Raw genomic sequence first — 288,358 nt, 5'->3', positions numbered from 1 at the left:
TTCTCTATCATTCATGTGTCTTTCTAAGAGTCTCTTCAATGTCCCTAATGTATCTGCCCCCACAACCTCTGCCGGCAGAGCGTTCCACACACCCACGACTCTCTGTGTAAAAAAAAACTTACCCCTGACATCCTCCTTATACCTTCCTCCAATCACCTTAAAATTATGTCCCTTCGTGTTAGCCATGGTCACCCTGGGAAAAAGTCTCTGACTGTCCACTCGATCTAAACCTCTTATCATCTTGTACACCTCTATCAAGTCACCTCTCATCCTCCGTCTCTCCAAAGAGAAAAGCCCGAGCTCATTCAACCTATCCTCATAAGACATGATCGCCAATCCAGGAAGCATCCTGGTAAATCTCCTGTGCACCCTCTCTAAAGCTTCCTCATCCTTCCTGTAAAGAGGCAACCAGAATTGAACACAATACTCCAAGTGTGGTCTAACCAGACTTCTATAGAGCTGCCACATTACCCCACAGCTCTTGAACTCAATACCCCCACTAATGAAAGCTAACACACCATACGCCTTCTTAACGACCCTATGGACATGCGTGGCAACCTTGACAGATCTATGGACCTGGACCCCAAGACCCCTCTGTTCCTCCACACTGCTAAGATTCCTGCCATTAACCCTGTATTCTCCCTTCAAATTCAATCTCCCGAAACTTACTAACCCACCCTTCCACATCCTCATCCAAGTCATTTATAAATACCACAAAGAGCAGGGGGTCACAAAACAGATCCCTGTGGAACACCACTGGTCACCGACCTCCAGACAGAATACACTCCATCTACCACCACCCTCTGTCGTCTATGGGCGAGCCAATTCTGAATCAACACAGCCAAGTTCCCCTGGATCCCATGTCTCCGGACTTTCTGAATGAGCCTTCCATGAGGAAACCTGTCAAACACCTTACTAAAGTCCATGTACACCACATCCACTGCTCTACCTTCATCAATGTGCTTTGTCACATCCTCAAATAATTCAATCAGGCTCGTGAGGCACGACCTGCCCCTCACAAAGCCATGCTGACTGTCCCTAATCAGCCTATGCTTCGCTAAATGCCCACAAATCCTGTCTCTAAGAATCTTCTCCAGTAATTTGCCCACCACTGAAGTAAGACTCACTGGGCTGTAATTCCCAGGTTTATCCCTACTCCCTTTCTTAAACAAAGGAACAACATTTACCACCCTCCAATTATCTAGCACTATTCCTGTGGCCAGCAAGGATACAAAGATCATCGCCAAAGGCTCAGCAATCTCTTCCCTCACTTCTGGTATAACCTTGGATATCTCCCGTCCGGCCCCGGTGACTTATGCATCCTAATGTTTTTCAAAAGTTCCAGCACATCTTCTTTCCTCACGTCGACATGCCCGAGCGTATCAGCCTGTCGTACTCCATCCTCACAAATGTCAAGGTCTCTCTCTCTCTCTGGTGAATGCTTTCGGCCAGGTGACTGGGAAGATTTTAGGATCCAGCAAAGAAAGACTAAGAAGGTCATAAGAAGGAAGAGAATTGATCTTGAGGGACAACCTGTGTGTCATATCAAAACAAACAGTAAGAGCAAGCACACCAAATGCCCTCTTCACTACCCTATCCACTTGTGTTGCCACTTTCAGCGGGCTATAGACTTGCACCCCAAAGGAACGGTAGTGTAGTGGTTAGCGTAATGCTTTACAGTGCTAGTGACCCGGGTTCAAATCCAGCCGCTGTCTGTAAGGAGTTTGTACGTTCTCCCCGTAATGCGTGTGTTTCCTCCGGGTGCTCTGGTTTCCTCCCACGGTGAAGACAGAAATGATTTTGCATACCTGCCATTTCTTTGTTTCCTGTTACTAATTCACCGGCCTCGTTCCCCACACTTACCCGAGCCACCGCCTTCCTACTTATATCTCCATAGAAACTCTTACTGTATGTTTTGATATTACACACAGGCCTGTAGTGTGCTGTAATGTTCTACTCTATTGTATTCTATTCCACCACCAGCCCTTGCCACTTTGAATAAACCTTTCAATTTAACATTCTCCTTGTTGACCACAATTGTGCCTCTTTCTCACGGAATCCCTCTTCCGAACTGGGATAAATTGCTGCTGAGTGTTATGGACCAGCTGTTCTAATATCTGCCACTGGTCATCCCATAATTTATTTTCCCAGTCCACCTTAGACAACACCTTCACACCATTACAAACTCCTTCCAGACAGCGGCCGGTATTGAACCTGTGTAGCTGGCATTGCAATAGCGTTTCACTAAGTAATCATTTAGGGAAGTTGAATACTGTGGCTGTAAAACCCACCCACCACCCTCTGTAAAAGTTTCAATTCCCATACCGGGAGTCGAACCCGGGCCGCCTGGGTGAAAACCAGGAATCCTAACCGCTAGACCATATGGGAGATTGGTATTCCAGGTGTAGCCTCACCAACCCACTGTACAAGTGTAATAAATCCTCCCTGTTCTTAAACTCCAGACCCTTCACAATGCTCATCGGACCTGCCTGTTAACTGTTTGTAATCTGTGCACTGGAACACGACATCCTTCTGAACCTCAGCGGGAACTTCACTCCAGCCTGAAATGGTCCCATTCCAACTGTGTTTTCCATGTTACATCCAGTTTTCTCACTTGCGACAATCGCTTGGACTCTTATGCGGCAGGCACCTTGACGTGGCACCTTGTCAAATGCCTTTTGGAAATCTAGATACTCCACACCCCACTATCAATTAGCTCCACACCTCCCTATCAATTCTCCCTGTTTAATCCTGAAAGAACTTAAGCAAATTTGTCAAACATGATTTGCCTTTCATAAAACCACATTGAGTAGGATTGATTATATTCAGCTTTCCTAAATGATTACTTATTTCCTCTTTGATTATTGACTCCAAGAATACACATTAAACCAAATGCCCTATAGTTACCCATCTGTTTGTCTTCCTTTTCGAACAAGGGAATCCCATTGGCTGTTTTCCATATTCTGGTCTCCCAGAATTTAGCAACTTTTGAGTTATTTCAACGAATAGGTCCAATGTATAGCACCCTTCCAATCCACCTCATCCGTGCGCAACATGATGCTCATCTATGCTAAACCCATTTGCCCACATTAGGCCCGTATCCCTCTGTTCCTTTCCAATACAAGTGCATTGTATTGGTACGTTCCAGTGAGAACAATCCCAGCCTGTCCAATCTCTCCCTATACCCACAGCCCTCCATTCCAGGCAACACTCAGGTGAATCTCTTCTGCACCCTGTCCATTGCTACCACAGCTCCCTGTAGTGTGGGGACCAGAACTGTACACAATACTCCAAGTGCAGTCTCACCAATGTTTTGCACAGTGAGAACATGACGTCCCTATTCTTCTATTCAATGCCTTGGCCTATGAAGGCAAGCACACCAAATGCCCTCTTCATTACCCTATCCACTTGTGTTGCCACTTTCAGCGAGCTATAGACTTGCACGCCAAAGGTACGGTAGTGTACCAGTTAGCGTAATGCTTTACAGTGCTAGTGACCCGGGTTCAAATCCGCCCGCTGTCTGTAAAGAGTTCGTATGTTCTCCCCGTGTCTGCGTGGGTTCCTCCGGGTGCTCTGGTTTCCTCCCACATTCCAAAGACGTACGGGTTAGGAAGTTGCGGGCATGCTATGTTGGCGCCGGAAGTGTGGCGACACTTGCGGGATGCCCCGAGAACACTCTACACAAAAGATGCATTTCGCTGTGTGTTTGAATGTTTATGTGTGTAATAAAGAAATCTTATCTTACGAACCCTTCTCAGCTCCCTGCCATTTACTCCATATGTCCTACCAGAACTTCATCTCCCAAAGTGCATTACCTCACACTTGTCTGGTTTAAATTCCATCTGCCAACTCTCCGCCCAACTTTCCAGCTGATCGATGTCCCCCTGTATCCTTAGACAACCTTCTTCATGGTCTAGAACTACCAATTTTTACGCCGTCTGCAAACTTACTAATCACACCACCCACATTCTTAACCAAGTCATTTATATATACATATTCCAGACAACAAAGGTCCCAGCACCCATCGCTGTGGTACACCACTGGTTACAGCTTTCCAGTCAGAAAGACACCCGTCCACCACTGTCTCTGCTTGCCGTCACCAGCTAACGTTGGATCCCGTTTGCCAACATGCCTTGGGTCGTCTGCAACCACTTCCTTTAAACCCCTTCAGGTCCTGGGGATCTGTCCGCCCTTTGCCCCATGAGTTTCTCTGATATTTATCGCCTGTGATTGGGGTTTTTACAGCTTCCTCCATGTCATTTGACATTAGCCCATCTGTTACCTTGGGGATATTTTTGGTCTCCTCCACGGTGAAAACAAAAATGATTTCACATAGCTGCCATTTCAGAAATGCCTCACTCGTAGAAGATCCAGGGTGGTGGTAGATGGAGCATATTCTGCCTGGATGTCAGTGACCAATGGTGTTCTGCAGGGATCTGTTCTGGAACCCCTGCTCTTTGTGATATTTATAAATGACTTGGATGAGGATGTGGAAGGGTGGGTTAGTAAGTTTGCTGATGATACAAAGGTTGGTGGTGTTGTGGATAGTGTAGAAGGTTGCTGTAGATTACAACAGGACATTGATCGAATGCAGAGCTGGGCTGAGAAGTGGCAGATGGAGTTCAACCTGGAAAGGTGAAAGTGATACACTGCAGGAGAGCAAATTTGAAGGCAGAATACAAGTTTAATAGCAGGACTCTTAGCAGTGTGGAGGAACAGAGGGATCTTGGGGTCCACGTTTATAGATCCCTCAAGGTTGCTGCGGAGGTCGATAGCGTTGTTAAGAAGGCGTATGGTGTGTTAGCCTTCATTAGTCTGGGTATTGAGTTCAAGAGCTGTGAGGTGATGTTGCAGCTCTGTAGAACTCTGGGTAGACCACACTTGGAATATTGTCTTCAATTCTGGTTGCCTCTTTATAGGAAGGATGTGGAAGCTTTAGGGAGGGTGCAGAGTAGATTTACCAGGATGCTGCCTAGATTGGACAGCATGTCTTATGAGGATAGGTTGAGTGAGCTCGGCCTTTTCTCTTTGGAGAGAAGGAGGATGAGAGGTGACTTGATAGAGGTGTACAAGATGATAAGAGGCATAGATCGAGTGGACAGTCAGAGCCTTTTTCCCAGGGCGACAATGGCTAACATGAAGAGGCACAATTTTAAGGTGATTGGAGGAAGTTATAGGGGGGATTTTCCGGGTCAGTATTTTACACAGAGAGTGGCGGGTGTGTGGAACGCACTGCCGGCAGAGGTCGTGGGGGCAGCTACATTAGGGACATTGAGGAGACTCTTAGATAGTGTAGAAGGTTGCTGTAGATTAGAATGGGATATTGAAAGAATGCAGAGCTGGGCTGAGAAGTGGCAGATGGAGTTCAACCCGGAAAAGTGTGAAGTGATACACTTCGGGAGATCAAATTTGAAGGCAGAATACAGGGTTAATGGCAGGATTCTTCGAGGAACCGTCTTCTTCCAACGGTTTCGGAGATAGCGAGGAGGAAGTGCGCGGGCGCGTGACTTAGTCTTTCTCTGGTCAATCCTAAAATTTTCGAGTCCCCTGGCCGACAGTATTCACCAGAGAGAGAGAGAGCTTAACGATTGTGAGGATGGCGTACAACAGGCTGATACGATCGGGTAAGTCGACATGAGGAAAGAGGATGTGCTGGAACTTTGGAAAACATTAGGACGGATAAGTCACTGGGGCCGGACGGGATATATTCAAGGTTATTATAGGAAGCAAGTGAAGAGATTGCTGCACCTTTGGTAATGATCTTTGCGTCCTCGCTGGCCACAGGAGTATTGCCAGATGATTGGAGGGTGGTAAGTGTTGTTGCTTTGTTTAAGAAAAGGAGTAGGGATATCCCTGGGAATTACAGCCCAGTGAGTCTTACTTCAGTGGTGGCAAAATTGCTGGAGAAGATTCTCCGAGACAGGATATATGGGAAGTTGGAGAATCATAGGCTGATTAGTGACAGTCAGCATGGCTTTGTGAGGGGCAGGTCGCGCCTCACGAGCCTGATTGAATTCTTTGAGGATGTGACAAAGCACATTGATGAAGGTAGAGCAGTGTATGTGGTGTACATGGATTTTAGTAAGGTGTTTCACAAGGTTCCTCATGGAAGGCTCATTAGAAAGTCAGGAGACATGGGATCCAGGGTAACTTGGCCATGTGGATTCAGAATTCCCTCGCTCAAAGAAGATCCAGGGTGGTGTTAGATGGAGCATATTCTGCCTGGTGTTCGGTGACCAGTGGTGTTCCACAGGGATCTGTTCTGGAACCCCTGCTCTTTGTGATATTTATAAATGACTTGGTGAGGATATGGAAGGGTGAGTTAGTAAGTTTGCTGATGATGCAAAGGTTGGTGGTGTTGTGGATAGTGTAGAAGGTTGCTGTAGATTACAACAGGATATTGATGGGATGCAGAGCTGGTCTGAGAAGTGGCAGATGGAGTTCAACTTGGAAAAAGTGAAGTGATACACTTCAGGAGATCAAATTTGAAGGCAGAATACAGGGTTAATGGCAGGACTCTTAGCAGTGTGGAGGAACAGAGGGGTCTTGGAGTCCAGGTCAATAGATCCCTCAAGATTGCCGCACAGGTCCATAGGGTTTGTTAAGAAGGCATATGGTGTGTTAGCTTTCACTAGTCAGGGTATTGAGTTCAAGAGTTGTGAGGTAATGTTGCAGCTCTATAGAACTCTGCTTAGACCACACTTGGAGTACTGTGTCCAGTTCTGGTCTCCTCATTATAGGAAGGATGTGGAGGTGTTGGAAAAGGTGCAGAGGAGATTTACCAGGATGCTGCCTGGAATAGAGAGTATGCATTATGAGGAGAGACTAAGGCAGCTGGGGCTTTACTCATTGGAGAGAAGGAGGAGGAGGGGAGACATGATAGAGGTGTACAAAATATTCAGAGGAATAGATAGAGTGGACAGCCAGCACCTCTTTCCCGGACACCAATGTTCAATACAAGAGGGCATGGCTTTAAGGTAATGGGTGGGAAGTTCAAGGGAGATGTCAGAAGGAGGTTTTACACCCAGAGAGTGGTTGGTGCATGGGATGCGCTGCCTGGGGTGGTGGTGGAGGCTGATACGTTGGTCAAGTTCAAGAGATTGTCAGATAAGAGTATGGAGGAATTTAAGATAGAGGGATTTGTGGGAGGAAGGGGTTAGATAGTCTTAGGTGTGGTTTAAGGGTCAGCACAACATGGAGGGCCGAAGGGCCTGTATTGTGCTGTATTGTTCTATAGTCTATAGACACATGAATGACAGAGAAATGGGAGACCATGTGGGAGGGAAGGGTTAGATAGAGCAGGTTAAAATGTCAGCACAACATTGTGGGACGAAGTGCCTGCACTCTGCTGTAATGTTCTAGTCTATTGTATTCTATTCTACCAGCCGTTACCACTTTGAATAAACCTTTCAATTTAACATTCTCCTTGTTGACCACAATTGTGCCTCTTTCTCACGGAATCCCTCTTCTTAATTGGGATAAATTGCTGCTGAGTGTTAAAGACCAGCTGTTCCAACATCTGCCACTGGTCATCCCATAATTTATTTTCCGAGTCCACCTTAGACAACACCTTCACACCATTACAAACTCCTTCCACACAGAGGCCGGAATTGAACCTGTGTCGCTGGCATTGTAATAGCGTTTCACTAACGACTACACTACACTGCCTGTAAAAGTTTCAATTCCCATACCGGGAGTCGAACCCGGGCCGCCTGGGTGAAAACCAGGAATCCTAACCGCTAGACCATATGGGAGATTGGTATTCCAGGTGTAGCCTCACCAACCCCCTGTACAAGTGTAATAAATCCTCCCTGTTAAGAAACTCCAGTCCCTTCGCAATGCTCATCGGACCAGCCTGTTAACTGTTTGTGATCTGTGCACTGGAACACCGAGATCCCTCTGAACTTCACGGGGAACTTCAGTCCCGCCTGAAATGGGCCCATTCCAACTGTGTTTTCCATGTGAAATCCAGTTTTCATACTTCCGACAATCCCTTGGACTCTTATACAGCAGGCACCTTCACGTGGCACCTTGTCAAATGCCTTTGGGAAATCTAGATACTCTCCACCCCCCTATCAATTAACTCCACACCTCCCGATCAATTCTCCCTGTCACATCCTCAAAGTACTTAAGCAAATTTGTGAAACATCAATTGCCTTTCATAAAACCACATTGAGTCGGTTTGTTTATATTCAGCTTTCCGAAATGATTACTTATTTCTTCTTTGATTATGGACTCAAACAATAGATGTTAAACCAATTGCCCTATAGTTACCCATCCGTCTGTCTTCCTTTTCGAACAACAGAATCCCATTGGCTGTTTTCCAATCTTCTGGTCTCCCAGAAGTTAGCGACTTCTGACAAATTTCAAACAATAGGTCCAATATACAGCGCCCTTCCAATCCACCTGATCCGTGCCCAACGTGATGCCCATCTATGCTAATCCCATTTGCCCACATTAGGCCCGTATCCGTCTGTTCCTTTCCAATACAAGTACGTTTCCAAATGCCTTCCAAATGATGTACCTGTACCCAACTCACTACCTCTTCTGGCAGCTCGATCCACACACCCACCACCCTCTGTGGAAGATGTATCCCTCAGATCTCCTTTAAAGTTCTCCCCTCTCACCTTAAACCTGTGCCCTCTACTTCTAGACTCCTACGCCCAGGGGATAAAGATGCTTAGTATTTATCCTATCTGTGCCCATCACTATGTTATAAACCTCTGTAAGGTCACTCCTCAGCCTCCTACGTTCCAGTGAGAACCAACCCAGCCTATCCAATCTCTCCTTATACCCACAGCCCTCCATTCCAGGCAACACCCTGGTGAATCTCTTCTGCACTCTGTGCATTGCTACCACCCCTTCCTGTAGTGTGGGGACCAGAACTGTACACAATACTGCAAGTGCAGTCGAACCAATGTTTTGCTTAGTGACAACATGACGTCCCAATTCTTCTACTCAATGCCTTGGCCAATGAAGGCAAGCACACCAAATGCCCTCTTCACTACTCTATCCACTTGTGTTGCCACTTTCAGCAAGCTATAGACTTGCAGCCCAAAGGTACGGTAGTGTAGCAGTTAGCGTAATGCTTTACAGTGTTAGTGACCCGGGTTGAAATCCGGCCGTTGTCTGTAAGGAGTTTGTACCTTCTCCCCGTGTCTGCGTGGGTTTCCTCCGGGTGCTCTGGTTTCCTCCAACATTCCAATGACGTACGGGTTATGAAGATGTGGGCGTGCTATGTTGGTGCCGGAAGCGTGGCGACACTTGCGGGCTACCCCCAGAACACTCTGTGTGAAAAGACACATTTCACTGTGTGTTTTCATGTACGTGTGACTGACAAAGGTATTTTATCGTATCTTATCTTACTACCCCTTCTAAGCTCCCTGCTATTTACTCCATATGTACTACCAGAACTTGATTTCCCAAAGTGCATTACCTCACACTTGTCTGGTTTAAATTCCATCTGCCACCTCCCCGCAAAACTTTCTAGCTGATCGATGTCCCCCTGTAACCTTAGACAACCTTCTTCACGGTCTGGAACTACTAATTTTTACGCCGTCTGCAAACTTACTAATCACACCACCAACATTCTTAACCAAGTCATTTATATATACATATTCCAGACAAAAAGGTCCCAGCACCCATCGCTGTGGTACCCCACTGGTTTCAGCTTTCCAGTCAGACAGACACCCCTCCACCACTGCCTCTGCTTCCCGTCACCAGCTAACGTTGGATCCCGTTTGCCAACATGCCTTGGGTCATCTGCAACCACTTCCTTTAAACTCCTTCAGGTCCTGGGGATCTGTCCGCCTTTTGCCCCATGAGTTTCTCTGATACTTATCGCCTGTGATTGGGTTTTTTACAGCTTCCTCCATGTCATTTGACATCAGCCCATCTGTTACCTTGGGGATATTTTTGGTGTCCCCCATGGTGAAGACAAAAATGATTTTGCATACCTGTCATTTCTTTGTTTCCTGTTACGAATTGACCGGCCTCGTTTCCCACACTTACCCGAGCCACCGCCTTCCTACTTATATCTCCCTAGAAACTCTTACTGTATGTTTTGATATTACACACAGGTTGTCCCTCAAGATCAATTCTCTCCCTTCTTATGACCTTCTCAGTCTTGCTCTGCTGGATCCTAAAATCTTCCCAGTCCCCTAGCCGACAGTATTCACCAGAGGGAGAGTGAGAGAGACCTTGACGTTTGTGAGGATGGAGTACGACAGGCTGATACGCTCAGGCATGTTGACGTGAGGAAAGAGGGTGTGCTGGAACTTTTGAAAAACATTAGGATAGATAAGTCACTGGGGCCGGACAGGATATATCCAAGGTTTTACGGGAAGCGAGGGAAGAGATTTCTGCGCCTTTCGTGATGATCTTTGCATCTTCAGTGGCCACAGGAGTAGTGCCAGATGATTGGAGGGTGGCAAGTGTTGTTGCTTTGTTTAAGAAAGGGAGTAGGGATAACCCTGGGAATTACAGCCCAGTGAATCTTACTTCAGTGGTGGTGAAATTACTGGAGAAGATTCTCAGAGACAGGATATATGGGCAGTTGGAGAAGCAAAGGCTGATTAGTGACAGTCAGCATGGCTTTGTGAGGGGCAGATCGTGCCTCACGAGCCTGATTGGATTCTTTGAGGATGTGACAAAGCACATTCATGAAGGTAGAGCAGGGGATATGGTGTACATGGATTTTAGTAAGGTGTTTGACAAGTTTCGTCATGGAAGGCTTATTCAGAAAGTCAGGAGACATGGGATCCAGGGAAACTTGGCTGGGTTGCTTCTGAATTGGCTCGCCCATAGAAGACAGAGGGTGGTGTTCAATTGAGCGTATTCTGCCCGGAGGTTGGCTATCAGTGGTATTCCACAGGGATCTGTTCTGGAACCCCTGCTCTTTGTGATATTTATAAATGACTTGGATGAGGATGTGGAAGGGTGGGTTCGTAAGTTTGATGATGATACAAAGCTTGGTGGTGTTGTGGATAGTGTAGAATTTTGCTGTAGGTTATAACAGGACATTGATAGGATGCAGAGCTAGGCTGAGAAGTGGCAGATGGAGTTCAACCCGGAAAAGTGTGAAATGATACAGCTCGGGAGATTGAATTTAAAGGCAGAATACAGGGTTAATGGCAGGACTCTTAGCAGTGTGGAGGAACAGAGGGACGTTGGGATCCAGGTACATAGATCTGTTAAGATTGCTGTGCATGTCCATAGGGTTGTTCAGAAGGCATATGGTGTGTTAGCTTTCATTAGTCTGGCAGAGGTTGTGGGGGTAGATACATTAGGGACATTGAAGAGACTCTTAAACAGCCACATGAATGATAGAGAAATGGAGGGCTATGTGGGAGGGAAGGGTTAGATAGAACTTTGAGCAGGATAAAATGTCGGCTCAACATTGAGGGCTGAAGGGCCTGTACTGTGCTCCAATGTCCTAGTCCATTGTATTCTATTCTACCAGCCCTTGCCTCTTCGAATAAACCTTTTAATTTAACATTCTCCTTGTTGATCACAATTGTGCCTCTTTCTCACGGAATGCCTCTTCCGAACTGGGATAAATTGCTGCTGAGTGTTATGGACCAGCTGTCCCAACATCTGGCACTGCTCATCCCATAATTTATTTTCCGAGTCCACCTTAGACAACACCTTCACACCATTACAAACTCCTTCCACACAGCGGCCGGAATTGAACCTGTGTCGCTGGCCTTGTAATAGCGTTTCACTAAGCACTACACTACAGTGCCTGTAAAAGTTTCAATTCCCATACCGAGAGTCGAACCCGGGCCGCCTGGGTGAAAACCAGGAATCCTAACCGCTAGACCATATGGGAGATTGGTATTCCAGGTGTAGCCTCACCAACCCCCTGTACAAGTGTAATAAATCCTCCCTGTTCTTAAACTCCAGCCCCTTCGCAATGCTCATCGGACCTGCCTGTTAACTGTTTGTGATCTGTGCACTAGAACACCGAGATCCCTCTGAACTTCACGGGGAACTTCACTCCAGCCTGAAATGGGCCCATTCCAACTGTGTTTTCCATGTGAGATCCAGTTTTCATACTTCCGACAATCCCTTGGACTCGTATACAGCAGACACCTTGACGTGGCACCTTATCAAAGGCCTTTTGGAAATCTAAATACTCAACACCCCACTATCAATTAACTCCACACCTCCCTATCAATTCTCCCTGTCACATCGTGAAAGAACTTAAGCAAATTTGTCAAACATGATTTGCATTTCATAAAACCACATTGAGTAGGATTGATTATATTCAGCTTTCCTAAATGATTACTTATTTCCTCTTTGATTATTGACTCCAACAATAGATGTTAAACCAATTGCCCTATAGTTACCCATTTGTGTGTCTTCCTTTTCGAACAAGGCAATCCCATTGCCTGTTTTCCAGTCTTCTGGTCTCGCAGAATTTAGCAACTTTTGAGAGATTTCAACCAATGTCCAATGTAGAGCGCCCTTCCAATCCACCTCATACGTGCGCAACATGATGCCCATCTATGCTAAACCCGTTTGCCCACATTAGGCCCATATCCCTCTGTTCCTTTCCAATACAAGTACGTGTCCAAATCCTTCTAAATGTTGTACCTGTACCCGCCTCACTACCTCTTCCGGCAGCTCGTTGCACACACCCACCAACCTCTGTGGAAGACTTACCCCTCAGATCTCCTTTAAAGTTCTCCCCTCTTACCTTAAACCTGTGCCTTCCACTTTTAGACTACTACGCCCAGGGGATAAAGATTCTCACTATTTATCCTATCTGTGCCCACCACTATGTTATAAACCTCTGTAAAGTCACCCCTCAGCCTCCTAAGTTCCAGTGAGAACAAACCCAGCCTGTCCAATCTGTCCCTATACCCACAGCCCTCCATTCCAGGCAACACTTGGGTGAATCTCTTCCGCACTCTGTCCATTGCTACCACTCCTTCCTGTAGTGTGGGGACCAGAACTGTGCACAATACTCCAAGTGCAGTCTCACCAATGTTTGCACAGCGACAATGTGACGTCCCAATTCTTCTACTCAATGCCTTGGCCTATGAAGGCAAGAACACCAAATGCCCTCTTCACTACCCTATCCACTTGTGTTGCCACTTTCAGCGAGCTATAGACTTGCACCCCAATGGCACGGTAGTGTAGCAGTTAGCGTAATGCTTTACAGTGCTAGTGACCTGGGTTCAAATCCGGTCGCTGTCTGTAAGGACAGTTCTCCCCGTGTCTGTGTGGGTTCCTCCGGGTGCTCTGGTTTCATCCCACATTCCAACGGCTTACGGGTTAGGAAGTTGCGGGCGTGCTATGTTGGCGCCCGAAGCGAGGCGACACTTGTGGGCTGCCCCCAGAACACTCCACGCAGATGATGCATTTCACTGTGTGTTTTGATGTTTATGTGTGTAATAAAGTAATCTTATCTTATCTTACGAACCCTTCTAAGGTCCCTGCCATTTACTCCATATGTCCTACCAGAACTTGATCTCCCAAAGTGCATTACCTCACACTTGTCTGGTTTAAATTCCATCTGCCACCTCTCCGCCCAACTTTCCAGCTGATCGATGTTCCCCTGTATCCTTAGACAACCTTCTTCATGGTCTAGAACTACCAATTTTTACGCCGTCTGCAAACTTACGAATCACACCACCCACATTCTTAACCAAGTCATTTATATATACATATTCCAGACAACAAAGGTCCCAGCACCCATCGCTGTGGTACACCACTGGTTACAGCTTTCCAGTCAGACAGACACCCGTCCACCACTGTCTCTGCTTCCCGTCACCAGCTAACGTTGGATCCCGTTTGCCAACATGCCTTGGGTCATCTGCAACCACTTCCTTTAAACCCCTTCAGGTCCTGGGGATCTGTCAACATTTTGCCCTAATGTGTTTCTCTAATACTTATCGCCTGTGATTGGGGATTTTACAGCTTCCTCCACGTCATTTGACATTAGCCCATCTGTTTCCTTGGGGATATTTTTGGTCTCCCCCACGGTGAAGACAAAAATGATTTCACATTCCTGCCATTCCAGAATTGCCTCACTTGTAGAAGATACAGGGTGGTGGTAGATGGAGCATATTCTGCCTTGAGGTCAGTGACCAATGGTGTTCTGCAGGGATCTGTTCTGGAATCCCTGCTCTTTATGATATTTATAAATGACTTGGATGAGGATGTGGAAGGGTGGGTCAGTAAGTTTGTTGATGATACAAAGGTTGGTGGTGTTGTGGATAGTGTAGGAGGTTGCTGTAGATTACAGCAGGACATTGATCGAATGCAGAGCTGGGCTGAGAAGTGGCAGATGGAGTTCAACCTGGAAAGGTGAAAGTGATACACTTCGGGAGAGCAAATTTGAAGGCAGAATACAAGGTTAATAGCAGGACTGTTAACAGTGTGGAGGAACAGAGGGATCTTGGGGTCCACATCTATAGATCCCTCAAGGTTGCTGCGGAGGTCGATAGGGTTGTTAAGAAGGCATATGGTGTGTTAGCCTTCATTAGTCTGGGTATTGAGTTCAAGAGCTGCGAGGTGATGTTGCAGCTCTATAGAACTCTGGTTAGACCACACTTGGAATATTGTCTTGAATTCTGTTTGCCTCTTTATAGGAAGGATGTGGAAGCTTTAGGGAGGGTGCAGAGGAGATTTACCAGGATGCTGCCTGGATTGGAGAGCATGTCTAATGAGGACAGGTTGAGTGAGCTCGGGCTTTTCTCTTTGGAGAGAAGGAGGATGAGAGGTGACTTGATAGAGGTGTACAAGATGATAACAGGCATTGATCGAGTGGACAGTCGGAGACTTTTTCCCAGGGCGATAATGGCCTCAAGTTTAAGGTGATTGGAGGAAGGTAGAGGGGGGCTTTTCCGGGTCACAAGATCACAAGACAAGGGAGCAGAGTCAGGCCATTCGGCTCATCGAGTCTGCTCCAAGGAAAGGGAAATAGAAATGAGAAATGGGGAATGGGGGAAGAAGGAAAAAAAACTATTCTAATCCCAATTACCGGCCTTATCCCCATATCCCTTGATATCCTGACTATTTAGATATCTATCTATCTCCTCCTTGAACGCTCCCACTGATCTGGCTTCCACTGCTGTACGTGGCAAGGAGTTCCACAAATTCACCACCCTCTGGCTAAAGAAATTTTTCCTCATCTCTGTTTTGAAACTGTACCCTCTAATTTTAAGATTGTGCCCTCTGGTCCTGGACTCACCCACCAAGGGAAACAGCCTAGCCACATTTACTCTGTCCTTTCCTATCAATATTTTAAATGTCGCTATGAGGTCCCCTCTCATTCTTCTGTACTCCAGCGAGTACAGTCCAAGAGCCGACAAACGCTCCTCATACTTAAGCCCTTTCATTCCTGGAATCATCCTCGTAAATCTCCTCTGAACCCTCTCCAACGTCAACACATCCTTCCTAAGATGTGGGGCCCAAAACGGTGCACAATATTCCAAATGAGGCCTCAGTAGTCCCCTGTAGAGCCTCATTAACACTTCCTTACTTTTATACACTGTACCTCTCGAAATGAATGCCAACATAGCATTCGCTTTCTTTACCACCGATCCGACCTGGTGGTTAACCTTTAAGGTATCCTGCACGAGTACCCCCAAGTCCCTTTGTACTTCCATGCTTTGGATTTTCTCTCCTCCTAGATAATAATCTGCCCGCTTATTTCTGCTTCCAAAGTGTACAACTGCACATTTCCCTACATTGAATCTCATCTGCCATTTCCTTGCCCATTCTCCTAAACTGTCTAGGTCCCTCTGCAACCTTCCTACCTCTTCAATACTCCCTACTCCTCCCCCTATCTTGGTGTCATCCGCAAACTTAGCCACGAAACCATTTATTCCATCATCCAAATCATTAATGTACAAGGTAAAAAGGAGCGGTCCCAACACCGACCCCTGAGGCACACCACTAGTAACCGGTAACCAACCAGAACGAGATCCTTTTATTTCCACTCTTTGCTTCCTGTCAACCAGCCAATGCTCCACCCATTCTGTTATCCTACCTGTAATTCCATGACCTCTCATCTTATTAATCAGTCTCTTGTGAGGCACCTTATCAAAGGCCTTTTGAAAGTCTAAATACACAACATCTACCGCCTCTCCCTTATCCACCTTACCTGTGATTTCTTCAAAAAACTCCAATAGGTTGGTCAGGCAGGATCTTCCCTTCAGAAAACCATGTTGACTAGGACCTATCCTGCCCTGCGCCTCTAGGTATTCCGTAACCCCGTCTTTGAGGATAGATTCCAATAACTTTCCCACCACTGACGTCAGACTAATAGGTCTGTAATTTCCTTTATGCTGCCTCCCTCCTTTCTTATACAACGGAACTACATTTGCGACCCTCCAGTCCTCCGGAACCACGCCTGAATCTATCGATTTCTGGAAAATAATCGCCAATGCCTCCGCTATCTCTAAAGCCATCTCCTTCAGAACCCGGGAATGCACCTCATCCGGTCCGGGAGACTTGTCAGTCTTTAGTCCATTTAGTTTTCCTAGCACCTTCTCCCTAGTAATCTTAACTGAACTCAATTCCATTTCGTGAGACTCCTGACTAACCGACACATTGCTGATGTCCTCCACGGTGAAGACGTATGCAAAATATTCATTCAATTCCTCTGCCATCTCTCTATCGTCCATTATAATAGCTCCTGCACCGTTATCAATTGGTCCTATATCAACCTGTGTCTCTCTTTTACACCTTATGTATTTAAAAAAACTCTTAGTATCCTTTCGAATGTTATCCGCCAACTTCCTTTCATAATTCCTCTTTTCTTTCTTAATGACCTTCTTAGTTTCTCTCTGCAGGTTTTTAAAAGCTTCCCAGTCCTCTGTTTTGCCACTAATTTTTGCTTCCTTGTACGCCGCCCCTTTTGCTTTTATTTTAGCCTTCACCTCTCTCGTTATCCACATTTGTGCCTTTTTTCCATTAAAAACCTTCTTTTTTCTTGGAATATATCTATCCTGCAATTTCCTTATTTCCTGTAGAAATTCCTTCCATTTCTCCTCTGCCGTCCCTCCAGCCAGCTTACTCTTCCAATCAATTAGGGCCAACTCCTCTCTCATACCACTGTAATTTCCTTTGTTCCACTGAAATATCGATACACCAGTTACCAGTTTCTCCTTCTCAAACTTGAAACTGAACTCAATCATATTGTGATCACTGCTTCCCAGTGGTTCCTTTACCTTTAGTTCCCTAATCACCTCCGGTTCATTACACAGCACCCAATCCAAAACAGCCGATCCCCTGGTGGGCTCTTCAACAAGTTGCTCTAGAAAAATGTCCCTTAGGCATTCCACAAACTCCCTCTCCTGAGTACTACCGCCATTCTGGATTTCCCAGTCCACCTTCATGTTAAAATCCCCCATAATTATCTTCACATTGTCACTCTGGCATGCTTTTTCTATCTCAAACTGCAACTTATCGTCCACTTGCTGACTGCTATTAGGGGGCCTATATATGACTGCAACCATTGTCCTTTTACCCTTGCTATTTCTTAGCTCCAGCCACAAGGATTCCACCTCCTCTGACCCAATGTCCTTCCTTTCTATCGATTTTATATCACTACTAACCATCATGGCCACACCTCCCCCTCTGCCTACCCGCCTATCCTTCCTATACACTGTGTACCCCTGGACATTCAGTTCCCAATCACATCCGTCATAAAGCCATGACTCGGTGATTGCCACAATGTCGTATTTATTAACCTGTAGTTGTGCCACTAGGTCATCTACCTTATTCCTAATGCTACGTGCATTTAAATACAGTACGTTTAGTCCGGTATCTGCTATTAATTTTGTTGTACTTCTATTGTTCAGCAGATTATCCTGGCTTACCACCTGTCTATCCTTCTTACCATCTTCACCACATACTACCTTAGACATGTTCCTACATACCTCATCCCCTATCCTAACATTCTGTATCCTAACATCCTGACTTGTTGTACTTCTATTATTCAGCAAATTATCCTGACCTCTCACTTGCCTGTCCTTCTTGCCATCCTCATTGGACTTGTTTCTATAAACTCCCTCCTTTACCTTAGCATCTTGTAACCTAACATCCTGGTTTCCATCCCCCTGCCAGATCAGTTTAAACCCTCCTCTACAGCTAAATCAAACATTCCCGCCAAGATATTGGAACCTCTGGAGTTTAGGTGCAACCCATCCTTAGCGAATAGGTCATGCCTCCCCCAAAAAAGGTCCCGATTATCCAAAAATCTGAAGCCCTGCCCCCTGCACCAGTCACTCAGCCACGCATTCATCTGCCAGAGCTTTCTATTCTTCCTATCATTGACACGTGGCACAGGTAGTAATCCTGAGATTACTACCCTCGAGGTCCTACTTCTCAACCTTCTCCCCAATGCCTTGTATTCCTCCTTCAGGACCTCTTCTCTTTTTCTACCTATGTCATTGGTACCTACATGTACCAAGACTTCTGGCTGCTCACCCTCTCCCCTCAGAATATTCTGGACCCGGTCCGTGATATCCCGTACCCTGGCGCCAGGGAGGCAACACACCATCCGAGACTCATTGTCGCTATTGCAGAATCTGCTGTCCGTACCCCTTACTATAGAATCCCCAATAACCACTGCATTTCGCTTCCTCCGCTGGACCACAGTACCAGGCACGGTGCCAAGGTCCCGGTTGCTAAGGTCTTCCTCTATCAGGTCATCCTCTCCAACCCAATCTAAAATGAGATATCGGTTTTTGAGGGGGACCGCCACAGAGGTGCTGTCTACAAACTCTTTATAACTCCTATCTATTTCCTGCTCGCACACCATAACCAACCGAAGGTCATCGAGCTGCAGCACCAGACTCTCAATCCGTTCCTTGAGGAGCCGCATCTCGGTGCACTTTGCGCAGATGTAGTTATCGGGGAGTCTGGTAGTCTCCCAGGGTCCCCACATCTGACACTCCAAACATAAGACCAACCCCAGATGCATACTGCTGAATACCACTGAGTTCAACAAATAAACTAATAACTTAACCCCTCTCTATTAGTCTCGCCTCTTTCCCGCTCTCGCCGAAGCCCGTTGAGCCAAAGCCTAACCCACTCTGCTCCCTCTCACTCAGCTGCCCGCTCCGACGATGCCCGCTAGATATGTCGGTCTGCTATTTAAATCGCCCGCGCACTGCCGAGTGACGTCACGCGCCTGAGCAGTCACTCGCCGCTATCCCGAACGCTAGAAAGAGAAAAAAAATTCGCTCCTCGTTAATTTCTGGCACTCTCCGCTCTCTGGTCGCTGTAAGTTTTTTACACAGAGAGTGTTGCGTGCGTGGAACGCACTGCCGGCAGAGGTCGTGGGGGCAGATACATTAGGGACATTGAAGAGACTCTTTGATAGTTTAGAAGGTTGCTGTAGATTCCAACGGGCTAATGATAGAATGCAGAGCTGGGCTGAGAAGTGGCAGATGGAGTTCAACCCGGAAAAGTGTGAAGTGATACACTTCGGGAGATCAAATTTGAAGGCAGAATACAGGGTTAATGGCAGGATTCTTCGAGGAACCGTTTTCTTCCAACGGTTTCGGAGATAGCGAGGAGGAAGTGCGTGGGCCCGTGACATCAGTCATTAGCACGCGCACAGTTTTAAAAGAAGACTGCCATATCCAGCGGGCAGCGTTGGAGCGGGCCGCGGAGTGAGAGGGAGCAGAGTGATTTGGGCTTTGGCTCAAGGGGCTTCGGCTTAAAGGGGTGAGGCAGGTGAGTAGCTGGTAAGTAAAGGTAAGGTTTACCTGTTACCTGTTAGAAATTTTTAAGTAGGGAAAAACTAGGTCGGGGTGAAAGAAGTATTAGTTCAGATGGCGGACAGGGTGGTGTGCTGCAGCTGCTTGATGTGGGAGATCGTGGACCTTGCTGCGGTCCACGATGGCCACGTGCAGTAAGTGCTTGAGGCTGGAGGAACTTCGGCTCAAAATCGATGAGCTGGAGTTACAGCATCAAACACTGAGCAGCATCAGGGAGGGGGTGAGGTTTGTAGATACTGTACATCAGGAGACGGTCACCCCCACATAGAGCAGGTAATTCTGGAGTCCAGGAAGTAGATCGAAGGGTGACTGTCAGGGGAGGGAAAAGGAAAAAGAAAACAAACAGGCAGATAGAGCAGAGGACCCCGGAGGCTGTTCCCCTCAGTAGCAGGTTTCCACTTTGGAGGCTGTTGAGGGAGATGACCTGCCGGGGCCGAGCAGCAGTAGCCAGGTCTGTGGCACTGGGACAGGTCCTGCTGCTCAGAAGGGAAGGGAGGAGAAGAGGAAGGCAGTAGTGATAGGGGACTCGATAGTCAGGGAAACAGATAGGAGGTTGTGTGGCAGTGACCATGAATACCGGATGGTTTTTGCCTCCCAGGTGCCAGGGTCCGGGATGTCACTGATCGGGTCCACAGGATTCTAGAGCAGGAGGGAGAACAGCCAGAAGTCGTGGTTCATGTTGGTCCAACGACATAGGTGGGAAGAGGGATGAGGTCCTGAAAAGTGAGTTTAGGGAGCTAGGCAGAAGGCTGAGGACAGGACCTCAAGGGTAGCAACCTTGGGATTGCTGCCAGTGCCACACGATAGTGAAGGTAGGAATAGGAGGAGATGGCACATATATTCGTGGCTGAGAAGTTGGTGCAGGAGGGAGGGTTTTAGATTTTTGGATCATTGGGACCTCTTCTGTGGAAGGTGGGACCTGTAAAGAGAGGACGGGTTACACCTGAACCTGATGGGGGCCAATATCCTTGCAGCCAGGTTAGCTAGGGTGGTTAGGCAGGGTTTAAACTAGTTTGCGAGGGGGAAGGGAACTGGAGGAGTAGGTCAGAGGAAGAAGGGGATGGGGAAGAGTCAGATCTAACAGGTAGAGAGGCTTTGAGGAAGGAGAAGCAGAGTACAGGCTATAAATGTAGTAAGGTGGATGGGCTAAAGTGCATTTACTGCAATGCAAGAAGCATCAGGAATAAGGGAGATGAACTGAAGCTTGGATAAGTACATGGGACTACGATATTGTGGCTATTAAAGAGACATGGCTGACATCAGGCAGGAATGGATATTGAATATTCCTGGTTTTCAGGGTTTTAAAAGCGATAGGGAGGAGGGGAGAAGAGGAGGAGGGGTGGTGATACTGGTCAGGGACACAGTTACAGCTGCAGAAAGGGTGGATAATGTAGAAGGATCCTCTCCTGAGTCAATATGGGTGGAAGTAGGAAGAAGGAAGGAACAGTTACTCTACTGGGAGTATTCTATAGGCTCCCTGGTAGCAGCAGGGATACTGAGCAGATCGGGAGGCAGATTTTGGAAATGTGCAAAAATAAGAGGGTTATTATAGTGGAGATTTCAACCTTTCAAATATTGATCGGCATCTGCTTAGTGCCAAAGGTTTAGATGGGGCGGAGTTTGTTAAGTGTGTCCAGGACGGGTTCCTTTCACAGTATGTTGACAGGCTGACTAGAGGGAATGCCATATTAGATCTAGTTTTAGGTAATGAACCGGGTCAGGTGACAGATCTGTCGGTGGGTGAGCATTTGGGGGACAGTGACCACCGCTCCATAACCTTTAGCATTGTCATGGACAGGGATAGGAGCAAAGAGGACAGGAAGATATTTAATTGGGGAAAGGTGAATTGTGGGGCTAGAAGGCGAGAACTTGAGAGTGTAAATTGGGATGACATTTTTGAAGGGAAATGAGGAGATGTGGTCTATGTTCAGGGATCTCTTGCATTTTGTTAGGGATAAATTTGTCCTGGTGAGGCAGAGAAGGAATGGCAGGGTGAGGGAACCGTGGGTGAAGTGAGGTGGAACAACTAGTTAGGCAGCATACATAAGGTGAAAGCAGCAAGGATCAGACAAGGCTTGTGAGGAATATAGAGTAGCAAGGAAGGAACTTAAGAAGTGGCTGAGGAGATCGAGAAGGGGACGTGAAAAGACTTTGGCGAGTAGAGTTAAGGAGAATCCCAAGGCTTTTTACTTGTACGTGAAGAGCAGAAGGATGGCTCGAGTAAAGGTAGGTCCGATTAGAGACAAAGGTGGGAAGCTGTGCCTGGAAGCTGTGGAAGTGGGTAAGGTTCTCAATGAATACTTCTCTTCAGTATTCACCAAGGAGAGGGGCCTTGATGATGCTGAGGACAGTGTTGGTAAGTGTAATGTTCTAGAGTATAGAGATATCAAGAGAGAGGATGTGTTGGAGTTGTTAGAAAATATTAGGACAGATAAGTCCCTGGGGCCTGATGCAATATTCCCCAGGCTGCTTCACGAGGTGAGGGAGGAGATTGCTGAACCATTGGTTAGTATCTTTGAGTCCTTGTTGGCCACGGGGATGGTACCGGAGGATTGGAGGGTGGCGAATGTTGTCCCCTTATTCAAAAAAGTTAGTAGGGATATTCCAGGGAATTACAGACTAGCGAGCCTTACATCTGTGGTGGGTAAGCTGTTAGAAAGGATCCTAAGGCATAGGATATATGAGCACTGGGAGAAACATGGACTGATTAGGGACAGCCAGCATGGATTTGTGAAGGGAAGATCTTGCCTCACTAGTCTGATAGGGTTCTTTGAGGAGGTGAACAGGAAGATTGATGAGGGTAGTGCAGTGGATGTGGTCTACATGGATTTTAGTAAGACGTTTGACAAGGTTCCTCATGGAAGGCTCATTCAGAACGTCAGGAGACATGGGATCCAGGGGAACTTTACTGTGTTGATTCAGAATTGGCTCGCCCCCTGCTCTTTGTGGTATTTATAAATGATTTGGATGAGGATATGGAAGGGTGGGTTAGTAAGTTTCAGGAGATTGAATTTGAAGGCAGACTACTGGGTTAATGGCAGGACTCTCAGCAGTGTGTCGGAACAGAGGGGTCTTGGGGTACAGGTCCATAGATCTCTCAAGGTTTCCACGCATGTCAATAGGGTCGTTAAAAAGGTGCATGGTGTGTTAGCTCTCATTAGTCGGGGTATTGAGTTCAAGAGCTGTAAGGAAATGTTGCAGCTCTATAGAACTCTGGTTAGACCACACTTGGAGGATTGTGTTCAATTCTGGTTGCCTCTTTATAGGATGTGGAAGCGTTAGAGAGGATGCAGAGGAAATTCACCAGGATGCTGCCTGGATTGGAGAGCATGTATTATGAGGATAGGTTGAGTGAGCTAGGGCTTTTCTCTTTGGAGAGAAGGAGGATGAGAGGAGACTTGATAGAGGTGTACAAGATGATAAGAGGCCTAGATTGAGTGGACAGTCAGAGACTTTTTCCCAGAGTGACCACGGCTAACACGGGGGGACATAATTTTAAGGTGATTGGAGGAAGGCATAAGAGGGATGTCAGGGGTAAGTTTTTTTTTACACAGAGAGTGGTGGGTGTGTGGAACGCTCTGCCGGCAGAGGTTGCGGGGCAGATACATTAGGGACATTGTAGAGACTTTTAGATAGCCACAAGAATGATAGAGAAATGGAGGGCTATGTGGGAGGGAAGGGTTACATAGATCTTTGAGCAGGATAAAATGTCGGCACAACATTGTGGGCCGAAGGGCCTGCACTCTGCTCGAATGATCTAGTCTATTGTATTCTATTCTACCAGCCCTTGCCACTTTGAATAAACCTTTGAATTTTACATTCTCCTTGTTGACCACAATTGTGCCTCTTTCTCACGGAATCCCTCTTCCTAATTGCGATAAATCGCTACTGAGTGTTATGGACCAGCTGTTCCAACATCTGCCACTGCTCAGCCCATAATTTATTTTCCGAGTCCACCTTAGACAACACCTTCACACCATTACAAACTCCTTCCACACAGCGGCCGGAATTGAACCTGTGTCGCTGGCATTGTAATAGCGTTTCACTAAGCACTACACTACAGTGCCTGTAAAAGTTTCAATTCCCATACCGGGAGTCGAACCCGGGCCGCCTGGGTGAAAACCAGGAATCCTAACCGCTAGACCATATGGGAGATTGGTATTCCAGGTGTATCCTCACCAACACCATCTACAAGTGTAATGAAACCTCCCTGTTCTTAAACTCCAGTCCCTTCACAATGCTCATCGGACCAGCCTGTTAACTGTTTGTGATCTGTGCACTAGAACACCGAGATCCCTCTGAACTTCACGGGGAACTTCACTCCAGCCTGAAATGGGCCCATTCCAACTGTGTTTTCCATGTGAGATCCAGTTTTCATACTTCCGACAATCCCTTGGACTCTTATGCAGCAGGCACCTTCACGTGGCACCTTGTCAAATGCCTTTTGGAAATCTAGATACTCTACACCCCACTATCAATTAACTCCACACCTCCCTATCAATTCTCCCTGTCACATCCTCAAAGAACTTAAGCAAATTTGTCAAACATGATTTGCCTTTCATAAAACCACATTGAGTAGTTTGATTATATTCAGCTTTCCTAAATGATTACTTATTTCCTCTTTGATTATTGACTCCTACAACAGACGTTAAACCAATTGCCCTATAGTTACCCATCTGTCTGTCTTCCGTTTTGAACAAGAGAATCCCATTGGCTGTTTTCCAATCTTCTGGTCTCCCTTAATTTAGCGACTTTTGAGAAATTTCAACCAATAGGCACAATGTACAGCAGCCTTCCAATCCACCTCATCCGTCCCCAATGAGATGCCCATCTATACTAATCCACTTCGTCCACTTTAGGCCCATATCCCTCTGCTCCTTTCGAATACAAGTACGCGTCCAAATCCTTCTAAATCTTGTACCTGTACCCGCCTCACTACCTCTTCCTGCAGCTCGTTCCACACACCCACCACCCTCTGTGGAAGACTTACCCCTCAGATCTCCTTTAAAGTTCTCCCCTCTCACCTTAAACCTATGCCCTCTACTTCTAGACTCCTACGCCAAGGGGATAAAGATCCTTACTATTTATCCTATCTGTGCCCATCACTATGTTATAAACCTCTGTAAGGTCACCCCTCAGCCTCCTACGTTCCAGTGAGAACAAACCCAGCCTGTCCAATCTCTCCCTATACCTACAGCCCTCCATTCCAGGCAACACCCTGGTGAATCTCTTCTGCACTCTGTCCATTGCTACCACCCCTTCCTGTAGTGTGGGGACCAGAACAGTACACAATACTCCAAGTGCAGTCTCACCAATGTTTTGCACAGTGACATGACGTCCCAATTCTTCTACTCAATGCCTTGGCCTATGAAGGCAAGCACACCAAATGCCCTCTTCACTACCCTATCCACTTGTGTTGTGACTTTCAGCGAGCTATAGACTTGCAGCCCAAAGGCACGTTCGTGTAGCGGTTAGCGTATTGCTTTGCATTGTTAGTGACCCGGGTTCAAATCTAGCCGCCATCTGTAATGAGTTTGTACATTCTCCTCGTGTCAGCGTGGGTTTCCTCCGTGTGCAACGGTTTCCTCCCACATTCCAAAGACGTACGGGTTAGGAAGATGTCGGCATGCTATGTTGGCGCTGGAAACTTGGCGACACTTGCGGGCTGCTCCCCGAACAGTCTACGCAAAAGATGCATTTCACTGTGTGTTTTGATGTACGTTGTACTAATAAACAGATCTTATCTTATCTTATCTCAGGAACCCTTCTAAGCTCCCTGCCATTTACTCCATATGTCCTACCAGAACTTGATCTCCCAAAGTGCATTACCTCACACTTGTCTGGTTTAAATTCCATCTGCCACCTCTCCGCCCAACTTTCCAGCTGATCGATGTCCCCCTGTATCCTTGGACAACCTTCTTCAAAGACAAGAAATACCAATTTTTACGCCGTCTGCAAACTTACTAATCACACCACCCACATTCTTAACCAAGTCATTTATATATACATATTCCAGACAACAAAGGCCCCAGCACACATTGCTGTGGTACACCACTGGGTACAGGCTTCCAGTCAGATAGACACCCGTCCACCACTGTCTCTGCTTCCCGTCACCAGCTATCGTTGGATCCCGTTTGCCAACATGCCTTGGGTCATCTGCAACCACTTCCTTTAAACCCCTTCAGGTCCTGGGGATCTGTCAACATTTTGCCTGATGTGTTTCTCTCATACTTATCGCCTGTGATTGGGGATTTTACAGCTTCCTCCACGTCATTTGACATTAGCCCATCTGTTACCTTGGGGATATTTTTGGTGTCCTGCATGGTGAAGACAAAAATGATTTTGCATACCTGCCATTTCTTTGTTTCCTGTTACCAATTCATCGGTCTCGTTCCCCACACTTACCCGAGAGCCTTCCTACTTATATCTCCATAGAAACTCTTACTGCATGTTTTGATATTACACACAGGTTGTCCCTCAAGATCAATTCTCTCCCTTCTTATGACCTTCTTAGTCTTTCTCTGCTGGATCCTAAAATCTTCCCAGTCCCCTGGCTGATAGTATTCACCAGAGAGAGAGAGCCCTTGATGTTTGTGAGGATGGCGTACGACAGGCTGATAAGCTTGGGCATGTCGACGTGAGGAAAGAGGATGTGCTGGAACTTTGGAAAAACATTAGGATGGATAAGTCACCGGGGCCGGACGGGATATATCCAAGGTCATAACAGGAAGATAGGGAAGAGATGGCTGCGCCTTTGGTGATGATCTTTGCGTCCTCTGTGGCCACAGGAGTAGTGCCAGATGATAGGAGGGTGGCAAATGTTGTTCCTTTGTTTAAGAAATGGAGTAGGGATAACCCTGGGAATTACAGACCGGTGAGTCTTACTTCAGTGGTGGGAAAATTTATGGAGAAGATTCTTAGAGACAGGATTTATGGGCATTTGGAGAAGCAGAGGCTGATTAGTGACAGTCAGCATGGCTTTGTGAGGGGCAGGTTGTGCCTCACGAGCTTGATTGAATTTTTTAAGGATGTGATAAATCACATTGATGACGGTCGAGCAGTGGATGTGGTGTACGTGGACTTTAGTAAGGTGTTTGACCAGGTTTCTCATGGAAGGCTCATTAAGAAAGTCAGGAGACATGGGATCCAGGGGAACTTGGCCGTGTGGGTTCAGAATTGGCTCGCCATAAAAGGCAGAGGGTTGTGGTAGATGGAGTGCATTCGGCCTGGAGGTCGGTGACCAGTGGTGTTCCACTGGGATCTGTTCTAGGACCCCCCTGCTCTTTGTGATATTTATAAATGAGTTGGATGAGGATGTGGAAGGGTGGGTTAGTAAGTTTGCTGATGATACAAAGGTTGGTGGTGTTGTGGATACTGTAGGTTGCTTTAGATTACAACAGGATATTGATAGAATGCAGAGCTGGGCTGAGAAGTGGCAGATGGAGTTCAACCCGGGAAAGTGAGAAGTGATACACTTCGGGAGATCGAACTTGAAGGCAGAATACAGGGTTAATGGCAGATCTCTTAGCAGCATGGAGGAACAGAGGGATCTTAGGGGCCAGGTCCATAGATCCCTCAAGGTTGCCGCGCCTTTCATAAAACCACATTGAGTAGAACCATAGAAAACTACAGCACAGAAAACAGGCCATTCAGCCCTTCTAGTCTGTGCCGGAACATTATTCTGCTTGTGTCATTTACCTGCCCCCAGCCTATACCTTCCAGACCTCTCTTGTCCACGTATCTATCCAATTTACTCTTAAAAGTTAAGAGTGAGCACGCATTTACTACATTAGATGGCAGCCCGTTCCACATTCCCACCACTCTTTGAGTGAAGAAGTTCCCCCTAATCTTCCCCTAAACCTTTCCCCTTTCACCCTAAAGCCCTGTCCTCTCGTACTTATCTCTCCTAATCTAGGTGGAAAGAACCTACTTGCATGAACTCTGTCTATGCCCCTCATCATTTTGTAAACCTCTATCATGTCTCCCCTCATTCTTCTGCCCTCCAAGGAATAAAGTCCTAACATGCTCAATCTGTAACTCAACTCCTGAAGACGCGGCAACATTCTAGTAAATCTCCTCTGCACTCTTTCAATCTTACTGAACTCCGTCCTGTAGTTCGGCGACCAGAACTGCACACAATATTCCACATTTGGTCTCACCAATGACTTATACAACCTCACCATAACATCCCACTCCTCTACTCAATACTTTGATTTATGAATGACAGGAGACAAAAGCCTTTTTTAGAACCCTGTCTACATGTGACTCTACTCTCAGGGAATTATGTATCTGAACTCCCAGATCCCTTTGTTCCTCCGCACTCCTCAGTGCCCTACCATTCTCCGTGTATGTCCTCCCTTGATTTGTCCTTCCAAAATGCAACACCTCACACTTGTCTGCATTAAATTCATCTGCCATTTTCTTGACCATTTTTCCATTTGGTCCAGATCCCTCTGCAAGCTTTGAAAGCCTTCCTCGCTGTCCACTACGCCTCCAATCTTAGTGTCGTCCGCAAACTTACTGATCCAATTTACTACATTAATGTCTAGATCATAGATATATACAACAAACAACAATGGCCCCAGCACAGATTCCTGAGGCACACCACTAGTCACAGCCTCCAGTCTGAGAAACAACCATCCACAACCACTCTCTGTCTTCTCCCTCTCAGCCAATTTCGAATCCAGTTTACAACCTTTTCCATGGATACCCATTGACTGAACCTTCTGAACTAATCTCCCATATGGGACCTTGTCAAAGGCCTTACGAAAGTCCATGTAGACAACATGCACAGCCTTCCATTCGTCTACTTTCTTAGTGACCTCCTCAAAAAACACCACAAGATTCATTAAACACTATCTACCACGCACCAAGCCATGCTGACTATCCTTAATCAACCCTTGGCTGTCCTAATACTTGTATATCCGATCTCTCAGAACACCTTCTGATAATTTACCCACTACTGATGTCAGGATCACTGGCCTGTAATTACCTGGTTTACTCTTCGAGCCTTTCTTAAACAATGGAACAACATGAGCTATCCTCCAGTCCTCTGGCACCGCACCCGTGGCTAAGGACATTTTAAATATATCTGCCAGGGCCTCTGCAATTTCTGCACTAGTCTCTCTCAAGGTCTGAGGAAACATCTTGTCAGGCCCTGGGGATTTGTCTACCTTTATTGGCTGTAAAGCATCAAGTACCTCCTCCTTTTTTAATCTCTATATGTTGCATGACGCTACTGATTGTTTCCCTTCCTTCCATATCCACGATGCCAGTTTCCTGAGTAAATACTGGTGCAGAAAAACTGTTTAAGATCTCCCCCATCTCCTGAGGCTCCACGCATATATGACCACTCTGATCTTCTAGGGGACCAATTCTGTCTCTTACTACCCTTTTACTCTTAATATACTTGTAGAAACCCTTCGGGTTTACCTTCACATTATCTGCCAAAGCAGCCTCATGTCTTCTTTTTGCCTTCCTGATTTCCTTTTTTAGTATTTTCTTACATTTCCTATACTCTTCAAGTACCTCATCTGTTCCTAGTTGCCTATACCTGCTATACACCTCTCTCTTTTCCTGAACCAGCTCACCAATATCCCTTGAAAACCAAGGTTCCCTATGCTTGTTCCCCTTGCCTTTAATCCTGACAGGAACATACAAACTCTGCACTCCCAAAATGTTGCCTTTGAAGGCTTTCCATTTACTGAGCACATCCTTGCCTGAAAATAACTTATCCCAATCCACCCTACCTAGATCCTTTCTCATTTCCACAAAATTGGCCTTTCTCCAATTTAGAACCTCCACTCGAGGACCAGACCTATCCTTATCCATAATTATCTTGTAACTAATGACATTATGGTCACTGGACCCAAAATGCTCACTGTCACATGCTCCTGTCACCTGACCTACCTGGTTCCCTAATAGGAGATCGTATTGCCATCTCTCTCGTTGGTATCTCTATATATTGATTTAGAAAACTTTCCTGATCACATTTGACATATTCCAAGCCATCCAGCCCTTTCACAGTGTGGGAGTCCCAGTCACTATGTGGAAAGTTAAAATCCCCTACTATTACAACTTCCTGTTTCTTTCATCGGTCTGCTATCTCCCTACAGATTTGTTCCTCCAATTCTCTCTGACTATTGGGCGGTCTATTATACAACCCTATTAGCGTGCCACACCTCTCCTGTTCCTCAGCTCCACCCGTACAGCCTCTGTAGACGAGCCCTCCGGGCTGTCCTGTCTACGCACAGCTGTGATACTTACCCTGACCAGTAACGCCTTTCATCCCTCCCCCTCTATCACGTCTGAAACAACGGAAGCCCGGAACATTAACCTGCCAGTCCTGCCCCTCCTGCAACCAAGTCTCACTAATAGCAATAACATCGTAATCCCACGTGCCAATCCACGCAATAAGCTTATCCGCCTTACCTACAATACTCCTTGCATTGAAATAGATGCACCTGAGAACATTACTATCATGTACAAACCTTTGATTTCTGTCCATACCTGCAAACCTCGCACGATCATTTTCCTCCTCACTTCCTTCTCTAACACTCTGGTTCACCTCTCCCTGCAAATCTGGTTTAAACCCACCGGAGCAGCGCTAGCAAACCCACCCGCAAGTATTTTAGTCCGCTGTGGAACACCACTGGTCACCGACCTCCAGGCAGAATATGCTCCATCTACCACCACACTCTGTCCTCTATGGGCGAACAAATTCTGAATCCACACAGCCAATTTCCCCAAGATCCCATGTCTCCTGACTTTCTGAATGAGCCTTCCATGAGGAACATTATCAAAATACCTCAGTAAAATCCACGTACACCACATCCACTGCTCTACCTTCATCAATGTGCTTTGTCACATCCTCAAAGAATCCAATCAGGCTTGTGAGGCACGACCTGCCCCTCACAAAGCCATGCTGACTGTCCCTAATTAGCCTATGCTTCTCCAAATGCCCACAATTCCTGTCTCTAAGAATCTTCTCCAGTAATTTGCCCAACACTGAAGTAAGACTCACCGGTCTGTAATTCCCAGGGTTATCCCTACACCATTTTTTAAACAAAGGAACAACATTTGCGACCCTCCAATCATCTGGCACTACTCCTGTGGTCAGCAAGGACACAAAGATCATTGCCAAAGGCGGAGCAATCTCTTCCCTCACTTCCCGTAAAACCTTGGATATATCCCGTCTGGCCCCGGTGAATTATCTATCCTAATGTTTTTCAGAAGTTCCAATGCATCCACTTTCCTCACATCGACATGCCTGAGTGTATCAGCCTGCTGTACGCCATCCTCACAAACATCAAGGTCTCTCTCTCTCTGGTGAATACTGTCGGCCAGGGGACTGGGAAGACTTCACGATCCCTCAGAGAAAGACTAAGAAGGTCATAAGAAGGGAGAGAATTGATCTTGAGGGACAAGTTGTGTGTAATATCAAAATATGCAGTAATAGTTTCTATGGAGATATAAGTAGGAAGGTGGTGGCTCGGGTAAGTGTGGGGAACGAGGCCGCTGAATTGGTAACAGGAAACAAAGAAATGGCAGGTATGCAAAATCATTTTTGTCTTCACCATGCAGGACACCAAAAATATCCCCAAGGTAACAGATGGGCTAATGTCAAATGACGTGGAGGAAGCTGTAAAATCCCCAATCACAGGCGATAAGTATTAGAGAAACACATTAGGCAAAAGGTGGACAGATCCCCAGGACCTGAAGGGATTTAAAGGAAGTGGTTGCAGATGACCCAAGGCATGTTGGCAAACGGGATCCAACGATAGCTGGTGACGGGAAGCAGAGGCAGTGGTGGACCGGTGTCTGTCTGACTGGAAGACTGTACCCAGTGGTGTACCACAGCAATGGGTGCTGGGACCTTAGTTGTCTGGAATATGTAAATATAAATGACTTGGTTAAGAATGTGGGTGGTGTGATTAGTAAGTTTGCAGACGGCGTAAAAATTGGTATTTCTTGTCTTTGAAGAAGGTTGTCTAAGGATACAGGGGGACATCGATCAGCTGGAAAGTTGGGCGGAGAGTTGGCAGATGGAATTTAAACCAGACAAGTGTGAGGTAATGCACTTTGGGAGATCAAGTTCCGGTGGGACATATGGAGTAAATGGCAGGGACCTGAGAAGGGTTCGTAAGATAAGATTTCTTTATTACACACATAAACATTGAAACACACAGTGAAATGCATCTTTTGTGTAGAGTGTTCTGGGGGAAGCCCGCAAGTGTCGCCACGCTTCCGGCGCCAACATAGCATGCCCGCAACTTCCTAAACCGTACGTCTTTGGAATGTGGGAGGAAACCAGAGCACCCGGAGAAACCCACGCAGACACGGGGAGAACGTACGAACTCTTTACAGACAGCGGGCGGATTTGAACCCGGGTCACTAGCACTGTAAAGCATTACGCTAACTGCTACACTAAGGTGCCTTTGGGGTGCAAGTCTATAGCTCGCTGAAAGTGGCAACACAAGTGGATAGGGTAGTGAAGAGGGCATTTGGTGTGCTTGCCTTCATAGGCCAAGGCATTGAATAGAAGAATAGGGACATCATGTTGTCACTGCGCTAAACATTGGTGAGACTGCACTTGGAGTATTGTGTACAGTTCTCGTCCCCACACTACAGGGAGGGGTGGTAGCAATGGACAGAGTGCAGAAGAGATTCAACCAACTGTTGCCTGGAATGGAGGGCTGTGGGTAAAGGGAAAGATTGGACAGGCTGGGTTTGTTCTCACTGGAACGTAGCAATACAATGCACTTGTATTGGAAAGGAACAGAGGGGTACGGGCCTAATGTGGGCAAATGGGATTAGCATAGATGAGCATCATGTTGGGCACGGATGAGGTGGATTGGAAGGGTGCTGTACATTGGACCTATTCGTTGAAAATCTCAAAAGTTGCTAAATTCTGGGAGACCAGAAGATTGGAAAACAGCCAATGGGATTCCCTTGTTCGAAAAGGAAGACAAACAGATGGGTAACTATAGGGCAGTTGGTTTAATGTGTATTCTTGGAGTCAATAATCAAAGAGGAAATAAGTAATCATTTAGGAAAGCTGAATATAATCAATCCTACTCAATGTGGTTTTATGAAAGGCAAATCATGTTTGACAAATTTGCTTAAGTTCTTTCAGGATTAAACAGGGAGAATTGATAGGGAGGTGTGGAGCTAATTGATAGGGGGGTGAAGAGTATCTAGATTTCCAAAAGGCATTTGACAAGGTGCCACGTCAAGGTGCCTGCCGCATAAGAGTCCAAGCGATTGTCGCAAGTGAGAAAACTGGATGTCACATGGAAAACACAGTTGGAATGGGCCCATTTCAGGCTGGAGTGAAGTTCCCCGTGAAGTTCAGAAGGATGTCAGTGTTCTAGTGCACAGATCACAAACAGTTAACAGGAAGGTCCGATGAGCATTGTGAAGGGTCTGGAGTTTAAGAACAGGGAGGATTTATTACACTTGTACAGGGGGTTGGTGAGGCTACACCTGGAATACCAATCTCCCATATGGTCTAGCGGTTAGGATTCCTGGTTTTCACCCAGGCGGCCCGGGTTCGACTCCCGGTATGGGAATTGAAACTTTTACAGGCACTGTAGTGTAGTGCTTAGTGAAACGCTATTACAATGCCAGTGACACAGGTTCAATTCCGGCCGCTGTATGGAAGGAGTTTGTAATGGTGTGAAGGTGTTGTCTAAGGTGGACTCGGAAAATAAATTATGGGATGACCAGTGGCAGATGTTGGAACAGCTGGTCCATAAGACTCAGCAGCAATTTATCCCAGTTCGGAAGAGGGATTCCGTGAGAAAGAGGCACAATTGTGGTCAACAAGGAGAATGTAAAATTCAAAGGTTTATTCAAAGTGGCAAGGGCTGGTAGAATAGAATACTATAGACTGGAACATTACAGCACAGTACAGGCCCTTCAGCCCACAATGTTGAGCCGACATTTTATCCTACTCAAAGATCTATCTAACCCTTCCCTCCCACATAGCCCTCCATTTCTCTATCATTCATGTGGCTATCTAAGAGTCTCTTCAATGTCCCTAATGTATCTGCCCCCACAACCTCTGCCGGCAGAGCGTTCCACACACCCACCACTCTCTGTAAAAAAAAACTTACCCCTGACATCCCTCTTATGCCTTCCTCCAATCACCTTGAAAATTATGTCCCCTCCTGTTAGCCGTGGTCACCCTGGGAAAAAGTCTCTGACTGTCCACTCGATCTATACCTCCTATCATCTTGTACACCTCTATCAAGTCACCTCTCATCCTCCTGCTCTCCAAAGAGAAAAGCCCGAGCTCACTCAACCTATCCTCATAATACATGCTCTCCAATGCAGGCAGCATCCTGGTAAATTTCCTCTACAACCTCTCTAAAGCTTCCACATCCTTCCTATAAATAGGCAACCAGAATTGAACAAGATACTCCAAGTGTGGTCTAACCAGAGTTCTATAGATCTGCAACATTCCCCCACAGCTCTTGAACTCAATACCCTGACTAATGAAAGCTAACACACCATATGCCTTCTGAACAACCCTATGGACATGCGCAGAATACATAACCCTGTATTCTGCCTTTAAATTCGATCTCCCGAACTGTATAATTTCACACTTTTCCGGGTTGAACTCCATCTGCCACTTCTCAGCCTAGCTCTGCATCCTATCACTGTCCTGTTGAAACCTACAGCAACATTCTGCACTATCCACAACACCACCAACCTTTGTATCATCATCAAACTTCCTAACCCACCCTTCCACATCCTCATCCAAGTCATTTATAAATATCACAAAGAGCAGGGGTTCCAGAACAGATCCCTGTGGAATACCACTGATAACCAACCTCCCGGCAGAATATGCTCAATCGACCACCACCCTCTGTCTTCTATGGGCGAGCCAATTCTGAACCAACGCAGCCATGTTCCCCTGGATCCCATGTCTCCCGACTTTCTGAATAAGCCTTCCATGACGAAACTTGTCAAACACCTTACTAAAATCCATGTACACCACATCCACTGTTCTACCTTCATCAATGTGCTTTGTCACAACCTCAAAGAATCCAATCAGGCTCGTGAGGCACAACCTGCCCCTCACAAAGCCATGCAGACTGTCACTAATCAGCCTATGCTTCTCCAACTGCCCATAGATCCTGTCTCTGGGAATCTTCTCCAGTAATTTTGCCACCACTGAAGTAAGACTCACTGGGCTGTAATTCCCGGGGTTATCCCTACTCCCTTTCTTAAACAAAGCAACAACACTTACCACCCTCCAATCATCTGGCACTACTCCTGAAGCCACTGAGGATGCAAAGATCATCACGAAAGGCGCAGAAATCTCTTCCCTCGCTTCCCGTAAAAGCTTGGATATATCCCGTCCGGCCCCAGTGACTTATCTATCCTAATGTTTTTCAAAAGTTCCAGCACATCCTCTTTCCTCACGTCAACATGCCCGAGCGTATCAGCCTGTCGTACACCATCCTCACAAACGTCAAGGTCTCTCTCACTCTCCCTCTGGTGAATACTGTCGGCCAGGGGATGGGAAGATTTGAGGATCCAGCAGAGCAAGACTAAGAAGGTCATAAGAAGAGAGAGAATTGATCTTGAGGGACAACCTGTGTGTAATATCAAAACGTACAGTAAGAGTTTCTATGGAGATATAAGTAGGAAGGCTGTTGCTCGGGTAAGTGTGGGGAACGAGGCTGGTGAATTAGTAACAGGAAAGAACGAAATGGCAGGTGTGCAAAATCATTTTTGTCTTCACAGTGGGGGACACCAAAAATATCCCAAAGGTAACAGATGGGCTAATGTCAAATGACATGGAGGAAGCTGTAAAAACCCCAATCACAGGCGATAAATATTAGAGAAACTCATGGGGCAAAAGGCGGACAGATCCCCAGGACCTGAAGGGGTTTAAAGGAAGTGGTTGCAGATGAACCAAGGCATGTTGGCAAACGGGATCCAACGTTAGCTAGTGACGGGAAGCAGAGGCAGTGGTGGACGGGTGTCTGTCTGACTGGAAAGCTGTAACCAGTGGTGTACCACAGCGATGGGTGCTGGGACCTTTGTTGTCTGGAATATGTATATATAAATGACTTGGTTAAGAATGTGGGTGGTGTGATTAGTAAGTTTGCAGACAGCGTAAAAATTAGTAGTTCCAGGCCGTGAAGAAGGTTGTCTAAGGATACAGGGAAACATCGATCAGCTGGAATGTTGGGCGGAGAGGTGGCAGATGGAATTTAAACCAGACAAGTGTGAGGTAATGCACTTTGGGAGATCAAGTTCTGGTAGGACATATGGAGTAAAGGGCAGGGAGCTTAGTGGGTTCCTAAGATAAGATAAGTAAGATAAGATATCTTTGTCATTCACACGTACATGAAAACACACAGTGAAATGCATCTTTTTGCATAGACTGTTCTGGGTGCAGCCCGCAAGTGTCGCCATGCTTCTGGCGCCAACATAGCATGCCCACAACTTCCTAACCTGTACGACTTTGTAATGTGGGAGGAAACCAGAGCACCTGGAGGAAACACACGCATTACGGGGAGAAGGTACAAACTCCTTACAGACAGCGGCCGGATTTGAACCCAGCTCACTAGCACTGTAAAGCATTACGCTAACCGCTACACTATCGTGCCTTCGGGGTGCGTCTATAGCTCGCTGAAAGTGCAACACAAGTGGATAGGGTAGTGAAGAGGGCATTTGGTGTGCTTGCCTTCATAGGCCAAGGCATTGAGTAGAAGAATTGGGACGTCATGTTGTCGCTGTGCAAAACATTGGTTAGACTGCACTTGGAGTATTGTGTACTGTTCTGGTCCCCACACTACAGGAAGGGCTGGGAGCAATGGACAGAGTGCAGAAGAGATTCACCTGAGTGTTGCCTGGAATGGAGGGCTGTGGGTGTTGGGAGAGATTGGACAGGTTAGGTTTGTTCTCACTGGAACGTAGGAGGCTGAGGAGTGACCTTACAGAGGTTTATAACATAGTGATGGGCACAGATAGGATAAATAGTGAGAATCTTTATCCCCTGGGCGTAGGAGTCTAGAAGTGGAGAGCACAGATTTCAGGTGAGAGGGGAGAACTTTAAAGGAGATCTGAGGGGTAAGTGTTCCACAGAGGGTGCTGGGTGTGTGGAATGAGCTGCCAGAAGAGGTAGTGAGGTGGGTACAGGTACATCATTTCGAAGACATTTGGACACGTACTTGTATTGGAAAGGAACAGAGGGATACGGGCCTAATATGGGCAAATGCGCATCATGTTGGGCACGGATGAGGTGGATTGGAAGGGTGCTGTGCATTGGACCTATTGCTTGAAATTCCTCAGACGTCGCTAAATTCTGGGAGACCAGAAGATTGGAAAACAGCCAATGGGATTCACTTGCTCGAAAAGGAAGACAGACGGATGGGTAACTATAGGGCAATTGGTTTAACATCTAATCTTGGAGTCAAGAATCAAAGAGGAAATAAGGAATCATTTAGGAAAGCTGAATATAATCAAACTACTCAATGTGGTTTTATGAAAGGCAAATCATGTTTGACAAATTTGCTTAAATTCTTTGAGGATGTGACAGGGAGAATTGATCGGGAGGTGTGGAGTTAATTGATAGGGATGTGCAGAGTATCTAGATTTCCAAAAGGCATTTGACAAGGTGCCACGTCAAGGTGCCTGCTGCATAAGAGTCCAAGGGATTGTCAGAAGTATGAAAACTGGATCTCACATGGAAAACACAGTTGGAATGGGCCCATTTCAGGCTGGAGTGAAGTTCCCCGTGAACTTCAGAGAGATCTCGGTGTTCTAGTGCACAGATCACAAACAGTTAACAGGCAGGTCCGATGAGCATTGAGAAGGGACTGGAGTTTAAGAACAGGGAGGATTTATTACACTTGTACAGGGGGTTGATGAGGCTACACCCGGAATACCAATCTCCCATATGGTCTAGCGGTTAGGATTCCTGGTTCTCACCCAGGCGGCCCGGGTTCGACTCCCGGTATGAGAATTGAAACTTTTACAGGCACTGTAGTAAGTGGTAAGGAAACGCTATTCCAATGCCAGCAACAGAGGTTCAATTGCGGCCGCTGTCTGGAAGGAGTTTGTAATGGTGTGAAGGTGTTGTCTAAGGTGGACTCGGAAAATAAATTATGGGATGAGCAGTGCCAGATGTTGGAACAGCTGGTCCATAACACTCAGTAGCGATTTATCCCAGTTCAGAAGAGGGATTCCGTGAGAAAGGGGCACACTTGTGGTCAACAAGGAGAATGTTAAATTGAAAGGTTTATTCAAAGTGGCAAGGGCTGGTAGTATAGAATACAATAGACTAGAATATTCGAGCAGAGTGCAGGCCCTTCGGCCCACAATGTTGTGCCAACATTTTATCCTGCTCTATCTAACCTTCCCTCCCACATGGTCTCCCATTTCTCTGTCATTCATGTGTCTATAGACTATAGAACAATACAGCACAATACAGGCCATTTGGCCCACCACGTTGTGCTGACCCTTAAACCACACCTGACTATTTAACCCCTTCCTCCCACATATCCCTCTATCTTAAGTTCCTCCATATGCTTATCTAACAATCTCTTTGATTTGACCAACGTATCAGCCTCCACCACCACCCCAGGCAGCGCATTCCATGCACCAACCACTCTCTGGGTGAAAAACCTCCCTCTGACATATCCCTTGAACTTCCCACCCATTACCTTAAAGCCATGCCCTCTTGTATTGAGCATTGGTGCCCGGGAAAGAGGCGCTGGCTGTCCACTCTATCTATTCCTCTTAATATTTTGTACACCTCTATCATGTCTCCCCTCGTCCTCCTTCTCTCCAATGAGTAAAGCCCTAGCTCCCTTAGTCTCTCATCATAATGCATACTCTCTAATCCAGGCAGCATCCTGGTAAATCTCCTCTGCACCCTTTCCAACGCCTCCACATCCTTCCTATAATGAGGAGACCAGAACTGGACACAGTACTCCAAATGTGGTCTAAACAGAGTTCGATAGAGCTGCAACATTACCTCACAGCTCTTGAACTCAATACCCCAACTAATGAAAGCTAACACACCATATGCTTTCTTAATAACCCTATCGACCTGCACAGCAACCTTGATGGATCTATAGACCTGGACCCCAAGATCCCTCTGTTCCTGCACACTGCTAAGAGTCCTGCCATTAACCTTCTATTCTCCCTTCAAATTTGGTCTCCCAAAGTGTATCACTTAACAGTGGCCGAGTAGTAAGGCGGGTACAGGTCTACCACTTGGAAGGCATTTGGACACGTAATTGTATTGGAAAGGAGCATAGGGCTAAGGGCCTAATGTGGGCAAACAGGATTAGCATAGATGAGCATCACTTTGGGCACGGATGAGGTGGATTGGAAGGGCGCTGTACATTGGACCTATTGCTTGAAATTTCTCAAAAGTCTCTAAATTCTGGGAGACCAGAAGACTGGAAAACAGCCAATGGGATTCCCTTGTTTGAAAAGGAAGACAGACAGATGGGTAACTATAGGGCAATTGGTTTAACATCTATTCTGGGAGTCAATAATCAAAGAGGAAATAAGTAATCATTTAGGAAAGCTGAATATAATCAAGCTACTCAATGTGGTTTTATGAAAGGCAAATCATGTTTGACAAATTTCCTCAAATTCTTTGAGGATGTGACAGGGAGATTTGATGGGGAGGTGTGGAGTTAATTGATAGGGAGGTGTAGAGTATCTAGATTTCCAAAAGGCATTTGACAAGGTGCCACGTCAAGGTGCCTGCTGTATAAGAGTCCAAGGGATTGTCGGAAGTATGAAAACTGGATCTCACATGGAAAACACAGTTGGAATGGGCCCATTTCAGGCTGGAGTGAAGTTCCCCGTGAGGTTCAGAGGGATCTCGGTGTTCTAGTGCACAGATCACAAACAGTTAACAGGCAGGTCCGATGAGCATTGTGAAGGGTCTGGAGTTTAAGAACAGGGAGGTTTTATTACACTTGTACAGGGGGTTGGTGAGGCTACACCTGGAATACCAATCTCCCATATGGTCTAGCAGTTAGGATTCCTGGTTTTCACCCAGGCGGCCCGGGTTCGACTCCCGGTATGGGAATTGAAACTTTTACAGGCACTGTAGTGTAGTGCTTAGTGAAACGCTATTACAATGCCAGCGACACAGGTTCAATTCCGGCCGCTGTCTGGAAGGAGTTTGTAATGGTGTGAAGGTGTTGTCTAAGGTGGACGGGGAAATTAAATTATGGGATGACCAGTGGCAGATGTTGGAACAGCTGGTCTATAACACTCAGCAGCAATTTATCCCAATTAGGAAAAGGGATTCCGTGAGAAAGAGGCACAATTGTGGTCAACAAGGAGAATGTTAAATTGAAAGGTTTATTCAAAGTGGCAAGGGCTAGTAGATTAGAATACAAAAGACTAGAACATTACAGCACAGTACAGGCCCTTCGGCCCACAATGCTGTGCCGACATTTTATCCTGCTCAAAGATCTATCTAACCCTTCCCTCCCATATAGCCCTCCATTTCTCTATCATTCATGTGTCTACCTAAGAGTCTCTTCAATGTCCCTAACGTATCTGCCCCCACAACCTCTGCCGGCAGTGCGTTCCACACACCCACCATTCTCTGTGTACAAAAAAACATACCCCTGACATCCCCCTTACACCTTCCTCCAATCACCTTAAAATTATGTCCCCTCGTGTTAGCCATGGTCACCCTGGGAAAAAGTCTCTGACTGTCCACTCGATCTATACCTCCTATCTTCTTGTACACCTGTATCAAGTCTCCTCTCATCGTTCTTCTTTCCAAAGAGAAAAGCCCAAGCTCACTCAACCTATCCTCTTAAGACATGCTCTCCAGTCCAGGCAGCATCCTGGTAAATCTACTCTGCACCCACTCTGAAGCTTCCACATCCTTCCTATAAAGAGGCAACCAGAATTGAACACAATACTCCAAGTGTGGTCTAACCACAGTTCTATAGAGCTGCAACATTACCTCACGGCTCTTGAACTCAATACCCCGACTAGTGAAATCTAACACACCATACGCCTTCTTAACAATCCTATGGACATGGGCGGCAATCTTGAGGGATCTATTGACCTGGACCCCAAGATCCCTCTGTTCCTCCACACTGCTGAGAGTCCTGCCATTAACCCTGTATTCTGCCTTCAAATTTGATCTCCTGAAGTGTATCACTTTACATTTTCGGCTTGAACTCCATCTGCCACTTCTCAGACCAGCTCTGTATCCCATCAATATCCTGTTGTAATCTACAGCAACCTTCTACACAATCCACAACACCACCAACCTTTGTATCATCAGCAAACTTAGGAACTCACCCTTCCACATCCTCGCCAAGTCATTTATAAATATCACAAAGAGCAGGGGTTCCAGAACAGATCCCTGTGGAACACCACTGGTCACCGAACTCTAGGCAGAATATGCTCCATCTAACACCACCCTGGATCTTCTATGAGCGAGGCAATTCTGAATCCACACGGCCAAGTTACCCTGGATCCCATGTCACCTGACTTTCTTAATGAGCCTTTCATGAGGAACCCTGTCAAACACCTTACTAAAATCCATGTACACCACATCCACTGCTCTACCTTCATCAATGTGCTTTGTCACATCCTCAAAGAATCCAATCAGGCTCGTGAGGCACCATCTGCCCCTCACAAAGCCATGCTGACTGTCACTAATCAGCCTATGCTTCTCCAACTGCCCAAATATCCTGTCTCTGAGAATCTTCTCCAGTAATTTCCCCACCACTGAAGTAAGACTCACTGGGCTGTAATTCCCAGGGTTATCCCTACTCCCTTTCTTAAACAAAGCAACAACACTTGCCACCCTCCAATCATCTGGCACTACTCCTGTGGCCACTGAGGATGCAAAGATCATCACGAAAGGCGCAGAAATCTCTTCCCTCGCTTCCCGTAAAACCTTGGATATATCCCATCTGGCCCCAGTGACTTATCTATCCTAAAGTTTTTCAAAAGTTCCAGCTCACCCTCTTTCCTCACGTCGATATGCCCGAGCGTATCAGCCTGTCGTACTCCATACTCATAAACATCAAGGTCTCTCTCTCTCTGGTGAATACTGTCGGCCAGGGTACTCGGAAGATTTTAGGATCCAGCAGAGAAAGACTAAGAAGGTCATAAGAAGGGAGAGAATTGATCTTGAGGGACAACCTGTGTGTAATATCAAAACATACAGTAAGAGTTTCTATGGAGATATAAGTAGGAAGGCGGTGGCTCGGGTAAGTGTGGGGAACGAGGCTGGTGAATTAGTAACAGGAAACAAAGAAATGGCAGGTATGCAAAATTATTTCTGTCTTCACCGTGGGGGACACCAAAAATATCCCAAAGGTAACAGATGGGCTAGTGTCAAATGACATGGAGGAAGCTGTAAAAACCCCAATCACAGGCGATAAGTATTAGAGAAACTCATGAGGCAAAAGGCGGACAGATCCCCAGGACCTGAAAGGGTTTAAAGGAAGTGGTTGCAGATGACCCAAGGCATGTTGGCAAACGGGATCCAACGTCAGCTGGTGACGGGAAGCAGAGGCAGTGGTGACCGGCTGTCTGTCTGACTGGAAACCTGTAACCAGTGGTGTACCACAGCGATGGGTGCTGGGACCTTTGTTGTCTGGAATATGTATATATAAATGACTTGGCTAAGAATGTGGGTGGTGTGATTAGTAAGTTTGCAGACAGCATAAAAATTATTAGTTCTAGGCATGAAGAAGGTTGTCTAAGGATACAGGGAAACATCGATCAGCTGGAAAGTTGGGCGGAGAGGTGGCAGATGGAATTTAAACCAGACAAGTGTGAGGTAATGCACTTTGGGAGATCAAGTTCTGGTAGGACATATGGAGTAAATGGCAGGGAGCTTAGAAGGGTTCCTAAGGTAAGATAAGTAAGATAAGATATCTTTATCAGTCACACGTACATGAAAACACACAGTGAAATGCATCTTTTTGCATAGAGTGTTCTGGGGGCAGCCCGCAAGTGTCGCCACACTTCCGGCGCCAACATAGCATGCCCACAACTTCCTAACCCGTACGTCTTTGGAATGTGGGAGGAAACCAGAGCACCCGGAGGAAACCCACGCATTACGGGGAGAACGTACAAACTCCTTACAGACAGCGGCTGGATTTGAACCCGGGTCACTAGCACTGTAAAGCATTACGCTAACCACTACACTACCGTGCCTTTGGGGTGCAAGTCTATAGCTCGCTGAATGTGGCAACACAAGTGGATAGGGTAGTGAAGAGGGCATTTGGTGTGCTTGCCTTCATAGGCCAAGGCATTGAGTAGGAGAATTGGGACGTCATGTTGTCACTGTGCAAAACATTGGTTAGAGTGCACTTGGAGTATTGTGTAATAGTTCTGGTCCCCACACTACAGGGAGGGGTGGTAGCAATGGACAGAGTGCAGAAGAGATTCACCAGCGTGTTGCCTGGAATGGAGGGATGTAGGTATAGGGAGAGATTGGATAGGCTGGGTTTGTTCTCACTGGAACGTAGGAGGCTGAGGGGTGACCTTACAGAGGTTTATAACATAGTGATGGGCACAGATAGGATAAATAGTAAGGATCTTTATCCCCTGGGCGTAGGAGTCTAGAAGTAGAGGGCATAGGTTTAAGGTGAGAGGGGAGAACTTTAAAGGAGATCTGAGGGGTAAGTCTTCCACAGAGGGTGCTAGGTGTGTGGAACGAGCTGCCAGAAAAAGTAGTGAGGCGGGTACAGGTACAACAATTAGAAGACATTTGGACACGTAGTTGTATTGGAAGGGAACAGAGGGCTGTGGGCCTAATGTGGACAAATGGGATTAGCATAGATGAGCATCACGTTGGGCACGGATGAGGTGGATTGGAAGGGTGCGGTACATTGGACCTATTGGTTGAAATTTCTAAAAAGTCTCTAAATTCTGGGAGACCAGAAGACTAGAACACAGCCATTGGGATTCACTGGCCCCGTTCCCCACACTTACCCGAGCCACCGCCTTCCTACTTATATCTCCATAGAAACTCTTAGTGTTTTGATATTACACACAGGTTGTCCCTCAAGATCAATTCTCTCCCTTCTTATGACCTTCTTAGTCTTTCTCGGCTGGATCCTAAAATCTTCCCAGTCCCCTGGCCGACAGTATTCACCAGGGAGAGAGAGACCTTGACGTTTGTGAGGATGGCGTACAACAGGCTGATACGCTCGGGCATGTCGACGTGAGGAAAGAGGATGTGCTGGAACTTTTGAAAAACATTAGGATAAATAAGTCACTGAGGCCGGACGGGATATATCCAAGGTTACTACTGGAAGTGAGGGAAGAGACTGCTGCGCCTTTGGCGATGATCTTTGTATCCTTGCTGGCCACAGGAGTAGTGCCAGATGATTGGAGGGTGGTAAATGTTGTTCCTTTGTTTAAGGAAGGGAGTAGGGATAACCCTGGGAATTACAGATCAGTGAGACTTACTTCAGTGGTTGGCAAATTACTGGAGAAGATTCTTAGAGACAGGATTTATGGGCATCTGGAGAAGCATAGGCTCATTAGGGACAGTCAGCAGTCGCTGAATTCTGGGAGACCAGAAGATTGGAAAACAGCCAATAGGATTCTCTTGTTCGAAAAGGAAGACAGACGGATTGGTAACTGTAGGGCAATTGGTTTAATGTCTATTGTTGGAGTCAATAATCCAAGAGGAAATAAGAAATCATTTTGGAAAGCTGAATATAATCAAACTACTCAATGTGGTTTTATGAAAGGCAAATCATGTTTGACAAATTAGCTTAAATTCTTTGAGGATGTGACAGGGAGAATTGATAGGGAGGCGTGGATTAAATTGATAGTGGGGTGTCGAGTATCTAGATTTCCAAAAGGCATTTGACAAGGTGCCCCGTTAAGATACCTGCTGCATAAGAGTCCAAGGGATTGTCGGAATTATGAAAACTTGATTTCACATGGAAAACACAGTTGGAATGGGCCCATTTCAGGCTGGAGTGAAGTTCCCCGTGAAGTTCAGAAGGATCTCGGTGTTCTAGTGCACAGATCACAAACAGTTAACAGCCAGGTCCGATGAGCATTGTGAAGGGGCTGGAGTTTAAGGACAGGGAGGATTCATTACACTTGTACAGGGGGTTGGTGAGGCTACACCTGGAATAACAATCTCCCATATGGTCTAGCGGTTAGGATTCCTGGTTTTCACCCAGGCTGCCCGGGTTCGACTCCCGGTATGGGAATTGAAACTTTTACAGGCACAGTATTGTAGCGGTTAGCGCAATGCTATTAACAGCACCAGGAACCTCAATTCAATTCCAGTTTAACATTGGTTCGACTGCACTTGGAGTATTTTGTACAGTTCTGGTCCCCACACTACAGGAAGGGGTGGTAGCAATGGACAGAGTGCAGAAGAGATTCAGTAGATTGTTGCCTGGAATGGAGGGCTGTAGGTATAGGGAGAGATTGGACAGGCTGGGTTTGTTCTCACTGGAACTTAGGAGGCTGAGGGGTGACCTTACAGAGGTTTATAACATAGTGATGGGCACAGATAGGATAAATAGTAAGAATCTTTACCCCCTGGATGTAGGAGTCTAGAAGTAGAGGGCACAGGTTTAAGGTGAGAGGGGAGAACTTTAAAGGAGATCTGAGGGGTAAGTCTTCCACAGAGGGTGGTGGATGTGTGGAACGAGCTGCCGGAAGAGGTAGTGAGGCGGGTACAGGTACAACATTTAGAAGGATTTGGACACTTACTTGTACTGGAAGGGAACAGAGGGATACGGGCCTAATGTGGGCAAATGGGATTAGCATAGTTGAGCATCATGTTGGTCACGGATGAGGTGGATTGGAAGGGCGCTGTACATTGGACCTATTAGTTGAAATTTCTCAAAAGTCGCTAAATTCTGGGAGACCAGAAGACTGGAAAACAGCCAATGGGATTCCCTTGTTCGAAAAGGAAGACAGACAGATGGGTAACTATAGGGCAATTGGTTTAACATCTATTGTTGGAGTCAACAATCAAAGAGGAAATCAGTAATCATTTGGGAAAGCTGAATATAATCAATCCTGCTCAGTGTGGTTTTATGAAAGGCAAATCATGTTTGACAAATTAGCTTAAATTCTTTGAGGATGTGACAGGGAGAATTGATAGGGAGGTGTGGAGTTAATTGATAGTGGGGTGTAGTGTATCTCGATTTCCAAAAGGCATTTGACAAGGTGCCACATAGGAGCCTGCTGCATTACTTAAGAGTCCAAGGGATTGTCAGAAGTATGAAAACTTGGTGTCACATGGAAAATACAGTTGGAATGAGCCCATTTCAGGCTAGAGTGAAGTTCCCCGTGGAGTACGCAGGGATCGGTTCTTGGCCCTCATTTGTTTCCTATTTACATTCATGACCTCGAGGAAGAACCAAATGTAGGATTTCGAAATTTGTCGATGATTTGAAAATAGGTGGAAGGTGCTGCTGTGATGAGGACATTGATTCTGCAATGTGATATAGGTAGATGGAGAGACTGAGTGAAACCTGGCAGATGGAATCTAACGTGGGCAAGTGTGAGGTCCTGCACTTCGATCAGAGGAATCAAAGTGTGGATTATTATCGAAATGGAGAGAGACTGAAAATGAGTGAAAGTTCAGAGGGATCTCGGTGTTCTAGTGCACAAATCACAAACAGTTAACAGGCAGGTCCGATGAACATTGTGAAGGGACTGGAGTTTAAGAACAAGGAGGTTTTATTACACTTGTACAGGGTGTTGGTGAGGCTACACCTGGAATACCAATCTCCCATATGGTCTAGCGGTTAGTATTCCTGGTTTTCACCCAGGCAGCCCGGGTTCGACTCCCGGTACGGGAATTGAAACTTTTACAGGCACAGTATTGTAGCGGTTAGCGCAATGCTATTACAGCGCCAGCAACCTCAGTTCAATTCCAGCCGCTGTCTGTAAGCAGTTTGTACATTCTCTCCACGTCTGCGTGGGTTTCCTCCGGGTGCTCCGGTTTCCTCCCACATTCCAAAGATGTATGGGTTAGGAAGTTGTGGGCATGCTATGTTGGCACCAGAAGCATGGCGACACTTGTGGGCTGCCCCTAGAGCACTCTACACAAAAGATGCATTTCACTGTGTGTTTCATCGTACATGTGGCTAATAAAGATATCTTATTTTGGTCCCCGAACCTAAAAAAGGATATACAGGTCCTCCCCAGGTTACAAACACCCAACTTACGTACAGCCTGTCTATACAAACACATGTTTGGGAGACTGGTGGGACGGATTTACCAGATGCTGCGGGGCTGCAGGCACCCTCTGCCGCCTGGGAACAGTTTGCGACCGCTTTTGCGACTTGTGAACTGTTCAGGTTACGTACAGTTCACAGAAACAGAACCCTGGGAGGACCTGTTGTGGCATTGGGAGTGGTCCCAAGGAGATTCACCAGACTAGTCCCTGGGATGGGAGGGTTGTTGTATCGAGTGAGGCTCAACAGTTTGGGTCTGTATTCCTTGGTGTTAGAACAATGGGGAATGACCTTGTTCAAACATATAAATTCTTAAGGGGACTTGACAAGGTAGATGTTGAGATGTTCTCAGTAGGGAAGAGTCATGAACAAGGGACCACAGCTACAAAATAAGGGCCGGTCATTTCAAACTGAACTACGTAGAAACTTCTCTTGTGGTGAATCTGTGGAATTCTCAGCCACAGCGGGCGGTGCAGACCAGATAATTGGATATATTTAAGGTGGAGATAAATAAGTATTTGAAAGATCAAGGAATTGAGGGTTATGGGGAACTGACATAGAAAAGGAGTTGAGGCCGGCGTAGACCAGCCATGATCACATTGAGTGGTGGGGCAGGTTTGAGGGGCCGAGTGGCCTCTTCCTACTCCTGTTCCTATTTTCTTGTGTTCTTGTAGTTAAAAATCTAATTCATAATATTTCTCTCGGCGATGTTCAGGGGATCCATTTTGAATTTCTGAAACTCCAGGGCAATCCTGAAGCCCAGACTTACACAGCTAATTCTCCTGTTCTCAGATCAACTCATTGATCTAGGGTATACTGATTCGGCAGAGTCTGCTCGGTCAGAACCTCGCCCAAGGTCAGTGCTGGGGAGTCGAGGCTTGTATGTGGTCAATACGTTGATTGATTTTTTGACCTCTCCATAACACTGTATTCTGAAAGTCCTCCCTTCACATATGGAGAAGCACAGCTATGGTCCCTGGATTGATTTTAGGCAAGTTCAGAACAAAGTAACAAAGATTTCTTTGCTGAGTTACAGTGGAGCCCATTGGCCAGTGTCACAGTGTAGGAAACTTGCTCTTCCGCAGGCAGAACCTTGGATGTAATAAAAGAACCTTGGATGTTCTTAGCGAATGGATTGTGGGATATGGAAATAATGAGGGGGCAGTAAGGCAGGCTTGACCTTTGTTGGTTTTAACCAACAAAGGAGGAAAAATACCCTGCAAGGCTTATTTGTAAAAGCTGTTTCTTTACTGTGCCAGTAATAAAGTCAAAGTTGAGTTTATTATCAGATGCACAAGTACATGTCTGCACAGGTGCAATGAAAACCTTACTTGCAGCAGCCTCACAGGCACAGAGCATCAGATAAGCAGCATTCACAAGAAAAATATGAATTTAAACATAAATTATACACATTTTTTACAAGAAAGAACACAATTACAACAAAACAAAAAGTCCTTTTTTAATGCAAAGTGCTATACTGGGGTAGTGATTAGGGTTGTGCCGGTTGGTTCAAGAACCGAATGGTTGAAGGGAAGTAGCTGTTCCTGAACCTGGTGGTGTGGGACTTCAGGCTTCTGTACCTCCTGTCCGATGGGAGCTGTGAGAAGATGTCACGGCCTGGATGGTGGGGATCTTTGATGATGGGGATCTTTGATGATGGATGTTGCCTTCTTGAGGCAGCGCCTCCTGTAGATACTCCCGATGGTGGGGAGGGATGTGCCCATGATGTAGTGGGCAGAGTCCACTACTCTCTACAGCTTCTTATGTTCTTGCACATTCAGATTGCTGTACCAGACCGTGATGCAACCAGTCAGGATACTTTCAACAGTACATCTGTAGAAGTTTGTTAGGGTGTTCGGTGACAAGCCAAATCTCCTTAACCTCCTAAGAAAGTAAAGACACTGGCACAACTTCCTTATTGGTATTGGTTTATTATTGTCACTTGTACCAAGGTACAGTGAAAAACTTGTCTTACAAACCTATCGTACAAGTCAATTCATTACACAGTGCAGTTACATTGAGTTAATACGAAGTGCATTGATGTAGTACAGGTAAAAACAGTAACAGTACAGAGTAAAGTGTCACAGCTACAGAGGAAGTGTAGTGCAATAAGGTGCAAGGATTGCATCTATGTGCTGGGCCCAGGACAGGTTGTCCGATATGTTGTTGCCCAGGAATTTAAAGCTGCTGACACTCTCCACTGCTGGTTCCCCAATGTAGACTGGCGCGTGTTCACCCTCCTTCCCCTTCCTGAAGTCAACAATCAGCTCTTCGGGTTTACTGATGTTGAGCGAGAGGTTGTTGTTGCAGCACCACTCAGCCAGGTGTCCAATCTTGCTCCTGTATGCTGACTCACCACCTGTGATTCGTCCAACAACAGTGGCGTCGTCGGTGAATTTGTAATAGAGATTAACCCTGCAGAATTTACACCTCTTTACATCTTGCTGCAAGAATGCAGCCTGTAGTTTTTGAACTGCAGACATTGTGTGGGGTTAGAGCATCCTTTATTGGGATGGGCTGGTTGGTGGGAGACAATAACGCAAACAGCCAGAAGAGTGAAGGCACCTGCAGAAATGTGGCAGGAAACAGAAGGTGAAAGATAATGAAGGAGTTAAGTACAAAGCTGGAACTGCTCTGTAAACTCCACAGAGCTGTTATATTACTGTTGTTTCCCAGAGAAATGCCCGTCAGATTTTAGAGCACCTACACATAAAATTAAAAAAACCAGCCTCAACATCTGCAACCTACAGGAGTCAGTAAGAGAAACTAAAATGAAGAAAATGCATGAGGAAGAGGAGAACATTCCTTGTAAAGCAGATTACATGCAGAGGAGTTGAAGTAAGCTTACTGTGATAGCTGCCGGGAATGGGCTCGGCATCAGAAGTGATGTTGACAGTCTTTTACTGAGGCTGTTAGCTGCTTGTCTGAATATTGGAGATCACAATAAACTAGAGAGCAACAGACAGAGCCCCTGGAGCAAAATCCCTCAGACTGATTTTGCCAGGTTAACTTTGTGAAAGAGAATGGAATTAGTACTGGAAAAAATAACATGATAAATAACGGTGGAGAACATTCAGACTGGTTGCATCACCGCCTGGTACGGAGGCTCCGATGCACAGGGTCACAAGGGGCTGCAGAGGGTTGTGGACTCAGCCATCACAGGCACAACCATCCCCACCGTTGAGGACATCTTCAAGAGGCGATGCCTCAAGAAGGTGGTATCCATCACTAAGGACCCTCACCACCCAGGACATGCCCTCTTCTCCTTACTACCATCAGGGAGGAGGTACAGGAGCCTGAAGACCCACACTCAACGATTCAGAAACAGCTTCTTCCCCTCCGCCGTCAGATTTCTGAACGATCCACGAACCCAAGAACTCTTCCTTTTTTTGCACTATTTGTTTATTTTTGTAATTTATAGTAATTTTTTGTCGTTGCACTGTACTGCTGCTGCAAAACAACATATTTCATGTCATATAAGTCAGCAATAATAAACCTGATTCTGTTTCTCCAGGCCCTGAAGAGCAGCATCCTGGTGTCTGCAGAAGCCAGTTCGGAGCTAGTGCACATGCTGCTTGTCATCTTTCAAAGTTCCGCAGACTCCAGAACAACTTGCACAGATTGGAAGCTACTTAAGAAAAGAGGGAATGAGAGAGCAAACAGGGAACTATATACCAGATAGCCTGACATCAGCGGCAGGGAAAATGCTGGAATCTATTGTTAAGGAATAAGGCACTTGGGAAACAACAATTGGAGACACAAGAAATTCTGCAGATGCCGGAATCTGGAGCAACACACACAAGGTGCTGGAGGAACTCAGCAGGTCAGGCAGCATCCACGGAGGGAAATAAACAGTCGACATTTCAGGCCGAGACCCTTCATCAGGACTGGAAAGGAAGAGGGCAGAAGGCAGAATAAGGTGGTGGGGGGAGAGGGAGGAGCACATGCAGGCAGGGGACAGGTGAGTCCAGGTGAGAGGGGGATGGTAATGGGTGGGGGGAGGGGGAGAAGATGCAATAAGCTGAGAGGTGATAGGTAGAAGAGGCTGAGGGCTGAAGAAGGAGGAATCCGGTCGGAGAGGGCAGTGGACCATGGAATAAAGGATGGGGGAGGGGAGGAGAGGAGATGGGCAGGTCATTAAGGCAGGGGAAGGGAGCCTTTTGAATAATAGGATTGGGCAGCGTCAACATGGAAACGTGAAAGGGAAATCGTGTTTGACAATTTTTATGAGGTTGTAACTAGCAGAATAGGAACGGGGGAAACCATCAGATGTGTATTTAGCGTTTCAGGCGGCCTTTGATGGGGTGCCATACAAGAATTTATTAAACACAAACAAAATATACAGGAGGAGGGGCTGTGGATTGAGCATTCGTTAATGGATAGAAGACAGCAGGAATAACTGGGTCATTTTCAAGCTGGGATCTGTGACCAGCAGCAGAAATTCGGGGCCTCAGCAGGTCACAATCTATATCGGTGACTTGAATGGGGGGATCAAGTGTAATAACTCTAAATCTGCTGATGGTTCAAAGCTAAGGGCAGTGGGGGCTGTGAGGAGGATGAGGTTAGACTGATTAACGGGCAGATGGAATAAAATGGGGGAAATGTGATGCCGTCTGATGTTTGCAGTGAAAAATAGAAAGGCAGAGTATATTTTAAATGGAGAAGACTGAAAGGTGTTGGGGTTTGGAGGAACCTGGGCAACTCCTTCTACGTAAATTACTGCAAGTTAACGTGTAGTTTCAATAAGTAATTGAAAGGCAAGTTATACGTTGGCCTTTGTTGCAAAAGGATCTGAGTATGAGAAAAGTACCTGAGAATATAGAACAGTACAGCACAGGAATGGGCACTTTGATCCATGATGTTGTGCTGTACCTGAGAATATAGAACAGTACAGCACAGGAATGGGCCCTTTGATCCATGATGTTGTGCTGTACCTGAGAATATAGAACAGTACAGCACAGGAATGGGCCCTTTGATCCACGATGTTGTGCTGTACCTGAGAATATAGAACAGTACAGCACAGGAATGGGCCCTTTGATCCATGATGTTGTGCTGTACCAGAGAATATAGAACAGTACAGCACAGGAATGGGCACTTTGATCCACGATGTTGTGCTGTACCTGAGAATATAGAACAGTACAGCACAGGAATGGGCCCTTTGATCCACGATGTTGTGCTGTACCTGAGAATATAGAACAGTACAGCACAGGAATGGGCCCTTTGATCCACGATGTTGTGCTGTACCAGAGAATATAGAACAGTACAGCACAGAAATGGGCCCTTTGATCCACGATGTTGTGCTGTACCAGAGAATATAGAACAGTACAGCACAGGAATGGGCCCTTTGATCCACGATGTTGTGCTGTACCTGAGAATATAGAACAGTACAGCACAGGAATGGGCCCTTTGATCCACGATGTTGTGCTGTACCTGAGAATATAGAACAGTACAGCACAGGAATGGGCCCTTTGATCCACGATGTTGTGCTGTACCTGAGAATATAGAACAGTACAGCACAGGAATGGGCCCTTTGATCCACGATGTTGTGCTGTACCTGAGAATATAGAACAGTACAGCACAGGAATGGGCCCTTTGATCCACGATGTTGTGCTGTACCTGAGAATATATAACAGTACAGCACAGGAATGGGCCCTTTGATCCACGATGTTGTGCTGTACCTGGGAATATAGAACAGTACAGCACTGGAATGGGCCCTTTGATCCACGGCATTGTGCTGAACTAATTATACTCATAATTAAAAGCCAACGAAACTAGTCACAAGGTCAATACTCCTCCATTTTCTGCACATTCATAAGCCTATGTAAGAACTTCTTAAATGCCTCCATCGTATCTGCCTCCACCCCCACCCCTGGCAGCACATTCCAGGCACCCACCACTCTCTGTGTAAAATACTTGCCTCGCACATCTCCTTTGAACTTACCCCCTCTGACCTTAAATGCACCCTGGGTAAAAGATACCAGTTATCTACCCTATCCGTGCATCTCACAATCTTATAAACTTCTATCAAGTCTCCCCTCAGCCTCTGCTGCTCTAGAAAAAACAGCCCTAGTTTGTCCAACCTCTCCTGAGAGCTCATACCCTCTAATCCAGGCAGCATCCTGGTGAACCTCTTCTGCACCCTCTCCAAAGCCTCCACATCCTTCCTGTAATGGGGCAACCAGAACTGAATGCAACACTCCAGATGAGGCCTAACCAGAGTTTTATAAAGCTGCAACATAACTTCCTGACTCTTGAACTCAGTACCTCAACTAATAAAGGCAAACATGCCGTACGCCTTCTTTACCACCCTGTCAACCTGTGCAGCCACTTTCAGGGAGCTATGGACTTGGACCCCAAGATCCCTCCGTACATCAACCCTGTTAAGGGTCCTGCATTTAACTGTGTACATTAACTTTACGTTTGACCTCCCAAAGTGCAACACCTCACACTTGGCTGGATTAAACTCCATCTGCCATTTCTTTGCCCATATCTGCAACTGATCTATATCCCACTGTATACTTTGGCAGTCTTCTACACTATCCACAACACCACCAATCTTTGTAACGTCTGCCAACTTACTAACCTACCCATTCACCACTTTCATCCTATATATAATATTGTGAGGTCCCAGTACAGATCCCTGCGGAACACCCCTAGTCACGGACCTCCAGTCAGAAAAGTCCCATTGACCACTACCTTCTATTTTCTATGAGCAAGCCAATTTCAAATCCAAACAGCCAAGTCACTGTGGATCCCATGCATCTCAATCTTCTGGATGAGCCTCTCATGAGGGACCTTGTCAAACACCGTACTAAAATCCATGTAGACACCATCCACAGCTCTACCCTCATCAATCATCCTTGTCACCTCCTCAAAAAACTCAATCAAGTTAGTAGGGCATGACTTGCCCCACGCAAAGCCATGCTGACTGTCCCTAATTAGGCCATGGCTCTACAAGTGCTCATAAATCCTATCCCTAAGAATCCTCTCCAATAGCTTCCCTCCCACTGACGTGAGACTCGCCAGTCTGTAGTTTCCAGGATTATCCCTTTTTCCCTTCTTGAAAAATGGAACAACATGAGCTACTCGCCAGTCCTCCAAAACCTTGCCTGCAGCTTGAGAAGATCTTGGTCAGGGCTCCAGCAATCTCATCTCTCGCCTCTCTCAGTAACCTTGGGTATATCCCATCAGGCCCTGGGGACTTATCCACGTTAACGTTCTTCAAGAGACCCAACACCACCTCTTCCTTAATTCCAAAATGCCCAAGCATATTAGCACGCTCCACACCAATCTCACTATCATCCTTTTCTTTGGTAAATACTGACTCAAAGTACTCAGTTAGGACCTCACCCCCATCCTTCATCTCCAAGCAAATGCTCTCTCCTTTATCCTTGAGTGGTCCTACTCTCTCTCGAGTTATCCTTCTGCTCTTGATGTGTGTGTAGAATGCTTTGGGGTTCTCTTTAATCCTATTTACCAAAGACTTTCCATGGCCCTTCCTGGCTCTCCTAATTCCCTTCTTGAGTTCTTTTCTAGTTTCTTCATAATCCTCAAGGGTCCGGCTTGAATTTAGCTTCCTAAACCTTACATACACTTCCTTTTGCTTTTTGACTAAATTCACTACCTCTCTTGTCATCCAAGGATCCTTTATTTTGCCATCCTTGTCCTTCCAAGAAATGGGTGCTTGATGGTCGGTGTGAACTTGGTGGGCCGAATGGCCTGTTTCCATGTTTTATGACTCTAAGCCTAGTTCCAGTCATATAGAGTCCTGGTGAGATTGCATGTGGAATACTGTACAAATCTGGTCTCCCCACCGAAGGACGGATACACTTGTGACAGAGGCAGTGGAGCGAAGGTTCACCAGGCTCCTGGGAAGGTGGGTTTGTGTGTGAGGAGAGGTTAAGCAGACGGCCTGTACTCTCTGGAGTTTAGGGGATGGAGAGGTGATCTCACTGAAGGGAATAAAATTCATTCATGATTCAACAAGGGCAGATGCAGGGATGGTGTTTCCCCAGGCATGGCATCTGGAACCTGGGGTCACAAGTCTCAAAATAGGGGGTCAGCCGGTCAGGGCAGAGGTGGGAATAAAGGTGGCGAATCCCTGGAATCCTTAACCTGAGAGGACTGAGAGGATATTCCAGTCAGAGACTGAGAGATATGGGGATTTGAAGTGAAGGACGGGTGAGGGGTTCACGCAGAAAAGTGGTGCTGCGGTGAAAGGTCAGTGTGATCCCAGTACAGGGGATAAGAAACCCACTCCTGTTCTATTTCTTGTGTTCTCATCCCACAGGTTAAATCAAAGCCCTTGAGAATAACAGGTTTAAACAAGTTAAAAAGAAAACTGCAGATGCTACGAGTCAGAAATAAAAACAGAAAATGCTAGAAACACTCAGCAGGTCAGGCAGCATCTGTGGGAACAAAAACAGTCAGTGTTTCAGCTCAGCAGTGGGAAAGAGAGAAAACAAGCTGGCTTTAAGTTGCAGAGAAGATTGGGGTACGATGGATACAACACAGGAACTATCTGTGATAGCTTGGGGCCTGGGTTGCCGTAGAGATGGGTTGTTAATGGGCAGTTAGAGTGTGACAAAGCAGGGTGATGTGTTCCAAATAGTAAGTCAGGGTGTGCTAATGGAGAGGGAAAAGATAAAAGAGAACAGAAATGAGCCAACAGCAAAACAGACAGTTCTGAAACAGAGAAACCAAGTTATCAGAAGTTGGAGGATTCAGTACTGAGTCCTGCAGTCTGCAACGTGCCCCGATGGGAGACAATCGTTGTTCCTCAAGCTTGCAATGGGTCTCATCACAACAGTGCATCAGACCACAGTCAGAAAGATCAGAACTGTATTGGGACAGAGCATTAAAGTGGCAGGCAACAGGGTGCTCAGGGTCTCTCCTTGCGGACTCTCCTCGCATTCTCTGCAAACGGGTGCCCAATCTGCTTCTGGTTTCTCCAGTGTAGAGGAGACCGCATTGTGAACACCCAAATGCAGTGCACTAGGTTGGGTTAAGTGCAAGTGAATCACTGCTTCACCTGGAAAGACTGTTTAAATCCCTGGATGGTGGGAAGGGGAAAGGTGAAAGGACAGGTGTTTAGGTTTATACTAGGAATGAGAATTAAAACCTCATGTTATCAAATTCTGAAGAATGGCTTAAGTGCTAGACTGTAAAAGATAGCTGGGAATGCAAGGGTTAACGACTGGCAATGTAAGGGTTAATGGTATGCTTCATATTGTCAGCTTCTTTCAGGGTCAAAAATTAATTCAGCCACGGGATGGTGTTTGTGTCTGGTTCTCAGACCAGGTGCAAGTGGGAGAGAATGTAGCTTTGTTAGAATAGAAACATAGAAAACCTACAGCGCAATTCAGGCCCTTTGGCCCACAAAGCTGTGCCGAACATGTCCCTACCCTAGAAATTACTAGGCTTACCTATAGCCCTCTATTTTATTCGGCTCCATGTACCTATCTAACAGTCTCTTGAAAGACCCTATCGTATCAGCCTCCACCACCATTTCCGGAAGACCATTCCATGCACTCACCACTCTCTGAGTAAAAAACTTACCCCTTACATCGCCTCTATACCTACTCCCCAGCACCTTAAACCTGTGTCCTCTTGTGGCCACCAATTCAGCCCTGAGGAAAAGCCTCTGACTATCTACCCGATCAATACCTCTCATCATCTTATACACCTCTATCAAGTCCACCCTCATCCTCCGTCTCTCCAAGGAGAAAAGGCCGAGTTCCCTCAACCTGCTTTCATAAGGCATGCTCCGCATTCCAGGCAGCATCCTTGTAAATCTCCTCTGCACCCTCTCTATGGCTTCCACATCTTTCCTGTAATGAGGCGACCAGAACTGAACATAATACTCCAAGCGGGGTCTGAACAGGGTCCTATATAGCTGCAACAATACCTCTCGACTCCTAAATTCAATTCCCCGATTGATGAAGGACAATACACCATCTGCCTTCTTAACCACAGAGTCAACCCATGTAGCCTCTTTGAGCGTCCTATGGACTCGGACCCCAAGATCCCTCTGATCCTCCACGATGCCAAGAGTCCTACCTAATACTATACTCTACCATCATATTTGACCTACCAAAATGAACCACTTCACATTTATCTAGGTTGAACTGCATCTGCCACTTCTCAGCCCAGCTTTGCATTCTATCTATGTCCCTTTGTAACCTCTGACAGCCCTCCAAACTATCCACAACACCCCCAACCTTCGTGTCATCCGCAAACTTACTAACGCATCCCTCCACTTCCTCATCCAGGTCATTTAGAAAAATCACAAATAGTAAGGGTCCCAGTACAGATCCCTGGGGTACACCACTGGTTACCGACCTCCATGCAGAATACGACCCAACAACTACTCTTTGCCTTCTGTGGGCCAGCCAGTTCTGGATCCAGATTGCAATGTCCCCTTGGATCCCATGCCTCCTTACTTTCTCAATAAGCCTTGATTGGGGTACCTTATCAAATGCCTTGCTGAAATCCATATACACTACATCTACTACTCTCCCTTCATCGATGTGCTTAGTCACATCCTCAAAAAATTCAATCAGGCTCGTAAGGCAGGACCTGCCCTTGACAAAGCCATGCTGACTATTCCTAATCATATTATACCTCTCCAAATGTTCATAAATCCTACCTTTCAGAATCTTCTCCATCAGTTTACCAACTACTGAGGTAAAACTCACTGGTCTATATTATCCTGGACTATCTTTTTTGAATAAGGGAACAACATCCGCAACCCTCCAATCTTCTGGAACCTCTCCCATCTCCATCAATGATGGAAAGATCATCGTCAGAAGCTCCGCAATCTCCTCCCTCGCCTCCCACAGCAGCCTGGGGTACATCTCATCCGGTCCCGGCGGCTTACCCAACTTGGTGCTTTCCAAAAGTTTCAGCACCTCCTCTTTCCTAATATCTACATGCTCAAGCTTTTCAGCCTGCTGCAAGTCCTCACTACAATCCCCCAGATCTTTTACCGTGGTAAATACTGACGTAAAGTATTCATTAAGTACCTCTGCTATTTCGTCTGGATCCATACACACTTTCCCACTGCTGCACTTGATAGGCCCTATCCTTTCACATACTTGTAGAATGCCTTGGGGTTTTCCTTAATCCTGCCCTCCAAGGCCTTCTCATGTCCTCTTCTGGCTCTCCGAATCTCTTTCTTAAGTTCCTTCCTTTTAGCCTTGTACTCCTCCAGAACTCTAACATTATCTAGCTCATGGTACCTTTTGTATGCTTTTCTTTTCCTTTTGAACCATAGAACCATAAAACCATACAGCACAGAACAGGCCCTTCGGCCCACCGTGTCGTGCCGTCCATCAGACCACCCTCACACTACCTAACCCCTTCCTCCCGCATATCCCTCTATCTCATGTTCCTCCATATGCCTATCCAACAAGCTCTTGAACCTGTTCAATGTATCTGCCTCCACCACCACCCCAGGCAATGCATTCCATGCACCAACCACTCTCTGGGTGAAAAACCTCCCTCTGACATCTCCCCTGAACCTCCCACCCATAACCTTAAAGCCATGCCCTCTCGTCTTGAGCATTGGTGCCCTGGGAAGGAGGCGCTGACTGTCTACTCTATCTATTCCTCTCAATATTTTATATACCTCTCATCCTCCTCCTCTCATCCTCCTCCTTTCCAGTGAATAAAGCCCTAGCACCTTAAGCCTCTCCTCATATTCAATACCCTCCAATCCAGGCAGCATCCTGGTAAATCTCCTCTGCACCCTCTCCAATGCCTCCACATCCTTCCTATAATGAGGCGACCAGAACTGAACACAGTACTCTAAATGTGGCCTAACTAGAGTTTTGTAAAGCTGCATCATAACCTCGCGGCTCTTAAACTCAATCCCGCGACTTATGAAAGCTAACATCCCATTGGCCTTCTTAACTGCTCTTTCCACCTGTGAGGCAACTTTCAACGAACTGTGAATATGAACCCCCAGATCCCTCTGCTCCTCCACACTGCCAAGTACCTTGCCGTTTACCCTGTACTCTGCCCTGGAGTTTGTCCTTCCAAACTGTACCACCTCACACTTCTCCGGATTGAACTCCATCTGCCACTTGTCAGCCCAGCTCTGCATCCTATCAATATCCCTCTGTAAGCTCCGACAGCCCTCCACACTATCCACAACACCGCCTATCTTAGTGTCGTCCGCAAACTTACTAACCCAGCCCTCCACCCCCTCATCTAAGTCATCTATAAATATCACAAAAAGTAGAGGTCCCAGAACCGATCCCTGCGGGACACCACAGGTCACTGCCTTCCAATCCGAGGGCACTCCTTCCACCACAACCCTCTGCTTTCTACATGCAAGCCAATTCCTAATCCACACAGCCAAGCTTCCTTGGATCCCTCGGCCTCTGACCTTCTGAAGAAAGCTTCCTTGGATCCCTCGGCCTCTGACCTTCTAGACTTATTACAGCCTTCGTACACCATGGTTCCTGTATCCTATCATGACTCCCCTGTCTCATCGCAACATGTCTGTGCAGAGCTCCACACAAATATCCCCTGAATATTTGCTACATATCTTCCGTACTTTTCCCAGAGAACATCTGTTCCCAATTTAATCTTTCAACTTCCTGCCTGAGAGCCTCTTAATTCCCTTTACTCCAAGTAAATACCTTTCTAGTCTGTCTGTTCCTATCCCTCTCCAGTGCTAACATAAAGGAGATAGAATTATGATCACTATCACCAAAATGTTCACCCACTAAGAGATCTGACACCTGACCAGCTCCATTACCCAATATCAAATCAAGCACAGCCTCTCCTCTTGTAGGCCTATCTACATACTGTGTCAAGAACCCTTCCTGAACACGCCTAACATGACGTCCACCTTTTCTGCAGCCGTGACACAATCTCTGATCAACAGTGCCACACCTCTTCCTCTTTTGCCTCCCTCCCTGTCCTTTCTGAAACATCTAAAACCCTGCACTTGAAGTAACCAGTCCTGTCCCTGAGCCATCCAAGTCTCTGTAATGGCTACCACATCGTAGCTCCAAGAATTTATCCAAGCTCTAAGCTTATCCGCCTTTTTCACAATACTCCTTGCATTAAAGTAGACACATCTCAAGCCGGTCTGAGCACGTCCCTTCTCTATCACCTGCCTGTCCTCCCTCTCGTATCTACTACAAGCTTTCTCTATTTGACAGCCAAACACCTCTTCCCCAGTCTCTCCAGTTCGGATCCCACTCCCCAACAATTCTAGTTTAAACTCCCCCCAGTAGCCTTAGCAAACCTCCCCGCCAAGATATTTGTCCCCCGGGATTCAAGTGCAACCCGTCCTCTTTGTACAGGTCATACCTGCCCCAAAAGAGGCTCCAATGATCCAGAAATCTGAATCCGTGCCCCTCACTCCAATCCCTCAGCCACGCATTTAACCTCCACCTCATTCTATTCCTATACTCACTATCGTGTGGCACAGGCAGTAATCCTGAAATTACTTTGCGGTCCTGCTTCTCAACTTCCTTCCTACTTCTCTACAGTCTTTTTTCAGGACCTCATCCCTTTCCCTACCTATGTCGTTGGTACCAATATGTACCACGACCTCTGGCTGTTCTCCCTCCCTCTGTAGGATATCTTGGACACGATCTGAAACATCCCGGACCCTGGCACCTGGGAGGCAAACTACCTTCCGAGTTTCTCTCCTGCGTCCACAGAGTCGCTTGTCTGCCCACCTAACTATAGAGTCCCCTATCACTAGTGCCCTCCTCTCTCCTTCCCTACCCTCCTGAGCCACAGGGCCGGACTCTATGCCAGAGACACTGCCACTGTTGCTTCCCCCAGGTAGGCTGTCTCCCCCAACAGTACTCAAGCAGGATTACTTATTGTCAAGCGGTATAGCCACAGGGGTACTCTCTAGTACCTGACTCTTCCCCCTCCCCCTCCTGACTGTGACCCACTTGCCTGACTCCCGTGGCCCTGGTGTGACCTCCTGCCTATAACTCCTTTCTATCACTTCCTCATTCCCCCTGACCATATGAAGGTCATCGAGCTGCATCTCCAGTGCCCTAACACAGACCCTTAGGAGCTGCAGCTCGACACACCGGGTGCAGATGTAGCCTTCCCAGAGGCAGGGAGACTCCAGGACCTCCCACATCTGACACCGAGCACAGAAAACTGCACTCATACTCCTTCCATTACTCAAGTCACCTACCTTTCCTCTCCCAAGTTACCACCTAATCCCCTTGAGCCAAAGCCCAATCACTCTGCTCCCTCTCACTCCACTGCCTACTTCCACGCTGCCCGCTGGATATGGCAGTCCGCTTTTTAAACTGCCCTGCTGACGTCATATGCTTGTGCAGTCCTGCCCCACTATTCCTGATGAGAATTATAAAAAAAACTTAGCTGTTCCAAAATCCCGAAGCCTGCCGAAACGAAACCAATGAAACCGCCGAAGTTTTTTTTTCACCCGCTTTTTAAACTGCCCACGCGCAAGACATATCTTGTTGTGATAAAAGTTTCACATCAACATGCCGTAGTAAGTGTAGCTTCCCAGCAAGCTTTCCCACGAAGATAAGTATAAAGATACGTAGTAACGGAGGCTTCTTTGAGTGGGGATCAGTACAGAGCTCGAGTTACACTGCTTACTCTTTCTCTGTATCCCTCACTCCCGCTAGCGTGAAAAAGAATAAAGCATTAATCGTAAGTTCTTTGGTTCTGCAGTTGTCTGATTGATTTACAGAGCGCAGGTCGACTTTTTTACATTGGCATAGTCGGCAGGATTTCGCAAGGACACCTGGACACCTCTGGACTGAGTAAGTGGCCAATGGCGTTCGGAAGGTCAACAGGAGAAACAAGGCGCCTCCAGACCCCATGTGTCTGACTCCTACATTGATCTCTGGGAACACTGTGGTCCATCATCCAAGGTGGACTGCCGAAATCCAAAAAGAACCAGGAAAGAGAACAAAGAAGTTCACAGGTAGGAGTGTGTTATTTTTAAGAAGTAGCTGTATGGTGAAAAAAAAAGAGCAGTGCCAGGGCAAGATCTACTGACCACTGGGGAGGGCTGACTGCCATTGGGACTCGTGGCTGTACAGAGGGTGAACTCACATAGAACCCCCTATCGGTGCACAATATTTCCACTCCCAAGTCCCTTGAGCAAGTCCCTTCCAGCCAAATTGAAACCCAGATTTGCTGTAATAGTGAAAGGCAGCGTGTGGGTAGCATAATCATAAGTCACTTGTAAAGGTGCTGTGGTTGGATAGTCTCTGAGGTTACCTTCCAGTCCAGACATTCGAACAATACGAGTAGCTACAGGGAATCCATATTCTTCCACGAGCTCCTGGTCCAGGGTGGACAAGGTTGCCCCTGTATCAATCAAAAATGGAAGAGAGGCTCCCTGCACATTCATCATCATAATGGGCTCTTCACTCCTCCCTCTTGCTATGAGTGGCAGAGCCCTTCCTTCAACCTCGAGTCATTGTCTGAAAGGATTGTTAGTGGTGAAGGGTGCCCTCCTTCTCTCATACCTGCCGTCTGTATTCTCCTGGTAATTAATGGGACACCAGTGTCCTTCTCGACCACAATTAAAGCAGACATCCCTGTGTGGTGGTGGCAGTCCACTTAAAGCATTAGGGCGACTCTGAAGTCCCTGACCCCGCCCCCACAGCCTTCTCCTCCCTTGCTGATAGGATCTTTGGCGGAGAATCTGTGCTGGCCCTTCCGGAGGATTCGGTCGCTGCCCTCTTGACATCAGAGCGAACTCGTTACATGACTCAAGCACGATTGGGTAGATATGAGGTCTCCCTCTTGGCCAATCCATACCTGACCTTCTACAATTGTACAACTGTTAATCCAGCCTCTTTTCTGACACAGCCACCTTCAGAGATTTCGGAGCCTGATCATGACTGTCTGCAGAGAAATCATTTCCTGCTGGAAGATTTAAAGGACTGCCTAATTAATGGAGCCACAGTCTGGTTTGTGGATAGCTCAGCCTTAGTAGATGACCAAGGCCAGTGACGATCTGGTTATTCAATCGTACAGGGTACTGATACAGTGATAGAGACCGCAGCCTTTCAGCATCCTCTCTCCGCACAACAAGCTGAACTTTTTGCTTTGACGCGTGCCTGCATCAAAGGAAAGGGTACTCTCCTTAACATTTACACGGACTCACGATATGCGTTTGGGGTTGCCCACGACTTTGGTGCATTATGGCAGCATCGTGGATTTTTGACCTCTGAGAATGCTCAGAACCAGAGAATGCCCTGTTTCCAACCTCCTAGTCTCCCTGTCCCATTCATCGCACCTAGCAATAATTAAGTGTGATGCACACACTAAGGACCAAGACCCCATTTCCCTGGGAAATGCCTACGCGGATACAATTGCGGAGGCCGCTGCTACCCAGGGACCCCTTACCATTTATTCAGACAGTGACAAACAACTCTCGAATAGAACGGCCCTGTCTGACATGGGGACCGTAGTGAAACTTCAGGGGGACGCCCTTGCAAATCAAACTGAATTATGGAAACAGCAGGGGTGCACCAAAGGTCCTGACACAGAGTTATGGACCACCCCTGCTGGACAAGTTTGTGTACCAGATGTATTTTTACCTACATTACTGAACTATATACATGCAATGACTCATCTGGGCAGGGAGGGAATGGTGGGAGTGGCACTACAAACCCGGTGGCACCCCAATCTGAGACAGGAGGCACAAAAATGGGCACAAGAATATAATATTTGCCAAAAAATAATCCTGGTAAAGCAGTCAAGTGTCCTCCGGGTAGGAGGAAAATGCCTACGGGCCCATTTGAATGTATACAGATTGATTTTATAGAATTGCCTAGAGTGCAGGGTTATAAGTACTGTCTTGTTATTATTGATCTTTTTAGTAGATGGATAGAGGCAATACTAACAGCAAACGCCACAGCAGAAGCGACGGTAGGAATTACACTATGGGAAATAATACCTCGGTTTGGGCTCCCAACCATTAATAGTTCAGACAATGGGCCACATTTTACTGCCAAAGTAGATGAGGATTACCCCGCACACTAGCACAGTTATTTGGAAGCTGCGCACACCTTGGGCTGCAGACAAAAACATAGATGTGTGTCTTGACCTTGATGCCCTTAGTGAGAGAATGATTAATTATGTACAGAAATTAACTGATGTTCTTGAGACCCTACATTCACAGGTTTGTAACATTCAGAGAAGAGGACAACACAGAAGGATCGAGAATCCAGCCTGGAGATTATGTCCTGATAAGAAATTGGGAGCAGAAAAAGTTGGAACCGAGGTGGAAAGGCCCCTTTCAAGTACTACTCATTACACCCACGGCGGTAAAGGTCAAAGGGCAACCTTGGTGGATACATCATTCCGACTGCAAAAAGATTGGTTGTGGAAAAGGACAACATGTTGGAGAAAAAATGGACAATTAATGCATCAATAAGTATTCTGGGACTTGTTTTGGGCAGTCTCGTAGTAATTAGTGCCACCCCTGATAACACCTTTTTGTCCCTCTGTCACATTTATGCTACACAGGTGGGATTAGAAGCCTGTTGGGTCTGTGCTGAGATCCCACAACATAGTCATACACTGTTCCCGATGTCAGTAATCCCTCCTAACGAGAGTGAAGAACTCTCTGTTCGAACATTCTCGAATGCAACTCAACAGCACGACCCAATACTTTGTGGCTTGGAAACAAGGATATCAGACTACATTAGCGATTGTGGTCGTAAGTGCTTTGATGGCTGGTATATCAGGCCTCCATTAATCAAAACTGCGCCTGGCCCATGGCCATATTTACGGGTGCCTAAAGATGATAAAGTGGTAAAGGCCACATGTTATTGTAATTCCAGCGGAGACAAAGATGCAGTTTTCCTGGGGTATAGTAGATGTACCACTATGAAGGTTAAGGTACAAGGGTCTTTTTATCCACGAACATCCCCTCCCCCACCAGTAAATGGTCCCCAGTGGATATGCGGGGATCAGGCATATATGTGGCTCCCAGGGGAAACTGGTGGTAGGTGCACTGCACAGGATTTTAAAAAATCATATAAAAAGTGGACATTGTTGTTACATGGGGGAAATAATACCCCATTTGAGGGCTATGACCCAGCTGCAGAATCACTCCCATTGGAGCACGCAGCGAAGAGGAATAACTGAAGCTGAGCGATTTTGGATGATCGCTTTTCCTTCCTGTGGGACAGCCAGAAACTCAAGGGAAATACTAAACCTAGCTGCAGCCCTTGAGAAATTGACTAACACTACTGCCCAGACCCTGACACAAGCACGGGCCCAGGTAACAGAGATATCCACTGAGATGATGGCAATCCGGCACACAGTCCTGCAGAATTGTATGGCCCTTGATTTTATTCTAGCAGAGAAAGGATGAACATGTGCTATCTTAGGGAGCGAATGTTGTACTTATACTCCAGACGAGTCAGCCAATATTACGTCCCTCTCCAAACACATCGCTAAAGAAATTAGCGGCATTAAAAAAAATAGGGCAGGACTTACATGGGTTCACCAAAGGGTCTAAATGGCAATGGCCACTAAGAGGCCTGTTTTATGGCTTAACCGTAATACTCATTATTGTTGTAATCATTGTAGTATGCTATCTTTTTCCACTAATAGCACAATGCTGTACTAAGTCTCTTACTTTGTAAAATTATTTATTATTATGAAATGATAAAAGGAGGGAATGTAACAGATAGCTGGGAATGCAAGGGTTAACGACGGGCAATGTAAGGGTTAATGGTATGCTTCATATTGTCAGCTTCTTTCAGGGTCAAGAATTAATTCAGCCACGGGATGGTGTTTGTGTCTGGTTCTCAGACCAGGTGCAAGTGAGAGAGAATGGAGTTAGACATACCTTCTTGTGACAAAAGTTTCGCGTCAACATGCCGTAGTAAGTGTAGCTTCCCACCAGGCTTTCCCACGAAAACGAGTATAAAGAGATGTAGTAACTGAGGCTTCTTTGAGTGGGGATCAGGTTACACTGTTTACTCTTTCTCTGTATCCCTCACTCCCACTAGCATGAAAAAGAATAAAGCATTAATCGTAAGTTCTTTGGTTCTGCAGTTGTCTGATTGATTTACAGAGCTCGGGTCAACTTTTACAAAACTCTGAACCATTTGTGAAAGGCTTGATATATCCTTGTTGTCCATTCAATATTTACCAAGTTATTGAACCTGTATAACTTTCATAATTTTTCAAAGAATACAATCAGAATCAGACTTATTATCACTGTCTATGGTGTGAGATATATTATTTTATGGCAGCAGTACTGTGCAAAGACATAAAATTACTATAAATTACAAAATAATTTAGTGCAAAGAAAGGATTAATGAGGTAGTGTTCATGGCTTCATGGATTGTTCAGAAATCTGATAGCGGAGGGGAAGAAGCTGCGTCTGAACCATTGAGTGTGGGTGAATTTAATCTTTGGTGCTTTTTCGCAGAGGAAGCAAATCAAGAGGTGTTGCAGAATTAATTTGTGAAATATGTCCTCACTCCAGTCCCAGGTTATTATTGCATCATCTGTCTGGAAAGGACAGTGTACACAGAGACCAGAATTAACCATCCATTTCTACGGACCTCCTGGTGGCCACCCACTTCAATCCCACATCCCACTCCCACACTGACGTGTCTGTCCACGGCCTCCTCTACTGCCACGTTGAGGCCAGGCGCAGGTTGGAGGAACAACACCTCATATTCCGCCTTGGGAGTCTCCAACCTGATGGCCTCAACATCGATTTCTCCAACTTCTGGTAACCCCTCCCCTTCTTTTACTTCCCTTCCCCCCCCCTCAAAGGCGTGTCTTCCCTTATTCCCATGGCTCCCTTCCCCTGCCTTGATGACCTGCCCATCTCCTCTCCTCCCCTCCCCCATCCTTTATTCCATGGTCCACTGCCCTCTCCCACCGGATTCCTCCTTCAGCCATCGGCCTCTTCCACCTGTCACCTCTCAGCTTCTTACATCTTCCCCCCCCCTCCCCTACCTTCCCCCCCTCACCTATACTCACCTGCCCCTGCCATGTGTGCTCCTCCCCCCACCTTCTTATTCTGGCTCCTGCCCTCTTCCTTTCCAGTCCTGATGAAGGGTCTCGGCCTGAAACATCGACCGTTTATTTCCCTCCATGGATGCTGCCCGACCTGCTGAGTTCCTCCAGCACTTTGTGTCTATGGCATTGTTGGCAGTGCCTGTGACCAGTACAACTGATCAATGACCGGAGAAAGAGCACCAGTGCCTGCAGATTCATCCCCTGCTGTGACTTGCTGCAATCGATTTCTGAACCTTCATTGTAAATGTCAGCAACTTAACCCTGGCTTTTGCTCCAATGTCTATATATTGGGTGTATGTATTTTAATATCATATATTCTATTTTAACATTCTGTATATAGTTTAAACATTTGTTAATTTACTATATATATAAGTAAAAGGCCCTGTGGTAAAAAACAATGAGTTAAATGAATTTTAATGCAACTTCGCAAGTGTTGCTACAATTTCCAGTATTAATTCAGTCAAAATTGATAGTGACAAAAAGTTAACGCAGCCCTTAAAACTAAAAATACCTAACTTTGCCAAACACCAATAAAACCAAGAAAGCACCCCTGAACGAAACCAAAAATAAAAACTGGAAAATTCAAGTATCAAGTATGGGCCAGAGGTGATTAAAAAGCATTAAGTTACAACTATTGGCGATAAATATCATCAAGGAGTGTTACTGGAGGGAGAATTTTAGAGATAAAGATTAACAAAGAATAATTACTGAAAACTCCCTCTCCAAGAGCACGGTGTGAGTTCCTATTCCAGTAGGAGGACTCATCCAGGGTGGTTATGGACAGGCAGTAAACGCCGGGCTAGCAGTTCAACCCAAGCCCTGCCTTTCCTCACTCGAGGATGAAACCTGCCCTGCCGGAAGGAGAAGACACAAAGGGGAAAGAACCTTGCCACTTGATCTGATACTCACTGCCACCACCCACCTTCTATGCATTTCAGAGGCTTTGATGGAGGACAGATGAAGATGGAGTGAGTTCAAGGGCCAGTGTGTGTGGGGCGGGGGGAGAATAGAGCAGCTGCCAGCTGGCCTGGGGGAGCGGCAACAGGTTCTCTGGTGATGGGCTGGGAGGTGCTGGAGTGAGGAGAGCAGGGTCGGGGCAAACAGAGATCTGGCACTGGAGACAGAGCAGGAAGTGGTCATCAGTGAGTGAGTGCGGAGTGAGGCAGTGGAAGAAGGAGGGAGGGGTGGTGAGGGGGAGGGCGCTGGGAGTGTGGAACGGTGAGGGACGGTAATAGGGCTGACAGTGGTGATGGGGATATGGGGGATAAGGGGTGATGGGGGTGAGGGGAGACCCTTCATCAGGACTGGAAAGGAAGAGGGCAGGAGCCAGAATAAGAAGGTGGGGGGAGGGGGAGGAGCACACATGGCAGGGGCAGGTGAGTACAGGTGAGGGGGGGAAGGTGGGGGGGGGGGGAAGATGTAAGAAGCTGAGAGGTGATAGGTAGAAGAGGCCGATGGCTGAAGAAGGAATCCGGTAGGAGGGGTGGGGGATGAAGGGTCGGGGTGAGGCTTGATGTGAGGGGTGGGGTGGGGGGTAGTGAGGGGTGGGGGTGATGGGGGTGAGGAGTGATATGAGGGGTGGAGGTGATGTCAGGGGTGGGGGGTGAAGGGTCGGGGTGAGGGTTGATGTGATGGGTGGGGGTGAGTGGTGGGGGTGAGGGGTTGGGGTGAGGGGTGGGTGATCGGGGTGAGGTGAGGGGGTGGGGGGTGATGTGAGGGGTGGGGGTGATGAGGGGTCGAGGTAGGGGGTGATGTGAGGGGTGAGGGGGGTGATGTGAGGGGTGGAGGTGAGGGGTAGGGGTGGGGGTAGGGGTGGGTGGTCGGGGTGAGGGCGATGTGAGGGGTGAGGGGGTGGGGGGTGATGTGAGGGGTGGAGGTGAGGGGTAGGGGTGGGGGTGAGGGATGGGGGTGATGTGAGGGGTCAGGGTGGGGGTGAGGGGTGATGTGAGGGGTCAGGGTGGGGGGTGAGGGATGGGGATGAGGGATGGGTGGGGGATGAGGGGTGGGGGGTGAGGGGAGGGGGTGAGGTTGGGGGGTGGGGGGTGAGGGTGAGGTTGGGGGGTGAGGGTGAGGGATGGGGGTGATGTGAGGGGTCAGGGTGGGGGTGAGGGGTGATGTGAGGGGTCAGGGTGGGGGGTGAGGGATGGGGATGAGGGATGGGTGGGGGATGAGGGGTGGGGGGTGAGGGGAGGGGGTGAGGTTGGGGGGTGAGGGTGAGGTTGGGGGGTGGGGGGTGAGGGGTGGGGGGGTGAGGGGTGAGGGGTGGGGGTGAAGGGTGGGGGGTGAGGGTGGGGGGTGAGGGGTGGGGGTGAAGGGTGGGGGGTGAAGGGTGGGGGGTGAAGGGGGGTGGGGGGGTGAGGGGTGGGGGGTGGGGGTGAGGGGTGGGGGGTGAGGGGTGGGGGTGAAGGGTGGGGGGTGAGGGTGGGGGGTGAGGGGTGGGGGTGAAGGGTGGGGGGTGAAGGGTGGGGGGTGAAGGGGGGTGGGGGGGGTGAGGGGTGGGGGGTGGGGGTGAGGGGTGGGGGGTGGGGGGTGAGGGGTGAGGGGAGGGGGTGAGGTTGGGGGGTGAGGGTGAGGTTGGGGGGGTGGGGGGGTGAGGGGTGGGGGGTGAGGGGTGAGGGGTGGGGGTGAAGGGTGGGGGGTGAGGGTGGGGGGTGAGGGGTGGGGGTGAAGGGTGGGGGGTGAAGGGGTGGGGGGTGAAGGGGGGTGGGGGGGTGAGGGGTGGGGGGTGGGGGTGGGGGTGAGGGGTGGGGGGTGGGGGGTGAGGGGTGAGGGGTGCCAGCGCTGCGGGTGGGATGAAGCGGGGGGAGGAGCGACAGTGCGCGAACGCCCTCAGAGCCTCTTCCCGCTCATCACCGGCCCCGCCCCCTTCCCGCTCCTCCAATCACCATCCCTGTTTCACCTGTCCGTCTCCACCCTCCCCAATCAGCAGCGCGATCTCGCTCCGCCTCCGCCAATCAGGAACCCGGCCCCGGGTCGCAGATTGATGACGAGCGGCGAGGCGGAGCGGGAGTGCGGTGGTGACCATGGCGGCGCTGAACCTCCAGCAGCCCAGCTACCTGCTGGTGAGTGGGGCCGGGTGGTGGTGATGGCCCTGTCCCTGTCCCTGCCCCTGCAGCAGCCCAGCTCCCTGCTGGTGAGTGGGGCCGGGGGGGGGTGGTGGTCCTGTCCCTGTCCCTGCAGCAGCCCAGCTCCCTGCTGGTGAGTGGGGCCGGGGGGGGGGGTGGTCCTGTCCCTGCCCCTGCCCCTGCAGCAGCCCAGCTCCCTGCTGGTGAATGTGAATGGGGCCGGGGGGGGGGGGGGTGGTGGTCCTGTCCCTGTCCCTGTCCCTGTCCCTGCAGCAGCCCAGCTCCCTGCTGGTGAGTGGGGCCGGGGGGGGGGGGTGGTGGTCCTGTCCCTGTCCCTGCCCAGCTCCCTGCTGGTGAATGGGGCCGGGGGGGGGGGGTGGTGGTCCTGTCCCTGTCCCTGTCCCTGCCCCTGCAGCAGCCCAGCTCCCTGCTGGTGAATGTGAATGGGGCCGGGGGGGGGGGGGGGTGGTGGTCCTGTCCCTGTCCCTGCAGCAGCCCAGCTCCCTGCTGGTGAGTGGGGCTGGGGGGGGGGTGGTGGTCCTGTCCCTGCAGCAGCCCAGCTCCCTGCTGGTGAATGGGGCCGGGGGGGGGGGTGGTGGTGGTGGTCCTGTCCCTGCAGCAGCCCAGCTCCCTGCTGGTGAATGGGGCTGGAGCCCCCGCACTGGGTCCGGGCTCCGGGGGGGACCAGGGCCCCACGCCCGGCCGCGGGGGTTGGGGGATGCCCCGTTATACAGGGCAGTGCCGGGGCTACACTCTGGGTCTTGTGGAAGGACGGATGTCAGTGCATTAGAAACAGCTCGGGGTGGTTGACAGACCTGGGATGGGGGAGGTTGGGCTTGTGTCCCCCTGGGAACGATGGTTGGGGGGTGCGGGGGCTGGGAACTGTGGCCAGCCAAGGAGGAACAGTTGGTGGATGGATGGGTGGGTTGGTGGGTGCGGGTGGTGGCTGTGAACTGTGTCTCCCCGGGAGGGACTGTGGTGGGGTTGGATGGGATCTGTGTCCTCCTGGGAGGGGCAAGAGTGGGTGGTCTGGGCTTGTGTCCCCTGGGAGGGAGGGAGTTTGTGTCCACTGGAGTTTCAATGAGTCAAAGGGGACTTGATTGTGATATCAGATCCTAAGGCGTCTGGGCAGGTTGTGGGTGGAGAGGGATTCTCCTCTAGTGGAAGAATCTACAACTTTTTTTTAATCCTCAGAGGGTGTGAATCGTTGGAACTCCCTCAAAGGGTAGAAGCAGAGTTGGAATATTTTGAAGCAGATAGATTATGGATAAGCAAAAGGTTATAGAGTCATTCAGCATGGAAACAGGCCCTTCAGCCCAACTCGTCCATGCTGACTGTGTTGCCCAGTGAGCTAGTCCCATCTGCCCGCGTTTGGCCCACAGCCCTCTAAACCTCTCCTATCCGTGGACTTCTAGAGATAAAATGTTAAACGTTGCTAATGTGCCCGCCTCAACCACTATCTCTGGCAGCTCATTCCAAATATGCACCACCCTTTGTGCGAAGAAGCTGCCCCTATGTCCCTTTTAAATCTTTTGTCTCTAATCTTAAACCTACACCCTCTTGTTCTTAGTGCCCCCTCCCTGGGAAAAGGACTATGTGCTTTCACCCTGTCTATGCCCCTCATGATCTTGTATACCTCTATTGGGTCACCCCTCAATCTCCTGCATTCCAGGGAATAAAGTCCTAGTTGCAGCCTCTCCTTGTAACTCAGGCCTCAACTCCAGACAACAACCTGATAAATCTTTTCTGCACTCTGTCTAGTTTAATAACATCTTTCCTATAACAGGGTGGCCAAAATTGTACACAATGCTCCAGGTGCGGCCTCATCAATGTCTTGTATAACTGCGACATAACCTCCTAACTCCTATATTCAATCCCCTGACCAATGAAGGCTAGCGTGTTAAACAGCTTCTTCACCACCCCATCTACCTGTGATGCCGTCTCCAGCATACACTGTACTTGCTCTTCCAAGTCCCTCTGTTCCATAACACTCTCCAAGGCCCTACCATTCACAGTATCTTGGTTTGATCTCCCAAAATGCTATACCTCACATTTATCTGGATTGAAAGCCATTTGCCAATCCTCAGCCCACATACCCAGCTGGTCGAGATCCCCCTGTAATTTTTGATAGCCTTCTACATCATCTGCAACGCCACCTATGTTAGTATCAATAGCAAACTTGCTAACTATGCCTTGTACGTTCACATCCACGTCACTTATGTAAATTACAAACAACAAATGTCCCAGCACTGACCCCTGTGGCACACCACTAGACACAGGCATCCAGTCCGAGAAACATCCCTCGACCATCACCCTCTGCTACCGACCACTGAGCTACTTATGAATCCGGTCAGCGATCTCTCCCTGGTTCCCATGCGATCTAACCTTCCAGACTAGCCTGCCGTGAGGGAACCTTGTCAAAGGCCTTGCTAAAGTTCATGCAGACAACATCCACTGCCCTACCCTCATCTACCCTCTTGGTTACCTCCTCACAAGATAACAAGACAAAGGAGCAGAAGTAGGCCATTTGGCCCGTCGAGTCTGCTCCGTCACTTCACCAAGAGCTAAACTATTCTCCCATCTAGCCCCAATTTCCAGCCTTTTCCCCATATCCCTTGATACCCTGACTAATTAGATACCTATCAATCTCCTCCTTAAACACCCCCACTGATCAGGCCTCCACAGCTGTACATGGCAACGAATTCCATAAATCGACGACCCTCTGGCTAAGGAAATTTCTCCTCATCTCTGTTCTAACTGGGTACCCTGTAATTCTAAGACTGTGTCCTCTAACCCTGGACTCACCCACCAAGGGAAACAACTTAGCCACATCTACTCTGTCCAGTCCTTTCAACATTCGAAATGTTTCTATGAGGTCCCCTCTCATTCCTCTGTACTCCACTGAGTACAGTCCAAGAGCTGACAAACACTCCTCATATGTAAGCCCTTTCATTCCAGGAATCGTCCTCGTAAATCTTCTATGAACCCTCTCCAACATCAATGCATCCTTCCTAAGATACAGGGCCCAAATCTGCACGCAGTGTTCCAAATGAGGTCTCACCAGTGCCCCATAGAGGTTACCCTCCTCGAAGAACTCCAATGACTTACCATGCAGAAAGCCATGCTGACTGTCCCGAATCAGACCCTGTCCTCTCCAAATGTTGGTAGATCCTGTCCCTGAGAATCCCCTCCAGCAACTTATCCACCACTGATGTCAGACTTCGCTGGCTTGTGGTTTCCTGGCTTGTTTTTGCTGCCCTTTTTAAACAATGGTACCACCTCAGCCACTCTCAAGTCCTCCGGAACCTCGCCTATAGCTGGAGATGAAGCAAAAAATCTCTGCAAGGGCCTCCAAAATTTCTTTTCTAGCTTCCCACAAGATCCGAGAATGCACTAGATTTCTTTACCTTATTGCACTTTGAGGCCTTAATACCTCCTCCGTGTTCGTATGTTGTCCACGACATCACTCATTTCCCCCATTTCCTTAACTTCCATTGTTTTCTCCACAGTAAAAACTGAACAGAAACATTCATTTAAGAACCTCACCCATTTCCTTTGGTTCCACACAGAGGGCCATGCTGATCTTAAAGGTGACCTATTCTCTCTCTAGCCACCCTTTTACTCAATATACCTGTAGAATCTCTTGGGATTTTGCCTCACCTTGCCTGCCAGATCTTTCTCATATCCTCTTTAAAGAAGGTGAAAGGACACTGGGTTAGATGGGAGCATGGAGCTGAGGTTACGGCCAGATCGGCCGTGATCTTGAATTGGGGAGTAGGCTGGTGTAGCTGCTTCATGCTGTCAGTCATATTTGTACCTGTACCGCCCAGACCCATATACCACAGTAGCACTCCCCTATCGTCGAGACTCTTGCCCCATGCTGCCCTCCAGACCTAGACCGATGCCCTGGACCCATTGCCCTAAGCAGGGCTGTATGGTCCCCTTGCACCCGTGCATGCTTGTGAGACGTGTGTATTCTCACCTGTAAATTGGTTGCTAATGCTTATCGACTGCTGCTTTACTTCCTGACACACATGCTGGTGGTGTATTTAATACTAAAGTGATCTCTATGTAATCAGCTGCACTTGTGGAAAATACCTCTTTGTGGTCTTGTGACACCTCCAAACATTTAACACCCATTGAAGAGCCATCACTGCTTTAATATAGTTAACATGGACAGCTTCTGTACAGGTAACAGCGAGGTAATGTGCAGCTAATCTGTTTTGATGATGTTGGTTATTTATTTATTATGTGACCAACTCTGTCCTCGACTGTAAAATAGTGCCTTTTTAATTCTCATGTTGACCAGAGGGAGCAGACAGACTTTCTTGGGTTTAAAGATTGCTCTGAAAATTGGCTCTTCTGTGTAGCCTTCCCTTCCCTCAGTGCTACGTTGTTGTGTCAGTGTACATTTTGTGCCGTGTCCCCTCAGCTTGAATCTGTGATCTACTTATTCTGGTGAAAGGCAGCCATTCATGAAGTCTAATGTAACAGCAAAGTTAAATCTTGATAAATCATTGGCAACTTAGCTCAAATATTGTGTCCAAATGACTATGTGGCAAGTGTTTGAAAGTGTGCAGAGAAATTTATCAGATTGTATCTGGTCTCGAAGAACAACCCCAGTTTCTCTGAGAGCAGAGCTTGGGGAGATTTAAAATGAATCCTCAAATTGAGTTCTCATCGAATAAATAAGTGAACCGGTGGACAGGGAAAATACAAAAGCTAGGGGAGCAAGGAGACCATTTCTCTTTCGCAGTGAGTTAAGAAAAATCACTTTCGTCCAATTTCCTCCAGCAGAGAATTGGATTTGTAGTGAAAGAAGGAAGAATTCTGGATTGTGAGGGAAGTGGTCTCTTCTGCTGCTGAGTTCTTGGTGTGGGTCCTAATTTTGCAACAAGTGGGTGCAGAAGAGGTTCACCAGGATGCTGCCTGGATTAGAGGGTGCAAGCTATAAGGAGAGGTTGGACAACATGGGTCGTATGGAGCATTGGAGCTGAGGGGAGACCGGGATAGTATTTTATAAATTCCTGAGAGGCAGAGATGGGTAGACAGTCAGAATCTTTTTCCCAGGGTAGAAATGTTAAATACTGGAGGGCATACGTTTGAGCTGAGAGGGGGAAAGTTTAAAGGAGATGTAGAGGGCAAGTATTTTTACACAATGTGGTAGGTGCCTGGAGTGGGCTGCTGGGGGTAGTGGCAGAAGTAGATATGATAGAGGCATTTAAGGGGCTTTTAGATGGACACTTTGTTTAATTTTTAGTTTAATTTGGGATTGTGTTTAGCGGCAGACATCGTGGGTTCCTGTGCTGTACTGTTCTATGTAAATTCCAGGCACCATCAGCCCTGCACGTGCTGACTTTGTGGTGATTGGTTCCCAATTCAACAAAACCTTTTAAAATTCTCGGCCTTGTCTTCACACATTCATGGACGTGACCCTTCCTGTAATTTTCTCAACCTTGTAACCATTTGAGATGTCAGTGCTCCTCTAATTTTGGCTCTGGGCCATCCTTGAATTTGCACCATTTGGGCTATGTCTTGGCTACCATGACCCCGTGGCTCTGGAATTCTTCCTTTATCATCTCTCTGATACTTCTCCTTGAAGACACTGCTGTAAAACCTACATGTTCAGTTAAGATTCTGGTGGTGGGCCCTAATATCCCTTTGTGTGGCTTAGTGTTTTTAGTAAAATCAGCTGTGATGAGTTGTAGTCACACAGCATGGAAACAGGCCCTTCAGCCCAACTCGTCCATGCTGACCAGGATGCTCATCCAAACTAGTCCCATTTGTCTGCTTTGGCCCATATCCCCCGACCTTTCCTATCCAGGTACCTCTCCAAATGCCTGTTAAAATGTTGTAAATGTACCTGCCTCACCCACATCCTCTGGCCAGCTCGTTCCACGTACTGACCACCTTCTGGGCGAAAAAGTTGTCCCTCAGGCTCCTTTTAAATATCCCCCTCTCACCTTAGACCTGTGGCCTCTAGCTCTTGATTCCCCAGCCCTGGGGAAAAAGACTGTGGGCATTCACCCCATCTATGCCCCTCATGATTTTATACACCTCTATTAGATCACTCTTCATTCTCCTACACTACAATGAATCAAGTCCTAGCCTGCTCAACCTCTCTCTGTTAATTCAGTCCCTCAAATCCTGGCAACATCCTCGTAAATCTGTTCTTCAGTCTTTCCAGCATAATGGCATCTTGGCCAAACCTGAACACAATATTCCAAATGCAAATTCCAAATCTTGTACAACTGCAACATAAACATCCCAACTGCTATACTCAGTGCCCTGACTGATGAAGGCCACCTTCTTCACGATCCTGTCTACCTGCGACACTACTTTCAGGGAACCATGTACTTGTACTCCTAGGTCCCTCTGTTCTACGACACTCCCCAGGGCCCGACCATCACTGTGAAAGTCCTACCCCCATTTGTCTTTCCAAAATGTAACATCTCACACTTATCTGAATTAAACTCCATTTGCCATTCCTCAGCCCACTTACCCAGCTGATCAAGATCTGCTGTAGATCCTGAACCATCTTCGCTGTCAATGATACCACCTATTTTAGTGCATCTGTAAACTTACTAACCATGGCTTGTTCATCTGTTGTGAGAAATCCACATGGCTGTCACGTGACAGTAATGACAATAAGCCCTGCTGACTGGAGGACGGCATTGCTCCTCAGATCGGAAGTGACACTAACTGTCAATCAAGGTGCGGCTCCACCCACCCTCAGGTGTGAGAGTACCTTTTGTCCTTCTGAAACTGGCCGTGACCATTGGCTGTGGCAGGAACCTTTGTCTTTGACCCCCCCCCCCCCACACCATTGGCTCATTTAGATCACAACAGTGAGGGTCCACCCAGCCTCCTAGCACCATAAAAAGGGCTGCATCCACTAGCCCTTCCTCTTTTGACAACCCCAGGAGAGTAGTGAGCCAACGCTGCAGAGATCATTGGTAAGAGTGCATCACCACATGGTCAGGGAGCATTTCACTCAGACTCGGGGAGCGTTAAGGGCCAATGCTAGCGTGGGACAGGCATTGGAGTGTTATATCCTGAAGTTGTACATTGTTATTGTGTGCTTGTTTGGTATCAGTGTGTGTGAGTGTATTTACCCAGCTGCGATTCCCCTGTCGTGTTCGTGGTATCCTGTGCGTGAGTGAGCGTGTGTCTGTTCCCATCCATTCTGTCCCGCGTTACCTTTGTGATTAAACTAGTTTTGGTCTACAAAGCTCGTGTCCAGAGTCCTTGATCCTTAAGACAGTAAAGAACGATTTCCACACAACAACATCCCTCATCAAATCACTGATATAGATGACAAATAGCAATGAGTCCAGCACTGATCCTTGGGTAACATCACTAGTCACAAGCCTCTAGTCCAACAAACAACCTTCCACCGTCACCCTCTGCTTTCTACCATCAAGCCAATTCTGTATCCAATTAGCTAGCGCTCCCTGGATCCCATGTGATCTAACTTTCCATAGCTGCCAACCATGCAGAACCTTGTTAATGGTCTTACTGAAGTCCATATAGACTACATCTACCGCCCTGCCCTCATCGACCTTCTTGGTTACTTCTTCAAAAAACTCAATCAAATTCACGAAACATGATATCCTATGCACAAAGCTGTGTTGACTACCCCTAATCAACCCTTGTCTTTCCAAATGCATGTATATCTTATCCGTCAGAATCTCCTGCAGTAACTTACTTGCCACAGCTTGGGACACTTTCCTAACTAAAGGTGCTTTATAAACTGGAGTTGTTCTTCATTGTGAACCCCATCACCAATTTCCTCTGGCTTTAACAGATTTTGAAGTACTTAGATCTGTATCCCTTTCTTTTACTTGGGTGTATACCTTCTCTAAATTAACTTTGCTTCTGTTTTTTGGTTATTTGAAATATATTACTGTGGAATTCATCACTTCTGAACTCCTCCCACCATTTTTGTTTTGGGTTCTTTCTTGTCCAAAGACTTTCTCATAAAAGAATAAAAGTATTCTCTTTTCTACAGGCACTTCTTAAAGCAGATGGTGTGGTCAAGTCTACATTTCAGAGATGCCTGGATTATCCAAGGTGATAGAAGACTACTCTGCCAAGGTACAAAGTGATTGTGTTTGGTCCCTTTGGTCTGCAAAGCAGAATCAGGTTTATTATCACTGAGATAATTTGTCCTTAGTGATGGATGCCGCCTTCTTGAGGCACCACCTCTCGAAGATGTCCTCAATGGTGTGGAGGGTTGTGCCCATGATGGAGCCGGCTGAGTCTACAACCCTCTGCAGTCCTCTTTCGATCCTGCGCATTGGAGCCTCCATCCCAGGCAAGCGATGCAACCAGTCAGAATGCTCTCCACTGTACATCTAGAAATTTGCAAGAGACTTGGTGACATCCCAACTCTCCTCAAACTCCTAATGAAGTAGAGTCGCTGGCATGCCTTCTTTGCTTTCTCCCTTTCCTCTCGGGCCAGTCTTCAGTGGGTTTATCTTCTACTGGAGACACGAGAGAGCAGATGCTGGAATCTGGAGCAGCACACAATCTGCTGGAGGGACTCAATGGGTCAGGCAGCATCTGTGGAGGGAAATGGACAGTTGATGTTCTGGGTCAAGATCCTTCATCTGGATTGAAAGAAGGGAGAGAGCTGGTTTACAAAGGTGGAGGGAAGGGGTGGAGCAGGAGCTGGCAGGTGACAGGTGGATCCACGTGAGGAGGGTGATAAGCAGATGGGGGGGAGGGGAGAGTGGAAATGGTGTCAGAAGCTGGGAGGTGATGGGTGGAAGTGACAAAGGGCTGAAGATGATGGAATCTGATAGAAGAGGATGATGGAGCCTGGGATAGAGGTGGAGAGGGGAACCAGTGGGAGGAGGGTGTGGGTGATGGACACTCTCTCCCCCTGGAGCAAGACCTGGAGGGTGATGGGCACTACATACTGGCTATCTTCATCTTTCCGTCCAGAAACTTGACCTGGAATGTCAACTGTACATTTCCCTCCATCGATGCTGCCTGACCTGCTGAGTTCCTCCTGCAGTTTTGTGTGTTGCTCTTATCTTCCCGTGGGTCCAAGTACCATCCTTCCAGTGATCCTAATGAGAGCCCGGTTCAACCATGGGGATGAAGTTGGGCCTGACCCTTGTTCCCAGGTTTCAATCTTCCTAGTTTTCTTTCCCTGGGAATCCTGTTATAGTGTCCTGATCAAGAGTTAACAGCAGGGACTGAGAGTGGCTTGATTCGCAATTGGATGCGTGCACAGCCCATCAAGGAAACATTCTTTAGTTTTGTTTTAATTTAATTTTTTTGTGTGAACCTTTTTGCATCTTTTCCAGGAACTCCATTTAATTTTCCCTTGGCTAATGGAGACTGTCTTTGGGACCCACGATGGAACGGCTGTGGGTTGGAACTTGCGGTACTTGCAGGGCCGAAACAACCCAAATGATTATGCAGCTGTGGTGGAGTTCTTGGATCCCAGGTATGGTGGTTCTATCCATCTGAACTGGGAGTGTAGAGCAGGACACTGACTCCTGGGGACCTACTAAAGTTGTAAGACTCACTTGCCACATTACACACTGCCTACCTTGGCACCTTGCTGAGCATGGTCTGACACTTGCTCTGCCGGGAGATTAAGTGAGCAGTACATCACTCTGGGAAGGAAACTCCGCACAGCGCAAGTCTCCGTATTTAATGGGTGTAAGGATCTGTGCAAAATAAGTTAATTTAGTAGGGTTCAGGATTGAAGAATCTATATACGCCATTCCTTTTCTATTTACCACTGTGGTGCTCCCAGTGGCTTTTAGCCAAGTGGGCAACACCATCACTTTATTTCCCATAGCTGTCCATGATGTGGCGGTGCCTGTGGGAAGCTCAGATGGCAAGTCTTCCATTCAGTGGTGGCATTTGTTGCTTTCTGATTAACAATGTGTTGCTTTAAAAAAAATTATGAAAGGAAGACTTGCATTTAAATAGCAATGTTCACAAGATCAGGATGTCTCAGTGCTTTATGGCCAGTTAAGAGCTTTTAAAGTGTATGCTTACTGTAAGAAATATTAGTAGCTATATATCAGCTTCGTGTTCCTTGCGCATGGCTGTACATGTAAACCAATGCCATTGCTTTCATTTACTGAGTCAAAATGAGGCTGACTATTCTGCCAGGTCCAGCCACCTAAACCCCACCTCCATTCTCTCCCCTCACTCTTTCACTGGCTTGCACTGCTGAGTCCCGCATGATGTTCAGTGTGGCCTGAGCTGAAATCCCCATTGGTCAGTTGTTGCTGCTCATCTCTTCCTGTTTGTGGAAGCACTTTGCCTTTGATACAGGGAGGTCTTGTCCAATCTTCCTTGTGAATGAGTGTTTTAGTTTCAGTTGACAAGTTTACATGATATTGAGGTAGTTACAGCTATATTGGAGGTGTCAATCACTTCAATGGGACAGTGGGACACCTGACTGGATTCCACCAGTTTCGATGATGGGACATAATTGGCAATTTTCCACTTTGTGTAGTTGTCAGTGTCACAGCCGGTTAGGGGAATGGCAAGTTCTGGAGCTCGGATCTTCATATTGCTAGTTGAATGTTGTGAGGATTCTTTCCTTTCACTTTATCCTGTACATCTGGCCAAGTGTGGAGTGAATAAGATTATCTGACGGCACGCCTCTCTGAGGAGAAGGAAGAGATGGTTCGTCCATTTGGAAGGTGTTGCGAACATTCACCTTGTTTTTTGTGCTCCTAAACTGAATCCTGCCGTTATTGATGACGGCGGCATTTGTGGAGCCACTGTGTCCTTTATCATTGTTCTCTGTTTGTGACTGGATGGAGCAGGACTGCAGAGCTTTGATCTGATCTACTGACGTGGCATTACTTGGCTGTGTCTGCAGTGTGCTGCGTTCACTGATGATCACGTGGTCTGGTGCTGAGACATCAGGTTTGCACTCTAATCATGGGGATGTCTGCAGCCATTCATTTGCACTAAGCTTGGCTTGGTTTGCTGGTACTGGGTGGAGCCTTCATTAGCTGGGGTATGGAATAGAAAGAGCAGGAACGTTATGGGCAAACATAAAAACGTTGGTTAGGCCACACCAAGAGTATTGTGTGCAGTTCTGATCCCTACACTGAAGAAAGGGCGCAGAGGGAATTCACCAGAATGCTTCTGGGATGGAGCATTGTCAATTATAAGGAAGGTGGGTGGGCTGGGATTGTTTCCCTTTGAGTCAAGGAGGCTGGGGTTTTACCTGGCTGGGGTATACAAATTGAGGGGCATAGATGAGGTAGATGTGAGGAGGTTTTCCCATTAGCAGCAATGCCTGCAACCAGAGGGCATAGATTTAAGGTGAAGGGTAAGAAATTTTGGAGGGGATTTGAGGATTATTTTTCACCCAGCGGGTGGTTTAAACCTGGGGTGCACTGTCTGGTGGAGGTAGATACTCGCACTGTGTTTAGAATCCTACTTTGTACAGCACAGAAGTGGGCCCTCTCAGCCCACCTTGTCCATAATACCGTGATGCCCTCTACACTAATCCATTTGCCTGCGTTAGGCCCATAATCTCTCTACAACTTTCCTATCCAATGCCTTTGAAACCTTGTAATTGTATCTGCTTCTATCACCTCAACTAGCAGCTCGTTCTGGATAACTACCACCTCTGTGGGGAAAACTTACCCCTCAGATTCCTTTAAATTTTTCCCTCTCAACATAAACCTATGCCCTCTAGTTCAAGACACCGATCCTACTCATGCCCCTCGTACTCTTATAAACCTCCGTAAGGTCACCCTCAGCATTTTTGTTCCAGTGAGAACAAACCCAGCCTATCCAATCGCTCCTTGTAACCACAAGCCCTCCATTCCAGGCAATATAGAACGTAGACAAGTACAAAACAGGAACAGGCCCTTCAGCCCATGATGTCTGTGTCGAGCATGATGCCAAATTAGACACTCCCTTCTGCTTGCACATGACCCCTCCCTCCATTTCCTGCATATTCATGTGCCTATCTAAGAGCCTCTCGAACACCAGTGTCATATCTGCTACCACTACCAACCCTGGCAGTGCATTCCAGGCGTCCTTCACTCTTCTTAAAAAAAAAACATGCCCTGCACATCCACTGTAGACTTCCCCCCTCACCTAAAGCTATGTCCTCTACATTTCTACCCTAGAAGAAAGATTCTGATTTGTCTACCCTATCTATTACCTCTCCTAATTTTATAAACTTTTATTAGGTCTCCCTTCAGCTTCTGGCACTCCAGAGAAAACAACCCAACCTCTCCTCCATGCCCTCTAATCCAGGCAGCATTCTGGTGAACCTCTTCTGAACTCTCTCGAAAGCCTCCACATCCTTCCTGTCAAGGGGCAACCAGAACTGCACACAATACTCCAAGTGTGGGCCTAACCGAAGTTTTGTACAACTGCAACCTAATGTCCCGGTGCTTGTGCTCAATGCCTTGGCCTAGGAAGGAAAGCTACAACAGCCTTCACTATCCTATCCACCTGTGTGGCTACTTCGAGAGCTATGAACTTGCACCCCAAGGTCCCTTGTACATCAATGCTCCAAAGGTCTTCCTTATACACTATGTGCCCTACTAGAATTTGCTTTTCTGAAATGCACTGCCTCACACTTGTCTGGATTAAATTCCATCTGCCACCTCTCTGCCCAGCTCCAGCTGATCCCTGTGCCCTGTATCCTTAGACAACCTTCTACATTATCTACGACTCCATCAATTTTCGTGTTGTCTGCAAGCAAATTACTTATCAGGCCACTTACGTTCTCATCCAAAGCATTATTATATATATTACAAACAACCAGGTCCCAGCACCAATCCCCGTGGTACACCACTTCTTACAGACTTCCAGAAAAACATCCATCCACCACTACCTTCTGTCTCCTATCAGCATGCCAACTTTGGATCCAATTTGCCAACACTCCTCAGATCCTTCTGCCTTAACCTTGTCAAAAGCCTTACTGAAGTCTACCATGTCTAATGCACTGCCTTCATCAGTTTTCTTAGTTCTCTCCTCAAAATAAAACTCAGTCAGATTTGTGAGACGTGATGTCCCCTGCACAAAACCGTGTTAACTGTGCATCTGCGACAGGGTGCAGTCATGTAGCATTCATGCTGCTGATGGTACGCTCACTTTGTCGGCTGTGTCCCTAGCAGTGTAACCAGCTTGGTCAGTGATGTTGCAGGTGCACTCTTGGTTTTGGACAATAACACCCCAACCAGAGTAGATTCTGTGCCCTTGGTCAATGTGGAAGGGAGCTAACTCATTAGGTGGTTGATAATTAGCACAAGGTTTTCCTGTCTGTGCTTGATATAATGCCATAAGACTCTGGCTCTGGTTGAAGGACAGTATCTAGCAGGGGAAGATAAAGCAGTGTAACATTGACAGGTAGGATCCTTAGAGTATGACTATGTTGGCCTATTGTTTAATAGTCCATGCAACAGCTTCCTAATTGTTGTACAAGTTTCTGGACTTTGCAGATTTGTCTGACTGGATATAATCAGAATCTAGGCTGAATCTGGTGTCTTTGTTTGATGTAGTTATTTTATCATGGTAGTTTGGTGCAACTGGCTACTTGCTCAGAACATTTAAGAGTTGGCCACATTGCTGGAATCAAAGGTGAAGCCAGGTAAACATGATGGGTTCCCTTCTCTAAACGTCTTTAATGCAGTAGCTGGATTTTTAAACACAGTGGCATTGGCACCATGCAATCTTGCTCTTTTGGTAGCAAGGAAAGGCAGCACACAACTTATCTCCAAGGATGAAATACTTAGGATGGGAATCAAAACACAATGTAGCAATTTGCGCATTGTGCCAAATTTCCTTAAATGCTTGATATCCACATCAAGTCTTTTGGATGCTGGTGGAAGGGGGGTCTGTTTCAGCACAGGGTCACATGGTTACAACATTCCATTTGCTTTTTTCACTAAGTCACTGAGTGGTTTGTTCCCTGCCACAGGACTCCCGTGACTTCACAGGTTGGGAGTCCTCTCATTGTCAATCCCACTGCCACCATTTACTGGGTAAACCATGGTACAGTGCAGTGTAGGACTTTGGACATGAGGAGTAGTTGAGAGTAGTGGGGCCTATTGCAACTTTCATTGTAGCATAATGCAGTGTTAAAGTCAAAAAGACGTTGAGCTGGTTAATCGCCATCACGTTTCTGGAGTGTTAGTGAGATCAGTGTTTGATGATCTGTTACTACTCGCTGATCTTCTCCCTCAGTAAGTGAAGGTCAGATGTATCCAAGGTCAAATCAGGTCATACATCCCAAGGTATAATTAGACCAGAATGAGCCAATGTAAATTGGGCCCCTGTTTCAGGCAGCATCTGTGGAATGAGAAACAAAGTTAATACTTCACGTCTGAGACCCTTCATCGGAGCTGGGAAAATCTGAAGGGTCTTCAGCCTGAAGCATTATATCTCCTTGCACAGATGCTGTCTGTCCTGTTGAGTGCTTCCAACATCACTTTTATCTCAGCATCTGCGTTCATTGATCTTCCTATATACTTGCTGTGCTGTAGTTACTGCCTTAAAGAGTGAATGTGAAAGATTTAGGTGAGCGATGATTTGTTCGGGTGTTCACTTCAGTGACAGCTGCCTCATTGATGGAAGGTTAGTTTTATCCCCACATCTTTCGTTAGAAGGCAGAACCTAGGATGTTGCGTATTCTCTAAAGAACTCTGGATCATGGATGTGTTTTGGTTCTGTGAAGTGAAACCTGTTTCATATTTGGTGACTGTTGTGTTGTTATGAATGTCCTAGCAGATATTTAGCATTCAATTTCCATCATTAAAATATTTAGTCATTTAGCTAATCATTTTGTGTGGGATGCTGTGCCACTAGGTTTGTGTTTCCTGGCATTGAACAATGACAGCATTTCAGAAATGTTTAACTGGCTGTAAAACTCCTTGTGGTAGTAACTATAGAAAATTCTGGAAAAACACAAGTCAGTCCACATCTGTGGGAAGAGAAACAGAGCTAACGTTTCAGGTCGAAGGCGCTTCCTCAGAACAACAGTGTCTTCAAAGACTTGACGTGTTAGCTCTGTTTCTCTTCCCACAGATGTGGCCTAATCTGCTATTTCCAGAATTTTCTATTTTTATTTTAGATTTCCAGCATCTGCAGGTTTTTTTAATTTTCAAACTCTTGGGTATCCTGAGGCTGTGATGGACACTACATAAATCCGACTACCTGTTTTTATTCTCTGCTTACTCCATCTTTTGACTTGAAACAAAAAAAAAGTCCTCTTTCTTGTGTTTGACAGTGGCCCAATGATGAAGTTGGTTTATAAACTGCAGGCTGAAGATTATAAGTATGAATTCCCCATCACGTATCTTCCTGTAAGTATGGGAAACAAGATTAAATGATGAATTGTTCTGTGACAGAGGTTAAATGGTGTGCTGGATTATGACATTTTTAAATGAGTATCTTGTGTCACGTCAAAGGAAGATTTTTACAGAAGGAGCAGTTGCAGTTGAGGACCAGAGTTTCCAGGTTTGTGTGAAGCCAAGCTGGCCCTAGCTATACCAGCCATAAGGAAAATCTGTGCTGCACAGGGAAACATGGTGTGGCTCCCATCTGTTGGCAGCTGTACGACAGTCTACTTGAATAGATTTTCCGTGAAGACATCCATCGATACCTCCTACCTCATGACATTGTTGTAACCCCATCAGTACAGGGATGGCAGGTGTTCAGGGCGGGTCACTTGAGTAGCTTGGGGTAGCCCAAGATTCAATTTATCAAAAAGGAATTGGACAAGACTGCTTCCAACCACAGTACTCTACCTATAGCAGTTACCAGGTAGGCACACGTGAAGTACATAAGCAGGCCCGTCTTCGCGTGGGATGGTATTGAGAACTGAACCCATGCATTGGGAGCACACACAAACCCTGGGTAAATGATAGAGCCCTCTTGCCTGCCCTGTCCTGTCCTGCAATCTGGCCCACTGTGGCAACTTCTGCAAATCCCACTGGCCTCACTAACACCTCAGAACCCGCAGAACTGAAGCAGGAGCAGGTCATCCTTGATCCTGAGAGATTCCTTAAGAAGCCAGCTCGTTGGTGTCACCTTTTACAATGCTCCCACATCACACTCCAAGCCTTTTGAAAAGTTTGTGAAGGGTAGTGTGCCTAGGAGCAATTGCCTGATGTATCAGTGACCTGTTCTGTAGGTTGAACCATCTCCGTTAACCAATACCGCCTGCCTATGGGTGTGAAATCAACTCCCAATCCAGGATTTCGTGATTCTGTTGTGACAGGCATTATTTAAAACTTATCCCTTATTACAATAGTGAATGTCAGGCTGGTCAGCCTGTAGTTCTCTGGCTCAGGTTTGTCAAAAAACAAACCAGGAGCCAGAATAACCCAAACAGTATGAATGTGAGTTAACGCGAGACTTCAGAGCTGGTGTGATCTTTGGTCTCAACTTTGTTTTTCCTTGATCTGTTGTGGCTCATAAACCTATCTCTACCTTGAACATAATGACTCGGCACCCACAGATCTGTTTAGGGAATTCCAAAGGTTCACAATCTTCTGAGAAAAGTAATTCCTCATCTGTTGTAAGTGGATGACTCCTTATCCTAAGACTCTGCCCATTCTAGGATCCCTCACCAAGAACAAAAATGGCCTTTGTGTCCACCTTTGAGTCCTTCCAGAGTTTTATGTTTCAGTGCGATCTCTTCATTTTCTGAGCTTTAGAGAGTACAAACCTATTCTGCTCAATCCAGCGTTGTAAGGCAACCCCTCATCACAGGTCAGTCCAGTGATGAAACTGAAAACGCAGGAAATGCTCAGCAAGTCAGGCAGCATCTGTGAAGGGAGAAACAGGGTTAATGTTTCATCCTGATGACCTTTTCATCAGGGTGGGGAGAAGTTAGAGGAGAGAACAGTTTTATAGGTCGCAGAGAACGTGGTGCGGGAGGGATTGACTGATGCAAGACGTAGTGGAGACAGCTGACAGGATGGGAATGGCTGGTGAAGAGCAAAAGGTGTGCATGGGGATGGTGTAGGTGTTTATACCATCCCCACACACTCTTTTTATTCTCCAGCTTTTACTGCTCTCTTTTTATCAGCTGTGCCATCACTGAAACTGACTTTACAAATGTTATCTCAACATGGAATTCTCACAATTTTGAGCTCCCCAATCTATCCAAAAATGACATTGACTATTGGTAATAAAATAGCTAATAGTGCTGAACACTTCACCTAGAACATAAACAGTGCAGGATCCTAAAACACTGCAACATTATTTTCCAGCAGCTTGGCCTGAGAATTGCTTAGTAGCTGTCTTGCAGCCTCCTGCAATGGCCCTAACAAGCTCTGACTTCTGTCAGAGCAAAAGCTTTTACTAAAGCTGTCACGTTTCAATACCATCTTCATTTCCAGATATCTCAAAGGCAGTCGAGTTTATTGTCATCTGCACAAGTCCACGTGTGCACAGGTGCAATGAAAAACTTACTTGCAGCAGCATCACAGGCTCATAGCATCAGATAAGCAGCATTCACAAGAAAGACATTAAATTATGCATAATTTTTACAGGGAAGAATACAATTAGAATAACAAGTTCATTTTTAGTACAAAATGATCATAGTGTGGCTGAGCTGTAGTGACTGGGGTTGTGCAGTTTGGTTCAAGAAGCGAATGGTTGGAGGGAAGTTAATGAACCTGGTGGTGTGGGGCTTCAGGCTGCTGTACCTCCTGTTGTCATCTTCATCCAGTTATGTGTATGTGCATAAAATATCTATGTGGTTAACATTCTTGTGGCAGGTTTGTGTAAAGTATGTCCAGTCAAATGCTTCACTGAGAATCTTAATGTTTTCTAATTTAAGCCTGTGTTTGTATTTCTCAGGGTCCCGTGAAGGCATCGCTCCAAGAGGGTGTCCTACCAGACTTCCCATTGTATCATAACAAGCTGCAGTTCCCCCTCTCGGCACTGACCAGTCTCAGTCTCTCACTCAGTATCCTCTCTCAAGCTTGTGTATTTGAGTGGTGCCCTCTGCATAACTCACTGGTATTTCTTCTCAGCGTGAATAGCTAGTTCCAGCACTTTTACTGCTGATATACATGCTGTTTTTTGTTATTTCCAAAAGAGGCTTTTTCATAAATGTTTGTATTTTTAAGTTTGAAATCCTTTTTATAATCCATTAGTGGCTGGAAATGGCTGTATTTGAGCACCTTACTGTGTGCTTACTGCATCTTCCAGCTGTAAAGTCTCAGGCTGTAATTTGCACTTGTATCTTCCCACTCCAAGTAGTCCAAAGGAGAATAACAGGTACAGATCATATTAATGGTGTCTAAAAATGTGAACAATTTGGATGTCGGGATGACTGTGTGGGTGTTAGTAGTATTTAAAACTAGTTTGTAATTGAGCATAGAGGATGGACATTTCGGGCCCTTGGAGTTGAGCTAGGGACACCCACACTGAAACCACAAATCCTACTTTGTTGTGGTTATGATACTGGACTAGATCCTGCTGTGGGAATGCATGAAATTGGGAAAGTTGTCAGTTGGCACCACAAATATGAAAGCTGCCACACTGCGGCAATAAATCAGACAGGCTAACCCTGCCCTTCCAGTAAAAGAATCCAGGCACCTACTGCATCTGCTTCATGTCCCCCTCCAGTCCTTTCTCCATAGATGCTGCCTGACCCTGGAGAATATTTCCTCTAATATTTGTCACACTCTGGTAGTTGATTCTTAATCTTTCCAACTCTGTTTCCCATCTGTGCTCATTCCCCCTCCTCATCCTTGGTACTCTTGCAATACATCCTTTCTGCACCCTAAGGTCATGTATCCTTTCTACAGTGTAATGCCCACAACTGAACGATACCCTGTAGCTGAACCTGTGAATGGTTAACACATTCTTTGGTATACTCTATGCTTAGCTTTTATAAAGCCAAACATCCAAACACCCTTTATAACAATATTTCAGGTTGCTGTCACCTTTGACGTGCATGAATTTTGTTCCGAGGAGGTAGTATGAAAATGTATTAGAATTGGTTCCCTAGTTTGAATTCACATCTGCTTTGCTTGGACTTTCAAATGTCTTTGCATGTAAGACTTAATCGAACTGGCCTGACCTGTCCCCTCCTAACACAACTAAAGAATCCAATTACATTTGTAAAAAGTATTTCTTTATTTAAAAACATGTGCTGGCTTGCTGGAGCCACCAAATTTGTTACGTAATAAAATCATAGTGCCCATGTACTGATACTGTGTAAAGTACTGAGCTGGTGAGAAGTGCTGAAATGTTATATTGGTAATAGCTATGTGACAGCTGAGGCATTAACTAATAATGGAGAAGCTGTGATGTATGGCTTTTGGTTTTGTAAAATGTAAACATGTGTTTTATCCTTGACCTGTGTGACAAGACCCTTTGAATATTATTTCTTCAATTTGCTATGCACCTTACTGCACACGGGTAAGTGGCTGCTGCTACATGTGTGACAGTACAGACTAAATCATATTGTGGCCTGGGTGTTTCACCCACTCCCCAGCAGATGGGCATGTCCTTTCTTAAGGTAAAACATGTTGCCCATATGTGTCTATATGTTGTTCTGTAAAGATCTCCATTCTAATTCTACATTATTGATAGAAAGGAAAGTCAACGTGGGCGTGAGCTGTTTCACACTCTACAATGTTGTTTGATCCATTCCTACCTTGCTGTTCTGTTGCTGAAACCTGCATCCACGCCTTTATTAATACACCACTTGAATATTCCAAAGTTCTTCTGGCTGCTTACCTTCCACAAACTTGAGCTCATTCAAAACTGCCCATGCGATCGTCATCCATTATCTCGTGCTTGCTGATTTACTTTTGGCTCCCAGTCGGATCTGGATCTTAAATGTTCTCGTCTTTTTTAAATCCCTCCATGACCACATCCCCACCTTCCCTCAATCCTTGTAGCCCCGATCCTTATCCTCCGTGCAGCCCTAATCTTCCTGTCTGCAATGGCAGCCCTGCCTTCAGCTGCCAAGGCCCTTAGCCCAGGATGTTACTCCATAACTCCTCTGCCTCCTACCTCCTCGAAGAGGCACCATAAACGGTGCCTTCAGGTGTTTTTACTTATCAAAGTTCCACTGTATATGTTGAATTTAATTAATAGTCATTGATGTTAATGGATATTTGGCGGCAAGGACAGAGGAGGGTTTATCAGACTTTTGGGACAGGTGAGGAATTCATGCTTCATAAACTCGTTTCCTGGTTGGATAAAACTGCATGCTTCACACAGACTGTAAGGGGCTGGACTAGTTTATTGCATTTCGTTGCGGCTCCCTATAGTGTTGTCACTTCCCATTACAGAATTGCCCACCAGGACAGCTCTTCAGCACCTCGGATAGTGCCTATTTTGTGGTAGTTGATCGGTATCTGAAATACTTCCTTCCAATAGAAGGGAGTGTGCCACCATCGCCTTTCATGAATGCCTGTGGCAGCGTCTCTCCCCCAGCACCGAGGTATGTGTGCTCCATCTCTCTGACTTCTGTCATTCTGTTGAATGTTATCTGCATGGCAGACCATTGATCTGTTGTCTGACACAGGGCTGGGCTTAAGGTTAGGGATAAAATGTGTTCGTTTTTGTGCGGCAATCCTGTTTTAGAGCTGAAGAAATGCAATACCTTTCTCACTCATTTTCTGCCTGTCATTTCAGTATGGAGATTTCATCAGTACATTGTGCTGATGAGCGTGTGCTGAATGTTGATGTAATCAAGGACTTGCTTGAGATGGTTATTGAGAAATTGCCTGGATTAGCACAATCCTGCAGGCTCTTTGTTGATGCATGTTGGTAGGGGCAGAGGAGGGAGTGGAGTTGCTGAGTGCTTGAGAGAGCTGGATTAACATCAGCAAAGATGTAGTCCATAGGATGGTGTTTAGACAAGGTTTACTGGGAGAGCTGGATGACGTAGTCCTAGAGTCTTGCATACAGAAACAGGCCCTTCGGCCCCACCGTGTCCATGCTGACTTTTTTGCCCATCTACACTAATCCTATATGCCTGCTTTGGGTCTGTAACCTTCTATGCCTTACCATTCAAGTGCCTCTCCAACTGTCTCTTAAACATACTGATCGTATCTGGTTCCACCACCACCACCTCCGGCAGCACGTTCCCGATTTCAAGCACACTGCTTTTTCAAAAAAAACACTTTCTCCTCAGATCCTCTCTGAACCTCCTTGCTCTCATATTAAACCTATGTCCTCTTGTCTTGTTACCTCCTATCATGCGAGAAAGTTTTTGACACTTCACCCTATCAGTGCTGCTTTTATAATTTTATATCATACCTCTATCAAGTCACCCCTTTGCCCTCCTTCACTCCAGGGAAAACAAGCTGACCCTATGTAATCTCTCCCCATAACTGAAGTCCTTCAGTCCAGGCGGCATCCTGGTGGGTTATAGGACTCAGCCAGCTCCATCATGGACACAACCCTCCCCATCATCAAGGACATCTTCAAGAGGCGGCGCCTCAAGAAGGTGGCATCCATCACTAAAGATCCTCACCACCCGGGACATGCCCTCTTGTTACAACCATCGGGGAGGAGGTACAGGAGTCTGAAGACCCACACTCAACGGTTCAGGAACAGCTTCTTCCCCTCCGCCATCAGATTTCTGAACGGTCCATGAACACGACCTTGTTATTTTGTTCTGCATGGTTTATCAAACCCCTGTGCGTCCCATGACATCAAACACTTCCACTTTTTTAATACTGACGTGCACCAGACCATCAATGTACTCCTCCCTGAAATCACTGTCTTTCATATACTTCTCCTTGGTGAATACAGATGAGAAGTATTTATTTAGGACCTTGCCCACGTCCCTGAAGCAGACTCACTATTTTTCCTGGCTAACCTCTTGCTCCTGATATACTTGTAGAAGGTCTTGGGATTCCCCTTAATTTTATTTGCCAAGGAAATTTCATGACCCCCTTTTTATTTTACCCTCCTCATTTCTTTCTTCTCTCCTTATACCCTCTATATTCCTCCGAGATTCGCTCGGCTCCAGATGCTGAGACCTGTCATGTGCTTCCTTTTTTCCTTTAACACCCTTTGTCATCTGCAGAGATGGCCAGTAACTGGGGACAAGTTACTGAGTGAGTGCGGATTGATATCTCTAGTAACTAGCAACCTGCTGGGTGGGTTTAATGAATGGCTGTGATCAATTAGCATTTGTATAGGTAGTCAATAAGGTGAGAAGGGGGTTACTAAGTGAGGAAGGTTGTTAACATCTATTCACTAGTCAGTAACTGCTCAGTTGATACTTTTTATTCTGAATGCTTGAACTTTCAGTTTTTATTCCTTTAATGGAAAAAAATGTTTTGCACAACCCACTTACTAATTCTCCTGTGCTTTGCCTCCTAACAGAGCTCAAAGTGTCCCGTTCACCTCCTATGGTGGGCCCCACACCAGCCTGCTGAAGCGCCACATATCTCATCAACCCTCGGTCAATACAGACCCAGCCGCGCAGGAAATCTGGAGGTCGGAAACATTGCTTCAGGTGAGGGTTCAGTGTGGCTGCTGCTGGAGGTTGATTCTGCGTCTTTCTCCTCCGGGGTATTGCTGCAGTAGCAGGGGGTCCAGGCCACGGCTGCTTCAGCCGTCTGACCACGAACAGAGCTGCTGATGCCAGTCTCGTTCACTGTCACGGCACCCTTCTGTCACTGGAGCCCTCTTTGTGCTTTATTTCACTGCTGGGCTATTCCAGCGGGACTCCTGGCTGGTGCCCATCCTGTGCTCTCAAACTTCAGCATATCCAGAAATGCTGGAAGTACTCAGCAGGTCAGGCAGCATCCGAGGGAAGAGAACAGTAAACACAAATGCTCTCTCCATGTTACCTTCACCCTTTCTGTGCTTGCTAACCTACTTTGAATTCGAGGTCAGTAACACGTAACTTTAAAATCCTGATCTTCACATTTAAACCTTGCTTCATGACTTTGCCGATCTTCGTCACTCCCACTTTCCTCCTCTGACCTCCCTTTGCTCCTCCGATGTCTGGGGTTCACCCATTTCGGCCCCACACCAGAATCTCCTCAGTTATCGCCCTTCTGTTTCTTTTGTCGAGCTTTTGTTTTTCACCCTCTTATGTACATGCCCACATCAGTCTGATCACCCTTTGTGAAGCATGTGGCGATCTCCTCCTATGCTAGAGGGGTTGATTAAGACTAAAATTTAGTTCCAGTTGTCAAAGAGCATTTTCTGGTGCACTGGTGATGTTCCTTTTTCCAAATTACTCATTCTGAAACCTCTTCAGTTTGCTAACCACCTTGTACTGTGCTCTCAACTAGCTTTTGCTAACTGTCAGTTGGGGTGAAGTTTGGCCAAAGCCTTTTGATGTTGGCCTTTTTCAGCCCAGTTACCTCTTGGTGATATTCGGCTCAATCGGAACCTGATCCGAGTGATTGTGGGAAAACCCACATTCCACAGAAAGGTAAAGTGATGCACCATAGAAGGCAACTATTTGGCCCATTAAGTTGGCTCCAGCTCTTTAAAGGTCTAACCAGTCAATCCTACTTTTCATGGAATCCTGTATATTGTCAAGTATTTGTCCTGTTACGAACCAGCAACAAAAGAAACACACTGAGTCATGATTCAGTGCTAAAACTATTTTATTAATCACTACTTATGATAATAAGAAAATAAAAGTAAAAAGGTTAGAATGTTAGAAGTAAAAATGTTAAACCTTGAACATTGACCCCAAAACTAAACTCTTCGTGTGTGTGTGTGTGTGTGGCAAAGTCCCAAACTCCAAGTCCAAGAATCTTAAAGTTCAGTTCAGCAAGCCATAAGGTGAAACATGAGCAAAGGCTTCTTCAACACCCACCGTTGTCTAAAGATAAAACATAGATGTAGAGAACATAGGGAGTAATTACGAAATCCAAATGTTCCACGATGGAACCCAAACGACACCTCAGTGTTTACTCGGTAGTGACTTCCTCACCCCGAAAAGCATCCGACTCGTCATCGTTCACACAAATACCTGTTTCCTTCTACAGGTCAGCAACAAAGTGAACTCCACCGGATTGCTCCCAATTTCCATACGTGGATTGCAGTGACAGACACAGTTGTTATCTCTCATCCATCGATAGAGAAACTAGCAGGCTGGTGTTTCTCTCCCTTTTTTCTCTCTCTCTCTCTGACCTCGACTGACTTTTTCAACAACGTCATTATGTCCTTTACCTTCTGTTGACGTAAGCACCACACACACACACACACGCACACACAGCTACTCTATCTTAAAGGAACATTCACCGAGTCCGTAACACCTCCCACCTAAAAAGAATTTTTTTCCAAGAAAAAATTTAACCGTGCATAATACAGTTAGTAATGTTAATAATTATCATTCTACACAATTACAGAATATCAGATTAGTAGAGATACATGTTTCCCATTTAACATCGAGAAAGACAATCAGCAATTACGTTATCTTTGCCTCTAATGTGAGTTATCATGAGATCAAACTCTCGCAAAATTAAACTCCAGTTTAACAGCCTTCTGTTCTTGTTTTTGACTCGGCTCAGAAACACCAATGGGTTATGATCTGTATACACAGTCAGTGGTTTCTGTGCGGTGCAAACATATACACTGAAATGTTGCAAGGCTAAAACAAGCGACAGTAATTCTTTCTCTGCGGTGGAATAATTCTTTTGATGCTCATTAAATTTCTTTGTAAAGTAAGCTACAGGATGGTCAATATCATCACGGTCACCCTTCTGCAACAACACAGCTCCTGCAGCTTCATCACTGGCATCTACTGCTAATGAAATGGCTTTTCAAAGTCAGGTGATTTGAGCACAGGATGGTAGCATAAAATGGCTTTCAGCTTCTCAAATGCTTCTTGACAAGGATCTGTCCAAACAAACTTCACTCCCTTCTTCAGAAGATTAGTTAGGGGAAGAGCAACATTAGCAAAATTTTTACAAAATTTTCGATAATATCCAACCATTCCCAAAAATATTCTAACAGTCCTCGTACCCGTGGGAACAGGGAACTCAGATATTGCTTGAACTTTTTCCTGAACGGGAGCCAACTTGCCTTGACCTACAACATAACCAAGATACGTCACAGTGGCATGGCCAAATTCACTTTTAGCCAAGTTAACTGTAAGGTTAGCTTCGGAAAGTCTTTCAAACAGCCTTTCTAATGCAGAGATGTGATCCTCCCATGTATCATTCCCTGTCACTAAGTCGTCAATGTAGGCATCTGTATGTTTTAACCCATGAATCACTGAATCATTCTTTGAAATGTTGCCGGAGCATTTTTCATTCCAAATGGTAAAACATTGTATTCATACAATCCAGAAGGGGTTACAAAGGCTAAAATTTCCCTTCCTCTATCTGTTAATGGAACACACCAGTACCCTTTTAATAGGTCAATCTTTGTAAGAAATTTTGCCTTTCCCACTCTATCTATGCAAACATCCACCCTAGGAATAGGGTAAGCATCTGACTTTGTTACAGCATTCACTTTCCTGTAATCTGTGCAAAATTGAACAGTTCCATCAGGTTTAGGCACAATAACACAGGGCAAACTCCAGTTTGAAGCAGAACGTCTAATAATATCATTTTCTAACATGTATTCAATCTCCTGGTCAACAAGTTTACTTTTTTCCACATGCATTCGATATGGGTGTTGTTTGATTGGTTTTGCATCCCCAACATCAACATCATGAGTAATTATCAACGTTCTGTTTGGAACATCTGGGAACAGATTTTTAAATTTTAAAATTAATTCCCTCATCTGTTGTTTTTGTGAAACTTGTCAATGGTCCAACTTCGTTTCAAGGTTCTCCAGGGTATTTTGGTTTTTTAGTTTCGATGGAACAATATTTGTTCTAAATTGGCCTTCCTCAATATCCACATCAGATATCTTAGGAGCAACATTCACATCACATGGTATTGCCTCTGGAAATCTAGAAGTTGCACACATGATTGTTAACAAATACTGATTTCCAGCCTTAGACTTTGGCAATGGGCCAACACAGTCCACAATCACTTTCGAAAAGGGTTCACCAAAAGCATGAATAGGTTTCGATGGAGCCACAAGGGGTCTTTGATTTGGTTTACCTACCATCTGACATGTTTGACAGGTTCAACAAAACATCACCACATCCTTTTTCAAACCAGGCCAAAAGAATTGTTTCAAGATCTTCCCTACAGTTTTATTCACACCAAAATGACCACCCAAAGGCATACTATGGGCCAGATTTAAAATCTCATTCCTATAAACTTTAGGAACCACAACCTGATGAATAACTTCCCATTCCTCATTAACAGGAACATGAGGAGGTCTCCATTTCCTCAGTAACGCTCCATTTTTGACATAATATCCAATTGGCACTTCTTCAATCTCATTACATGAGTGCTTTTTCTTTCAATTCTGTAAGCTCAGAGTCTTTCGTCTGTTCCACCATAAATTCTTTCCTCGACAAAGACAAATCTTTAAATTCAGGCTCACTACAAGGATTTTGATCCTCCAGTGAAGACAGAAAAGTCCTCAGACTAAGGCATCATAATTTTCTTCCTGTTTAGGAGCTGTCACAGGGAACCAACATCAGGACTGCACAGGACTGTCGGCCTTGGCTAATTCTTTAGCTCTAGCTCGAGTCATCCGCACAGGATGGGTTAAACATCTGGATCATTCTCAGACTCATCAATCCTTGGTTTGGTCGTTCAACCGTACCACAGAGACACATTTCTCCATCCGCAAGGTCATTCCCCAATAACAAAGAAACTCCTTCCACTGGTAAACTAGGTCTTATCCCTATCTCGACAGGTCCTTCTATGAATTTGACTTAAAATCACCGTGTGCAAAGGGACAGACATGGTGTCACCTGTAACACCTCACAATAAGTTTGCCTCACCAGTGTCATTTTCTTCACCAGAATTGGAAACACTTTCGAGCTAGAGAGATTGACAAGCCCCAGTATCTCTAAGGATTTTCACTGGCACCTCCTGGGGTGACCCATAATTCAGTGAAACAAAACCCTCTGATACATAAGACTGGAATTCCCTCCTCACCTTCTCCAACTTTTCATCCTTTATCTCTGGCAAGGACTGATATTTTAACAAAATCTCCTAAATACTTTTGATTTTTAATTACCTGAAAGCAAGCATTGGGCACGGCTTCCTTCTTGTTCTTCACAAGGTATCAATTAGCTATTACATGGCCAGCTTTCTTACAGTAATAACAAGTACGCTCAACAGGTTTCTCCAGCACTGGCTTCTTTTCATCCTTCCCGTTTTGATTACCTCCCAATTTAATCTCCGGTTTACCTGGATCGTCTTTATCACTCTTTTGAAAGGTTTTAGGTGGTCGCCATTTGGATTGATGAGTTAAAGCATAATCATCTGCCAACTCAGCAGTTTCTTGTAATGTTTCCACCTCCTTTTCATGTAAATACGTTGCTATGTCAGCTGGAACACATCTTTAAAAGTCTTCCACTAACATCAATTTTACCAATTGAACCTAACTCCCAACTACATTTTTAGCCATTCAACATCGTTCAAAACATATTCTCTTTCCATTAGCAAATTCCATTTACGTCTAATTTGCGGATTTCTTCTGGTCTCTAAATTTTTGTCTATAAACTTCAGGTACCTATTCATAGGCTTTCAACACGGCTCGTTTTACCTGGGTATAGTCAGCTGCATCCTCAACAGACAAAACAGAATGAGCTTTAGCTTTTATTACACTCTGTAACATCAGAGTCCATCCTTCCTTGGCCAACTTGAACTCACGACAACCTTTTCAAAATGTTGGAAATATTGATCAGCCTGATCATCCTCTAGAGGAAGGACTTAATCGAACCTCCGTGCTGGCTAATCAACAATCATCAGAATCAGTTTCCAATCCTTCTCTCCTCATTTTTAACTCATGTTTTTCCTTCTCCTCCCTATCATGCTCCATGCTCCACATTTCCATCCTGCTTTCCTTTCTTCTGCCTCAGCCTCAAACATCAACCGAATTACTTCCCCTTCCCATTCAGCCTCTAACTTCACCCGAGTTCGATTTCCTTCCCATTCAGACTCAAACCTTAACCGAGTTTGCTCTCGTTCAGACTCTAATTCTACTTTCCTTCGTTCGTCCTCTATCTTTGCCAGCTACGCCGTTGCCTCAGAGATCGCTGGTTCACTGTCAGTAAACTCTTCTAACACCTCCTCCTCCAACATCTTCTGTTCCACATAATGGCCAGCTATCAGTCTCGGAATATCTGCCTTTCTGATAAATCACCTTACTGACACAAGATGTAGCTCTGCAGCCATCTTCACCTTATTAGGCTTGCTCATTCCCTGCAATCCTCCAAGGGTGGGTTTCGTTCAACAAAATTGTATTCATTGTTGCTGGTTTGCACACACACAAGCCAATGAAAATGAAATATCAGACCCCAATTGCTTGAAATTCAGACCTCCCTCGTCAATCTTTGGATTTTGTATCCTGGACGAGGCCCTTATTTTGTTAAGAAGCTCAACAAAAGAAACAACCTGAGTCATGATTCAGTGTTAAAAACTATTTTATTCATCACTACTTAAGTTCATGAAAAATATAAGACAGAATGATAGTATGTTAGAAGTTAAAATGTTAAAACTTGAACATTAACCCCAAAAGCTGAACTCTTCGTGTGTGTGTGAGCCAAAGCCCCATACTCCAAATCCCAGGAATGGTTTGTAAAGATCGGCTCAGCATGCCATAAGGTGAAACATGAGCAAAGGCTTCTTCAACAACCACCGTTGTCTGAAGAAAAGACGTAGATGTAGAGCACATTGAGAAATATACCGCGATGCAACCCACAGGACACCTCCGTGTTTGCTCGGTAGTGACTTCCTCACCCTGAAAAGCATCCGACTCGTGGTTGTCCACTCAAATACATGTTTCCTTCTGCAGGTCAGCAACAAAGTGAATTCCACCGGATTACTTCCAATTTTCTTACGTGCATTGCAGTGACAGACACAGTTCTTATTTGTTTCTCTCTCGCTCTCTCTCACCTCAACTGACTTCTTCAACAGCGTCGTTACGTCCTTTATCCTCTGTTGACGTAAGCACGCCACACACACACACACACACACACACACACACACACACACACACACACAATACTACTACTACTCTTATCTTAAAGGGACATTCACCGAGTCCGTAACAGTCCCTTTGTAAAGTTATCATATCTGGATTCCTTCCCCTTTTGAGGCAAACTACTATACCCTCTTTTCTGACACCTTACAAAATTGAAACTACGGAAAAAATTTAGGTCTTAATCCTTATCAGAAGGGCTTGATAGCAATAATTTATGATTTAATTATGAAATACTTCTAGAATCATTAGACAAAATTAAGAATGAATGGGAGGGTGAACTCCAGACATCTATACCTACAGAGACTTGGAAGAAAATTCTTCATTTAGTCAATATATCTTCAATGTGTGCCAGACACTCGTTGATACAGTTTTAAGGTAGTCCACAGGACCCATATGTCCAAAGATAAGTTAGCTCGTTTCTATAACCATATAAATTCTATATGTGACAGATGTAAATCGAATGTGGCTTCTTTGACACATATGTTTTGGTCCTGTCCTCTTCTGGAAAAGTATTGGAAAGACATTTTTAATATTATTTCAAACGTATTGAAGATTGATTTACAACCTCGCCCTATCACTGCAATTTTTGGATTACCAAGGATAGAGTCTGGCCATTTATCTCCTTCCGCTAACCGTATGATTGCTTTTGTTACATTAATGGCCAAACGATCCATTTGCTTAAATGGAAGGATCCAATACCCCCTACTACTTTTCAATGGTTTTCTCAAACATATCATGTTTAAACTTGGAAAAAATTAGGAGTGGTACTGTTGATCCTTCGCTTAAATTTTGAAGATGTTTGGAGTCCATTTATTCAATATTTTCACATGATGTAGATCCCCTTTCAATAACTTTCCACCTTGGAGGAACGGACTTGACGACATAATATTGTTCTGTTTCTACTGAGAAATTTTAGCCCAGTTTTTTTTTTCCCTTTGTTTGTTTTCTTTTGAAAAGTTTTTTTGTTTAGTTTATAGTGTTTATAATTTTTTTATTGATTTGGGTTTTTTTTTTAAATTTATGTAATAAATCTTTTTCTTTCCTTTCTTTTATATTCATTTACTAAGAGATCGTGGATCTACAGATTTTTTTAATATATTTTATTGTTCTTTATGATTATATATCCTATGATTGTTATCCTTTTGAGGCAACACGTTTTTGATCATAATAACTCACTGAATATTTTTTTTAACCAGTTTGCCATAAATCTGTTCTTTCATTTCTGACCCTTCTGCTGGAAACAGTCTAGCCTTACTTATTCCAAAAAAAATTCATGATTTTGAACTTCTACATCAGACTTCCTAAATGTCTTTGTCTTAAGAGGTATAACCCCAAATCTGCAGTCTCTGCATATCAGAAGTAGAACATCGCTGGTACAATACTAATATTTCCAAATCCTTGGTCTTCTTCCAAAATGTGCTGCCCTCTTTTGATGATAATGCAGTCAAGGCGAGGCAGTGCTTTAAGAGATAAGCAGAGCTTCCTTCCCTTTGAATGCTTTGCTACTATTTATAAAGCTAAACAATACCAGTGTTTTTTTTTTTATAAACACTGATTTCAACTTGTCCTGCCATCCTCAATTTCTGGTGGATCAACATTCTCAAGCATCTATTCTCCTGTCCTCTCTTCAAAGTTATGCCATTGTCTCTCCTAACTTTGCCATGTCCTCCTAACTGTTGTTCCCTTCTCTCTGTGAATTGCATTTCACTACAACTTTAAATTATGTTCTTAATACACAAATCCAGATCATTTTAATTTCTATTTTTAATAAAGTGACTAACTTGGGAGACAGTCTTGGGCATTTCCTCCCAGTCAGATAAATCAGTCATCACCACTCTGATTTCCTCCCCAAGTTTCCTTCTCGGCAGCTGTGCCCTCTAGAATATACGTGCTTCTATTTCATGACAAGCCCACTGTGTGAAACTTCTTCAAATGACTTAAAGTTCAAACACACATCAACAATGCCACTCTCACCCGCCTTGTCCGAAACTTCATCAAATAACTCAATCAAGTTGGTTGATTGTTATGTGTTGGTTTTCACATGTGTCCAATGAAGATTAATTTTGTCTCCATTTTAATGTTGGAAATACCTGTACTGATGTTTGGTTCTCTTGGCAATCTAGGATATATTCTGCTTGGCATGGTTAACTTTTCTACTTTAAGCCCTGCCGAGATTTATGTGCATTTTTGACCTGACACATTAACTGTTTTTCTTTGCACAGATGATGCCTGACCTGCTGAGTGTTTCCAACCTTTTCTGTTGTTGTGTGTGTCTTTACTTCTCATCTATTGAATTTCTCTGTTGCCTTCTTTATTGTTTCATCGGCAGTATTCTCGTCCTTGCTAAAGACAGATGCAAAGTATTTATTTACGACCTTGTCAATAGCCATCATCAGGTCTCTTTTCCCCTAATTGACGATGCTTTATCTTTGACTTCCAGCCTATTTTCAAAGGCTCTTGTGTTGCCTTTTTAGCTGATAATCTACTGTCTGGCACTCTTTCTCCCTGACTTCCTTTTTCAGCCGCCTTGGTCTTTTACTGAATTCTGAAGCCAATATTTAAATCAAATCTATTTTGCTGTTTCATTTTAATCTTTTAACATTAAGGAGTTCTTGCTTTGAATGCACTTTTGTAGGCATAACTAGGCCATACCCAAATGTTTTAAAGATAATTTTTGTACCAGTCTTCAGTTGCAATCCACCTGGTCCAGATCCCCCTCTCTAGTTGTCCAGACCTCATCTCTGAACATCACAAGTGAACTTTGTAGACATGAAGTTGTTCTGTGCTCACTTTTCTGTGGGATGTGTAAAATATATTTTTTAATCATTCTTCAAGGGTAAATGTTTGAATCTCTACATGTGGATCTTACGGTGCAGGATGATGCTCTGCGTCACTAGATAAGTGCGCATGTAAAAGTTGACCGTGAACAGGGTGAGACTGGCTGAAGCATTGATACTCAGGACAGCAAGGGAAGGAATTGTTGGCCACTGGTGAGATGGGATATGACCGTGCCATGTATCCTTGGGTTCAGTTATGTAGAATGCTCTTGAATGTGCTTGAAAACTGGGGCCAGAAGTGGTCGTGTTTAATTTTAATGAAATATTCACTTCAGTTCCTGATATTTTGAATTTAAAATTTTGGAACGATTTGCCAGACATCTTAACGAAGGCAAAAACCTGGAGTTGGAAATGTATAGCTGAGACAGTTGACATGCTGGACAGATGGGCAATGGGTGAGCTACAATTCTGGTACAAGAGGGATTGTTTCCTCTCGTTTCTTCTTAACTAATCACCTTTTTAAAACAGATCTTTATTGAAATGTGGCTTCACCATTATTCTCTGGAATTGTATCAAAAGATGCAGTCTCCCCATGTCAAGGTATGTATGTTCAGTTTTTTAGTGGTTCCTTTTTGCTGTTTTGATCAGTAATGTGTTTTATCATTTGTCTCTGTACCCTGCAGGCTTCATGGGGCTCAGATCTGTAGTTAAAATCAACTTACTAATCTGCAAACACTTGATTTTTGTTTTAATTTGCTCTTCTGCTCTCGTGAAACACAACTGTTTCCGGCTCTAAAGGGGTGCTCCATATTCTGATTGGTAGAGTGGAAGTTCATGCTTCACGTTGATTACTGTAGGATTTGAATGTGCAGGTATAAGACCCACTGCCATGTGTGGATTTGTTCAGCTAAGCGTTACATTTTCTACCACTAAATGCCAAGGGCATCTTTACCTTCAGTGAAGGATTCCCCTGTCCAAATAGAGAGTACGATTCCTCTGCAGGTCGTCCTTTCCAGGGTGCAGTGTGTGATAGAGTTAAATCCCTGCATACGATTTTTGCCGACAGTACTGTGGGTGGGTAGCCTGTGGGCAGGAGAAGAGGACACGTTGCTATCAGGATGATGGCTATCGTTCAGTCTGGCCCCATAGTGTGCATTTGAGAGGTGTGGCAGCATGCACTCTTTCCGGCCTCCAGTCAGCATGCTAGGTAGACAGGTGATAAATAAGGAAGAAATGGTGTGTCCCCTATCCCAGAGGAGGTGGGGGGGGGGGGGAGGGGAGGGGAGGGGAGGGGAGGGGAACAAAACAAAAAAAAAAGTTGAGCCAATATCACAGAAGGATCACTCATACAGACTGAGAAATCCAGTCACCTGAAATTGAAGAATTCAGTACCGAGTCCACAAGGCTGCAACGTGCCCAGATGGAAGATGAGCTGCTTGTGTTGGACCTCACTGTGACCGGTGGGAGTTGGATGGAGAATTAGTGGCATGGAATGAGAAGCTCGGGGTCACCCCTGTAGACTTGAACACCAGTGTTCCACAGAACAGTCACCCAATCTGCGTTTGGCTTCTCCAATGTAGAGGAGACAGCACTGTGAACACCAAATGCAGTACAGGTGACCCTCACTTTAGGGCTGTTCGGTTACAGAAATTCACCCTTGCAGAATTCACAAATCACTGCCCAACGTTTTGAGACACGAAATTTGCTCTCATGAAACTTATGTAAAAGAAAAACAAATACAATTGTTTTTCAGCTCTCATTTCTTGATGCATGGGCAGATGGCACAGCTTCACTTTGCAGAAAATTGAGATACAAGCTGTCTCCTCGGAACATAATCCCCTCCCCCTGGTAACGTGGGGGTCACCTGTAGTCTACAGTGGAAGGAGTGCGGGTGCTGCTTCATCTGGACCGTTGGGGTCCCTGGATGGTGGGAAAGGAAGAGGTGAAACAATTGCAAGGGGAAGAGCTGTAAGGAGGATAGTTGGTGGGAAGGGAAGTGTGGAGCTGGGAGTTGTGAGGGGACTGGTCCCTTCAAAATGCTGAAGTCTGGCAGTGGGATCTTTGAAGGTGGCAGAAATTGCAGAGAATGATCCAATGAATGTGGAAGGTGAGGACTAGGGGATTCCTATCCTGCTCCGTCCCAGAGGGGAGAGGGTGAGAGTAGAAGGGAAATGGATGAGGTGTGGTCAAGGTCTTTGTTAACAATGGTAGAGGGGAAGCTACGGTTGTTGGTATTGGTTTATTATTGTCACTTGTACCGAGGTACAGTGAAAAACTTGTCTCGCATACCGATCGTACAGGTCAATTCATTGCACAGTGCAGTTACATTGAGTTAGTACAGAGTGCATTGATGTAGTACAGGTAAAAACAGTACAGAGTAAAGTGTCACAGAGAAAGTGCAGTGCAATAAGGTGCAAGGTCACAACAAAGTAGATCATGAGGTCATAGTCCATCTCATTGTATAAAGGATCCGTTCAATAGTGGGGTAGAAGCTGTCCTTAGTCTGGTGGTACGTGCCCTCAGGCTCCTGTATCTTCTACCCGATGGAAGAGGAGAGAAGAGAGAATGTCCCAGGTGGGTGGGGTCTTTGATTATGCTGGCTGCTACACCAAGACAACGAGAGGTAAAGACAGGAGTCCAAGGAGGGGAGGCTGGTGTCCGTGATGTGCCGGGCTGTGTCCACAACTCTCTGCAGTTTCTTGCGGTCCTAGGCAGAGCAGTTGCCGTACCAAGCCGTGATACATCCAGATAGGATGCTTTCTATGGTGCATCGGTAAAAGTTGGTGAGAGTCAAAGGGAAAAGGCTTAAAATATTGGCAAAAAGACTGGTGCCTGTGGATTGGAAAAGTTCAGAGTTTGGGTAAGCAGGACCCAGACGTTGAATAAAGAGGAAGCAGAATACAGGAGTGGCCTCGTGAGAAATGTAAAAACAGACAAACCTTCTGCAGACGTGTAGGAAGGAAGAGAGCAGCAAATGTTAATGTGTGTCCGTTGCAGACAGGTAGGAAAAATTATATAGAGAAAAAGGGAAGTGGCACAGAAATCAGAAATTTTGTTTGTTCTGTCTTTCCTGGAAGTAAACACTGAAACCGCCCCCCAGAGATAGTGCAGAACAACTGGTCCAGGATGAACGAGACACTGGAAGAACTTGTTATTAACAAAAACATATTGGGAAAATTGTTGGTATTGGAAGCCAAAAAAATCGCCAGGAACTAATGACCCACATTCCCAAGTTTTGAAAGAGGACAAGCCTCCCATCCCGGGATTCCAGTCTGGGAACCCTTTGTTGCACTCCCTCTATCTCCAGTATCTCTTCCATTAGGTAGGGAGACCAGATCTGTACACAATGTTTAGGCAGCGCTGTAACCCAGCTATTAGTGCTGCAGCTTTACAGCTCCAGCATTCCTGGTTCGATTCCCAACCTCCAGTGCTGACTGTGTGGAGTTCGCACATTCTCCCTGTGCCTGGCTTAAAAAGATGGAGCACATTTTACCCTAAAGTTTCAAGATTTTGTTTTCTTCTGTGGTTGAGTAAAAGGCACTGTGTAGAGGGAACCCCGCTCTAAAATCTAACCCCTGGTATGCGAAATGCTTCATTCTGTCAGTAAGTGATCCTGAGCGCAAAATTCCAGTAAATGTCTATGAAGATGAAAGTTTTACCTGTCCCAGCCTGTTGCAGTTTGGGAGGCATGGTGTGATCAGTTTCTAAAGTTGTCATGCCATTCGCATAGACTCGGCACTCTTCGTAACCCTCACACAGCCTATGAAAGACCTTTTGCAGTTACTAATGCAGTTTCCAGTTTAGATGACTGTACCAGACCATTAAATCAGCACTGTCCCTTTCACAGTCTACACCTAAATGTGGCTTCATTTCCTTTCACCCTGCCAGCCATCGCCTTCCAGCTCAGCTGAGACCAGTTGAATGAGCTGTTTTTCTCCCCTTTCTGCTCTATCAGTAGTTATTGCAGCTTCCGTGCTGTGAACGTTTGCAGAACTGTCAGCCACATGCAGTGCCAGGCCTCCACTGTGATGACCATGGTTTCCCAATGTGAAATCAGGAGCTGGTGTGTGGCAGTCATAGCTGACTCCTCATTGCTCCTTGGCCCAGCCAAAGCACTATATTCATGGGTGGTCTTGCCAGGTATAAAGGAATCAAGCATTTAACAAATGGTCAGTGATACTGGTTTAGGTGGGGTTCCCGCTACTTTTTTGTTTAAAGAATTAATATTTCAGTTTGTGGGCTGGAGGTTCCGTGGTGTGAGTGTACAACATGGATCTGGGTGGAGTTCCTGAGTCCGGGGTGGGGATTCCGACCACACTTTAGAGCTCTGCTTCAGCTTTGCATGTCATATTGATGCTTGGGTGCATGTGCCTTACGCGTCGACATCATTTTATTTTTTCTTTCTCCTCGTCACCTTCATCGTCTCCACTCTGACTCTGACTGTCTTGTGCAACCGTGGCATTGCAAGCCAGGGCCGCAGGTATTCACTTTAATGGAGCAACTAACCAGTGTTAATCCTTTGAAGATGAGGGTCACATCAGTATTAAAAAGAAGCTGGTTGTTGCTTTGTTTTGATACTGCTGTTGGAGTATGAAATTGGCACAGACTGGTCTCTGCCTCTCTTCCAAAGTGTACTTGTTTCAGACTTGCTCGGCCACCGGTGGTGAGCTGTTGAAGTGGTAGTTTGGGGTTTCTGCATTAAGCAGTATCTGTTGTCTGGTGAAGAATGTGTGCACACTCATTATTGGGCATTGAGTGACTTAATTTTGCACAGATGGAACGAAATACTGAATGTCCTTCACTACTCAAAAGGGTTAACATAATGTAGCCTACTACAGTGTGTGGCTCAATTTATTTAATATTGTTAAGACTTGTACACTGTGTGAGAGGAGCTTTACTCTATATAAAGACTGTACAGTATCTCACGTGATAAATCCTCAGAATATTCTCCTCATACACAGTTCAAGTTTGGTAGAGCAGATTATGCAATTGTTCTGATGAATTTTTTCAGTTCAATGGGACACTATCAAAGTCCCTCAAACCTACTGCTATGAAATCCGAGTAATTATGGAATAGAAAGTTGACTATAGTATATGTATAATTGGAAACAAAGTGACGACGTGCAGTGTACTGCCTCATTGGGAACGGAAAGGATTTATCCCCTTAACTGCCAACAGATAATTCCCAAAAGCCATGTCCAAGCTTCTGAATCTGGAACTCTGAGATTGTTCAGTGCAAATTTTAGGATGTTTCTCATTGGGCTTCTCAAGATGGGGACGTTCATGCTGGAAGATTGAATATTTTATTCTAAAGTATCCTTGTCAATAGCAAACACTCCCAGGTACAGCACAGGTTAGGTACAAAATAAACTTTGCATCAGGACAGGGACAACACAAGATGTGTGTTGAGTGGAAGCTTTCTCTATGTCGTCCAATCAGTGGGCTTCCACGTGCCTCGGGTGGGTGGGTGGGGGGGGGGGGGGGGGGGGGGGGGGGGGGGGGGGGGGGGCGGGTGGGGGGGAATGCTTTCTATTGTCCATTTTTTTTTCATTTTTCTCCTCTGTCCGCCACTGTGAGATTGACATTTGTGTCCCGTGAGCCAAAAGAGCTGGACTGAGACTATCCAGCAGTCAGTGGAAAAGTTTTGGGCAGTTCTTAAATCCAGCTCTGTGGTGACAAGCCGTGTCCAGCTCAGAGCAGCACTCAGTCCCTGGAGTCAGTCTTCAGATTTTTAACTGTGACCTGGAGTGCTGCAGGATTTTGGGTTTATCACTGAAAGCTGAAGCTTTTTCTGCCTGAGCTGTGATGTTTAGTGAACTGCTTTGCAGCCACGGCTGAGCCACGTGAGTTATTTGCAAGTGGCCTTGGTTCACAGCGAGGGACGGCTCTATTCTGGTTAGTGCGTGTTCTGGGGATCCGAGATCAAAATGGAACTGGTACCTGCAGTCAAAAGACATTTTAACCTTCATTCTAAGGTATAGTCTGCAGCTTGTCACCTAATGATGTGGTGCTGAAAGAGTTTGCCTCTGCATCAGTACCGTGAGTTTTTGATATGCAGTAGTTAGGAGAGTTTGGTGCTTACAATGGATACCTAAACTCAGTAGTTGTAAAGATGTAAACAGAGTTCCTATTTTTAATTGGGTCTGGCCTATTTTAGTGTTGCTTTTGTGACATGGCTTCACTAAACTTGGGTCCTGTTTGGCAGTGCAGGGGTTAAATCTGCTTAGCTGTGTATATTGAAAGTGGCTACTGTTGAACGTTTAAAAGTGGATTTGCTGTGTTTCTAATGTTTCTCTTTCTCTCTCTCTGGATTAACGCTTTCCCCTGTGTGTTGTGTCTTGTTCTCGGATAGCTAACCCTCAGTTGGAGGTGTTACAGTACCGCCTGGGTATCTGCAGTACTCAGTACAACACTGCGTCACCACTGCCTGGCCACGGCACCTTCCACACCTACCAAGTACCATTTTATTTTCATTTTTGCTGTCTTGCTTTGCTCTTGTCAGCCACATGGTAAAACGCAGATGACTGGTAACTCTAATGCCAATCGGTTCTGGCCCAAATTTAATTTTCTGCACGATTCAGGAAAACTAGTTGCCAGTGTGATGGGATTCTTCACTCGTGCCAGTGCAGCTTCTGTGAAGGGAGTACATGGGTCAGAGGTGGAGTTGTGTGGGCTTTGGGTAGCTGGGCAGCTTGCACCAGTTTTGTTCATTCTGTGAGCCAGCATAGGACAGTGTTTGGTTGTCTTAAAGGGAGCAGAAGTAGGCCATTTGGCCCATCGAGTCTGCTCCAAGGAAAAGGGAAAAAAGAAAAGAAATGAGAAATTGGGGGGGGGGGGCAGTTGCAAAAAAAAAACACACTATTCTAACCCCAATTTCTGGCCTTATCCCCATAATCCCTTGATACCTGACTATTTAGATATATGTCTATCTCTTCCTTAAACACCTCCAATGATCTGGCCTCCACTGCTGTACCTGGCAAGGAATTCCACAAATTCACTACCCTCTGGCTAAAGAAATTTCTCCTCATCTCTGTTTTAAACCTGTACCCTCTAAGATTCTGAGATTGTGCCCTCTGGTCCTGGACTCACCCACCAAGGGAAACAGCCTAGCCACATCTACTCTGTCCAGTCCTTTCAACATTTTAAATGTCGCTATGAGGTCCCCTCACATTCTACTGTATTCCAGTGAGTACAGTCCAGAGCCGACAAACGCTTATCATACGTAAGTCTTTCATTCCGGGAATCATCCTCGTAAATCTCCTCTGAACCCTCTCCACATCAGCATATCTTTCCTAAGATACGGGGCCCAAAACTGTGCACGGTATTCCAAAATGAGGCCTCACTAGTGCCCCGTAGAGCCTCATTAACACTTCCTTACTTTTATTACACTATACCTCTCAAAATGAATGCCAACATAGCATTCGCTTTCTTACCACCGATCCGACCTGATGGTTAACCCTTGGGGTATCCTGCATGAGTACCCACCAAGTCCCTTTGTACTTCTGTACTTTGAATTTTCTCTCCTTCTAGATAATAATCTGCCTGTTTATTTCTGGTTCCAAAGTGTACAAACTGCACATTTCTCAACATTGAATCTCATCTGCCATTTCCTTGCCCGTTCTCCTAAACGATCTAGGTCTCTCTGCAACCTTCCTGTCTCCTCAATACTCCCTACTCCTCCACCTATCTGGTGTCATCTGCAAACTTAGCCACAAAACCATTTACTCCATCAACCAAATCGTTAATGTACAAGGTAAAAAGAAGCGGCCCCAACACCGACCCCTGCGGAACACCGCTAGTAACCGGTAGCTGACCAGAACAAGATCCTTTTATTCCCACCCTTTGCTTCCTGCCAACCAGCCAATGCTCCACCCATTCGGTTGTCCTACCTGTAATTCCATGATCTCTCATCTTATGAATCAGTCTCTTATGCGGCACCATCGTTGAAGGCCTTTTGAAAGTCCAAATACACAACATCTACCCGCCTCTCCTTATCTCCCTACCTGTGATTTCTTCAAAAAAACTCCTATAGGTTGGTCAGGCAGGATCTTCCCTTCACAAAACCATGTTGGCTAGGACCTATCTTGCCTTGCAACCTCTAGGTATTCCATAACCCCATCCTTGAGGATCGATTCCAATAACTTTCCCACCGCTGATGTCAGACTAATAGGTCTGTAATTTCCTTTATGCTGCCTCCCACCTTTCTTATACAGCAGAACTACATTTGCGATCCTTCAGTCCTCTGGAACCATGCCGGAGTCTATCGATTCCTGGAAAATTATCACCAATGCCTCCGCTATCTCTAAAGCCACTTCCTTCAGAACCCGGGGATGCACCTCATCCAGTCCGGGAGACTTATCAGTCTTTAGCCCATTTAGTTTTCCTAGCACCTTCTCCCTAGTAATCTTAAGTTCCATTCCATGAGACCCCTGACTAACTGGTATATTGCTGATGTCCTCCACAGTGAAGACCGATGCAAAATATTCATTTGGTTCTTCTGCATCTCTTTATCATCCATTATAATCTCTCCCGCACCATTATCAATTGGTCCTATATCAACCCGTGTCTGTCTTTTACTCCTTATATATTTAAAAAAACTCTTAGTATCCTTTCGAATATTATCTGCCAACTTCCTTTCATAATTCATCTTTTCTTTCCTAATGACCTTCTTAGTTTCTTTCTGCAGGTTTTTAAAAGTTTCCCAGTCTTCTGTTTTCCCACTAATTTTTGCTTCCTGGTATGCCCTCCCTTTTGCTTTTATTTTAGCCTTCACCTCTCTCGTTATCCACATTTGTGCCTTTTTTCCATTCAAAAACCTTTTTCTTGGAATATATCTATCCTGCATTTTCCTTTATTTCTTGTAGAAATTCCTTCCATTTCTGCTCTGCCGTCCCTCCAGCTAGCTTACTCTTCCAATCAATTTGGGCCAACTCCTGTCTCATACCACTGTAATTTCCTTTGTTCCACTGAAATATCAATACACCAGTTATCAGCTTTTCTTCTCAAATTTGAAACTGAACTCAATCATATTGTGATCACTCGATCCTAATGGTTCCTTTACCTTTAGTTCCCTAATCACCTCCGGTTCATTACACAGCACCCAATCCTAAACAGCTGATCCCCTGGTGGGCTCATCAACAAGTTGCTCCAAAAAACCATTCGTAGACATTCCACAAACTCACTCTCCTGAGATCCACTGCCTTGCTGGATTTCCCAATCCACCTTCATGTTAAAATCCCCCATAATTATCTTCATGTTGTCACTCTGGCACGCTTTTTCTATTTCAAACTGCAACTTATCATCCACTTCCTGACTGCTATAAGGGGGGCCTATATATAACTGCTACTATTGTCCTTTTACCCTTGCTATTTCTTAGCTCCACCCATAAGGATTCCACTCTTCTGACCAATGTCCTTCCTTTCTATTGACTTTAATATCACTACTAACCATCATGGCCACACCACCCCCTCTGCCTACCCGCCTATCCTTCCTATACACTGTGTACCTCTGGACATTCAGTTCCCAATCACATCCGTCATAAAGCCATGACTCGGTGATTGCCACAATGTTGTATTTATTCATCTGTAGTTGTGCCACAAGGTCATCCACTTTATTCCTAATGCTACGTGTATTTAAATATAGTACATTTAGTCCAGTATCTGCTATTGATTTTGTTGTACTTCTATTGTTCAGCAATTATCCTGACTTTTCACCTGCCTGTCCTTCTTACCATCCTCACTACCACTATCTTAGACATGTTCCTATATACCTCTTCCTCTATCCTAACATCCTGTATCCTAACATCCTGGTTTGTTGTACTTCTATTGTTCAGCAAATTATCCTGACTTCTCACCTGCCTGTCCTTCTTACCATCCTCACTGCACACTATCTTGGACTTGTTTCTATAAACCTCCTCCCTTACCCTAACATCTTGTATCCCAACATCCTGGTTTCCATCCCCCTACCAGATTAATTTAAACCCTCCCCAACAGCTAAATTAAACATTCCCGCCAGGATATTGGACCCTTTGGAGTTTAGGTGCAACCCATCCTTAGCGAATAGGTCATGCCTCCCCCAGAAAAGGTCCCAATGATCCAGAAATCTGAAGCCCTGCCCCTGCACCAGTCACTCAGCCACGCATTCATCTGCCAGAGCTTTCTATTCTTTCTACCATTGGTACATGGCACATGTAGTAATCCTGAAATTACCACACATGAGGTCCTACTTCTCAAGCTTCTTCCTAACTCCTTGTATTCCTACTTCAGGACCTCTTCTCTTTTTCTACCTATGTCATTGGTACCTACATGTACCAGGACTTCTGGCTGATCACCCTCTCCCCTCAGAATATTCTGGACCCGGTTCGTGACATCCCGTACCCTGGCACCAGGGAGGCAACACACCATCCGAGATTCATTGTCGGTTTCGCAGAATCTGTTATCCGTTCCCCTCACTATAGAATCCCCAATAACCGCTGCATTTCTCTTTCCCTGCTGGACCACAGTACCGGGCACGGTGCCAAGGTCCCGGTTGCTGAGGTCTTCCTCTGTCAGGTCATCCTCTCCAACGGAATCTAAAATGAGATATCGATTTTCGAGGGGGACTGCCACAGAGGTACTGTCTACAAACTCTTTATAACTCCTGTCTATTTCCTGCTCGCTCTCCCTAATCAGCTGCTGGTCATCGAGCTGCTGCTCCAGACTCTCAACCCGTTCCTTGAGGAGCCACATCTCGGTGCACTTTGTGCAGATGTAGTTATCGGGGAGTCTGGTAGTCTCCCAGGGTCCCCACATCTGACACTCCAAACATAAGACCAACCCCAGATGCATACTGCTAAATACCACTGAGATAAATAAATAAACTAAGCTAATAACTTACCCCCTCTCTATAAATCTTGCCTCTTACCCGGTCTCACCAAAGCCCAACCACTCTGCTCCCTCTCACTCAGCTGCCCGCTGGATATGGCAGTCTTCCTTTTAAATCGCCCACGTGCTTCCGAGTGATGTCACGTGCCTGCGCAGTCACTCGCCGCTATCCCGAACACTGGAAAGAATAAAAAACTCACTCCTCGTTAATTTCTGGCTCTCTCGCCACTGGAAAGAGATCAGAAGATGGTGTTGCAAGCTCTCAGTTCTAGCGACTCAGATTGGATTCTGACCTCTGCTGTCAGTGCTGAGTTTGCACGTTTTCTCAGTGAGTTTTGTCCGGGTGCTCCGGTTTCCTCCCACACGCCAAAGATGTGCTTGGTCAGTTAATTGGGCACAGTCAGTTGTCCCTAGTATAGGGAGGTAGTTAATGGGTATGTCAGAGAGAATGGGTTACTGGGCAAATAAGCATGGTATTGTGAGCTGGCATGGACTCGATGGGCCAAATAGCCTCCAATGTCATAAATGTGCAATATATGGGCTGATGATTAAAGAATACTGCAAGAAAACACCCAGTGTTGGAAAAACACAGTTGGCTATCAACACTTAAATAATTAATCCTATTTCTTGGCCTTGCTTCCACTTCTCTGGGTTCCACTGACAAAGCTGCTTCCAGATAAGCTTGGTTTCCTTGTTGCTGCCCAATACTTTGTCCTCAACCAGAGGATGAGAGCTCAAAGCTTGTACATTTGATCAGTGAAGTATTAAAGGTATTCAAGAGTAAGAGGTGTTATCTCTGGATTATACACGACAGGGACCATAGAAAAGATTTCTGAAGAATATTTTTCAAAATCAGAAAAACTGCGGACACTGGATATCTGAAATAAAAACAGAAAATGCTGGTGATACTCAGCAGATCAGGCGGCATCTGTGGGAAGAGCAAGAGTCAACATTTATGTCAAGTACTCTTCGTCAGAACTGGAAAAGAAAGCAAGACAAGTTTTCGGTTGAGACCGGGTGAAGGACGGATATGGGGGGGGGGTTGGTGCATGTAGAGAGCAGATGTCCAAGGACAAAGGACAGGAATCTGATCTGAAATAAGGTTAAATTGTCAACAGTTGAATGATGGGTGGAGTTTGAAGTGATGAAGGAGCAGTGTGAAAGGAACTATGTTCTGGTGAAATGTTCAAATTATTGGAAAGAAAATGGGTGCCATCAACAGCGGTGCAGTCAGTCACGTGAACCCTGATCACAAACCCATGCTTGGTGCCCCAGCAGAACGTGAAGAGCAGCGCAGTATGTGTGGAGCCTCAGGAGATGGGGGAGATCTTAAACGGTTTTCTTGCATCAGTATTTACTCAGGAAACTGGCATCGTGGATATGGAAGGAAGGGAAACAAGCACTAGTGTCATGGAACATAGAGATTAAAAAGGAGGAGGTGCTTGATGCTTAACAATGAATAAAGGGAGATAAATCCCCAGGGCCTGACAAGATATTTCCTCAGACCTTGAGAGAGACTAGTGCAGAAATTACAAGGGCCCTGGCAGATATATTTAAAATGCCCTTAGCCGCGGGTGCGGTGCTGGAGGACTGGAGGGTAGCTCATGTTGTTCCATTGTTTAAAAAGGATCTAAAAGTAAACCAGATAATTACAGGCCAGTGAGCCTGACATCAGTAGTGGGTAAATTATTGGAAGGTGTTCTGAGAGATCAGATATACAAGTATTTGGACAGCTAAGGGCTGATTAAGGATAGTCAGCATGGCTTTGTGCGTGGTAGATCGTGCTTAACGAATCTTGTGGAGTTTTTCGAGGAGGTTACCAAGAAAGTAGATGAAGGAAAGGCTGTGGATGTTGTCTACATGGACTTTAGTAAGGCCTTTGACAAAGTCCCACATGGGAGGTTAGTTCAGAAGGTTCAGACACTAGGTATCCATGGAAAGGTTGTAAACTGGATTCGAAATTGGCTGCGTGGGAGAAGACAGAGTGGTAGTGGATGATTGTTTCTCAGACTGGAGGCCTGTGACTCATGGTGTGCCTCAGGAATCTGTGCTGGGGCCATTGTTATTTGTTGTCTATATCAATGATCTAGATGATAATGTGGTAAATTGGATCAGCAAGTTTGCTGATGATACTAAGATTGGAGGCGTAGTGGACAGCCAGGAAGGCTTTCAAAGCTTGCAGAGGGATCTGAACCAAATGGAAGAATGGGCCAGAAAATGGCAGATGGAATTTAATGCAGACAAGTGTGAGGTGTTGCATTTTGGAAGGACAAATCAAGGTAGGACATACAGTAAATGGTAGGGCACTGAGGAGTGCGGAGGAACAAAGGGATCTGGGAGTTCAGATACATAATTCCCTGAAAGTGGCGTCGCAGGTAGACAGGGTTGTAAAGAAGGCTTTTGGCATCCTGGCATTTATAAATCAAAGTATTGAATAGAGGAGTTGGGTGTGTGGGTGAGGTTGTATGAGACATTGGTGAGGCCAAATTTGGAGTATTGCGTGTAGTTCTGGTCACCTAACTATAGGAAGGATATTTGTAAGATTGAAAGAGTGCAGAGGAGATTTACTAGAATGTTGCCAGGTCTTCAGGAGTTGAGTTACAGGGAAAGATTGAACAGGTAAGGACTTTATTCCTTGGAGCGCAGAAGAATGAGGGGAGATTTGATAGAGGTTTACAAAATTATGAGGGGTATAGACAGAGTTAATGCGAGTAGGCTCTTTCCACCTAGATTAGGAGAGATAAGTACAAGAGGACATGGCTTTAGGGTGAAAGGGGAAAGGTTTAGGGGGAACGTTAGGGGGAACAAATTCACTCAGAGTGGTGGGAGTGTGGAACAAGCTGCCATCTGATGTAGTAAATGCGGGCTCGCTCTTGAGTTTTAAGAATAAATTGGATAGATACACGGACGGGAGAGGTCTGGAAGGTTATGGATTGGGTGCAGGTAAATGGGACTAGCGGAATAACGTTTTGGAATAGACTAGTAGGGCCAAATGACCTGTTTCTCTACGCTGTAGTGTTCTATGGGACGGGAATGGGACCATCAGCCAAAGGGTTAATGGTGTTCCCAGCCAAGGCTCGTGCCCCTCCTCTGGATTTGAAAAGTCCCACCAAATGATCTCACCGAACGGGGGAGTCCGGGGCAACAACCATCACTCAACCAATGCCACTGCAGAAATAAGTGCCAGGCCTTCAGCTCATTTACAGAATACTTCACTGGCTGGAAAACAGTGGGATGTTCTGAGGTTTTAAAATGTCTATCAAATGTACAGGCTTCTTTAATACTGTGTGGAGTCTGGAACCCACTGCTAAGAAAGGATATGGGCTGTACAGAGAGCATACCCTTTGTATAGACACAGAAATGAAACAACTCCTGAAAATAGCAAGGTACAGTTTTTTCAAACTGTGATCAATCCAGTTAGTATTGGCACAGGTCTGCAGAACAATAGAATATGAATTTAACCTGAGGAGAATTTGGGCTGCTGTTGAGAAACAACACATTGGTTTGGAGTAGTCGATGGAGGGGGCTGTATAGCATCATAGCAAACACTCATCCGAGGAGAAAACCCTGAGTGGCTGGCAGATCTCTTTCAGTCCTGAGGCTTTCTTTGTTTCTATGTATTCAGCATTAAGATTTTGAGGATTGGTGACCACTGTTTCACAACATTCTTTTGTATAGTTTGTAATGTTTCAGGTTTAATTTACACGAGTATTGGTTAACCTATTTACCATGTGGCTCTGTTTGTGGTGTTTGGCACTCTGCTGTTATAAATCTGTATGTTTCAGCCCGGCATTTTTCTTGGAGGGTATTGATCACAGGCTGTCTCAAGGCATACCTTTCTTGAAAATTTAGATATGGAAATCCTGCGTTTTTAATTTAGCTGCTCCTGTCTGTTCCCTCCCAACCCCGGGGGAGAAATCTATGCTCAACCAACACAGCGCATCTTCCTGAGGTCCAGCTGGGAAAAGCCGCTGTTTGTAGTGCTGTCGGTGATCTCCAACTGTTTGTGCATTTAGTGGGAACATTATGTTCTGCTGCAAATCAATGCCAATGTGATTTTTTTTTTCCTTGTCCATCCAAGACTAATCCCGGGCTCTCTGTTTTCATGTTAGTATAACGTCTTGTGATTTTTCTTTTATTTTGAATTGTTTTAGAGGGTGATTTGACATTTGTGTTGGAATTTTTTTTGCTTTTTACCGGGGAATTTCTTGCTTGTGAGACTCAAATGGCGGCCTTGCAGAAGGGCGATGTCTCTGTCTCTGCCCCGTGCCAGGTAACACTCATTACGGCTGAGGTCACCGAGGGTGGTCCTGTTTGGCTGGTCACACACTTTGGCGCACAGAACAAAAGAAGTGGTGTCTTTTTTTTAATTGTGACAGGTTGGATAATGTTACTGCCCAAAGGGACCTGGGTGTTGTTGTACGCATGACTCAAAGTTAACATCAAGGTGTAGTTAGGAAGGCAAATGGTACATTGACCTTTGGTACCAGAGAAATTAAGTGCAGTAGTGAAAATATCTTATGGCAATTATATATTACCTTAGTGAGACCACATCTGGAGTTCTGTTTTATGTTAAAAACGAATATATGTCAAAGAGGGAGTGTAATCTGGATTCACGCGATTTAGTTCTTTAAGTTTGCCGTATGAGGTGAGATTGAACAAACTAGGCCTGCATTCTCTAGAATTTGGGGAAAACGAGTGGTATTGTCAGAGAATTCTTGCGGGGCTCAACGAGGTGGACGCAGGGGTGATACTTCCCTTAGTTCAGGCGTCCAGACCCAGGGGTCGCAGTCTCGGAATAAGGGGCTGGTTGTTCAGGACTGAGATGAGAAATTTATCCAAGCAGAGGGCAGTGAACCTTTGGAATTCTTGGCTCGGTCACTGAGTTAATTCAGAATGGATCGATGGATAATCTGGGAATCTAAGGTGATGGGGATAGCGATGGGAAGTGACAGCAGTAGAAGATCAGCCCTGACCTGAATGGAGGTGGTGTAGGCTGGAGGGGAACCTGGCCTACTCCTGCTCATCATGTTCTTGTGTTAACTTGGGTTTCTTTATGGCAGCCACATTTTCTAACGTGCTTTCCTTTGTTTGCTAGGAACCATTCACTCCGTCGGAGGAGCACGTGCTAATGGTGAGGCTGCTGATCAAACATCTCCACTGGTTTTCCAGTAGCATCAAACAGGAGCAAGCCTCGCCCTCGGCTCACTCTCACACTGGCAGCCCATTGGAGGATTTCAAGAGGTTAGCCATCTGTTTTAAGAGATTTATGGAGCACGTGGCTCTTTAGGCGGCAGTTGTTAGGGTCAAAACCTCCCAGGACAGGTACACCACAGGTTGTACCTACTTTAAAGGTGCTTCAACAGTGTCCTTATCAAACTATCCAAACTTGTAATTACATTCCAGTTCTGAATTTGAAACCAGTCCAAGTTGTTTCATGGTAATGGGTGTAGCAGAGTTCTGTTTACAATGAACAAGATTGCCATTTTAGTGGTAGTTAATGCTAGATGACTTTGATGAGATTGGGATCGCCCCTGTGTGGTATTGTGGCCTCTGTCTCTTCCATCCTGTCATCCCCAGAGTTGGATTTGTTAACAATTTATTTCCTTTCCCTCTGCATATCTCTCAGGGTTTAGTTGCCTGGCCCTCATTTGTGTTCTTCTATCCTGAGCTGCAGATTCCAGACCCTGAGTATCCCTTGACTTGAGCTCTTTGAAATAACCACTGCACGGTTCTGTAGACTGCTGTTTGTTCATGTAAGATACCTGTGTTCAGTTTGAAGAGCAACCTTCTGAACCCAATTTGCCAACGCAGATTACAGTAAAGCATTGATAATCCACTGCCCTTTGGTGCCAGACGAGCAGATTTTCTGAACAGCAAACTTTGAACTCTTTTTTAGGTATTACATGGTATTCCACTGAATTTTTCTAGTGAACCCAGTAAGTTTGAAGGGAGTACAGGAGGCGGAGCCCTGGTGAGTTGGGCAAATCGGCAAACATCATCTGGTCAGCCAGCTGCCGAACCGTCGGAATTTCCAAATGGCTGGAAAGCAGATTATCGGCGTTTTGCTGTATCTGGTCATTTGTGGAACTTTAATACTTGCGATCACCTGACATGTGGTGCTGCAGAAATGCCATGAATGGGTGGGAATACTTCAGACACAATATGAAGAAGTAGAACTTCACCCAACTGGATTCCACAGCCAAATTTTACGAAGGTCCTAGCGGCATGATGCCACATAGGTTCATTGCTCCATTCACCCCAGTCTGGAAGAGTCTAATGCAAGCACCTGCCAGACACGCCTGGCATTCCCCAGCTGTACAGCTCATCTGCTGCCAACTTGCAGTCTGTTCCTGCCACCTCTCTGCCCTGAAAGTTCTGATTGAGTTTGTTTTCATGAGCCGATCAGTGGTTGAGCGATGACTGATCCCTTTTTCCCTTGCATCAAAGAAACGTAGCACACTTAAATGTCCCTCCCTTGATCAGAGGGTAAGGCAGGGCGCAGCTATCTGAAAGTAGACGTGCTCACAGAAGGAACACAACAGGGGTAGAGTGAGAGGAAATAGAAGGGTTAGAAGATCGAAGTAAGTTGTTGGAGGAAGAGATATTAAGGAAAAGTCACCAGCAGCAAAGAAAGTGGTTGTGTTTAGGCAGCAGGTGTAAAGATCACCCTCTCCCAGGGCCGATGCAGCACAGGTTATACTCTTAGTTATTGATTAATATTCTTACATTTTTGATTTTCTTAACGGGAAGGAGGTGATCTGGCTCTGACCATTCCCAACCATGCAACCCCCTACTTCCCTGTAAGCTATTGTTCTCACTCTCCCTGATTACTCTACCACCCTCCCCTACACGAGGGGAAGCTTTACAGCAGGCAATTAACCTAACACCAGCACGTCCTTGGAGTACCTGAAAGAAACCCATGTAGTCACAAGGAGAGCATGCAGACTCCACACAAGTAACACGGGATCTCGGCTGCTGGAGCTGTAAGGCAGCAGTGCTCCCTACTGCACCCCTGTAAAGCCACCACTACACTGTCCCATCAACCAGTTTGTACTGGCACCTGTAGGAGTGTTGAGGTGTCACGGGATATGTATTAATGGAAGAGTTGGCTATTGTTGGGAAGTTAGGGATTTGAAGGAATGGGCTTCAGGAGTTGGGGATTTGAAGGAATGGGCTTCAGGACTTGGGGATTTGAAGGACTGAGTTTCCTAATGTACAAATCTTTGCTGGTGTTTGGATTTTGAGGCTTGTTTGCTCGTGACGTGGATGCTGTTAACATGGCTGGCATTCATTGCCTTTTCCTAGTTGCACAGGAAATTATCAGCCTGCTGCCTTGATCCATTGAAGTTCTGACAGACTTAGAATTGAGATGTAAGTGAGTAGAATAATTATAATGTAATGAGAGGATGGGCTGGGATCAGCTTGCAAAGAGTTGCCATCCTCCGGCACCATCTTGTTTCTGCAGATGCACCATACAAGGCATCCTATCTGGATGGACCACAGCTTGGTACGTCTACTGCTTTGCCCAGGACTGCAAGAACTTGCAGAGAATTGTGAACACAGCCCAGTACATCACACAAACCAGCCTCCCCTCCACTGACTCTGTCTACACCCCGCTGCCTTAGGAAAGCAGCCGATGTAATCAAGGACCCCTCCCACCCCCACATTCTCTCTTCTCCCCTCTCCCGTCAGGCAGAAGATACAAAAGCCTGAAAGCACCTACCACCAGGCTCAAAGACAGCTTCTATCCCGCTGTTATCATACTCTAGAATGGACTTCTTATACACTAAAGATGAATTCTTGATCACCCAATCTACCTCGTCGTGGCCCTTACATTTTATTTACCTGCACTGCTCTTTCTCTGTAGCTGCTACATTACCTTCTGCATTCAATGTATTTGTATAATGAGCTCTCCAGATGGCATGCAAAGATCTCTTTATTAGCCACATGTACATCGAAACATAGTGAAATGCATCTTTTTGCGTAGAGAGTTCTGGGGGCAACCCGCAAGTGTCGCCACACTTCCAGCGCCAACATAGCATACCCACAACTTCCTAACCTGTATGTCTTTGGAACGTGGGAGGAAACCCACGCAGACACAGAGAGAATGTACAAACTCCTTACAGACAGCAGCCGGAATTGAACCCGGGTCATTGGCGCTGTAATAGCCGTTACACTAACCACTGCACTACCGTGCCTGCTATCTCGTTTTTCACTATCTTGGTACATGTGACAGTAATAAACCAATACGAAGTTCTTGCGGCATCTAATGTGTTTCTGAGTGTCCTGGAGTTGTTACCACACAAAGACAAATGCCTCTGTTCTGGTGAATTTCTCATTCTAAGTGATGCAGTTAATGTTTAAGTTGATTGCAGCTCCATTGCCAGCGACCACGCTGAATATGCCATTGACAGATTACCACCCACAATTATAGCAACTGTTGTACCACTAAGTACCTTGGTTGAACTTTGGTCTGGGCTTGTTCAGTCAGACTGCCCTTGTTTCGTATTTCTGAGTGGTTTACTGGATCACTTAAAAGTCAACCATGTTGAAGGATGAGTTGCATTTAGGCCCATATAGGTAAAGGCAGCAAGTGAACCTGTTGTATCACCACAGCTAATATGCTGTCAAGTATAATAGTTTAAAAAAAAAGTCTGATTTTTTTTTTGAAAAGACGTTTTGAAATATTCAGACCATGGTTATTTTTTAGTGATCATTAGTAGCATGCATTGCATTCTCACTCTTCGGGCTGAAGAAGTCACATTGCAGGTTTAAGGTGTCAGCACATGGATAGAAAGCAGAGTTGCTGTCTTTTAATGCTCCTTCCTCGCCGTGATGAATGTGCAGAACTAATTTGTCCTGATTTGTTTTTTTTTGCAGGTCAGTGATTTCGTGCTTCTTTCAGCAAAATCTCTACGTATTCCTGCAGCAGTGCTTCACTCACTGGCCTCTGGATGCCTCCTTTAGAGCTGTACGTTCCGACCTTTGTTTCAATTTTACAACAGCATTAGAACATCACAGCATAGTACAGGCCCTTCAGCTCACAATGTTGTTCTGATTCTTATTAACATTCCTATAAAGTCTAACTTGTGCTGCTGTTAAATTGTAGAAACTGGCACTGGAGTTAGTGGGTTATTTTCCAAAGTTCTAACTGCACCATATTCTAATGCTGGGAAGTGACTTTCCCACCGCTGCAGTTTGTAGGCATTTGCTATACTGGATGGGAAAACAAGAGATGCACTAAGTTGTGCATTATATCTAGGACACCTAAACTTTAAAATGTCTAAATGCACTCCTCCCAATCCTACAGCCTGTCAGCCCCACTTAAAGCTTCCATTTGGAGTTTGAATGTGGTCTATCTACCTCCATACCCACTGACCTGTTGGTAGCCATCCCTGTGGCTGTATTAGCCCCTTGCACTACTCATCCTCTCCACCAACAAAACTCTCAGACAGTCCTTCTGACCAAGCTTCTGGTCACTTCCAGGACCATCCTTTCCTTTAGTTCCACATCCATGTCTGATTGCTTCTCTGAAGGGCGTCATACCCCACGTAAACAGGCCCTTTGGCCCAACTGGTCCATGCTGACCAAGGTGCCCATCTAAGCCAGTCCCGCTTGCCCACGTTTGGCCCATTTCCCTCTAAACCTTTCCTATCCATGTACCTATCCAAGTAGATTTTTAAATGTTGTTCCTGTACCTGCCTCACCCACTTCTTCCTACAGCTCTTTCCATACACTGACCACTCTCTGGGTGAAAAGGTTGCCCCTCAGGTTCCTATCAAATCTCTCCCCTCTCACCTTAAACCTGTGCCCTCTAGTTCTCAATTCGCCAACCCTGGGAAAAAGACTGTGGGCATTCACCATATCTATGCCCCTCATGATTTTATACACCTCCTAAATTTTCATTGGAGCATAGCAGAATAAGGGGTGATCCCCTAAGGTCACCTGTCATTCTGCTATGCTCCGACTGGGGGGGGTGGGAATCCCAACCTGCTCAACCTCTCTCCATAACTCAGTCCCTCGAGTCCCGGCAACATCCTTGTAAATCTCACCTACACTGTTTCCAGCTTAATGGCATCTTTCCTATAGCAGGGTGACCAGAACTGAACACGCTATCCCAAATGCGGCCTCACCAACAGCTTGTACAACTGCAACATAACATCACAACTTCTATACTCAATGCCCTGACTGATGAGGGCCAGGATGCCAAAAGCCGTCTTCACCACCCTGTCTACCTACGACATCACTTTCAGGAAACCATGTATTTGTACTCCCAGGTCCCTCTGTTCTACATCACTCCCCAGGGCCCTACCGTTCACTGTGAATGTCCAACCCTGATTTGTCTTCCCAAGTGGCGACATCTCACACTTATCCGAATTAAACTCCATTTGCCATTCGTCAGCCCACTTACCCAGCTGATCAAGATCCCTCTGTAGATCCTGAACCATCTTCACTGTCAGCAAAACCACCTATTTTAGTGCCATCTGCAAACTTACTAATTATGCCTTGTACATCCTCATCCAAATCGTTGATATAGCTGACAAATAGCAAAGGGCCCAGTACCGGCCCCTGGGGAACACCGCTAGTCTCGGGGCTGCAGTCCGAACAACAACCTTCCAACATCACCCTCTGCTTCCTACCGTCAAGACAATTCTGTATCCAATTAGCCAGTTCTCCCTGGACCCCATGTGACCCCAGGCATTGCTTTAACTGTGGTGAAGGCAAGTTGTTTCATGTAATAAAACTCATCTTTGCAAACCAGGAAGACGAATTCTTCCCGCGATTGCCGTGAACAAGCTGTGTGTCTGGGTTGCTGCGGTAGATAGCAGGCTAAGAACATTACAGTAGAAGCTTGTGTCCATCCACCCCGCTCCCATTCAACAAGGTTCTGGCCAATCTTCCTACTGTTCTCCACCCTCCTGTCCCATCCCCATATCCCTTATTCAGCCTTAAATACCCTCAGCGATCGAGCATCCAGAGCCCTCACGGCTGGAGAATTCTGACAATTCACACCTTCCACATTGGGGAAACAGTCTTTCGTGCCCTTTAAGAATCTTGAGAGATTACAGTTCATTATTCTAAACTCCAGAGAATGTCTTCACATTCTTTCTTCATAGGACAACCCCCTCAATCATGTGAACCACTGTCTCCAGCTACAGTGCTCCCTAACTGTGCCGCAATGACACACCCCTCATGAGTGTTGCTTTTTATGAAGAATGGGGTCAGTCTCTGGGGAAAACAGGGCAAGCACTTTAGAACCATAGAATACTACAGCACAGAAAACAGGCCATTCAGCCCTTCTAGTCTGTGCCGAAACTATATTCTGCTAGTCCCATTTACCTGCACCCAATCCATAACCCTCCAGACCTCTCCCGTCCATGTATCTATCCAATTTATTCTTAAAACTCAAGAGTGAGCCTGCATTTACCATGTCAGATGGCAGCCCGTTCCACACTCCCACCACTCTTTAAGTGAAGAAGTTCCCCCTAAACCTTTCCCCTTTCACCCTAAAGCTGTGTCCTCTCGTACTTATCTCTCCTAATCTAGGTGGAAAGAGCCTACTCACATTAACTTTGTCTATACCCCTCATCATTTTGTAAGCCTCTATTTCACCTCTCCTAATTTGTTATTTCCATTCGCAGCAGCTTGCCTTTGCAGGTGGCCACTTGGGCAGGTCGTTCGGTTACGAGTGTGTTTGCATGATACCTTACTAACTTTGATGTTCCACAGGTTTTGGAAACTTGGCTCAGCTACCTGCAGCCATGGAGGTACGCAGCAGAGAAACCACTCGGCATGATGGAGTCTGTAGATCGCAGTGTACCTGACAAATGGTAAATCCATGGTGCCTTTCAGTTCAGGGTGGTAGGATAAGTGCAGTTGTCACTCCTCCATAGACAGTCCCCTGGGGATCATTGAATGAAGGGTAACTTGCTTCCGCTGGATTTGTGGGTTCTGAGCTAGGAAACAGACTCTGCAGCTGATGGGTGGGTAGGTAGAAGATGTGGCTTACACGAGGCCTCTCTGCTTCCCATTCTCTCGAGTTCTCAATCCCATTCTGAGTGCTCCTCCACTTTGAGTGAACATAATTCCCAGGAGTCAGTGGGGATGCTGCATTTCTTCAAGGAGGCTCTTGATTGAATCTCTTCCTCTGTCCACTTGGTAATCTCTTCCTGTGACAGAGCTCAGAATAATGTCTGCTTTGGGAGTTCGGTGGCAGACAGTTGAATGACGAACCTGCCCAGTGTAGCTGACTGAATGACACTGATGTTGGTTCACTTATTCTTCCAGTGAATGTGGAGGATTTTGCAGAGACAGTGTTGGTGGTATTTTCCTAGTGTCTTGAAATGCCTGTTGTAAATAGTCCAAGTCTCAGAAGCACAGAAATCACAGCTGCCCACAGATATGAATGAAGATGCCTTCCTAACTTAGCTTAAACTGAAAGTGACAAGCTATGTCCTCCAGCTATGTGTTTTCAGTGAAGCTAAAGGCCATGCTTGTGGTTACTTTATTGATTGAACCATCTGGATCCAGTTCCTCCTTCAATCCCGTGATCAAATTTAAAAAAAAAAAAAAAATGCACAAAGATCTTAGTAGGACTGTCCACAAGTGTACAGAGAGAAACTGGGCACAGTGGTGTAGCTGGCAGAGCTGCTGCCTCACAGCGCCAGAGAACCGGGTTCAATCCCGGTCTCTGTCTGTGTGGCGTTTGCAGGATCTCCTTCCCACATCCCAAAGACGTGTGGGTTGGTAGGATAATTGGCCACTGTGAATTGCCCCGAGTGAGAAAGTAGTTTTAGTAGTGGGAATAAAATGAGGTCAATGGAGGATTGGGATAAATGGTCAGCACGGACTCAGGCTGAAGGGTCTTGTTTCTTTTCTGTATCTCTGTGACTCTAGAAACAGAGTCAATGTCTCAAGTTAAGGGCTGTTCCTCGCCTCCGTTATTTCTCCCTTCTCCACCAGCGTGACCCACTGGTTGCCCCCTGATAATACCTTCCATTTTACACCATCACCCTTTTTATTGTTTAACCTCTCCTACCCACCACCCCATCACAGGGTTGCCAGTAGGATGCTCCCTGGGGGAAATCCACTGAGATCTGTACAGGACGGGCAATTTCCTTGACCTGTAAACATTAAGTCAGTGGCAAGAAAAGGGTCAGAATTGTACAGTCTGTGGAGAGCTCCCTCAGCTCACCACTAATGGGAAAGGAGACGTAACCTGCCGTAATCCTGCCAGTGCAGACCGCTGGCAGCAGCCAGAATCCTTCCCAGCAGTCTCATATAGTGTTGGTACCCCTCCTCTCTCCCCTCAGTTGTGAAGCTGAAGGCTCTCTGTGTATGGTGCAGTTGGAACTGTTGATGGAGGTGTGTCGGCCCTGGAACCGCTGAGCTGAGGTGGATACAGCCTGGTGCCACTGCCCTGCATCCTGTCCTAACCCTGCTCTCTGTGTCACAGGGCCTCCTTTGTACAGGGACAACTTGCTGATGTTCACAAAGCTCTTCCAAAGCTTCCTGAATCGAGCTTTGCGCACTGATCTTGTCAGTCCCAAGAATGCGTTGATGGTGTATCGAGTGGCCAAGGTTTATAGCCAGCCCAACCTTGCCGACATGATCAAGGAAGGTAAGGAGTGTTGTGCAACAGCGTTGTAGAGCCCGTTCCTTTCCAACCAGTTTGCCCTCCCATGCCTTCTCCAGCTCTGCCAGTTCTTCCCCAGCACCACCACCCCCCCCACCCCCGGTTGACCTGTTTTAAATCTGTGACCAAGGTGCCCAGGGCAAGAGTTCTAGAGGTTCAGTGGATATAAATGCTCTGAACGAACGGCGTTGGAAACGATGCTCAATCTCTTCTGTGTGGGTGAGACTCATGATGTCTTTTCGTGGCGTCACTGACTGTAGCTCTGCCTGCCTCCCCCACCCCTGCACCTCTCATTAATGCTCAAAATATGTCTTCCCACAGGACCTTGCCTCCGTGGTAATGGGGTGTGCCTGTGGAACCCGTACACCAAGACTGACAGCAGTAAAGCTAGGCCTGATCACAAGAAAACTGGATTAGGTCTCTGGGCAGTTCAGTTTTGAGAGGATCCTCTGGGGAAACTCCATCCACCTGGGGGTTGGCAGCCCATTGCAATTGTACTGTGACACTGAACCCCACCAGGAAATAAAGAGCTGGCATTTCACACCTTGTGGTCATTGTGAACACTTTGCAGCCAGTGAAGGGCAGCTTCCCACAGACACCAGTGAGCAACTTAGCAAGTCATTCATGTCAGTGATGTTGGCTGCAGGATGTTGGTCAGGACCCCAGGGAGGAGTCTGCTGCTCTTATGGTATCTTCTGTGTCACCTCACCTTTTAACGTACATCTGCCCAATGCAGTTCTCCCCCAGCAGTGACAGTGTCGGCCAAGCTCGTGTCCAGGTTTCTGGTGTGGGACTTGGCACGTTGACACACTGCCTCTGGTGAAGGTGCTCTCACTGAGCCACGGGGAATGTAGTTTCGCCGTAACCTCCTTCTCTGTGCAAACCTCTGATATGTACCTTGCCTTACAGCTGAGCGTCAGTTTATGGAACCTGACCCCATGCACCATCCAAGGCAGCACCGTGTGTATGCCTCTCCAGCCTTTGGCAGCAGCTTCATGTCCACTTGGCATTCCCCGTGGTGGAAACCACCTTCCGAGTGAAGAGTCATGTCTACAACCTGGAGGGGCAGGACTGTGTGTACAAGCAGATGTTTGGTCCTGAGGTCAGGGGCCTGGTGAGTTCACTTCTCGGCAAAGTGGGTCGGTGTGTGCAGGGTGAGGTCGGGAGAGGGAGCCGTGGCTGTAATGTTTATTATTGTCACATGCACCGAGATACAGTGAAAAGCTGTAATAGAACAAGTAGGGTGACGGGGTACAGGTTCCAGAGCCGACCATCCACTAGGGGACCTGCTGTGGCAGTTGCTCTTGCTGCAGTATGGGCACCCTGGGGTGCTGGGATTTGAAGCAATGGACATTGAGGTGTCTCCTGTCCCAATCTCGTCCATTTTGTCTTCACCTTTCTGATTGAACATTTTCGACTTTTAACGGAACACATTTGTTGATCAGCTTCTGTTGAAGTCCAGGGGTGTTTGGGATGAACCCTCGGTCTCTGTCCATTTGGTCCTATATCAATCCTAATGGTGATTAGATGGACCCAATTTCTCTTCCTTCATTGAGATTATTTAAGCATTTTGGCTGCCCACACTTTCCCAGAATTTGGTTAGGTGCAGTCTGATCTCCAGTTCTCACTGAACCAGCTGCTGCCTTTGGCTTCAACACTTTGCTCTGGTGCTCAACTGACCAACCTGCGTTCCTTCTCCGGGACCGGTGGGCACGTTGAAGCCAGTGGTAGAAATGAAAACAAAAACCAGGGCCACAGGAAGCCAGAGCTGGGGTGCAGGGGTCCTTTGTGGATAGACGTAGTGGCTCTTGACCTGAGGGGGTAGGGTTGCAGGGACAGACCCTTGGGGGTGGGGGATGATGAGAATTTCTAAATCTCAGCACTTCAGGACCAAGAGTGGGTTTGCTCAGAGCACCAGGCTCTCTGTGAGTTAAGGTGTGGACTGCCGAGTTTTGGGTGGGCTCCATGTTAAATGTCGCGTGTCAGTGATGAAGCAGTTTGTCCCGTCTGGCTGCCCCTGCAGGTGATGAAGCTGGCCCATTTAATAGCGCAGGCCAAGCAGACGGCTAAATCCATCTCTGACCACACCGCCGAGCAGTCCACCGGCCACTCGCTCATGTCTTTACTGGGCCTTTCCACTTATGATTTCAACACCTCCGTCTATGGAAGCAATGACTTGGATGACTTGGGACCTGACGAGATACGAAAAACAGACGAATATTTGGAAAGGTCGCTGGAATACTTGTGTCAGGTGTTCAAGGTAGGTGGGTGTCGGTGCAGTGAGCGGCACACTCGCCAGCTGTACCACATCGGGGTGCTGTGTCCACCTGCAGCTGAGAATAGTATTTACTTTGTGTACTTTCTCCGTTGGGAGGGAGTTATTGCTGGGTGTTCTCGCTGGGGAACATGGTTATTGGGTTGTGTAAGGCTGCTGTGGTGAAGGCAGGGTGGGTGGTAGATAGCAGGATTCAGACATCCTTACCTTAATGTTTCCAGTTAGGTTTCTTCCGGAAACTGTTGCGTGAACTGGTGGACCACTGAAAGCAGGGGATGATCTCCTACCCCCGGGCACCTGGTGGTAGATCCTGCAGCAGTGTGTTACAAGCAAAACCAGTTCATCTGGGTGAATTTGGGTTTCATCCCCTTCACCTTGTGGTCAATCACAGTTCGGCATCTATATGCATAACCTTTCACCCTGGTGCACAGCTCCTACGGCAGTCCAGGTGCTTGGCACCATCCGTAATCAGTACCCCATCCAACATTCATTCCCTCCAGCACCAGTGCACTGTGTGTACCCTCTCCATAAAGCATTGTAGTTACTCGCCTGGGCCACTCCAACAGCTTCTTCCAAACCCAGGGGCATCAAATGCACAGGAGCACCTCTCTCTGCAGATTCATTCCTCTCTCTTCCACCCCCAAAGCCACGCACTATCCTGATCCTTCATCGTTACTGGGCTAAATCCTGGAACTCCCTCCCCAACAGTCATCTGGATGACTGCAGCGGTTCAAGGTGACGCTCACCACCACCTCAAGGCAATGCGTGCTGGCCTTGCCAGTGGCAGCCGGATCCCATGAACTATCCTGAGATGGTAGATGAGTTAAACAGTGAATCCCTTTAATGTCTGGTTTACCGTGTACCCTCCTGACAAGGCATCCCTCACAAAGTTTTAGACATCGTATTGAACTTGTGTTGCAGAGAAACAAAGCAACGGTAGATAGGTTATATGTTTAACGTACAGCATGGTCTGAAAACGGACTTACCATGTGTGCTCTGAGCTGTGGAAGTGATGGGAAAAGCTTCTCTAGGTTTGATTTTACAGGTTGACATCACTGGTGTTAGTACATGGAGCAGAGAAGTAGAGAGGACTGGGCAGATAACATGATTTCTCCACGTCCTTTTAAAGTCAGACTGATGTAGACAGCACATCCAAAAATTCACATTCACTATTGTTTAAAAGAGTTATGAAAACTAACTTTTTCTAGCCCTGCAGGATCAGGGAAGTGCAATCCCAGTGGGCTTTGTCAGAGTCTGGCACCTGAAGTGTGCAGAAATTGAGATGCATTTCACCTGATCTTTTGTCATGAAGCAGGGACCACGTGGATCGGTGCCTGATGCGAGTCCCCAGTCTGCCATCCTGGTGCTTGTTGGCACTGCCTCAGTTCATTGTAATGAATGGTCCTGTTCTTGTTTGGGGACCTCCTTGTAAAGTGTCGAGAGCCCCTGCCAGATTTTCCTGTAGCATGGGTGTGGTGGGCTGAAGGGCCTGTTTCTGTGCTGTATAACTATGAAGCAGTGGCCCTTAACGGATCGATTGAAGAAATGGCAGGGTGAGGGTTTTGTTTTCAACTTCCCACTACAGATGGTCCTCTTGCATCTCAGTGCTCCAAGTACTGAGGTTTGCAACGTGAGGCTGGGGTTGTGGAGGAGAACTACTCCCTCTTTGTCCATGGTGCAAGTAAGATCTCGCTCTGCGTAACAGGAAGGTCTGGAGGTTTCTCGTGCCCTCCCTCACCATGTAGCTGACCTGGGCTCCACAACCTGGCCATTCTCTGCCCCTCTCCCCTACCGAATCCTGAAGTCTCTGAGACCCCAGTGCCCAGATGCTGACCCTTCGATTCTTTTTTTTTCTCATCCACTTCTTCCTGCGGTCTTCTCACCCTGCCCCTCGGACCTTTCCAGCTCGGCTCACCCCATGCCTTGCCTCTCTTTCCAGGTTCTGGCCAGTTCTGCTACCTGGGGCTGCAGCTTCTCAGTGAGGTGTTTGTATTGTATAGTTCTCTGTGCACCCTTGCAAGCTGTGCCAGGAGACTTCAATCCATGGACCTTTGGGCCCTGTCTTTTCTACTGTTGAAGTAGAACAGTAAAAGCTTTATCGTTGACTGCTAATCAGTAACGTGGCCCCAGTGATACTTCTGTGTCCTTTCTCATGTGATGACCTAGCAGGATTTGATTTCTGCCATTGGTGGTTAATAACAAGATCAATGGGCATCTCGCAAACCATGTGATCTCCTCTAAATTGGCTTTCAACCAATGACCAGTTTGGTTAGAGTTGTTGCAGAGGGGATGCCAACAACCCCTGTTCCTTCCCCACCACCGAGATAGCAACCCTCTCAGAAACAGGCAGAACTAACACTTCAAACTTGGTAGAGCGCTGGTAATCTGGTAAAGTGCCCAAGAGGAGATTCCCGGGCCAACTGCGTGATAACTGAGTGAGCTGGTGAAATTTTGCTTAATGAAGCTGCTGTGTGTCCTGTACAGCTCAGCACCCCTCACCTGGCACCCCTGGCAGCGACTGTGGGGGCAGGCAGTGACGAGAATGGGAGGCACCAGCTGCCTGACTGCATCGAAGGAGAGGACGGCCTGACCCTGACCCAGCTCGGCCGGTACCAGGTATGTGCACGACTGTCCCAGGCTCGGGACCGTGGACCTGCAGCAGCGCCTGCCTTGTTCATTGGGTGGGGTTGTTCTCAGTGAGAAACCAGAGCAGCACCCCACAGGGTGGCTTGATTCAGTTCCTCCAGTGTCTCTGGGGAGACTGAGGCTGGCTCTTCAGCCTTTGGGTCATTGTCGAGGTGTGGCTTGCTGTTGCAGGGGTTGTGACACCGCTGTGGTGCAAGAGACTGGGCCAATAATCCCGGAGGAATGGCTGTCAGATGGGACCTGGTGGGTCTCCCAATGGTTCTGGCCTTCCCAGTGCTTGGGAAGGGTGAGCCTCGGCTGTGATCCTGGTCTGGGGCAGGTGGGGACTAGGAAGAGTAAAGATTGGACAACAGCTTGATCCCAATTACAGCCCCTGCAGAGACCCAGACCCTGACCCTGGGGCAGCTCGTCTGTGAAGCTCTTGCTGCAGTTCACCACCTTGGTTCACCATCTCCTGTAAACACTCCCACCACCAAGGGGAGGGAGAGAAGGGCCACAGATACAGGTGGGTTCTCACCAGGGGTGGGCGGATGGAGTCTAGGTTCTAGCGCGAGGGAGAGGGGAATCTCCTCGCCGATTCCCATCAGTGTGTGGGCTACAAGGACCCAACCCTTCTGGCACGTGGGTGGAAGGTGTTGGTTGCTCTCTGCTTCTGCCTCCAACATTAGGTGGCTTGCTTCATGCCATGGTACCTGGTATATTGAACCGTTATTATTTGCAGATTATAAATGGTCTCTCGAAGGTTTAATGTGGAGTACCAGGGTGACCCCGAGCTCCAGCCCATTCGCAGCTACGAGAGCAGCGTGTTAGTGCGCCTGCTGTACCAACTATCGTCTGCCATTAACCTGCGGGTGAGTCACTGAGTCCACCAGCCGTTCACTTCGCTCCGGATGCCTCTCGCCCAGTGCGGGTGGAGAATATTTCCTGCTGCTCTTGGAGGTTGGGAGATTCTCATTGACACTGAAGATTTTCAATGTCACCAGGATGTTTCAGATCACGTCCAAGATATCCTGCAGAGAAAGGGAGAACAGCCAGAGGTCGTGGTACATACAGGAAATGGGAAGAGGTCCTGAAAAAGACTATAGGAAGTTAGGAAGGAAGTTGAGAAGCAGGACCGCAAAGGTAGTAATTTCAGGATTACTGCCTGTGCCATATGACAGTGAGTATAGGAACAGAATGAGGTGGAGGTTAAATGTGTGGCTGAGGGATTGGAGTGAGGGGCACGGATTCAGATTTCAGGACCATTGGGGCCTCTTTGGGGCAGGTATGACCTGTATAAAGAGGACGGGTTGCACTTGAATCCCAGGGAGACAAATATCCTGGCGGGAAGGTTTGCTAAGGCTACTGGGGAGAGTTTAAACTAGAATTGTTGGGGGGTGGGATCCGAACTGGAGAGACTGGGGAAGAGGTGTTTGGCTCTCAGATAGAGAAAGCTTGTAGTCGGTACGAGAGGGAGGATAGGTAGATGATAGAGAAGGGACGCGCTCAGAACCGACGGTTTGAGGATGTGTCTAGTATTGTGAACAGGGCGGATGAGCTTAGAGCTTGGACCAATACTTGGAGCTATGATGTGGTGGCCATTACAGAGACTTGGATGGCTCAGGGACTGGAATGGTTACTTCAAGTGCCAGGATTTAGGTGTTTCAGAAAGGACAGGGATGGAGGCAAAAGAGGTGGGGGAGTGGCACTGTTGATCAGAGATAGTGTCACGGCTGCAGAAAAGGTGGGACATCATGGAGGGACTGTCTACAGAGTCTCTGTGGGTGGAGGTTAGGAACAGGAAGGGGTCAATTACTGGGTGGTTTTTATAGGCCGCCCAATAGTAACAGTGATATTGAGGAGCAGATAGGGAAGCAGATCCTAGAAAGGTGTGAGAATAACAGAGTTGTTGTGATGGGGATTTAATTTCCCAAACATCGATTGGCATCTCCATACAGTGAGGGGTTTAGATGGGTGGGAGTTTGTTAAGGTGGTTGTTCAGGAAGGATTCTTGACACAATATGTAGATAGACCTACAAGAGGAGAGGCTGTGCTTGATTTTGTACTGGGAAATGAAACCTGGTCAGGTGTCAGATCTCTCAGTGGGAGAGCATTTGGAGATAGTGATCATAATTCTATCTCCTTTACGTTAGCATTGGAAAGAGATAGGAACAGACAGACTAGAAAGGCATTTAGTTGGAGTAAAGGGAATTATGAGGCTCTCAGACAGGAAATTGGAGGCTTAAATTGGAACAAATGTTCTCGGAAAAAATACGGAAGAAATGTGGCAAATATTCAGGGGATATTTGTGTGGAGTTCTGCATAGGGCATGTTCTGATGAGACAGGGAAGTTACGATAGGATTACAGGAACCATGGTGTACAAAGGCTACAATAAATCTAGTCAGAAGAAAAGAAAAGCTTACAAAAGATTCAGCGAGCTAGGTAATGTTAGAGATCTGGAAGAGTATAAGGCTAACAAGAAGGAGCTTAAGAAGGAGATTAGGAGAGCCAGAAGGGGACATGAGAAGGCCTTGGCGGGCAGGATTAAGGAAAACCCCAAGGCATTCTACAAGTATGTGAAGAGCAAGAGGATAAGACATGAAAGGATAGGGCCTATCAAGCGCAGCAGTGGGAAAGTGTGTATGGATCTGGAAGAAATAGCGGAGGTACTTAATGAATACTTTACGTCAGTATTCACTACGGAAAAGATCTGGGGAATTGTAGTGTGGACTTGCAGCAGGCTGGAAAGCTTGAGCATGTAGATATTAGGAAAGAGGAGGTGCTGGAACTTTTGGAAAGCATCAAGTTGGATAAGTTGCCGGCCGGACCAGATGAGATGTACCCCAGGCTGCTGTGGGAGGTGAGGGAGGAGATTGTAGAGGCTCTGACGATAATCTTTGCATCATCAATGGAGACGGGAGAGGTTCCGAGGATTGAAGGGTTGCAGATGTTGTTCCCTTATTCGAGAAAGGGAGTAGAGATAGCCCAGGGAATTATCGACCAGTGAGTCTTACCTCAGTGGTTGGTAAGCTGATGGAGAAAGATCCTGAGAGGCAGGATTTATGAACATTTGGAGAGGTATAATATGATTAGGAAATAGTCAGCATGGCTTAGTCAAGGGCAGGTCCTTGCCTTACGAGCTTGATTGAATTTTTTGAGGATGTGACTAAACACATCGATGAAGGGAGAGCAGTAGTTGTAGGGTATATGGATTTCAGCAAGGCATTTGATAAGGTATCCATGCAAGGCTTATTGAGAAAGTAAGGAGGCATGGGATCCAAGGGGATGTTGCAATGTGGATCCAGAACTGGCTGGCCCACGGAAGGCAAAGAGTGTTGTTGACGGGTCATATTCTGCATGGAGGTCAGTGACAGTGGTGTGCATCAGGATCTGTTCTGGGACCCTTACTGTTTGTGATTTTTATAAATGACCTGGATGAGGAAGTGGAGGATGGGTTAGTAAGTTTGCAGATGACACAAAGGTTGGAGGTGTTGTGGATAGTTTGGAGAGCTGTCAGAGGTTACAGTGGGACATAGATAGGATGCAAAGCTGGGCTGAGAAGTGGCAGATGCAGTTCAAACCCAGGTAGTGTGAAGTGGTAGGTCAAAAAATGATGGTAGAGTATAGTATTAATGGTAGTGTGGAGGATCAGAAGGATCTTGGGGTCCGAGTCCATAGGATGCTCAAAGCAGCTGCACAGGTTGACTCTGTGGTTAAGAAGGCATACAGTGTATTGTCCTTCATCAAATCGTGGAATTGAATTTAGGAGCCGTGAGGTATTGTTGCAGCTATATAGGACCCTGGTCAGACCCCACTTGGAGTATTGTGCTCAGTTCTGGTCACCTCACTACAGGAAAGATGTGGAAGCCATAGAGAGGGTGCAGAGGAGATTTACAAGGATGCTGCCTGGAATGCGGAGCATGCCTATGAAAACAGGTTGCGGGAACTCAGCCTTTTCTCCTTGGAGCGACGGAGGATGAGGGGGGGACCCGACAGAGGTGTATAAGATGATGAGGGGCATTGATCATGTGGATAGTCAGAGGCTTTTCCCCAGGGCTGAAATGGTTGCCACAAGAGGACGCAGGTTTAAGGTGCTGGGGAGTAGGTATAGAGGAGATGTCAGGGTAAGTTTCTTTTACTCAGAGAGTGGTGAGTGCGTGGAATGGGCTGCCGGCAACGGTGGTGGAGGCAGATACGATAGGGTCTTTTGGATAGGTACACGGAGCTGAGAAAATAGAGGGCTATGGGTCTTTAAGGTAGAGACATGTTTGGCACAGCTTTTTGAGCCGAAGAGCCCCTGAATTGTGCTGTAGGTTTTCTATTGGTTCTATTTTCCTCTTGGTGACTAGAAAGTGCAAGGATTAGACCCGCCAGGTTCACTACTGTCATAGAGAAGGAAAGCCTGTTTAATGTCTGGACTGGTGTCCTTCATGGGGATAACCCCACTCCAGTCATTTAAAGGGCCTTCCCTTCAGCTGCTGACAGAACTGTCTGGAGACACAGAGACGGCAGCTGCTGGAATCTGGAGCAACACACCAATCTGGTGGAGGAACTCGGCGGTCAGGGCAGCGTCGGTGGAGAAAAGCAGGCGGTCAACGTATCGGGTCAGGACCCTTCTTCAGGACTGAGATGGGAATTTTGTTTCTGTAGTTAATGTTTCAGGCGGTTCCCCTCCACAGATGCTGCCTGCCGGCTGAGTTCCTCCAGCATCTTGTGTGGTGTTCCGCTACACGGTTGCCTTTTGCCGTTTAGTTCTCCTGTCTGTCTCCTGCCCTCGTTTCGCCTGCACTTCTGATTACCTTCCCCTCTATATCACCAGTGCTTTCCCCTCTGTGGACTGCAAGTTGCTGTGATTTCCGTGGAGGAACCACTGACATTGATGCAGAGGGAGCAGGAGGAGCAAGGGGCTAAATTGTCAAGCAACCAGCAAGGGGTAATTGTTGGGTGATCACTGAGCTACCTGCGGATTGATGCAAGGTCAAACCGATGGGTGTACAGTGGGGAGAAATGGGTTCCAGTTTGTGGGCATTGCCACCAGGGATATCCTGTCAGCTGAGTGTCGCTTGGTCAGGCTGGGATCAGTGACCTACCAAACGGAGTAGTAGTGAGGAAGGGGGTTTGGAGGGCCAATGGGGAAAGGTTTGGGTATGTAGAAATTTAAAGAAAGGATGAACTAACAGCATTGGGTAGTAAGTACAGCAGGACTGGCGTGTGGTAGTGAGGAGGCACGAGGTGGTTGCTGATCTGACTGAGCAGAGCATTGTAACGAGGGATGTATCAGTGGCCGCAATCCAATAACCATTGCACGGGCCCAGGTACAACATGACCTGGGCAAGGAACTGAATGTTCCAGGAACAACCATTCAGAGGCGCGAACAAAGTGGCAAAGTCTGTGTAAAGAGAACGTTAAATGGGAGCAGGAGTCACCAGCCAGCCCCTAATGCGCTGTCGATAGTGGCTAGTTCGATAGTTCAGAGCTCTAAGTGTGTGGTGGAATCTGGGGGGAGTTGACGGGGACATCAGGAGCATGAAATGGGTTGGTGTAGGATTAGTGGCAAGTGGTTGGCACAAACTCAGTGGGCCGAAGGGTCTGTTTCCCTGCTGCTTCTCCTGTGACTGTGTGACAATACAGTTATGGCTGATGCCTCATCACTACGTTCCCCCTCTCACTCCATACCCCTCACCTCCCCCTGTTGTTTAAATGTCTGTCAGTCTCCACCATGAACAGATTCAATGACCTCACCTCGAGAGTAGACAGTTCCAGAGGCTCACGACTCCGATGTGGGCGATACATAACTCTGAAACACTGCCTGCATCCTCTCCGCAATCCATCTCCGCATCCACCCTGTCAACCCCCTCGGAATGTCATTGAAATCACCTCTTGTTCTTCTACCCAATGAATATAGATCCAGCCTACTCAACGCTTCATCTGAGGAACCAGCCTGCTCAATCTTGTCTGCAGTGCCTTAACTGTGGAGTCCAAAATCTGTCCAGGCGCAGTCCCAACAGCACACTGTAAAGTTGTTGGAAAACTTGGAGACACAAGACTGCAGATGGGGGAATCTGGAACAACACACACGATGCTGGAGGAACTCGGTGGGTCAGGCACCAGGATTCTGCTCAACCACTGAGTTCCTCCAGCACCATGTTCATTGCCACAGAACTTCCCTGCTCTTGCACTCCATACACCTCGCCATTAAGCCAACATTCATTGCCTTCCCAATTGCTGTGCCTTCATGTTAACATTGTTGTTTCATGCACAAGGGCCCATGGATCCCTTCACACTGAAACCTTTGTAGTCGCATTCTAGCTAAGTGATTGCTGATCCTCACATTTACCCCCCGCACCCACCCCAATTATACTCCATCTGCCAACTTCTTACTCACGGACTGAACTTGTCCATGTAACTTTGCAGCGCACAGCTCACTAACCCAGCTGCACGTCCGATTCCAGGGCACTGAGTCCCTTCATCCAAGTCAGTGATGTGGGCTGTCAGTGATGGGGGTCTTGGCTGAAAATCAGAAAGTAGAGCTGCTTGGATTGTGAGTGAGGATTGGCTAAGGTGGTCACAGTCGTGTGGAGATACAGCATGGGAACAGGCCCTTCAACCCACTGAGTCCGCGCCCACTCTCACCCCCCCACTTGCACCAATCCTACATTCATGCCGTTTTTTATTCTCCCCACATCCTCATCAACTTCACCCTGCTCCCCAACCCCCCCCCCCCCCCCCACCTCAGATTCTACCACTCATCTATACACTAGGGGCAACTTGCCTGTCCAACCCTGCACCTCTGGATGTGGGAGGAAACCAGTCATAGAAAGAACATGCAAACCTCCACGCAGACAGCACTGGAGGTCAGGATTGAACCCGGGTGTCCGGCTCTGTGAGGCAGCAGTTCCACAGGCTGCACCACCGTGCCTTGGGGAAGGGTTCCTGGAATGCATCTGAGAGCTTTAAGAGCAAAACCTCATGACTCAACAGAAATAGATCTGGTTCTGTGTAACAAAATTAATCAATAAACCAGTAGTAAAGGATCGGGCATGGTGGGGAAGCAATTATAATGTGATAGGATTTCACATTCGGCATTCAGTTTGGAGGTGACAAACGAGTCTGAAGTTAGACTGTACCAGGAACGAAGTGGATAGGTGGTTAAAGAGGATTAGGAAGTTGGGTTAAAAGGCACGACAGTAGATGAGTTAAGGCAGACTCGTAAATAAAAAAATTCTCAGCTAGTACACATTCCATTGAGAGATGGGAAAAAATGATCTATGTATGGTTAAGTAAAGAAGTTAAATGGTTTTCGTTGGAAAGAAAAGGCTTACAAAGTTGCAAAGGTTATGAATAGGCACAAGGTGACTAAAAATTGATAAAGTATGAGCATGATCTAATGAGAAATGTAAAAACAGATGGCAAGTGTCTACAGGTGTGTAAAGGGGAAGGGAGCAGCAAAAGGTCCCTCAGAAGTTGCAACAGAGATTTGACGGAAATGAGGAAATAGATTTTTTTTAAACCAAGATTGTCTTCAGAGTAGGAGACACAGAAAGTATACCTCAAGTGGCAAAAGAGAGGTGTTTGAAATGATCAACTATGACTGTGGAATTTCCAGCCAGATTAATGGGACCAAAGCTGACAGATTCCCCCGATCAGATGTTTGCAGGGAGAACTGGCTGCTTCGGTTCAGCTCCCGCAGCAGGTTCTGCCGAGTGGATTGGAAGTGGCAGCCGTAACATTGCTGTTTCAGAAAGGAGGAGCAACGTCAGTTGTTGGGACAATGCTTTAATGTGGTAACAGAGCACTTCAAAACGAATAAGGTGCTGAGAACATCGTTTAATAAAATTTATTAGATTTCTTGGAGGATATAATTTGCAGACTGAGGATATGGGGAGCAAGTGATGTGTGATTAACTTGTAAGAGCCATTTGATGAGGTGCCGTGTAAAAGGTTGCTGCACAAGGGAAGGTTCCCTGAACTCAGAGTAATATAGGGGATTGATTAACAAGCAGAAAGGAAGTCATTTTCAACTTGCCAATCTGTAACCAGTTGGGTGCCAAAAGGGTCAGTGCTGGGGCCCCAACTACTTACAAACCTATTGGATGAAGGCACTGAACATCCATCCATGTATCAGCTAACAGATTAATTGAAGTGATTCATTGGTCATCCCTGGACTGGGGATTGTCCTGTCCGAAAGAGGCTAAACAGGTTGGGTCTGTATTCTTGGGAGGGTGACCTTATTCAAACATAAGATCTAATGGGGGCTTCAGAGGTTGAGATGGTTTCATTAGTGGGAGAGTCTTGAATGAGGGGATGTAGTTTCAAGGCAAGGGGCAAGTTGTTTAAAACTGAGGTGTGTAGAAGTTTCATCTCTCGGGGTGGTAAATCTCTGGAATCCTCTGGCCCGTGGGGGTAGGAGGCTGGGTTAAGGTCGAGAGGGAGATATTTGAATGATTTGAGGGTGATGGGGAACTGGCAGCATAGATCAGCCAGGGCAGGCTGACGGGCTGAACACCTCCTCCTATTGTCTTGTGTTCCTGAGTGTGCCATCCAACGGCAGGTGGGGTTATTCCCCTTGGTAGGAAGAATAGAAAATCAATGTTTAGCAGTAACTGTTCAGTGGTTTGCCTTCTCAGGCAAGGCCAGATGGGGGTGTTCAGTAAATGCTGGACTCGCCAGCTCTGCCCGTCTATAGGTAAAGGAAGTGTGAAACTATTTAATGTTGGTGTTCGGCGAGGTCTGTGTGCCCTCGCGTGAACAGTCCATGTGGCAGATAAACCACCGGCCATCATTGCCAGGGCATTGGAATCGGACATCAAATAAACTCGTGCAGCAGTTGCGCAGGGCCTTGGTGAGACCACAGGTGGACTCCTGCATACAGGGAAGGGTCTGCTGGGTTGAGTGCAGCAATGAGGGGTTCTCTGTGAGAGGGAGGGGGGAGTGGAGGGGAAGTGGGTGTGGAGTCAGCGTTGTACAGCACAGAAACAGCCCCTTCAGCTCACTATGTCCACACCGACCATGCACCGATCCATACTAATCCCATTCAGTCGAGCAGTTGTCTAGGGGCTACGTAAATGTTGTGGGAGTACCTACCTCGGGCTGTGTTCCAGACTCCGACCACCCTGTGGGGGGTGGAAGTCTCCCCACAGACCCTCTGAACCTCCTACCTCTCACCTTACACCGGCCTTCCTGTTATTTGAGGGAGGTGGCAGTTTCAGAAGAACCTTGCCGGCTGTGAATCATTTTACGTGTGAAGTGAATGATGCCTTTGTTCTGTCCTGCAGTTTGCCAGGGAGATGGAGGCCATGTGTCAGCAGCAAGGCATGCTGGGAAAGCTGTCCCGTTATTACCTGAGCAGCCCCGAGCAGAGCCGGAGGCTGGCGCCCAGTCCCGCGGCCCACCGCAGTCTCCAGCGCCGCCCCCCTCGTCACCCCCGCCTCAGCCTCCGCTTCCTGGCCAGTTACCGCACGCTCTTCTCTCTCTTCCTCTGCATGGTAATCGGTGCCACCCTCAGTCTGAACCCTTTGACCTCATTCATCTGATCCTGACTCTCTGGTTTCTCTACGGGGTTGTCTGGGCTCTGTGCTCAGACCCAGCAAAAGCCCCACCGCGCCTGAATACGAGGAGTACCCAGCACCTCCTCGCCAAAGGACTCGAGGTTAATTTAGGATCAAAGCCAAGGTTTTTTAAATGATTTTTGAACAGTACTTACGTTGTGGTTGTAAATGTGGAGAGAACAATTTATTTTTGCAACGGCATTTGTTTGTGACAATGTTCTATCATAATTTTAATATTCAATGCAATATAACTTGTAAAGTTCTGACCCAGAAATGTTGAGGAAGTTTAGGGATTGTTGTGTTTGATTGGTGGATCTCCTCGCCGTCCACCAGTTTGTTTCTACACCCTGTGTTCTGTGTCTGCTTCACTCCAACGGATCACGGCTCCTGATAACAGTGTCGACACTGAAACTTCCACCTTGAAGTTGTGCAGACTGAGCCCAGCCCAAGTAGGGACCAGCTCACACAACAGTGTGGTCTAAACTCGTTCTGTGTCGTAATTATCTCAAACTCAGCGTTAGAGAGCCTGAGGTAAAATGTCACAAGCTCCTACGCAGTCGCTGGAGGAACATGCAAACTCCACGCAGACAGTACCCGAGGTCAGGATTGAACTGGAGTTGAAGTAGCAGTGTTTACCACCCTGGGCAGTGTGCTGATTAATCAGCAATGCCCGTGATCGCACGCGAGATGTTTCCAAGCCCAGTGTTAATTTGGGAACTGCCTGAAGCCTGCACTGGTTTACCAGACAGTGCAACCAATTAAACTGTCCCTGTGAAAGGGTTGTGCTGTCTGACACAATGCTCCAGATGCAGCTTTTCCAATCTCCAACCATCTGCTGCGTCGTCTCCTCTCTCTAACACTGTGACTTAGTAACGATGCAAGCTCTTGCAGCCTCAGCCAGAGCCAATTCCCTGCTGTTCCATTGACCCTGAGAAATTCACCCTGTGCATCCGTACCCTGGCTGCCTCTGATCACAGTCGTTCCCAACGGCCAGTGGTTTGGGATGACCCTGGGTCAGTCGATGCTGACAGTCATCGAGGTAACATGCTGATTTATAAATTTACCAGGTGCTTCAGCTGGGTTCCATGGGCTCTTTCACCTCACTGACCATTAACTGAAAGGGCTCAAAATTCGGCTGCCCACAGAAGCCTGTCTGCCTCTGGAACTTGTTCCATGACAGCATGATACTGGCCAACAGCTCCACAGCAGATCCAATCCTGCTGCAGACCAGTGAGAGCAAGGCTGGGCTGCAGTCACGAGCCAAGCTGCTGTGTGCAGGGGACGGTGTTGCGCGCGGAGACTGCTCCAACCCCGTGGCCTCTCGCTGAAGGGTGTGAGTGGGGTGCTCCGTGCAGTCGGTGTACAAAGGTCGTCCGGACCACTGCCTTCAGCGACTAAAGGTCCACGCCGAGAGTGGAAAGCATGGGTCGGGAGCCATCCTCGGTGAAGGCAGCCGTCAGTGTGTCAGTACACCCTTTGGTCAGCTCGAGTCCAGAGCCCTGGCCGCCTGCGGATTTGGATCTGTGCTTGAGGCCAGGTGTGGAAGGCAGATTTGTGAATAACATTTGTGAACCAGGTGAGTGTTGAGTTTAAGCTGTCACTGTCTGCACATACTGGATTATTCCCAACCTGGCATGTTGGGGGTGAGGTCTGGTCTGTGGATTACTGGTCATTGACTTATGCAGCAATGGCATGTATGTTCAGTACCAGCGTGTCTTAATTTTTATAGCTCAAAAATAAATTTTATTCATAATAAAAAAATATATATATACAAAGGAAGAACACAGTGCAAAATACAAAAGCTTAAGGTGTAAGAATAACAGGGTTGTTATCATGGGAGACTTCAACTTCCCAGGACGGATTCCTGTCACAGTATGTTGACAGGCCGGCTAGAGGAAATGCCATATTAGATCTAGTTTTAGGTGATGAACCGGGTCAGGTGACAGATCTCTCGGTGGGTGAGCATCTGGGGAACAGTGACCACTGCTCAATAACCTTTAGCATTGTCATGGACAAGGATAGGAGCAAAGAGGATGGGAAGATATTTAATTGGGGAAAGGCAAATTATGAGGCTATAAGGCTAACGAGAGTAAATTGGGATGACATTTTTGAAGGGAAATGTACTATGGGGATGTGGTCATTGTTCAGGGAACCCTTGCAGGACATTAGGGATAAATTTGTCCCAGTGAGGCAGAGAAGGAGTGGCAGGGTGAAGGAACCGTGGGTGACGAGAGAGTTGGAACAACTAGTTAGGACGAAGAAGGCAGCGTACATAAGGTGTAAGCAGCAAGGATCAGACAGGGCTCGAGAGGAATATAGGGTAGCAAGGAAGTAACTTAAGAAGGGGCTGAGGACAGCAAGAAGGGGACATGAAAAGGCTTTGGCAAGTAGGGTTAAGGAGAATCACAAGGGCTTTTTCACATACGTGAAGAGCAGAAGGATGATGAGAGTAAAGGTAGATCTGATTAAAGACAAAGGTGGGAAGCTGTGCCTGGAAGCTGTGGAAGTGGGTGAGGTTCTCAATGAATACTTCTCTTCGGTATTCACCAAGGAGAGGGGTCTTGATGACGTTGAGGTTAATGTTGGTAAGGTTAATGTTCTAGAGCATGTAGATATCAAGAGAGAGGACATGTTGAAGCTGTTAGAAAATATTAGGACAGATGAGTCTCCGGGGCCTGACGGAATATTCCCCAGGCTGCTTCGTGAGGCGAGGGTGGAGATTGCTGAACCGTTGGCTAGGATCTTTGAGTCCTCATTGGCCACGGGGATGGTACCAGAGGATTGGAGGGTGGCAAATGTCCCCCTATTCAAAAAGGGTAGTAGGGATAGTCCAGGGAATTACAGACCAGTGAGCCTTATGTCTGTGGTGGGTAAGCTGCTAGAAAGGATTCTAAGAGGTAGGATCTATGAGCATTTAGAGAATCATGGACTGATTAGGGACAGCCAGCATGGCTTTGTGAAGGGAAGATCTTGCCTCACAAGCCTGATAGGGTTCTTTGAGGAGGTGACCAGGAAGATTGATGAGGGTAGTGCAGTGGATGTGGTCTACATGGATTTTAGTAAGGTGTTTGACAAGGTTCCACATGATAGGCTTCTTCAGAAGGACAGAGACCAAGGGATCCAGGGAGGCTTGGCCGTGTGGATTCAGAATTGGCTTGCCTGTAGAAAGCAGAGGGTTGTGGTGGAGGGAGTGCATTTGGATTGGAGGGCTGTGGCTGTGGACAGGGATCGGTTCTGGGACCTCTACTTTTTGTGATATTCATTAATGACACAGATGAGGGGGTGGAAGGCTGGGTTAGCAAGTTTGCAGATGACACAAAGATTGGTGGTGTTGTGGATAGTGTGGAGGGCTGTCGAAGCTTACGGAGGGATATTGATAGGATGCAGAGCTGGGCTGAGAAGTGGCAGATGGAGTTCAATCCAGAGAAGTGTGGTAGTACACTTTGGAAGGACAAACTCCAAGGCGGAGTACAAGGTTAATGGCAGAATTCTGGGGAGTGTGGAGGAGCTGGGGGTTCATACCCACAGATCACTGAAAGTCACCTCACAGGTAGATAGGGTAGTTAAGAAAGCTTATGGGATGTTAGCTTTCATAAGTCGGGGGATCGAGTTTGAGCTGCAAAGTAATGATGCTGCTTTACAAAACTCTGGTTAGACCACAGAGTACTGTGTCCAGTTCTGGTCGCCTCATTATAGGAAGGATGTGGAGGCGTTGGAAAGGGTGCAGAGGAGATTTACCAGGATGCTGCCTGGATTAGAGAGTATGGATTATGAGGAGAGAGTAAAGGAGCTAGGCCTTTACTCATTGGAGAGGAGGAGGATGAGGGGAGACATGATGGAGGTGTACAAAATATTAAGAGGAATAGATAGAGTGCACAGCCAGCGCCTCTTTCCCAGGGCACTAATGCTCAAAACAAGAGGACATGGCTTTAAGGTAATGGGTGGGAAGTTCAAGGGAGATGTCAGAGGGAGGTTTTTCACCCAGAGAGTGGTTGGTGCATGGAATGCGCTGCCTGGGGTGGTGGTGGAGGCTGATACGTTGGTCAAGTTCAAGAGGTTGTTAGATAAGCATATGGAGGAATTTAAAATAGGGGGATATGTGGGAGGAAGGGGTTAGATAGTCTTAGGTGAGGTGTAAAGGTCAGCACAACATGGTGGGCCGAAGGCCCTGTATTGTGCTGTACTGTTCTATAGTTTAACATTCATGGTTGTTACATTCAGTAGTGTAAACTTAAGGGGGAAGAAAAACCCCACACAAACAGCACCATTGCCACCTATGTGGCTCCCTGAGGTGATTCACCTTTCATTGTTTGAGGGGCTTCCCCACCCACCTCTGCCCCTCCGTGTGCGGTAGCAGAAGGAGCCCAGACTGTGGACCTTCCCCACAGAGCCTTTGCATTGGCTGTGCCCAGCTTCAGTGCATCCCTCAGCACGGACTCCTGCAGCCGGGACTGTGCCAGTCAGCAGCGTTCCCTTACGGACATCTCGCCGAGCTGCGAGACCAACAGGTTTCGGGCAGACCAAAGGGCGTCTTTCACCGAGTTGGTGACCTTCCAGCAGCACCTGATGTCTGTCTCGGTGTGTGTCCCGGGGAACAGCCCGGAGATCAGAGAGTCTTCTGTCATGCAGCTGTTGGGGATGAACCGGGACACGGACCCTCACATTCATCTCCACACCCTCTGAGCAAACCCACAGTCTGCACCAAGACCTCACTTGGCTGGCAGTGAGAGGCACCCTCCCAGAGTCTTCCTTTACAGACGACACATCACCCCCAATGCACGCCACCCTTGGGAAGGCTGCAGAGGGTACTGCTGACTGTAGTAGAAACATAGAAAGCCTACAGCACAATTCAGGCCCTTTGGCCCACAAAGCTGTGCCAAACATGTCCCTAACCTAGAAAATACTAGGCTTACCCATAGCCCTCTATTTTACTCAGCTCCATGTACCTATCTAACAGTCTCTTGAAAGACCCTATCGTATCAGCCTCCACCACTGTTTCCGGCAGCTCATTCCACGCACTCACCACTCTCTGAGTAAAAAACTTACTCCTGACACCTCCTCTAGATCTACTCCCCAGCACCTTAAACCTATGTCCTCTTGTGGCCACCAATTCAGCCCTGGGGAAAAGCCTCTGACTATCTACCCGATCAATACCTCTCATCATCTTATACACCTCTAAAAGGTCCACCCTCAAGGCTGAGTTCCCTCAACCTGCTTTCATAAGGCATGCACCGCATTCCAGGCAGCATCCTTGTAAATCTCCTCTGCACCCTCTCTATGGCTTCCACATCTTTCCTGTAGTGAGGCGACCAGAACTGAGCACAATACTCCAAGTGGGGTCTGACCAGGGCCTATATAGCTGCAACAATACCTCTCGGCTCCAAAGTTCAATTCCCCAATTGATGAAGGACAATACACCACATGCCTTCTTAACCACAGTCAACCTGCGCAGCAGCTTTGAGCGTCCTATGGACTCAGACCCCAAGATCTCTCTGATCCTCCACACCGCCAAGAGTCCTACCATTAATACTGTATTCTGCCAACATATTTGACCTACCAAAATGAACCACTTCACACTTATCTGGGTTGAACTGCATCTGCCACTTGTCAGCCCAACTCTGCACCCTATCTATGTCCCTCTGTGACAGCCCTCCAAACTATCCACAACACCCCCAACCTTCGTGTCATCCGTAAACTTACTAACCCACCCCTCCACTTCCTCATCCAGGTTGTTTATAAAAATCACAGAGTAAGGGTCCCAGCACAGATCCCTGAGGTACACCACTGGTCACTGACCTCCACACAGAATATAACCCTTCAACAACCACTCTTTGCCTTCTGTGGGCCAGCCAGTTCTGGATCCACAATGCAATGTCCCCTTGGATCCCATGCCCCATAGTAATGTCCCCATTCTGTGGGGTTAATTACAGGGATCGTGTCCCCAATCTGTGGGGTTAATTACAGGGGTCGTGTCCCCAATCTGTGGGTTAATTACAGGGATCGTGTCCCCAATCTGTGGGGTTAATTACAGGGGTCGTGTCCCCATTCTGTGGGATTAATTACTGGGGTCGTGTCCCCATTCTGTGGGATTAATTACTGGGGTCGTGTCCCCATTCTGTGGGTTAATTACAGGGGTTGTGACCTCATTTTGTGGGGTGAATTTTAGGGGTCGTAACCCCATTCTCTGGTGTTAATTACCGGCGCCATCCCCATTCTGTGGGGCAATTACAGACACTGCATCTGCCACTTCTCAGCCCGGGTCTGCATTCTATCAATGTCCTGTTGTAATCTACAGCAACCTTCTACACTATCCACAACACCACCAACCTTTGTGTCATCTCCAAACTTACTAACCCACCCTTCCACATCCTCATCCAAGTCATTTATAAACCACAAAGAGCAGGGGTTCCAGAACAGATCCCTGCGGAACACCACTGGTCACCGACCTCCAGGCAGAATACACTCCATCTACCACCACCCTTCTATGGGCGAGCCAATACTGAATCAACACAGCCAAGTTTTCCTGGATCCCATGTCTGCTGGCTTTCTGAATGAGCCTTCCATGAGGAACCTTATCAAACACCTTCCTAAAATCCACGTCCACCACATCCACTGCTCTACCTTCATAGAAGGCTGAGCAATGTAGAAAGCTGTATAGAAGGCTATGGAGCTAATGTGGGCAAGTGGGATTAGTGTCAGGAGGTACAGCGGATGGTGGGCACATGTACACATTCTGCCACTTCACTGCTGCTACACAGAACCACACAACTCCCACTGACCTCAACTCCCACTCCATTGTTTAATTCCACCAGAGTCCCCACCAGCTGCTTGCATCTTGTTCCATTCAGTGAAGTGATTTCATCCTTAACCACCAGGGATGCCACTCCTACCCCAACACGTTCCCTTTGCTTGAAGCTGTAATGAACGTTGTATCTGAGGATTTATTTAGTTACTAGTTCAGGGCCATGCGCCCAATGCCACACTGGACCATGTCAACCATTGAAGCTGACCACCACCTACAGACCAGCTCCCTAGCTGGCACAGGGCATCTGATGGGTTCGTAACTGGTCATTTGACCATTACTATTCACCCAGCTGTGGCGAGGGATTTGAACTCATTACTGCCCACTGCTCTGGTCTCATCACCGCCATTTTTTCACCAGCGAGAACTGAACTACATGATGCAAACTACAAGGGGAGCAAGTGTTAGAGACGCACGTGATGTGAATATCGCTGTGGCTGGAGTACTTCACATTTAAAACTTGAATTTTTCTGATTTAACTAAAAAAAACCCCAAAGACCCAATGGGAAAAATAATTCTTTATTTTTTCACCAATAAAACTTCAACACAACTGACAGTGTAACTGACCTGGAGCTGTGCTGGGCCATGACACATGGGGCAGTAAACAAAGATCTGCCGTCTTCACTTAAAGGGGATGAAACGAAGTGCCAGCAGCTGGTGCTGACTTCATGGTGGAATTAAATCAAGTTACAGTCAGTGGGAGTTGTGTGTGGATCCCCCCTGTAGCCACAATGAGGTGATGCAGAATGCAGAGCCACATCACCCTCTGTGGCTGTTACTGCAACTTGGTTACACATGGAGACCGAATGCTTCTTTAATGACTAAAATTGAGCAATCTCGCCGAGTGTTAACAGAATCTGAGAAACCCACCCTACACATAACCAAAGACAAAACCCAATGATCCCAAAGCTCTCTGCATAATTGCCCAGCCTTCGTCGACGTTGGATACACTGGACTTTACCCAGCCCTGTAGATGGAGTCAGATGCAACGACAGCAAGTGTTAGCACTGCTCAGGAGCACTAGGGCACTGTGCACAGTCACACTGTGAGCTGTGCTGAACTCGGGGTGGCTGCGTGGGTTATTGTTCACTGCAGTAGTTACAGAACCTGCACTGTACTGCAGTCAGCATTAGAACATACACTTTGGCAGTTTCGTTTTCGGGTCGTTTCAGTGCACTTTGGACTTCGGAGCAGCTAAGTTTTTTTCCTCTAATCGGGAATAGCAGGGCAAGACTACGCAGGTGTGTGACGTAAGCGGTTAGCACGTGGGCAGTTTCAAAAGCAAACCACCATATCCAGCGGGCAGCGGAGTGAGAGGGAGCAGAGTGATTGGGCTTTGGCTCAAGGGGCTTAGACGTAATGGGGCGAGGTGAGGTAGGTGACGAGTAAAGGAAGTAGAATGAGTGCAGTTTTCTGTGCTCGGTGTCAGATGTGGGAGGTCCTGGAGTCTCCCAGCCTTCACGATGACCACATCTGCACCCGGTGTGTCGAGCTGCAGCTCCTGAGGGACCGTGTTAGGGAACTGGAGATGCAGCTCGATGACCTTCATCTTCTGGTCAGGGAGAGTGAGGAGACGAGAGAGAGGAGTTATAGGCAGGTGGTCACACCAGGACCATCGGAATCAGGCAATTGGGTCACAGGAAGGGGAAGAGTCAGGTATTAGAGAGTACCCCTGTGGCTGTACCCCTTGACAATAAGTACTCCTGCTTGAATACTGTTGGGGGAGACAGCCTACCTGGGGGAAGCAACAGTGATAGTGTCTCTGGCACAGAGTCCGGCCCTGTGGCTCAGAAGGGTAGGGAAGGAGAGAGGAGGGCACTAGTGATGGGGGACTCTATAGTTAGGGGGGCAGACAGGCGATTCTGTGGACACAGGAAGGAAACTCGGAAGGTAGTTTGCCTCCCAGGTGCCAGGGTCCGGGATGTTTCAGATCACGTCCAAGATATCCTACAGAAGGAGGGAGAACAGCCAGAGGTCGTGGTACATACAGGAAAAGGGAAGAGGTCCTGAAAAAAGACTATAGGGAGTTAGGAAGGAAGTTGAGAAGCAGGACCACAAAGGTAGTAATTTCAGGATTACTGCCTGTGCCACACGACAGTGAGTATAGGAACAGAATGAGGTGGAGGTTAAATGTGTGGCTGAGGGATTGGAGTGAGGGGCACGGATTCAGATTTCTGGATCACTGGGGCCTCTTTTGGGGCAGGTATGACCTGTACAAAGAGGATGGGTTGCACTTTAATCCCAGGGGGACAAATATCTTGGCGGGGAGGTTTGCTAAGGCTACTGGGGGGAGTTTAAACTAGAATTGTTGGGGAGTGGGATCCGAACTGGAGAGACTGGGGAAGAGGTGTTTGGCTCTCAAATAGAGAAAGCTTGAGAGGGAGGACAGGCAGGTGATAGAGAAGGGACATGTTCAGACAGGCTTGAGATGTGTCTATTTTAACGCAAGGAGTGTTGTGAACAAGGCGGATGAGCTTAGAGCTTGGATCGATACTTGGAGCTACGATGTGGTGGCCATTACGGAGACTTGGATGGCTCAGGGACTGGAGTGGTTGATTCAAGTGCCAGGTTTTAGGTGTTTCAGAAAGGACAGGGAGGGAGGCAAAAGAGGTGGGGGAGTGGCACTGTTGATCAGAGATAGTGTCACGGCTGCAGAAAAGGTGGACGTCATGGAGGGACTGTCTACGGAGTCTCTGTGGGTGGAGGTTAGGAACAGGAAGGGGTCAATTACTTTACTGGGTGTTTTTTATAGGCCGCCCAATAGTGAGAGGGTTATTGAGGAGCAGATAGGGAAGCAGATCCTAGAAAGGTGTGAGAATAACAGAGTTGTTGTGATGGGAGATTTTAATTTCCCAAACATCGATTGGCATCTCCATACAGTGAGGGGTTTAGATGGGGTGGAGTTTGTTAGGTGTGTTCAGGAAGGGTTCTTGACACATTATGTAGATAGACCTACAAGAGGAGAGGCTGTGCTTGATTTGATATTGGGAAATGAACCTGGTCAGGTGTCAGATCTCTCAGTGGGTGAACATTTTGGTGATAGTGATCATAATTCTATCTCCTTCACGTTAGCACTGGAGAGGGATAGGAACAGACAGGCTAGAAAGGTGTTTACTTGGAGTAAAGGGAATTATGAGGCTCTCAGGCAGGAAACTGGAAGATTAAATTGGGAACAGATGTTCTCTGGGAAAAGTACGGAAGATATGTGGCAAATATTCAGGGGATATTTGTGTGGAGCTCTGCACAGACATGTTCCGATGAGACAGGGAAGTTACGAGAGGATACAGGAACCGTGGTGTACGAAGGCTATAATAAATCTAGTCAAATGGAAAAGAAAATCTTACAGAAGGTACAGAGAGCTAGGTAATGTTAGAGATCTGGAGGAGTACAAGGCTAAAAGGAAGGAGTTTAAGAAAGAGATTAGGAGAGCCAGAAGGGGACATGAGAAGGCCTTGGCGGGCAGGATTAAGGAAAACCCCAAGGCGTTCTACAAGTATGTGAAGAGTAAGAGGATGAGATACGAAAGGATAGGGCCTGTCAAGTGCAGCAGTGGGAAAGTGTGTATGGATCCAGAAGAAATAGCAGAGGTACTTAATGAACACTTTACGTCAGTATTCATCACGGATAAAGATCTGGGGGATTGTAGTGGGGACTTGCAGCAGCCTGAAAAGCTTGAGCATGTAGATATTAGAAAAGAGGTGGTGCTGAAACTTTTGGAAAGCATCAAGTTGGATAAGTCGCCGGGGCCGGATGGGATGTACCCCAGGTTGCTGTGGGAGGCGAGGGAGGAGATTGTTGGGCCTCTGACGATGATCTTTGCGTCGTCGATGGAGACGGGAGAGGTTCCAGAGGATTGGAGGGTTGCGGATGTTATTCCCTTATTCAAGATGGGGAGTAGGGATAGCCCAGGAAATTATAGACCAGTGAGTCTTACCTCAGTGGTTGGTAAGCTGATGATCCTGAGAGGCAGGATTTATGAACATTTGGAGAGGTATAATATGATTAGGAATAGTCAGCATGGCTTTGTTAAGGGCAGGGCTGAGAAGTGGCAGATGCAGTTCAACCCAGATAAGTGTGAAGTGGTTCATTTTGGTAGGTCAAATATGTTGGCGGAATATAGTATTAATGGTAGGACTCAGCAGTGTGGAGGATCAGAGGGATCTTGGGGTCTTTATAAGAGCCTTTTGGATAGGTACATGGAGCTGAGCAAAATAGAGGGTGAGCCTAGTAATTTCTAGGGTAGGGACATGTTCAGCACAACTTTGTGGGCTGAAGGGCCTGAACTGTGCTGTAGGTTTTCCATGTTCCTATTACCCCTGTAATTACCTGATAGAATGGGGACACGACCCCTGTAATTAACCCCACAGAATGAGTTCATGACCCCTGTAATTGACCCCACAGAATGGGATCATGACCCCTATAATTAACCCCACAGAATGGGGACACGACCCCTGTAATTAACCCACAGAATGGGGTCACGACCCCTGTAATTAACCCCACAGAATGGGGACACGACCCCTGTAATTAACCCCACAGAATGGGGTCACGACCCCTGTAATTAACCCCACAGAATGGGATCATGACCCCTATAATTAACCCCACAGAATGGGGACACGACCCCTGTAATTAACCCACAGAATGGGGTCACGACCCCTGTAATTAACCCCACAGAATGGGGACACGATCCCTGTACTTTCAGTGTGAGAAAATGAAGGTGTGGCACAGAATTATTCCCTCATCCCCTCAGACGTGGGCTGTGTCTGAGCTGCCACATGCACCAGGTAGGTCCAAGCCGTGCCACTGAGCCCTGACACAGCCGTTGCCTTGTTTACTGGAGCTGTCTGCACTAACACACAAGAAGGCACGTGGGGGTATGTTAAGAAATTTGTTTTAATGCATAGTAAAGCACATTCCCTTATAGAATAAACGCACACAGCCAATCCACCCACAGAACGGTTCACAAGATTGCATGTGCTCTGAGTTTTCAGCAGATCCAGATCCAGTGAGCACCAAGCCGTTTTCCTGTTGGAGACTGAGTGCGAGGTCTACAGCAGAACTTTCCGGTAACGGTTCTTCTGCACAGCCTGCAGTCGCCGCTGCCGCTCTGTGGCTCGGTTCCCCACCGTCTGTTTCAGGGCAGGGAGAACGACTCTGTCTGCTGTGGTCACTGTGGCTTCAGGCCTGCGGAGTGAGGAGGCGTGAGGTTGTGGGTGAAGATGGGGCACACTGCAGCACATGGCTCAGGACCGGCGACACTGCCAACCCTTCCTGAGTACTTCCCCTGTCCAAAGTGTCAGTGTACAGAGCCCGTACAACACAGACACCCCAGCTCCTTCCATCTTCCAGTCCCATCTGTCTCCTGCTGCGTAAGTAGCCACAGCTACAGCCCTGTCACATCCAGACTCAGTCCTCAATATGGGAGTCTTTACTGATAACCTGGATCTCCTGCAGTGTTTCCTGATCTCATTGATTTAACTCAATGAGTGTATCCGCCCCGTGACAGTGTCCTGCACTGTCTCGCCATGGCTCCTACGGAAACTCCAATTTCCTTTGCATTCACAATTCAACAGGGAAAGGAAATAGCTCCAAAAATACCAGGTGCTCCGTGCTGGGGGAGGCAAGTGAAGCCTTGGAAAGACTGGCTGCTTGCGTACGTTAGGGTGAAGCACAATTATCTCGGTGATGTGGGGAAGATAAATCACTGGAGTTGTCAGTGTTGTGGGAGGTCGGTCTGAGAGAGAGCACTGCCCGGCCCTGCACTGGCCTTCGCTACCCCAGGGGCAGTGAGGAGAGGTGAACTGTGCAATTGTTCCATCCCCATATGCTAGGGGCCTTCAGCAGACTTTGTCTAAGGCCAGTGTATCATTCCTCTCTCTCCCAGTCTGTGGAATCATTCCAAAATCAGGGAATTCTGGAAGACTGAAAACATCCAAGATGTCTGTACTTAGCCCAGATGTTATAACACTTGGCTCTGGACCCATTAATGGGATTCAGTCCCACTAATTTCACGGGGACTATTCCTCTACTAATATAGTATTGCTTCATGTATTCTTAATCTCTTTAAGTTAATCATTCTCACTCAGCCCTTGGTTTCCAGTACTTAGATTCACAGAGTCACACAGCACGGAAACAGACCCTTTGACCCAACTCGTCCATGCCAACTGTGCTGCCCAGCGAGCGAGTCCCATCTGCCCGCGTTTGGCCCATGGCCCTCTAAACCCCTCCTATCTGTGTACTGATCTAGATGGCTTTTAAATTATTGCTATGTGCCCGCCTCAACCACTACTTCTGGCAGCTCATTCCAAATACGCACCACCCTTTGTGTGAAGAAGCTGCCCATGATGTCCCTTTTAAATCTCTCGCCCCGATCTTAAACCTCTGCCCTCTTATTTTTAGCTCCCCCTCCCTGGGAGAACGACTGTGTGCTTTCGCCATGTCTATGCCCCCCATGGAGGAACCTGTCTGGACAGATTTTCTGTCTCCTACCATTTTTTCGTTATTGAGGGTATGTGTGTTAAAGCTGATCTTGAGTTTCGCTTGAGAAGGTGATGATAGGGTGTGTGCAGCCCTCGTAGTGAAGGTGCACCACAGGCCACTTCAGGGAGTGCAACATAACCCGATGGAGGCGGCTCTGGATTGGGTGGCTGGGAGGCTGCCCTCCCTCCCTGCGCATTGCGGTAAGTCTGAAATTTCACGGTCACTGTTACTTGGTTTCAACATTCCAGGTTTATCTATTTCATTAATAGTTTAGACTGGCCCTGCCTTTACGTTCCCAGAGCATTAACCTGGACTGCCAGCCCAGTAACATAACCACCATGCTGCACTTCACCAGCCGCCTCTCTGCCCTTTCCTTGTTTATTCTTATTCTCTGCCATTCCACATTCCCACGGGAGTGTTCACAATCCGCCTACGTCCACGGCTACTGTACTCCGATATCTCCCTTTGCTCTCTCACCAATGCCTCGGTCATCCTTTGGACAACTCTACAGTTCTTCTGATGCCCAGGTTTACCACTCATTGTGGCGACACTCTCACCCTGGGTTTGGGCAATCCCTTTAGGGAGTGAACATCTGTTGCACATTTTGAATTATTTAAGTGTTTTCCATCCCTCATACTGATGTCGTTTGGTTTGTTCATATTCGTAACCCGGTAACTTCCTATTGCTCTAACTTGCTGTGAAATTCTTTAATATGACAGGACTTCTTCAGGCATTCTGTGGGATTACTAATTCATCCTCCTCACTGCAAATTACTGGACGTAAAATAGGCCATGATCTAGTTAGTTCTTGGACACACAAGAACATAGGAGCAGGAGGAGGCCACTCAGCCCCTCAAGCCTGACCCACCATCCGGTACGATCATGACTGATCTATGCTGGCCTCAACTCCCATTCTGTGTCAACTCCCCACAACCCTCAGCTCCTCGATCTTTCAAATACTTATCTATCTCTACCTCTAGTGTACCAAATGATCTGGTCTCCACCACCTCTGGGGCAGGGAGTTCCAGAAATTCACCTCCCTCTGACACAAGAAGTTTCTATGCACCTATTTTAAGAACCAATTCTACAGTTTTGGTTTGCCCAGTCTATGTAAGTGAAGTCAAATTCTGGTAGGACACACAGAGTAAGTGGCAGAGGCCTTAGGAGTGTTGATATACAGAGAGACCTTGGGGTGCAAGTCCAGAGCTCCCTGAAAGTGGTGACACAGGTGGATGGGGTAGTGCAAAAGGCATTTGGTACGTATGTCTTCACAGGCCAAGGCATTGAGCATAAGAGTTAGGATGTCATGTTGCAGTTGTTAAACCGCACTTGGTTAGACCGCACTTGGAGTACCGTGTACAGTTCCGGTCACCACACTATAGGAAGGACATGGTAGCAGGGAGTATGCAGTATCCGTGGGCACCCTGGTCGAGTTCTGCGCTCGGTGGGCCCTTCAGGGGATCACGTGTGTCGTGGACGGTGAGAATGCGTTTCTTCTCTGAAGTGTTGTGTGTGCATTCAGCAGGTGTTAGTTAGTGCTATTGCTGTAGTTATGTAGATGCTTAGTTTTCTTCTCTTTCTGTATTAGTTGTAGTGTTTTGACACTGGTTGTCCTTTTGTAGTGCTTTTAGCTAATAAACTTTTATATAAAAAAAGGACATGGTAGCAATAGAGAGAGTGCAGATTTCCCCAGGGTGTTGCCTGGAATGGAGGGCTGTAGTTGTAAGGAGAGATTGGACGGGCTGGCTTTGTTCTCGATGTAATGTAGGAAGCTGAGGGGTGACCTTACAGAGGTCGATTAAAAAGGGCAAAGATAGGGTGGGCAGTCAGAACCTTTCTCCCAGAGCAGGGGAGTCTTGAAAGAGGGCACAGGTTTGAGATGAGAGGGGAGAAATCTAAAGGAGATCTGAGGAGCAGGTTCTTCATCACAGGGTGGTGGGTATCTGGAACGAGCTGCCAGAGGAGGTGGTGGAGGCAGGTACAATGACTTTTGTATAGGGACTTGAATGGGAAAGGAGCAGAGGGATGTGGGCCTAATGCAGGTTAATGGGATTAGCACAGACAGACAGCACGGTTGGCATGGACGAAGTGGGTAAAAAGGGCCCGTTTCTGTGCTGTGTGATTCCATGAAAGACATCCCCGTGATTATTTCTGTTATCTGCACATCAACTTATAATCGGCCCAACACTGCCAGGGGGTCTTTAAACTACCCCTCCTGATGTGTTCTACCCTTGTTCCAGCTAGACTCCACTGTCTGCCAGTTTAGATCAAGGACTGCAGGTACAGCCACAACACTCAGTGAACTTACAGCTTTCTAGCTGGCTCTTTCAAAGGCACTCGGGGCAGTTGCACGATGTCCTGTTCCCTGGGAGGGAAAAATCCACAAAGTTAAACCGTGCCTCCGAACGTTGCTCACACCTCAACAGTACTCCACAGAGCAACTCTTCAGCTGAGGGAAAATGATCTTAGTTTTTGGTTTTACACACCATGTGACAAATACTGACCGGGATTAAAACAGAACCTGCTGGAAACACTCAGCAGGTCAGGCAGCATCTGTGGAGAGAAAAACAGAGTCAATGATTGAGGTCCAAGACCTTTCATCAAAAGACCAGTTAGTTTTAAGTAGCAGAGAGAGTGGTCAGGGGTGATGGTCAGGACAAAGGGAAGATCTGTGATGTCAGGCAGGAGATCTAGCTTCCACCGAGCTGTCTGGTCGATGGATTTAGTGAGGGAAACAGAGGGACAATAAAACTGTGAGATATCGGCCAGAGCCGTGGCTGAGATCTGAAAGCAGAGGAAGAATATTGGAAATGCAGCCGATCAGGTAGCGTCTGTGGAGAGAGGTAGTGTCACAGGTTGTCAGCTTCCTTTTCTAGTTTCCGGTGTCAGCCACAGCTTTGACCTGCACTTTACACCGTGTTTTCTCTCCCTTAACAACCAGGCGGCTCCATAACACCGGAATCACTGTGGCAACCCTGGGCTTGCCCTATCGGAGATATTCCCTTTGTCTATTCACACCATCCCCTCACCATCTCAGCTATTTAAAACCAACGGATTTCCACTTTCTCAGCTCTGATGAAAGGTCTTTGACCTAAAACATTAACTGTTTCTTTCCTCCTACAGATGCTGCCTGACCTGCTGAGTGTTTCCAGCACTCTCCGCAGATTCCCAGCATGTAGATGTTGATTTTCAATCACCTGACAGGAAGAGCTGACATTGAGGACACCCATGGGGCTCCTGTGCTTAGGACTGTGTTCTGTAGAGTAAAGCAAGGTGTCGTTAACTCCCCATCCACCATCACTAAACGCCCTACAGATCTGTGAACTTCAAGCGTTTGTTGTTCTCTGATGACCTTCCCATCTCACGGATGTCAAACTCTACTCTGTCAGACATCACCCTGAGTACTTGTAAATCTCTTGACAAGGAGCACTCGTCCCTTCCTGGAGAATTCCCGGCTCTCCATGCTCCCCCACCAAACACGTGTTGGTATTGATTCCCCAGCAGAGGGGTGCTGTGGGCTGCAGAGAACAGGGGTGAATCTTGCAGTGAAACCCACAGCCAGCCAGGCATTCGAGGGTGTTGTGAGGATGGCTAAAGGCTTTTAATGGCCTGAAATGTTGACAACCCTCTGGTTTATAGTGTTCATCACAACATGCTTACAAATGGAAAGGATTGGGAACTTACTCATCAAGTACAAGAACTCTAGTCCATATGTTAATTCATAGTTGCTCAATTGAGTCCCTCTTATACCCAGTACAGTTACAAAACAGTTATTATAATTTCCGATAGACTGTGACAAACACTCACTGACTCAGCTCAGCTAGGTAAGCCTTGGCGAGGAGGTAAGCATCCGGAGTCCATTTGTTGCAGTATAACAGATCTTTCAAACTTGTCCTCAGGCGTAGGAGCTATGGGAGACCATTGGATACATGTTACAGGGGGAGTGTTTATTCGTTCCCTGCCCCTGGAAGACAGGTGTCTTCCAACGGACAGCATCAGTAACCCAGCAGGGGGGGTGGGGGGGTGTGGGTGGGGTGTGCCCAACGTCAAGTTCTGCTATTGGAATTAGGTCAGTGAGGCCACACGGACTAATGCGATTCAAACATAACAAGGGTCCCAAAGACACACTTAGAAGACTCATTTTAGTTGGATCATTCTATTCCCGGTCCCACTGGTGATGTCGGCTGCAGATGCAAAACAACTGGATGTCAGTTGACGAGGTAGAGGAGCTGGTAATTCTCCGGGAAGAGATGCTGTGCACTTGTGAGAGTGGAGCACTGGGATGAGCTGCCTCTCCCGTGGAAGAATCTCCTGCTTACACTCCCGGCTCGGTGTCACACAGAGTGCTCCAGGGCAAGGTATCGGAAGGCTACCACCTCCAAAGTGCTGTATCCCAACGACAGAGGGGAGTGGCAAGGAGGAGGGCCAGAGGGAAATCATGAATCAACTAATTCACTACAGTGCCTGCCACAGTCCCTCACAGTAATGTTAGCCGGGAGTCACGGTCAGGCTGTGTTTGGAACTCTCAGGCTGGCTGACGTTATATGCCATTGCTTTATGTTCCTGACACCACCGAGTATTCAAAATAAACAATGCATGTTGTTCTCCTGTATCACACTGTACAACTGCACAAGGTACAGCTCTGCTCACGACCCCCCAGACAATGAAGGGCCCAAGCCTGTCTGCATGCAGCAAGACATGGACGGCACTCAGACGTGACCGGATGAGGAGACAGAACCTTTGCACACACGTCAGATAATCTAACGTCTAACGTACCTCCCTTGACATTCAGTGATAGTACACCAGCAAGTCCCCATCATCTGCCTGCGCTGTGGGTGAAGGGATCACCATTGAGAACATAGAACAGTACAGCACAGAACAGGCCCTTCGGCCCACAATGTTGTGCTGACATAGCTAATCCCTCCTACCTACAGAATGCCCATATCCCTCTATTTTTCTCTCATTCATGTGCCCATCCAAGCCCCTCTTAAAAGTCCCCAGTGAATTTGCATCCACCACCCTCTCAGTAAAAAATATACCCCTCACGTCTGTTCTGAACCTACCCCCTCTCACCTTAAATACATGCCCTCTGGTATTGGATCGCTCAATAATGGGAAGAAGATATTGCTTGTCCACCCTATCTAAGCCCCTCATAATTTTATACACCTCCAACAGATCACCCCTCAGCCTCCACCGCTCCAGAGAAAAGAGCCCAAGTTTGTCCAGCCTCTCCTGATAGCACATGCCCTCTAATCCAGGCAGCATCCTGGTAAACCTCTTCTGCACCCTCTCTAAAGCCTCGACATCCTTCCTATAGTGAGGTGACCAGAATTGCACACGATACTCTAAATGCAGCCTAACCAGAGTTCTATAGAGATGCAACATAACTTCTTGACTCCTCTACTCAATACCCCAATTAATAAATGCAAGCATTCCATAAGCCTTCTTATGGAGTAGCCACTTTCAATGAGTCATGGACTTGCACCCCAAGGTCTCTCTGCTCTTCAACACTGTTAAGGGTCTTGCCCTTTAGAGTGTACTGCCTCTTGACATTAGTCCTACCAAGGTGCAACACCTCACAGTTATCAGGGTTAAACTCCATCTGCCACTTCTCTGCCCACATCTGCAGCTGATCTATATCACGGGAGTACACAGCTCCCAAGTCTTTCCACCATCTACAAGGCCCATCAGGAGTGTGTTGGAACAGTCTTCCTTTGTTGGAGTGAGTGCAGCTGCAACGATACTCAGAAAGCTTGACAACATCCAAGACAAAGCAGCCCATTTGACTGGCACCCACACACCAAACTGAACATGGCTCCTTTTACCACTGACATACGCCAGCTACGGTGTGTACCATTCACCAAATGCACTGCAGCAACTTGCACCTTTGACAGCAGGTCTCCACCGCTGGAGATCAGAGCAACAAGTACGCGCTGACTGTCCCCACAGATTCCCCTCCAATGCACACACCATCCTCTCTTGGAAATATACAACTGGTCCTTCACCGTCACTGTGTCGCAGCTCTCTCAGGGACTGAGAGTTTTCACCACATGCACTGCAGAGATCAGAAGGCAGTTTGGCGTCACCTTTTAAGGGAGATTAGGGGTAACCAATAAACACTGGACTAGCCACTGACACCCACACAAATAAACCTTTGATAGGTAGACATAATATGTCAAGCATGGAAGTGGGAGATATGTTTGTGAAGAATTTCAGATAGTGAATAATTTGTGAATGACTGTTGATCTAATACACTTATAAACATTCATCAGTAAAGGACTGCAATCGACAGCCAGCCTGGAGCCAGGGAGACCGGCTCTAATGCCCAGCTTGGTGGGGGACTGTGATCAAACAAGGATGAAAATCACAATGGTGCTGGAGGAACTCAGCAGGCCAGGCAGCATCCGTGGAGAAAAGCAGGCGGTCAACGATCCGGGTCAGGACCCTTCCTTGGGACTACCACCCCCTGCTCCTCCCACCCGCTTCCTCCCCGGGGCTGCCCTCTCCCCAGCCTGTGATCAAACAAGGAGTGGCCAAGGCACAAGTGCAGAGAGTGAGTGCAGGAGGGCCCCTCTTGTTTTGCTGCATTGAGAAGAAAACCGAGTTTGTTTCATTTACTCATCAAATGGTGGGCTGGTATTAACCCTGGAGCCTTGCTGAGGTACAAAGCCCTCGATGATGAACACAGCATTCTTACCTCCTGAGACTGCAGGCTGCTGGTGTTGTGCAAGTGTCGGACAATGACTGCGCATTCCTGCAGTGTTGGAGCCCGCGGTGACCCAGAAGGATTAACCTGGATCAGAAGGGGTGTGAGAGATGTGATGAGCATCTGGGCCTTGTCCAATTCTGGGTGAAGAGTCAGCACGGGTAAAGCCGCACAAGCTTGTTGGGAGAGTGCCGTCCCATTGCACCTACAACAGACAGATCTGTGTTGGTGTGAAGCACTATTTAGTACATTCTCATATTTGCTCTGCAGGCTTCAAGGAAGATAATAACTTGGAAGCAGGGAGCGTATGTTCAACGTTGCCCATTAATCCACAGGTACCAGGGTTCAATCGAATCCGATGGGATGAAACCTCAACTCTAGCTTGCTGCAGATGTCCGTGACTTTAACTCGGTCTCAATCCTGTGCTTAATGGGCACATAGCAAAAGATAGGCCTGCACTTGGATACATCCAAAGGAAAAGATAAAGAATGCTGGTGAGATGGTGTAGGATTCCTGAGGAACTGGGACTCTATTTGTGGGACAGCCGACCTTTACAAGACACAACAGAAAGGACCAATATCCTTGTGGGGTGGGTGGGGGGAGGGAAATTTAGCACAACGCTGTTGTTGGAAAACTCTGATAATCCAGCATGTTCAGGACTTTGGTGGTACCAGACCAGCAGATCTTACGGACTATTGGATGTAAGGCTCCGACACACTTCTATTTCACTTTCTTTGATGTTGGGCAGTACTGTAATAAATGTTCCAGTGAACCAGGTCAGCTTATAGACAGGACAGGAACTGGGGTTTTGGCGAAAGGAAAAGGAGTGTGGTAAAATTACCTGGTGAACAGACACTAATCCGTTGGGATTCCTGAATAGATGGACGGCAGGTTATTCAAGCTGTGTTTCAGTCAGGTGACTACCCACATACCTCACAATAACGTTAAGAGTCACAGTCACAGTTTGGCCTGAGAGCGGAATCAGAAGACAGTAAAGCTAAGATGGAAGTAATCAGCAAGGAAATGGCAAAGTGCAGGGCAACACCTCAGAGAGTAGCAGCAGGGGGCCGAGCGTACCAGCAAATGGAGATCGAGAGGAAAAATTATGAGAAAATCAAAGGCAAAAGAAGTAGAGAGATCAGCACAAGAGATTTTACCAGGGTGTATGAGAATGTAAATTAGATCACTAAATTCAATTAATATGCATTTTTGTGAATGCGCAAAGTGTGGCAAATGATGTTGGTGAACTACAGGCACAGAGCCACGTGGGAATACAATGTAATGTCAACAACAGAAACTTGGCTCAGAGTGGGGTGCACTAGGCATTAAATATTTCTGGGTACAAAGAGATACAGAGGAGCAAATATGCAAGGAGGTTACTGAGAAGTGCAAAAAGCACAGAGCTGTCATAATGGGGGGCTTTAGTCAATGTGAAACTGGCAATGGGAAGAGCAGAGAGTTTCTAAACTGTGCCCAGGTTTAATTTTCTAGAACAGGGTGTTGCTGCTCCAGTGAGCAAGGAGGCACTGCTGGATCTGGTTCCAGGGAATGACTGTCAAGTACACCAAGATCTGGCAGGGCAGCATTCAGGAGGTGGCGATGACAACATCTTAAGTTAGTTGTAGGAAAGGAGCAGGAGTAATCCAAGACAAACATAATGAATTAGAGAAGGCTAATTTCATGGGATGAGTGTGGATCAGATGAATTGGAACCAAAGATTGGCAGAAAGATCCAGCAGAATTTTATAGGGATGAGGGACTAGGATTACAAGGATGGATTAAAGAGGCAGGGACCGTTTTCTTTGGAAAAGAGAATTAGTAAGGGGAGAATTTAGTGAGGGGAGATCTGACAGAAGCATATAAAATGATGAAGAGTCCGGATAGTGGTCCCACTGGTGGAGGGATTGAGGACCAGAGGTTTTAGTGGAGAGAATTAGGAGTGACATGAGGAAAAAGCATTTTTCCGCAGTGTGTGGATGGAACCGGGACTGTCTGCAGGTTCCATTGTGATCTTCCAGAGGGAGTGGGGAAAATTTGCAAGGCTGTGGAGAAGGGCCTCAGGCGGAACTCGAGTTGCCCTGTGGAGCACTCTGTAACCATTACATGACGATAAGATTCAATGGTGCCGCTCGGACTCACCTCATGCACAGTGAAGCCCCCTCCAGACCACCCAACCTCAGGGACACCTACTAATGTTCTCTGGGCGAGGCAGGGCAGGGCAGGGCCATGGACAGGGGTAAGGCTGCCCAAACTCATTCCACAGTGGACCCTTGTAGCCCAGGTTGGATAGAAGATTCACAAGTCACTCTGGAACTGGAGGTAACACCAGACCCCACAGGTTAAAAGCCCCAGTTTAACCCACTATGCCATGCATCCTTTTCTTACTCCCTGGGCAGTACTTAACTCTGTGGTTATTTCCGCATAGGCCATTCTGCACTGTGTGGCTTGATAAAGATTGGGATTCCCTCAATGTCAGTCCAGCCCACCCCAGACCCACAATCACTGAAGGAAGTGTTACTGAGGGACTGATGAGTACGAGTGGGGAGGGGGGGGAGCTCTTTCTGTACCTCCTGTTAGCTGCCTCGGTGGAGAGCTTCTGCCGGGTGCAGCTCTGCTTCTGGGGCTCCTTCAGTGCTGCCCTCTGCTCTCTGACCCCATCTTCTGGCAGCAGAGCTCGGCGCTGGGCACCTCTCTGAGAATGCCGCTTGCCTGCAACAGGGACACAATGCAGTCAATTTCCAGATAGTCAGAGGCCTCAGGGTTCAACTCCTCAGTTCTTTGTTAACCGCACTTCCACTGGAAGGAGAAGGGGAAGTAAACTTCAGGAAGAGATTAATTAAAACACTTATGGATCGATAGCTGAAGCTAAGGAAGATGAAGCTCCCTTGCTTTGTTGCTGCAGCACGGGTTGTCAGATGAGTTAGGTGCGCTGCCACATCTTGGAGGTAAAACATATCGGGCAGGTGAGGCCACACTCGGAGCACTGTGTACACCTGTGGTCACCCTGCTATAGGAAAGACGTGGTTAAGCTGGAAGGAGCACAGAAAAGATTTATGAGGATGTTGCCAGGACTGCAGGGCCTGAGCTACAGGGAGAGTTTGGCCGGGCTAGGTCTTTATTCCTTGGAGCGTAGGAGAATGACCGGTGATCTTATAGAGGTGTATAAACCATGAGGGGCATAGACGAGGTAGACGGTAACAGTCTTTTCCCCAGGGTAGGGGAGTCCAAAACGAAGGGGCACAGATTTAGGGTGAGAGGGGAGAGATTTAAAAGGGACCTGAGGGACAACTTTTTCCACGCAGAGGGTGGTGAGTGTATGCAACGAGCTGCCAGAGGAAGTGGGTGAGGCAGGTACAATAGGATCAGTTAAGAAGCACTTGGATAGGTACATGGAGGGGCGAGGCTTGGAGGGATATGGGTCAAACGCAGGAAATTGGGACTAGCTGGGTGGGCATCGTGGTCGGCATGGACTGGTTGGGCCGAAGGGCCTGTATCCGTGTTGTATTGCTCTACGACTCTATGTTCCAAAGGATAGTAAATGAGAATGTGTCGTGGTTTATAGGCGGTCGTGGAGGAGGTAAAGTGCATTCATACTTTAGTTTTTAGAACACACTCAAATGAAAGGTGGTTTAAAATGCTAACACGCTGTTTTTATTTCTGTGAAGATAGGCAATTTATTAGCCAATCTCAGCAGTGAAGGAACACCTGAAACGTATCTGGAAGCCAAGGTTAGGAACTTCTGATACCTGCTCTCAGCAATTGTATCAATTTTTTTTAAAAATTGAAGCACTTAGAATTTATTTTGTTTAAGGGGCTTCCGCTGATGAAGGAATCATGGCACCTTCATTCTTTTACATCATTATATACCTCGAGATGATTCAAGTGTAGTTTGATCACTGACCTGGTATAAAACAACCAGGTTGTGATTGGCCTGACCTCACCATGTTTTTGCCCTAATGGAAATTGGAGAGTTCTGTGTGGAAGTCCAAATGTGTAGCTTGAATGTTTAGGAGGCATTACTATAGAACAGTACAGTCAGATATTTGGCAGTGTAGCTACATCCCTGAAGACCAGACCACAAGTAACAAGTATAGTGTGTCTGAGGGGAAGCCGAGATCCTAAATGTCCAACACCCACATTTACCAGTCAATGTGCAGCAAAGAATTCTGCCAACCATGCGCATTGACGAAATTAAATTAAAAAGTCATTTTAATTTTTAAAAAAATCACAAGCTCAAGTTCATGCAGTAAGTGTTCTTTGTGTTTCATTACCCTCTATGCCTCTGATCTTCCACTATTTCTGGTAACTGTCTGCGATAAACCTGCAGGCAGCAACACCAAAAAATGCAGCCGATCCAAAGACTTTGAATGCCCAGAACTGAAGCTATACTGCAGGGTTACAATTAGGCTTTGACATGATATGTAACTTATGATATGTAGCCTTATGATTCCTGTCCTTAAGAAAGACATACATTCTAAAAGGGCCTTCCGTGAAACAAAGCACTTTAAAGCAATCAAGTGCTTTAAGTGAAATGTCAGCAGCAAGACCAGTTCCTAACACAGCAGGAATGCATGAACATGGTTCTCTTCTCAGATGATGTGTAAGACATGGTGGCATTTTCAAACAACGTCGGATCTGTTGTATATGTCCAACATGGCTTACATATAACTTGACTCCATTATTTGAAATGTTTTGAAAATAAACGCCCCACCATCTCTACCCTAAGTCTAACCAGCCAGCCAAAAATGCAACTACCAAAAGCAGGACTTTTTTTTTCCTCGGGGAGGGGGTGGGTGAGGTGGAACGAGTTCTAATCGACGGGGCCCCGGAACCAGTGCTGGAGGAATGTTGGATTTGCTCTGCTGGGATGGAGTGGGTTGGGACCAGGGATCAGGCACAATGGATAACTAAAGCTGTAGAAAAGTCTTTGAACTGTAGAGTGGGGAGGAGGGGAAATACTGAAGGTTGGAGAAAGGACGGAGCAATAGTTCAGGTATCAAAGTCTGTCAGAAAGGGAAGGAGCAAACATACAGTTAAGAGTCAAACAGGAAAAATGGTAAAAAGGACAGACTATTTATTTGAAAGCACACAGAATTCATTATAAGGTAGATGAATTCATGGCACAAACAGAAATTAATGGGTATGATCGGTGCAGAGACATGGTTGAAAAGTGGCCAAGGTTGAGGATTAAATATTCCAGGATATTTAATTAATAGAAGAGACAGGAGAAATGGAAAATGAGCTGAAGTAGCCCTGACGTTAAAGATTGCAATAAAGGCAAGAGATGGGAAGGATCTTAGGTCCGAAAACACAGCGGAATCAGCAAATCAGGCAGCATCGGCGGAGAGAGAAGCAGAATTAAAATCTCATGTCACCGACCTTTCATCAGAACCGGGAAAAGTGAGGAAACCTGCAGGTGCTGGAAATCTGAAATAAAACAAGCATTCTACCCGAGGCTGGGGCTACAAGAGAAACGGGTTTCCTTTTGACTTCTTTCCTCTGTTTTTATTTCTGATTTCCAGCATCCATAGTTTATTTTTTAAGAAGTAGAATCAGAATGGAGCTACGGAGCAGCAAGGGAAGAAGGGTTAGTGGGAGCTGTATCCCTTACACATATAAATCAGACAATCAGAGGTGCATGTAACAAGAGTGCTACAATATTCACGGGAGACTAACCTTCATGGGCAAACAAAGCTTGCAGCAGCAAGGGCGAGGAGGAATCCATGAAGTGCAATGAGATTTTTTTTTACATCTCATTGAGGGACCAACAAAGGAACCAACTATTTTCAATCTAGTATTGAGTAATATGGAAGGATTAGTGCACGGTCTCATAATTGAGGGACCTTTAAGGTTCAGCGATCCTACGATAACAGTTTTACAGTGAAAGTGAAATCGTTCAATGTGAACCCAGGGTATTACAGTCGTACAGCATGGAAACAGGCCCTTCGGCCCAACTGGTCCATGCCAACCAAGATTCCGATCTAAGCTCGTCCCATCTGTCCGATTTTGGTACATATCATTCTAAACCTTTCCTATCCATGTACCTGACCAAGTACCTTTTAAATGTTGTTAATGTACCTGCCTCACCCACTTCTTCTGGCAGCTCGTTCCATATACTGACCACCCTCTGGGTGAAAAAGTTGTCCCTCAGGTTCCTATTAAATCTCTCCCCTCTCACCTTAAACCTGTGCCCTCTAGTTCTTGATTCGCCAATCCTGGGAAACAGACTGTGCGCATTCATGCTATCTATGTCCCTCATGATTTTATACACCTCTATAAGATCACCCCTCATTCTCCCACACTCCAATGACAAAAGTCCCAACCTGCTCAACCTCTCTCCATAACTCAGTCCCTTGAGTCCCAGCAACATCCTCAAATCTCCTCTGCAGTTCTTCCAGCTTAATGGCATCTCTCCTATAGCAGGGTGACCAAAACTGAACACAATATTCCAAATGTGACCTCATCAACATCTTGTACAATTGCAACATAACATCCCAACTTCTATACTCAGTGCCCTGACTGATGAAGGCCACTGTGCCAAAAGCCTTCTTCAACATCCTGTCTACCTGCGATGCCACTTTCAGTGAACTCCTAGGTCCCTCTGTTCCACAACACTCCCCAGGGCCTGACTGTTCACTGTGAAAGTCCTACCCTCATTTGTCTTCCTGAAATGCAACATCTCGCACTTATCTGAATTAAACTCCATTTGCCATTCCTCAGCCCACTTACCCAGCTGATCAAGATCCCTCTTTAAATCCTGAACCACCTTCACTGTCAACGACACCACGTATTTTAGTGTCATCTGCAAACCTACTAACCATATCCAATTAGCCAACTCTCCCTGGATCCCATTTGATCTAACTTTCCGTAACAGCCTACCATACAGAACCTTATTAAAGGCCTTGCTGGTCCATATAGACCACATCTACCACCCTGCCCTCATCGACCTTCTTGGTCACTTCTTCAGAAAAAACTCAATCAAATTCATGAGACGTGATCTCCCACGCACAAAACATGCTGACTATCCCTGATCAACCACTGTCTTTCCAAATGTTTGTATATTTTACCCCTCAGAATCTACTCTAGTAATTCACCTACCACAGATGTTAGGTTTACTGGTCTATAGTTCCCAGGATTTTCTTTGCAGCCCTTTTTAAATAAAGGCACAACATTCACTACCCTCCAGTCTTCCCGCACTTCACCCTTCGCTAACGATGATGCAAATATCTCAGCCAGGGCTCCCACAATTTCTTCTCTAGCTTCCCACAGTGTTCTTGGATATACCTGTCAGGCCTGGCGAGTTATCTACCTTCATATGTTTTAAGACATCCAAAAATCTGAAACAGAGCAAACTACAAAGGGATGAGGTGCAAGTTGCCTTCGGTAGACTGGGGAATTACATTAAGAGCTATCCCAGTAAACAAACAATGACTAACATTTAAATAATTTAAACAATGTTGTAAGAAATATCTTCTTCTAAGGCAAAGAATCGGTGGCAATCAAGAGACATTAAGGGGGGTAGTAGAATAAACAAAAGGGCATATAATGATCCAAAAAATGCGGTAAGCCAGAGGGCTAGGAAAACATCAGAGTTCAGCAAAGGAAGACCGAGAGTTGAGTAAGGGAGCACCCTAGATGCAAACATAAAGTAGACTATAAGAATTTGTATTGATATGTTAAAAAAAAGTTCAGCTAAAGTTAATGTGAGTCCCTTACAGACTGAAACAGAATAAATTAAAGAAACTAAATGTGTACTGAAGTTAGAACCATAGAATAATACAGCATAATACAGGCCCTTCGGCCCACCATGTTGTGCCAACCTTCAAACCACAGTGAAGACTATCTAACCCCTTCCTCCCACATATCCCTCTATCTTAAATTCCTCCATATGCTTATCTAACAATCTCTTGAACTTGACCAACGTATCAGCCTCCACCACCACCCCAGGCAGCGCATTCCATGCACCAACCTCTCTCTGGGTGAAAAACCCCCCTCTGACATCTCCCTTGAACTTCCCACCCAATACCTTAAAGCCATGTCCTCTTGTTTTAAGCATTAGTGCCCTGGGAAAGAGCTGCTGGCTGTCCACTCTATCTATTCCTCTCAATATCCTGTATACCGCTATCATGTCTCCCCTCATCCTCCTCCTCTCCAATGAGAACAGCCCTAGCTCCTTTAGTCTCTCCTCATAATCCATACTCTCTAATCCAGGCAGCATCCTGGTAAATCTCCTCTGCACCCTTTCCAATGCTTCCACATCCTTCCTATAATGAGGTGACCAGAACTGGACACAGTACTCTGAGTGTGGCCTAACCAGAGTTTTGTAAAGCTGCATCATCACTTCGCGGCCTTAAACTCAATCCCCCGACTTATGAAAGCTAACATCCCATAAACTTTCTTAACTACCCTATCCACCTGTGAGGCGACTTTCAGTGACCTGTGGATATGAACCCCCAGATCCCACTGCTCCTCCACACTACCCAGAATCCTGCCATTTACCATTTACTCCGCCTTGGAGTTTGTCCTTCCAAAGTGTACTACCTCACACTTCTCCGGATTGAACTCCATCTGCCACTTCTCAGCCCAGCTCTGCATCCTATCAATATCCCTCTGCAAGCTTCGACAGTCCTCCACACTATCCACAACACCACCAATCTTTGTGTCATCTGCAAACTTGCTAACCCAGCCTTCCACCCCCTCATCTAAGTCGTTAATAAATATCACAAAAAGTAGAGGTCCCAGAGGTTCATATTCTTGTATTCTCTTTACAACATAGAAAGAGGTGCTTATATTGGGCAAGAAGGAAATGGCAAAGAAATTAAACAAATTTTGTGTGTCTGGCTTCATGGAAGAAGACACAAAAGATATCCCAGAAATAGTGGAAAACTTCGTGTCTAAAATACCTGAGCTCAAAGATTTCAGTATTTTTAAAACAACTAGTATTGGTAGCCCAAGACTACTCTCTACAATCTCAACAACTCCACCAATCGTAGTGTCATCTGTGAACCTACTGATCATGGCTTCTATATCCACATCCTAATCATTCATGTACAGTGGCATGCAAAGGTTTGGGCACCCCTGGTCAAAATTTCTGTTACTGTGAATAGCTAAGCGAGTAAAAGATGACCTGATTTCCAAAAGACATAAAGTTAAAGATGACACATTTCTTTAATATTTTAAGCAAGATTACTTTTTTATTTCCATCTTTAACAGTTTCAAAATAACAAATAAGGAAAAGGCCCGAAGCAAAAGTTTGGGCACCCTGCATGGTCAGTACTTAGTAACACCCCCTTTGGCAAGTATCACAGCTTGTAAATGCTTTCTGTAGCCAGCTAAGAGTCTTTCAATTCTTGTTTGGGGATTTTTGCCCATTCTTCCTTGCAAAAAGCTTCTAGTTCTGTGAGATTCTTGGGCCGCCTTGCATGCACTGCTCTTTTGAGGTCTATCCACAGATTTCGATGATGTTTAGGTGGGGGGACTGTGAGGGCCATGGCAAAACCTTCAGCCTGTGCCTCTTGAGGTAGTCCATCGTGGATTTTGAGGTGTGTTTAGGATCGTTATCCTGTTGTAGAAGCCATCCTCTTTTCATCTCCAGCTTTTTTTACAGACAGTGTGATGGTTGCTTCCAGAATTTGCTGGTATTTAATTGAATTCATTCTTCCCTCTACCAGTGAAATGTTCCCTGTGCCACTGGCTGCAACACAAGCCCAAAGCATGATCGATCCACCCCCGCGCTTAACAGTTGGAGAGGTGTTCTTTTCATGAAATTCTGCACCCTTTTGTCTCCAAACATACCTTTGCTCATTGCGGCCAAAAGGTTCTATTTTAACTTCATCAGTCCACAGGACTTGTTTCCACAATGCATCAGGCTTGTTTAGATGTTCTTTTGCAAACTTCTGATGCTGAATTTTGTGGTGAGGATGCAGGAAAGTTTGGTGAAAAAAGGGTGCAGAATTTCATGAAAAGAACACCTCTCCAACTGTTAAGCGCGGGGGTGGATCGATCATGCTTTGGGCTTGTGTTGCAGCCAGTGGCACGGGGAACATTTCACTGGTAGAGGGAAGAATGAATTCAATTAAATACCAGCAAATTCTGGAAGCAAACATCACACCGTCTGTAAAAAAGCTGAAGATGAAAAGAGGATGGCTTCTACAACAGACTTCAAAATCCACAATGGACTACCTCAAGAGGCACAAGCTGAAGGTTTTGCCATGGCCCTCACAGTCCCCTGACCTAAACATCATTGAAAATCTGTGGATAGACCTCAAAAGAACAGTGCATGCAAGACGGCCCAAGAATCTCACAGAACTAGAAGCCTTTTGCAGGGAAGAATGGGCGAAGGTCCCCCAAACAAGAATTGAAAGACTCTTAGCTGGCTACAGAAAGCATTTACAAGCTGTGATACTTGCCAAAGGGGGTGTTACTAAGTACTGACCATGCAGGGTGCCCAAACTTTTGCTTCAGGCCCTTTTCCTTTTTTGTTATTTTGAAACTGTAAAAGATGGAAATAAAAAAGTAATCTTGCTTAAAATATTAAAGAAATGTGTCATCTTTAACTTTATGCCTTTTGGAAATCAGGTCATCTTTTACTCACTTAGCTATTCAGAGTAACAGAAATTTTGACCAGGGGTGCCCAAACTTTTGCATGCCACTGTATATTACAAGCTGCAGGAGTCCCAGCACCGATCCCTGTGAAACACACAAACAACCCTCTCCCATCACCCGTCTCCTGTTGCCAAACCAGTTTTGGACCCAATTTGCCAACTTGTCCTGGATCCGATGGGCCCTCACCTTTTGCAACAGTCTCCCAGGTGGGACCTTGTCGAAGGCCTTACTGAAGTCCATGTAAACCGCATCTACTGCACTGCCCTCATCAATACACTTTGTTACTTCCTCAAAGAATTCAGTCAGACAAGATCTGCCCTATACAAAGCCATGTTGTCTGTCTCTGATCAGTCCCTGCCTTGCCAGGTGATCACTAACACTGTCCCTCGGAGTGTTTTCCGATAACTTCCCTACCACTGACGTTAGGCTCACAGGTCTGTAATTACCGGGCTTTCCCCTGCTGCCTTTCTGGAAAAGCGGGACCACATTTGCCATCCTCCAGTCATCTGGTACCTCACCTGTGGCCATCAAAGATTTAAAAATCTCAGTCAGAGCCGCAGCAAGCTCTTCCCTCGCCGCCCATGGCAGTCTGATGTATGCTCCAGTGTACATTATATTGAAACACTGGACAGGATAAAAGAGCTATTCCACTTAACTCAAGGATCTCTGGACGACACTTCAGACCAGCAGGGGGGTAAGTGGTTGCTGCAGCTCCTGTGCTGGAGATGTGGACTACGCCACAGAGATAGAGGTTCCAGTGAACGTCAGTACTGGGGCTGCGACTCAGGGGAGGAATCAAAACCAGCAATGGGACCTTTACCTGTAGAGTGATCTCTGCAAGTCAGCGAGGCGGCGTCTGTGAGTGAGGTTGTTGGACCAGCGCACGATGAGCTCACCGCTGAAAGGGGAAACAAGGAGGTCATTCAGCCCATTGAGATTATACTGGCTCTTTGCAAAAATAAAACCACCTGCTAGTTCCTCGTCCTACATCAAAGATTTATCCAATTTTCCTCCAAAAGTCATAATGATCTCGGCCTCAGAGCCTTTCCATTAAATATACACGTCCATACCTTGTGTTTTCTCCCAGGATCCATCAGCTTCCTCTTTGCCCATGTGAAATCCCATTTCCCTAAAGCCCTCTATCTTACTCCTCTATCTGCCAAATCTACTTTTCTGTTGTCAGTAAATTGTAAGTGTGTGCCCCCGAGAGCCAAGCCCAAATGAGCCACAAACAAGGGTGTCCTTGCTTAGTACCACCTGGGTGGACCATTTCCTAACCTGCCCTGGACCATCACCCAATTACACTCTACTTCCTGTTGAATTCAGCCCAACGAATTCCTAACTTTGAGAAAAATCACTGCTCTGAATTGTTAACTCTTTTCTCCTCCCATCTGCTAAGTACCTCCAACATTCTGCTTTTATTTAAGGGAGTTTTGGCTATCCTGTGAGGATGCATTTCTAAGACTTACTTGAGGATGCCAATCCCCTGGCTCTGGGCTCGAGCAGTCAGGCATTCCCTCTAGCCACAGTGAAATCCAGTGTCACAGCAGCAGTCTGCTCAAGCTTTCCACTGCAGCCTCTGCCACCATCCACTGTCCCACACTGTCCACTATTGACCTACTGGAAGGGGTGGTTATAGTGAAATGGGTGGAGCCAGGGTGGGGGTGTGGTGGATGTGTGCAGCTACGGAGACACATAATAAAAATCTGGGTGCTCAGAGCTCAATACCGTGGGACATGGACTTCACTTGTCACCTCCTCCCAATGCCACTTCATCTCGGCCCAGGGTAGGTCTGCTATGACCCCAAGTGGTCACTGCCCCTTTACGGGTGATGACTTCTCCTATTAGTACGTCTAGGTATGCATGTGTGAATCCGGGTGACACTTCCGTCCCCGGGGACCTCCTGTTCAGCCACAACGCAGCGCAGATACTGTTCGATGACTTCCATTAGCTGTGCCATTGAGGGCCCAGCTCCCCTTTGAGCCGAAACCCAGAGGCAGTTCGTGCTGGTTCATCCCCACCAATGCATGGTATTCAGTAGAAAACAGGATCTCACGTGTTCCACACCGACACTTAACCACAAACGCTCTGGAATGGCGCAAGATAAAAGGCTGCACCAATAGCAATAGGGCAAACTGGCAGAACTTACCACCTCTTTTTTTCAACTATACAGTTTTTCTAGTTCCAGGTGTTCCCACTTCTGCTATAATTTTGAAATTTTGAAACACTAATGCCACAATATAGTTAAAAAATCATTACTTAACATTCGTGTCAAATCTTCCCCATCCATTACCAATTTCTCCCATTGCCCTCTCTTGTACATCTTATGAAGAATGCCACTCAAGCACATCTTTTCCAAGCTGAGAGGACCAAGTTTCTCCACCACTCAAGGTTTCTGACACTGTAGATAAGTCCCACATCCTCTCTCAGTAGAGAGTCGCTGATGTCAGAGGAGGTGGAAACAGATACAATCAATATGTTTAAGAGGCATTCAGGCAGACACTGAAAAATGCAAGGCATTGAGGGATAAGGTCCTAATGCGGGCAAATGGGATGAGAATAGAAGAACAACAGTGCCGGCATGGACGCGTGGTCAGGCAGCTGACTGGACATGGAGTGTGGAGTGGACATGGCAACTGTCAGTTCACTGGCTCTCCCAGGTTGCTGCTGGGCACTTACTGTCGTTCCAACGTACAGCACCTCGTACTCGGTTGGTTTAAACCTTACCTACCATTGCACAACCAACTTACACGTTTTGTTTAGCTGTAACTTCAGAGTTTCATCCTCCGTTTCCACCGACTCTCCTGGTTTGGGATCTGAAAATACAGTCACAATACATGGAGTTTCTGAATCTACTTCACTTATTTTTACAGAAGTGTTCAAGGGCTTGAAAAGTTCCCAATTCAAAACCCTGGAGTATCACATTTGACATCCCCCTGTATGAACAGTATGCAAGACAAATTTTTCACTGTACCTCAGTACAAGTGACAATAATAAACCAATACCCTCCAGAACCTTCTGAAAGTGCCTGTTATTCCCACTGAGCCAATTTCCTGCTCCTGTTCGGAATCCCAGACCAGCCTCTGACTTAAACCTTGTGTGTGAAACTTTGTCAAATGCCTTTTGGAGGTTCGGGAGGAGGACGTGAAAACTTTCCACAGAAAGCTTGGGCTCTCAGTTAATCCGAGGAAGATGGAAAGGTTAGCTCTTCCCCTACTGGACCAGAGCTCACTGCAGTCAACATGTCATTAGATGTTCAGTCCTCAAGCTTACTCCTGATAACTTGCTCTGGTCCAACAAATGTCTCATAAATTTTTTAAAAGAGGTACTCTTCCCTATAAGCACAAATGTTTGCCTTCTATAAGTCTCTGTAGAACATAACTAAATCTTCAACCCCAAATCTACGTGTTTGATTATAAGGGTATGTAATTAAAAAAAATGAAAATACTAATTTCCTTCAAAATTTTGCAGTCATGAATGACAAAGCACAGTGACATCATATGGCAGATCCGGACCAGTTACACCTCATGGAGTCATAGAGTCATACAGCACAGAAATGGGCCCTTTGACCCGTCTGGTCCATGCCAACCAAGATTCCCATCAAAGCCAGTCCCATTTGCCCACATTTGGCCCATAGCCCTCTAAACATATCCTGTCCAAGTACCTTTTAAACGTTGTTAATGTACCTGCCTCACCCACTTCCTCTGGCAGCTCGTTCCATATACTGACCACTCTCTGTGCGATAAAATTGCCCTCAGGTTCCTATTAAATCTCTCCCCTCTCACCTTAAACCTGTGGCCTCTAGTTCTTGATTCTCCAACCCTGGGAAAAAGGTTGTGTGCATTCACCCTATCTACGTCCTTCATAATTTTATACACCTCCATAAGATCACCCCTCATTCTCCTACACTCCAATGAAGAAAGTCCCAACCTGCTCAACCTCTCTCCATAACTCAGTCCCTCGAGTCCTGACAACATCCTCGTAAATCCCCTCTGCACTCTTTCCAGTTTAATGGCATCTTTCCTGTGGCAGGGTGACCAAAACTGAACAATGTCTTGTACAAGTGCAACATAACGTCCCAGCTTCTTTACCCAGTGCCCTGACTGATGAAGGCCAGGGTGCCAACAGCCTTCTTCACCACCCCTGTCTACTTGTGACACCACTTTCAGGTGTACCACCTGTACATCTTTTCATTCCACATTATTCTCCTGCTACATTTTCTTCATCTCAATTAATATTCATTCCGGTGGTTCCTCCAGCGTTCTCACCCAGCTTGTTTCTCTTTCCCTCAGCTTTGTTACATCCTTTCAGAGCTCGGTACCTGTTTACTTTTGCTTCCGAGCTCCCATTTATCCGGACGTCAGTCCATTATTCTGTGCATCTAATCCCTCACACCCACCCTAATCCTATAATGTTCACATTTTCTACAAACCCAAGAATCTTTGTCATCTGAAACATCAGAAGAAATGCCAGGCATGAGATGCAACATTCCTGCCCCATAGACTTGTTCTACGTAGTGGAGCACTGTGGTGCCCAAGAGAGTTATTCTTCTCTAACTGCTGCTTAACCAACAGCAGTAGAATAAACCTTAGTTTGATATGACCAAGTTAGGCCAACTGACTGCAAACTCTCATAGAGTGGCAATGTATCAAGCTCATTTAAAGAAATTTTTATTTTTTTATTCTGCAGAATACTTCGGGATAAAATTGGTTACTATGACTGCATTGTGCATCCTGTAGGTTTCTACCAAAAGCAGTGTTTTATACTAGTGTGACTTACAGTGCTGCTATCACCGCAGGGATTTAACTGTGGCAGCATCAAACTTTGTGAACAATGCTCACCTAATCTAATGCTGTGACTCTACACGAACCCTAAGGTAGGAGGAACCGTGAACTGTAGGTAGCAGGTGGAACAAGAAGTTGCAGAGAAATACTCAATGAATAATGAAAACTGTCTTACATATGGTTCTGTAGGAGAAATCCTTCTCAAGACGAAACAAGCCATCCCCACAATAAGCCTTGCCAACAAGTCCCACCCGTGACAAGTCTTTGAGACATTATGTTTACAGCCCCATTGACATAATGTAACCGGCAAAGATGGAGACAACTCCTGAAATATGTACAAGAAACTCCCTTGTTCATTTTGGACCCAAGAAAGATTGACCGGAGTATGTTTTTTAAATAAGAAGCTATAAAATGTGGAAGAGAAAACAGAGGTTATCCTGTGCCCCAGGTAAAGTAACTCTGAAACCCAAAACAGACACTAGCCCAAAACGTGAACTGTTCCTCTCTCCACAGATTCTTCCCAGCACACTCTATTCTTATTTCAATTATATTGTGTCTCATTACAGACAGTCAGGCCTAAGGTAGTCTGCTCGCTCATTGACTCCATGACATTCCTGAAAACTACCCCAATTCCATTTTACTCATCCTCCAAATTTCTCCACTGAAAGGGAATTTGGAATTCTCCCTCAAAAATCTGTTTAGGCGAGAGAGGTCAGTAAACAAAGTAAAAGTGACAATGATAGATTTGCATTAGGCATGGGCATTAGGGGATATGAGCTAGGGTGCTGAAATGGGGTGAGCTACAGATCAGTGATGACATTTCTGACTGATGGAACATTGTGAAGAGGCTGTAAACCACACTCCTGTTCCCAGGTTCTCCCCGTTTCTGCTGGAATATGGTACAGAATCCCGAGTATAATCCTTCTCCATGGGTAGGTCTAGATAGTAGGTGCTGGCAGGCTGTAGTGAGCACCTCAACTAATACCAAGCATGTCCTCACATAACTTGACACACAGGAGCATCCTCCTGCCCCCTCGTTACTCTCCCCTAACCCCAACGCTGTTACTCAGAGGCACCAAATGTCTAGCCAGCCCTTGTCCAAGATGAATCAGCTTTCTGAGTATGGACCTGGATCCAAACCAGGGGGTTCTGGTCTGTCTGGCTTCGGACTGGACAGCAGGTTGCCTTTTAAGGGCAGCACAATGTTGCAGCCAGTAGAGCTGCTGCCTCCTAGCTCCAGTGACCCGGACTTAATCCTGACCTTGGGTGCTGCCTGTGCGGAGTCTGTGTCCCTGTGAGTTTCCCCTTGGTTCTCTGGTGTCCTGCCACACCTCAAAGATGTGCTCTTCGTAAGTTAGTTGCCCACTGTAAGTTAGTGTTGTGAGTGGTAGAACCTGGGGAGTCGTTGGTAATGTGAGGAGAACGTGATGGGTTGGTGTAAATGGGGCCTGATGGCTGGCATGGACTCGGTGAGGTGAAGGGCCTGTCTCCATGACGACCAACAACCTCTTCTGGGAGCTTGGCCAATGAACTGGTCTTTTAGTTGCAATGGTTTAGAAAGGTTTTCAGCAGAAAGGAAAAAATAGATCTAACAAGGAGATTAAAAACCGATGAAACTTACCTTGATGGGTCAGCCTCTGGTTCATTATCATCCTAAAATTGAGATCTGTTGTAAAATAAGAACAACTCTTATTAGACTGAAATAAACAGTGAAGGGACCCAAGATGCAGCACGCTACAAGGGACTGAATCCTTCTGAGAAAGTTGCTGAGCAATCTGCAACATAAATCTGTGCTACAGACTGTCACCAGGATTTTGGGAAGGGTTTGTATTACAGTGCCTTCTGTGGCCTTGGGATGTCCCAAAATACTTCACAGCCAATGTAGTGCTTTCAAATTATAATCAATGTGGCAGGGGAGCAAAAGCAGCAGGCAGTAAGGTCCAATGAAAAACAATGACATGAATTATCTGCTGGAAGGATTTTCCTTTAAAGTGATTGTTGTGGGATAAATATGTCCTGGGCGGCCTATAGAATTCCCTTGCTGTTCGTTGAACTAGTGCTGTTGGATGCTTCTTGCCCACCTGAGCGGCAGGTAAGGACTTGGTTTGAGTCCTCGTTGTCCACAGGGATGGTACCGGAGGATTGGAGGGTGGCGAATGTTGTCCCCTTATTCAAAAAAGGTAGTAGGGATAGTCCAGGGAATTACAGACCAGTGAGCCTTACGTCTGTGGTGGGTAAGCTGCTAGAAAGGATTCTAAGAGATAGGATCTATGAGTATTTAGAGAATCATGGACTGATTAGGGACAGCCAGCATGGATTTGTGAAGGGAAGATCTTGCGTCACAAGCCTGATAGGGTTCTTTGAGGAGGTGACCAGGAAGATTGATGAGGGTAATGCAGTAGATGTGGTCTCCATGGATGTTAGTAAGGCTTCTTCAGAAGGTCAGAGGCCAAGGGATCCAGGGATTCACGGCTTGGCAGTGTGGATTCAGAATTGGCTTGCCTGCACAAAGCAGTGGATTGTGGTGGAGGGAGTGCATTCAGATTGGAGGGCTGTGACTAGTGGTGTCCCACAAGGATCGGTTCTGGGACCTCTACTTTTTGTGATTTTTATTAATGACCTGGATGAGGAAGTAGAAGGGTGGGTTGGCAACTTTGCAGATGACACAAAAGTTGGTGGTGTTGTGGATAGTGTGGAGCATTGTCGAAGATTGCAGAGGGACATTGATAGGATGCAGAGCTGGGCTGAGAAGTGGCAGATGGAGTTCAATCCGGAGAAGTGAGAGGTGGTACACTTTGGAAGGACAAACTCCAAGGCGGAGTACAAGGTAAATGGCGGGATTCTGGGCAGTGTGGAGGAGCAGAGGGCTCTGGGGGTTCATATCCACAGATCACTGAAAGTTGCCACACAGGTGGATAGGGTAGTTAAGAAAGCTTATGGGATGTTAGCTTTCGTAAATCATGGGATCGAGTTTAAGAGCCGCGAGGTAATGATGCAGCTTTACAAAACTCTGGTTAAGCCACACTTAGAGTAGTGTGTCCAGTTCTGGTTGCCTCATTATAGGAAGGATGTGGAGGCGTTGGCAAGGGTGCAGAGGAGATTTACCAGGATGCTGTCTAGATTAGAGAGTATGGATTACGAGGAGAGACTAAAGGAGCTAGGGCTTTACTCATTGGAGAGAAGGAAGATGAGGGGAGACATGATAGAGGTATACAAAATATTAAGAGGAATAGATAGAGTGCACAGCCAGCGCCTCTTTCCCAGGGCACCAATGCTCAATACAAGAGGGCATGGCTTTAAGGTATTGGGTGGGAAGTTCAAGGGAGATGTCAGAAGGAGGTTTTTCACCCACAGAGTGGTTGGTGCAAGGAATGCGCTGCCTGGGGTGGTGGTGGACGCTGATACATTGATCAAGTTCAAGAGATTGTTAGATAAGCATATGGAGGAATTTAAGATAGAGGGATATGTGGGAGGAAGGGGTTAGATAGTCTTCGCTGTGGTTTGAAGGTCGGCACAACATGGTGGGCCGAAGGGCCTATATTGTGCTGTACTGTTCTATGGTTCTATCTCAACCATAACAAGACACTGACAACATTGCAGCACTTCCTCTATACAATATGTTGTCCAGGATTCTGCACTGAACTCTATGGGAGGTAACGTGTATACAAGGCTTTCTAACTCAGAGCTGATGGTGCGATCAATTGACTCAAAGGAAGTGGGATGGAGAATGTGTAAAAGTACAAATGTCAAGCATTTCAATGGATAATACCTCGACTGAACCCAGAGGGACAGTCCTGAGCGGCCTAGAACTAGGATGAAGCACGAGTAGTTAAAGGCCAGAAGATGGTACCAATGAAGCAAGCTCCCTTACAAGAAGGAAACTACACTTTGCAGTAAATTGGATGAATTATGATGGCATATTGGCACCAACAGTATCGTGGTAATGACATAATGACACATTGGCATCATCACACTTTAACGACAATTACAGGGATACGGCAGGACTGAAACCCAGCTTCCACTACATTACCCATAGATAGCACAAAAAAAGGCTTCAGAGGGAAGGCAGAGATGAGAACAGGTAAGGCTTTTTAATTTTATTTTGTTGTTATCATTGACTCAGCTTTGGTTCAGGAGGCTTCGGTGAGCGGAGGCTAAGGTGAGGTTCAGGTAAGGTCTTTTTTTCTCTCTCATTCCACAGTAGAGCAGTGACAGGGCAGTCAGGGCAGCGGTCTGCTCCCCTTGTAGGATGTGGGAAGTCAGGGAGACTTCCAGTGTTCCTGACAACTACACCCGTGAGAAGTGCATCCAGCTGTAGCTCCTTACAGACTGTGTTAGAGAATTGGAGCTGGATGAACTATGGATCATTCAGGAAACTGAGAAGATGACAGACAGGGAGGCAAGTCACACCTAGGTTGCAGGATGCAGGTAGCTGGGTGACTGTCAGGAGAGGGACAGGGGATAGGCAGTCAGTGCAGGGCACCCTTGTGGCCGTTCCCCTCAAAAACAAGTATATTATTTTGGATACTGTTGGGGGGACGACCTACCAGGTGAAAGCCACAGCGGCCAGGTCTCTGGCACAGAGGCTCAGAAGGGAATGGTGGGGGGGGCGAGCGGGGGGGGGGGGGGGGGGGGGGGGGGGGGGGGAGGGGAAGAGGAGCGCAGTAGTGATCGGGGATTCATTGATTAGGGGAACAGATAGGGGTTGCTGTGGATGAGAACAAGACTCCCGGATGAGAACGAGACTCCCGGATGGGATGTTACCTCCCAGGTGCCAGGGTCAGAGACGTCTCGGATCGAGTCTACAGCATCAGAGGAGCCAGAGGTCATCGGTACCAATGACACAGGCAGGAAGGGTGATGAGGTCCTGCAAAGTGTGTTCAGGGAGTTAGGTGCTAAGTTAAAAGACAGGACCTCCAGGGTGGTGATCTCAGGATTGATACCCATGCCATGTGCCAGTAAGGCAACAAATAGGAAGACAGTCCAGTTTAACACGTGGCTAAGGAGATGTGCAGAAGGGAGTGTGGGAACTGGGGCCCCGGTGTGTGACAGGGAGTGTGGGAACTGGGGCCCCGGTGTGTGACAGGGAGTGTGGGAACTGGGGCCCCGGTGTGTGACAGGGAGTGTGGGAACTGGGGCCCCGGTGTGTGACAGGGAGTGTGGGCACTGGGGCCCCGGTGTGTGACAGGGAGGGTGGGAACTGGGGCCCCGGTGTGTGACAGGGAGTGTGGGAACTGGGGCCCCGGTGTGTGACAGGGAGTGTGGGCACTGGGGCCCCGGTGTGTGACAGGGAGTGTGGGAACTGGGGCCCCGGTGTGTGACAGGGAGTGTGGGAACTGGGGCCCCGGTGTGTGACAGGGAGTGTGGGAACTGGGGCCCCGGTGTGTGACAGGGAGTGTGGGCACTGGGGCCCCGGTGTGTGACAGGGAGTGTGGGAACTGGGGCCCCGGTGTGTGACAGGGAGTGTGGGCACTGGGGCCCCGGTGTGTGACAGGGAGTGTGGGAACTGGGGCCCCGGTGTGTGACAGGGAGTGTGGGCACTGGGGCCCCGGTGTGTGACAGGGAGTGTGGGAACTGGGGCCCCGGTGTGTGACAGGGAGTGTGGGCACTGGGGCCCCGGTGTGTGACAGGGAGTGTGGGCACTGGGGCCCCGGTGTGTGACAGGGAGTGTGGGCACTGGGGCCCCGGTGTGTGACAGGGAGTGTGGGAACTGGGGCCCCGGTGTGTGACAGGGAGTGTGGGAACTGGGGCCCCGGTGTGTGACAGATCGGTGAATCTTGTAGTGGATTATCAGAGTTTTACTGCACTCAACAAAATCTACCATTGCACCTTTAACTGAGTAAATTCAAAAGACAATGGATTTGGAAAAGTTTTAACTCTGCAAGATAGGAACTAAAGTATTTCAGAAAAAAGCATTAGTTGGTAAAAACTGCTGAAACAGTTGGATTTGGACTGTTGCTTCCCCAACTCAGAGAGCCAGTTGAAGCAGCTGCTCAAAAGGATCAAAAGCAAAATAATTCACAGGTTTTCTTGGTTTACTTGGTCATTTATCAGGTAAGAATTGTACTGCCCATCACTGTCTCAGTGCTGTACCCATGTTATTTAACAAAGTACTGGACCCCAGGGTCTTCATCATACAGTTACACAGCACGGAAATAGCCCCTTCGGCCCAACTCTTCCATGCCAACCAAGCTCGTCCCACCTGCTACATGACGAGTGGTCCACGCGGTGGCTGCAGGGGGAACATCAGCTGCTGCTCAGTCAGGTCCTTGATGCACAGGAAGGCTTCCTCCCAACTGTACCAGCTGCTGTGTTTACCCTTACGTTTAGTTTTCCTTATCTATCAGCTAAAGAATTATACCTAATCTATAATACTTGAAAGTTTGACTGAAGACTTATATTTAAAAAAACTTTAAACTGGAAATTGTCTGGCCTTTGATGAAGTGAGTGCAATTGGCAGTGATATGCTCACACGTGTTGACGCTCATTATTTTTGGCTATCTTTCCAAATGCTCAGCAGGATTTATCACAAGAGAATGCAGAAATCACCAATTTTTGTAGGAAGGGCTGAACCCACAGCTTCAGGTTTTAAATGGCGCTTCCAGTATCTGCGAGATCTCAGGTCCCATTCACATAAGCTGCTGCTCACAACAGGTGGACCTGGTACTTCACATGTTCCCTGAAGCATTTCAGGGCACTTTGTAAGTGGTATCTGCTGTTGTGGCTGGTGCCTGTGGTCAGCAAAATGCAGAGTCCCCATGTATGGCTCCAGGATGCCCAAAATATAAGATACTCAAGCCTTTTTTTTTCCTTTAATCTCCAACCCAATTTATATTTCCCCACTCCCACAAACACCAGATGACGGTGCACAGCACCTACACACCTTGATTTGCCTGCTTCAGCAGCTCGATTTCCTTGTGTAGCTTCCCCAGAGTTTCAGAGTGCTGCTCCTGCAGGAACTTGAGATTCTTCTCCAGTGTGCTCACCCTCAGGTTTGGATCCACCTCCCGATGCTCGTATGGATGGCTGGGCTGTTGAGGGGCCTCTGTTTTGTTTGCGTTCAGGGCAGGAGACAGAGGGATTGGGTTAACGTTGTGCTGGGAGAAGGGGCGAGGGTACCGGGTTCTGTCAAGTGTTCCGACGCGAGACCACTGGGGCAGGTTACGCAAGGGGGGCAGGCTGGTGCTCGACATGTCTGCAGCAGAAAGTGTTTCCATAGACTCACCCTATGTGGCAGTGTTGCAATTTTCACCCGGCTCCCAAATAAAAGTTACTTTTCTCCAGATCATTAAACAATAAACTGGTCTGTGAAATCAGAAGTTTGCTCCTGTGTTGTTGCTGATAACACAGCAAGCTATTGAAAATGCTTGTCTGTAATAAAGTCAATTTCTTGTCCTTCCCAATAAATAAAACATCCACGGGATGCTCAAGAGCACAGCTTTAAAATGTTTGGTTAATCCCTGATGTAGATTGAACTTCACTTGACAAGTGAGCTTTCTCTGTGGCTCAGCCTGCTAACTCCAAAGCTGCATCCTTATCGTCGCAGGACAGCCCTCCTGTGGGTTCCAGGTTTGGTCCACCTGTAATTGCTTTTTCACATCGCCGGTTCAACTTGACAAATCACTCCTCCGAAAATATATCCAATCAGATCACTGCAGGAGAGGTAAAAATGAATGAGTGGGTTTGGGATTTCATTGATGTTCACTTAGTTATAAACCCTACTGGAGATTGTAACTAACTTTCTAAACTTTCGGATGTCACTGCACCAGCGAGATTCTTAGACAGAGATTGTGGAAATTTAACAAAAGGGGTTTCTTGTCATTGCCAGAAGGGAAGCAGGCAGCAACAGCAGTTCAGTTATACAGCATCTTCCATGCAGGGAAATGGCCCAGAGTGCTTTACAGATGCGAATATGTATTGAAGATTGATTTACAACCTCACCCTATCACTGCAATTTTTGGTTTACCAAGGATAGAATCTGGCCATCTATCTGCCTCCGCTAACCGTGTGATTGCCTTTGTTACATTAATGGCCAAACGATCCATTTTGCTTAAATGGAAGGATCCAATACCCCCTACTACGTTTCAATGATTCTCTCAAACTATATCATGTTTAAACTTGGAAAAAATTAGGAGTGGTACTGTTGATCCTTCGCTTAAATTTGAGGAAGTTTGGAGTCCATTTATTCAATACTTTCACATGATGTAGATCCCCTTGTAATAACCTTTCAACTTAGAGGAACGGAGTTGATGACATAATATTGCTCTGTTTCTACTGAGAAATTTTAGTCCAGTTTTTTTTTTCTTTAGCTTAGTTTGGTTTGATATATTGTTTATAATTTTTCTTACTGGTTTGGGGATTTTTTTTTCCTTTTATATTTTATAATAAATCTTTTTCTTTTATATTACATTCATTCACTAACAGATCGTTGGATCTACAGATTTTTTTTAGACTTTATTGTTCTTAATGATTATCCATGTCATGACTGTTCTCCTGATCTCTTTGTATTACATGTACAAACATTGATATATTCATCTGTATCAATTTGAAAACTAATAAAAAGTTTGAAAAAGAAAGATGCGAATGGACACCAGATCCAAGGGGATATTAGCCTTGGTCCAAGAACTGGGTTGGAAGAATTTTAAAGGAGAGATTCTGAGGGAGAATTAGTTTAAGGGTTGACCTTCTGAAACATGGCAAACATTCAGCATTTGCATCAAGGGATTTTCACCCAGCATTCTCAACGTGTCGAAGGTATTTGGGTTAGATAACAGAGGAGAAGACCAGGATCCATTGATTGGGGAAATGGATCCAGCTGTTTTCATTTCTGGAGTTCCTATTAACTATCAATTCAGGACATCAGCTTTCTTCTATTTACTGTATCTTGTCTCCCCACCACCAATTAAATCTCCTTTCAACCTTCTCTGCTCCAAGAGCAACACCAGCTCTCCAGTCTAATAATACATCGCAAGCCTCACAGAATGGTTCAGGCGCAGGGGTCAATCACCTCCCACTGCAGCAGCTGCAAGTGGAGTATCCCCACCGGTCCCATTCCCCCCACCCCACTCTCTTTCAATTTGCTTTTGAAGGCACCTGGCAGTGCCTTTGAAAGGATAGAAGGTTAACTTTTCTGGCAAAGGCCATTGACCTAAAACATTAACCCGGTTTCTCTCTCCATGGATGCTGCCTGAACTATTGAGTGATTTCAGCATTTTCTGTCTCTATTTCAGATTTCCAGTATCTGTAGTTTTCCGATGGAAATGAAATCATTCGCTCTTACAGCTAGTGAGTACAATTTCAAAGAATCGGTAGCATATCAAGTAAAAAGGCTTTTCCTAGTACTCCCCTTGCAACTCTTTGCTCCAGATTTTTAATCAGACCTCCCCCCCAACTCCACCCATCAAGTTCCTGAAGCAATCCAATCAACATTTTCTGCACACCCTCCAGGAACTCTGCATCATTCCCAAAGTTGGGTGACCAGGATTGGGTGCAATACTCCAGTAGTGCCCTAACTGGGCTTTGACATGGAGCCAACGTAACTTCCCTGCTTTTGCACACCAGGCTCCATTTACAAATACAGGAATCACACGCACTTTACAGACCACTATCTCCTCATGCTCTGCCATATTCAAGGATTTATGCCCAGATGCACACAGATCTCTCTCTTCTGGGACTGGGTCTCTGTGAAATACTCCATTAGACAGTAAAATGTTGTTCCTTTGTTCAAGAAGGGCAGCAAGGATAAGCCAGGTAACTATCCAGTGAGTCTACATCAGTGGTTGGGAAACTATAGGTAATCGTAAGGAACAGGATTTATCTTCACTTGGAAAGCCAGGGAGAGATTAGACGGAGTCAGCATAGCATTGTTTGTGGGAAATCCTGTCTAGCAAATGTAACTGCAATTTCTGAGGAGCTAAGTAAGGATACTTGTGAGGGGAATGTGGTAGATGCTGTCTCTATGGACTTTAGTAAGGCCTTTGAGAAGGTCCCCTAAGCAAGGCTGGTACAAAATGGATCCAAAAAGACCATGGGATCCAGGGCAGGCTGACAAATTGGATCCAAAATTGGCACGGTAATAGGAGGCAGAGGGTGGTGGTAGAGAATTCCTTTTCCGATTGGAGTCTGTGACCAGTGGTATTACACAAGGATCAGTGCTGGGACCTTTGATAGTTGTGATAGATGCTAACAACGTAATGAATGATTAGAAAGTATGCAGGTGGTACAAAAATTGGTGGCATTGTGGATAGCGGAGGAGGATGGTCTCAGCTTACGACATGGAAAATAGGGCAGAGCACTGGCAGATGGAATTTAATCTGACAGGTGCAAGGTGATGCATTTTGGAAGGGCAAACAAGGCTTGGACATGCACAGTGGATGGTTGGGCCCTAGGGACTGCTGATGAAGCAGAGGGACTTGGGGTGCAAGTCCATTGATCCCTGAAAGTGGCAACACAGGAAGATAAGGCAGTGGCAGAGGTGTGTGACATGTTTGCCTTCACCAGCAAACTGGGACGGACATCATATTACAGTTTTATAAAACATTGTGTGCAGCTCTGGATTGGATGGGGGTGTTCTCCCTGAAGTGGAGGGGATGACGGGTGACATGATAGAGGTATATAAAATTATGTGCGGGGGTACATAGAAAAATCTTTTTCTCATGGTGGGGGTGTCGAAGAGGGCACAGGTTTAAGATAAGAAGTAGGAGGTTTGGAGGGAATCTGAGAGGGATTCCCCCCATCCCACTCCAATAGAGGTGGGGGGTGGGGGGTGGGGGGGGGGGGGGTTGGAGTCTGGAACACACTGCCTGAGAGGGTGGTGGAGGCAGAGACTCTCACAGCATTTAAGAAGCATCAGGACAAGTGCTTGACTTACCAAGGTTATAGAAGGCCATGGACCTAACACGGGTAATTGGGATTGGTGTACAATGGGTAGCATGGAAATGATGGGCCGAAGGGACCGTTTCTGTGCTGTACGACTCCGGATTCCCTTCATTAACTTTCCCCAGAAACTAATTATATAGAAACAACTGGATCCGGATGTGATACGGATGAGGACAAGACCAGATGCGTTGGACAGGGGAGGTTGAGTGGAGCGGGAACCGGTGGCTGATCCCCGGCTCCCCGGGGAAGCAGTGATTCAGAGCCAGCCCAGAGGGTGTGTCCGTGGGCGGAGAGGCGGCCTGAGACCCACACATGGCCGGGGATGTGAGGGGGCACGGCGGGGTGGGGCGTCCCACATCACCCGGGGTCTGCGGGCCGGGGGGGGCGCCTGTGGGAGTTTTCCCTGGTACCAGGGGTCCAGGGTAGGGGGTAGGGGGTAGGGGGGGTCCCGGGGCCGGGTGGGGTGAGGGGGGGGGGTCCCGGGTCGGGGTGGGGTGAAGGGGGGTCCCGGGGGGAGGAGGGGGTCCTGCGGGAGGGTACCAGGGTGAGGGGGGGGTCCCAGGGTGATGGTGGGTGGTCCCAGGATGACGGGGGTCCCGGGTCACGGGGGGGGTCCTGGAGTCGGGTGCATTTCGGGGTGAGGGGGGGGGGGGGGTTCCCGGGGCCGGGTCCCAGGGTGAGGGGGGCGAGGGTCCCGGGGTCAGGGCCGGGGTCCCGGGTCGGGGTGGGGGTTGTGGGGGTGTCCCGGGGTGAGGGGGTGGTCCCGGGTCGGGGGGGGGGTCCCGGGGTGAGGGGGGTCCCGGGTTGGGGTCGGGGGGGGGGGGAATCCCGGGGTGAGGGGGGGGTCCCGGGTCGGGGGTGGGGTGAGGGGGGGATCCCGGGGGCTGGGTCCCGGGTCGGGGGGGGGGGGGGGTCCGGGGGCTGGGTCCCGGGTCTGGGGGGGGGGTCCCGGGTCGGGGGGGGGGGTCCGGGGGCTGGGTCCCGGGTCGGGGGGGGGGGGGGGGGTCCGGGGCTGCACTCACCGGCGGGCTGCTGCAGGGCGGCGGGCGCCGGCTGAGCCGCTGCTGTGGGCGGCGCCCGGCCGTTACCGGGGCGACAGCTGTTCCCCAGGTTACAGTGGGCGTTGCCACAGCCAACGGGCAGCTCCCACACGTCCGCGCAGCCGCAGAGGGGTGGTCAGATACCGCTCCCCCCCCCCCCACCACTCCTCCCAATGGCACCGTCCAACCCCGCGGCTCTGACGTCAGGGGGCGGGCTGTGCTGCCGCCTGCAGGCTGCCGGGGGAAGGGCAGGGGACAGTCTGGTGTCACTGGTTGTGTGGCCAACTCTGCTGCAGCTTCTACCTGCCCAGCGCCAGTGGGGCCAGTGCCAGTGGGGCCAGCAGCTGCTGCCCAGCGCCAGTGGGGCCAGCAGCCAGTGCCAGTGGGGCCAGCAGCTGCTGCCCAGCGCCAGTGGGGCCAGCAGCCAGTGCCAGTGGGGCCAGCAGCTGCTGCCCAGCGCCAGTGGGCCAGTGCCAGTGGGGCCAGCAGCTGCTGCCCAGCGCCAGTGGGACCAGCAGCTGCTACCCGTCCCATGCACACACCTCCTCACTGCATCTGTGCCTCCTCATTCTATTTATCCACGTTGCAAGGGGGCCAGGGTTCACATATCTGGTGACATTGTCCAGCACCACCTCTCCAGCAACATCCTTGACATCCCACCTCTGGACTGGCCTTTCATCTCGAAGAACACAAATCCAGCATCTAAATTAATTCCAGATACAGTGCCTACAACATAAACATCACAGTCTCCTGCTCCCACTCCTCTTGCAGCGTTTACTGGGGAAGATGCTGCCAGAATAATGATGAAGAGGGAGTGCCCAGATTTAGACCCAGTGGTAACGAAGGACTGGCGATGTATCTCCAAGTGATTTGGAGCAGAACCTGCAAGTGGTGGTGTCCCACAGCGCATGCTGCCTTTGCCCTTGATGGTCGTCGCCTTTGGAGGTGCAGCTGGGGGTAGTCCAAGTGAGAGCACAATCTGCAGCACCGTGTCCACGGTGGAGAGAGTGCATGCTTAAGATGGTGATCAGGGTACCAGTCAACCGTGGTGCTTTATTCTTAATGGTAACAAGCATTTTTGAAGCTGTATCTATCTATACAAATGGAATTGGAATTGGTTTATTATTGTCACTTGTTAACTTGTCATGCATATTGTTCATACAGACCAATTCATTACACAGTGCATTGAGGTAGTACAAGGTAAAACAATACAGAATGCAGAGTAAAGTGTCCCAGCTACAGAGAAAGTGCAGTGCAGGCAGACAATAAGGTGCAAGGTTATAACAGGGTAGATTGTGAGGTCAAGAGTCCATCTTATCGTACTAGGGAACTGTTCAATTGTCTTGTAACAGAGGGATAGAAGCTGCCCTTGAGCCTGGTGGTACGTGTATCTTCTGCCCGATGGGAGGGGGGAGAAGAGGGAATGTCCCGGGCGGATGGAGTCTTTGAGTATGCTGGCTGCTGTACGGAGGCAGTGAGAAGTGTAGACAGAGTCTATGGAGGGGAGGCTGGTTTCTGTGATGTGCTGAGCTGTGTCCACATATTCCATCACACTTCTTACTCCAGTTTTACAGATGTGGATAGACCTTTTCATGCCATGAGCGGAGTCACTTGCCACAGCTTCTGACCTGCTCTTGTTGCTGCACTGTCTCTGTGGCTGTTCAGTTTCAAGTCAATGGTGACCCCAGGATATCGATGGCACTGGATGATGGTTAAGCCAATAAATGTGAAACATAGGCGGTTAGACTCTCACGTTGGAGATGGTTTACTTATCAAGAAACATCCCTGCCAATTGTCTGGTGCAGTGGGAACTTGACATTTTTTGATCCATGCCCGAGTTGTGTCTGATCATTTTTTGAGGAGTTGCAAAAAGATCTTGCAATCATCAGTAAACTTCTGACCTTGTGATTGAAGGGAGACAACTGATGAAAAGGTTGAAGATTGTTGGGCCCAGGTCATTGCTGGAAGCTGTGGTCTCCTCGCCTCTTTGGCTGTGTAAGCTCAAAGGGCAGTGACCATTGTTGAGCTTGAGAAATCTCTGTGCTGGGGAGGGCAGGAGAGACAGCACCCTGCAAGCAGGTGGTGATGAGGGAGACTGCAGGATGCGGCCGGTCTGTCCCCACGCGGGGCAGCTGTTCCTGGTCCCCAACATCCGTGTCAGACAGGGTGCAGCCCTGGGCCCCACATCTCAGCATGGAGACCGCCCCAGCCCATCCAACACCGGCCCCCCAGGAGCCTCTCGACATCCACTCGTGTGGCGAGTCATGGCTCGGGAGATGCCAGGGTTCCAGCCAGCTGCCCGAAAGAGCAGCAAACATCCCGTGTCTTTTTAAGGTACAGGTGGATATACATACCTGAGTGTGTCAGGGCCGGAGGACCAAGGACACCATACCCAATCAGTGCTCAGTGGGATGGTGCTAAGCAGAGCAGCAGTGGGAGCTGACTGGTGAAGCAACCAGAGGAGTCATGGTTCGAAGCTTTAGAGAGGGTGCAGAGATTTACCAGGATGCTGCCTGGACTGGAGAGCATGTTTTATGAGGATAGATTGAGTGAGCTTGCGCTTTTCTCTTTGGAGAGGAGGAGGATGACAGGTGACTTGATAGAGGTGTACAAGATGATAAGAGGCATAGATCGAGTGGACAGTCAGAGACTTTTTCCCAGGGTGACAATGGCTAACCCAAGGGGGGCATCATTTTAAGATGATTGGAAGGTATAAGGGGGATGTCAGGGGTAAGTTTTTTTTTCCACACAGAGAGTGGTGGGTGCGTGGAACGCACTGCCGGCAGAGGTTGTGGGGGCAGATACATTAGGGACATTTAAGAGACTCTTAGATGGCCCCATGATTGATAGAAAAATGGGGGGCTATGTGGGAGCGAAGGGTTAGATAGATCTTAGAGCAGAATAAAATGTCAGCACAACACTGTGGGCCAAAGGGCTTGTACTGTGCTGTAGTGTTCTATGTTCTATGAAGAATTTATTTTACACAGTGAGTTGTGAGCGGCAGCACACAGCCCACGAGGGCGGTAGGAAAGGGCTGAGTAGTAACATACAAAAAGAAAATTGGACAAATATTCAAAAGGAGAAAACAATTCCCTGGCTCTGGATACAAAGCAGGAAGTAGGACTAATTAGATAACTACCAAAGAGCTGACAGAGACAAAAGGTTGATTCGTTCAGTTCTACACTGCATCATTCTATGAATCCTCTTTAGACCTTACAGTGTTTTTTGGGCATCCACATGTCAGGAACCTTTGAATCTTTGGCATTTGGATAAGTCAACCTGTCAGTTAATCACATCCCAGACTCTTGTCTGTTGATGAGATAAACATCTGGAAACACCTTGAATGGAAAGTGTGCTCAACTAGGACACTGCAGCAGAAATATACACCACCTTTAATATGGGGGTCACGAACAAGCCCAATAAACGCCAGAACTCTGTGAGAATGGATGGCGCAGTCGTCAGGGCGAGCAAAAGATGACGACGTGGAATTGGCTCGGTGGACACTCGCCGGGTATCTCCAGAATAAAATTGTCAGTCTGTCTTCACCAAATCACAGAACACTATGGTGCAGGAGGCTGTAATTCAGCCCATCATCTCCATGCTGGACCTTTCGGTACAGTATTCCACAATTGTGGCCATTCAGCAACCTCAGTGCCAGTTTCTGATGGGGTTGTCGCTGCATACATTTGTAATTGGCTATAGAAGTTACTTCACATCCCCGAACTATGAAGTTTTTTTTGGTTAAGAGTTACGTCTCATGACGAGTATTTTCTCTGCCCCTTCCCCCTCACTGCAGACACTGCTGGAGTTCACAGGATGTCCTCATGTGGCTATCCCAAGCGGTCATTGTTCATTGACCATAGCCAGAGACCACTCTCTGCTTAGTTCACCTGAATGCAGCACAAACTGACGGCAGTTTTCATCCACTGGTTCGGAGTGGAAATGCTGATGATCTTTTCCTACCCGTTTGTCAGGATTGTGTAGCCTAAAGTTGTCCGAGATGAGATCCACCAAGATCAGTGGAGGTGGGGAGCCAGTGTGAGGGCAGTTCCTATCAGAACATTGTTCCATCAGACTTCATATTTCAGAAACACCTCCTACACCATGTGTACGGCTATAAGGTGCACCTATCATATGGCAGCACGCAACTCCTGGCAAGGACCATGTCATCTGTTTTTAGTGATGTTGGCCGGAGGAAGAAGATTGCCTGAGATACCTGAAGAACTCCCCTTCAAACACTGTGGTAACTTAACCCATTGTAGCAGTTTAATTTAATTAAAATCATTGCAAATGTTCAAAATCTGAAATGAAAATAAACTGCAGGAAACACTCAGCAGGTCAGGCAACAGAGAGGAACTTAACGTTTCAGATCACTGATCTTTCTTCTGAACTGGGGAAAGCTACAACAGAATGCCAGAGGAACTCAGCCGGTCAGGCAGCGCCCGTGGTCAGATGCTGCTCGACCTGCTGAGTTCCTCCGGTAGTCTGTGCGTTGCTCCAGATTCCAGCGTCTGCAGTCTCTAGTGTCTCCGAGTCAAACACTGGAAATATTTCCAGCTGCAGAGAGGGGGAGGGTTGGAGAGAACACGGGAGGTGTCTGTGATTTGTGGGGACTGGGACTAACTGCACTTAACAAGCCTTCACCCTCTGAGTGGTGGTGGTGCTGACTCAGAGGGTGAAGGCTTGTGAAGTGCAGTTCGTCCCAGTTCTGTCTCACTTCAAACATTAAATTTCTCTCTCTGCCCCCCCAGGTGCTGCCTAACCCGGTGAGCATCTCCAGCATTAACTGCTTTTATTGGCAGTTTCACGTTCACCCAAAAGGCAGAGCTCTTTCAGTACCGCACTGCCCAGCACTACACTGGGGATTATCTGCTCACGTTCTTAAGTGGGGCTGGGATCACTGCAGGTGGACTCTCAGAGAATGACCAGACTGGCACTGGTGGTAATGTCAAGTCGTAAATCCTTGGGTAAATAAAACAAAACTATTAACAATTCTGTGGAAAACAATTTACTCCAGTGATAACTTCACTGATACGTTATTAAAAACACGCTTACCCAAGTAACATATGGAATACTAAAATCCACTTCGGGTTATGAGCAAAAACACTGCCTGAAAGAGAAACAAGGACTGTAAATAATGTGTTGAATTCTTGATACATATATTTTATATCCAGAAATTGCAATGGAAAGGTCCTGTGTATTTTAAGGTGACCAGGAAGAGAGCTAAATGGTGTAAGTCCTTCTCCATACATCTAGCTTCCTGATGAATCCATGAAAAGGCTGCTTGGTTACAGATTGGCTCGGTGGGGAGGTGCTCACACCTTGCCGGAAGGGGTCATGCTGCAGAGAGGCAGGCCTGCTTCACACTCTGCGCCCAGGTGTTGAGGAGTGCAGTGACAGAGTGCTTGTCGGGCAGCTGTAGGAGCCTGGATGTCATTGCACGGTGAACCATCTGCAGAAATGGGTTGGCCTCTGCAAGGGAACAGACGAAGAGTGAGCTGTCACAGTGACACAGGTCGCACCTCACACACTCCAACATCAACCCTTTGCTGGCCCCGCCAGTAGCCTGTGCACCTTTAAAAACTTGGTCTTTTTGATTCTTTACCTGTGAATTCCACTGCAGCCAAGCACAAAGGAACAGCTGAAGAGCCCGACTAATGCCCCAGAATGATGCAGAGCAGAGACTGGGCGTTACTGTACTCAGCTGTGTCGGGTCACTCTGGTCCACTGAGCCTGGAACTGTGCCAGCAGTAACCAAACACCGCCTGCATTAACAAAGCCACGTGATATAGCTTTCAATGAGGCTTTAAAGCACATCGCAGATTACTGGATGCAAGTATTACAGCCTCCATCACATGCACAAAATGGACCAGTTAATCTCTTCATCGTGGTGCTGGATGAGGGGTACCTGTTGGTCAGGACTAGAAAGCTCCCTTGCTCTTCTCTGAATCGTGAGGTGTTCTTTCACATTCAAAGTCAGGAGCTTGGATCAATGCCTCCTTTGAAGCACTCTTGACAGTGCAGCCTGCTGTTAAAAGCCACATTCATACAGCCTGTTGCTGTCAGTCCTTGTGCGGTGTACCTCCCCTACCACGCATTTCATTGTCAGTTCCAATGTTGTCTCACGTGGCGTGGTGTTAATGTGAGGGGTGAATGCTGGATTACCTTCGGATGTTTTCCGGTATTTGAGGCACAATGTCCTGACACTTTCACAATAGGTGACCTTGGACTGTACTAAGGAATGCAGCTACATCTCTGATCAGTAAGTACCAAATAGCCTGGATTTGGGCTGGGTCTTTTGCATATGTGCCATTAATTTGTCCACCTATCACTGCTCTGCTTTTCCCTCCTATATATCAGGCTTCCCCTTTTCCTCTCTTCAGTCCTGAAGAAAGGTCGACCCAAAACGTTGACCACCTGCTTTTCTCTACGGATGCTGCCTGGCCTGCTGAGTTCCTCCAGCATCATAGTGTTTTACATCTAGATTCCAGCGTCCGCAGTCCTTTGGTTCTCCCTGACATTAACTAATGCCTGAAATCCCCAGCTCGGCATTTGCCTACAGGCAGAGATTGCACACATGACCTTAAAACTCATTCAGGTGATGACTCAGTGTGACGTGGGTGTGGTCTGTTAAAATGTGTTTGATAACTGAGAGAGCTTCACTTCATAAAATGACCCAGTGCATCCAGTGGTCACTCTGTCTACCTCCACGGTGGAGCTAGCAGCTAATCCCACTCTCCTCTTTTGGAAGGTTTACTAAACCCACTCCCACCACCCTCACAGCAAGCACATTCACAGCTCTGTAAAAACATTTCCTTATAGAATCTCTGGTTCCTTTACCAATTATCTCAAACTACATCCTCAGCCATTAGAAACAATCCTCACTTACTGTCCCAAATGACCTTCATGATTTTGAACAGTTCTGTCTGATCATCCAAGCAGAACCTCAACCTCTCCTCTGCCTACAGAGGACTGAAGTCCCTCATTCCTAGTACCATTCCAGAGAATGGCAGACATCTGAACTACGAGGGATATGGGGAGGGGGCAGTAAAATGGGATTGGTACCAAAACTGGATCAATCATTATCATTCTGGATGGCGGATCAGACCCAAGGTACTGACTGACTGAACCACTGCTCCTTCTTCGCTGTTCCTTGAGTATGTCAGGTGATTCTACTAAAATCAGTGTGGGTCGAGAACAGTGTCACCACAATCACAGTGGAGGAGACTCACAACTGTATGTGCATAAAGGACTGTCTACACAGTGGGAGTCAGCAGCCTGTCCAGTCGACTGCATTTTGTAAAAGAAACAGCCCAACCCTTCCCTTGTGAACTTACCATACTGCTGGGAGTCATCAGTCCACTGAGGGCTCTGATCTGGGTAGTCAGCTGGAACACTGAGCTGTAGTGGGGGAACACTGGGGAGACTCTTATCATCTGATAGAAAAGATCAAGTCAACGTTAGCTCAAGTAATCAACACCAGCTCACATCTCTATCCAGCCAGTCCCGGAGGAGTCACATTACAACCTCGGTGCAGGACGACGCACCAGGTGACCAGTGAACCTCTCAAAATTCATGCTTGACATGAAAACAACAGCATTGGACTGAAGCCAGCACCCATCTTCACTCACCCAACTTGCATATGAGATGAACTGTTCCATTGTTACTGCAGTGGGAAGGGTCCAAATTCACCAGGAATTTTGGATTTAGCCGTGCGACCTCCCCCTGCAGGACATTGGGGATGGTTTGCCTCTCGTCGTCCTCGTGCCTGCGTTTCCGGGCGGAAATCAGAGGGGCCCTGTGTGGAAAACATTACATTACAGCTGAGTAAGGTGGCTGACATGTTTTCAAGCCTTTTCTGGAACGTTTGCAACAGAAGTCCAGCCCCAATATTAGCCAAATGAAAAACACGATGATGCTGGAGGAACTCAGCAGGCCAGGCAGCATCCGTGGAGAAAAGCAGGCAGTCAGCATTTCGGGTCAGGGCCCTTCTTCAGGACTGAAGATAGGAAAAGGGGTGGCACCACAGGGTTTCTCCACGGATGCTGCCTGGCCTGCTGAGTTCCTCCAGCATCGGAGTGGTTTTCATCTAGACTCCAGCATCTGCGGTCCTTTGTTTCCCCAATATTAGCCATGTTACTTTGTTCACTAACACGGTTACTACACAGCACACAACTGTGTAATACGTCACACACTACATCCTGCTGCACTGCATCAGTGATGTCCCTCGTCTGCCAGCTCACTGCCTTTGGGCCTGCAGAGTTACCCCCATCTCCCTGCGCCACTGAGAACAATGAGCACTATTCAGAGCTAATCCCCACCTGGCACTGCGGTGAGCGGGAAGAACTATCCCAGCTTCCACTCAGCATGTTAACATCAAACTCCTGGTCACTCTTCCCGGGAACACCCCCACCCACCCGGGAGCTCAGAGTAAGGGCAGGCTCCAGCTTCTGCCCCATGACTTGTCACATCCTGGCCAACATTCTCAACCAAGCTGGTCAGGACAGCTCCACAGGATCAGAAAGCCTCAGTGTCCAGTGTGCTACAATACACAGTCATAATGAACCAAACACCAATTTTCCATTAGGGGAGGTTAGCAACCTGGAAACAGGTCTCAGTGAAAAAATAATTAACTTAGGAGCAAACACAAACTATATAATGATATCACGACTGATGTGGACTGTGCTTAAATGCTTCAACTTGTGTGGTGAAATATAGCCTGTCAACCAGAGACTTAACTGGAAAATTCAGATCAATCTCCAGTGTTTGCACGTTCTCCCTGTGACCATTTGGGTTTCCCCCTCTGGTTCCCTCCCACATCCCACAGACGTGCAAGTTGATAGGTTAATTGGTTGCTGTAAACTGCTTCTAGTGTGTAGGTGGGTGGTTGAATCTGGGGGGGAGTTGATACAGTGTGGAAGAATAAAATGGAATTAACGTAGGATTAGTGTAAGTGAGTGGCTGATGGTCAGCATGGACTGAGCGGGCTGAAGGGCCTGTTTCTGCGCCGTATGACTCCTTAAATAGTGCAGCCACAGAGACCACGAACTGGATATTCTCACTTGCTTCCAGATTCTCCAAAGCCTTTCCACTATCTTGAAGGAGCAGATCAGGATTATGATGGACGAGTGCAGCTCATGCCATCTACAGGGTACTCCAGGAGAATAATGGAATGAATATTCCCCACTTGGGTGAGTGTAGCTCCAGCAATGCAGGACCAATCCTCCAGGCTGACTGGCACCTCTTCCACCAGCCCAAGCATTCTCACCCTCCAGCACACCATGGCTACAAAGTACAATCATCCGTAAAACACACAACAAAGATTATTTAACACCATCTTCTTCACCTTGACCTCTTAGAACAAGACAGACAAAAGCAGCGGGCACACGGGGACACCACCGTTGGAAAACTCCCCCAGCTGGAAGTATATTGCCTTCCCTTCACCAACACTGGAACTTCCTCTCCAATAACAGAGGGAATGCCTTCACCAAGAGACTCTTGCAGCCCAAGGAATTACCACCTTCACAAGACAATCTGGGTAATAAGTGTTGGCCTTGGCAGCAACACTCACATCCCAAACATAAATAAAGATCCAATGGTTTTAATGATTCCTCCAAAATGAATCTCCTTCCTGATGCAGTTTTTTGTTGTGAGCTTTGTTGCACAATCCACGTCTCTGCCCAGTCACCATCTTGACTGGGATTACTGCACATTGATTACCATCACTATATACTTAAGGACATAATCACATGATCAAAGAACCCACCCACCCGAATCATTCTCTCTTCTCTCCTCTTCCATCGGGTAGAAGATACAGGAGCCTGAGGGCACGTACCACCAGACTTAAGGACAGCTTCTACCCCACTGTGATGAGACTATTGAATGGTTCCCTTATACAATGAGATGGACTCTGACCTCATGATCTACCTTGTTGTGACCTTGCACCTTATTGCACTGCACTTTCTCCGTAGCTGTGACACTTTACTCTGTACTGTTATTGTTTTTACCTGTACTACATCAATGCACCCTGTACTAACCCAATGTAACTGCACTGCGTAATGAATTGACCTGTATGATCGGTAACCAAGACAAGTTTTTCACTGTACCTCAGTACACGTGACAATAATAAACCAATACTGGTGGTACCTGGAAATTCAAAGACAGACAACATTTGTCACTAAACTGATTGATGAATTATAAATACCACCCTCCTTGAACTCCACTCACAACACTTTCCATTCACTGAAATGCCTCACTGTGCATTGCCACTTTCACGTTCACCAACCAGTTTACCAACCAAATTAAATCTTTGCAATCAATTCCACAGACAGTTCAAAATGGACCTCTGAAATCCATAATATTCATTCCTTCTTGGTACTTAATCCAAATTGTATGTGTGCAGATGACAAAGTTAAATTGATGGTAAGTTATCCTCTTAGCAGTCCCTCAGGATGAATTGTTTCTGTTCCAGTTCTGTGGGTTCCAAAGTGGGTGACCACCCCTACCTGGGACCCTTGCCACAAGTGGCCACTGATTGGCTGGGAGAGGTGATTTGGTGTGCACTCCTGCTGCTTGCCAGTGGCCTCTGTATGCTCCCCTCAGTGCCTCCCCAAATGCTCCTTCTACGTTGAGTGTTTACAGGCCCGGATTCCCAGTAGCTGGTGAGGGTGCCACACCCTTTCCAAGGAGACTTTGAGAATGTCCTTGAACCACTTTCTGTCCTCCTGTGACTGCGCTAGGAACAGTGATAGCGCAGTCTGGTGTCACCCATGTGGAACAAGCTCCCATTGACCTGGGAGAAGACATCGGCATTGAAGGATTTTGTTGACAGTATTGGTGCCACCTCTTTTGTGTTTTGAGATGACTACAGTAGACTTCTCTACCATGTTTTAGCACTTCAACAAGGATTTTGTCTGCTCCAGAAGCCTTGCTGTTTTTCAGCTGTCATGGACTTTTCAACCTTTTACTGAACTGGGGTTGTGCCTAGATTATTGCAAATAGTATGTGGTAGGATTAAGTCATGGGCACTCGTGTCTGGGGCAAAGTAAATTGGTTAACTATTGTCACATGTACCGCGGTACAGCGAAAAACTTATCTTGCATACCGCCATCCATGCAGATCATTTCATCACATCAGTGCATTGAGGTAGTACAAGGTAAAACAATAACAGAATGCAGAATAGTGTTACAGTTACAGAGAAAGTGCAGTGAAGGCAGACAATAAGTTGCAAGGCCATAAAGAGGTAGATTGAGAGGTCAGGAGTCCATCATCGTACTAGGGGACCGTTCAATAGTCTTACAATAGCGGGATAGAAGCTGTCCTTGAGCCTGGCAGTACGTGCTTTCAGGCTTTTGTATCTTCTGCCCGATGGGAGGGGAGAGAAGAGGGAATGTCCTGGGTGGGTGGGGTCTTTGATTATGCTGGCTGCTTTACCAAGGCAATGAGAAGTGTAAACAAAGTCTATGGAGGGGAGGTTGGTTTCCGTGTCCACAAGTGTGGACACGGAACTGTGTCCACAACTCCCTGCAGTTTCACGTGGTCATAGGCAGTGCAGCAGCCATACCAAGCTGTGATGCATCCGGAAAGGATGCTTTCTAAGGTGCATCGATAAAAATTGGTGAGTGTCAAAGGGGACATACCAAATTTCTTTAGCCTCCTGAGGAAGTAGAAGTGCTGGTGAGCTTTCTTGGCCGTGGCATCCGTGGTTGGACCAGGACAGGCTATTGGTGATGTTCACTCCAAGGAACTTGAAGCTCTCAACCCCCTTGACCTCAGCACCATTGATGTAGACAGGAACATGTGCATTGCCCAAGGTCTTGGTTGAGGAGATCTTTGAAGTTCTCTCCAGCTGGCACTGTCTGCCTCTGTCTATGATGTGCTCTCCTCCATTCTTGGCTCTGAGTTGGGTGGTCTTTAGTGTTTGGGCCACAGATGATCTTGACAACACTGAAGAATCCATACATATTATGGTTATCAGCAAGTTGTTGGATCTCATGCAGTCTCCCCGCCCAGCATGTCTTTCACGCTGCGGGTTTGTTGTTGGACCTCGGCCTGTAGATTTGTTGTTTCTCCTCTGAGACTGTTCAGTGCTTCCAGTCCAAATGCCTCCTGTTTACAGTTAACTTCTTCCAGCATCCCTGCTGATTCAACTCATCTGTGTTTTCAGCTAGAGGAGCCACAAGTCTCTTCACAAGCGTTAATTATGGAGGAATTCAGGGTACTCCAGGCACCGTGGACAGACGACAGACTGCAGCCACAGTTTGGTTGGGAGTTTTTGGATTGATCTATGAGCATTGGCGGAGGGGAGCTTTTCCTTTCTTTATTTTAAATTTTAAAATTTTATTTACAGCGTGGTAACAGGCCCGTCTGGCCCAACGAGTCCACGCCGCCCATTTTAAAACCAAATTAACCTACCTGTACATCTTTGGAATGTGGGAGGAAACTGGGTTGCCGGCAACTTATTACCCATCCCTGATTTCCTTTGTGAAGGAGATGCTGAGACACCACCTTGAACCACTACAGTCTTCCTGGTGAGGGTGCTCCCGCAGTGCTGGAGTTCCAGACTTTAGACCCAGCAACGATGAAGCAATGGCAAAGTTTTTGCGAGTCAGGATGGTGTGTGATGTGGAGAGGACCCTGGTGGTGGTGTTCCTCTGTGCCTTCGCCTCTTGTCCTTCTTGATGGTAGAAGGCGTAGGTCTGGGGTGTCTCTGGTGGCCTCTCGGTCTTTCGACATTCATTTTCTTGTGGTGGTGTTTCCGTTGTCATTGTTGCTTTCTGGGCCAGTTGATGGAGATAAGAGAATGATTAGGCAGTGGTTGGTCCAGCGGTCAGCAGCACTCAGTAGGCATGAGTGACATGGACATCTTTGTAATCCTTCACTCAGCAATGACACAATTTAACAGGTGGCAATGCTTGGATCGAGGGGGTCGACATTAGGCTTTGTACTTGTCTGATGAAACAGGATGTTCACTATGACAAGATCCTATTTGAAGCATTTCATTAGGAGGTTATACGTTTACATTTCCACTGAATTCTACAAAATAGCAATCAATTCAGGTACATTTTCAAGAATGACTGAAAATAAGCCTAATTTTTGCACTTGGATGGGGAATGGCAGAAGGTTTGCTGTAAACTGATCAATTATGAGGTTGTTAGCTCTGCTTAAGCTACATGAGTAGATGGAAGTGCTGTATCATGACACTTCTTTCGGCAGAAGTGTTTAATTTAGCACAGCGATAAACGCACTTTACCAATAAACAGCTGAAATTCCAGGCACATTCTCTCCCAACTAGTTGCATTTCTCACATAACCACTTTGTTCCCTCTTAAGTAGTATTTAATCTGTTATCTCCTGCTAATTAAGCATTGTGGAATTTTAATGCAGGCATTAACCTTCATCACATTTTTTAGTACCACGAAGATATTAATGCTGCCTTTAATACCAAGTTATCTTTCATATTGTGTTACCTGCCAACTCTGCAACTCCTCTATGGATTCTGGTGATGTGGTCAGAAAGGCTCCATCCTTTCAGAACCACATGCTGCTCCCCTGTGAGCATTCCATCTTTCTCAAGTGCTCTTCAAAGTCACTCTTCTCTCACAGTTAGAATGAGCTCACAGATGCAAGTGAGGGTTTGACCCTTGCCTGTTTTTACCTCTCCAATGCTCAGTGATGCCAATGTGCTCTGAACATCTGGGTGGATGCCATGTTGTCTTCTCTATTCACTGCTCCCAGCATGGAATCAGACAGAGCACCATGTTCCTCACCTCTAGACTTGGGCATGTCTTCCCAACTCCTCATCATTCAATAGCAAGAGTAACCACGTAAACATTTAATAATTCTGTAATCTCCCCCCTCTCATACACTGCCTCCCACAGTCATTCATAAAAAATTGATCTTCCTATAAAGAATTCTTACCTTTCCTTTAATATTTCCCACTGTATTGCTCTCATGTAGCCCTGCTTAGCCGACTTTTGCCTGATTTTCCTAATTCATGGCAGAAATTTTCAAACTTTACCCTCATTTGTGATTTTAAAGCATAAAGAAAAGCCAACTGGTCCAAGTCAGAATTAATGCCACATCTGAGTCTCCACCCACTCTACTAGATCCAACATTATGTGTGTAGTACAGCAACACTCCTGGAGTTTCTGTTGGAATTCTTTGAGGAAGTAACAGGCAGGATTAGACAAAGGAGAGTCAGTGGATGTTGTTTACTTGGATTTTCAGAAAGCCTTTGACAAGGTGCCGCACACAAGGCTGCTAAACAAGATAGGAGCCCATGGCGTTACAGGAAAGGTACCAGCATGGATAGAAGATTGGCTGACTGGCAGAAGGCAAAGAGTGGGAATAAAGGGGGCCTTTTCTGGTTGGCTACCAGTGACTAGTGTTGTTCCGTAGGGGTCAGTGTTGGGTCCACTACTTTTCACTTTATATGTTAATGATCTGGATGATGGAATTGAGGGCTTTGTGGCCAAGTTTGCGGATGATACAAAGATAGGTGGAGGGGCAGGGAGTGTTGAGGAAGCAGGGAGTCTGCAGAAGGACTTGGACAGACTGGGAGAATGGGCAAAGAAGTGGCAGATAGAATACCATGTAAGGAAGTGTATGGTCATGCACTTTGGTAGAAGGAATTCAGAAATCGGAGGTGCAAAGGGACTTGGGAGTCCCAGTGCAGGATTCCCTAAAGGTTGAGTCAGCAGTAAGGAAGGCAAATGCAATGTTAGCGTTCATTTCAAGAGGACTAGAATATAAAAGCAAGGATGTAATGCTGAGGCTTTATAAGGCATTGGTCAGACCACATTTGGAGCATTGAGAGCAGTTTTGGGCCCCATATCTAAGGAAGGATGTGCTGGCGTTGGAGAGGGTCCAGAGGAAGTTTACAAGAATGATCCAGAGAACGAAAGGGTTAACGTATGAGGAGCGTTTGACGGGTCTGGATCTGGGCCTGTACTTGCTGGAATTTAGAAGGATGAGGGGGGATCTCATTGAAACCTACTGAATATTTAAAGTCCTGGATAGAGTGGATGTGGAGAGGATGTTTCCAATAGTGGGAGAATCTAGGACCAGGGGGCACAGCCTCAGAATAGAAGGACATCCCTTTAGAACAGAGATGTGGAGGAATTTCTTCAGCTAGAGGGTGGTGAATCTGTGGAATTCGTTGCCACAGATGGCTGTGGAAGGGCAAGTCATTGGGTATATTTGAAGTGGAGGTTGGTAGGTTCTTGATTAGTAAGGGTGTCAAAGGTTATGGGGAGTAGGCAGGAGAATGGGGTTCAGAGGGAAAATAAATCGGCCAGGATTGAATGGCAGAGCAGACTCGATGGGCCGAATGGCCTAATTCTGCTCCTATGTCTTATGGTTTCCCCTTAACTATACACCTATTGTAGTAATTACCTCAGCCATTTTGCATGTGGCAAGTTCCACACTGCAACCACTCGGTGTGAAGAATATTCTTGTAGAATATGGTATTATACTTGCTGATAACTTTCCAATTGTTACAATCCCAAATTCTGCAGCAACAAGTCAAAATACTTAATTGGATGAAGACCAATTTCAATGGCATGACAGTGGACCCGGCCAGAGTACATTGGATCCAAAAGCTGACAGGTAGAACTGTAGCAGAAAATTGAGCTGCTTTGAAGAGAGAGATGGTTCAGGTACAGTCCCATTGAGGGACAAAGAACAAACAAATCCAGAGTTCACTGGATGACAAAAGAGATACTATGGCAAATAAAGCAAAAAAAAGGGTGCTTAAGACAAGTCTTGGTTTGAAAATACCAGCGAGAGACAGACTGATTACAAAAAAAGGTCCGACCGAAGTAACCGGTGTAATTTTTTTTCCCAAACATCAATTGGCATCTCCAGACAGTGAGGGGTTTACATGGGGTGGAGATTGTTAAGTGTGTTCAGGAAGGATTCTTGACACAATATGTAAATAAGCCTACAAGAGCTGTACTTGATTTGGTGTTGGGAAATGAACCTGGTCAGGTGTCAGATCTCTCTGTGGGAGAGCATTTTGGAGATAGTGATCATAACTCTATCTCCTTTACGATAGCATTGGAGAGAGATAGGAACAGACGGACTAGAAAGGCGTTTACTTGGAGAAAGGGGAATTATGAGGCTCTCCGACAGGAGATTGGAAGCGTAAATTGGGAACAGTTGTTCTCAGGGAAAAGTACATAAGAAATGTGGCAAATATTCAGGGGATATTTGTGTGGAGTTCTGCATAGGCATGTTCCAATGAGACAGGGGAGTCACGAGAGGATACAGGAACTGTGGTGTACAAAGGCTATAATAAATCTAGTCAAAAGGAAAAGAAAAGCTTACAAAAGGTAAAGAGAGCTAGGTAATGTTAGAGATCTGGAAGAGTATAAGGCTAACAGGAAGGAGTTTAAGAAAGAAATTAGGAGAGCCAGAAGGGAACATGAGAAGGCCTTGGCAGGCAGGATTAAGGAAAACCCCAAGGCATTCTACAAGTATGTGAAGAGCAAGAGGATAAGATGCGAGAAGAATAGGACTTATCAACTGGGACTTAACAATGGGAAAGTGTGTATGGATCCGGAAGAAATAGCACAGGTACTTAATGAATACTTTAACGTCAGTATTCACTATGGAAAAAGATCTGGGGGATTGTAGTGGGGGACTTGCAGCAGGCTGGAAAGCTTGAGCATGTAGATATTAGGAAAGAGGAGGTGCTGGAACTTTTGGAAAGCATCAAGTTGGATAAGTCGCCGGGACCGGATGAGATGTACCCCAGGCTGCTGTGGGGGGCAAGGGAGGAGATTGCAGAGCCTCTGACGATAATCTTTGCATCATCGATGGAGACGGGAGGGGTTCCAGAAGATTGGAGGGTTGCTGATGTTGTTCCCTTATTCAAGAAAGGGAGTAGAGATAGCCCTGGAAATTATAGACCAGTGAGTCTTACCTCAGTGGTTGGTAAACTGATGGAGAAGATCCTGAGAGGCAGGATCTATGAATATTTGGAGAGGTATAATATGATTAGGAATAGTCAGCATGGCTTTGTCAAGGGCAGGTCCTGCCTTATGAGCCTGATTGAATTTTTTGAGGATGTGACTAAACACATCGATGAAGGGAGAGCAGTAGATGTAGTGTATATGGATTTCAGCAAGGCATTTGATAAGGTACCCCATGCAAGGCTTATTGAGAAAGTAAGGAGGCATGGGATCCAAGGGGACATTGCAATGTGGATCCAGAACTGGCTGGCCCACAGAAGGCAAAGAGTGGTTGTTGAAGGGTCGTATTCTGCATGGAGGTCGGTGACCAGTGGTATACCTCAGGGATCTGTTCTGGGACCCTTACTCTTTGTGATTTTTATAAACGACCTGGATGAAGAAGTGGAGGGATGCGTTAGTAAGTTTGCGGATGACACAAAGGTTGGATGTGTTGTGGATAGTGTGGAGAGCTGTCAGAGATTACAGTGGGACATAGATAGGATGCAAAACTGGGCTGAGAAGTGGCAGATGCAGTTCAACCCAGTTAAGTGTTAAGTGGTTCATTTTGGTAGGTCAAATATGATGGCAGAATATAGTATTAATGGTAGGACTCTTGGCACTGTGGAGGATCAGAGGGATCTTGGGGTCCAGGTCCATAGGACGCTCAAAGCAGCTGCACAGGTTGACTCTGTGGTTAGAAGGCATACAGTGTATTGTCCTTCATCAATCGTGGAATTGAATTTAGGAGCCGAGAGGTATTACTGCAGCTATATAGGACCCTGGTCAGACCCCACTTGGAGTATTGTGCTCAGTTCTGGTCGCCTCACTACAGGAAAGATGTGGAAGCCATAGAGAAGGTGCAGAGGAGATTTACAAGGATGCTGCCTGGAATGCGGAGCATGCCTTATGAAAGCAGGTTGAGGGAACTTGGCCTTTTCTCCTTGGAGTGACGGAGGATGAGGGGGGACCTGATAGAGGTATATAAGATGATGAAAGGCATTAATTGGGTAGATAGTCAGAGGCTTTTCCCCAGGGCTGAAATGGCTGCCACAAGAGGACATAGGTTAAAGGTGCTGGGGACTAGATACAGAGGAGATGTCAGGGGTAAGTTTTTTACTCAGAGACTGGTGAGTGCGTGGAATGGGCTGCCGGAAATGGCAGTGGAGGCGGATACGATAGGGTCTTTTAAGAGACTGTTAGATAGGTACATGGAGCTGAGTAAAATAGAGGGCTATGGGTAAGCCTAGTAATTTCTACAGTAGGGACATGTTCAGCACAGCTTTGTGGGCTGAAGGGCCTGAAAAAAAGTCAAAAGTAAAACAAGAAAGGCAGAGGGCACATGGGAAAAAGATTAGCTGCCAATGTAGATGGGAATCCAAAAATATTCTATGGACATATAAATAGTAAAAGGTAGCACACAAGGAGTGAGGTGTGGGCCCATTAAGGACAAAGGTGGAACTTGCACATGGATTGCTGAGAGCAGTGTTAAGCTGCTAACCTGTCTTCATAAGGGAAGGAGTGTATCCAGCGTAGTAGTGAAGGAAGAGATAGTTGAGACAGTGAATATGTTAAAAATTGATAATGTGGAGGTATTAGAAAAGTAGGCAAATCATCAGAACTGTACGGATGCGTCTAGGACTTTGAAGGGACAATCTTTGAATGCTCTTTAGATACAGGGATAATGCCCGAGGATTGAAGAGTGGCAAATGTGACATTTGTTCTAAGAAGGGAGTAAAGATAAGCTTTACCACTACAGAGCAGACGGTTTAACCACAGTAGCGGGAAAGCGTTTAGAGACATTGATCCATTATCACCTGGAGGAAATGGATTAATTAAGGCAAGCCACACGGATCCGTTTAGGGGCCAATCATGTTTAACCAATCTGATAAGGTAATGGATAGAGCTGACGAGGGTAATGCAGTCCATGCCGTGTACATGGAGCTCCAGAAGGCTTTTATGTGCCACATCACAGGGTTATCAGCAAAGTTTAAGCACATGCTATGAAAGGGACAGTGACAGCACTGATACAAAGTTGACCATGTAACAGGCAACAGACTACAGGACGGCACTCCCAGGAACTGGTTACTTTGAACTACACTAACGACTTAGCCCTCGGGGTGAAAGCCACAATTTCTGAAATTACTGATGGCACAAAACGTGGCAGTATTGGGAACTGCAGGGTGAATTTTAGAAGAATGAGGGGTGCTCTTACTCAAGCATATAAGATCCTACAGGGGCTTGACGGCAGAGAGGTTGACATGTTTTCTTCAATAGTGGGAGAGTAACAAGGGGACATAATGCAAAATGAGGGGCTGGTCATTTAAAACTGAGGTGCATAGAGATTTCATATCTCAGAGGGTGGCAAATTGCCAGAATTCTCTGCTCCTGAGGGTGGTGGAGACCAGATCATTAGATATATACAAAGTGGAGATGGATGAATATTTGAAAGGTGGAGGAATTGGGGTTATAGGGAACTGGCACAGAGATGTAGATCAGCCATACTCATATGGAATGGCAGGGCAGGCTGGTGGCTTACTCCTGTTCTTGTGCTCTGGATTTCTTGTGTATAGTGATAGTCTGCAGCAGAATACAACAGGCTGATGGATTAGGCAGACCTGTGGCAGATGAGGTTCAATGCAGAGAAATGAGAGATGATGCATTTTGGTGAGAAAATGAGGCAAGGCAATTGAGAAGAAAAGCACACTGTTTGAAAAGGAGCAGTGGGGCTGGGAGTACATGTGTTCAAATCACTGAAAGTGGCAGGACAGGGTGAGAATGCGGTTAGTGAGGCACACACAATTCTGGGTTTTAATTAATAATGGCATGGAGTATAACAGCAGAGACGAACTTTTATAAAAGACTCGCCCAGCTTCAACTGGAATATTATGTCCAGTTTAGGCTGCCTTATTCCAGGAAGGGTGTGAAGGCATTAGACAGGGCCTAACAAAGATCTACAAGATTGTGTCCTGGGATGAGGGATTACAGTTAGGAGGATATATTGGAGAAACTGGGACTATGTTCTTTAAAGGCTGAGGTGAGATCTGAAAAAGTATATAAAATGATGAGGGGTCTGGACAGAGTGGGAAGCTGTCCCCGTTGGCGAAGGGATCAAGCTCTAGATGTCACGGGTATAAAGTAAAGGGGAAGAGTATTAAGAGTGACCTGAGGAAAAACCTTTTACTCCCCACAGTGTGTGGTGGGAATCTGGAATGTTCTGCCTGAAGATGTGGTGGAAGCAGATTCCATTGTGGCCTTCCAGAGGGAACTGGATAAATATGGTGGAGGAGAAAAAGTTACAAGGCTACAGAAAAGGGACTTGGGGTTAGGACCAAAGAGCTGCTGGCAAGGACCAATGGGCTGAATAGCCTTCTTCCCTGCGGTAGCCATTCCAGGATTCTCTTTTACATTCGCCTCCGTCCCATCTTAGCTAGAGAAGCACTTGCAATGGCTTCTCCTCTGGTTACTTCTCACGTCATACAGTCAGCCAGCACGGAAACAAGCCTTCTGCCCACCACATCAAGTATCATTTAAAGTAATGCCATTTACTAGCACTTAGTCCATAGCCTTCTATGGCTTTTCCTTCAAGGATGTATTCCTGCACTCCAGCTATTTCTCATCCATGTATTATCCCCCCACGACATCAAAGAACACAGAAAAGTACAGCACAGGAACAGACCCTTCAGCCCACGTCTACGCCAAACTAAACTAAATCCCTTCTGTCTGCACGTGATCCACATCCCTCCATTCTCTGCATATTCATGTATCTAACAGCATCTTAAACACCACTACTGTATCTGCTTCCACCACCACCTGAGCCAGCCCATTCTAGGCACCCACCACTCTTTGTGTAAAAAAAACTTGACCTGCACATCTCTTTTAAACTTTCCCCCTCTCACTTTAAATACATGTCCTCTAGTATTTGACATTTCTACCCTATCTATGCCTCTCATAATTTTATTAACTATCAGATCTCCCCTCCAACGCTCCAGAGAAAACCAGCCAAGTTTGTCCAAACTCTCCTTGTAGCTCATACCTCTAATCCCAGCAGCATCCCGGTAAACTTCTTCTGCACCCTCTCCAAAGCCTCCACATCCTTCCTGTAATGGGGCGACCAGAACTGCACACAGTACTCCAAGTGCGGTCTAATCAAAGTTGTATATAGCTGCAACCTAACTTCCTTTCTCATATACTTAATGCCCCAACTAATGAAGGCAAGCATGCCACGTGCCTTCTTTACCACCCAATTTACTTGGTGGCCACTTTCAGGGAGCTATGGACTTGGACCCCAAGACCCCTCTGCTGTAAGGTGTGCTGCCTTTAACTGTGTACTTTCCCTATACATACGACCTCCCAAAGTGCAACACCTCACACTTGCTTAGATTAACTTCATCTGCCATTTCTTTGCCCACATCTGTAACTGATCTATATTCTGCTGCGTTCTTTGACAGACCTGTACACTGTCCACAGCTCCACCGGTTCGTGTGACATCTGTATACTTGCTAACCCACCATCTACATTTTCATCCAAGTCATTTACGTATGTGCCTGTGTGTATATATCGCAAACAGCAGAGGTCCCAGCACCGATCACTGTGGAACATCACTGGACATGGACCTTCCACCACCACCCTCTCGCCTTCTATCTGAATCCAAGCCACCAGGTCACCATGGATCCCGTGCATCATCTGAACACAATGTCAGTTTCCACCACACCGATGCTGCCCAGCTGAACCTCAGCAACAGTGCTCTTGTCAACTCCACCTTTTATAACTTATCACACTGCTTGTCCTACATTGAGTAGTGGATCTACGGAAACATTCTCCAGACAAACACTGGGAAAGCTGATGACACTGTCTAACCTCCATTCCTGAGCCACCAATTTCCCCTAGCACTGTATGAGGTTAAATGTCTTATTTTAAGTCAACATAAGGTTGGGTTTATCCAACACTCTGCTTCCCATGTTTCTCCTTGCACCAGGCCCAGTTCATCCTCATCCTCCGTGACCCTCCATCTAATGACCTGCCCCACTTCCAGGTCTTTTTAACTTTGTTAAACAACAATTTTAACTTTTTTTTTGTAATGGTGGGTCAGAGATAAACTTTGGCTAAGCTGCAAAACCAATGAAGCAAGAAGTGTCATTGAGCCATATACTGGAGATATCAGGACCAAAGTCATAGTGGAAGGTTTGGAGGAGGAAGAGAGAGGCAGATACACACTGACATAATTCAACTCTCTCTCCCCTCTGTAATCACCTCCAGCTTCATAAACTTCCAACATTTTGCATTCCTTCCATTTCAGCCTCTTGCACATCCCTAATTTTAATCTCTCTAGCTTTGTGGGTGTGCCTTCAGCTGGCTAAACCTTCATATCGGGAATTCTCTTCCTAAACTACTCCCTCCTTTCTTTTAGGGACTCCTTAAGATTTACCTGTTTGAAGAGAATTGAAATGTTTTGCACAGTTCGATCGTAAAGGCAAGTATCTTGCTAGATGGCATCTATGCATTAATCCACTGAGACTCATTCAAGTGGTGCAGCAGAGAACCAGGGGCCCATTCAGAGGCGAGGTGCTGTTGTTAAGGTACTTACGTAATTGGTGGTCCGTGGATGGCAGTCATAGCAGGCCCGAAGGTTCGCTGTAAGGAATGGTTGAAGACCGGGGAGCGTATGTTAGCCAGGACAGCATCCAGGAGGGGCTGGCACAGGTACTGCTGCTTTGTGATTGACATTGGTGGAGGTGGAGGTGTAGGCTGGGGTGAAAAAGACATTTTATTAACCACTCTTTTTCTCACACACGGGAACACCGATATATAAATGAGGAAACAAACAAGGACCCTGATCTGAGCGAGGCAAACCTCCCACTTTAACAGAAACTTCACACCTTGATCTGAAACTGGTGGGTAAACTCCAACTGCACTAAGGTACCCCCATCAAAAAAGAACCTTTGCCTCACCTGCCTTTGCTCCAACCCTGATCCTAAACTACCTCAAAGCATTCCATGCACCATGTGATCACCATAAAACAGATTATCTGAAATTTGAGTAATGGGAATGATTCCCTCTTTGCATAACGAATAAGATCACAAGATCACAAGATAAGGGAGCAGAAGCAGGCCATTCGGCCCATCGAGTCTGCTCCAAGGAAAAGGGAAAAAGAAATGGGGTGGGAAAAAAGAGAGAAAAAAAAACTATTCTAATATATAATGAATGGTTGCAAAAGTGATTTCTTAAACAGGTGGGAATTGCGAATTGGATCAGTGGGACTTTGGCCCAGGGAAGTTGTTCTTTATTACTTGTCTCAACACACAGTAGTTTGTGTAATCTTGAGGCATTCAATATCTAAAGTACTTACAATTTTGCAGTGCCCCACACAAATTAGCGTGGTGTAAAGACTAGGTCAAGGCATTGCAAGTTGTGTGTCAGAGGTGTAAAATGAGGGAAGCCCTTGGACAGCGAGACTCCTCCAAGTGAGAGTCTGTAGCAGATGCCTCTCCAGCTCCAGCTCATTGGAACACAAACTGAGGACATGCCAGGGAGAAAGCATACCCGAACAGCTGGCTCCAGACCTCAGCCACACTTTGTAAAGAAATGCTGAATCAGAATGCAGTGCGGTCAACAGGATACCAAGTATCAAGAAACAAGGTGAGGTAGAGACTGAGGATTCAAAGAAATGGATCCCAAGTGATAAGGATGTTGGAAGGACAGCCAGAATGCTGCAAACGGCGCTTAGAGTGGGTGGCTGTCTGGGGTGGGGAGGAGGAGAGGAACAGCATGTGATGGGTGCAGTTGCAGGGAGACTGCACCTCCGAGCAGGATCAATAGGCCAAGTGGTACGGTGTCACCCAGTGTCATGGTGAGGGATATGGGAGCCAGCTTGAAAGGACAACAGAGCAGCAGTGGGAAGATCCAGTCATGTCCGACTTTGATCACAGCATGGTAAGACTGCCGGGTAGGGAAGCATAGCAGTTAACTGACCGGACTAGCAGCCAGAGTTCTAGACTATTGAGCTACTGATCCAAAGTCATGGGTTCAAATCCCACTATAGCAGCTGGAGAATTTAAATTCAAGGGATGAAATGATGAAGAAATCTGGAATTGAAAGTAGGCTAGTCCCCGTAACCGCAAACTCACTGGATTGTGGTAAAAACCTGATTCACTAACATCCTGTTTGGACAGTACCAGGAGCACAGATCTAAATCAAGAACTGAGCCAGAAACATTGGCTTGACAAAGGCATGGTTGAAGGAGTGATGTGGGTGAAAGGAATTTCAAGGGGCTCTGACTGGCTGTGAAAAGGGACAAAGAGTAATTGCTGAAGAGGCGATTTAGTGGGTTGAGGATGGGTACTTGGAAATGATAGACTGGCAGGCTCTGAGCCACGGTTCGAATTTTTCACACCAGGGGAAAGGTGCAACAATCAAAACTAGAACTCCCTCAACAACAAAAGACATAACAAGTAAGCAAACCAGAGCAGGCGGGAGAAGTATGATGGACATCAGGTCGATAACAGAGATGAAGGAGCAGGTTGAATTTGGAAAGCTGAGACAGGAAGTGGAAGGATGGGCAGAGAGAGGTGGGAGGAGGGTTCCAGTAAGCTCAGGGCTCCTTTAGCACAAACTCATAGCATCCTGGAGTCAGGTCTGTGGCCACAGAAACCCAAGGTCATTTCCGCAGCTAATGAATCCCCTTTAACTGTGGCGTTCTCTACCTTCGTCATGTATCTCCTGTATAGTCGAGATGGCCGTGATGCCATGGGCTTGACTCTGGCCGTACTTCCCAGACGATACCAAAAATATAAATTAGGCCATTCAATAAGATTACGGCTGACCTGACTGTAACTTTAACATTCCTATCTCGCTATGGCAAACCTCGCTTATCAAATATTTATTTAGCTCTGCCTTAACAACCCTGCTTCCAACACCCTTTGAGGAAGAGATTTCTAAGCCCCATATACCTCAGAGAAATAAATTTCACCTCAGATCCATGGAGATATACAGCATGGAGACAGGCCCTTTGGCCCAGCTCACCCATGTGACCAAGGTGCCAAGCTTAGCTAGCCCCATTTGCCTACGCTTGGCCTCTATCTCTCTAAACTTGTCCTATCCATGAACCTGTCCAAATGTCTTTGAACCATTGTTGTTGACCTGCCACTACCACCTCCTCAGGCAGCTCGTTCCATATACACACCACAGTCCGTATGGAAAACTTGCCCCTCAGGTCCCCTTTGCCTTAAACCCATGCCCTCTAGTTTTAGAGCCTCCTAGTCTACAAAAGCTTGACAATCTATCCTATCTATGCCCCTCATAAACTTCTGTAAGGTACCTATGCTCCAGGTAAAACAGTCCCAGCCTATCCAGCTTCTCCTCGTAACTCAAGCCCTCCAGTCCAGGCAACATTTCGGTGAATCTTTCCTGCACCTTCTCCAGCTTAATCACATCCTCCTGTAGGGTGGCGACCAGCGTTGCACACAATACTCCAAGTGTGGCCTAACCAATGATTTGTAGAACTGTAACATGACATCCCAACTCCTCTCCTCAATGCCTCAGTCAATGAAGGCAAGCATGCATACACTTTCTTCACCACTATGTCTGTGGCACCACTTTTGGGGAACTATGTACTTGTACCCCAAGATCTCGCTGTTCAATAACATTCACTGCCATTCACTGTGTACGTCCCAGCCTGGTTTAACTTGTCGAAATGCATCACTTTGCACTTGTCCAAGTTAAATTGCATCAGCCATTCCCTTACCCAATTTCCCAGAAATCTGAGTTAAATGGGCGACCACTTATTTTTAAACAGTGACTCTTAGTTCTGGATTCTCCCACAGAATAAACATCCTCTCCACTACATGCACCCTGTCAGGACCCTTCTGAATCTAATATGTTTCAATGAAGTCCCCTTTCACTCTTCTAAACTCTACAAGCCTGGCCTGTCCAACTGTTTCTGATAAGACAACACATTCATTCCAGGTATCAGTGTAGTAGACCATCTCTGAACTGTTTTCAATGCATTAATGTTCTTCCTTAAACATAAGGAGAATGACACTGTACAATGGCCTCATGAATCCCCTGTGTAACTGAACTACAATCTCCTTATTTTTGCATTCAATTCTCCTCACTTTTGCACTCTTGCACCTCTGTTCACTGGTTAGATTGAGATATGCTTGGTTGATCTGCAATACCTGCCTGACCTTTCTTCCCAGCCAGATGGTCACCCATTCTTTGCCTGAGGACCTTCTCATGAAATGTGCTACCCATGTAATTCCCAACCCCGCAGATGCACTTCAGTGCTGGAGGAGTGTGAGCTGACATCACCTGCTGTAAATATGGTTGTGCTGGAGATGAGAAGCATTCTGATTTTCACGTGGAAACTGTACACTTTTAATAGAACTGAAATACCCTGCTATGTCTCTTTTTATCAATTATCTATTTAACTATTCAGCTGAAGTTTCATTTGATATTTAGTTTATTATAACTAATTAATTTATCTCCTAAATGTTGAGACATTTATAACAATTCTATGTCTCATTTAACCAGTTGTTAAAAACAAGCCCATCAATGGCCTGGATCCCCAGTAAATGGTGAGTAGGTTGTAATGAGCCACAGCAGTAGCGAAGAAGCTACTTCCACCTGGGGGCCCTGGAGACGACAAGGGAAGTGTCCACCAGCGCTCTGCCCTTGGTCATCATCCACAGGCTCTTGGTAAAATGTGTATGGATGGCAGCAGAGGCCTGTGCAGCTGGCTGGCCAACTCCTCCTCCTCTAGGTATGAATGTTGGGCGAAGGATGCTCACCACAGCTGGCCAGCTGCTAACACTCCGTGACTAGACTGGTACTTGGTTGAGATTCCACAGCAAAACCAAGGCCTGTGGGACACACTTTATAAAGTGAATTAGCATCCAGGGAAGGTGGGAAAACTGTGGAGGACATACTTACAGGCTCTGATTATTTCACCTAACAGTGCTACCTGCAGGTCTCCTCCAAGTCACACGCCACCTGAACCACCAAATCACACACCACCAAGTATATTGCCATGGTGCTGGGTCTAAAGCCTCCCACTTCTCAAAGGTAAGTTGGGAGGAAGCAGCAACACCCACCAACCTGGAAATGAATTACAACTCACCACTGCCATGTCGTTCTTCAGTTTTTCCAAAGCAATTTCACACTTCTGAAGAGTTGCCAAAGAGCACCTGTTAAAATAAAGCGGATTCTCAAAGTTCCTTCCATCAGAAGAGTCAGGCCTTTAGAGTCAGTGTCATCAGCATGGAAACAGGCCCTTCGGCCCATCAAGTCTGTGCCGCCCATCAAACACCCATTTAAAATGAAGGTTGTGCGACATAACTTTTATCTTTAGTTTCCAGCATAACTATTTTACATCAAACCTGCTGACAGTGTGGGTTTCTTTCCCTTTTGTAACTTTACTCACTTTGATTCTGTTTGCCTTGTGTCGGCTGCGCACCTTTCTCTACCTGTGCAATGCTTTTCCAACATCCTACTGAGTTGTTTTTAAACCAAGAGGTATTTACAGATCAGAAGTTTATTTGGCCTACCTTAGTTCACATATCTGGAGAAACCCTATAATCCCCACTCAGTTTTCACTCTCTTTCTCTATGCAAGGATTCAGTGCTTGTTTGGTGTCCAGTCACTATTTATTTTCCTTCACCCCTCTCCTATTGCATTAGCAATCTTGTAAAATCCCTCAGATGCCTCCTTTCCAGGCTGGAAAGCCTCATTTGCAGCAATCTTTCCTCACAACTCTAAACCCTGATGCTGGGTGCTCTTCCCTGCACATTCCTAACTTTTACCTTGGTGATCTAGACCCAGTATCCTGGTTCGTCTGCCCAGAGATACTGTCCTTCCAACATCAGCACTTGACAATTAATGCTTCTGCTGCCTCACAGATCCAGCAACCCAGGTTTTATCCTGACCGAGTGTTGTGTGTGTGGAGTTTGCACGTTCTCCCTCATGGGTTTACATTGGATAGTCCAGCTTCCTCCCCAAAAACACGCTCAGTGGTTGGCTGAACCCCTAGAATACTTCAGCCCCAGTCACATGGTGCCATTTCTCCTCCTATCTACAGTAACTTCACACTTGTTTGCATTCCGTTTCCCTTGAAGTTCTGTCCATTTACCAATTTTGTCCACAATCCTATATTTCCTGAGTTCCCTCTTTTGATGTTTCTGCCCCTTTGCGTTTGATATCGTCCGCACCAAGCGTCTAAATCCAGGCCAGTGATGTAGTGTTCTGGGGCATCTCACCATCTTACAACTACAACATTGAATAACTACCCTATGTTTTCTCCCCTTCAGCTACTATATGCAGGCCTTGGTACTTGCCGTGACTGAGGGTATAGACAGGCAAAGATCCTACAGCTGCCCTTTTAAATGGAGGAAGCACCACTCAGTTTATCTGAAGTGCCCTCAGATGGCGCCAACATGCTAATGTTTCGTGCTGGCTGCCTCATTCCCTACATCATACATGAACAGCCTCTGCTATCTGTTGCAATTGACCTCAAATGACCTAAGCAGCATTGTATACCGTCTACCATACCCATTTCTGATGAAGGCTCTTCAACATGAAACATTAACTGTTTCTCTTTCCACAGATGCTGTCTAATCTTCCAGCAGAGTGTCTCCAACATTTTCATTTTTCAGACTTTCAGCATCTGCAGTATTTTGATTTCTACAATAGCTTTCCTGCTGAAGGATTTATGGACAGCCACTCCAAGGTTCTCTGATCCTCTGCAGCACTCAATATCCTGCCATTTATTGTCTGTTCCTTGTTGCATCTCCCAAATGCACAGTTTCACACCTGTCTAGGTTAAATTCCACTTATCACTTTTGTACCCAACTGATTGCACCGTTGAAATCTTCCCACAGGCTAAAGCTGTCTTTCCCTTTGTAAACCTCTCTGTAAACGCCCCTACAATTAATTCTGGATCATTAACAAATCACAAAAAACTTCCCTTGTTAACCACCCTCCCCTCAAAGAAATACAGTTAGGTTAAGCAGACACAGCTCTTCCTTAACAAATCCATGCTGACTTTCATCAACCTGCACCTTTCTAAGTGAAGCTTATACTGTCTCTCAGAATTGATGCTGATAATTTCCCAACCAGAGTTAAACTACTGCCTGAAATTACTTGAATTATCCCCTCTTCACTTCTGAAACAACAGAGCAGTATTAGTCCTCCTACCCTCTGAGCCCTCTCCTAGAGCTGGGATAGTCAGTCTTCACAATTCTCTCCCTTGTTTGTTTTAACAGCCTGAGATATAGTCCATCCAAGCCCGGTGATTAAGATACATTCGAAGATGCTACACCTCTTCTTTTTTCCTGTGGTTATCCACCCAACATTTCACACTCTCCCTCCATAACTACAATACTGTATTGGCATTTACTTTTTGTGAAGACAGCTGCAAAGTATTCATTAAGAACCTTGGATAAATATGTGACAGATGGAATGGCACAGAAGAAGAGTAGAGGCCAGCATAGATCAGCCACGATCATCTTGAATGGCAGGGCAGGCTTGAGGGGCCAGATGGCCTTCTCCTGCTCCTATTTTCTTGTATGTTTTTGGCCCCTACATTTTCCCTAGATAACCCCTTGCTCTTTATGTACTTAAAATATCTACTAATTTACTTTGATTTGACTTGCCAGTATCTTCTCATGCCCTCCTTTTGCTTTCCTAAGTTCCCTGTTAAATTGTGCTCTGATAGTAGGGGTTTACTTACAGCTCCAGATAACCCTGCTTGTAAGTTCCTCAAAAAGTGGAGCAACCTCGAAGTTATAACAGCAGAAACACTGTACTGTTTACATCAGCGGTCGGCTACAGAGGAATTCTCAGGCAAGACCAAGAGGAAAAGCTGGCTTCAGGTATCCATGTAGTGATCCCTATGGTATTCCACTCAGCATTCTGGGTGGTGGTGGGGGGGGGGCAGGCAGGCAACAACATAGGTGGCCCAGGGGAACTTCTGACTGAGGATGGTGCAAGTGCTTAAGGAAGACTTGCACCAAATTACCTGTATACTGGGACAACTGGAACTGATTTAAATTCCATTTATCACTATTGTACCCAACTGCTCGGACAGATGTGAGCCCGGGTAGATTTTTGTTGGACAGAGGGGATCAAGGTTATTGGAGCAAAGTGGGTAAATGTCAGTCATAATGTAAATGAATGGTGGAACAGACTTGATGGATACCAAGGCCTATCCTTGTCTACTGTGAACCAAGTCTATGAAGTAAAGTCAAGCATATTATCTCTGTGTATCAGTACAGTGGAGGTCATACCTTTTGTTAGGGTCCGTGAGGATGTCCAGAAGACTCTTCATTTTACTTAGATCCTTCTTTCTGTCTGTAATATATGGAAGAGTTAATCTGTTAGACCTTTAAATTTTATAATCACAGAACAATGGCATGACCATTTACAGCAATGGTAACTGTGACATGAAGGTGGCTCAATAAAACCATTGAGTGACGTATGTTCACTAGACTGATTACTGGGACAACAGGCTGTCCTATACTCACAGGGAGACATACAAGGGATTGACAGAGTAGATGCCAAAAAACCATTCCTTTCATTGGAGAGGCTGGAACTAGGGGGACTAGTGAAAGACCACCAACTTGCAATATTAACTCTCCCTCTCTCTCGCTCTCTCTCTATACGTGCTCCTTGTCCTGTTCGGTATTCTTAGGATATTATTTTTATTCTTGGATTACGGGACGATTGGACTCCTGCTTCTAACGACCTCATGCTCATTCTCGGAAGGCTCTACATTCCCTGGCTGGTCCAACTAGGGCAGCAGTAGGTTATTAACTCCACACCTCCACCACCACCTCTTGCAGTCTCTATAAACCCTCCCATTTTGCCAGTTACATCCTATATTTTAAAGCTTCCACGTACCATAATCCACAATCAAAATACTGCAGATGCTGGAAATCCGAAACAGAACAAGAACTGCTGGCGGAGCAGCAGGTAGTGCTGCTGCCTCACAGCTCCAGCGACCCAGATTCTATCCTTCCCTCTGGTGCTGTCTACATGGAGTTTGCACGGTCTCCTTGTGACTGCCTAGGTTTCTGCTGAGTCCTCCTGTTTTCTGCCACGCCCCTAACTGCAGTCTCCCATCCCTAGCCCACAAAAACTGATGCCAATTGTAGCCGAGACCTGCTTTGGCTTTCAGTGGCTAACTCTGCACTGACCTGCAGCACAACGAGCCATCAGAAAGACTTCACCATTATTGGAACTGGTTTATTATTGTCACTTGTACCAAGGTGCAGTGAAAAACTTGTCTTGCATACACTAGGGTTTAGTAACTCAAACCTACCAATCAAATCAAAGCTCAACACATGGTGGCAAACTGGGAGGAAAAAGCTGATTGCAAGTGCAGGCTAAGGCTCCTTTTTGTGTTGAGGTTACTTTTTTTAAACCAGTAACTTCCATGAGAGGAAGCCTCTAACATCTTCACTGCTCCATGACCTACATACAGGGATCAGATCCCCAGAGCTGGGGAAGAAAGGAAGGTTCACTTTCAGACTCACCTTCATTTTTGTCTATTTTATTGATCATCCGCCTCAAAGGGTCGATGTACTTGGACAGCTGCTTCAGTTTATCCAGGTACTGTTGTTCCTCAGTCTGTGTCCGACCAGCTGGGCTTGGAACTGAGCCTGGGTTCACTGTAACACCAAAGGAGGTCACTCAGCTTAAATCCGTGTGCTTTGTAAGCCAGTGGAAGGACTACCATTAAAACACAGCAACATCTTCGTCACTGAGTCATGCTTCTGATACACGTTAAATGTACAACTGGGCTCTGAAATCTTCACAACCTTTAGTTCACCAGGAGACCAAGCGCCCAGGTACTGCTGTCTACTTTGGTACAGAGAGTGGCTCAGTGTTGGTGTCTGAACACTGGTGCCTATTTCAGTTTAGAGAATCACTGACCTGAAGTCAGCTCCAGTACAGAATGGCACCAAACCCTAGTGTCAACTTTGGTACGGAGTCACCAAGTGCCTTCCTCTTCTTCAACAGAGGGTCAATATGATACAAAGTACTCATTGAGTATTCCAGCCAAACCTTCTGCCTCTATAGAGATCACTGCTGTTTATCCCTAATCAGCCCCACACCCTCATTATTTACAGACCTTTACTTGGGATTCCCTTGTAGGTTGACTGCCTTCTCATTTTTCCTGTTATTTTCCGTTCCATGGATCTTTCAGCTTCTTGTGTTCACTGGCAAACAACCCCTGACGTGCATCACATATTCGCACAACACCCTAGGTGACCGTTTTGCAGAGCTCCTGCACTCCGTCCGTAACCGCGATCTGCATCTCCCTGTTGCCGGTCACCAACTCCCCCTCCCACACTATCACTGATATGTCCGTCCTCGGCCTCCTCCACTGCCGGGAGAATTCCAAGCGCAAACTGGAGGAACAGCACCTCATTTTCTGTCTTGGAACCTTGCAGCCTAACGGCATGAACATTGAATTTTCCCACTTTAAGTAACACCTACCCCCCCTTCCCCAGAACACCCCCCCCCCCCCACCACGCTTCTTCTCTTCTTCCTTCTCCTAGCCTATCGCTCTTTTTTCTCCCCTCTCTCTCCTTCCCTTTGACCCATCTCCCGGTGGATCTGCTCTCCCCTCCTCCCCCACACCTGCCTATCACTATCTCTTACCTGCATCTACCTATCACCCCCCTGTGCCCACCCCACCTCCCCTCTTTTGTCCACCTATCACTGCTCTGCTTCCCCCCCCTATATATTTGGCTTCCCCTTTTCCTATCTTCAGTCCTGAAGAAGGGTCCTGACCCGAAACGTTGACCGCCTGCTTTTCTCCACGGATGCTGCCTGGCCTGCTGAGTTCCTCCAGCATCACTGGGTTTTTCATGCATCACATAACCTTCCTTCCTTTTTCACCATCTTCTCTCTCTGCCTTGTCATCCAGGGAGCCCTGACTGTGGTTCCCCGACCCTTTCCACCCTTTGTGGGAATGTACCCACCTGTGTGTGAAACATCTGCTCTTTACAGATCATCTGCCATTCTGCTACAGTTTTACCGGCCAATATTTCGTTCCACTTTATTCTGGCCAGGTCCCTTCTTCAGCCCACTGAAATTTAGATATCCTCCCTGCCCTTTTCCATCATCCAAACTTTATGATCCGACGTTAGCTGCTCCCCAGAAGTTCTCCACTAACACATGGCCCACTTAGGACCTCTCATTCCCTCCAATCAGATCCAATAATGCCTCCTTCCTCATTAGGACTAAATCACACTGATCAAGGAAGTTCTCCTGAATATATTTCTTCCTCTCTGAATTTACTCAAACACTGGGGAACACAGACAGATGCCTGTTGGTCAGCATGCATGTGGTGGGTTGAATGACTGAATGTTCCAATTTATCAAGCAATTGACTGGATGAACCAAACTGGCAAGGGTATTGTAGAAGAAGTATTTGTGGAGTGCGTCAGGGATTGCTTCTACCTACCCAGGAACAGACTATGAAGGTGTTGTCTAAGGTAGACTGGGAAAATAAATCATGGGATGGATCAGTGGTAGATGTTGGAACAGCTGGTCCACAACACTCAGCAGCAATTTATCCCAACTAGGAAGAGGGATTCCGTGAGAAAGAGGCACAACTGTGGTTAACAAAGGATGGCAAAGATAATGTTAAAGTGAAAAGTAGGGCACAGAAAGTGCCAAGGGCTGGTGGCAGGCCAGAGGTCTGGGAAGATAGGCAAGTACCTGCCCCGTGTGTAATCCATCAATCCCAGGTTCCCATCCTCTATATATTGCATCATTTCCAGATACCTGCTCTTCTCCTGCAGACTAACTAAGGGGGTTGGTTAGTAACCAACCAGAGTGTGGTGGTACTTCAGGGTGAACAGCCTTTAGCTTAACTTTTCACTTCAGAACTCTCTACATGGCTCCAAATATCTTACACTGCAGGAAGTGTGTTCTCAGTCTGGGAGCTTGGGGGAGCCGGAGTCCCTTACAGTCCAGCCTATATATTAAAATAAGGGGCTGACTCTCATCAACTGATTTAACCACGAACTGCCCAGCACCCTTTCACATCAACACTGAAGATAATTAAAAGGTTTGGCAGCCAGATCCAAGAGAACATACTGCTATTAAACATAATTAGAAGCTCATTAACTGATGTTGTGATCTGTTGGTGTGCAAGGCAAAATAATAAGCTATCCACCTGCGCTGGCTTGGAAATTGCCACTCATACCCAGGGTCTATCTCGATGAAGGTCTATCTAATCCGAATCCACGTTAACACGTTAATATGTGTTTATATTACAACAGGATCAAAAATTCTTTGGGGAAAATGGAATGAACTGTTGGCTACCACTTAGGATAAAGTCTTCTATAAAATTAAAGAACTGTGTAAAAACAGGTACAGGAGGCAACAAGACCAAAAGCAATAAACAAACTGTTGAGGAACTCAGTGGGTCAGGCAGCACCTGTGGTGGCTCCACAGACGCTGCCTGACCTGCTGAATTCCTCCAGCAGTTTGTTTTTTGCTCCAGGTCCCAGCATCTACAGTCTCCTGCGTCTCCAAGATCAGGAACAAGAGGATTCAGCTGCTGCAGCACTAGTACCGGTTGGACTGGAGGAGAACAGGGCCTGCTGGACCTCATGTGAAGGGGATCCTTTTCCAAAGTGACCTCTCTATCCCACCCAACCTTGATCCCTAGCTGGTATCATTCAGCAATCAGTTCTCATACTGTTTTGTAGGACCTCGCTCCAGATGAACGGGTTCTGTGTCTGAATGCATTTCAGTAATGGATTCACTTCAGCTGGCTGTAGTATCATTTGAAGCTGTTCCAATGGGAGTTCTTCCTCCAACCTGCTTGACTTTGGAAGATAGGAAACTATTCACCCACTTGAGTCCGTTCTACCACTCCACTGGGTCATCTCATCTCATCTCCACTTACCCACCTTGATGGGGCCAATGTGTTTAGATGGTGCTCTTATAACTGGTAGGTTGTTACCAGTGAAGTTCCAAAGGGTTCAATGCTCTGTCCTTTGCCTTTATTAATATACATTACTGCTTTAGACTTAATTATAGGGAGCTTAATAAAGATGTTTACAGGTGATCCAAAAGCTGGCCATGTGGCCGACCCTGAAGAGGAAAGCTTTAGAATGCAGGGAGAGGGATGGTATCTGGTCGGGTGGTCAGAATAGAGAGAGAGGGGGTTAAGTCCAAAGAAGTCAAAGGTAATGCATTTGGGATAGTGAAAGAAGACAGGGGAGTCTACCATAAATGGGAGTATACTGGAAGTGTGGAGGAAGGAGCTGATGTTCACAGATCCTTAAACGTAGCAGTTCAGAAAGTTGAGGTGCTTAAAAAGCATAGCTGATGCTTTCGTAAGCTGAGGCATTGAGAATAAAGCAGGGAGGTTTACAAGAACCTTGCCAAAACAGGAAAGTTGTAGCTGAGGCATGAATCGAAAGGCTGTTTTCTTGAGAACAGAGATGGTGGAAAGGAGGCTGAATTGAGTTGTACAAATTATGAACATCTGACTATAGACTGTTTCCTTCTCTGAGGGGTCAAAACCCAAGGGGTATAAAGTAATTGATGGAAGGATTAGAGGGAAACGAGGAAATGTTTTCACTCAGAGTGTTGGGGGTCTGAAACTCACTGCCTGAAAGGATGGGAGAGGCAGAAGCCTCACCTTGTTTAAAATAGTACATAGATGTGGACTTAGGAGCTGTGACCTTCAGGGCTACAGAGCTAATGCTAGAGTGAGATAGGCTGGGTGGGGCTTTGTCAGACACTATACACACGATGGGCTGGATGGCTGCCTTCCATGTTGTATATTTCTCCAGGGAACCCAGTAGGGAACTAGTGGGCACATTGCACAGTGGCTTATTAAACTTTCAAAAGGTTTTGTTCAGAATTGAGAAAACTGGCCAAATGATAAAAGCATCAGTGTATGTAGCACAGACCTTGGGGTGCAGCTGAATTAACGTCTCCTTGGGCATCAGTAGCGGAAACACTGTCTCTGCATGGCTTTGTACGCAAGGAAAACATGGGTATATGTGCAGTTAAGAACAAAGAATGGTTTCCACAGAGATACCCCAGAAGATGAATAGACTATCAAAGTTGTTGAGTGATTAACAACCATGAAATCAGACTCCACCATGACTCAACCCCATCATAATGGGAGAATTGGACAATAAGAAAAAGCTATCACAACATCATAATAGGCACATTCTGCTCCACATCAGAGGAACCAAACCAGAAAGCAACAAAAATCAGGCCAATGTTCTCTCCTGGTTTGAGGGCTGCCCCTCTTAGCACTCTGAACTCACTTCCCAGTCCCATGTCAGTCCCGCCTCTGGCTTTCTCCGATCGCTGCTTTTGTCATGATCACTCAGTGGGGAAAGGCACCGATCAATACAGCTGAGGCTGGGTCACACACAGTTCCAGTTTCAATGGCATGGAGACATTACTGATCTCTCTACCATTAACTGGGTACCAGCAAATACCATACCTGGAGTGTTGAGAGGGCCTGGGGAAGGGACACTGAAGTTCTGGGGGGTCCGCGCTGCAGCTGGGCTCTGTGTTGTCTGTGCAGATGGACTTGGCAGGAAAGCACTCGGAGATGGAGCTGGACCAGAACTGCAATAGATGATCAGAGTTTGGCAAGGTTTTAGACAGTCAGTGAAGGTTTCCTGGAACTTGCATCCCAGCAGATACTACTTCAAAATTCTGAGCCTTGTAGGAAGTACAAGTAAAATCAATGCTCAATAGTAATTAATGAATAAAATGAATGAGTCTGCTGGTGACAGACATTAAACTTCTCAACAAGTGGTTACTGAGCAGGAACCATCTGTTTTCTCATCCTGATGTGTCTCTCCCTTACAGCTACCTTATGTCCCTGTTTTCTTGAAGCTTATGACCCCATTTTACTGTGTCAATGATAATCAGACATGCAGATAACGGAGATTACCATTTTCCATGGGACAGTGTAGCAGAATTAATGTCTCATCTGCAATACATCAGAGGCTGCAGAACCAAGGGAAGGAGAGAGTAACATATGGGGAAGGAGGAAGAGAGTGCAGATGAAAGATGGAGTGAAACAAAACGGAAGGAACCAGTCCCTCCCACCCCTCCATCAACACCATCCGCAATCACCACCACACACACTCTCCTTACGTGTCACTGTATTAGGATAGCATTCTGCTCCTATAAAACTTCTGTTCCCAAGTCACATCTCTTAGTCCCAAGTCTTCCTTCCACCATGTTACATTATTGACACCTACAGTTCAAGCCCAGGGATGTCTATATTCCAGGGACAAAGGCTGAGATTTAATCATGTATGTGATTTTTGGGAATTTCTCGAAGGTGCAAGTTGAAAGAGACATGTTGGAATAGTTGCTGGGGTACAAAAATGACCATTAATGGGTAAACTCAGAAATGGGGATGTTGGCTGACAATTGCACGATGTTCAATTTCATAACCCCTCAGAAAGTGAAACCACCCATGCCTGCATGCAACAATTCCTGGACAACGTTCAGGCATGAGCTGATAAGTGGCAAGTAACATTCATACCACAGAAGTGCCAGGGAGTGGTCATCCCCAATATGAGAGAGTCTAACCAGCTACCCTGTGACAATCAATGACATTACCATTGCAGAGTTCCCATCATCAGCATCCTAGGGTCACCACAAAGATTAGAAACTCAACTGGATCAGCCACATAAATACTGTGGTTATAACAGCAGGTCAGAGGCTGGATGTACCGTGGCAAGTGACTCACCTCCTAACTTCCCAAACGCTTTCAAGCCTTTACAGTAAACTCTCATTTATCTGGTGTTTATGCATCCAGAATTCTCATGCAACCAGCAAAATATTCTAGTATTAAGCAATTTCATATATCTTTTTCAGAATGCAAAAGGGTGAAAAGGCACTTTAGGTTTATTTATGTTTATACGTAAGAGCAGTGTAGTTGTAGGCTGGTGAGCAGCAACATCCTCTTTGCAGATCTGGCACCAGGTGAGTACTGTCATCCATATGAATTATGTTTGCTGTATTTTACATTAATGTTTAGCCTTAAAATATAGAATCATGGTGCTGTTTAAATATATATTAATAATTGCATAGTTATTTAAAAGGATACAGAGATGATATAGTTCGGCAATTCATATAAAGGTTTATGCATAGAGTACTGGTGTATGATGCACAGTATTTCCTGAGCAATTCACACACAGCCGGCACTCCCCATTCCCCATGGATACCAGATGTCTGAGAGTGTACTGTACAAGGCACAAGTCAGGAGTGTGATGTTTGACTGTTGGAGAATGCTGCTCCAATACTCAACAAGGTTGACAACAACCAGGAAAAGCAGCCTGCATGACTGACACCCCATTCATCAGCCTTAGCATTCATTCCCTCCTCCGCTGGCGCACAGTGGCTGCAGGGTGTACCAACTACAAAATGCACCGCAGTTACTTGCCCCAGGATACTCCAACTGTACCTCCCTAATCTCTCTCTCTCTGCCTCTCCCGTTCTCTCTTCCCACCTCCTTCTCTCTCTCTTTTCACCTCCCCCCACCCCTCTCCCCTTTCAATATCTATCTCACACAGGCAAAAAGCAAAGAGAGAGGAGGAGGAGGAGGTGAAGCAGAATACCATGCCGTCTGGGCTGCTGGGACATGCCTTCCTTTCTCACCCTGCTCCTCCCCTCACTCTCAGGATTCACTCACCTTTCTCTCCAACCGTCTCTTTCCCATTTTCTCCTCACCCCTTTCCTTTCACCATCTTCCTCCCCATCTCCTTCCCTGCCCCCATTCACTCCCTCTCACTCTTCCATAATGCCCCTCTTCATCCTCCATTTCCTCTCTGCCTTACCCAGCACTCTGCTCCCTCTCCACCGCCCTTCCAGCCCCATGGATCCCTCCCTTCAACCCTACCTCCCCATTTCCCTGCTCTGCCCCGTCACCTCCCTGCTGTTCCCTCTCTCTCCCTGCTGTGCGGGAACGGGAACGGGAACCACTTTCTAGGTCAGAACTCAGCTTCAGCTCATGCCAAAGTATCAGTGCAGTGAGCTGCATTACAAGCTAGGCTACAATGGAGCTGTCCGTGCAGGGTAACTGCTGACAGGTGTCTCAATACAACTGAGGTTGCTATGTACAAGCAAACAATTGAAGGAACTTTTAATCATTTGAATTTAAAGAACAATAAAACTTCAAGAAATTCCAGTGAGTTTTCTTTCACTTGTCTGTGTTGTCTTTCACTTTATTTAGTCAGACGCTTCATTGTCACACTTTTTTGCTTTCCACATTCTCTAACAGGTTTCCTTTATAGAAGGAAGGTGCAAGGGGAAGATGAACATACAGAAACAGAGAAGACACAGAAAAAAGCAGACATCTTGTCCAAGGTCACCAGGGAGGACACATGGAGAACGACAGGGGGATGGAGGAGGCGAAGGCCAAGAGTACACGGTGAAAGACGGAGAGCAAGCAGAGTGCGCCATGAGGCTGCACCAGACAAAGAACACTCTTTTTTGTTTGTGCAGCCTGGAGCAGTGTAAGAGAGTGGGCACACAGTGGAGAGGGACTGAAGCTGTTGAATATTGGGAGGAGACTCCAATAATGGGATAAGACTGTAGCTATTGTTCAGAAGCTAAGTTTTCTAACACAAGCATGATAAAAGGTGACACAACTGGTGCAGGACTAGAAAAAGATTTTAAAGCACTACTTACTCAAGAGCTTAACTAGAAGAAAACAATTTTACAATGACAACAAATTCCTTTAACATGAGCAACTACTTGTCACTGCAATAACAGTGAAGCTAACTAGGGTGAGAATGGGGCAGAGGAAGCAGCATCAGCTGTCAGATGGAAGGTTTGAAAACAGCACTGATCAAAGGACACCCACAGAAATCTCCACATAACCCGCCACTATAAAATACAATTTTAAATAAATTCTATGACAAATAATCTTTCCATAATGTCACTATGAGACATCTTGTGACTTAAGCTGATTCTTACATTTTAATTATCGTTAAATTATGTTCCAAAAGCATCATCCAATTGATTCAGCTTGTTTTTTTCTGGTAGTTTCAAGACATTTTGTTTCATGAAACTGTCAACAAATACCGACTCCACTTCCTGTACATCCTAGCCAAGATCATTCCTCACCACCATCCTTGTTGTCATGACCTACCGATGCTCCCTCCTTTGGCATGGCAGCCACGTTTTAAATCCTGCCTGTGTGAAACATCTCAGTAGATTTATACAAATGCATTTTGTACAAAGGTTGAAGGAAGCCCAAGTGAAACTTTCAATAGAGAAATGCATTCACGCTGAGGGACCACAAGAACCAACCCATCCAGCTCAACAGGCCACAGTTAGACCACAGGCCAGTGTTCTGTTCGACGATGAGCTAAAACTAACTAGTCGAGCACATCATTAGGCTGTAGGTTAAAACCAGATGGCTATGGGCCAAAACCAACCCAGAAACAACACAGAATGTGAAGAGCTCAACTGATTAACTGCCAACTTATAAACTAATACTAATCCCCTAATTAAGGAAGCAAGTGGTGTTTGCATTGAAGTGGGTGATACATCTGTTTAAACAAGTTTAATCTTTACTCACATTCTGAAGTAGAAACCACCAACATAGAAATATCATGCAAATCAAAACATAAATGTGACATAATTTCAAAAGGAAAGACCAAAGGATAAGCTTGCATACTTTCTCTGCCAATTCCTTTGACAGTGGGCACTAATCTCCTAACGACATGCAACAGGGATTTCTGTTAGAGTTTCTGCAATCTTTAAGATCATATGCACCAGAACAGATCTTAACAACTCCAACTAGGGGCAGAGGGAGGATTCTATTAAACAGCAGGGACACAGGAGACTGCAGATGCTGGAATCTGGAGCAACAAACCATCTGATGGAGTCCTGATGCAGGGTTTTGACCCAAATTGCCAACAATTCCTTCCCTCCCCACCCCCATAGATGCTGCTCCTCCCGCTGAGCTCCTCCAGCAGATCGCCTGTTGTTCTATAAAACAACACTGCTCCGCAGATAAGCGTAACTGTGGGGTGGCCCTACCTTATGATATGCTCATACAGATCATCCAAAGTTAACAAGTGACAAAACCTCTCATGCCAATATGAATTCTGACAGCAAACAGACCCAAATCTCTTCGCTTTTCCTCCTCGAGTGCTGCCAGAAACGCCAAACTCGGGAAACGTGGAGTTGACAGATTTAATACATTTTGCTGTGCTTACCTCACAGAACTCTGTTGGGATGAAGGAGGCTGGGGAGATGGCTGAGGTTGTGGCGGTGGGAGCATCGGCTGCTGGACTGGAGATGGTATCATGGCAATCGTACTGTTAACCTGCAGATCGTCAGACATAAGCAATGTAGGCAGTGAACATCCACAATAGCAAATCTCACCTCCCCACCCTCACTGGTATACTCAAGAAGCAGAAACTGGAGGATGCATCCCAGTGGAAATTCTAACAAACTTTATCATCACTGCTATTTGTCTGTTGCTAGGATAAAACCACAGCATTTCCCTAACCCAATCATCATGTGTTCAAATTCCATAATTCACTCCGGATTCCCATCAACTCAAGTCATTGTGGCAATTCAGTTTGCACTAAGTTGATTAAAAAATAGATTGGAAGGCATAGGAAACTTCCTCAGCCCCTCCCTGCCTACAAAAGGATGCACTGCTTTTGTTTGGCCAAACTTCAAAAATACTTAGTTGTCTGCAAAGCGCTTTGAGATTTCCTAAGGAAAGACGACATATAAACACGCTCTTTCATTGCTAAAGTCAAAACCTAAGGAAAGGCAAATGCAAATTAGAAGAGTTGCTCCAAGACTCTACAAAGCAATGGTGAACAAGAGCTGCAATGTGTAGCTATAGGTTGTCAGGCAACCATGTCAAGCCCACCTGAACTATTTGTTGTGAAAGAACAAACTACCCCAAGAGATTTTAGGAATGCCGCAAGACAATGGTGTACATTTGCATTTAAATCAGACAGCAGGATAGAATCAGAGCACACCAGATACCACTGGGATTAATCCATGGGCTGTGCTGAATTAGTCAGCCCCAAAGGGGTACTACAATTAGTCACCGTCTCTAAGAGGTGGGAGGTTAGATTACGCTTGGACACGATGCCCTATTGTTGAAAAAAAGTCTTTTGCCAAAAGTCTTGTTACAGACAAACTTGGAGCAATTTCAAATCTGTGCTGTTGTAATGAATGATCACTTTATTCCTACATGAAGTATTCAATCTACTGAGCTGGGCTCTTTGTATGTATATGACATCCCCTACAGTGGAAAGGAGGACTTTGTGAGCACCCAGCAAGGAAAGTGATGGTGCCCCTGGGATTTGTACTGGGCTAATGTACAAGGAAGATTCTGAGCATGTACGGTGAGAGATCTCCAGATGAAGCAGAATGGGCAGATAGGTGCAGGTAGTTTACTTTAAAACACAAGCTGTGCATATTGGTGGTAAGAGAGGGAGGAAGTGTGGCCTCAGTGATGAAGAGATCATGATCAGAGAGATGAAGGAATTGTGACATACAGGTTATTCAGTGGTGGGATTGGAAATAGAAAAGGCTCTAAAAACACGTGGTATTGTGGATTTCATATAAAATTGATGTTCTGCACAAGTTACAGATTTAAGCCATAAATGAAGTATTGCTTGTGGGAGAAGCACAATCAGAAAATAGGGATAAAGAGAGTGGAGGTATTCTGAAGACCCTGACTCGATATGAAAACCTTGCAATTTATACTTGAACTAAAAGTGGTGAACTAATATTTTGAAAAAATCTTTTGTTAAGAAGCTGAAATACAGGAATAATAAAAATGGAAATCACTCAAGAGAATCTGTAAATTAACATGGTGAAAGCTTCCTTTAGAAAACCTATCACATGCATGTTTGTGATCTGGGCTTCCTTCTTTCACCTGATTGAGAACTACCTGTGCTGCACACCCCACAACAGAATCACTGAAGGGTTAGAGTACAGAAGAAAGCCATTTGTTATTGAAGCCGAGGCATTTCTATGAAAGAACGATTAAACGAGCTCCATTCCTCTGGCCTCTCCTCATGGCTCTGCAACCATTTTCCTTTCAAGTACTGATACAATTCCTTTCTGATGGTCATGTTTGAAACTGCCTCCACTACATTTCCTGGCAGTGCATTTCCACTTGGCACGTACAAAAGTTTGCCCTCATATCTACTTTGAGTTAATTTGTGAACCTCCACCATACTAAGTCTTCAAGTTCTTGACCCTCCTGCCAATGGAAGCAGCTTCTCTTACCTCTCCATGCTCTTCACAATTCCACATCCCTCCACCAGATCCCCTTGCAACCTCTACAGTTCCAAGGAGAACAACCCCAGTTTCTCCACCCTCTCCATGTAACTAAGATCCATCATCCCTGGAAGCATTTTGATAAATCTCTTCTCGAAAGCTTTTATATCTTTCCTAAAACATGGTGCCCAGAAATGGATGTAACATTCCAGTTCTTCCAAGGCACTGTTTTATAAAGGCAGGGCCTCCTTCCTTCTTGTATTCTCTCTCTATATATACATTCATAAAGCCAAGGATCCTATTCTTTTTATCCACCTTCTCAAACTGCCCGACCACTTTCAACAAATTACGTACACGTACACATGCCTTGCTGCACCACTGTTAGAATCACACCATCTGGTAGTCAACCATTAACCATGCCATTTTTAGAACTGTACCATTTAGATGATATTGCCTCTCTTTTTTCTTCTTACTGAAACGCAACACTACATTTGCTGAATTATTTCATCTGCTCTATGTTTGCCCATTTCAACAGCCTGACCATCTCTTGTCCATTACAGTGCTTCACTACCCTTCCACACTTTGTGTTGTTTGCAAATTTGTAAGATGTGTCCCATGCACCAAATCCGTTGCTCCCATACCGATAAAAGCAGTGGTCCTTATACTGATCTCGTAGGACCGTTCCCTCTAGGCCAATAACATTTCACATCTACTGCTTCCCATCACTTAGCCACCGATGCCTTCTTTATTTTTCAATCTTGATACCTTTTTAAAAAAGATAAACCTGACTGAAGGGAGCAGACTTACTCACCCCTAGTACTCACACAGAACATAGAACAATACAGCACAGGAACAGGCCCTTTGACCCTTGACATTGTTCCAAACTAATGAAACTAGAAATTAAACGCCTAACTAAACTAATCCCTTCTGCCTACACAATGTCCATATCCTTCCGTTCTCTGCACATTCATGTACCTATCTAGGAGCCTTTTAAATGCCTCTATCGTATCTGCCTCCACTACCACCTGACAGCACATTCCAGGCACCCATCACTCCGTGTAAAAATAAATCTTGTCCCGCATATCTCCTTTGAACTTACCCACTCTCATCTTAAATGCATGCCTTCTAGTATTAGACATATTGATCCTGGGAAAAAGATACCGGCTGTTTACCCTACTTAGGCCAGTCATAATTTTATGATTTACCACCACCAAGTTGTCATTCTTTTTCATTCAATACATTTATTCTACAGAACTGTACCGTCCAGGGGCTGGGTAGGAGGGTGTTCATTGAACTTTATTTTATTGAATTCACTTGACGGGACCAAGATTGACTGAGTGTTTCTGTTATGCAGGTAAACAGCAAGTGGAATGTTTTGAAATCCATCCTTATAAAAAATAATTTATGTCCATAACATTAAAAGCTGGAGAGGTGAGTGTAACCAAGGCAATTTAAATTAATTTTAAAATTACATATTTAATTAAAATAATTCTCAGAGGTGCAGGGTTACACATCGGACAGTGGAAGGCAACAGAAGCTGCTATCGGGACTGCTCGTGGTCAGCAGGATGTAACGAGTGCTGAATATTACAATTTATGAAGATGTCTCTTGTGAAGTCACTGGTGGGGGTGATACGTTTGCTCTTGGTGCATAGACAGGGTGAGTGGGTAAAGATCTGGCAAAGGAAAGATAAAGAAGCATCTTATTGAACAGTGGGTCTCTTGAGGTGGAGAGGGATCTGATTTTCAAAAGACTGAGATGCAGGTGCTGCAAGTAATCAGGAAAGCCAACAGACCACATCTCTATTAGTTTTAAATTAGTTATGGAAAGGGACAGATCTGGTCCACAAGTTTAAGTTCTAAATTGGGGCAAGGAAAATTTTGCCAGTATTAGACAGGGACTTGTAGAAGTTGGAGTAGGTTGTTTGCAGGCTAAGGGATGTCTGGCATTTAAAGTGAGATATCGAGAGTTCAAGATCTGCATGTTCCTGTTACAGTGAAGGGCAAAGCTGGCAGGAGTAGGGAACCCTGGATGACGATGGATATCGAGGCTCCGGTCAGGAAAATGGAGTCAGAAGGAGAATAGGGGATGCAGGAGTGTACTAAAGAAGGAAATCAGGAGGGCGAAAAGGGGAAATGAGATAGCTTTGGCAGAGAAGATCAAGGCGAATCCATAGAGATGTTATAAGTATATTAAGGGAAAAAGAGTAACTAGAGAGAGAATAGGGCCCCTCAAAGACCAAAGGGGACGTCTACATGTGGAGCTGCAGGAGACGGGCGAGGTCCTCAATGAATATTTCTCCTCTGTTTTTACTGTGGAGAGAGACATGAAGACTTCAGATCTTGAGATAATGGAGAGGTCTTGGCGATAGTCTGCATTACAGCAGAGGAGCTACTGGATGTCTTAAAATGTACAAAGGTAGATAAATCTCTAGGGCCTGATCAGGTATATCCAAGAACACTGTGGGAAGCTGGAGAAGAAATGGCGGGAGCCCTGGCTGAGATACATATATGCATCAGTGCCAGAAGACTGGAGGGTGGCTAATGATGTGCATTTATGTAAGAAAGGCTACAAAGAAAAATCTGGCAACTATAGACCAGTAAACTAACATCTGTGGTAGACAAGTTACTAGAGGGGCCTCTGAGGGACAAGATATACAAGCATTTGGAAAGACAAGGGTTGATTAGGGATAGTCAGCGTGGCTCTGTGCGAGGGAGATCATGTCTTATGAATTTGATTGAGTTTTTTTGAAGAAGTAACCAAGACGTTTGATGAGGGCAGGGCGCTAGATGTGGTCTATATGGATTTCAGTAAGGCCTTTGATAAGGTTCTGCATGGTAGGCTGCTAGAGAAAGTTAGATCGCATGGGATCCAGGGAGAGCTGGCTAACTGGATACACAATTGGCTTGACAGTAGGAAGCAGAGGGTGATAGTGGGAGGTTGTGTCTCGGACTGGAGGCCCATGGTGTTCCCCAGGGCTCGGTGCTGGGCCCATTTCTGTTTGTCATTTATATCAATGATTTGGATGAGAGTGTACATGGTTAGTAAGTTTACAGATGACAATAAAATAGGTGGTGTCATTGACAGTGAAGATGGTTATCAGGATCTACAGAGAGATCTTGATCAGCTGGGTAAGTGGACCAAGGAATGGCAAATGGAGTTTAATTTGGGTAAGTACAAAGTGTTGCATTTTGGGAAGACAAATGAAGGTAGGACATTCACAGTGAACGGTAGGGCCCTGGGGAGTGTTGTGGAACAGAGGGACCTAGGAGTACAAGTACATGGTTCCCTGAAAGTGGTTTCGCAGGTAGACAGAGTGGTGAAAACGGCTTTTGGCACGCTCGTCTTTATCAATCAGGGCACTGAGTATAGAAGTTGGGATGTTATGTTGCAGTTGTACAAGATGTTGGTGAGGCCACATTTGGAATATTGTGCTCAGTGTTGGTCACCCTGCCATAGGAAAGATGCCATTAAGCTGGAAAGAGTGCAGAGGAGATTTATGAGGATGTGCTGGGACTCGAGGGACTGAGTTACGGAGAGAGGTTGAGTAGTTTAGGACTTTTTTCACTGCAACGTAGGAGAATGAGGAGTGATCTTATAAAGGTGTATAAAATTATGAGGGGCATAGATTGGGTGAATGTACACAGTCTTTTTCCCAGTGTTGGGGAATCAAGAAGTAGAGGGCATAGGTTTAAGGTGAGATGGGAGAAAGTTAATAAGAACTCGAGGGGCAACATTTTTTTCTTACACAAAGGGTGGTATCTATGTAGAATGAGCTGCCAGAGGAAGTGGTTGAGGCAGGTACATAAACAACATTTAAAAGGTACTTGGACAGGTACATGGACAGGAAAGATTTAGAGGAATATGGGCGAAATGGGACTAGCTTAGATGGGAACCGTAGTCGGCATGGACCAATTGGGCTGAAGGGCTTGATTTTGTGCTGTAGGAGTCTATGACTCTATAATGCATTTACAGTGGGGTTGGGTGACCACCAGGCAGAGGAAAGGGGTCAGGGAAACAGTGTTGAAAAACGAGTGTAAATGTTCCTCTGAGGAGCCCAACTGGACCCAAGGTGACGGCACAGTGGGTGCCTCAGCTGCACAAGGGGGAGCAGCAAGAGCCCAAAGGTAATAGCATAGACTTTCAGTACAAGAGTCACGTTGCTGTTGTACAAAACACTCACTTGGAGTATTGTGTACAGTTCTGGTCACCACACTACAGGAAGGGTGTGGTAGCAATAGAGAGAGTGCAGAGAAGATTAACGAGAATGTTGACTGGCTATAGTTTTAAGGAGATTAGTTAGGCAGGGTTTATTCTCACTGGCTGAAGGGTTTATAGAGATTTATAAAATTATGAGGGCCTTGGACAGGTTAGCTAGTCAGAATTTTTTTCCCCCCCAAGGATAGGAGAGTCTAGAACCAGAGGAGACAGGTTTAAGGTGAGAAGGGAGAATTTTAAAGGAGATCTGAGTGTCTCACACAGAGGGTGGTGGTTACCTGGAACAAGCTGCTAAAGGCGGATACAATTGCAACATTTAAAAGATGTTTGGGCCGGTACTTAGATAGGAACGGCATAGATGGAGACAGACCTAATGCAGGCAAACAGGATTAGTGTAGATGGGCACCACAGTTAGCATGGCTGAGGTGGGCCAAAAGGGCTCATTTCAGAGTTGTACACTTCTACAATTCAATGAGGCAGACACTTCTGCAGCCCTAGACGTGGATCCAGGATGATGTATTACCTCCCTGATGTCAGGGCATCCTATGGAAGGAGGGTAAGTAGTCAGAAGTTGTGGTTCAACTGGTACTAATGACAGAGGTAAAAAGGATGAGGATCTGGGAAGCAGATTAAAGAATGGGACCTCAGTTATGAGGAGAGACTGGAGAGGCCAAGAATGTTTTCCTTGGAGAGGAAGTGGTTAAGGGGAGAATGATTGAGGTATATAAAATTATGAAGGGTAGCGATATGGTAGGCTGCAGAAAACTTTTCCCTTACCAGAGGTGAATAAAACCAGAGGACATAGATTTAGAGTAAGTGGCAAGAGATTTGCAGGACAGGAGTTTAGCATTTGAAACAAAAATACAAAATGCTGGACTGACTAATAAGTATTCTCTTCTTGACTTTGGTTGATGAAAATTTGCATAGGGTTCCCATATAGGGATCTTTCTCACCCAGAGAGTAGCAAGTACCTGGAACACACTGCCTGAGAGAGTGGTGCCAGCAGAGTCACTGACAAGATTTAAGTGAAGTCTAGACAAGCACTTGTATCGCCCAGGTATAGAAGGCTAGGGGCCAAGTGCTGGAAGATGGGATTAACACAGATGGGTGCTCACTGGTTGGCATGGACATGGTAAGTCAGTAAATGAAGCATACAGTACTCAAAACTTTTGCTGCCAATTCCCACCCTCCTCCAGCCCTCAAGTAGTGCACCTCTGATGCTTCCCTTCCCAGTTCTCTCCCTATCTCTGGGAATAGGCTAGCCTATTATAAATCCACAGATTTCCACAGCTTTCTTGTCTCCCAGTGGATTTCATACCATTTTCCCAGTTCCTCTGATGATGAGACTTTACACACAGGTGCTCCTGAAATGTCTTCCTTCTTCCTGAATGGCGGCTTCCCTTCTACTATCACAGTGGATAGAGCCCTTGACCACATCTCATCTGTTTTCTGTGCTTCTGCTCTCAACCGCTCCTCCTGGACAGACCAAGGGCGGAGTCCCCTGGTCCTCACCTTCCACCCCACCAGCCTCCACATCCAATGTATCACTCTTCACAGTTTCCGCCAGCTTCCAACAAGATTCCTTGACCAGGCACACCTTCCCCCTTTCAGCATTTTAAAGAGGAATTGAGGGTTATGAGGAACTGGTACACAAGAGGAGGCTAGCAGAGATCAGTCATGATGGGGCAGGCTTGAGGGACCTGGTGGCCTACGCCTGCTGCTATTTTCTTGTGTTCTTGTTGAGAGTGTAACTCCACGGTCCACTCTCCTGTCCCCATCAACCATTCCCCCATCTTATGGCACTTTTCCTGTGCAATCTCTTTCCACCAAGGAGCCAGTCTTTCCACTTGTACTTCTTCCGTTCATTCAGTGTTCACAATGTGATACTCCAGGTGCGGCCTCACCAACTTCTTACACAATTGTAACAAAACTTCCTTATTTCTAAACTTGCTTGCAATAAATGCCAATGTGCCATTTGTCCTCTCACCTACTTGGTAATAGTTTGTGATTCACACACGAACACCTGGATCCTTCTGTACTTCATTCACTCGCAGTCTCTCCCCACTTTGATAATACTCTGCCTTTTGATTCCTCCTACGGTGGTGCATGACCTTGCACTTCTCCACATTAAACTCCACTTGCCACGTTTTCACCCACTCACTCAACACATCTCTATCCTGTTGCAGCTCACAATATCCTCATCACAATTTGCCCTTCCACCTATTTTCATGTTGTTGGCATGATCTAGGCTGTCTCCAACCTTAGACCGACCTGAGGCGACCAGAACTGGACACAGTACTCTAAGTGTAGTCTAACCAGAGTTTTGTAGAGTTGCATCATTACCTCACGGCTCTTAAACTCGATCCCACGACTTATGAAAGCTAACATCCCATGAGCTTTCTTAACTACCCTATCCACCTGTGAGGCAACTTTCAGTGATCTGTGGATATGAACCCCCAGATCCCTCTGCTCCTCCACACTACCCAGAATCCTGCCATTAACCTTGTACTCCACCTTGGAGTTTGTCCTTCCAAAGTGTACCACCTCACACTTCTCCGGATTGAACTCCATCTGCCACTTGTCAGCCCGTAAAGGTGCTACATAAACACAAACTGTTTTAAGGTGGGACTGTCCTCTCTGTTGAGGTCTATTCTGCATGTTGACTGCTGGAACTTTCACTACAGAAACTAAGGAGGGCATGGAAAGAGTTGTTAAGGCTTCCAAGTCATCGTGGTACATAACACTATCAAGCCATAAGGGAAAGGAACAGCAGCTGGGAAGGAATTCCAGAGTTTTGGGAAAGAACTTAGAACAAGTTGCTGGGTACCGCAGAGAGTGTGCAGGAAGGAGAGTGTTCCAAAAATCAATGTAATACATGGTTCTCAGATAAGGGACGTATCAGATATTAAACTGATAGGAACATAAACAGGCCCTATGGCCCATTCAGTGCACACTGGCCATCAACCACCCATTTACACTCATTCTACATGAATCCCACCTCCCCACGTTCTCATCAACTCCCCCCAGGTTCTACCACTCACCTACACACCAGGGGTGATTTACAGTGGCCAATTAACCTACCGACCTGCGCATCTTTGGAATGCAGGAAGAAACCGGAGCACCTAGAGGAAGCCCACACGGTGACAGGGAGAACGTGGAAACTCCACACAGACAGCAGTGGAGGTCAGGACTGAACCCAGATCTCTGGTGCTGTGAGGGAGCGGCTCTGCTCGCTACACCACTGTACCATCCAACTATTCATTTAAAATGATCAGAAATATCAGGGGTATTTGAATGCTGAATGTCTCCATCATGTCAGCATTTGCACTTCTGGAACACTCGAAGCGAGAGATTGAAGAGTGATTGGCAAAAATTATTGATGAGGCTAATATAATTTAACAGAGCAAACCCCAACAATCCAACTCACTCCCTCTTGTCATGCTCAAGTGTAAGTCTTGGTCTTTTGCTAAATAAATTGGAATATTATTGTCACAAGTATCAAGATACAGTGAATAACTTAGTTTTGCAAACCATCCGTATAGAGCATTTCAAAACACAAGTCACAGAGGTAGTACAAATCTTCAAGGAAAGATAAGTGGAGGCAGAGTCATGGTGTGGCTGCTTACTCATCCAGATGACTGAACCCAAAGGATTCCAATCCTTCTCATTATAGGGGATCCTGATGACTGCACAGCGAACAACTCCCTGAATCCATGAACTGGCTGCTGTTGAGAAGGGAGCAGTTAGTGGATAGGTTGAAGCAACATGTCTGTCTTGGGTGAAGTGGCTTCAAACTGCATAAAATCATTTAATACAAGGCTCTGGCCAGTCCTACAACCTGGGCTGGAATGGAATTGGGTGGAAACCTGTTAGACAGTTTGAATGCCAATATATATGAACCTCAACCATGATCCAACAGGATTCTGGCAGGACTCATTGCATAACCCAACACTAATCTGTTATCCAACTCAAGACAACCTGAAAGCAAATAAATTGAAAATTAATTTCAGCCGATGTTACTTACAGTGCACTTACATGCAATTTGATGTCTGGGCCACATGGGAGAGACAAACCTTTGTTAAAAGTACATACTGGAAGCATGCTGCAACAAGAGCCCAGAACACTGCCTTGAAGTTAACGTGGAGGACCACAGTACGTTCCATATCCTATCCAAATGTTACTTCCACCTATCACCTACAGAGTTTTGTGTTACTGAGCACGGAATGCTCATACAATCATCCTCTAACGTGTCTACCACAAGAGAGGTAGAACAGCAATCACTTAAGGTGCTTTGGGCAGTGTTAGACAGTTGCATTCCCTCATAATTAAACGTCTTAAACACATGACGCATATTGTAAAGCACCTACTTTTCAAATTACATTAAAAAAGAATTCCTCTTTTGCAGGTACTTTAGCTGTCAATCTATATTTGTAGATGTTTTTTGCAGACTTTGTGGGCTGAAGAACCTGCTCCTGTGCTGTACTGTTTTGTCCTGTCTCCGTACTCCTCTATATTCTATTCCCTGATTTTATAATAAAATCTATACTAGCAAAGTTCTGCCCACTGGCAACTGAGCAGTGCACTGGCAAACTACTCTCAGACACCACAACAATATCTCTGCCTGATGTACAGAATGTTATGACCTTCCAACAGGTCGCAGGAGTTAACCAGCCATAGAGCTTGGGGGGTCACCTGCTCTGTTGCACTTAAGGAACATTGATATTGCAATAAAGAATGCTTCTGAATTCTGATGAAACACACAGGCAGTACTTATAATGCTGCAAGATAAAGCCTCAAGTGAGCAACTGAGGTGTGAACCATGCACCACCGATGCACATCAAGAGGAACATTATGGGATTCATGCAGTTTGCAACTTTCCAATGCTAGAAATAAAAGGCTATGTTAAATTTATTTATAAGTTCTAAGTGGAAATATGATTAAAAGAAAATGAGCAATCCATAAACATGGTTCCATAAGATGACACTCTGAGGCAGATTGTGACGTGCAAACAATGACCAAATTGAGGCAAGTTTCTGCCCATAGTTGCTTTGAATTAATTTGTTTTCAATAGCCAAAAAACATTAATAAAATAAACATCACACTGATATATAATCTGAAGCTGCATTTACACATCAATATGTGCTGGGTTTCAAAAACCAAAAATTAATGCAACAGAGAAATCCGAGACCACAAACCCCAAATTAACACCAGTTCTGGAAAGTTGACTGGGTGAAACCTCAGTTCTTCCAAGCCCTCATTTCTTCAAAATTCTAATTCAGCAAATTGTTCATTTCACCCTTCTTGAAATTTAGATGATTTTGAAAAAAAATTAAATTTAACCGAGAGTATTTTGATCAAGCAAATGTGGCAGCAATATGGATTATGGACACAGGTGTTCCTAAAAGACACAGAAGCCCTTTAATGCTCCAAACTACTGCCCTCTTCTCCCCATTACACCCCTTATTGGCATGGCACAAGGGTCTGTATGAGCAAACATGACCCCCTCCCCATATCCCCCCCACCTCCACTTTCCTATCCCACATGCCCAAATGACTGCTGAGTACCTGAAGCTGTTCAACCATGCAAGGGCATTCCAAACAATTCCGGTATCTGTAAATTAATACCTTACAAAGTGGGGATTGGAAAGTTGCTGGGCCGAAGCAGGAACAGGAGCTCTGGTTAAATTCCCCCCCTCTAACCAAGGTGTATTAAAGCCCGCAATCTCCTGGTCTGTGGATCTCAAGAATCACAAATGCTAGCTTCTATCAACAAAACACCTTGGGAACTTGAAAGCTTGCTTTTTACTTGGGCACTCGATGAAAACAAAGTGGTGATGATCTGATTGCACCACATACGGTGTCTCATTCCCACATGACATAAATGAGACAAAGCAGATCATGTAGATCATCTTCAATCAGACTTGAACATGATCCATAAAATGTTCAAGGGTTTTATCAAAATTTGTCCAAACTAAATCTTACTTTGGTGCTTCCAATAGGATAAGGAGTTTGCCTAACATTCTTTCTTTCCATTCTCGTAGTGATGGTCATTCCCCACTCTGCGCTGTAATGCTGGGAGCCGGCCATGCCGCTAAGCTGCACTCACACGATGAACCTACATACCCCTCACCTCGCCCATCCCCAACCTTCACACATTTCCAAATGATGAAACAGGACCACGGTGGCAGGGGGAGGAATTACTGAATTGAATGGAAAGAGTAAAGTTTGCTTTGGCCCTAATCTTAGAGAGAAGCAGCACTTACTCCGAACACGATGAATTAAAAATATTGAGACAACCAAATAGAATTTCATGACAGTTCAGTCAAACCTTTGGTTTACAAAATCCAAACCTGAAGCACTAAAAGCAAGCACTACCCACAAGTGAACCTACAGAGCAGCCTGCAGTACAGTTAAATACCTGAGCCATTTGCTGTCCTCCCAGAGGAATGGAGTTTTGAGGCGCGGACGATGCAACAGAGGCAGGTGGGAACCGTGGTCGCACAGTGCGGGTCAGAGAAGACATCATCTTTGAGGACAGAGGGACAACAGACAAATAATCGCAAAACAAGAATGCAGTGCTGCAAGGACCAAAAGGAAGCACACACGTCCTCTGTGGGCTCAAAGTCTTCAATGCAGGGCAGCATGCAGCTGTCACTAACTTCTGTTATATTAAGCATTTCTGTTGTGTGGCATATCTGACAGGGAAGAGCAAAGCCAGTGTAAACACACCCAGAATCTAACGGGAAAAATAAAGAGACTCGCTTTTCTGTTCCCGCCGGAATTAACTCATAGACTTGTTTCATCCAAGGAAAAAAGGTTCATTTCAGATTTGCTTTTGGTGGGAGATGGAAAAGAATTCAGATTAAACCTCAGTATCTCACACATTTGTTAAATTCTACAATGGTGCTAAACAATGGAAATTGGTAGATGATCTCAAATGTAGTTACTGCAGCACCATTTCAACAGAAAGCATTTTAACCCACTCTTGGACTTACGTAAATGTACCTTGCATATATTTACAGAAAAAAATTCAAGCACCATTTTTAACCCAAGTAAATATTCAATGATTATAAGGTACAAACCGACATTGTTTTTCACCTGACCATTTAACCAACAACTGCACGAAAAGGTTCCAAAGTTTGCATGGGTTTGCATGTAGATGAGAATGGTGACCACATGTCCAACTGATAAATTGTTATTGATAACACGCTTTGTGAGTAGGCTTTTAGACATTACTGAACTGGGGGATGATGCTAGTGTCTGCAGCACATACACCTTCCACCCTTTCCCCAGAGCAATACTGATGCTTGCTGGTAGCCTCTGATACTTCATCCCAATGAGCCATTCGACATGCATGAGTTTGGTCTCGTGTGTCAGTGGGTTCCCCAGCTGGGCCTGATCTTGCCCTCATCTAATATTCATTCAGAATCTTTCAGAGGGAATGACAACATTTTAATATTAAATTTTAATTAAAGATATCACATCAATGCTTTGTCGCCTTGAAGATGATGGAGCTGAACCTGCACAGTGGTGCCACATTCTTGTTTTACTGATTGAAATGTGCTGCACTCTTTCCGACGCCCCGATCATTCTTCCCTCAGTGAGGTTTTGTTCTTCCACTGACCAGTACACCACACAACAGAAGTGGAAAGGAGGAAGGGGAAAAGTCACAAAGCAGATTACAACTGTGGAAAATGCAGAAAGCATGTTCTCCAAATCTCATTTTCTTTCCTTTTATAGCTGTGGTGTACTTGTTTTCCCGGTCAATTTTCAGTCCTGGCACTTCAAGTGAAACTCTTTAAATAGTAATGAAACAGAAATCAAGATGTCTTCCTTTCCCACCTACTCCTTGTGTTTTTTATAAAGGACGTGTGTGCTTTCAAAAATAAAGTTTATATTCAGCAATACTCAAACAAAAGAGGCAGCTCGAGCAGTGACTGCAGGACAGATGATCCAATGATTCAATTAGTTCACAGAAACACAGACAGCCAGTAAAGGGAAATGAGAGGCAATTAAAATGGGAAGCATCGCAACATGCACTGACCGACAGGCAATAGCTGGATAGAGACTGATTGGGGAAGTTATTCTGGAAAACTCTCAGTCTACACTCTGAGATAAAGCCAGCATGGAACGATGGGTTGAATGGTCTCCTTCTGGGCTGCAACCATTCTGTGATATAATACACAACAAGTCATAACACACTTTAGGGACAGAAGAAAAGCCTGTCCACCAACTTGACCAACAGTTCTAATCAATGTTATTGTGCGCTGCCTGTCCTTGTATCTAACCATATCTTTGCAGCTTCCATAAGCAGTAGGAATATCATCTAAGGTTGACCAGCAAGTTGGTCTCATCATACTTCCTCAATGGCTAAGTAACGAGGTGACTTTTTTGCTCCTTTCCGATGGTTACCTCTTCATTGGCCAGTCATGAGGCGCGTAACCAGTACCAGAGTCTGCCATATATGACAACTGTTCTCCCAACTGAGCTACTCTCCTAGAAGTATAAATAACACTCAAAGAAACTTCACGACACAGTTTCCAAGACTGGATGTGGGTTTAGACTGATGTTCCGTTCTTGACCTTAGTGTCGAAAGAAAGTATTATTTTGCAAAGCTCCTGCCCTTTATTTCTACCATCCAATAACCCTCCTTAAAATGTTTTACTTCACACCACCCCCAGGCATTGTGAAATGGGATAACTTCACACCAGTGTTATCATTAGATCGAGCTGCCATGCCCTGCCCCTTCCTCTGCAAGCTGAACCCATAGTCTTTACCCAGTGTAGTATTACAGTCCTTCTGAAAATTCAAATGCACCATATCATCACTACTTTCTAAATGCTGTTACCACTGCACAGAACAACTGGAACTGCTTTCTACTGGCACAGAGTTGAGGCTTTGGAATGTATTTGTGAATGAACCAGATATTAGGTAAACAGTTAAGACCGGATTAGACAACTGTTTGTCAGGAGTGAAGGCTTATGTGCATAGGGTGAGCTCATGGACTTCAAATGCAGTTCACATGAAAGGTAAACAACAATATGTTCGGCTGAAGAGCCTTTTCTCTGTGGTAAACGTGTGCCTAATTTTTAGTTGGGGTGGCTATTCCGACTGCACTTATTATCTTGTTTTTTAAGCCAGCTAACCATTAACTACTGAAGTGCAAATCAAACAGTACAAGTAGCCTAGACTGACAGAGGTGCAAGTGATTCGCTGCTCCAACAAGATTCCGCTACCACACACCTTCCCTCCCCTTTCAGCACTTCCAAGGGACTGTTCTCTTTGTGACTCCTTGGTTTGCTCTTCCGTCACCAACAACTGTTCCCCATGCAACAGCAGGAGCTGCAACACCTGCCCTTTCACTGCTTCCCTTCCCACCATTCAGGGTCCCGAACAGTCTTTCCAGGTGAAGCAGTGATTCACTTGCACATCTTCTACGGCAGTCAGTGTTCACAATGTGATCTCCTCTACAAGGAAGAAACCAAACGCAGATTGGGCGATCGCTTTGCAGTACAATTCTCATCCGCAGGAGTGATACTGAACTTTCTGTTGCCCGTCACTTTAGTTTTCCATTCCACTCCGTCCTCTCCATTTGTGAGCTTCTGTACTGGTTCAATGACACCCAAAGCAAGCTTGAGGAACAGCTCCTCATCTTCTGTCTGGGGACATTGCAGCCTTCCAGACTCAACAGTGAATTCTCCAACTTGTGATAACTGACCTTCTCTGGCTGTTTTTGCTGCAAGTCATCCATCAGCACATTTATTCCACCTTATCTCACTCCGACCTGCTACTTGCAAAACATGACACTGGTGTGTCACTCTCTAACTGTCCCATTAACAACCCTACCCCACAGCACCTCTGACCTCACCTTATTACAGATAATCCCTATGCTCACCCTTTCTGTAACTTAAAACTCTTCTCTCCCTGGTTCAATTCTGATGAATGATCTCTGACCTGAAACGTTAACAGATTTGCTTTCCACAGATGCTGCCTGACCTGCTGAGTGTTTCTGTTTTTATTTCAGGTTTCCAGAATTTGTAACAAGTAGAGAAATGCTGGAAGAGCTCAGCCAGTCAAGCAGCACCTGTGGAAGGGGAAACCAGTCAACGTTCTAGGTTCAAGACCCTTCACCAGAACTGAAAATGTGTCTTCAACCTGAAACACCGTCCGGTTTCTCTCTCCACAGATGCTGCTTGACTGGCTGAGTTCTTCCAGCATTTCTCTAGTTGTTGCAGATTCCAGCATCTGCAGATTTTTTGATTTTACTAAACATTTGTTTTCCTCGCGTTCTTGGCTCACTTGCTAAAGGTGAAAAAAAATTTTCATTAGCAAAAGCTCTCTCTGATTCCATCTCTTCCACTGACTCCATCACCACACCCGTGCCAGTGACAGTCTGTAAACTAAATCAGAAACAAGTAGTTAACGGGGCAGATCTTCCACAACTGCTGGCCACCTACCCGTACCAAGCTGCTGTTCCAGCGTCAGGGACACTGGATCCCAGCACTCTGACATGGTCCAGTGCTGAGCACCCTCAGTGTCAGCACAGGCAGTCGGCCAGTGAGACCCTACTCCCAGGCTCAGAGACCTCAGTACAGGCAGCCAGCCAGAGAGGACATATAGATAAATGAAAATATTTTTTAAAAATTAAAAATGTATAAAACTTCTTTAAACTTAAATATCTAAACAGCATGTCTATTTACTAAAAATCATTGAAACTAATTCAAATAAATAATAAAAACAGACTGAGTTACTTTTCTCCCAGGAGCCGACGACTCGCTTCATTGACTTGCGGCCCTGGGGAATCCATGAGGATCCACCGAAGCAGCAGAGATGGAAGGCAGGAGATGCCTTGCCGACAGATAGCAACACTAGCGCTGGAAACCAAGGTCTGCGTGTGGATATGCCAGACACTCAGCATCAGCACCGACGCCACTGAGAGGTGGGGGGAGACCTGTGCTTTGTTTCAGAAAACAATGAGGTGAATAGTGATGCACCTGCACCAGAAACTAGACTACCCAGAATATGCAATGTGATATTCAGACTATGTCTCTATTATCCCTAAAGCAGGATACCAGCAACCATTAAAAACATTAATGACAGGCATAAATTTTCTTCTGCTGCTACAAATGCCCAAAGTAGGAGGAGGAAAGAATTGGAGGAAGGGCTGATTTATTATTCAGAAGCAGGTTGCCTTACAAAAAACGTGCAATTAACAGCCGGGAAAAGGAACCTGCAGAAACAAAGTAATACACCAGAAATATTACAGTACCCTGATCAACTCATGCATTGAGGCAGACAACAGACACTCACACCACTCTCCTTACCTGGCCTCCTGCTCCTATCTGTGCTTGTGCTTGAACCTGGGCCTGCGCTTGAGCCTGGGCCTGCGCTTGAGCCTGGGCCTGCGCTTGCGCTTGGGCCTGGGCTTGCGCTTGGGCCTGGGCTTGGGCCTGTGCCTGAGCCTGGGCTTGGGCTTGGGCCTGCGCCTGGGCCTGGGCCTGTGCTTGAGCTTGAGCCTGAGCCTGTGCTTGAGCCTGGGCCTGAGCTTGAGCTGCCTGCCCCTGTGGAAACTGTGTACGGACCTGAAACAAAAGCATAAAAATTATACCAATGGCTTTGTACACTGAGTTCTGCACACTGCCACTGATCTACTTGTTATTTAAGACATGTTCAGAATTGGACTGTCAACCAGTACAGTATTGATATACAGAAGGGCTTCTTCAGGAGGAAATAACACCAAAAAGCATCATTTAACCAGAGTATTCAAGCCAGGTGCTCCAGTTTCCTCTCCCGTCCAAAGATGTAATGGTGGGTTAATTGCCAGTGTACATTGTCCCTATTGCAGGGTAAGGGCAGAAGAATCAAAGGAAAGTCGATTGGAAGGTGTAAGGGTAAATTGGAAGACAACAAAGAAGTGAGGAGTGGGAAAAGGGACTGATGGGATTGCTGTTGGGGGCCTGCATAGACCCAAGGGGCTGAACAGCCTCCCTCTTTGCTATGATAAATGAAGTAACAACAGCGGTTTACGGGAAAAACTAAATGCAAGATGAAACTACGCTTTTTTATTCAACGATTTGTGATCTGGAATACACTGCCTGAAAGGCTGGTGTATTCAGATCCCATAACACCTTCCAAAAGGGAACCAAATAAACACGTCAGGGTAAAAATTTGCAGGACTGTTGGGGAAGGAGCAGCAGAGTGGGATTATTCTTGTAAAAGCCAGAACAGGAGCAATGGACCAGATAGCCTCCTTATGTGCTGCACCATTCTATGATTCTTGACAACATTCAACTGTTTCCCAGCCAAAGCTAACAAAGCAAGGCACAGAAATAGATGTGTTCTGCAACAACTGGAATGACTTTAAGATGAGGTCACATTGCATTATGGGTTCTACCTTTTGACACAAGCCATTGAAAAGCAGAGGCTTGGTGAAGCCAGTTCTAGGGGTAGGGCTTGTTTAGGGTGTGCCCGTTTGTTTACAGGCGTAGGATGACCTCTCAGTAGGCAGGGCCTCACCAGTCATGGCAGGTTATGCTGACTCCAGATATAAAAGTCTCAATCACTCTGTCTGGACTAAAATGAAATGATCAGCTCCCTCCCATCTCACTCATGTGTGCTTTAATACTGATTTTATGAAGCATGTTTGCAGATGGCTTTGAGTAGAGAACCCAAGGTTGTTCTCCTTACAGCAGAGAAGGCCAAAGGCTATTTTAATAGAGGGGATCAAAATTACTGGTGTTAACAGGCTTCGGTAAGTGGAAGAAACTGTTTCCACTGGTGGTGGGAATAAATCTGAGATCCCTTACAGAAGAACAAGAGGGAAATGAGGAGTATTTGACAGAGCTGCTGTGGTCTGATGTGAATTGCTTGAAAGGGTGGTAGAATCAGGTTCAAATAAAAGTTTCAAAAAAGGATTTTTAAATGTATTATTAAAAAGAAAAAACTGGCAGGCATGAGGAAACAATCTGGATAGAGCTTTCAGAGGACAAGACCAGGCATGGTGGTCAAGTGGGCTCCTGTGCTGTGAGATTCCAGCATTTCTCACACACAGGTAGACCTGGGAATACTAGGATACAAGAAAGTTCCACCTGAATTGTTCATGTTGTCACAGCTGATCCTCTGACACCAAATGACAGTCTTTCTCCAACACCACTGAGGTGAGAGGTGACAGTTATACCACCCCAGTCCCGCACCATCGCTCAGTTCTTGATGCCAGTGTTACGGTCCACAGCACAGTGATGCCAATGAAAGGGTGACTACCTGTTGTGGGGCCTGAAGCTTGATGGGTGGTGGCTGCTGCTGCTGCGTTAAGGGTGAAGACATGGAAACCTGCCCCGACTGGCCAGGTACCTGTGCAACCATGGTCTGTGGCTGGGACTGAGGTGCCAGTTGTGACTGGGGCTGAGACTGAGACTGAAGCTGCTGAAGCTGCTGGAGTTGGATCTGTTGATGCTGCTGGAGCTGTTGGTGCTGGAGCTGCTGTTGCATCAATCTCTGTACGAACAAAGAGAATGTTAAACTAGTACATGAGCTCAGTAAATTCATTACACCAACCTACTGCATTACTGCCATAGTGTGGTACCCAGCAGCGCTGCTCCCCGTGCCACAGTGGCAGGACTACACCCATCAGTACCAGACCAACTGCCATACAATGACAGGCCTGTTCCTACCACTACCATGTCCTTCTGCAGTACAATGACGTCTAAGCCACCACTCTCACCTGCAAGTTAGATGCTGTTCTTAAGGCTGACATTTAAGCAGTGCTGCAGGAATACGTTATTCCTTTGCTAACCAAGTCCACTATTTCATGAACCAAGTTACATACAATAAACCCCCACTATCGGTAACCACAATTTGCCCCTAGATCAGACATTTAATGATTTCTGTCAAAGTTCCTTACAATGTTGCAAGTCTGTAAGTCTCTCTTCAGTTTTAAAGGAACAGGGTTTTTTTCAATATTTGGAACCAAACAGAGGTATGAAGGGCATAAGTACGTAAAAAGTGAAACTTTTCTCCTTAGCAGAGTTGTCTGTAAGCAGAGGGATGGGTAGTAGGTTCTGAGAGGATCTGAGGAAGAATTTTTTTTATCCAGAGGGTGGTTGAAACCTGGATCCAGCAGGTACTCTTGGAATGTTTTAATGCATTCGATGAGCACTTGAAATACCATGACATAGAAGGCCAGATGCTGGAAACTGGGAAAGGTTTAGGTGGACAGTGGGCCTGAGAGGCCTGTTTCCATTCTGTTTGACTCTATGACTCAATTTCAATTCAAGTACAGAAGGTTGTGACTATCCCAGAAAAGGACAGAGGGTGTGAGATGCATTCACATCACTACTGCCTGATGAGGGGCATTCTGATGTATTGAGCTGTGCAACAACTTGCGTGATATGTTGTTGAGTCAAGGACATGACCATGGAGCACCAAACATTCTGATGTATTGAGCTGTGCAACAACTTGCGTGATATGTTGTTGAGTCAAGGACATGACCATGGAGCACCAAACAATTCAGCCCACTTCCAATTGGTAATCTATGCTAAGTTAGCCAGAAGAAGCAACTTGGCTGTAGAAAGAAGGAAACGACAAAAATCAGCCGAGGTGGCTGTTCACACTTACCGTCCAGTCCATGCCACTCTCAGTGTGCATGTGTGCAGGGGCTAGAGGACAACAGACCATATCTAACTGTGGCTGCTCACACAGTTGGATAGTCAGCTGGCATGAAGAATTGGAATGTGACCGCTCAGAATAAACAGGAGCCGAGTTGGCCATCCGGTTATTCAACCTTGCTCTGCCCTCCAGTCAATTATTGCTCAACTTTTACCTCAGCATCATCTCCAGCACATCCCTTGATTCCCTTAATATCCAAAAACCTGTCAATCTCTGCTTTGAATGAGTACAATGCCTGAGTATCCACAGCCCTTTGGGGTAGAGAATCCAGAGTGTGAAAAAAGTTCTCCTTATCTCAGTCCTAAATGATCTACCCCTTATTCTCAAACTGTGTGCCGATCCTAGAGTTGTTAGCGGGAGGAATCACCTTCCCTATATCCAGCCTGTCAAGCCCTTTTAACAGTTTTGTAGATTTCAATGAGATTTTCTCTCATTCTTCTAAACTCTGGAGAATACAGTCCCCATCTACTCAATCTCTCCTCATATGTCAAACCCACCATCCCTGGAACCAGCTTCCTGAATCTTCGCTGGAATCTCCCATATCCCTTCTGAAATAGGATCTAAATTGAACACAATACTCCAGTGTGGTCTCACCAAGGCCCTACACAACTGCAATGAGAGTTCCTGTATTCAAATCCTCTCATAATGAAGGCTAACAAAAGACCTGAAAAACCCTAATTCTACCTTGGACTATATATCTCTCAAATTGCACGGATGTCATTATTTTTCTTTATTTTGTCATATAATCTAGGTATAATTTGCGTTAATTTAAGTTTATGTAATTTACATTTGTCCTGTCTGTAACGCACTGAGCTGTGGCTGCAAAAAGCTCATTTTCATGGCATTTATACCCTGGACATCTATGCCCATGACAATAAACTTAACAAACCATTTGCTCTGCTTGCTGCACCTGCATGTTGGCCTTCAACAACTCGTGTACAAGCACACCCAGGTCCCTTTGAGCATCAACACCACCCACTCTCTCACTGTTCACAGAATGCCTTTCAGATGTTACATGCATGGAAGTGGACGAGCACATACAATCCCACAATGTGTTCCATCTGTCACATTCTAGCCTGCTCACTCAGTTTAGCAGATTTGGTCCCCTCAGCCAAATTGTTGATACAGATAGTGGACAAACGGATCCCAAGCACCAACTCGGTCACAGCCTGTCAACCTGAGAAGGATCTCTTTGTTCCCATTCTTTACTTTCTGTGATGATAACCAATTCTCAATCCAGTCTATTATTAGCCCAATTCCATGTGCTCTTTGTTAGCCAACCTTCTGTGTGGAACCTTATCAAAAGCCTTCTGAAAATCCAAATACACTCACAGGTTCCTCTCTATCGATTCTGGTCACATCTTCAAAGAACTCCAGCATATTAGTCAAAATGGATTTTCCTTTCAACATTCCATGTTATTTCTGCTCAATCCTATTATTCTTTTCCAGGTGTTGTGTTATTACATCCTTTCCTGCAGATTGCACATGTCCCTGCCACTGACGTTTGACCAAGAGGTTGGTGGTTCCCTGGTTCCTCTCTCCATCCTTTCTTAATGCTATGTTGGCGCCAGAAGTGCGGCGACACTTCAAACCCCCAAATTAACCTACCCGTACATCTTTAGAATGTGGGAGGAAACCGGGGCGCCTGGAGGAAACCCACGCAGACGCGGGAGGACGTACAAACTCCTTACAGACAGCGACGGGAATCGAACCCCGATCGCTGGCGCTGTAATAGCGTCGCGCTAACCGCTACACTACCGTGCCGATCTTATACATCGGTGTCATATTTGCTACCCTCCAATCAACAGGAACAATTCAAGCTACACAGCTTCGGAAAATGATAACCAGAGTACCCTCTATCTCTAAAGCCACCTCTTTAGTAGCGGTTAGCGTAACGCCATTACAGCGCCAGTGACCCAGGTTCAATTCCTGCTGCTGCCTGTGAGGAGTTTGTACGTTCTCCCCGTGTCTGCGCGGGTTTCCTCCGGGTGCTCCGGTTTCCTCCCACATTCCAAAGACGTACGGGTTAGGAAGTTGTGGGGATGCTATGTTGGTGCTGGAAGCGTGGCGACACTTGCGGGCTGCCCCCAGAACCCTCGACGCGAAGGATGCATCTCACTGTGTGTTTTGATGTACATGCGACTGATAAAGAAATCTTTATCTTTTTCAAAACTTTAGGATATCGATCATCATCTGCCTGGGACTTCCAAGCCCACCAATTTCTCTAGTACTATTTTTGGCTAACGGGCCCTCGGTTTCTCACTCTTGCCTGACCGCTGATTCAGGACGGAAAGCTGTCCGAGGACTGCTGTGCTGAAGCACCTATCCCTGAGCACGGGTGCGTCTCGCTGTCCTTTTACCTGCTGCTGCTGCTGCTGCTGCTGCTGCTGCATCTGCAGTTTCATTATCTGCTGCTGCTGTGCCTGGAACTGCTGCTGCTGCTGCTGCTGCTGCTGTTGTTGTTGTTGTTGCTGCTGCTGCTGCTGCTGCTGCTGCTGTGCAGCCTGTTGAGCCTGGAACTGCTGCTGCTGCTGCTGCTGGGCAATCTGCTGCATCTGTAACTGGGCTGGGGATTGGATTGTAGAAAGAACATCAGTAACTCTGACCCTCCTCCTCAAATGTGAGACTGACCCAGGATCTGGCCAACTGCTTCAAGGAGGCAAAGTGTGCCTCGCATAACTCACAGGAGGGAACAGTCTGTACAGATCAGTCAAAAGTTAGGAATCCCATAAGGCACAAAACTCAGTTGAGTTTGTCAAAAGTTGTTAATAGCTTCCAAGGAGCACATTCACCCTATAATATAAAGAGAGCGCCATGCTCACTGCACTCAACACCATCACAGGGTAGGTACCTTTCAGGCCTACATACAATTTCATTCTTATTGTCAAGAGACAGCAAGCCACTCTGTTGTAAAACTCTGACAAACTCGAGGGAAGCAATGGCTCACCAAACAAATAATTTATAAAAAGACTCACACCCCAATCTTGAGCCCCCATCTGTACCACGTCTACTACAAAACCCTGGGAGGATAAAGAGATCCCAGGACAATGCGGAATTGTGTGTTCACAGTGCATTACCCCTTAGACAGCAGTAATGATCCAACCATCAAACCCCACTTGTAAATGAATACACACTGCAGGGGGCACACAAATGACATCACAGCTGATATTAATCATGAATAAAGCATTAGTCTTCAGATCCAGGCTGTGGCCGTTTCTTCTCATCCCTCAACACCCCAATGTGACCCTCATGACTACTCTGTTGCATTCTCCTCATCTCCAATCTCACTTCCTCACACACTCTTTCAAACATTTTTAGACATTATTCCACACGAATCTCATCACATGATCTCCAGTTTCCAACCCAGATGCTCTTATTGCCCTGATTTCTGAAAGCAACTCACAGGCTTCACCTTCTCCGAACGCCAATGCCAGACGGCTTTCACTTCCGTCGCCCCCTTACCAGCTCAAGTACCCACTCCCACCCCCAATACACATCTTCGTCCACTTTCCTTGGCTGATCCTCCTCTGCCCTCCTCCCCCAGTCTCCATGCTACTACTGCTACTTCCTTCCAGCTCCATTTTATTCCATGCACCTCCACTCTCCCAGAAGGAATGAACTGCATGGACAGGGAAGCTTGCCACTTCCGTGTTTGATAGCTAGTGATGGGGCAGATCTGGTGCTCTGATGCAAGTGAATATTCTGGGAGTTACCCGAGCATTCTCGTGCAAGCCCGTTCCCAGCACCGGAGTCGGCCTCAGTCGCCCTGCCGGCGGGTGCCCCTGTGCTGCTCAGGTGGAGCTAGTGGGGCAGCACCGCCTGATGTGGGATTCCCAGCTCCTGGGCCGGGGATGGGAACACACAGCTGCCTGGAATAAGGTAAGCATTTATTATTTATTTAAGTTAGCTTCAATTACTTGGGTTGATTTTTAGTGTGTGAATGTTTTATAGAACTTTAAAAATGTCCAAGAACTGCTGAATGTTTTTAATTTTAGCAATAGCTTTAATTTTCTAATGTGTCCTGAGTGTTACAGAATGTTTGTGAATATCAAAGACATTTACAGCATTTGATGGCACTGCCCACACTAACAGCATTGAAAGCCCGTGAGTCCAGGGAGCAGAGACTCACCAGCTATGTCAAAGCTGCTGTGTGAGTGCTGCTGGCTGGCTGTGCTGAGATGTCCCTGGCTGGGAGCTGGTTCCCCGGCAGGAGACTGTATCAGAGCTGCACTGAATAAACAGCCTGGCACAGCGGCAGTTTCAGGGCAATGAGATCTGCTCTGTGGACTCTGACTGGACATAATATGAGGGGGAGGGTGGTAAGTACCTGGAATGTACTGCCTGAGACAGTGGCTGAAGCTGGCTCACTGACAGCATTTAAGAAGAGTCCAGATGAACACTTGAATTGCTTAGGCATAGCAGGCTATGGACTAATGCTGGGCGATGGGGTTAATACAGAAGGGTACCCACTGGTCGGCATGGACGATTTGGGCTGAATTGCCCGTTTCCATGCTGTACCAGTCTATGACTCTATAATTTGCATGTTTGTAGAGGACATGATGTCTCCAAAGACCTGGATTACCTTACCAGAGGCACGAGTCTGATCCCACCATGTTAACTGGGAAACTGAAATTCAAGCAGTATCGATAACAGCAATCAATAAAATACTGGAATGTTACGTGTAAAAACACCTGGCTCATATCTGTCCTTCAAGAAAGCAAATCTGTTATCCTTACCCAGTTTGGCCTAAGTGTCATTCCAGACCCAACCATGTGGTTGCCTCGTGTGGCCTCTGGACCAGCCAAGAGGAAAGAAGGTGGACAATAGATGGCTGCCTTGTCAGTGACACCCTGATCACATAACGAATAAACAATCTCAGCATTACAGCAAACAACACTGAGGAAAGGCAGACACACAGCTGACAAAAGGAAACACAGACAAGTGCGAGGTGAGACGTTTCAGCAGGAAGAGTGAGGGGAGGAAATCAGAACCTACTGACACTTGAGGTGAAGGAAGAGAGCCTGTGGACGTATGTGCACAAATCTTTGAACGTGACTGGAGAAGAAGACTGTGTGAAAACCTATATGGCATCCATGCCTTCATCAGTAGAGGAATACACGATCTATGGGCCAAATACCCAAAGGTTCACCTCACTGAGAGCCAAGAACAGATGAGAACTTATCAAGGACAGACAGACCATTAGTGCCCATCAGAAGGAACACTACCAAGGGTTCCAGAATTGAGAATATTTTGGCTTGAGTAGCTGACTCCACCCTACCACACACTGTCTGGTTCAATCCCATCACCGGCCCAGACCAACAAGATGCTAAGGTGGCCATATATCAGCTGAAAGACAGCAAGGGCTCTGAAGCAGCTGGTATCCCTGCTGAAATCTGTCAGAGAAACTTCAGCTTCATCTTCCATATCTGGAAAGAGGTGCACATGCCAGGTGACCTCAGGGATGCCATAAATCATCACCATCTTCAAGAAAGGAGACAAATCTGATGATGGCAATTACACAGGCAATTACACGATTCGCTGTCACCCAAACGAAAGTCAGCCCACGAGTCTACCTCAGCAGTGTCCTGCCAGCTGCCAGAGCTACACCCATTCGCAGTGTGGATTCAGTCCATCAACAGTCACAATGGACGTGGTCTCCACCTTGTGATAATTCCAAGAAAAATGCAGGAAACAGCATTAACTAACTGACAGGGCATTTTTTTTAAAACGTCAAAGAGATACTGAATCTGTCAACCAAGAGGGAATGCAGAAAACCTTTCCCAAATTTAGTTGCCCCAATAAATTCATCATTATTCTATATCTCCAACTTGATAACATACCTGCTGTGGTTCTAACAATGTGTCCACTACAGACCAAATCTCAGTGCAGAGTGGGGTAAGAAGGGAGGATGTGTCATTGCACCAACCCTCTTCTTGATCTTCCTCACCACAATTTGGCCCCATACCTCTTATAAGCACCCCACTGGAGTGCAAGTGAGCTGGCAGATGGAATTTAATGCAGACAAGTGTGAGGTGTTGCATTTTGGAAGGACAAATCAAGGGAGGACATACACAGTAAATGGTAGGGCACTGAGGAGTGCGGAGGAACAAAGGGATCTGAAAGTTCAGATACATAATTCCCTGAAAGTGGCGTCGCAGGTAGACAGGGTTGTAAAGAAGGCTTTTGGCATCCTGGCATTCATAAATCAAAGTATTGAGTACAGGAGTTGGGATGTTATGGTGAGGTTGTGTAAGACACTGGTGAGGCCAAATTTGGAGTATTGTGTGCAGTTCTGGTTACAGGATATCAGTAAGATTGAAAGAGTGCAGAGGAGATTTACTAGAATGTTGCCGGGTCTTCAGGGGTTGAGTTACAAGGAAAGATTGAACAGGTTAGGACTTTATTCTTTGGAGCGCAGAAGAATGAGGGGAGATTTGATAGAGGTTTACAAAATTATGAGGGGTATAGACAGAATAAATGCGAATAGGCTTTTCCACCTAGATTAGGAGAGATAAGTACGAGAGGACATGGCTTTAGGGTGAAAGGGGTAAGGTTTAGGGGGAACTTCTTCACTCAAAGAGTGGTGGGAGTATGGAACGGGCTGCCATCTGATGTAGTAAATGCAGGCTCACTCTTGAGTTTTAAGAATAAATTGTATAGATACTTGGACGGGAGTGGTCTGGAGGGTTATGGACTGGGTGCAGGTAAATGGGACTAGCGGGATAACGTTTCGGCACAGACTAGAATGGCCGGATGGCCTGTTTTTCTGTGCTGTAGTGTTCTATGGTTCTAGGATGATGCAACGATGGTTCAACCTTCAGTGACTCCACTCCAGAACAAGAATTATCTATACAGAGGCTGCAGATAACACTTGCTTGTCATTGATTCATTCACTTAATTGTACGAGAAGATGGTCTTACACTAAACATCCAGAAGACAAAAGTCTTCTATCAACCTGCCCCCACTGTACAACACTGCCACATAAAAATCCATGATAAGATGCTGGAAAACATGGACCACTTCCAAACCTCAGAAGCCACCTCTCAGCAACGGTAGACATGGGTGATGAGATTCATCAGCACCTCAGTGCATCAGGACAGCCTTTGACCATCCGAGGAAAATAATGTCAAGCTCATGGTCAATCAGGCAGCAGTGGTGCTTCCGAGGCAGCAGGCACCTGAAGGGAACCCCCAATGATGTTGCTGCAAAACTGTCCAATATTGGGAGGATACAGGGATCAATAGCAACATCCCTGCCCGGGCCATCGCCCCGGTTCTAACTACACTCAGCTGGCTCTGGTGTACCCAATATCAAGCTCACAAAACAGGTACTCTTACTCCGAGCTACGTTTAGAATTGCAGGAGGACAGGAAAAAGATTTCAAGAATAGTTTAAAAAAAATGTAGAATCCTCATCAACTCACAGGAGGGAGTGGGATGTGACAACTCATATGAAGGAGTGCCCAGGAAGGCACTGAATACTTCAAATCTCTTTGGAGCACCTTTCAAGCAACCACCCTATCAAGCACCTCTTGTCCCATTTATAGCAAAGTCTGCAGATCACTTCAGAACTGGAGTGCAAACTAGTCACCCTCAACCCTGAGGGACTGCCTAAGAGGAGGGAAAGAGAAGTAAGAGTACAAATCAGATAAGAAAGTTACATTAACCATTACAAAACAACAGTTCGAGCCTCAGCTGGAATATAATGTGCCAAATTAGGGACCACACTTTAGCAAGGACAACAAGGACTTCTGGAGGGTATAGCAGAAGATCTACAAGGGTGTTGTCCCCAATTCTTGATGTCAGTCATGGGGAGAGACTGCAAATGTAACTATTACCCTTTGACAAGGATATAGGAGACTTGGTAGAGGAGCTCACAGAGGATTGTGCAAGAGTAAGTAAGAAAAGGAAACACAATGGCAGAAGAAACGATGATAAAGGATTCAGAATTACGATTAGCAAAAGAACCAGAAGAAAACTACATGTTGTTATGATCTGGATTACAACGCCTGAAAGAATGCTGATCATACCAACACAGTGATCCATTGGTATGTGAATTGTTTCAATACTTGGAGACAAAGCTGCAGGGCCATTTAGAAAAAACAGGGAAGTCGCACAAATGGACAGCTCATTTAAAAAGTGACATGAGTACAGTGGGGTCATCGCTTCTGTAGGATTCTGTTATACCAGGGAAGCTAATTGAAGATTCTTTCTACACATTTTCATTCCGTATTCTCTACACACCTTAGGGGCACAGAACAAAATAACATGTCTCCTCAATGTTTGACGGCCCTGACAGTTACCTGAATAATCGGACAAAATGCAAACACCTGGAAGGGTCAAATGCATCAGCAAAGCGTTGATAGTCTGCTGTTGGACTCCTGTGTCTGGCCACGTGGAGGAGCTGGAGGTCTTCTCCCAAACTTTACCTGACAGTCAATTGGTGCAAGGGGCTAAAAACCTTCAACTGGGATCAGTGGAGGAGTAATGTGGAAAGCAGCAGCATCTCATTTGGAGGGGGCCACAGGAATAGGAAGCAATGTCTACCTGCAGCACCATGCTGACACATTCACACGTGCACAGTAGCTGATGTCTCCAGAACTAGTCAGGCATGGCTGTCCTCCCGCAGTGCGCAAGGGATACACAGTGACGGAGAACACATGATTTCATTTCTTGTTCCTCCAAATTTTAAGCATAGGTCATAGTGTAATCAATATCAATTCAGTCCAGTAACTCTGTGTTCTAACAAAGACATAACAAGTACAATACATTGCATTTTTGATGATTAATTGGTCATGGTACAGAGTAATCTGATTGGCAACATTAGGAATCTGACATTTCCAGACTGAGGTTTAAACTGCTCTTACTGACGTTTTTTTATAAAATATTTTCCTCTGTTGCTCTAGATGTATTCAAAACAGTCATTTCAGTCTCATGTTAACAAATTATATTATGCAGATGATTTCCATACTCATGTGCTAAAACACTTTTTATAAGTACCCCCATTACTGATTACTTTGAGCTTCAGATACAACACATAACAGGCTCCACCAAGGAGCTAAAATGGCAGTTCAGCAACCATAGCGACCTTGCTGTAGAACAAGAATCAATGATTTCTTCCCACCACCCCTCCCTTCCTCTGGTGAGTAGACAGACAACCAAGTCACTACGCATGCCCAACTCCGACACTGCTCACGTCAATGTTTCTCCGAGGACTAAGCTACTGGCGAGTTGCGATACCAGGGAATGGGGAGGGAGGGGGGTGGGGGGTGGGGTGTTGGGGGAGGGGCTAGTGGGAGACCACCACACATAACGAATTAAAAGTGCCTGCATAAAACAGGTGCTACCTACTTCAGGAGTTTGCAACTTCCAAATCCTACTCACACTGCTGCTGGGTGCTTGGCGGGAAGCCAGGCATGTGAGGCACCATTCCAGACGTACCCGGCTGAGGCTGTCCAGGATGTGACATTGATTGATTCACCTGTCCCAGACCTGCCATTCCAGGCAGAGGAGCTCCGGGGGGACGAGTGGCCATCATCCCACTCGAGCTCCCCGTGGGACCACCTTGCAAGTTCTGCAAAGCGTTCATTGGATCTAGGAGGGAGGGAAACAAAAGTAAAACTTCTGTTAAACTCTGAACAAAAGATGCCCAAATAGAAATCAGATAGAATCACAGAGTCATACAGTGTTGAAGATAGATTGTTGGCCCAATGCGCCTGTGCTAATTCTTTGGACGAGCCAGTTATCTGTGATCCCCCTGCTTTTTGTTGACAACCCTGCAAATATTTGTCCATTTAAGTGTTCATCCAACTCCTGTTTGTAAGTAACAATTAAATCTGTTCCCTTTGCCATTCCAGATTGTAACTGTGTACAAACAATTCTCATCTCTTCTCTGGTTCTTTTGCCAATGACTTCAAACCTATGTTGCATGATTGAGTGAACAGAAAAGTACACAGAATGTGACCAGTAGAAAAGATATGGGGGTACTAGTGGATGTGTGCATTTGGACTTCCGGAAGGCCTTCAATAACGACCCACATAGGAAGTTGATTAACCATGTTAGAGCACATGGAACTGTGGCTAACATACTGACATGGACTGAGAATTGGTTATTGGACAGGAAGTAAAGAGCGTGAATAAGCAAATCCATGCAATGTTGATAGGTTGTGACCAGTGGTTTAATGCAAGGATCAGTGAGGAAGCCTTCTCTGTTATATACATTAATGATGTGGATGTGAATGTCAGAGATAAGATTAGTATGTTCGCAGAATTCATGAAATTTAGTGCTGTTGTAGACAGTGAGCAGGCTAGTCTGCTACAGAGGGATATTAGTAAGTTGATAAGATGGGCAGAGGAAGGGCAGATGGAAATTAATCCTGAAAAATGTGAGGAATTTATTCTGGGAGGACGACTAAGGCTAGGGTATACACAATGAATAGTCGGACCCCAAGACATGCTGAGAAACAGAAGGACCTTGGCGTTCATGCCCATGGATCTCTGGAGGCAGCAGCACAGGTAAATAAGGTAGTTAAGAAGGCATATAGGCCAATTGTCTTCTTTAGCCAGGGCAGAGGTATGGCAGCAAGGAGGATATGGTACAACTACATAAAACATTATTTAAGCAGCGCTAGTGTACTATGTACAATTCTGCTGCCACACTATAAAATGGATGTGACTGCACTGGAGCGGGTATTCGTCAGGATGTTACTTTCAGCTATGAGACAGGGTAGGCTGGGTTCATTTTCGTTACAGCTGAGAAAACTAAGGAGGGAACTAACTGAAGGTCTACGAGTTATGAGGGCGCCCACATGGAATGCTCACAGGAATCAGGAGCATCCAACGTTAATGTCCACTTCCCTCAAACCAAGGAGCTTTTGTAATAGAAATGGAATACAGTAGTTACCGTGTCCTGGCCAAAAGTTGACACATCAAGGCACATTTCACACCTTGAAGTCCAATAGTTAATGATGCAAGTTATAGAGTTCTCTTTGTAAGGATCACTATTCATGACAGGCACACAGGAAAGAGCAGTCATGTGGCACTTCAGCAACAATTCTTCACAGAATTGTAGATACAACTGTAAGCTGCATTTATTAAGTCTTCAATACAGCAGAAAATTTACAAGACCCCCTAAACAAAATGTGACAGCAAACTCCATAAAGAACAGCTACTAAAGATGACCGGAAGCTTGGTCAAAGAGGTAGATCTTAAGAAAGAAGAAAAAGATTTACAGAAACTGAGATTGAGAAGGAATTCCAAAGGTTAAAGCTTCTGTGAAGGTTCCGTATTTATAAGAGACAAAATTTAATTGACATGACATCATTAGGAGATGTTAGAGATGAGAATAACAGCTGCTAAAATTAGAACCACAAAATAAACAAATCAAGTTGATAAAACCCAAGCTGCTGATGGAAAGCATACTTTTTTTAGGACTGGGGAAACAACAGAGCAACACGAGAAGGTATAGTGCCAGGGGCCAGGGTAGCTAATGCAATATTTATAATAAGAGAAGAGATAAAAAATATTCAGGAACTGTCACCTTAATATTGGACGAAGGATGGAAAAACTATTAAGTCATTCTCCATAAGAAGATAAGGAAGAGGAGGAAATAGGCCTTTTGGCCCTTTGAGCCTTCTCCACCATTCAACAAGATCACGGCTGATCTTTGACTTCAGCTGCTCTATCCCCTGATATCCCTTAATACCAGAAATCTATCAACCTCTGTTCTGAATGCGATCTAAGTCTTCAGACCACCGAATTCCAAAAATTTACCACTTTCTGAGTGAAGAAATTTCTCATTTCAGTCTTAAATGGCCTAGCCCTTATTCCGAAACAGCGACATCATGTTCCATACTCCTCAGCCCGTGGAAACATACTTCCTGCAACTACCGTGTTAAACACTCGATTGTAGAATAACATCCAGAAAAAATATTTCACAAGAAATAGTCAACATGGATTTCAAGAAAGTATTTCTTAATCTAATAATCAAAAAAGGGTGTTGTAATACATGTAATTATTAACATTTCCAAAGATATTGAAAAGATGCCAAAAAGTAGATCAATAAATAAAGCCAGAACCAGAGCTAGCTTATAAAAACGAAGAACAGGGAGAAAGGCTACCTCCTTGTAGTGACAGAGCGAGAAAAGTGGAGCAGAAAAAAATAACTATTCCCATATATATCGTGATTTAGATTTAGAAATCAAACACAATTTCTTAATATGCAACTGTTGCCATATAAATTCATGCACTTAAGATTTTAAGATTTCTTTATTAGTCACATGTACATCGAAACACACGGTGAAATACATCTTTTTGCGTAGTGATTTGGGGGCAGCCCACAAGAGTTGCCACGCTTCCGGCACCAACATAGCATGCCCACAACTTCCTAACCCGTACGTCTTTTGGAATGTGGGAGGAAACCAGAGCACCCAGAGGAAACTCACAGACACGGGGAGAACGTACAAACTCCTTACAGACAGCGGCCGGATTTGGACCCGGGTCGCTGGCGCTGTAAAGCATTATGCTAACCGCTATGCTACCGTACTTGCGGGCTGCCCTCAGAACACTCTATGCAAAAGATGCATTTCACTGTGTGTTTTGATGTACATGCGACTAATAAAGATATCTTAGATGTCCCATTTTATGTCCTTAAAATTTCTGGCCAGTTTACAACAACAATAAATGTGAAATAGGAACTTTAAAATGATCAGCCAGGTACCTCCTTAGAAAGCACCTTAATCTGTACTGGAACCAGAGGTGAGAGATTACAGTGCAGGTAAAGCACTGTTCCTACTTTTTGTTTTGTCTGAAACTGCTTTTTGGTACTTATTTCCAGATGCATGTTGCATTTGATTTAGTCTGCCCTGATACCCAGACACAGCTGCCCTAGTTGCCAAATATCCCTCTACAGAAAACATATTGCTAATGGGGAATGATTACCTACCATGCACTTTTCTTCCCACCGAGACAGGGAAACACCACCCATCTTTCCCAGAGGAGGACTGGCATCACCCTCTCTGGAGGGTGTTACACTTCCTTATGCCTAACTTGGAACCACGATCAGCTCACACCCAAATGACTGCAACCCTCCCTGCCCCCTGCCAAAATTCTCCATCTCCCATGAGGAAGTACCAGTTCTCCATCCCCCCATGAGTAACCATGAATTCACACCCAGTGGAGAACTCCTCCCCCAAGTTGAGATCTACCAACATTCACATCTCATTTTCATTTCCTTATGAAATAGTAAACCATTTATTCCATTGAGTCCACATCAGCTCTCAGAGCAACCCCATCAATGCCTTTTTCCTGTAACCTATTCTCTCACATGCCCATTAATACCCCAGAGGTTCTCCTACCAACCACCTGCACTAGAGCCCAACTAACATACTAACCAGTATGGGAGGAAACTGCGGCACACTGAGTAAAACCTCATGGCTAGAGGGAGAACATACAAACTCCACAGACACAGCATCATTGGTCAGGAGCAAAAACGCCCCACTACTCACCCCCTACAACTTTCAGGACTCACCAACTAATGGAGTACACATGCCCAACATGAGAAGGGTGAGCAAATGTCAGCTGACCATGTTTCCTCACACAACAAACATTTCACAGTAAGGGTCCCTGTGTGTCCACTGGAGCAGTGAACCTCCCCCTTGACAAAGGGCCCTGCTGGCAACTATTTTGACCTGCATGAGGTCCACCATAAGTGTGGTTATTCATTGTTGACCAGAGGCAAATCCTGAGAGCATCTAATTGTTTGGTTGTTTATGAGATCACCTCCACTCACTGACTCGTCAGGCTCTCACTTTCCTCGGATTTCCCCAAAATGACCTGGTTGTTAAGAGCTTTCCCATCTTCCCTTCCTGTGGGAATGCCTGGACTCCAACAGCATGTGGAGCGGCAGTGATTCAGTTGCCATATTAATGCAATCTCATCATTTTGAGAGCCATTTAATTCAACAATAACAACTTGAGTCACTCAGCATGGAAAAACACACTTCAGCCCACCGAGTCATCCAGTAATCAAATACTCATTTACACAATTCCTATCTTTCTTAAATCATTTTGGAATTAAAACACTGCTTACCACCAGCTCGTGTCTTCTTATCTGTGAAAACACAAAACATCGAGCAATTATACAGTGGAACAAATTCATTGTGCACCTTCATTATAATCTCAGAGTAATGGAACAATAAATGTGCAAAATTTTTTTTTACCAAATGGCCTTGTTGAAGTGTGCCCATACTGCACCATTCTAGCCTCGGTTCTCTTAAATGGAGCAAGAGAAAAGGACATCTAGATCTATGTAACAGTGGGATATACTGAAGAGGACAGATCTACCACTCAAGGTTATGGCAATAATTGATATGATTCTAAATGAGATTAGCATCAGCACTGTCAATGCACCTCTGCATTAGAAGAAACCCAACCAGTATGTGTGACGGATATGAAAACGATTGTGTCCCATGTTGAGGAGCCCCCTTAACACACATCACACAATAAAATCCATCAAAAGAAGTGACCAATCATCTCAGCCGAGTATGATGGGCCTTTGAGAATTTTGACTGTCCCTCAATCACGTTTGTTGGTCTCCCCTCCCTCCCCCACTGGCCTCCCCCCCCCCCTGCCTGCTCGCCTCCCCTCACTCGCCCCTCCCTTACTCACTCATGCAGCTCCCTACCTCTGCCCATCCCGTGGAGTCACTGAGACATACCAAACTATTTCAGGGCCTGGCAGGGTCACTGCAAGGATGGAATGACTAGAAAACAAACTCAAAATTAGGGGCTGGGCATTCAGGACTGAGATAAGGAGAATTTCTCCACCCGTAGATTGTTGAACCTTTGAACTGTCTCACCAAGGCGGCTGTGAATTCTGAGTGGCTCAGTATCATCGTGACTGAGGTCATCAGGTTTTTGGGTATTAAGGAAACCTGAAGGGTGTACAGGTCAGTGGCTCTGGGATAAAGGACTAGCCATGATCCTACTGAATCGTGAAGCGGGGCCCAACAACCTACTCCTGCTTCTATTTCCTACATTCATATTCCACCTATCAGCCCGTGACTGAACGCTTTCTAGTATTTGCTGCATGCACGCATGGACAACTCTATTTCCTGAAGAGATGTGTGTGGAATTGACGTCATTCACTGACGACTGCACATTGCCTCTTCTAACCTTGTGATGAAGGTCATTGAGGAAGCTGCTGAAGGTAGTTCAAGGACACAGTGCTGAGAAACTCCTGCAGAGATGCCTTGGGGCTCAGATAACAGACCTCCAACAACTACAACCACCCTTTGTGAGAGGTATGATCCCAACCTTTGATGTCCACCCCTTGATGCCCAGGACTCTGATGTCATGTTTTCTTGATGTTAAATGAAATTACTCTCACCTTACTTCTGGAACTCAAACCTTTGCTGTCTATCTGACCAAGGCTGTGAAGTCTGGAGCCACATAACCCTTTCAAAACCCAACTGAGCTTTGGTTATTGGTGAGTTGGAGCCATTTGATAGGAATGATGATAAAACAGCCCTTCATTTTGATGATGATTGAGAGCAGATAGACTGGGTGGTAATTAGCACAATGGATTTTGTAAACAATTTCCCACGTTGCCAGTGTTGTCTCTGGTGGGACAGTTGACTGGAGGGCTCCTGCTGGAGCAGTCCTCAGCACGGGAAATGGGTTGCCACCTTGCTGCAGCTTTGGTGTACCCAGTGTTCTCAACCATTTCAATGACATCAGATTGGTTGAAGACTGATAGAGACCTCAGAAGGAAGCTGACACTTCTGGCTGAAGATGGTTGCAAGTGCAAATATATTACCTTTGGTATTCACATGCTGGGTCCTGCCATTGCTGAGGATGGGGTTGTTCTTCAAGCATGCTCTTCCCATAGGCCCCTTCTGACAGGTGGGTCCACGGTCACAATAAGGAGTTTTATAACAATCCAATAGTTTCATGGTTACCAGCACCGAGACTAGTGGATTCCAGATTACTTAATTACACTTAAATCCCCCAATTATCTTTGTTGTGTCTGAATTTTTCTCTAGATTTTTACTCCAGGTCTCTAGGTTAGTAGTCCAGGAATTTGACTATTGAACCACCATTCTCTGGAGGACAGAAAATTGGTGAAATAAAGCCTCTGATTTGCCTTACTATAGAGCCCTCAGTGACCTTGGATGTCCAAAAAAATTCTCATTTGATTAAGTACTTTCTGTTGAAGAGCAGTGGGGAAACTTGCAGCTTATTTGCTTACTTTGGTTCCATAAAGAGCACGGTGATAAATGACCAAATAGTATGTTTTTGAATTAAAATTAAGTACTAACTCTTCTTCAAAGAGGAATTTGGGATCCAGTAGGTTTACTTAAAAGATTAACATTCCACCTGAAAAACGACTTCTCTGGAAGTACATTAGAGGTAAACTCGGCCTGGATTTTGTGGTCAAGCCTTTGGTGTGAGATGTGAATCCCGTCTCCAGATGAAAAAACCTTTGATCCACAAGGATCTTCATGGCAAGTCTTCCCTTTATTACAATCTCAGATCCAACATTTTTAGCTGAAACAGGATCTTGTGAAGAATGACAGCACACTTTGCACTTTATTTGTACAGCACCTGGGCGGCACGGTAGCGTAGCAGTTAGCGCAACGCTGTTACAGCGCCAGCGGTCGGGGTTCAATTCCCGTCGCTGTCTGTAAGGAGTTTGTGCGTTCTCCCGTGTCTGCGTGGGTTTCCTCCGGGTGCTCCAGTTTCCTCCCACATTCCAAAGATGTACGGGTAGGTTAATTTGTGTTTAAAATGGGCAGCGCAGACTCGTTGGGCCGGAAGGGCCTGTTACCACGCTGTAAATAAAATTTACAAAAAAACCCACAGGACCAGGGAAGCCCTGCTGAAGCACAATTACACTGGTAACAGCAGGCGTCCAATGTGTGTTACTACATGAACAATCCAGAGAGCTCAAGTTGAAATACAAACACAGCAGTTTGAGAATCTTAAATTGGCTTCCAGAAATAAAACTCTTCGTCAATTACAGCTGTTGGTTTGTTGTAACAGTTCATTTTTACCCTTTAAGGAACGAAATCCATTGTCCCTATCTAATTTAGTTTATATTTAACTTCAATCCCACATCAGCATGGTTTAAACTGCCCTTTAAAGACACCTAGAACAACATTCAGTTGTACAGGGTAACAAGGCACGGCAATGAATGTAAAAAAAATCACCGTGAAATTGATGTCTTCCCAGCATGGATTCAGAGACCAATCCAAATGGGGCAGAACTTTATGATTCTTGGGGAGACATGCTAAGCAAAAGGCCACATTGTGTCTGATCTGCAGTTGATACTTTTCCTTATTCTCCTCTCCAGAAGTTACTGACTGACCTTGATACTTCAGCACGGGGACATCTTGTGTGAGCTGAGCCATTCAACCCTGGTGTGCATTCTATCCAAAGACAGAAATAGCTGGAATCATGTTTCTAAATGCTGGCCAATCACTCTTGAAAAATGAAGTTGAGCAGCTTATAGCATTGGTCCATGGAGTTCATCGATGGCGTTCACCACCTCAACTCACAAGATGATAGTAACTTAGGAAAGGCACTAAGATTCCCAAGCTACCCATATCCCACCAATAGTCAGCTTCTTTAGGAGAAATGCAACAACAGGCAATAGAGCTTCCACTAGCATGTCAGGCATCCTGGATTTGCACCTAACCTTCCACCAGTGCAGTCTGCCAGCTGCTGGAGATATGGAATCAGCCATGGAGCAGCATCAGCCTGGCAACACTCAGCTTCAGCACCAACATGCCTGGTCCCACAGTGGCTTGTGGTTCAGCGAGTTGAAGTTTCAATCAGCCACTTCCACTCACAGGATATACTGTCACCTCGTGGCCAAAACCTTTAATGCATCTTTAGCTTTACAAATATTAGAAACAAAGACAACACACTTCTCCAGTCTAATATTCTCGAAACAAAAATCACACGGTTGAAGCTCAGTCAGAAAATTGCTTGAATACTCACGGATGTCTCGAAAATGCAGAATAAGCCTTGCCACCAGACTGAGATATTCTTCCTGTAAGAACACAGAATAGAATGACAGAAATTCCATCAGTTCTGAAGATACACGTCACAAAATTTTGTTAGTTTCTATACTGCCTTTCAAGAATGACAGTGCTGTCACAGGCTAGTCCCGTTCTAAGTCTCCCTCTAGTCCATTCAAAACATTGTTGTTGAGAACATTACAGAGACTTGGCTGAGAGAAGGACAGGACTGACAGTGTTTGGATGTTTCAGATGCAATAAAGAGGTATATTAAGAAAAAAAGGTGGGGGAGTTACTGATTAGGGAGAATGCCACAGCTCTAGTCACAGAGGACATCCTGGAGAGATCATCCAGTGAGGCAATATGGGTACAGCTCACAAATAAGAAAGGTGCAATCGCTATGATGGGGGTTATACTACAGGCCTCCCAACAGCCAGCAGGAGATAGAGGAACAGATATGAAGACAGATTATGGAAGGACGCAAAAGCAACAGGGATGCCGCAGTGCGCGAGTTTAATTTCCCCAATATTGACCAGGACTTCCTTAGTGTCTGAGGCTTAGACGGGGCTGAATTTGTTAGGTGCATCCAGAAGGACTTTTTGAAATGGCATGTAGATGATCCAACCAGGGAAGGGACCATACTAAACCTTGTATTGGTAAATGAGCCTGACCTGGTGATCAGAGTTTCAGTGTGAGAGCATTTTGAGAAGAATGATCATAAATCCATAAACCTTAAGGAAGAGTGGACCTTGTGGCGGGGGGGTGGGGAGGAAATAGTGCTATATTGGGGGAGGGATAACTGCAAACAGGAACTGGGGGCAGAGATTGAGAGCGGCTGTTTGGATATCCACATCTGGTGGTCAGAATTCAGGTCCAACATGTTCTTGTATGGAAGAAAATCAAGGATGGTAAGGTTCAGGAAACTTGGGTGTTGAAACATAGAGGTAGCATGTAAGGGCCTTTGAAGAATAGAAAAGGAAGCAGGAAAGAAAAACAGGGAATCAGGAGGGTTAAAAGGGGCCATGAATGTCCTCGGTGACCGGGATTAAGGAAAATCCCATGGCATTTTATACATACATGAATACAAGAGGGTACCTAGGGAACATCAACTATCCTGATACTGACAGGGACAGGAACATCATAGTGGGTGGGGGAATTCTTGAAATGTGTAAGAAAACTTTCTTTATCATTGTATTTGTAGCCCGAGGAAGGAAGCAGTGCTAGATCTAGTTCCAGGAAGTGAATCAGTGAGACACATATCATCATGCTTAGAACAGCTACGGAGAAAGACACAGAATAACCATACGCAAAAAAAATTAAACTGGAGAAGACTGACTTCAGCGAGTTGAAAAATGGATTTGACCCAGGTAAATTGGCTTTAAATATAACTAAACAATCAAAATGGAGATGGCTCAGGTAGAGAGAAGCAATGTTAAGCAAGGAGGGAAAAAAGGCATCCTGAAAAATACTTAATATAAATGAAAAGTTCATAACACATTGTCAAGTTTCTCTTCGGGTCCATACACTCATCTAAAATTTGAGTGAGACTGTGTGATTTGCCTTTGACAAATCTGTACTGGACTTTCAACTGCTAGACCATACTTTTCCACACATCATTTAGTTTTGTCCCAGATGAGAGAATCAGGCTCAATATTAGAAGTATAGACAGCTGCTAAAAGGGGAACAAAAGGGGCAGTCGAGCTGCTGCCTCACTGTGCCAGAGACCTGGATTCAATCCTGACTTCTGCCTGAGTAGAGTTTGCACGTCCTCCCTGCGACGTTTCCCCTGGGTGCTCCGGCTTCCTTCCACATCCCAAAGACATGCAGGATGGTAAGTTAATTACCCACTGTAAATTGTCCCTAGTGTATAGGTGAGTGGTAGAATCTGAGAGGAGTTAATAAGAATGTGGGGAGAATGAAACAGGATTAATGTAGGACTACCGTAACTGGGTGGTTGATGGTTGGCACAGACTCAGTGGGGCCGAAGGGCCTGTTTCTGTGCTGTGTTATGAACTTTTCATAACTTGCTTTTCAATAACTTTATGTGACTAATGTTCCTCTGCAGCTATGAAATCTGCTCTTGAAGGATGCTGGTGGTTAACATAAAAGAAAACTCAAGAGGTCTTTTACAAACACAAACAGTCAAAAGATGAGGGGCCAAACATCAGACATTCCTGGACAATGAGAGGCCACAGCTGAGGCACTGAATAAGTAGCTCAGTCTTCATTGTAAGGTCAGCCTTACACTACTTCTGGGGAAACTTTGAGACATTAATCTGGGACAAAACTAAATGACATCTGAAAAACCATGAACTAACACTTGAAAGTCAGTACAAATTTCTCAAAGACAAATCATGACTTCTCAATTAAATTCTTTGATGAAATAATAGAGGGTTGATGTTAATGGATTTCAAAAAGAAATGCCCTGGCTTTGTACCAAGATTAAATATGTTATGTTAGATCTAAGTTTAAACATTTACAAAAAGTACTGCAGAGCTGGAAATACAAGATTAAAACAGAAAATACAGGTACACTCAAAGTCAGACATTATGTGTCTGGTGAGGGATAACATTTAACGTTGCTGATCTTCCATAAGAACCAGGGAACTTTAGATTCCACTTCCCATTCCCACACCGATATGTCTGTCCACACATCTTAAGATGGAGACAAAATGGAGAAAAGAACAAAAAGAAAGGTTTGTGATAATGTGGAAGACATGAGAGATTAAACAGAAGCAAGGGATGCAAGGCGAAAGGCAACAACAAGTAGAGAAAAGAACAGTCAGGAGAAGGTGTAACAGTGAAATGCAGAATCTCTCTCCGGAATTACCGATGAAAACACTGCAAACTTGGGAAATCTTAAAGAAGCAAGGGAAATTAGAGTGCCGGTGAGTGAAGGAACCTTGGGAAGGAGAGCCTGAATGAGTTTAAACAAAGTTCAGGAAAGAGTGGCCCTGTAAACGTAATCAAGCACGTGGTTTAAACAAGGAGCTAGGGAATTTGAAAACTTCATTCAGGATAAGTACAGAGTAAATAATTAAACAGTAGCAGCATCTTAAGCACATCCTTTACCTGGTAATTGAGTTAAGCTAAGAAATAGAGACATCTCAGACCCATGAATCCTGTGCCGTGTGGGACTGCAAGGTCCTTCTCCTACCCTGGACAACCACATGGGTGTGATCAATTGGAGAAGCTCAAGCTTCAGCCAGCATCAGTCACAGAGGTTTGTCCGTGGAACTGAACATTTTGTGGTCAGCACGTTTCAGGAGGTGGTAAACCTGCAGCTCAAGAGGGGACAACAGAAGGGATTAGGAGACTGAGAAAGATCAACAAGAGCAGACAGCGAGTTCAGGACAACTGAAGGCACTTTGCTCTCTGACCAGAGTGCTGATAGTGAGGGGATCCCTGGGGATTGCAACAAAGACCAACACACCAAGGGTGCCCCAGTTGGGGGGTGGGGGGGTGGAGGAAATAGTTGACACAGCAGATGGGCATTTCGTCGGTACAATTCCAAGCTGGTCCACTGCCTAGATGGTGCCAGGGTTAAGGATTTCACTAACTGACTGCAGAAAATTCTGAAGAGGGTGAACCAGCAGAGGTCGTGGACAATGACATATGCGGAAAACAGGATGAGAACCTCTGGGTAGATTTGAGGAAATATATTAAGCAGATCCTTAAAGGTAGTAACCTCTGGATAACTCCCTGTGTCGTGTGGCAATAGAGCAACAATGGAAGACTATGGTGAAGGTGTGGCTGTAGAGTTGGTGCAGGAGGGAAGGGGTCAGACTGCTGGGCCATTGGAAGGAGGAGGGACCTGTGCAGGCTGGACAGATGCACTTCAACAGGACCAAACAAAACTAGGCAGGGAATTGGGCACTGAGAGAAAAAAGGTGCAGGGCAAGAATGGGTCCAGTACAAGGGAGAAAGAGGAGACAGGATGGGCAGTGTGGTATTGATTAAAAGGGCCAGAAGCTGTGGGAATTTTGATCATGTGAGGGAGAGGGAAGGGTGTGTATGTGGCAGGGTTGGGGGGGGCAGGGGGAGGCATTGCACACGAATCCAGAGAGATGAAGTGTGATCGTGCAGAGGACTGGGTAAAGGGTGGGACTGTGTGACGAGAGCAGAAGGTGGAGGGTTCCAGGCAAGGAAAGGAAGGCACATACAAGAATGGAACACGGAGGGAGAGTCTCAAGGAGGAAATGATAATTGCATGTGATGCCAGTACAAGGAGGAGCAAAGTCGGGTACAGGTCACAGCAAAGTATGTGATTCACACGTGAGCCTTGAAGTGTTGCCTTGATCTGGAAACGTTCAGGTGGCACAGTGACTGAGAGTTTAAATATGGTTACTTTACTAAATTCCGGGATTAAGGAGAGTGTGTCGGATTGCTAAATTGTTGTAAAGTCCAATGCGGCTCAAAATGGCCTCACCCAATCTGAATTAGACCTAACTCCAGACACAGAGCACTGCTATTGACTCCTGCAGACAACGCAAGACTAAACGGTGACAGTTTACATGAGGATGCTGACAAGTTGTTGAAATGGTGAGACGTGCAGCAACTGAAACTTAATGCAGGAACGTGCAGCAGTACATTTTGATTGGCAGGTAAAGGAGACGCAATATAAAGGGTACATTTCTGAAAGGTTACAATGTGCATCCAGCCTGTGGTGCCCAGCACTATCGAAGGGAGGGCCAGACTGATCACCTGAATCATTTCTGATGACCACTCATATCGAACATAGAACAGCACAGCACAAGAACAAGCCTTTCGGCCCATGATGTCTGTACTGAACACCATGCCAAATTAAACTAAATCTCTTCTGCCTGTACATGATCCATATCCCTCTGTATCTGCTTCCACCACCCATTCCAGACACCTAACACTCCCTGTGAAACAAAACTTGCCCGACACATCTCCTTTAAACTTTCTCCCCTCACCTTAAAATGCAGGCCCTCTGGTACTTGAATGGTACCCTCTAGAACTACTCTGGAAAAAATATTCTGTCTATCTACACCTCTCATAATTTTATAAACCTCTATCAGGTCTCCCCTCAGCCTCCGCCGCTCCAGGGAAAACAACCTGGAGGTTTGTCCAACCTCTCGTCACAGCACATGCCCTCTAATCCAGGCAGCATCCTGGTAAATCTCCTCTGCACCCTTTCCAAAGCCTCCACATCCTTCCTGTAATGGGCTGACCAGAACTGCACACAATACTCCGTGCAGCCTAACCAAAGTTTTATACAGCTGCAAGATGAGTTCCTTGCAGCTGTATAAAACTCAGTGCCCTGACCAATGAAAAGCATGCCGTACACCTTCTTTACCACCCTATCTATTTGCGTGACCACTTTCAGTGAACTATGGACTTGAACCACAATATCCCTCTGTACAGCAATGCTGTTAAGGGTCCTGCCAACAACTGTATATTTTCACCTTACATTTGACGTCCCAACGTGCAACACTTCACACTCGCTCAGATTAAGCTCCATCTGCCATTTCTCCACCCATATCTGTAACTGATCTATATCCTGCTGTATCGTTTGGCAGCCCTCTACACTGTCCACAGCTCCACCAACCTCTGTGTCGTCTGCGGATATACAAACCCGCCCATCGACATTTTCATCAAAGTCATTTACATATACATCACAAACAGCACTGATCCCTGTGGAACACCACTGGTCATGGACCTCCAGCTAGAATAACACCCCTCCACTACTGCCCTCTGTCTTCTAAGGGCAAACCAATACTGAATCCAAACCACCAAGTCAACATGGATCCCAAGAATCTTAATCTTCTGGATCAGCCTATCACGAGGGATCTTGTCGAATGCCTGACTAAAGTCCATGTAGACAACATCCACTGCTGTACCCACTTCAAGCACCTTTGTCACCTCCTCAAAAAACTCAACCAAGTTTGTAAGATGTGACCTGCCCTGCAGAAAGCCACGTTGACTGTCCCTAATCCGGCCATGTTTTTCCAAATGTGCGTAAATCCTATCCCCAAGAACCCTCTCCAATAGCTTCCCTACCACTGATATGAGACCCACCGGTCTATAATTTTGTGGATTATCCCTATTTCCCTTCTTGAACAAAGGAACAACATTGGCTACTCGCGAGTGCTCCAGGATCTCACCTGTTGCTCGTGAGGATACAAACATCCTGGTCAAGGCCCCAGCAATCTCCCCCCTTGCCTCTTTCAATAACCTGGGATACATCTCATCAGGCCCTATGGACTTATGTACCTTGCTGCTGTTCATGAGACCCAGCACCACCTCCTTCCTGATCTCAAAATGTCCTTGCACGTTAGCATGCCCCACACTGCTCCCGCTCTTCTCCATGTCCTTCTCCTCGGGGAATACTGACGCAAAGTACTTATTTAGTACCTCACCCACATCCTCTCACTCCAAGTACGTTCCCTCCTTTACCCTTGGCTGGTCCTACCCTTCCCCAGTTATCCTTTTGTTTTTAATATATGTAAAAATTGCCTTGGGATTCTCTTTAATCCTATTTGCCAAAGGACATTTCATGGCCCCTTTTGTCCTTCCTGATCCGCAGCTTGAGCTCCTTCCTGCTATCTCTGTATTCCTCAAGGGCCCTCTCTGATTTTAGCTTCCTAAACCTTACGTATGCTTCCTTTTCCTTTTTGACTGAATTCATAACTTCTCTCGTCATCCAACGTTCCCTTACCCTGCCATCCTCGTCCTTCCTCCTCGACTGGAACAAGCGGGTCCTGAGCTCTGATCAGCTGGTCTTTAAACCTGTCTAACAATGTCACAATTTGCCCTCCCCCAACCTGGTAATTTCCCACAAGGTCCAAACTTATCCTTATTCACAGCTGTCTTAAAACTTAAGGGGTTGTTATCACTGTTCACAAAATGCTCTCCCACTGAAGGCCCATCAGCTGGCCAGGCTCATTTCCCAAAACGAAGTCCAACGTGGTCCCTCCTCCAGTTGGGCTCTCCACTACTCTTGAATGCACTGAAGAAATTTTGCCCCATCTAAGCCTCTTGACTAAGGAAGTCCCAGTCAATATTGGTGAAGTTAGTCACCCACAACGACAACTCTGGTGCTTTTACATCTTTCCATAATCTGTCTACATATCTGTTCCTCTATCTCCCAGTGGCTATTGGGAGGCCTGTAGTATAACCTCTTCAGAGTGATTGCACATTTCTTATTTGTGAGCTCTACCCACATTGCCTCAGTGGATGAGCCCTCCAGTCTGTCCTCTCTGAGTGCAGCTGTGACATTCTCCCTGAATAGTAATGCAACTCCTTCACCTATCTCATCTAAAACATTAAAACACAGGAATATTAACCTGCCAGTCGTGTCCCTTTCACAACCAAGTCTCCATAATGGCCAAAACATCACAATTCCACATACTGATCTGCTTGTTTATGATAAGATCTCTTTATTAGTCACATGTACATCGAAACACACAGTGAAATGCAGCTTTTGCGTAGTGCGTTTTGGGGGCAGCCCGCAAGTGTCGCCACACTTCTGGTGCCAACATAGAATGCCCACAACTTCCTAACCTGTATGTCTTTGCAATGTGAGAGGAAACCGGAGCACCCGGAGGAAACCCACGCAGTCATGGGGAGAACGTACAATCTTCTTACAGACAGCGACGGGAATTGAACCTGGGTTGTTGGTGCTGTAATAGCATTACGCTAACTGCTACATTGCACAATAAACTCAACTTTGACTTTGCTTTTTAACTGATAGATGAACACTTATGACTCATATGAACAATTGCATTCCAAATTTCTTGCCTTCATCACACCAACTCAAACGTGATGGTGGACCCAGTGCAATAAAGCAGCAAAATGACAACTTCCTGCAGTTTTCCAGCCGGCGCACTGGGAATCGGGGTGGTTAAGCTGCACCAGGTTGGACTTGAGCTCAGGTTCACAAACCCCATTCATCTCACTGGAGTGGTACAACCCAAGCTTCAGATACTTTACAGCTTTTGAACTCATTGAGTTAATGTAAATGTATTTAATTGTTTGTGTTCCTAAAAGGTTTAATTCAAAATTATTTTCAAAGAGTTTTCTTTTTAGAATCCAAATTTATAACTTTGTGAAAGTACAACTGATTTTTAAATAAACTTAAAACTTTTAAAAACTTCTTGATAAACTTTATTTACAGCACAGTAGCAGGCCCTTCCAGCCCAACGAGCCTGCGCCGCCCATTTAAACCCATGTTAACCTACCCGTATGTCTTGGAACGTGGGAGGAAACCGGAGCACCCGGAGGAAACCCACACAGACATGGGGAGAACGTACAAACTCCTTATGGACAGCGATGGGAATGAACCCCGATCACTGGTGCTGTAATAGCGTCGTGCTAACCGCTACACTACCGTGACGCCCCAATAGTTTTTGAATGTTTTCAATTTTGAAAATGTCAGTGTCATTCAATGAGTCAAGTTGTGAAAGCTGAACAACCTGAGGGGTGAGGATTAACCAGCCATCAGAGCTGCTCTGGGGGAAGGTTCGCCACTGACAGCTGGAAGGCCCTACAATGGGCCTTGCTGTTCAGGAGCCAGCTCCACAGCCCAGGATGCCACTGCAGGAAGGGCAGCAAAGTGCTTTAATATGCAGATGAAAAGAGACGGGGACCTAATATTGTGCACCAATCACATAAGCCTTTAAAGACAGCTAGAAGGATTGAGAAATCAGTTTAAAATAAATCCTGGGCTTTGTAAACAGAGAGCGCAAATTTATAAAACACTGCTCAGCCACAGTTGGAACTTTACTTCCAGTTCTGGTTACATTACTTTAGGAAGATATAAAGATCATGGAGAGGATGCAGACTGGTTCCTAGGATGAGAGACATGTGAAACAGGGAATGGATGGAGGAGCTGAATTGTTGTCCTTAGCAAAATAACGAGGGGTCCAGAAATGAGAGGGGAATAACGAGGGGTCCAGAAACGAGAGGGGAATAACGAGGGGTCCAGAAACGAGAGGGGAATAACGAGGGGTCCAGAAACGAGAGGGGGTAAACACGAGGAGACAGATTTAAGGCAAAAGGAATCACAGAAACAAGAGGAGAAACTTGCTTCAAGCAGCGAGTGGTGAGCCTCTGGAATGCATTGCCTAATATGTTGTTTTTTTTTATTCAGTTTTGGGATTAGTATAGATGGGTATTTGGGACGGGCACAGACACAGGGGCCAAAGGGCCAGTGTCAGTGTCATATGCCTCTACGATCTGGGCATCACTGGCAAGGTCAGCGTTTATTGTCCGTTCCTAATTGCCCTCAGGAAGGTGTTGGTGAGTCACCTTCCTGAACCTCTGCAGTCCTTTGGGTGCAGTTGGAGAGGGAGTTCCAGGACTTAGACCTGGCAACAATGAAGGGTGAGTGATATATTTCCAAGTCAGGATGGCGTGCTACTTGGAGTGGAACCTGCAGATGGTAGTGCTCTCATCCTACTTGGTGGCAGAGGTCATGGTTGGGAGGTGCTGTCAGAGTAGCCTGGGCGAGGGACTGTAGTGCTGTTTCTACACACGGCAGCCACTGTGTGCCAGTAGTGGAGGGAGGGAATGTGTGTGGTGGTTTACGGGGTGCCAATCAAGTGGGTTGTTTTGTCCTGAAACATTTCAAATTGCTGTGCGCTCCATTCCTCCACACCAGTGTTTTCCATCACACTCCTACTTGTGCCTTTTGTCGGTGGAATGCCTTTGGAGTGTCAGGTGACTTGCTCACTCTCTAAAGGATATCCAGCCTCTGACCTGCTACAGTAACTACAGTATTTATGTGGCAGGTCCACCTGAGCTTCAGGTCAATGGTGGCTCCAGGATACTGATAGTGGGGGACGGTGGCGGTATTGCTATTGAATATCAAGGGTAGGTGGTCAGACTCTCTCTTGTTGGAGATGGTCATTGCCTGGCGCTTAGTGGCGTGAATGTTACTTGCCTGTGCTGAAAGTTGTTCAGGTCTTGCTAGGTGCAGGTATGGACTGCTTCAGTTACTGAGGAGTTGTGAATGGAATAGAACATTGTGCAATCATCAGTGAACATCCCCAGTGTGACGGAAGGGAGGTCGTTGAAGAAGTAGCAGACGGTTGGGCCTGGGACACCGCCCTGAGGAAGCCTGCAACAACCTCACTGCAGGGGAAGCTGCTTCCACCTCCCTTTGTGTGAGCATGACTTATACCACAGGAGCAGTTTCCCTTTGATGTCCATTAATTTCAGTTTTACAAACAGAACAAAAGAGCTGGTCATTGACTTCAGGAAGGGGGACAGTGTACATGCACCTGTCTACATCAATGGTGCTGAGGTCAAGAGGGTTGAGAGCTTCAAGTTCCAGGGATGTGAACATCACCAACAGCCTGTCCTGGTCAGATCACGTAGATGCCACGGCCAAGAAAGCTCATCAGCGCCTCTACTTCCTCAGGAGGTGAAAGAAATTTGGTTTATCCCCTTTGACTCTCACAAACTTTTACCGATGCACTATAGAAAGCATCCTATCTGGATGTACCACAGCTTGGTATGGGAACTGCTCTGCCCAGGACCGCAAGAAACTGCAGAGAGTTGTGGACACAGCCCAGCACATCATGGAAACCAGCCTCCCCTCCATGGACTCTCACTGCCTTGGTGAAGCAGCCAACATAATCAAAGACCCCACCCACCCGGGTCATCCTCTCTTCTCTCCTCTTCCATCAGGTAGAAGGTACAGGAGCCTGAGGACACGTACCACCAGCCTTAAGGACAGCTTCTACCCCAATGTGATAAGACTATTGAATGGTTCCCTTATACAATGAGATGGACTATGACCTCACGATCTACCTTGTTGTGACCTTGCACCTTATTGCACTGCACTTTCTCTGTAGCTGTGACACTTTACTCCGTAGTTACTGTTTCTACCTGTACTACATCTATGCACTCTGTACTAACTCAATGTAACTGCACTGTGTGATGAATTGACCTGTACGATCGGTTCGTAAGACACGATTTTTACTGTACCTCGGTACAAGTGACAATAATAAACCAATACGGGTTCCTCGATGTCACCCTCAGTCAATGCTGCCTTGATGTTAAGGGCCTCACTTTACCTCTGGACTTCAGCTCTTTGCTCCACGTTTGGGACAAGGCAGTGATGAGGTCTGGAGCCAAGTAGTCCTTACAGAACCCAACAGGGCATCGATGTGCAGCTTATTGATTGAGTAAATGCCGTTTGACAGCACAGGTGACATCTTCCATCACTCTGCTAGTCACCAAGGCTGATAAGGAGGTAAATCAAAGATAGAGTGGTGTAGAGGGTAGAGCTGCTGCCTCACAGCTCGAGATCCTTACTGGGACCCTGGCTGTCTGTGATGTATATAAACAACCTGGATGAAAATGTGGATGGGTGGGTTAGTAAGTTCGCAGATGATACAAAGGTTGGTGGTGCTGTGGATAGGGTACAAGATTGCCAAAGGATACAGTGGGATATAGATCAGTTGCAGATATAGGTGGAGAAATAGCAGATGGAGTTTAGTGTGACCAAGTGTGAGGTGTTGCACTTTGGGAGATCAAATGTAAAGGGAGGGTACAATGTCAATGGCAGGACCCTTAACAGTGTTGATGTACAAAGGGATCTTGGGGTCCAAGTCCATATCTCCCTGCAAGTGGCTGCACAGGTTGATAGGGTGGTAAAGGCAGCGTATGGCATGCCTGCCTTTATTAGTCGAGGCACTGAGTTCAAGAGTCAGGAAATTACATTGCAGCTTTATAAAACTCTAGTTAGGCCACATCTGGATTCCTGCATTTAATTCTGGCCGCCCCATTATAGGAAGGATGTGGAGGCTTTGGTGCAGAAATAGGTTTACCCAGGATGCTGCCTGGATTAGAGAACATGTGTTAGGAGAGGTTGGACAAACACGGGTTGTTTTCTCTGGAGCAGTGGAGGCTGAGGGGAGACTCGATAGAACTTTATAAGATCATGACAGGCAATAGATAGAGTAGACAGCCGGTATCTTTTTCCTATCAGGGTCGAAATGTCTAATACCAGAGGGCATGCATTTAAGGTGAGAGGGGGGTAGGTTCAAAGGAGATGTGCGGGGGCAAGTTTTTTTTTTACACAGAGTGGTGGGTGCCTGGAAGCCACTGCCAGGGGTGGTGGTGAAGGCAGAGATGATAGATAGGTACAGTAGTGTAGTGGTTAGCGTAACACTACTGCAGTGCCAGCAACCTGGGTTCAATTCCCGCCTCTGTCTGTAAGGAGTTTGTACGTTCTCCCCAGGTCTGTGTGGGTTTCCTCCGGGTGCTCCGGTTTCCTCCCACATTCCAAAGACGTACAGGTTAGGAAGTTGTGGGCACGCTATGTTGTGGCTGCCCCCAGCACACTCTCAGTAACGCAAAAAGATGCATTTCACTATGTGTTTCTATGTACATGTGACGAATAAATAAATATCTTATCTTACCTGAATGCAGGGATATGGATATTATGTAGGCAGAAAGGATTAGTTAAGTTAGGGCGATTAATTAATAGTTTAATTAGGTCAGCACAACATCATGAGCATAAGGACCTGTTTCCTGTGCTGTTCTATGTTCTAATTCTGACCTCAGGTGCGTGTCACGTTCTCCCTGTGACTGTGTGGCCTTCCCCCCAGTGCTCTGGTTTCCTCCCACATCCCAGAGACGTGCGGGTTGGCAGGTTAATTGGCCGCTGTAAATTGCCCCTGGTCTGTAGGTGAGTGGTAGGATCTTGAGGGGGAGTTAGTGGGAATATGGGGAGGTAAGTGGGGAAAGAGATTGATGGGATTACTCCGAGAGCTGACAGAGACTTGATGGGCCCCAACGGCGGCCTCCTGTGTCATATGGAAATATGAAAAATGAGCTGGATTGGGTTTGCCCTACTGCTTTGTGGGACAGGGCACATCTGGGCAAAGCAGCACGTACACAGAAAGTGTGGCATTCCAAAAAAATGGATCAGTACTGGAAACAATAACATTGCAAAGGGCAAGGGAGAGGGATCAGCTGCAGGAAAGCCATCACACTCTCACAGGGCGGAATAGTCACACCCTGTGCTGCTACTGTTCTGTAATCCTAATCTGATTGCCCTCTAAAAGTGACTTCCAAGGCACAAAGCTGAAGAGGATTTGGATGGGCATGAACAGCCACCCCTTCCAGCTGTAGTACAACCTGTTAAGGAATAAAAAACAGAAAATGCAGGAAATGCTCAGCAGGTCAGACAGCATCTGTGGAAAGAGAAACAGAGTTAATGTTTCAGATCAAGACCTGCTGAGGGTTTCCAACATTTCCTGTCACACTCCAATATCTGCAGTCTTTGGATTTTCACTTACCCTGGTCTTTGCCTTCATGAAGACGTGGTTCTCCATGTCTTTGCTGGATTTGGTGATCGGAGTTCCAGCTGACCGCATGGCCTCGTCTCTGCCAAGAGGAAAAAACGGAGGGGAATCAGCAGTGCCACCACACTGAACGGGGACAGACAAGCCTTCCTGTCACTGTGGAAAACCACAAAGTTTTCTGTTCTCCCTAATCAGAAAAGATGTTGGTCTTCCGATGTGCTGAGGCTGGGACTATGTGAGAAGAGAGGATGAGAGGGGCTCAGTGATTGAAGGGATGTGGCAGTGGGAAATGGGGTATGTGGTCCTAAAGATTCGAAACCAGCCATCCATGAGGTACTGTTGGCCAAGCAGTAGCAGAATTGTATCCCACCACCATCACAAGCAATCCCACAACTGATCAGATCAAACCTCTCCTGCCTGCTGCATCCAATGGTGAGCACTGAACAATTAAGGCTCACAAAACAGGAGGCTCTCAGAACAGGCCTGTCCACAATGCTGCTGGAAACCTGCAAAGGCAGTGGGTGAAAGATTGTGGTGGCTGCTGGAGCTCAACCATCCTGGTTGCAGGACATTGCTGTAGGAGCTCCTCCAGACTATCTTTGGCCCACTTCATCAGCGACATTCATCAGGAAAGGTTCAGAACTGTTCTCATTCTCAGTTTCCACTCACCTCAGAAATGTCAGAGATGGAGAGACGGAGAGACTGAGTAGCCAAGGTCTCTGTTCTCTAGATTTTAGAGCAATGAGAGCTAACCTGCATACAGACCTCATTCAAGCACGTGCAGATATATGGCAAGTAGCACCAAGCTGAGGGCACACGTTGATATCCATTCAGTACAAACATCACTAGATCCGCCACAAATTACTGTGCTTACTGTGGTGAATGACACAGCTCCTGACACCGTGAAGCCTTTCCACATACCTCCGGTCCATCAGGTCTGTGATGGAATACTCCCCAGGATGAGTGCAGCACTAATAGCTCTCGAGAAGTTTCACATCATTGGGAACAAAGCAGCCCATTTGGCTGCCACCCCATCCACCACCTAAACATCCAATCCCTTCACCATGTACACCAGAACCTGAGAAAACAGGGACAGTTTCAGGCCATTCGGCCCCCTCAACCTGCTCCACCATTCTACAAGATCCTGGCTGACCTTCTATCTCAGAAACCGCTTTCCTTCGCTGTGCCCGTTACCCTTCGATTCCTTTGATCTCCAGAATCTAGCCATCTGTTTTGAATGCAGTCACAGGGGCAAAGAATTCCAAACACTCACCACCCTATGAGTGAAGAAAGCTTACTTCCTCATTTCAGTTCTAAAAAGTCTATCCTTTCATTCTGAGACCATGGACCCCAGCTCCAGATTCCTCAGCCGGGGAAAGCAGCCTCTCTGCATCCTGGCCTGTCAAGTCTTTTAAGAATTTTGTACATTTCGATGAGGTTATCTCTCATTGTTCTGAAATCTAGAGAACAGAGGCCTTGCCTACTCAGTCTCTCTGTCTATGACAAACCCATCATTCAAGGAACCAGTCTGGTGAGCCTTTGTTGCACTTCCTCTACAGCACGTAGATCCTTTTTTTTAGGTCAGGAGACCAAAAACTGTACAGGGTGCAGTCTCACCGGGGCACTGTATGATTTAGTCTTTACTCTTGTGCACAAATCCCAAAGCAAAATAAAAGTTCCAAGGTACCAAGTGCCTTCTCGATTGCCTGTTAGCTTTCAGTGACTTGTGAATAAGGACACCCAGGCTCCCTTCAAAGAAAACATGTTTAAAAAATCTGCTAGAGCTCTTTGAGGATATTACAACTAGGGTGGATAGGGCAGCAGATGGAGTGTGTCTGGATTTCCAGAAGGCATTTAGTAAGGTGCTACATTAAAGCACAAAACACAAGGTAAATGCACACGGGGTTAGAGGTAATATAATAATGTGGACAGGGAAAGGCCAACTAACAGGAAATAGAGTGTTGGGATAAATGGGTCATTTCCATATCGGCAATCTATAACCAGTGAGGTGCCACAGGGATCAACTCTGGAGCTTATTGCCTTCGCTAAAGTGACAAATTTGCTGATAGAAAAGGCATCAAGTACTGATGAGGGCATAAACAGATATGGATAGGTTAGGTGTGGCCAAGAAGTCAGCTGATTTTAACATGATGTGAGAAAGCATGTGGGTATCCACTTTGTCGGGAAGAATAAACAAGCAAATTATTATGCAAATGGAGTAAGACCACGAAATGTTTGAGAACGAGGGGCTCTGGAAAGTCCCCGTGCATGAAACCCAGGTGACCAAATCCTGCTTCTGTTTAACTTTCTCGCCATCATTTTCCAATCTTTTTTTTAACCACTTCAAAAGTGCTCAACACTTCTGTTTCTCTGCTGAAGTGGACAACCCCTCACTTTTCCACATTGCCCTCCACATGCCACGTTACAGCTCACTCAGCCTGTCAAAATCCCCCAGGAGCCTTTCTGCATCCTCATCATTCCAACAATTTAATGTCATCAGTAAACTTGGACAGAGAGGAGGGTCCCAGGGCAGAGGGTCAGGGGAGGGTCCGAGCTGAAGGGTTAAGAATGAGGGGGTCGGGTTGGGGGTTGGAGGGGGTCAGGGTGAGGGGCGGAGGGATTGAGGGATCATGGTGAGGGGAAGGGGGAATTGAGGAGGGAAAGGGGATCGAGGGTGGGGGGTTGGGTGGCGGGGGATCGGGGTCATTGGGGGCAGGGGGGGGTCGAGGGGGCGGGGGAATCAGGGGGGGGCGGGGAGGTGAGGGGGTGATGAGGGGTCGGGAGTGGGCGGGTGAGGGGGGTGAGGGATCGGGAGTGGGCGGGTGAGGGGTCGGGGTGAGGGGTCGGGGTGAGGGGGTGAGGGGTCGGGAGTGGGCGGGTGAGGGGTCGGGGGTGGGCGGGTGAGGGGTCGGGGGTGGGCGGGTGAGGGGGTGAGGGTCGGGGGTGAGGGGTCGGGAGTGGGCGGGTGAGGGGGTGAGGGGTCGGGGTGAGGGGGTGAGGGGTCGGGAGTGGGCGGGTGAGGGGTCGGGGGTGGGCGGTGAGGGGGTGAGGGGGTCGGGAGTGGGCGGGTGAGGGGGTGAGGGGTCGGGGGTGAGGGGTCACGGGGGGGTTGCAGGTCAGGTCCGGCCCCCGCTGTATGTCTCGGCACTTGCGACAACCGGCAGTGCGGATTTCACCCTCGGCCTCTCGCCGTCACGCTTGCGGCTTTCACTCGCCAGGAAAGCCCGAGGTTTCCGGCCCGGGTAGGCCCGGGACCCCCTCCGGACCCCCGCGGGTTCCCGGCCCGGGGGCCCCGATCCCGGATGCCGCCGCCCGCCCACCCCCGGCGCCCAGACTCACATCTGCGCCACCACCTTCTGCCGGAAAGCGATGCTCCGCCATTCGCTGTCCGTCACGTTCACATCCATGATGCGGCCACCTGACTCACCGAGCGGCGCACAGCCTGCCGGGCGGGGGGGGCGGGGCACCGGCCCTGCGCGCTGACCTCCCGCCGGCCGGGGGCGCTGCCTCCGCCCTCCCGCAGGACCTCCCGCCGGCCGGGGGGCGCTGCCTCCGCCCTCCCGCAGACCTCCGCCGGCCGGGGTCGCTGGCGGCCGGGGGCGGTGTGTAGGGCGGGCCGTCGGCTGGGAAATGGCCGCATGCGGGCGAGCGGGGTGAGTGCGGGGCGGCACCGGGCTGGGCCAGGGCCAGGGCTGTGTCTGCCCACCGCCTCGGTCTCTACATCGATTCTCGGCAGGAGGAGGGCACCTGGCCCGTCGAGCCTGCTCTGCCATTCAATTAAGATCGTGGCTGATCCGGCCGTGGACTCAGATCCACCTACCTGCCTTTTCCCCACAACCCTTAATTCCCTTACGATGCAAAAACCTATCGGTGTCTTAATATATTTAATGAGGCAGCCTCTACTGCTTCCCTGGGCAGAAATTCCACAGATTCACCACTCTCTGGGAAAAGCAGATTTCTCTCATGCTCCATCCCAAATACATTCCCCTTAATCTCGAGGCTATGTCCCCCTAGTTCTAGTCTCACCTACAGTTGGAAACAACTTCCTGCCTCTATCTTATCTCTCCCTTTCATAATTTTATAGTTTCTATAAGATCCCCTCTCATTCTTCTTGAATTCCAGGAGTATAGTCCCAGGCGACTCAACCTCTCCTCTAGGCTAACCCCCTCATCTCGGAATCAACCTGGTGAACCTCCTCTGCACCGCCTCCAAAGCCAGTGCATCTTTCCTTGAGTAAGGAGTCCGGAACTGCACACAGTACTCTGTGTAGCCTCACCAGTATCCTGTACAGCTGCAGCATAACCTCCCTGCTCTGAAATTCAATCCCTCGAACAATGAAGGCCAACATTCCATTTGCCTTGGTAACCTGTTGCACCTGCAAACCAGCCTTCTGTGATTCATGCACCAGCACTCCCAAGTCTCTCTGCATAATAGAATGCTGCAATCTTTCACTATTTAAATAATAATCTGATCTATTTTTCCTTCCAAAGTCGATGACCTTGCATTTACCAGTGTATTCCATCTGCCAGACCCTTGCACTCTCACTTAACCTGTCTGTATCTCTCTGCAGACTCCCCACGTCCTCTGCACAATTTGCTTTTCTACTCAATTTAGCATCCTCAGCAAACTTAGATACTCTGCACTCGGTCCCCTCTTACAAATCATTAATGTATATCATTGCGGACGGCAATTCAAATGCACAGGAATGTAAGAAGCTGCAGAGAGTAGTGGACTCAGCCCAATACATCACGGGCACATCCCTTCCCACCATCAGGAGTATCTACAGGAGGTAATGCCTCAAGAAGGCAACATCCATCATCAAAGATCCCCACCATCCGGGCCCTGCCATCTTCTCACAGCTCCCATCAGGCAGGAGGTACAGAAGCCTGAAGTCCCACACCACCAGGTTCCGGAACAGCTACTTCCCTTCAACCATTCAGTTCTTGAACCAACCTCAGTACAGCAACACTGTGACCACTTTGATCACTTTGCTCTACAATGGCTTTTTTTTGTTTTAATTGTGTTCTTTCTTATAAAAATTGTTTAATTTATGTTTTTCTTGTGAATGCTGCTCATCTGATGCTCTGTGCCTGTGATTCTGCTGCAGGTAAGTTTCCCATTACATCTGTGCACACACGTACGTGTGCACGTGACTATAAACTTTGATTCTGACTTTGACCTTAGACAATTCCTTTCATCCCACAGATGCTGCTCAATCCACTGAGTTTCTCCAGCAGACTGCTTGTTGATCCAGATTCCAGCATCTGTGCACTCTCTTGCGTCCACCTTGATTCTAGTGCTTTAGACTACTCAACCCTGCTCCACTTTGAGCGATCATGTGCCAGGGATTCCTAGGAGTCAGTGGGAACGTGGCAGTTTTTCAAGGAGGCTTAGAACACATCTTTGAACCTTTTCCGTCTGTCTAGTAATCTCCTCCCGTGATAGAGCTTGGAATAGAGTAGAAATTTTTCGAGTCTGGTGTTGAGTCTGGGGGGGCTTGTGAACAGCGTTGATGTTAGCTGGCTTATCTTTCCAGTGAATTGGAAGGATTTTGTGGGGATGTGGTTGGTTGTATCTCTCCAGTGATGTGCTTGCTGTAGGCAGTCCAGGTCTCAGAGGTATTCAGGAGCGCAGTGGTCAGTGCTGCCCGTAGACCAGGAGTTTTGTGCCCGGTCTGAGGTCTCAGACAAGGCAGATATCAGGGATTCAGCAGCGCCTTCAATGTGCCAGCACAGCCTTTGGCCAATTAAGGTAAAGGATTTTTACACAGCACTCCAGGTGTGGTCTCATCAGTGACTTCCCCACTTTTATACTCCATACCTCCTGCAATAAAGACCAACGTTCTATTTGCCTTCCCGATCACTTGCTGTCCCTGATTGCCCACCCTTCATGCACCGGGACCCCACCCCCTCTGTACTGCAACATCTTGTAGGCTTGGAGTTATCCTGTCCTTCCTTCCAAGCTGCTGGAACTCCCGACGTAGGAGTAGGTGGAAGCTCTGTCACTGGGATCCCAGCTGTCCGGTGGTGCCTACATCATGTGGATGACCTTTTAGGTCTCAGCCTGAGACAATAACTCCCACCTTTTGCCTCCAGGGACGCCGAGTTCTCCTAGAGCTCTGAACAGTAACTGAGGGCACATTCAGTAAGGTCCATAGATCTCTGGATATGAAAGGAAAGGGTGGGAAATGACGTGGCGGCTACGTGTTCCGCACTGATCTCATTGAACAGCACAGCAGGGCTGCAGGAGCTCCCACTGCTTCAATGTTCTCGTCCTTCCCCTGGCAGGGACCGTTCCCTGTGAGGCCCAGGGGAATGGCCACCAAAGCCCCCATACTTCCACAACCTGGAGTGGGTCTAGTTCCGCCTTATCTTCCCACAACTTGGAGATTCCAGCCAAGACAGTCAGTCCGCAATCAACTCTGCCGCCTGATCACAACAGACCTGTAGGCCATCGAGGGTCACTCCAGTCGGTCATTGAGAGGGTGATCTTCCTACCGCTGATTCTCTCCTCGCATTTAACAGATGCAACCTGTCCGGCAACGACGGAGCAAACCCACGCTGAGCAACCGTCGACGTCATGGTCTGCCCACTCAGTTCTGCACGGTGCAGACTGAAGACTGATGTGTGCAGCGGGTTATGTACGTCAGGCTGGGTTCGATACCACCCACTATCAAGCTAAGTTTTAGGCATCCAGTAAGCTCTGGAACCCCCAACTCTATTCTGCAGAGGAGTTTGTCGGAGAACAGTGTTAGAGCTACCTGCTGGCCTTGCCATGCATAGACTGATCTCACTCAGTCCCACCTGTAAATGGCCTGGCCCCAGTGACCTGAAGCGTCCTCAGCACCAGATTGGGTGGTATCTCGACCCGCCGG

General features: G+C 46.5%; 3 protein-coding genes and 8 non-coding genes across 14 annotated transcripts; 5 read left to right on the top strand and 6 right to left on the bottom strand.

Annotated features, from left to right (window-relative positions):
• Positions 1-2,316: 2,316 nt before the first annotated feature.
• trnae-uuc (transfer RNA glutamic acid (anticodon UUC)) lies at positions 2,317-2,388 on the bottom strand. Its single transcript has one exon. It is a non-coding gene; the product is annotated as a tRNA-Glu (tRNA).
• Positions 2,389-7,682: 5,294 nt separating this feature from the next.
• Positions 7,683-7,754, bottom strand: trnae-uuc (transfer RNA glutamic acid (anticodon UUC)). Its single transcript has one exon. It is a non-coding gene; the product is annotated as a tRNA-Glu (tRNA).
• A 4,004-nt stretch (positions 7,755-11,758) lies between these two features.
• Positions 11,759-11,830, bottom strand: trnae-uuc (transfer RNA glutamic acid (anticodon UUC)). Its single transcript has one exon. It is a non-coding gene; the product is annotated as a tRNA-Glu (tRNA).
• Positions 11,831-23,826: 11,996 nt separating this feature from the next.
• trnae-uuc (transfer RNA glutamic acid (anticodon UUC)) lies at positions 23,827-23,898 on the bottom strand. Its single transcript has one exon. It is a non-coding gene; the product is annotated as a tRNA-Glu (tRNA).
• A 9,346-nt stretch (positions 23,899-33,244) lies between these two features.
• Positions 33,245-33,316, top strand: trnae-uuc (transfer RNA glutamic acid (anticodon UUC)). The gene has a single exon. It is a non-coding gene; the product is annotated as a tRNA-Glu (tRNA).
• A 4,343-nt stretch (positions 33,317-37,659) lies between these two features.
• trnae-cuc (transfer RNA glutamic acid (anticodon CUC)) lies at positions 37,660-37,731 on the top strand. The gene has a single exon. It is a non-coding gene; the product is annotated as a tRNA-Glu (tRNA).
• Positions 37,732-39,747: 2,016 nt separating this feature from the next.
• trnae-uuc (transfer RNA glutamic acid (anticodon UUC)) lies at positions 39,748-39,819 on the top strand. Its single transcript has one exon. It is a non-coding gene; the product is annotated as a tRNA-Glu (tRNA).
• Positions 39,820-44,884: 5,065 nt separating this feature from the next.
• trnae-uuc (transfer RNA glutamic acid (anticodon UUC)) lies at positions 44,885-44,956 on the top strand. Its single transcript has one exon. It is a non-coding gene; the product is annotated as a tRNA-Glu (tRNA).
• Positions 44,957-69,996: 25,040 nt separating this feature from the next.
• On the top strand, positions 69,997-142,500 carry smpd4 (sphingomyelin phosphodiesterase 4). The gene is given in 21 exon segments (XM_052032484.1): positions 69,997-70,035; positions 78,050-78,104; positions 78,107-78,135; positions 79,356-79,498; positions 85,280-85,355; positions 87,862-87,990; positions 90,315-90,466; positions 92,365-92,497; positions 102,375-102,446; positions 108,209-108,301; positions 117,806-117,951; positions 121,591-121,681; positions 124,441-124,552; positions 126,167-126,331; positions 127,256-127,356; positions 127,359-127,460; positions 128,370-128,606; positions 131,106-131,237; positions 131,989-132,003; positions 132,005-132,118; positions 140,522-142,500. Coding segments are annotated over 21 exon segments (2,394 nt in total). The 3' UTR covers positions 140,780-142,500.
• A 10,006-nt stretch (positions 142,501-152,506) lies between these two features.
• On the bottom strand, positions 152,507-188,201 carry LOC127579338 (coiled-coil domain-containing protein 74B-like). Of its 2 annotated transcripts, none has more exons than XM_052032070.1 (10): positions 188,065-188,201; positions 183,048-183,816; positions 177,786-177,830; positions 174,131-174,196; positions 172,202-172,279; positions 163,344-163,485; positions 160,769-160,982; positions 157,879-157,979; positions 156,380-156,436; positions 152,507-152,776 (listed from the first exon to the last, which is right to left on the bottom strand). In XM_052032070.1, the coding sequence occupies exons 2-10, from the start codon at positions 183,379-183,381 to the stop codon at positions 152,641-152,643; spliced, it is 1,173 nt and encodes a 390-aa protein (XP_051888030.1). In that variant the 5' UTR covers positions 183,382-183,816; positions 188,065-188,201; the 3' UTR covers positions 152,507-152,640. The 2 variants fall into 2 exon arrangements, with proteins under 2 accessions (XP_051888030.1, XP_051888031.1); XM_052032071.1 differs by lacking the exon at positions 188,065-188,201 and adding an exon at positions 187,035-187,449.
• A 1,018-nt stretch (positions 188,202-189,219) lies between these two features.
• Positions 189,220-284,936, bottom strand: med15 (mediator complex subunit 15). Of its 3 annotated transcripts, XM_052032053.1 has the most exons (18): positions 284,824-284,936; positions 281,479-281,566; positions 268,184-268,235; positions 264,271-264,291; positions 259,568-259,777; positions 252,546-252,751; positions 248,782-249,015; positions 246,846-247,103; positions 241,940-242,047; positions 229,267-229,376; positions 224,518-224,645; positions 219,561-219,695; positions 218,313-218,376; positions 215,150-215,216; positions 210,620-210,780; positions 195,714-195,880; positions 195,420-195,518; positions 189,220-193,554 (listed from the first exon to the last, which is right to left on the bottom strand). In XM_052032053.1, exons 1-18 carry the CDS (start codon positions 284,889-284,891, stop codon positions 193,418-193,420), a joined length of 2,313 nt encoding a protein of 770 aa, XP_051888013.1. In that variant the 5' UTR covers positions 284,892-284,936; the 3' UTR covers positions 189,220-193,417. The 3 variants fall into 3 exon arrangements, with proteins under 3 accessions (XP_051888013.1, XP_051888014.1, XP_051888015.1); XM_052032054.1 differs by lacking the exon at positions 241,940-242,047; XM_052032055.1 differs by lacking the exon at positions 259,568-259,777.
• Between the last annotated feature and the right edge of the window lie 3,422 nt (positions 284,937-288,358).

Source organism: Pristis pectinata, chromosome 17 (assembly GCF_009764475.1).
Source record: "Pristis pectinata isolate sPriPec2 chromosome 17, sPriPec2.1.pri, whole genome shotgun sequence".
NCBI lineage: Eukaryota > Metazoa > Chordata > Chondrichthyes > Rhinopristiformes > Pristidae > Pristis > Pristis pectinata.
Note: the sequence above shows the minus strand (reverse complement) of the source record. Positions and strands in the feature narration are given on the sequence as shown.

What these genes read in the sequence shown, in the direction of transcription:
- med15 (XM_052032053.1), bottom strand. Translation starts at nt 284,891, where the DNA reads ATGGATGTGAACGTGACGGACAGCGAATGGCGGAGCATCGCTTTCCGG. An exon ending in ATCCACGGACCACCAATTAC is followed by an intron (nt 195,881 to 210,619) that starts GTAAGTACCTTA and finishes TTTTCCACACAG; the next exon opens with GGCCCCTCTGATTTCCGCCC. An exon ending in TGATGACTCCCAGCAGTATG is followed by an intron (nt 193,555 to 195,419) that starts GTAAGTTCACAA and finishes GTTCCCTTGCAG; the next exon opens with AGGCCAACCCATTTCTGCAG.
- LOC127579338 (XM_052032070.1), bottom strand. Translation starts at nt 183,381, where the DNA reads ATGGAAACACTTTCTGCTGCAGACATGTCGAGCACCAGCCTGCCCCCC. An exon ending in CCAGAGGCTGACCCATCAAG is followed by an intron (nt 174,197 to 177,785) that starts GTAAGTTTCATC and finishes CTGTATTTTCAG; the next exon opens with ATCCCAAACCAGGAGAGTCG. An exon ending in GCAGCCTGCAGTCTCAGGAG is followed by an intron (nt 157,980 to 160,768) that starts GTAAGAATGCTG and finishes GGTCTCCCATAG; the next exon opens with CTCCTACGCCTGAGGACAAG.